The sequence below is a fragment of the Melospiza melodia genome, chromosome 7, assembly GCF_035770615.1.
Source record: "Melospiza melodia melodia isolate bMelMel2 chromosome 7, bMelMel2.pri, whole genome shotgun sequence".
Classification (NCBI taxonomy): domain Eukaryota; kingdom Metazoa; phylum Chordata; class Aves; order Passeriformes; family Passerellidae; genus Melospiza; species Melospiza melodia.
Window position 1 is genome coordinate 30,906,615 of NC_086200.1, and position 214,238 is coordinate 31,120,852.

The 214,238-nt window shown below is 57.6% G+C and overlaps 18 protein-coding genes across 28 annotated transcripts; 10 read left to right on the forward strand and 8 right to left on the reverse strand.

The window, feature by feature from the left end:
- The first annotated feature begins 20,742 nt into the window (after positions 1 to 20,742).
- On the forward strand, positions 20,743 to 26,943 carry DUS3L (dihydrouridine synthase 3 like). Its single transcript, XM_063161169.1, has 13 exons — positions 20,743 to 20,794; positions 21,040 to 21,322; positions 21,799 to 22,659; positions 22,928 to 22,969; positions 23,043 to 23,195; positions 23,278 to 23,394; positions 23,680 to 23,745; positions 23,837 to 23,947; positions 24,844 to 24,940; positions 25,747 to 25,822; positions 26,097 to 26,285; positions 26,368 to 26,496; positions 26,771 to 26,943. Exons 1-13 carry the CDS (start codon positions 20,751 to 20,753, stop codon positions 26,841 to 26,843), a joined length of 2,241 nt encoding a protein of 746 aa, XP_063017239.1. The 5' UTR covers positions 20,743 to 20,750; the 3' UTR covers positions 26,844 to 26,943.
- Positions 26,944 to 27,707: 764 nt separating this feature from the next.
- On the forward strand, positions 27,708 to 31,992 carry MPV17L2 (MPV17 mitochondrial inner membrane protein like 2). Of its 5 annotated transcripts, XM_063161182.1 has the most exons (6): positions 27,708 to 27,779; positions 28,221 to 28,453; positions 28,796 to 28,966; positions 29,560 to 29,636; positions 29,734 to 29,862; positions 30,908 to 31,992. In XM_063161182.1, the coding sequence occupies exons 2-6, from the start codon at positions 28,297 to 28,299 to the stop codon at positions 30,962 to 30,964; spliced, it is 591 nt and encodes a 196-aa protein (XP_063017252.1). In that variant the 5' UTR covers positions 27,708 to 27,779; positions 28,221 to 28,296; the 3' UTR covers positions 30,965 to 31,992. The 5 variants fall into 5 exon arrangements, with proteins under 5 accessions (XP_063017252.1, XP_063017247.1, XP_063017250.1 ...); XM_063161177.1 differs by lacking the exon at positions 30,908 to 31,992 and having other exon boundaries at positions 29,734 to 30,259; XM_063161180.1 differs by lacking the exon at positions 30,908 to 31,992 and having other exon boundaries at positions 27,719 to 27,779; positions 28,253 to 28,453; positions 29,734 to 30,259.
- Positions 31,931 to 36,605, reverse strand: RAB3A (RAB3A, member RAS oncogene family). Its single transcript, XM_063161184.1, has 5 exons — positions 36,499 to 36,605; positions 35,074 to 35,301; positions 34,452 to 34,570; positions 34,242 to 34,366; positions 31,931 to 33,868 (listed from the first exon to the last, which is right to left on the reverse strand). The coding sequence occupies exons 2-5, from the start codon at positions 35,299 to 35,301 to the stop codon at positions 33,678 to 33,680; spliced, it is 663 nt and encodes a 220-aa protein (XP_063017254.1). The 5' UTR covers positions 36,499 to 36,605; the 3' UTR covers positions 31,931 to 33,677.
- Positions 36,606 to 38,178: 1,573 nt separating this feature from the next.
- On the reverse strand, positions 38,179 to 45,550 carry PDE4C (phosphodiesterase 4C). Its single transcript, XM_063161185.1, is given in 18 exon segments — positions 38,179 to 39,467; positions 39,560 to 39,742; positions 39,916 to 40,038; positions 40,120 to 40,274; positions 40,356 to 40,455; positions 40,537 to 40,701; positions 40,772 to 40,870; positions 40,967 to 41,145; positions 41,558 to 41,651; positions 41,756 to 41,868; positions 42,453 to 42,502; positions 42,603 to 42,667; positions 42,770 to 42,806; positions 42,884 to 43,072; positions 44,513 to 44,818; positions 44,820 to 44,954; positions 45,040 to 45,157; positions 45,274 to 45,550. Coding segments are annotated over 18 exon segments (2,871 nt in total). The 5' UTR covers positions 45,536 to 45,550; the 3' UTR covers positions 38,179 to 38,969.
- Positions 45,551 to 52,262: 6,712 nt separating this feature from the next.
- JUND (JunD proto-oncogene, AP-1 transcription factor subunit) lies at positions 52,263 to 53,805 on the reverse strand. The gene has a single exon (XM_063161173.1). The coding sequence runs from the start codon at positions 53,715 to 53,717 to the stop codon at positions 52,773 to 52,775; it is 945 nt and encodes a 314-aa protein (XP_063017243.1). The 5' UTR covers positions 53,718 to 53,805; the 3' UTR covers positions 52,263 to 52,772.
- A 4,116-nt stretch (positions 53,806 to 57,921) lies between these two features.
- On the reverse strand, positions 57,922 to 67,593 carry LSM4 (LSM4 homolog, U6 small nuclear RNA and mRNA degradation associated). Its single transcript, XM_063161183.1, has 5 exons — positions 67,522 to 67,593; positions 67,275 to 67,316; positions 67,070 to 67,168; positions 61,820 to 62,003; positions 57,922 to 59,269 (listed from the first exon to the last, which is right to left on the reverse strand). The coding sequence occupies exons 1-5, from the start codon at positions 67,522 to 67,524 to the stop codon at positions 59,181 to 59,183; spliced, it is 417 nt and encodes a 138-aa protein (XP_063017253.1). The 5' UTR covers positions 67,525 to 67,593; the 3' UTR covers positions 57,922 to 59,180.
- Positions 67,594 to 67,763: 170 nt separating this feature from the next.
- PGPEP1 (pyroglutamyl-peptidase I) lies at positions 67,764 to 79,940 on the forward strand. 3 transcript variants are annotated; one of them, XM_063161175.1, is made up of 5 exons: positions 67,764 to 67,832; positions 70,722 to 70,774; positions 76,337 to 76,453; positions 77,587 to 77,819; positions 78,385 to 79,940. In XM_063161175.1, the coding sequence occupies exons 4-5, from the start codon at positions 77,614 to 77,616 to the stop codon at positions 78,575 to 78,577; spliced, it is 399 nt and encodes a 132-aa protein (XP_063017245.1). In that variant the 5' UTR covers positions 67,764 to 67,832; positions 70,722 to 70,774; positions 76,337 to 76,453; positions 77,587 to 77,613; the 3' UTR covers positions 78,578 to 79,940. The 3 variants fall into 3 exon arrangements, with proteins under 3 accessions (XP_063017245.1, XP_063017244.1, XP_063017246.1); XM_063161174.1 differs by lacking the exon at positions 67,764 to 67,832 and adding an exon at positions 68,070 to 68,192; XM_063161176.1 differs by lacking the exon at positions 67,764 to 67,832 and having other exon boundaries at positions 70,769 to 70,897.
- Positions 79,941 to 92,622: 12,682 nt separating this feature from the next.
- GDF15 (growth differentiation factor 15) lies at positions 92,623 to 94,900 on the forward strand. Its single transcript, XM_063161330.1, has 3 exons — positions 92,623 to 92,929; positions 93,557 to 93,972; positions 94,031 to 94,900. Exons 1-3 carry the CDS (start codon positions 92,623 to 92,625, stop codon positions 94,349 to 94,351), a joined length of 1,044 nt encoding a protein of 347 aa, XP_063017400.1. The 3' UTR covers positions 94,352 to 94,900.
- A 4,770-nt stretch (positions 94,901 to 99,670) lies between these two features.
- On the forward strand, positions 99,671 to 111,884 carry SSBP4 (single stranded DNA binding protein 4). Its single transcript, XM_063161172.1, has 17 exons — positions 99,671 to 99,762; positions 101,201 to 101,273; positions 101,384 to 101,445; positions 102,836 to 102,920; positions 105,100 to 105,189; positions 105,582 to 105,641; positions 105,775 to 105,844; positions 105,950 to 106,020; positions 107,241 to 107,308; positions 107,403 to 107,448; positions 107,563 to 107,598; positions 107,699 to 107,753; positions 108,317 to 108,387; positions 108,509 to 108,587; positions 109,635 to 109,663; positions 111,261 to 111,362; positions 111,741 to 111,884. The coding sequence occupies exons 1-17, from the start codon at positions 99,707 to 99,709 to the stop codon at positions 111,768 to 111,770; spliced, it is 1,083 nt and encodes a 360-aa protein (XP_063017242.1). The 5' UTR covers positions 99,671 to 99,706; the 3' UTR covers positions 111,771 to 111,884.
- A 2,641-nt stretch (positions 111,885 to 114,525) lies between these two features.
- Positions 114,526 to 121,629, reverse strand: ISYNA1 (inositol-3-phosphate synthase 1). The gene is given in 12 exon segments (XM_063161171.1): positions 114,526 to 114,739; positions 114,741 to 114,887; positions 117,885 to 118,102; positions 118,196 to 118,309; positions 118,389 to 118,553; positions 118,628 to 118,843; positions 118,965 to 119,114; positions 119,195 to 119,388; positions 119,462 to 119,591; positions 120,148 to 120,309; positions 120,398 to 120,522; positions 121,341 to 121,629. Coding segments are annotated over 11 exon segments (1,671 nt in total). The 5' UTR covers positions 120,512 to 120,522; positions 121,341 to 121,629; the 3' UTR covers positions 114,526 to 114,678.
- On the forward strand, positions 121,035 to 122,699 carry LOC134420926 (basic proline-rich protein-like). Its single transcript, XM_063161331.1, has one exon. The coding sequence runs from the start codon at positions 121,035 to 121,037 to the stop codon at positions 122,697 to 122,699; it is 1,665 nt and encodes a 554-aa protein (XP_063017401.1).
- Positions 122,700 to 127,742: 5,043 nt separating this feature from the next.
- Positions 127,743 to 177,289, reverse strand: ELL (elongation factor for RNA polymerase II). Of its 2 annotated transcripts, none has more exons than XM_063161187.1 (12): positions 177,123 to 177,289; positions 153,430 to 153,477; positions 148,446 to 148,567; positions 148,013 to 148,176; positions 144,914 to 145,167; positions 141,774 to 141,898; positions 138,798 to 138,894; positions 135,650 to 136,148; positions 133,134 to 133,200; positions 130,228 to 130,399; positions 129,340 to 129,384; positions 127,743 to 128,360 (listed from the first exon to the last, which is right to left on the reverse strand). In XM_063161187.1, the coding sequence occupies exons 1-12, from the start codon at positions 177,255 to 177,257 to the stop codon at positions 128,256 to 128,258; spliced, it is 1,833 nt and encodes a 610-aa protein (XP_063017257.1). In that variant the 5' UTR covers positions 177,258 to 177,289; the 3' UTR covers positions 127,743 to 128,255. The 2 variants fall into 2 exon arrangements, with proteins under 2 accessions (XP_063017257.1, XP_063017256.1); XM_063161186.1 differs by having other exon boundaries at positions 135,650 to 136,151.
- Positions 177,290 to 178,047: 758 nt separating this feature from the next.
- FKBP8 (FKBP prolyl isomerase 8) lies at positions 178,048 to 184,883 on the reverse strand. The gene is made up of 8 exons (XM_063161188.1): positions 184,470 to 184,883; positions 184,103 to 184,272; positions 183,753 to 183,841; positions 182,668 to 182,885; positions 182,423 to 182,595; positions 182,263 to 182,340; positions 179,475 to 179,612; positions 178,048 to 178,858 (listed from the first exon to the last, which is right to left on the reverse strand). The coding sequence occupies exons 1-8, from the start codon at positions 184,732 to 184,734 to the stop codon at positions 178,772 to 178,774; spliced, it is 1,218 nt and encodes a 405-aa protein (XP_063017258.1). The 5' UTR covers positions 184,735 to 184,883; the 3' UTR covers positions 178,048 to 178,771.
- Positions 184,884 to 185,329: 446 nt separating this feature from the next.
- Positions 185,330 to 187,773, forward strand: KXD1 (KxDL motif containing 1). Its single transcript, XM_063161189.1, has 5 exons — positions 185,330 to 185,431; positions 185,708 to 185,808; positions 185,891 to 186,043; positions 186,402 to 186,448; positions 187,342 to 187,773. The coding sequence occupies exons 2-5, from the start codon at positions 185,714 to 185,716 to the stop codon at positions 187,572 to 187,574; spliced, it is 528 nt and encodes a 175-aa protein (XP_063017259.1). The 5' UTR covers positions 185,330 to 185,431; positions 185,708 to 185,713; the 3' UTR covers positions 187,575 to 187,773.
- A 745-nt stretch (positions 187,774 to 188,518) lies between these two features.
- On the forward strand, positions 188,519 to 189,676 carry UBA52 (ubiquitin A-52 residue ribosomal protein fusion product 1). Of its 2 annotated transcripts, none has more exons than XM_063160722.1 (5): positions 188,519 to 188,613; positions 188,947 to 189,065; positions 189,158 to 189,244; positions 189,335 to 189,437; positions 189,537 to 189,676. In XM_063160722.1, exons 2-5 carry the CDS (start codon positions 188,963 to 188,965, stop codon positions 189,628 to 189,630), a joined length of 387 nt encoding a protein of 128 aa, XP_063016792.1. In that variant the 5' UTR covers positions 188,519 to 188,613; positions 188,947 to 188,962; the 3' UTR covers positions 189,631 to 189,676. The 2 variants fall into 2 exon arrangements, with proteins under 2 accessions (XP_063016792.1, XP_063016793.1); XM_063160723.1 differs by having other exon boundaries at positions 188,557 to 188,622.
- A 618-nt stretch (positions 189,677 to 190,294) lies between these two features.
- REX1BD (required for excision 1-B domain containing) lies at positions 190,295 to 192,631 on the forward strand. Its single transcript, XM_063161193.1, has 5 exons — positions 190,295 to 190,323; positions 190,858 to 190,940; positions 191,360 to 191,564; positions 191,655 to 191,743; positions 192,110 to 192,631. Exons 1-5 carry the CDS (start codon positions 190,321 to 190,323, stop codon positions 192,180 to 192,182), a joined length of 453 nt encoding a protein of 150 aa, XP_063017263.1. The 5' UTR covers positions 190,295 to 190,320; the 3' UTR covers positions 192,183 to 192,631.
- A 681-nt stretch (positions 192,632 to 193,312) lies between these two features.
- Positions 193,313 to 201,192, reverse strand: CRLF1 (cytokine receptor like factor 1). Of its 2 annotated transcripts, none has more exons than XM_063161190.1 (8): positions 201,111 to 201,192; positions 196,505 to 196,783; positions 195,040 to 195,169; positions 194,580 to 194,749; positions 194,185 to 194,342; positions 193,946 to 194,114; positions 193,522 to 193,700; positions 193,313 to 193,394 (listed from the first exon to the last, which is right to left on the reverse strand). In XM_063161190.1, the coding sequence occupies exons 1-8, from the start codon at positions 201,190 to 201,192 to the stop codon at positions 193,371 to 193,373; spliced, it is 1,191 nt and encodes a 396-aa protein (XP_063017260.1). In that variant the 3' UTR covers positions 193,313 to 193,370. The 2 variants fall into 2 exon arrangements, with proteins under 2 accessions (XP_063017260.1, XP_063017261.1); XM_063161191.1 differs by having other exon boundaries at positions 193,331 to 193,394; positions 193,518 to 193,700.
- Positions 201,193 to 205,396: 4,204 nt separating this feature from the next.
- Positions 205,397 to 211,560, forward strand: TMEM59L (transmembrane protein 59 like). Of its 2 annotated transcripts, none has more exons than XM_063161194.1 (8): positions 205,397 to 205,555; positions 206,429 to 206,534; positions 206,761 to 206,858; positions 208,124 to 208,270; positions 208,361 to 208,466; positions 208,757 to 208,868; positions 208,952 to 209,093; positions 209,289 to 211,560. In XM_063161194.1, exons 1-8 carry the CDS (start codon positions 205,397 to 205,399, stop codon positions 209,448 to 209,450), a joined length of 1,032 nt encoding a protein of 343 aa, XP_063017264.1. In that variant the 3' UTR covers positions 209,451 to 211,560. The 2 variants fall into 2 exon arrangements, with proteins under 2 accessions (XP_063017264.1, XP_063017265.1); XM_063161195.1 differs by having other exon boundaries at positions 208,976 to 209,093.
- Positions 211,561 to 214,238: the final 2,678 nt, after the last annotated feature.

The following is a 214,238-nucleotide window of genomic DNA, read 5'->3' on the forward strand; positions in this document are numbered from 1 at the left end:
ATTATATTATATTATATTATATTATATTATATTATATTATATTATATTATATTATATTATATTATATTATGTTATGTTATGTTATGTTATATTATGTTATATTATATTATATTATATTATATTATATTATATTATATTATATTATATTATATTATATTATATTATATTATATTATATTATATTATATTATATTATATTATATTATATTATGTTATATTATATTATATTATGTTATATTATATTATATTATATTATATTATATTATATTATATTATATTATATTATATTATATTATATATTAAAATAAATAATTAAATATAAAATATGATAATTACATTAATAATATAGAACTTATTAAATATAATAATAATGATAATAATGATGATGATGATGATGATGATGATAATAATAATAATAATAATAATAATAATAATAATAATAGGGAGGACTAAACCTCTCTCTTTATTCCTCTCCCTTCTTCCTTTCCCTCAGCACTCTCTAATTAAGTGTTTCCTTATTTTATTGCAAATTCTTCCAGGGATCCTGGGCACAAACTGGGGGTTGGAAAAGGCCCCTCCCCAGAGCAGCTCAGCTCCATCCTGTGCTGCCCAACCTTCCCTCAGCCCTGCACCCCAGCACCTCCTGGCTTTTCCCCTTTCAGCGACCTGGGTTTGCCGTTCCCAGGGTGTATTTTGGGCTGTAAATAGGATGGAGGAGGCAGGAAGAGCTGCTCTCCGGGGAGAGGATGTCTGTGAGCACCTCGGGAGAACGCTGGGCTGGGCTGCTCGGGGTCTGCTGTGCATCCCCCGAGGTGCTGACAGGCTGTGGGACAGCGCTGAGCTCGGGGGAGGCAGGGACTGGGGAGAATTGGGGAATCAGGGAACGGGATGGGACGGAGGGACCTCAAATCCCACCCAGGGCCGTGGCAGATGGGCTTTAAGGCCTCTTCCAACCCAAACCATGCTGGGATTCTGGCATTCCTTAACTCCTGGACTCCTCACTTTGGGGATTTCTGTGGCCCTACCTGCAGCAGCAGGGAGCCCTTCCTTTCCTGGGAATGGAATTCCTTTCCTGGGAATAGAATTTCTTTCCTGGGAATGGAATTCCTTTCCTGGGAATGGAATTCCTTTCCTGGGAATATCATTCCTTTCCTGACAATTTTGATCCCCTGGATCAGCCCCTGTGACGGTGCTCACAGGCATCTTGGGATGAGGGAAGGGATGAGGATCTGACTCCGTGTTTCAGAGGGCTTGATTTATTATTTTATGATATATATTACATTAAAACTATACTAAAAGAGTAGAAGAAAAGGTTTCATCAGGAGGCTGGCTAAGAATCGAAAAAGAAGGAATGCTAACAAAGGTTTGTGGCTCAGGCTTTCTGTCTGAGCCAGCTGGTTGTGTTTGGCCATTAATTAGAAACAACCACATGAGACCAATCCCAGATGCACCTGTTGCATCCCACAGCAGCAGATAATCATTGTTTACATTTTGTTCACGAGACCTCTCGGCTTCTCAGGAGGAAAAATCCTAAGGAAAGGATTTTTCATGAAAAGATGTCTGCGACAAGCCACAGCCATGCAGGGTTAATGAATTAAAAGAACAGGATTTTAAATTAAAACCTGCCCCGCTCAGAGGCAGCAGCTCCATCCCATGCAGGGTTAATGAATTAAAATAACGTGATTTTGAGTTAAAACCTGCCCCGCTCAGAGGCAGCAGCTCCATGCCCAGGTGTGCACAGGCCCGGGGGTGCCACCCTGGGCTGTCCAGGCAGGGGGACACCCCAGGACATGCCCACCCCATCGTCCCTCCCTCGCTGTCCCCTCCGGAGCTCGGATCCCCGCCTCGGGCCGGCAGCCAGGGCTCGTCTCCGTCTCCGGAGGATGCGTTTGCAGACAGTTTACACAATCTGCCTTCCTGCTCTGAGATGGCTGCGCTGCTTTTGTTCCCCGTCACCTGCCAGGGAGCTGGGAGGGAGCCGGTGTCCCCGTGTGACCCTGGGGGACCCAAACCTGCGATGGTGCTCACAGGGGTCCGAGGATCAGGGAGGAGGATCTGACTCCCTGTTTCAGAGGGCTTGATTTATTATTTTATGATATATATTGTATTAAAACTACACTAAAAGAATAGAAGAAAGGATTTCATCAGAAGGCTGGCTGAGAATAGAATAGGAAAGAATGATAACAAAGGTTTGTGGCTCGGCTGTCTGTCCAAACCAGCTGGCTGTGCTTGGCCATTAATTAGAAACAGCCACATGAGACCAATCCCAGATGCACCTGTTGCATTCCACAGCAGCAGATAATCAATGTTTGCATTTTGTTCCTGAGGCCTCTCAGCTTCTCAGGAGGAAAAAAATCCTAAGGAAAGGATTTTTCATAAATGATGTCTGTGACAGAAACCCATGGGACCAAACACCCCAAAGCCCTGGTTTGTGGTGGGGGACACACAAAGGAGACACGAACAGGGACAACAAACAGCAGAGGGTCCCATCTGAGGCTGCTGTGACACCCCGGGATGGTGCCCTGGAGCCACACTGTGTTCCATTTTAAACCCTAAAAACTCCTCTTTGGGTCAAGCTGTAGGGTCTGCTCTCACCCTTGGGCCTGTCTGCAGGCAGAGAGTGTTGTTCCATCAAAAGGGGATGGAACAGCAGCCACACCGTTGTTTTCCAGTTGTTCAGTCGCTAAAGGATCTCAAATCCTTTATAATAAATACATTTATATGTATATAATCTCACTTATAGTTTCCATATTCTCCAAATCCTTTGCAGACAATCACATTTATAAGGCTTTCCTGTTTCACCTTCCCCAGCACTGGGACAGCAGCGGTGGCTCTGTGACCGAGGGGACACCAACTGTGGGACCTCCCTCCTCACGCCCAGCGGCAGCTGAGCCACCAAGGGTTAAGCAGGACCTAAACCCAAGGACAGAGCTTTGGGACAAAAGCCATGGAGGCCCTGGGATGGCAGGGACGTGTGGGAAGGTGCCTGAGCATCAAAGGAGGAGCCCAGGCTGCCCCCGGGCACGGAGCTGCATCCTGCCCCTTTGTTGTGCCCTGGCACTGGGTGCCAGCCACCAGAGCCTGTGCTGTGCCCGCTTCCTCCCCTGGCACGCAGCGGGCACCCCGGGCCAATTGTGGCTGTGCAAAGAGCGAGGGAGAGGATTAATGGGGCTGAGCATGGCCCTTCCTGGGAATCTGGGGGTGCTGCAGGGCTCTGCTGGGGTCAGGGGGTGCAGCAGCCCCAGAGGTGCCTCAGCCTGGCTCCCTCTGATCGCTGCTGGCGGTGGGAGTTTGGGGTTAAAGGGGTTTTCAGGCTGGTAATGGAATTGGGTGGTGGGGAAGCTCTTGGTGCGACTCATCCCGGGGAAGGGGACACTGAGGGGAGAGCTCATGGAAATCTGCAATTCCTGGGGGTGGGGAAAGGCGGCTACAAACTCTGCTCCATGTGAGCAAGGACAACACCCAGGGAAGGTCTGATGACAATCCACAAACTTCTTGATGATGGGAAAGGGAGAGGCAGCTCTGAGCTCTGGTTCCTGTCGCAGCACCCAGGGAAGGTCTCACGGCAATCCGCAACCTCCTGATGATGGAAGGGGAGAGGCAGCCCCAATCTCTGCTCCCTGTGAGGGTTATTAGGAACAGCAGGAACAGCACCCAGGGAAGGTCTCATGGCAATCTGCAACCTCCTGATGATGGGAATGGGAGAGGCAGCTCCAATCTGCTCCCTGTCACAGCACCCAGGGAAGGTCTCATGGCAATCTGTAATTCAGATGATGGGAATGGAAGAGGCAGCCCCAATCTCTGCTCCCTGTCACAGGACAGCGCCCAAGAGGGGCTGGAGCTGCTCTGGCAGGCTCAGCTCAGATCTCAGGAGAGGCTCTTTCCCCCGAGGGCGCTGGCACTGCAGCTCCCCAGGGAATGGGAACATCGCATATTCTCATTTCTCCAGCACAATGCTGTGGGACAGGGTGGGCTTGTTGGGGTGCAGGGTTTGGACCCGTGATCCCTGTGGGTCCTTTCCAGCTCGGGGCATTTCTGTGCCCTCCCTGGTGCCACCCTGGCAGCGCTGCTGCCCTTCCCACCCACACAGAGCCCCGAGTGCTGCCCCGGCCCAGGTTCTGTGTCTGAGCTGCAGCTCCCGAGGGACACAAGGGGTTAAAAGCACCCCCTCCCTGCCCCGAGCCCTGTGCAGAAGGGAGCAGCCCTGCCAAGAGCTTATCTGAGGCTCTTTGTGAACAAAGTGAGCCCTGGAAGGTGCCGAGGCTCGGGGACAGGGACAGGGATGCCAGCCAAGCTCTGCCTCTGGCCAGAGGAGAAATTTCCATCCCAGAGAGGAGCCACCCCTCTGAGATAACCCTGCTGTTCCCCAGGGCCTGCGGGCACCAGGGAGTTTTGTTATTTGTATTCCCTGGGAGCTGTGGCTGCACAGATGGAAACCTTGGCCAAAACACCTCCTGGGGCAGGTGTCCACCCCCCAGCCCTGCCTTTCTGCTGCCTCCTGCACCTCCTAAACTGGGACAGAAAACAATAAAAACCCTTTTCCCCAGTGTTTAACCCTGCAGGGCACAGTGCACAGCTCCCAGAGAAACCAGGGATCACCAGGCAGACACAGGGAGCTCTTCAGCCCTTAAAACCTCTGGAAAAAAATTAAAATGCCCCAATGAGCTGTTATGGTGTTCACAGGGGTTTTCAGATATATATATATATATATATATATATATATATATATATATATATATATATATATATATACATTAAAACTATACTAGAAGAATAGAAGAAAAGGTTTCATCAGAAGGCTGGCTAAGAATAGAATAGAACAGAACAGAATAGAATAGAATAGAATAGAATAGAATAGAATAGAATAGAATAGAATAGAATAGAATAGAATAGAATAGAATAGAATAGCAAAGAATGATAACAAAAGTTTGCAGCTTGGCTCTCTGTCTGATCCAGCTGACTGTGATTGGCCATTAATTACAAACATCTAAGATGGGTTAATCAAAGATGTCCTTGTTGCATTCCACAGCAGCAGATAACCATTGTTTACATTTGGTTCCTGAGGCCTCTCAGCTTCTCAGGAAGGAAAAATCCTAAGAAAAGGATTTTTCATAAAAGATGTCTGTGACATAGGTCGGTCTAATGAAAATGTGGGAAAATCTCCGAGCAGCCAGGGTTTCACAGAGGCCCCAGCTCGAACTTTCTGCTCCCCAAATCCTCCCAAGATTGGGAATCCAGAGCGACTCCAGCCCAGCACTCTTTCCATCCCAAGGCCCAGCCAGGCCAGATAAAAATCAGCTGGGGCCCAGCACGGGCCCATCCACGGCTCTGTGTTTATTTTTAATAGGGTGGCTCAAAACTGAGCGGCTTCTGAGGGACACACGAGGTTGTGGGCCCCAGCAGTTCCTGGAAATTTAATCCCCAGACCCTTCTCTGGAGCTACTGTGCAGCAGCAGCAGCTCCCTGAGCCCTCAGCCAGAGCCCTCCGCGTGCAGCTGGGACCCAGCCCCAGCATTTTCTGCCTCTGCAGCTGCAAAACCTTCTCATGGGGTTCCTGGTCCAGCTGAAAGCAGAGCTGGGCTCTGCCAGCCCCAGCAAACGCCAAAGGGCAAATCAAGGACCAGGCCGCACGCTGGGGCTTCACCCACCAGAGCTGCTCTGGGCAGGGGCAGGGTGAGCAAAGCTCGTGGTGGTAACAAACCACTGAGGCTGGGCTTTGTTACCCAGCCAAAAATTCCTCCTTGGTGGAATTCCAGACTGGTTTGGGCTGGAAGGGACCTTAAAGTTCATCCAGTTCCTACCCAGTTATGGGCAGGGACAGCTCCCACTGTCACAGGTGGCTCCAGCCTGGCCTTGGGCACTGCCAGGGAATTCCAGCTGCTCTGGGAATTCCATCCCAGCCCCTCCCCACCCTGCCAATTTTATTTTGAATTTAAAAAAAAATGTAATTAAATTGGTGTTTGTGAGCTGCTGCAGGTCGGGGATTCCATCCCAAAATCCCATCCATCCCTGCCCGTGGCAGTGGGAAACCATTTCCTCTTGTCCAGTGTCCCTTTCCTCAGCTCTGCATCCCCTGACCAGCTCTTCTGCCTTTTCCCTTCTCCAGGAGCCACTAGGATCCAAAAAAATCCAACAGAAACCACTGGGATCCAACAGATCCAAGAGAAACCACTGGGATCCAACAGAAACCATTGGGATCCAAGAGATCCAACAGAAACCACTGGGATCCAACAGAAACCACTGGGATCCAAAAAATCCAACAGAAACCACTGGGATCCAACAGAAACCACTGGGATCCAACAGAAACCATTGGGATCCAAGAGATCCAACAGAAACCACTGGGATCCAAAAAATCCAACAGAAAACACTGGGATCCAAAAAATCCAACAGAAACCACTGGGATCCAAAAAATCCGACAGAAACCACTGGGATCCAAGAGAAACCACTGGGATCCAACAGAAACCATTGGGACCCAAGAGATCCAACAGAAGCCACTGGGATCCAACAGACCCACACCTCAGCAGGTTCCTGGAGCCAGAGCAGCCCAGCTCTCACCTGAGCAGCCAGGTGAGCTGCAGCCAGCCCCTCCTGCAGAACTCTGATTTCCCAGCAGGATCTCCCGTCCATTCCCCAGGAGCAGAGCAGATCTGCCTTGAATTTAAACGCGATTTAAATCGTCCCAGCCCCACAAACCACAATTGGAACTCCGCAGTGACAGCCAGCGTGGTTTGGATGATGAGTCCCCGAGTGTTCCCCAGCCCAGAACATTCCCAAGGGCAGAGGGATCCATGAGAGGGAAGCTCTGGGGCTGTTTCTCATTTAGAGGCAGGCCTGGAAGGGGCTCCTCACTCTGATCCTTTCCCAGGGCAGCAGCTGAGATCCTCAGCAGGTGGAACCAGGCTGGAAGAGCCCCGGGAGATCATCAAGCCCAACCATTAAGTGCCAAATTCAGACTTTTTTAAACACTTCCAGAAATGGGGACTCCAAAACTTTTCCCTGAAGGAATTTTCCTAATATCTGATCTAACCCTCTGGGGAAAATATAATATCCTCCTAATAACCGTCCTAAAATCCTCCTAATAACACTCCTAATAACCCTCCTAAAATCCTCCTAAAATCCTCCTAATAACCCCCCCCCAACAGATCAATGTTTTTCCCACTCCTGCCCATCAGCCAGGAGGAATCCTTCCCCAAATCTGGGGTGAAATGGAGGAATTGTGTTGGATTTTCAGGAAAAAGGCAACGGGAATGCACCAAGGGAAGCAGAGAGCTCAGAGACCCTGCAATGGCCAAACCCAACCCAGCACCCAGGAAAACACCTCTGGGCTGGTGAAAAACAGCTCTGATGGCTTTGTTACTCTCTGAATTACCTTTTGGATCAGATTATCCATTAAATAATTCCTGCTGCTGCTCTGGGCTCTGCACAAAATGCTTTTCTCCCATGGACTGAAGCAAGAGCAAGAGGAAAATCTCTCAGTGGCTGGAGGTGTTCCTGAGGTGCTCAGAGCCTCATTTAGGGCGTTCTCATCATGATCCCTAGTGGAAAATGAAATTTTGGAGCTTCCCAACAGCGATTGGGGCTGGGGGCTGTCACCCTTCAGCTCTCACAAGTGACATCCTTTTATTTCCTTTATTTCCAAACAGCTCTCACAAGTGACATCATTTTATTTCCTTTCTTTCCAAAGCCACCCCCATCCCCACCCTGCAGCAGCTCACAAACACCAATTTAATTAAATTCTTTTTTTTATTCAAAATATAAGTCAGAGCTCATATCTGGCACGAAATGCTCCAAAGAGAATGTGCAGATCCCAGCCCTGAGCAATGGAATAGGAGTTAATTTCCTTTTAGCCTCCACACACATGTTCATATGTACCTAAAATGTAAATATACAGATGTAGTCACACATATCCCTATTCACAGAGAGCACGAGAGCTTCCCCAAACCTGCTCAGGCTCCTTGGATGTCCAAAAGGCACCAGGACAGCAGGAATTCATGGGAAAAGAAAAAAAAATCTCACTTCAGCAACATTAATTTTTTAATTAATATATTATATTAATATAATAACAAATATTAATTATTTATTTTAATTAATATATTAAAATTTTAAAAACTCACTTCAAGGAGCTCCAAAGGGAAGGCCCTGGTGTTTGCCAGCCCCTCTGGAGAGAAGGGGCGAGGACATCAATCCTCATCCCAATTAGTGCTGGGAACAACGTCCTAAATGCATTTATTTCTGGTGGGGAGCAGCATCTCCCGAGTTAGGGGCTGTTTCCTCGGCCATAAATCTGTCAGCACCACCTTCCCCGCACTGGATTTTCCTGAGCCCTGTTCAACAGAGCTCTCTGCAAGGCCAGACTCGGTTAATCCCAGCACAGTTTGGGTTTTCCCTTGCTGCAGGCAGGGCTGGGGCAGATTTCAGCCTCAAACCCCAGAAATCCCAGAAATCCCAGAAACCCCAAACACCCCAGGAACACCAGAAACCCCAGAAATCCCCACTTCCAGCAGTCAGGAACACACTCTGTGCCTCATCTTCTTCCTCTGTAAGACACAACCATAACTCTGTCCCAGTTTGTGATGGAAAATCTCCTTAGCTGCCCCCATGAATTTTAATGCCAATCCCAAAACCTGCTCTCCAAAGTGCTCACACTCCTCTTGGGGTCAGGAATAAAAACTCCAAAAACCTCACCCCAAAACGCCAAGAACTTGGAAAAGAACCCCGTGGGAGAGGCAGTTTGTTGTTTCCTCATTGACTGGTTGGTTCTGCAGGCAGCGCAGCCGTTTATGGCAGACCAGGGACAGGTGGGGCTTTTATCACCCCAAAATAATTGGGGTCAGCAGAGCTGCCACAGGAAACGCCGCCTCCATCACCTCTCCTGGCTGGCAGCAGTGAAAAATGTGATTTACTGCAGCAGCGGAGGTTTGTGGCTAATCCTCTCTGTAATCCCTCACTCCAGGGAGCTGCAGGATCCGTGGATGGGGAGCTGGCTCCGCCTGAACCTCGGGAATTGCTCGAGAGCAGCAGGATCTGTGATCTGTGTTATACAGTAATTCGTGACAAAGGAAATAAAACCACATCTTGTGTGCCCAGCCAGTGTCCCGGGGGCCACCAAATCCTCCTGGGGGCCACCAAACCCTGGCAGGGCCACCAAAACCTCCTGGGGATCATCCATCCCTACCAGGGCCACCAAACCCTGCCAATGCCACCAAGCTACGTGATAAAGAGTGGAGATCCAAACACCAAAGGACACTGGCTCCAGGGATGGAGATTTAAAGGGATTTTTCCTCTGACAAAACCCCAGCAGGAGGTATTTGATAGGTATCATCAGAAGTTCATGCCAGGAAGTTTTCACCTGACAGGATTATTCCAGGAATTATCCACCTATTCCAAAAGATAAAACTAAGATAATGTGCAAAAATATGCTAAAGAAGGGCCCCTTTCCAGAGCACAAAGGACTGTATAAAATGACATTTTGGAGACTCACAGGGACTTTGGTGTAATAGGAGCCAAATCCTGAGTGTCCCCAACCCTGATTGCTTGGCTCAGAGTCGGATCACTCGTGGCTTTTTCCAAATCAATACTTGGATAATTGAATAAATTCTCTTAATTATTAAATTGGAGTATTCATTTATAGCAGATGGATCCTCCAGGGATGTGGATGAAGCTCCTGCAGGGTCCCAGCTGGGTTCTCTGAGGAAGGGTGGATGCAGAGCTGGGCTCAGCACCTCTGGCTCCCCTCCATCCTTGCCAGATGTGGAGGAGAACCAGCCCAGCCCAGCCCAGCCGTGCCACGTCCCTGAGAAAAGCCAGGACCTCATAAAACCGAGAACTAATTGCCCCCAGATGGCTCATTAAGGCCACGAGAACATTCTTGCGGGGCCAGGAAAGCACTTGTGGAAAGCACCAGGAGGTCAGGCTGCCAAACCTGCCCCGGGGCCACAGCCTGGTGACACCTGAGAAAATGGTGACATTCAGAAAATGGACCCTGCAGGCGGGGGCAGCAGCTCTGGTTGCTCCCTAGAATTGATTCATTTTCACAGAAAATCACAGAATTTATCGGTAGATTGGGAGATTCTTGCTGACTTTTGCAGTGCCGGATTCCAGAGGTCCAAAAATCCCAGCATCATTCCAACAGCTTCAAATCCCTGCTGTCACCAAATCCAGGCCTGTGGCATTTTCTGGGTTCCCCAGATGGAGGAGGAATTGAGAATCTGACTCCATGTTCTTAGAAGGTTGATTTATTATTTTGTGATATTCTATTCTATTCTATTCTATTCTATTCTATTCTATTCTATTCTATTCTATTCTATTCTATTCTATTCTATTCTATCCTATCCTATCCTATCCTATCCTGGAATACTGTACTAAACTACGCTAGAAATACAGAAAGGATACAGACAGAAGGCTAAAAGATACTCATGAAAAACTCATGATTCCTTCCAGAGTCCCAACACAGCCTGACCTGATTGGTCATTAAGTCAAAACAATTCACATTAAACCAATGAAACAATCACATGTTGGATAAACAATCCCCAAACACATTACAAAGCAGCAAAACACAGGAGAAGCAAATGAGATAATTATTGTTTTCATTTTCTCTGAGGCTTCTCAGCTTCCCTGAAGAAATCCTGGCAAAGGGGATTTTTCAGAAAATGTGATGGTGACACTAGCATCTCAGTATCCCCACCCCATGATATTAGGAAGCTTTCAGTCCCCAAAATATTGCTCTAACCCAGAGGCTGCTGTCACCCCACAGTGACATCCCAGGGGACAACAGCCCCAGGTCCTGCCCGGCCACAGGAAACCTTGGAGCTGCTCCTGGAGCTGCTGCTCCATCTGCAACTCATCCAGAGCCAGAAGGGAGCAGGGAGATAAGGAGCTCTGAGCTCTCATGGAAAACTCTGACAAGCAGAGCTATTTTCAGCTGGCCTGGCTCACTGCTCCTCTGGAGGACAGGAGAAGGGACAGAGCTGTCCCTGCAGTGGGCCCTGGTGTCCGTGGGAATGTCCCCAGTGTGGAACAGGACCCTGAGCTGGAATGACCAGAGGGAAGGATTGAATTGGGAATTGAACTGAAGAGGGAAGGATTTCAAACGATGCCGTGTCCTGGGCTCCATGTGCAGAATAATTTCAGCGCAGATGCTCTGCCTGGGGAAGGGGAGGAGGAGGACTGAGCCACGGGCAGGAAAAGTGCAGCAGTGAGGGGATTTCAGCTCAGCAAAGTGAAACTCTGGGTGTTCCTCTGCAGGCCCTGAGCTCACCCTGCCCACACTCTGCTCTCATGCAGGGCTGTGGCTCTGTCCCCACAGCACCAGGGGACACAATCTGCTCTGTCTCAGCCCAAAGCTTCCCACATCTCATCCCACATCCTCATCCTACTGATTTTCTGCTCACTCTTTCATCCCGTTTGCCCCCCAACTTTTCCAGTCCCCACTGGCATCACAAAACGCGGCTTGAAAATTCAGCTCAGCAAAAACAACCACGAGAAAATTCCACCAAAAGCCGGCCCCACCCTGGTCCAGGAGCTGCTGGAGGGGAACAGGGCTGGGATGCAGCCAGCCCTCGCTCCTCACCACACCCTTGGTGAGATGGGAACCGGGGCATTTGTGCTGCTGGCCTATTTTGGGAAGAGCCGAAGGGAAGCCGTGCCCGAGGCTGATACGGACAAAAGCTGCTGGCATTGACCCGGTGCCAGGGAGATAAAGGCCAGGAGGTGCCAGGCAGCACCTCCACAGCTCCCAGAGCAGGTGGGAACCCTCTGAGCCCACACCAGGAACACCCAGGGCGCTGTGCAGGTGACAGGGACATTCCTGAAGGGCTCGGGGGGGCTCTGAGAGAGGCTGGCTCCAGAAAAAGGGATTTGGAGGGATGAGGAAGAGGAGGGTTTGTGGCTGAGGCACTGCCGTGTCTGGGAACAGGATTGCTGGGGACAGGGACTGGGATTCGTCCTGGATGCTCTGGAAGCAGGGAAAGGGCACAGGGAGCCAAGGCAGCTCAGGAGAGAAATAAGAAAGGGAATAAGCAAAGGGCCCAAGGCTTTGTGAACTGTAAACACTGAGATGGAGGAGCTTTGTATTCAAAATAAGCAAAGGCAAATTAAAGGAGGGAATTAGGGGAAGGGAGAGACAGAAGTGAGGATAGAGAGAACGAGCAGAGATCTGTGCCCAGCGCCAGGTGAAGAGAAAATTCTTCCCAGGTTTTTACTGGGAAGAGGAATATAATATAATATAAATATGGATTTGTTCAGTCCCTTTTTTATCAGCCTTTCCAGCCTCTTAGCGTTTTGGGGACGGTTGAGATGGGATTAAGAGAAATGTTATATTATATTATATTATATTAATTGTATAATATATGATATATGATATATAATATATATGTTATATATTATATATAATATATCATATGTTATATATGATATGTTATATGTTATACGTTATATATTATATATTGTATGTTATATATTATATATTATATATTATATATTATATATTATATATTATATATTATATATTATATATTATATATTATATATTATATATTATATATTGTATGTTGTATATTGTATGTTGTATATTGTATGTTGTATATTGTATATTATATCAGCCTTCTGAAACATAGAGTCAGGATTCTCATCCCTTCCCTCGTCGGGGTTGCCTGCAAATCCCACAGGGAGAAGTTTCCAGGCTGTTCACCCTGGCTCCCATCCCAAACGCCAGCTCCATGCTGAGCCCTCAGGCAGTGCCCAGCACATCCCACAGCTCCCAGTGCCCCTCAGAGCAGCCAGAGGCTCCTCTGGAGGCACCAACAACCCTTGGAAAGTTCCACCCAAGCCAGATATGGATCAGCACCAGGGCAAGGAGCTGCGTCAGGACCAGGATGAGCAGGGAGCCAAGCGTCAGATGCCTCCGCGTGTGCTTCACTTTCACCCAGCCCAACAGGTTCCAGGAGGTCCTGACTCATTGCTGAGTCCCTGAGGTGCCATTCCTTCCCCCCAGGCTGGCCCACCCCACCTCTCATCCCTGCTGGGTGCATCCATCCCTGATGGATCTCCATTGATCCACCCCAGCTCCGCGGTTTCCACCTCCCTTCATCGGGCCTGCACCTCTCCTAATCCCATCTCAGCCCTCCCCAGAGCTCTGAGATAAGAGGCAGGCTGGAAAGGCTGATAAAAACGGGACTGAACAAATCCATTAATGCTGCTTCTGTGCCAGGAATTACAAATCCCAGCCCTCGGTAATTAGGGCTCTGCCAGCCACAGCCAAGGGAGGGAAAGTCAGGCTCGCTAAAATATACCCTGAGAAAAACAAAAACAATACCTGGACAACCGGGGTATTTTGGAGAATTTGCCAGGTGTGGCACTGAGGGGCTGTTTGGTGGCACAAAGTGCTCAAATCAATGCAAGCACATTGCAGTATGACCAGTGCATTAAACCAGTATGACCAGTGGCTATCCTGCCCATTCCCTGTGTCCTGTCCCTCCATCCCTTGTCCCCAATCCCCCTCCACCTCTCCTGGAGCCCCTTCAGGCCCTGAGCTCTCCCTGGAGCCCAAATCTCTCATTTAAAACCCCAAACCAACCCTGGAAACCTCAAATCCCAATTTAAAAAAATCAAATCCAGGACATTTTGTCAAGGCACTAAATGAGAGAGGGAGGAACAACTGACCAGGATAACTGGGACACGTTTTGCTGGTGACCCCTGGAAAAAGCTTCTCTTGTATAAATGGAGATTAATGGACATTTCAAAATTGCTTTAGCTTAACCCCTCCCCTCCGTGTTTTCCTTGGGATGGGACCTAAGGGATGCATAAACAATGTAAAAACTAACAAATGCTAATAAAATAAATAAATCGAGACGCTCGTCCAACCAACACCCTCCCTGGAACAGATTCAGATTCTATTTCAACTGACATCTCCTAAAAAACAAAGCCTTCCTCAGGAAAAATAAACCCTGGCCACTTCAGAGAAAAACAGGGCAAGAAGTGCCCAGGATCTCCCATTTTCTGGGAGGCAGAGGCAGGAAACCAGGTCAGGAGCAGAGCCCCGAGCACAACACCAGTCACTACCTGGTTTTCCCCAAAATCTGGGGGTTTTCTGCTTTTTGAGCAGATTTTTTTTTTGGACTCCTGATGTTTTTGCTGGGATTTTCCAGCCCACCCTGCAGCCAGCCCCAGCCCTGGGTCCTTCTCCCTCCTGGAAGTGCTGACAAGGTGCTCAGTCTTCCCAAAGGCTCGTTAGGAAATGGCCCTAATTAAGTTTGATGGATGGGGACTGGGGATTATTCCTAATCTCCCTGCAGCAGCCAGAGCAGAGCAGAGGGGATATTTCACACAAGAATTCAGCTGCAAAGGCTGCGACTGCACAGAGCCAGAACCTGCTCCCAAGGTTTCAAATCCCCAGGAAAAAGCCCCAGAATGAGGAGAGCAGGATTTGGATGCCATGGATAGCCCCTCCCTGGAGTCAGCTTTGCTATAAAATGATTTGTTGGATTAAAATAATTTGGTTTATAAGGGTGCGTAACAAGCCACAATCAAAAAACTGAGTTCAAAATTTAAAATCTTGTGAATGTTAAGGATTTTCCTCCTCAAAAAAAAATAAGACGAAGATTTGTTTTTCTGTATTTCCTTCTCTGATGTGGGAGGGAATATTCCATACAGGAGGATATTTGAACATCCAACCCTTCCTTGAGCATTTTAGTCTTTGCATGTGCAAAATAATGGAAGAAATCAACAGAGAAAACACATAAATCAGAAAAATCTCAATTCTCAGCCTGAGTTCAAGCTGAAATCAAACAATTTCTCCAAGGTTTCTGTACACGGATCTGCCTCGATGAGCTGGAGATGACCCAGCAGGAGCAATCTGGGATTTTGGTGTCACAGCACAAGAGAGGGGCTGGGGAAATTCACAGGACATACCACGCTCAAGCAACACCTGGGAAAGAAATGTTCCTGACCTGGGAAAGGGGAAATAAACAATTAAAACAATTAGGGTGAGCCCGATCGACCGGTTCTCTGCAAGCACAGACACAAAGGGTTGCATCAGTGCAGAGGGGAGAGTGAGGCAGTGGGGGCAGCTCTGGGGGGAAAATACAGATAATAACAGATAAATACAGATAAATAAATACAGATAAATACAGATAGATGGGGAAAATAAATACAGATAAATACATAAAATATAGATAAACACAGATAAATACAGAAAACACAGATAGATAAATACAGATAAATACAGAAAACACAGATACATGGGGAAAATATAGATACATGGGGAAAATACAGATAAACACAGAAGATACAGAAAACACAGATACATGGGGAAAACACAGATAGATAAATACAGATAAATACAGAAAACACAGATAGGTGGGGAAAATACAGATACAGAAAACACTGATAGATAAATACAGATAAATACACAAAACACAGATACATGGGGAAAATAAATACAGATAAATACAGAAAATACAGAGAGATGGGGAAAATACCAATACATGGGGAAAATATAGATATGTGCAGAAAATACAGGTACATGGGGAAAATACAGATACAGAAAACACAGATAGATGGGGGAAATACAGATAAATACAGAAAATACAGATAGATGGGGAAAATACAGATATGTGCAGGAAATACAGACAGATGGGGAAAATTCAGATACATGGGGAAAATACAGATAGAGAAAACAGATAGATGGGGAAAACACAGATAGATGGCGAAAATACAGATAAATACAGAAAATACATCTTTGACCCGGATTTCCCATATTTGACCCGGATTTCCCACCCGAAGCTGCCACCCCCGGGCAGCAGGGATGGAGCAGCGCCCTGAGCCACCCCACGGGCTCACACCCCCCTCTCGTGGCAAACCCTCGGCTCCCAGAGCCCAGGGAAAGGATTTTCCAGAGCTGCTGCCAGGGGCTCTGCTGATGGAGCACGTGAATATTGAACCACCTAGATGGGACACATTAAATCACCTGGATGGGACACAGATTAAACCACCTGGATGGGACACAGATTGAATCACCTGGATGGGACACATTGAATCACCTGGATGGGACACATTAAACCACCTGGATGGGACACAGACTGAATCACCTGGATGGGACACAGATTGAACCACCTGGATGGGACACATTAAACCACCTGGATGGGACACAGACTGAATCACCTGGATGGGACACATTGAATCACCTGGATGGGACACAGATTAAATCACCTGGATGGGACACATTGAATCACCTGGATGGGACACATTAAATCACTTGGATGGGACAGATTAAATCACCTGGATGGGACACATTAAACCACCTGGATGGGACACAGATTGAACCACCTGGATGGGACACAGATTGAATCACCTGGATGGGACAGATTAAATCACCTGGATGGGACAGATTAAATCACTTGGATGGGACACAGATTAAATCACTTGGATGGGACACAGATTGAACCACCTGGATGGGACAGATTAAATCACCTGGATGGGACACATTAAACCACCTGGATGGGACGCAGATTAAATGGGATGGAATTCCTCCCTGGGAGGGTGGGATGGGATTCCCAGCCCAGCTGTGGTGCCCCTGGCACTGCCCAGGGCCAGGCTGAAGCCACCTGGGATGGTGGGAGGTGTCCCTGCCATGGCACCAAGGCCCCATCCACCTGTGAGACACCCCAGAAAACACCTGGAATGAGCAGGAACACAGGGCAGGGATAAATTATTCATCAATGGCAGGAAAAGTGCCCAAAATAGCAGTTTTGGAAGGCTCCAAAGCTACTTGAGAAGCCAGGCCAGATTTGACAAATAGCTGTAGCCAAAGTGGAGAAAATAATTAGAAAAACATTGAAACGTGTCATTTTAGGTTGCTGTTCTTATTTTTTTTATTTAAACTGAAACGTTTTACTTCGGAAATGAGGAAACATTTCAGTCCCAGCAGGATCTTGGAGCCTTTGTCCCAGCAGAACAGGAATGTTTATTCGGTTTGTCACCGACCGCCTGAGTTAAATGTCAGGAGGAAATTTCGCTGTTGCCTTCTCGCGTAAAAATAAAAATTCAAAATGCACACGGGGTTTTATCTGGTGGCACACAAGGCATTAGGAAAGGAGAGATAAAGGGTTGAAGGCAAGCACCTTTCCTGTCCAGATCCTCAGCTCCCCTAATGCCCAACAGGCTGAGCCACGAGGGATTAGGGAACCTGCAGGAAAGGGGACAGGGTGACCTCAGGTGACACAGAGCCAGCACAGAAGGTTCCTTGGGGATCCTCCCATGGAACCGCCCCAAACCAGCCCTGGGAACAGCAGGGCTGAGGGTGATGAAGGCTGAGAGGGACAAAGGCTGCTGAGAGATGCCCCCAGAATGGAGAACTGGGACCTTCCCCGGCTGCCATGGCCAGGGCACCGGGAACAGCCACATCCTGCTCCTCCATCAGCACTGCAGCCCCTGCCAGGAACCCGCCTCCCCCAGCTCTGGGGCCTTGGGCTGCCTCTAATTTTAGGGTGTGATGAAAAGGCCTGGGGTCTCCTCCAAGCTTTCCTAACAAAGGGCTGAGTGCCACAGCCAAGAGCCCCGGGGTCCCTCAGCACTCCCACGTGAGCCCAGATGGCCTGTGCCTTTCCCAGCTCCATCCATTTAACTTTCCCTGCTGCTCCCTGCCTTTCCCAGCTCCATCCCTTCCCCTTTCCCTGCTCTCTGCCTTTCCCAGCTCCCTGCCTTTCCCTGCCCTGCCCTGTCCTGTCCTTTTCTCTGCTCACTGCCTTTCCCTGCTGCTCCATCCCTTTCCCTGCCTTTCCCTGCTTTTCCTTTCTCCCTGCTTTTCCCTTCTCCCAGCCTTTCCCTGCATTTTCCTGCCTTTCCCTGGTGCTCCATCCCTTTCCCAGCTCCCTGCCTCTCCCTGCCCCATCCCTTTCCCTGCCCACACCCCACAGCCACACCATCCCAAAGCCTCCTCGCCGCGGATAATTCTCCAGGAACGCTCCCAGTGATCCCATACCCACAGCAGGCCCCGAGCTCATCCCAAACCCTGCCCAGATATTGACATTTAGCTCCTCCAAAGGCTAGGCCAGCTCTCCCAGCAGCCAGGAGGGACCTGCAGCGGGCAGAGCTCCCAAACTCCGCGCACAAAGCCTGCAGTGGCCGTTCCCAGGCCTTGGAGGAGCACAGCCCAGTTCCAGTGTCCCAGCACAGGTTTTCCTGGAGCAGACACAGCTTGGTGTGAGGCACAGAGACCCTGGTGGAGGGGATGGAGCTGCTGATTGCAGCAGGGAGGGAGCTGGGACGTGAAACCAGAGAGGGGAAACGTTTAAAGCTTTAATCTTGGAAACAGCTTCCTGATAGGAGATTTATGAGCGCTGGGAATTGTCTCCTTTGCAGAGGGCTGGAAGCTGTGCTGCTGGAACCAGACCGGATAAAAGGGGAGACAGCACAGCAGGAATGGATTTGGGCCGAGCAGAGGACAGGACCCCGAGGTGCCCCCCAAACCCACACCTGGGGCAGGAGGGACCAGCAGAGCTTGTCACAGCACTCAGCACAGCTCCAGCGACACAAAGCTCTCTCCCCATGGCAGCTGCTCCTGGGGCTTTACACAGCCTCATTTTTGGCCAATTCCTGCCGTGGTAGCCAGACCCCAGGGCTTGACACCTCCGACTTTTGTGTGGGAGCCTGTGGAAGGGGCAGGTTCATTAACATGTGTTTAACTTGGACCTTGGAGGAGCTGAACTTTTCCTGACTTAGCTCTCCCTGTATCTATATCCCACTTTCCTGTAATCAGCCTTTCCCTTTTTCCTGCCTTGGCCTTTCCCAGTGAGTTCCTTGGTATTGGTTTTCTCTGGAGCTGCTGGAGGATGTGGGAGTGACAGCTCTGGCCTTCCAAGCTCTGTATTCACCCCACATTTATCCAGCTCCTCCTTCCTTCCCCTGGCTCCTCTTCCAACCTCAGCATGACCTGAAGGGCTGAAAAGATGAAGGAGATAAGAGCCAGCACCTCTCCAAACCCAGCAGAGAGTCAGGGAATGGTTTGGGTTGGAAGAGACCTCAAAGCTCTCTCATTTCCACCCCTGAATGGCCACGGACATCTCCACTAGGCCAGGTTGCTCCAAGCCCTGTCCAGCCTGGGAAAGGCTTTGTTGGGAAGCTCATCCAAGGCTCAGCCTCGTAAAGCTGCTGAGCCAGAGCCCTGAGCAGGGATCAGATGCTGAAGTGTGACCTCAGCCGGGTGCAGAGCTCTGACTTCGGGCTTATTGCCCCAAAAAAACAGCAGTGAAATCACTTCGTTCATCCCCAGAGCCTCGTTTCCTTCCTTCCTTCCTTCCTTCCCCCGGCCAAGCTGAAGCTTAAAATAGTATTTTGCATTCCTCATATTTCACTCCAGCACTAATTAACACCCAATCAGCCCAAAGCTCTTCCCACAGCAGCCTGGCCCCGCGGTGCAACCTGCCCACCCTTGGCAGCAGCAGGAGCACCCAGCGGGCCCCCAGCTCCTCCCAAAAGCCATTTCTGATGGAGCGTCTGGAAAGAACCGAGCTGAAACAGGAAAACACCAGAATTCCAGCCCCACGTGCACTTTTACCTCTGCCCCACGTGCACGCAGAACCCGGCAGTGCCCATGAACAATCCCAACACCACGGGCAGAGGTTCCAGAAGCTCCTAAATTAGGACAAAACCCCCAAATTAAGCTGGGCTGACCCCACGTCCAGCCTCACGGACAGTTTGAACGCAGCTAGAAATATCTTGGATTCAGCGCAAGGCGTGGGACAGGGAAGATGGAGCCCAGCTCTTGCTGCACTTGGATTTCACAGCCTTTTCTCAGCCCTCTCAGCAGCCCAGGCCAAGTGTGAGTCAAACGGGGCTGTGGGGATGATGGGGCTGGAAAGGAGACGTCATCCGGGAGGGTCCGAATGTGTCACCCACCAGACATCAGCCCCCTCATGCAGCATCTGCCACACACGCCGGGCTTGCAGGATCTCGGAGGGGCTGTGGAACAGGAGAAGTGTAAAAAGTGGCACAAACATGAGGAAGATGTGGCAGCTACAGGGGAGGGAGGGAAGGTCAGACACACCACGCCTGACGCGTTTTTTGGTTTTCAGCCCAAACTTCCACCCACGGACCAAAGGCAAGGGTGTCTTGAGCACTACAAAGGCAGCACATGAGCAAGAGCTGGTTCATGCCTGTGCATTTACCTCTTAAAAATAATCCTAAAATGACAAAAAACCAGAGCAAGTACCCCACATCGCTGTAGAGCTGCATTCCCTCCCCTGATAGGTGTGAGGAGGAGGGAGCAGAAGGTGGGACCCCAAGGCACCCCCAAAACCAGGGAACTGTTGAAGGAAAGACAAAGGGGCACTTTGTGTGTCTGGCTGACGTGACGCTGTTCTGCTGTAAGTTGAACTCATTGGTCCCAGGGGTCCTCCCAGCCATGCCCACCCTCAGGGCCCAGGCCTGGGGCAGCACCTGTGACCCCCTCACACCCAGGTGTCCCCAAAGTGAAGCCTTAAGGAGCTGCCACACGGGACAACACCTCTCCCCAAGGTACAAGGGCTGCACAACGGCCGTCTTTCCCTGCTTGGGCAACCCTGACACTCATGAGGGGGCTGTGGCAGCCCCCGAACAAGCCTCGGAGGGCGTACAAACAGCGGAGCGCACAGACGACACTCGACTGCGGCTTCCGCCGCTCTGACGGCAGCGCGCCTCAGCCAGGCCCTTTTATACCGCGCGCGCCCGGCCACGTGGCCCCGCCCCGCCCCTGACGTCATCGCCGCGCGCGGCAGCATGGCAGCGGCTCTGGCGCCCGGTGTGGCGCCGGTTCGAGCCCGGTGAGTGCGGGACCGGGGCCTCGGCCCCTCCTCAGCCCCCCGGGACGGGCCCCACCCCTCTGTAACCCCCCCAGAAAGGGCTCGGTCCCTTCATAACCTTCTCCGGTGTGTGCCCGGTCCATTCATGAACCCCCCGGTACATTCCCGACCTCTCCACACCCCCCCAGTCCGTGCCCATCCCCTCCTGCCCCGGTGCCCCCCATACCACCCCCTCCTGACCTCACCCTTTGCCACGTTCCCCGCAGGTTCCTCACCTCCAAGGAGCAGTTCCACGCCTACCTGCGGGCAGGGGGCGAGGAGGAGGAGGAGGAAAAGGAGGAGAAGAAGGAAGAGGAGCAGGTCAGCGAACCCCCAGCCAAGAGGGTGAAGGCAGAGGAGCTCGGCCAGGATGGGGAAAGCCAAGGGAATGCTGGAGAGGAGGAGAAGGAGCGTCCAGAGAAGAAGAGAGCCCGGGGGCAGAACAAGAGCCGCCCCTGCATGAAACCCAACTGCTACGAGCAGAGCAGGCTGTGCCCCTCGGTGACACAGGTGGGACATACAGCCCTCTCTGCCTGGCTTAGTGGGATTTGGGGAAGGAATTCATCCCTGGGAGGGTGTGCAGGCCCTGGCACAGGGTGCCCAGAGCAGCTGTGGCTGCCCCTGGATCCCTGGCAGTGCTCAGGGCCAGCCTGGACAGGGCTTGGAGCAGCCTGGGATAGTGGGAGGTGTCCCTGTAGGTGGGACTGGATGGGATTTATGGTCCTTTCCAACCCAGACCAGGCTGGAATTGCATAAAAACCAGCTGGGAGGGGGTGACATGGGATGAGCTGAGTGTCACTAGTGAGGTGTCACCTTCCTTGAAGTGTGTCCATCCCCTCCATTGTGTCCGTCCCCCCACTGTGTCCCTGTGTCCATCCCTCCCCTGGCACCATTCCCTCCCTGCCCTGGTGATCCCAGGTGAGACTCAGAGCGCTCTGTGCCGTCCTGCTCCGTGCCCACCCTGCCCTGCTCCGTGCTGTCCCCAGGGCTGTGGCGGGCAGTGCCACTTTGGGCCGCGCTGCCGCTTCCTCCACGACGTGTCCCAGTACCTGGCGGCCAAACCTGCAGACCTGGGCCAGCGCTGCGTCCTCTTCGACACCTTCGGCCGCTGTCCCTACGGTGTCACCTGCCGCTTCGGCCAGGCCCACCTCGGGGACGGCCACCAGAACCTGGTCAACGCCTCCCTGGTGCAGCAGTGGGAGGGGAAGGTGCTGGTGAGGAACGGCCTCTCCAAGGAGCTGCAGCAGCAGCTGCGCAAGAGGAAGTTCAGCTTCCACAAGGCCGAGGAGTTTCTGCGTGGGCTGCGTGCTGGGAAGGGAGGCAAAGCCACGGGGAGCTCCACGGAGGTGTCCAACTGCACCGATCCCCAGGAGGGCCTGAGGGACAGCCCTGTGCTGCAGGAGCAGGGAGAGGATCCCAGACCTGAGGCTCTGCAGAGCTCCCAAGGGGCTGAGGGTGCTCCCAAACCTGAGGTCCTGCCAAACTCCCAAGGGGATGAGGATGCTGCCAACCCTGAGGCTCTGCAGAGCTCCCAAGGAGCTGAGGGTGCTGCCAACCCTGAGGCTCTGCAGAGCTCCCAAAGGGCTGATGGTGCTCCCAAACCTGAGGTCCTGCAGAACTCCCAAGGAGCAGAGGGTACCCCCAAACCTGAGGTTCTACAGAACTCCCAAGGAGCTGAAGATGGTGCCAGACCTGAGGCTCTGCAGAACTCCAGAGGAGCTGAGGATGCTCCCAAACCTGAGGTCGTGAGGAACTCCCAAGGAGCTGATGGTGCTCCCTCCATCCCAACCCTGGGCCCGCTGACAGATGAGGACGTCACGAAGCTGCGGCCGTGTGAGAAGAAGAAGGTGAGAGTCCCTTGTGTCCTGCTCCCGTGGTGGAGATTGTGCATGGAAAGAGGGAAGAGAAACCCCTTGGAGAGCCTTTAGCTGGGGGAGGCAGGCAGAGCATGGAAGGAATTCCTGCCTGTGAGGGTGGGGAGGGGCTGGGACGGAATTCCCACAGCATCTGTGGCTGCCTCATCCCTGGAAGCGTCCAAGCCAAGCCAAACCATTCTGTGATCCCATAAAAACCGTTGCAGCTCTGCTGACCTGCTCCTCCATCCCTGTTTTCCAGCTGGAAATCCAAGGCAAGCTGTACCTGGCTCCACTGACCACGGTAGGTTGGCGACTCGCCGTGGGCACGGTTGGAACAGAGCAGATCTCCTGACAGTCCCTGCTGTCCCTGGCAGTGTGGAAACCTCCCGTTCCGACGGATCTGCAAACGTTTTGGGGCAGATGTCACCTGTGGGGAGATGGCTGTGTGCACCAACCTGCTCCAGGGCCAGTCCTCCGAGTGGGCTCTGCTCAAGCGCCACCACACCGAGGACATCTTCGGGGTGCAGGTGAGGCTTCCCCCCACCCAGGGCTCCCTTCCCAGGGGAAAAGCTGCCTCTGGGACTCAGGGGAGCTCCTTCCCTCTGGCAGCTGGAGGGAGCCTTTCCGGACACCATGACCAAGTGTGCAGAGCTCCTGAACAGGACAATCGACGTGGATTTTGTTGACATCAACGTCGGCTGTCCCATCGACCTGGTCTACAAGAAGGTGAGAAGTTCTGTGGTGGGTTTTCCTTCCACGAATCCTTGTCCTCACTCTCTGCTGCCTGATTGCTCTTTTCAGTCTGATCCAGAGCTCCCAGTCCATTTATCTCATGAGAAGGGGAATAAGCTGCTCAAGGAGCAGGGAATGGCTGTCTCTCCCTGGTGGGTGGGAGGGAAAAGCACTCTGGAGAATTTTTGGTTGAAGAATCCACTTTCTCCAAACTCTGAGGTGCCCCAAGGACTCTCCACTCTGTGAGGAAGGTCCTGAGCTCCCTGTTTTGTCCCTCAGGGAGGAGGCTGTGCTCTGATGACTCGCTCCAACAAGTTTGAGCAGATCGTCCGCGGGATGAACTCGGTAAGTGGGAGCTCCTGGAGCTGAGCTGAGCTGAGCTGAGCTGAGCTGGTGGAGCCCAGTCCAGCCTGGCCTCACCTTCCCACCTCTGCAGGTGCTGGATGTCCCCCTGACGGTGAAGATCCGCACTGGGGTGCAGGAGAAGGTCAACGTGGCTCACAAAATCATCCCCAGGATCCGCGAGTGGGGCGCGTCCATGGTCACGGTACGGGGACAGGGCTGTGGGGTGGTGCCTGGGGAGCTCTGCCTGGAGATCAGATTGGGTGACCTTCCCCTGCCTTTTAGTGTCCTCTGCTAATAAAATAGGAAAATTCAGGTGCAGAGGGTGTTTTCCTCCCTGCTTCTGAGCCCGATACGGAATCCCAGAATGGTTTGGGAAGGGCCCATCCCTGGGTGTGTTTAACAAAGCCTGGATGTGGCACTGGGTTCAGTTGAGGTGCTGGGTTGGACTCAGTGACCTTTAGGATCTCTTCCAACCTGATAATTGTGTGAATTCTGTACATCCAGAGGTAGATCTCAAGGGATCCCTTACCCAGCTCTGCTCTCAGCACCCATCGATCCCAAGGCACATCCCAAGGCTGAACCCAAGGTGCCAGGGTTCAGTTGAGATATTGGGGCTGGGTTGGACTCGATAATCTTGAAGGTCTCTTCCAACCCAGTGATTCTGTAAATTCTGTAAATCCAGAGGTAGATCCCAAGGGATCCCTTACCCAGCTCTGCTCTCAGCGCCCATCGATCCCAAGGTCGATCCTGAGGTTGATCCCAAGGTTGATCCCAAGGTGCCAGGGTTCAGTTGAGCTGTTGGGGCTGGGTTGGACTCAATAACCCTTAAGGTCTCTTCCAACCTGGTCATTCTGTGAATTCCGTAAATCCAGAGGTAGATCCCAAGGGATCCTTTACCCACCTCTGTTCTCAGCGCTCATCGATCTCGAGGCTCATCCCGAGGTTGATCTCGAGGTCAATCCCGATGTTGATTCCATAAAAACCATTGCAGCTCTCCCAAAGTCCATCCCAAGGCCCATCCCAGGGCCCATCCCAGGGCTCCCCTGCCCACGGTGCTGTCCCTGTCCCTGCAGTGGTGTCCCTGCTCTCTCCCCACAGCTGCACGGGCGCTCGCGGGAGCAGCGCTACACGCGCAGCGCGGACTGGGCTTACATCGCCGAGTGCGCCCGCCTGGCCAGCCCCATGCCTCTCTTCGGTACGTGCGGCACCCCTTGGCACCCCTGTCGTTTCAAACACCCTCAAAATGGGGTAAAGAGCGTGGTCCTGGGGGGGTTCACATCCTCTGAACCTGAGGGAAGCAGAGAAAAGAATGATCGAAACAATTCTTGTCTCATTTTCTGCGTTTGTGCCACAGCAGAATGCAATGTGGGGATTGTTCTTTATATACTAAAGAATACAGAAAGGATACTTACAGAAGGCTAAAAAGGTGATAATAAAAACTCTGACTCTCTCCAGAGCCCTGACACAGCCTGACCCTGACTGGCCAAAGAGTCAGAACAATTCACATGAAACCAATGAAACAATCACCTGTTGGATAAGCAATCTCCAACCACATTCCAAAGCAGCAAAACACAGGAGAAGCAAATGAGATAATTAATTATTGTTTCCCTTTTTCTCTGAGGCTTCTTAGCTTCCCAGGAGAGAAATCCTGGCAAAAGGGATTTTTCAGAAAATGTAAATGCCACACCTGGTGCCAGACGTGGTGCCAGAAGGAAGGGACACCAATCGCTTGGGTTTTAAAGGGGTTTTCTTGGATTTTGTGGCACAAAATCCCTAAACCTTCAGGGAAACCGAAGGAGTAGAGAGGAGAAAGCTCCTTTTTTCCTTGTAAGGGAACATCCATCAGAAACATCCCTGGGAATCCAGAGCAGGAGCCTCTTTGCACCATCTGGCCCTGGGACATTGTGTCCATGCTGAATTTCATCCCATGCCTGCATTAGCTCACTTTGACTTGTCCTCACGGATCTCTCTGACCTCTGGCTTCTCCTCCTCTCTGGGCAGGAAATGGGGATATTTTGTCCTATGAAGATGCAAACAGAGCCATGCAGATGGGAGTTTCTGGAATCATGATTGCAAGGCAAGTGCCTGTGTTTCCCTTCACTCCTGAGCTCTGGTGGTTCCAGAGGGGGGAAAAAATAAAAAGAGGATTTAAAAAAATCCCTAAACAAACCCAAAGCATGGAATTTCCTCTCAGTGAAACCACCCTGAAAACTGGAGAAATCAGTTTGTATCAGTTGGAATGGAAAAGAAGATTTAAAGCAGAAATCAGTGCTGGGAAGTGTCTCAAATCCTCAGGAGCATCAGTGATGGGAATAACAATTTTATTTTATTTTATTTTTCTTTGGCTGCAGAGGGGCACTGATCAAACCCTGGCTTTTCACGGAAATCAAGGAGCAGAGACACTGGGATATCTCCTCCAGGGAGAGGTTTGACATCCTCAAGGACTTCACCAACTTTGGCCTCGAGCACTGGGGCTCAGACACTCAGGGAGTGGAGAAAACCAGGAAATTCCTGCTGGAGTGGCTCTCCTTCCTGTGCAGGTGATGCTGCCCAGCCAGGGGGACCTTTGAACGGTAATTAATTCATTCATGAACCCCCAGCACTCATTTCATTTTATCCCAGGTACATCCCAGTTGGGTTACTGGAACACCTACCTCAGAAAATCAACGAGCGGCCGCCCTATTACCTGGGCAGGGACTACCTGGAGACCCTCATGGCCAGCCAGAACGTGGATGATTGGATCAAGATAAGGTCAGGAGGCATCAAATCTCATTCCAGTTGCTCAGAAGGGACGTGGCAGAGCCCCTGTAGGGCCACAGGGTTGTTTGACAGCTGGGCACTGAGCACTGAACCCTCCTTGGGTTTGGTTTTTTGTTGTTTTTCTTCCCTGGCAGTGTCCAAGGCCAGGTTGGGCAGGGCTGGGAGCAGCCTGGGACAGTGGGAGGTGTCCCTGCCCATGACAGGGCTGTCACTGGGTGGGCTTTGAGGTCTCTGGATTAATTCTGTGATTGATTCTTTCCCCCAGTGAGCTGCTCCTGGGCCCCGTCCCGCCCAGCTTCACCTTCCTGCCAAAGCACAAGGCCAATTCCTACAGATAGGGCTGGCCTGGCCCTGTCCCTCGGTGTCAGGAAGACTTTGGATGGGCTGTGAGGAGGAGCAGGGCTCCTGGCAGTTGGAATAAAGCTGATGTTTTTAGAAGCTGGTGAGTTTTTTGCCTTTCTGCGAGCCCCACACCAATCCTGGCAGACAAACTCCTGTTAGTGAGGGGATCTTTGCCTCCAGTTCACTGCCAGAGCTGTCCCAGCTGTCCCACATCGCTGGAAAAGAGCCTCAGTTCCCACCAGGATGTCCTTGGGAGTGACAAACTCCCAGGACGAGGAGCAGCAACGTCCCCCCAGCCCCTGTGCAAAACACAGCAGAAGCAAATGAGATGTGTCACTACCAAGGTGACACAGAGCTGGTGCTCAAGCTCCACAGAGAAGCCTCTCAAAGAATTCTAAAGGCTCTGGGGACAGTCTGGAGGGTCCCAGCAGCATCCCCACACCTGGGGGACCCCAGTGGCACCAGCAGAGTGGGGAGAGTGATGGTCCCAGCCCTGCTGACACGCAGCATGGCCACCTCCACAGCCAACCACAGCTCCCCAGCCACGCTGCTGCCCCCAAACCGAGGAGCCAGGGACAGGGCAGGGCTGGGGCACCGCGGAGATCCCCTGGACCATCCCCAGATCACCCCACCGCAACCCCTGGGCGAGCTGGTGCCTCGGTAGGTGTCATGGCGGCCTCCTATGCCTCGGTAGGTGTCATGGCGACCTCCTGTGCCTCGGTAGCTGTCATGGCGGCCTCCTGTGCCTGGGTAGCTGTCATGGCGGAGGCAGGAAGCGGGCGTCATTGTTGTCACGTGACCCTCTGCCGGTTCCGTGTGCGGGTGGCGGTAACGCCCGGTAGGGGCGGGGGGGGGCCGGGGGGGACCGGGAGGAGCCGCAGGCACCGGGAGCCGGCCGGGTGTCCGGGCAGGGGCGCTGGGCACCCAGCGGGGTAAGTGCAGGCTACGGAGATAGCGGGGGTGAGCGGGGGGCGGGATGGAGGCACTGGGGGACAGTGAGGCGATGGCTGAGGGGTCGGGGCGTGTGGAGCAGTGGGGGCACTGGGAGGGGGCGGCAGGGGCAACTGGGACACGCAGAGGGGAGAACTGGGGGGCACTGGGAGGAACTGGGAGGATACCCAGCCCTGAACTGGGGGGCACAGGGGAACTGGGAGAACTGGGGGGGTACCAAGGCCCTCACTGAGATAACTGAGGGATACCCAGGCCCAGACTGGGAGAACTGGGGGGCAGTGGGAGGGGTACCCAGCCTGAACTGGGAGAGCTGGGGGGCGCGGGGACAGCCAGCAGTGACTCTGGGGCCATTCCCATTCCCGTGCCCAGGCTGTGCCCGTGCCCAGGCTGTGCCGTGCCCAGGCTGTGCCGTGCCATTCCAGGCCGTGCCCAGGCTGTTCCCGTGCCATTCCAGGCCGTGCCCAGGCTGTGCCCGTGCCATTCCAGGCCGTGCCCAGGATGCTGCTGCGCTCGTGGCGCTCGCTGTTCTCGGGCCGCCTGCTGCTCCTCACCAACACCGTCAGCTGCGGGGGGCTCCTGGCAGCCGGGGACGTCCTGCAGCAGGAGTGGCACCGCCGCAAGCACCCCCAGAGCCAGCTGCAGCTGGGGCGCACGGGTGAGAGCTGGCAGGGATGGGCACTGGTGGGCACTGGGAGGGGCTAGGCAAATCCCACTGCCAGGGGCAGAGACGCCTCTCACCCTCCTGCTGCTCCAAACCGCGGCCTGGGGCACTGCCAGGGATCCAGGGCTGGGGGAAATCCCTCACAGGGAGGAATTCCTCCCCAGAATGCCTTCATGGCATTTCCCCGATCTCCATCCTAAATCCCCCTGAACCTTTCCTGGCATCCATCCAGGGCTCCGGGGTCAGCCATGAAACCCATCCCCACCCTCGCAGTGCTGAATTCCTCCCCCAGAGTGCCCTCGTTGCGCCCCAGCCGTGCTGTCCCTGTGGTTGCAGGCAGGATGTTCGTGGTGGGCTGCAGCCTGGGCCCCCTGATGCATTACTGGTACCTGTGGCTGGACTGGGCGCTGCCGGCGCGGGGCGTGCGCTGCCTGCGCACCGGCATCAAGAAGGTGCTCATCGACCAGCTGGTGGCATCGCCCACCATGGGAGCCTGGTACTTCATGGGTACGTGGGGGGCGCTGATCCGGCCCCCGAATCCCGGCCCTGCAGCTCCTGGTGGGGCCTGGGGTTGGTGCTTCCAGGTGCTGTGCTGGGTTAGGGGGCAATTCGGAATGAATCTCACAGGTGAATCGACAAAAGGCATCACTGCAGCTCTGGCAGGGCTGGGATGGGGCCATTCCCTGGGGAATTCAGTGCCACCCTCTGGGGGAAGAACCTTTCCCTGATCTCCATCCCAAACCCCTGAACCTCTCCCTGATCTCCATCCCAAATCCCTGAACCTTTCCCTGATCCCCTGAACCTTTCCCTGATCTCCATCCCAAACCCCAGAACATTCCCTGACCTCCATCCCACCCCTGGCACAGCCCCAGCCCTTCCCCAGACAGATTTGTGCCTTCCCTTTCACTTTCCTTTCCATTTCCCTGCCCACACTGGGAGAGGTTTGGGGCATTTCCCTCCCCATTTCCCTCCCCATTTCCCTCCCCATTTCCCACCCCAATTCCCTCCCCATTTCCCTCCCCATTTCCCTCCCCATTTCCCACCCCATTTCCCTCCCCATTTCCCTCCCCAATCCCCTCTGACCCCTCCTGTCCCCGCAGCCATCGGCACCCTGGAGGGCCAATCCCTGCAGGAGAGCTGGGACGAGCTGAAGGAGAAATTCTGGGAGATGTACAAGGTGATCCCCTCCCCGAGCTGCCCCCCGTGCTGCTGGGAGCCGAGGGCAGCCCCCAGCTGCCCCTTGTCCCCCCTTGTGCCCCCTTGTCCCTCCCCAGGCTGACTGGAGCGTGTGGCCGGCGGCGCAGATCCTCAACTTCCTCTTCGTGCCGCCCCCGTTCCGTGTGGCTTATGTCAACGTGGTGACCCTGGGCTGGGACACCTACCTGTCCTACCTCAAGTACAGGGTGAGCCCTGCCCCTGAGCCCCTGCCGGCCCTGCGAGTTCACACAGTTCACAGAAATGCACAGGATCCCCCCAAATTCACAGAATGACCCGGTTGGAATAGACCCTAAGTGTCATTAAATCCATCCCAGCCCCAACACCTCAAGCAAACCCTTGGCACCCAGTGCCACATCCGTGGATGGTGACTGCACCGCCTCCCTGATCCCCCGGAATTGCCAAAATTCCCCCAAATTCACTGAATTATCAGGTTGGAAGGGACCATAAAGGTCATTAAATCCAACCCAACCCCAGCACCTCCACTGAGCCCTGGCACCCAGTGCCACATCCAGGCTTTGTTAAACACACCCAGGGACAGTGACTGCACCACCCCCCCAGGAAAACCATTCCAGAACTTTATCCCTCGATCCATGAAAACATTTTTCCCAATATCCAACCTATATTTCCCTTGACCCAGCTCCAGGCTGTGCCCTCTGCTTCTGTCAGTTCCTGGGGACAGAGCCCAGCCCCAGCCGAGCACAGGCGCCTTTCAGGAGCTGTGAGAGCGATGAGGGCACCCCTGAGCCTCCTTTTCTCCAGGCTGAGCACCCCCAGCTCCCTCTCAGGGTTTGTGCTCCCAGTTCCCAGCCCCGTTTGCCCCCTCTGGATGCACTCAGGTGTCTCCAAGTGCTTCCCAAGCTGAGGAGGCACAGCCAGGACAGGATTCTCTCCCTGCTCTGGGCAGTGCCCAGCACAGGGGCAGGATGATTTCCCTGCAGTGCCCAGCACAGGGGCAGGATGATTTCCCTGCAGTGCCCAGCAGAGGGGCAGGATGATTTCCCTGCTCTGTGGGCAGTGCCCATCTCACCCTGGGTATTTTCCAGCCCCGCAGCCCTCGAGGTGTGCCCTCAGCAGTGCCCAGCAGAGGGGCACAGTTGATTTCCCTGCTCTCTGGGCAGTGCCCAGCACAGGGGGAGGATGATTTCCCTGCTCTGGGCAGTGCCCAGCAGAGGCGCAGGATGATTTCCCTGCTCCCTGGGCAGTGCCCATCTCACTCTGGGTATTTTCCAGCCCCGCAGCCCCGGGCAGGAGCCCCCAGGGCAGAGCCAGAGCAGCGCCGGGGCCTAGAGAGGCTCAAGGAGCATCCTGCAGAGGGACTCAGAGGGATTTCCGTGCATTCCTGGCCTTTGTGGAGCGCCCCAGCCGAGGGAGGGCATGGCCAGAGCCACCCCCCCCCTCCACGTGCCTGCTGCTGATTAACTCATCTGCTAATTACAGCCGTGGGCTGGGGCTGGAACAATCTCTTGCTGCAGGAGAAGCTGTAAAGTGATTTCTTGTGGGATTTGCCCGCAGAGCCGGGGTGAGGAGGAGCCCCTGGGAAGGGCCTGGCTGGATTTGTTCCTTCTGCAGAGCAAAGCAAACCCTTGCTGCTCCTCCGGCACCTTCCAGCCCCACTGAGTGGAAATCGGGGAGGAATTCTTCCCCGTGGGGGCTGGAATGGAATTGCCAGAGCAGCTGGGGCTGCCCCAGGGCGGGTTGGAGCGGCCTGGGATGGTGGAAGGGGCACGAAGGGATGGGATTGAAGGTCATTCCAGCCCTGCTCCACTGTGGCTGCTGCTCTGCTCTCCCTGCAGCTCCTCTCTCCTTCCCCTCGCGCTTTTCTCCCCGGCTCAGGGATGGGATTGAGCACTCCCTCAGCTCCGGGGGCTGCAGCCACCTGGGTCTCTATAAATAGGGCTGGAGATGGGCTGTGATTGCACCCGCCGGCTCTGCAGAGGCTCAGGGGGGGCTGCAGCCAAGTTCTGGCAGAGTTTGGGCCATCACATCCCCGTGCTCCCAGCCCTGGGCGAGCTGCACACTCCCTGCATCACCCAGGGACTGAATTATTGCCAGTGTCAATGAGAATTGTCTAAATGGGGGTTTTAATTTGATTTCTAAAGCTGTGCCTTCATGCTCTGCCCCGGTCCCTGCTGTCACACACCCAGGGGGGATCAGCTCCTCCCTCAGCAGCAGCAGGAGCCATTTGGGGCGTGATAATTTAAAAAAATCTGATTAATTTTGCTCCTTTCTGGCAACTCAGGGACCCCGAGGAACTTCTGATCAGCATTGGTTTATTTCTTCACAACATTTCTTTTAATACAGTGATTTTTAGGAAATTGTACTCTTTTTTTTTTTTTTTTGACACTTTTGACATTTGTACAGTACAGTGTAACTCTTCCATAAGTAAACTTCACAAAAAAGAGGAGGGGGAGAAAGGGGGAGGGAAGGAGATGGAATCATGATTGGGGGGGGGAAACAGAGGGAAATCTGTAAAATAAAGACACAGCGCTCCAGGAGAAATAAATAAAGGGCAGCTCTGTCATGGCTACGGGAATATCCACTTATTCACAGTCTCCACAGAAGCACAGAACTACAGGAACACGAGACCCCAAAGCCCTGGAGCAAACCAGCCCTGCTCACCCCCACAGGCTCCCCAAACTGGGGCAGGTTCACTCCAGTCAGCTCGGCCTCGCCGATGCATTGAATTCATTTTTTTTTCATTTGAAATCTTATTATTTAAATAATAATAATAATAACAGTTCTGTCGTCGTTTGGTTGTGGGGGTGGGGTGTTTTGTTTTTTTTTTTTTTGACGGGTTTTTTTTCTTTTTAAAAGTGATATTCACAAGCAAGGTTTACCACACTGAGAGAAACCAAAAGAACAAAAACCAAAAAAAAAAAAAAATCAGAATATATATATATATAATATATATAAATGCACCACCACGGCCACAGCACAGCAGGTCACGCGCACAGCGTCACTTCCTACGCCTATTTACAAGGAATTTCTGTATGTACAAGGAGGAAGACGGCGGGAGCATAAATTAGCATCTATTTATACAAATAAACAAGAGTCAGGAAATATCCATCCAGCTGCAGGGGCAGGGGAGCGGCCACAAAGAGCCCCCTGCACCAGGAGCTCTGGGGGTAAAAGGGGTGGGATGGGTTGGGCAGGGGGATTTGGGGGGTCCTGTCACAGCACCCACACGCTGGGAAGGGGGTCCCAGGGTAGGGGGATCCCCAGGACAGGGGGCTCCGGGGCAGGGGGGGGTCCCAGGGTAGGGGGATCCCCAGAGCAGGGGGTCCCAGGGCACGAAAAAGGGCAGGGGGTCCCAGGACAGGGGGGTCTCCAGGGCAATGGGGGTCTCCAGGAAAGGGGGTCCCAGGACAGGGGGGTCTCCAGGGCAAGAGGTGCCAGGACAGGGGTCCCAGAGCAGGAAAAAGGGCAGGGGGGTCTCCAGGGCACAGGGGGTCTCCAGGAAAGAGGGTTCCAGATAAGGAAAAAGGGCAGGGGGTCCCAGGACAGGGGCATCTCCAGGGCAGGGGTCTCCAGGCCACGGGGTCCCAGAGCAGGGAAAATGGCAGGGGGTACCAGGACAGGGTCCCAGGCCACGGGGAGGGGTCTTCAGGGCAATTGGGGTCTCCAGGAAAGGGGGTCCCAGAGAAGGAAAAAGGGCAGGGGGGTCTCCAGGACAAGGGGTGCCAGGACAGGATGGGTGGGTTTCACCAGGGGAAATGGGGCTGGGGGTGATGGTTTCTTGACAGTGATTAAAAGCAGAATGAGGGGGGCAGGGGGGAAGTTTTCTACCAGCCCAGGCTTAAAAATAAATTAAGGGGTGTGGGGGGGGGGCATAGCCTAATGAATTGGGGTGGGGGCTCCTAGAGGGGCCGCAGCCCTTTCGGAGGTATCAGCAGCAAAAGCCCCCGCGGGACCCCCAAGAGGAGGAGCTCGTGGGGGGGGTTTGGGGCGCACTGACCGGGTTTTGGGGGGGCTCTGGGGGGGTTCTGGGGGGGGCTGGCCCCTAGCAGGCACAGTCCTGGTGCGGGGGGGCCTGCTGGTCCGTGAGCTGGGGGCCCTGCTTGGCGCCGGTGACCGCGGGGTCGGCCGTGTCCAGCGACTCGGACATCTTCTCGCAGATGATGTCCACCAGCCTCTCGAAGGTCTGCTTCACGTTGATGTTGTCCTTGGCGCTGGCCTCGAAAAACTCAAACCCTGCGGCGGTGGGAGAGGCGGGGGGGGACAGTGTGGAAGGGGACAGAGGGACAAGGGACGCGTCAAAGATCCGCGTCAAAGATCCAGCCCTGCGTGGCTCCTCCTCCTCCTCCTCCTCATTCAATATTTAAAGGGTTCGCAACCTGCCCCCACCACCCCCAAAATCCCGTTTTTCCCACCCAAAGAACCCCCCAGATCCTGCCCCCAGCCCCTCACAGAGAGCTGAAGCTGTGCAGTGACTCTGTGCCTTTTCACCAGGTGCCAAGTCACCGCCGGTACCTCGGCAGAGCGATTACACGCAGGGAATTAAGCCCTTAATTAAATTAATTGTGGGCTGGCAGGCGTGGTGGGGGGCTCCCCCTCCCCAGCTCACCCAGGTGCTCGGCGAGCTGGCGCCCCTTCTCCGAGGACACCACGCGCTCGTCCTCCATGTCACACTTGTTCCCCACCAGCAGCACCTGCGCGTTGTCCCACGAGTAGGTCTTGATCTGGGTGGACCTTGGGGAGGGAGAGGGGGGTCAGAGGGGCGGGGAGGGGGCGGCCGGGGCGGTGTGGGGTGCCCAGAGCCCCCCGTGGTGCTCACCAGTCCTGCACGGCGTTGAAGGACTCCTCGTTGGTGATGTCGTACATGAGGATGAAGCCCATGGCCCCGCGGTAGTAGGCGGTGGTGATGGTGCGGTACCGCTCCTGCCCCGCCGTGTCCTGGGGGACAGGGGACAGCTGAATGTCACCCCAGGGGTGCGGTGACACCCCCACAGGGGCCCCTCCATGGGGGCAGGTCCGGCCCCTGCCTGGAATTGCCCTGGTGGGGCAGCTCCACACTGAACATCACCCAACCGAGTGTTATCCCATAGTGACCATCACCCCATGGTGACCATCACCCAACCGAGTGTTATCCCATAGTGACCATCACCCCACAGTGACCACCACCCCACAGTGACCATCACCCAACTGAGCATTATCCCATAGTGACCATCACCCCACGGTGACCATCACCCAACCGAGCGTTATCCCATAGTGACCATCACCCCACAGTGACCACCACCCTTCAGTGACCATCACCCCCACACCACCAATCCATCACTCCCACCACCCCACACTGACCACCACCCTCACCATCCATCTCCCCACACCAGCATCGCCCCCTCCCCACCGCCCCAGCCCAGCCCAGGGCTCTGGGGGCACCGGGGGCTCTCAGTGCTCACCCAGATCTGCAGCTTGATGCGTTTGTCGTTCCTGTAGATGGTCTTGACCTTGAAGTCGATGCCCACGGTGCTGACGAAGGCGGGCGTGAAGGAGTCGTCGGCGTAGCGGAACAGGAAGGAGGTTTTGCCCACGCTGCTGTTGCCGATGATCAGGATCTTGAACATGTAATCGAAGTTCTGGTCCGAGGATTCCTTCTGCCCATAGCGGGAGTCAGTAGCCGACGCCATCTGCAGGGTGGGGAGAGGCCGTGACGGGGCTGGCCCTGCTCGGAGCCGGTTCCCAGCACGGATTTGGGATATTTTGGCTCAGGATGGGCCACGGTGTGGCCAGCAATGGGTCACCCTGCCCCGAAGGGCTCGGAGAGGGAGAGGCCACCTCCCGTCACCTGCAGAGCAGGGAACTGCGGTGTGTCCACGGTAAATGTGGGGCACGTGGCCCACGGCGTTTGACACGCCACAGAGATTCACCACGGCTGCCAGGAATTGCTGTGGGTGCCAGGAATTGCCACAGCTCTCAGGAACTGATGTGGCCGCCAGGCTTTGCCATGGTTCCCAGGAATTGCCACAGCTCCTAAGAATTGCCACGGCTCTCAGGAATTGCTGCCAGGCTTTAACGCGGCTCTCAGGAATTGCTGCGGCTCCCAGGAATTGCCGTGGCTGCCAGTATTTGCCGTGGCTCTCGGGATCTGCCTTGTGGCGTTGCGGGTGCGGCCGGGGCGCCGCAGCCTCTCCCGCATCTTCCCGGTGACAAAATGGCACCGGCGGCGGTGCCCGGTGCCCCCGCACGGCGCGGCCAGCGCGGTGACAGGGACCGGGGGGTGGCACGGGGACCCGGGGGGTGACACATGGAGCCGAGGGGTGACACACGGATGCCAGGCAAGAGGGCACAGAGGCAGGTGCGCATCCAGGGAGGAGCGGGGGGATGCGGGATGGGGGGTGCAGGAATGGGGTGCTGGGTGCTGATGGGCATTTTGGGGGGCTGCTGGAGGGGGGGTGATAGAGGGGGCTCATGGGGGGTGCAGGGCGATGCAGGGAGGGGGTGCGGGGTGCTGATGGGGGTGTCAGGGTGTTGATTGGGGGATTCAAGGTGCTGATGGCGGGGTTCAGAGTGCTGATGGGGGCGAGGTCAGAGTGCTGATGGGGAGGGGGTCACCCCCTGCTCCTCCCCGCAGGCCCGACCCCGCTGCACCCACTCGGTCCCCGCCGCACCGAGACCCCCCCCAGGCCCTGCGCAGCCCCCCCCGCGCCGCATCCATCATCATCATCATCATCCCCCCCCCGCCTCCCGCCTCCTCCGCTGCAGCCGCCCCTCCCCTCCCGGTGCCGGGGGGCACACTGGGGGTCTCGGGGGGTCCCGGTGGGGGTGTCGCTGTGGGGGGGTCCCGGTGGGGGTCCCGGTGCCGGGGGGGGGGGGGGGGGTCTCACCTCTGCCGCGCTCGCGCCGCCGCCTCCTCCCCGCAGCGACTGCAGCAGATGCGGAGCCTGGGTGACGTCGGCTGAGGGGCGGGGCTCTCTATGCAAATGAGCCCGGACGTCACGGGCGCGGCCCTGAAGGAGGCGCTGATTGGCTCGGCGGCGCGCTTTGATGGACAGCGGGCGGACGGGGGGAGGAGAACCCCCCTCCCGGCGCGGTGGTGGGCGCCGCCCCCCCCTCCGGCCCGCGCAGTGGTGCGGTCCGTCCGCGCTCCGCGGGGCGCGGAATGAACCACCCCTGCACCGGTGGGGGTGTAGCCAGAACCATTCCACTCAGAGGGGGGGACGACTTTTGACAACCTCCCTGTCGCGACATGGCGCGCTATCGCGACGCCTTCCCTAGGCCTGCAGTGGCGGGCAGGCTGATCCTTGCCGTGCCAGGGCGGCTGGCGCTGAGGCGGGGCTGGTGCGCAGGTGGGCGGCCATGTCCTCCCTCGCCCTGCGGCTCCAGCGGGGATTAGGGCCGGCAGCATATGGCGGCCCGAGGGCAGCGGCACCGCCCTGCCCTGCCCGGGGCCCGCAGCCTCCCGGGCCCTGCCCTGCCCTGCCCCGCCCGTGCCCTCCGTGCTCTCCGTGCCCTCCGTGCCCGTGCAGCTCCTGGCCCCTGCCCAGGCTCGTCCCACACCCACAGCCCCGGCAGGACCGAGCCGGATGCGGTGGGCACGGGTGGGCAGCGGGGATGTGGAGCACGGCCCTCGGGGACGGTGGGGTGGCACGGGATGGGTGGCACGGGATGGGGTGGGCGAGCAGGGATGGAGCCATGGGATGGACCCATCGATGGGGATGGAACCAGCTGTAGGATGGATCCAGAATTAATTAGGGATGGAACCAGAATTAGGGATGGAGCCAGCCATGGTGATGGACACGGGGCCAGGGATGGAACCAGCTGTAGGATGGTTCCAGAATTAGGGATGGATCCAGACTCAGGGATGGATCCTGACTCAGGGATGGATCCAGAATTAGAGATGGAGCCAGAACTAGGGGCAGATCCAGGCTCATGGCTGAATCCAGGCTGCCGTGCCCGTTTTCCTTCACCTTCCCCAGCCAACAGCCCCGCTGCTCTCCTCATGCTGCAGCCCCCCAGCCAGAAACAGGGATAAAAAGGGCTTTTTCCCACCTGCCCCGCTCCAGATGTGCGCTGGATCTGGATTTGAGGCGTTTGAGAGCAGGGAGCCCCAGCCTGTCCCTACCTGCAGACACAGGGGGACATCCAGCACCCACAGCGATGCCACCACCCCTGCAGAACCCGGCACTCCCAAAACCCCGGAGAAGGCCGGGCGGGTGAAAAACCATCCACACCCGAGGTTCCACTGCTGCCAGGGCAGGCAGGGGGCGAGGGCCCCACGTGCCAGGGCAGTGCCCCGGGTGGGGCCGCGCCCGTGGGGATAAATCACCGTGGGCAGCAATGCGGAAGAGCCGGGAGCGGCCTCCGCGCCGCGCCAAGCCGGCGATTAAATATTTACCTTAGCAGGTCGTGTTTGCCAGCGATGGATCGGCGTTTCCAGGGAGGAGCTGCCTTTTGTTCCAGCGCACGGCCGGGCCCTGCCCGGTGCCCGGCGGGAGACGGGGCCGCCAACCACGGCGGTCCCTGGGGACATTGCCCGCGGCTCCCGTGACACACAGAGGCTCAGGTTAAGGGTGGAACAAACCGGGTTTAATCTCTGGAAGGTGAAGGAAGAATCCCAAAGGACCCTGCCCCAGGCAGGATAGCGGAGATGGGGGTGAGGGGTGGTGGCAGCACCCGCCAGGGTCCGAAATGTGAAGTACGAATGGCGTTTGGAGTGATGACGGAGCAGAAATGGAACTTTCCTCCCCCCAAAAAATTGTATCTTTCCGCCCCGAAAATGTGTGTGAGCCTCGGGGGGCTCGTAGTAAAAAGTGAGCTACAAAAGGCTTTAAAAAGTGAACTTATTCCCCCCAAATAAATAAACCACTGAGCCATGCCCGTGCCTGGGGGTGCCTCTTGCTGGGGGGGTCACCAGCACACCCTCTGCCCACCTGGTGCCACCACGGGGCTGCCGTCCTGCCAGGGGACACCTGGAAAGTGCTGGAATGCTCCTTCCTGCAGCCCTGTGGGGTGTGATGGCCTCAGGGCTGGGCTGGGCACAGGCTGGGCTGTCCCACGCCCTGTGTGAAGGGACAGGGACCTTTGCCAGGACAAGGCCAGCAGTGTCCCCAGCCCTGTGTGAAGGGACAGGGACCTCTCCCAGGACAAGGCCAGCAGTGTCCCCAGCCCTGTGTGAAGGGACAGGGACCTCTCCCAGGACAAGGCCAGCAGCCTCCTCATACCTGTCAGGACCTGCCCAGCTCCCAGACGGGGACGCATCCCGGGTGCCCCCGAGTCCCTGCAGTGCCAGTGCTCCCCAGTGTCCCCAGCCCTGCTCAGGGCAGTGCCCAGTCCCACGTCCCCTGGGCCGGCGCCGCTACGTGCCCAGGGACAGGAATGTGACGTTGCCCTCCGTGTCCAGGCACAGCCCCTGGCTGCCCTCGGGCCCTGGCACGGAGCCCCCGCTGCCCCCGTCCTCGGGCCGCGTCCCCTGCAGCGCCCGCCGGTTGTCCACGTCCCCGGGGCCGGGGCACGGGCGCTTGGTGTCGGCAGCCTCCGAGTCATCCGTGCCCGGCGTCTTGGAGCCGCTGTTGTCCTCGTCCAGGGGGCTCTCGGCGCCCTCCGGCTCCGTGTCCGACTCGCCCTCCTCCTCCTCCTCTTCCTCCTCCTCCAGCGTCAGCTCGAACTGGAACTTGTCGGCGTTGGCGGGGGACGCGGCGGGCGCCTCGCGAGGAGGAGAGGGGCTGCGCGGGATCATGCTCTGGTACCACTCGCGGTTGTCCTCCAGCGTGTCCAGCAGCTCCTGCGCGTCGGGGTGCACCAGGTCGGCCCAGGTCTCCCACAGCGGGTGGGCGATGAAGTCGATGAATCCCACCTGGGGGGAGGCACAGCTGAGCCCCCTGCCCGGGCCTGGCACCTGCCCTGTCCCCAGGTGTGTCCCCAGGTGTGTCCCCAGGTGCGTCCCACCTGTGATTTCTCCACGGAGGCGGTGTGCTTGTCGCACATGGGGCTGATCTCCATGCCCTTCTCCCGCTCCCGGTCCCCCTGCCTGAAGAACTCCACCATGATGCGGTCAGTCCACTGCCGGTACAGCTCCAGAGGCTTCGTGGGGTTGCTGAGGTCGGCGCAGTGCACCATGTTCTGCAGGACCTGCGGGCACGGACAGCGTGTCCTCTGTCCCCCAGGGCCACCCGCACTGGGCCACCAACCCGCTTGGCCCCCTTGATGGGTTTGGGATGGTGGTGGCACCAAATGGGACATCCCGGCAGGCCAGAGGATGGGCACCTGCAGCGTTGGGAAGGATTGCCCAGGTGTGTCCCCACCTGGATCCGGTCGGAGTAGTTGTCCAGCAGCAGCACGCCCAGGCTGGTCACCTTCTTGGTCTCCACCATGGTCTTCAGATCCGCCAGCAGGTTCATGTGCTTGGACATGTCCGTGGCCAGCACCTGGGCAGGGAGAGGTGGGAAGGGGTCCCAGCCTGGTCCCCCAGCCCAGACCCCACCCTGGGCAGGTGCAGCCCCCCATACCATGTCGATGACCATTTTACGGAGCGTCTGCCTCTGCTTCCTGCTCAGGTTCTGGAAGATGTCACAATTCTCCTCCTGCAGGAGCTTGAAGCCCACGGCCAGGTGGTGATTCTCCAGCACCGAGGCGTCGTTGTACATCAGGGCCAGCTCTGAGTCTGTGAGACAGCACCGGTCACTCTGGGGTGACCCTGGGGTCCCCCAATATCCCCCAGGTCCATCCCTGAGCCCCAGCTCACTGGTGTTGATGAGGAACTGGTTGGAGACCCCAGGGTGGTCAACGTCATGGATGGCGCTGGCAAAGATGGCAGCCAGGATCTCCAGGTCCGTGAAGACAGCCTAGGAATGGTGGGAACGGCATTGGGGACACGTGCCAGCCCGGCCAGGCACACCTGGTGGCCTCAGGTGACCGGGAATCACCTCCAGGGCAGGTGTGGAGAGCAGGACGTGCGTGGACTGCGCCACGTCGGCGGCGTGCAGGCTGTTGTGGTAGGCCACGTCGGCGTGGTAGTGATCCTCCAGCGTCAGCATGTAGGTGATGAAGGTGTTGGCGGGGATGCGGAAGGTCTTCATCAGGTCCCGCTCCTGCAGGGAGGCACAGGTGGCTCGTCCCCGCGCGGGCACAGGGACGGGGACACCGCGGTGCGATGCTCACCTGGAAGATGCTGTACATGATGACGGTCAGCGGGCGGTTCCCCGAGTACTCGGCCACTTTGAACACGTCCAGCCCCCACTTGTTGGTGTCCTCCAGCTCCTGGGCAGCAGAGGGACAGAGATCCGTGGGGGGACTGCCGCTGGGGACCCCTCGTTCGGGGGGCCACCCCTGCCAGGGCTGTCCCCATGTGCCCACCTTGGCCAGCAGCGCCTCGTGCTCCGTGCGCACCCCGAAGCGCGGGATGCCGGCGGCCGCCAGGCTGGAGCTGTGCTTGAGCTTCCTGACGCCGCTGATCTGGGACATGGGCCGCTTCCTCCGCTCCTTCTCCTTGTCCTTCGCCAGCGCCGAGGGGATCTCCACCTCGTGCTGCTTGTCTGGGGTGGCACGGGCAGGCCAAGTGTCACTGCCGGCACCCCCCGGGTGACACTGAGGACAGGCACGGGTCACACTGTGACAGTTTGGGGCTGCAGAACTTCACTTCACCCCCACCCACAGGCCATACATCTGCCAGGGGACCCCTGAACACTCCTTGTAGCCCCAACACCCCCAACGCACCAGTATGCACCAGTATGAGCCAGCACTCCCAGCCAGGACAATGCTGTGACATTTGTGGGACAAATCCCACTGGGACAGCCAGGAAAACGCCCCTGGTCCCCCCATTCCATTCCTCCACAAGAAGAAAGTGGGACCCTCTGCTGGCATCATCCCCGTGGGCACCCCAGCTCTCTGGGGACACAAAGCCCACCCTGCTGCCAGCAGGAGGTGACCCTGGGGCAGGTTCCTCACCCAGGAAGGTGCTGGAGATGTACTCGGACACCTGGTTCCCCGAGCGGCTGGTCTCCGACAGGTGCGACAGCTCCCGGTTCAGCATCCGCTTGAACTGCGGGTGGGTGGCAGGGTCAGGGGCGTGGGGGGCTGGCAGGACATCCCGGGGAGCTCTGGGGTCCCCATGCCCACCAGGCTGACCGTGGAAAGGTCCCTCACCTTGTTGGAGGCCATCTCGCTGACCGAGTGCCTGGTCTGCAGCGTCTCCAGCTGGTCCAAGCACCAATCCAGCTCCTCCAGCGTCTCCCTCGAGAGCTTCTGGTGGGCATCTTCTGCTGGGGGCACCCGCCAGCTTGGCAAGGGACTCGCCAGCAGCGCGGCCACCCGGCATGGGGGAGCTGGTGCCACCCCAAACCCGGGGGCTGGCCAGGCTGGGGGGTCCCAGCACCCCCCAAACGGGGCACGGGGGGCACCGGGGGTCGGGCATGGCTGGGCAGCGGGGCTCAGCCTGTCCCAGCACCCCCCAAACGGGGCATGGGGGGCACCGGGGGTCGGGCATGGCTGGGCAGCGGGGCTCAGCCCCGGCACGATGTCCCCACGGCCCGGCAGCCCCGGCACGCGGCGTGCCACGCTGTCCCGTGGGGTGACAGCCAGCCCCGGGGGCAGCCGGGCTCCCGCGGGGCCCCGCTCACCGCCGGCCTTTTATTAATGGAAGGTTTGACGTCAACCGGAGCTTTTCCACCGCCGCGGAGGGCGGGAGGAGCTGCCGAAAACCAGACATGGATCCCAAAGGGCAAAGCCGCGGCTCTGCCTCGGCTTGGGGGAGGCGGCTGCGCCCCCAGGGCACGGCAGGACACAGCCTGGGGACACGGGGACACGGCCCAAAGCCTCCCCTCACCGTTCCCCCGGTACTCACCGGAGAGGCTGGCCTTGCTCCCCGAGGGCAGGCTGCTGCTCGATCCCCGCCTGTCAAACACGGGGGGCTCAGCAGCTGTGACCCCCAGAGCGGGGTGGGCCGGGGTCCCCACTCGGTGACATCCTCGCCCTCCCACCCCCGCCCGCTCACTTGATGCCAGCGCGCTCCTGCAGGTGGCTCAGGTTGCTGCGGACGGTGCGGAGGCTGGCCAGGACCTGGGGGGCGACAGGGGGCTGGGGTCGGGCTGCGACCCCCCCGGGACCCCCACCCCGCTGCTGGCTGCAGCTCTGTCCCTTCTGTGTCCCCCTGGCACCTACCTGGGCAAAGGGGGTGACGATCATGTCTTCTCCGTGCCTGCGGGAGCACAGCGAGTGTGAGCCCCGGGCAGGGCAGGGCAGGGGGGCCCGGGGATGGGGCTGGGGGACACTCACAGGTCGCTGGCGATGGACGAGTTGCGGGACATGGCTTTGGGGGACAGGTCGTAGTCGCTGTCGGAGCGGTACAGGAAGGACTCGCGGCGCTGGCCGTGCGAGAAGGAGCCCTGCAGGACCAGCCCCGCGCCCGGGCTGGCCTGGGGGTCCAGGGCGCCCCTCCCGGGGGGGCCATTCTCCAGGTCAAAGCTGCGGGGGGAGAGGGGACAGGGCTGGCACGGGCACCTCGGCCCCGGGGACGCTGCCGGGTTTGTGGGCTCTCTGTGCCACCATCCCGCTGTGTCCAGCTTGGTGACCCTGTGGTGACAGCGGCGCCCGGTCTGGCCCTGCTGGCACCTGCTGAGAGCGGGCACAGCTCGGTGCACAGGGACCCTCTCAGCTGGCGCTTGGGACACTGAGCAGCAGAGCCAGGCTGTCCCGTGTCACCCGGCTGGGACAGCACCCACTGGCCTGAAGCTCCCAGCTCCAGGGACCCCAGGAAGGGCTGGCACCCGCCTGTCCCTGCCCTACCTGTCACCGCGGCCCCGAGTGCTCCAAAGCCTCCATCAGCCCCGTGTGGAGGAGCCGCGTCCCATGGAGGGGACAACATCCCAGCCCCGGCACAGAGCCAGGGGACACCGAAGGACAGGAACCGCCGCAGAAGCCAAGCCCCGGCCCCTGGGGACGCGCTGGCGGCAGCCCAGGGCACCCCAGCCGGAGCCACCTGGCAGCCGTGCGCATCCGGGGGGCACAGGGGACAGCCATGGTGACCCTGCAGTGTCCCCGAGCCGGCCCGGCCGCCTCACCCACCCTGCCGGCCCCGGGGTCATGGGAAAGGCTGCGCGCAGCAGGGACACAGCGAGGGCCACCCCGCGCCTGTCCCCTCCCGCACCGCCACCGCCACCGAACCACCCCGGAGCTCCGGGCAGCGCGGATGCCACCGCGCCCCCAGCGTGTCCCAGCACGTACCCGATGCAGGAGTGCCTCCGGGACGGGCACCGGCCGCCCGGCAGCATCGTCCCGCTCCGGCAGCCCCGGCGGCTGTGGCGCGGCCGTGCCCGGCGGCGGCGGTGGCAGTGCCAGCCGGCACCGCGTCACGCCGTCCCGCAGCCCCTTGTTTTCGTGCCTCGGCCGCCCATCCCCGATGGTACCGGCCGCACAAAGCCGCATTGTCCCTCCGACGGCCCCGCGCCCGTTCCCGGCCCCGTGCCACCACCCTGACCCCGGTGCCACCGCGGGGGACACGGGCCCCTGCCGCGGGGTCGGTGCCCGATGAACCCCCCCGGTTTGGGCGTGAATGACCTCGGAGCGGTGTCCGTGCCGGGGGGGCCGCTATAAACAGCGGCTGTGGCCGCCGAGGAGGGGTGTGCTGAGCCCCACGGCGCCCCAAAACCGAGCCCGCGGAGCTCCGAGGCGGGGAGGGCACGGAGGAGCCGCGGCGGTTGCGCCGGTGCCTTGATGTGGGGGGCAAAGTCCCCTCTGTCCCCTCCGGGGTCCCTGCCACCGGCGTGTCCGTGCTCAGCCCCGCTCCCCCTGACCGCGAGGGGACACCGCTGTCCCCTCCGCGTCCCCACAGCCCCGGGGGGAGCCTCGTGCCCTCAGCCGGCGGCAGCACAGGCCGGTGCCACCCCTCCAGCGCGCCCCCCTTACCAGAGGGGATGCGCCACGGTGAAGCGCCGCTGCAGGCGGATGCTCTGGTTCATCAGGAGCTTCCTGAAGAGCACGGGAGAATTGCGGGGGGACGTGGCCGGAGAAGCCCCCGGGGAGCGGGGCGCGGCGGGCAGCATGGCCCGGCTCAGGGACCCCCGCTCGGCCCCGGTGCGGAGCGGGAGGAGCGCGGCCGTCCCGGCCCCGGCGGCCCCGGGAAAGTTTCCATCCCCCTCCCGGCCCGCGCCTGGGAAATTAAACAACTGTCTGGCTCCGGCGGCCGCGCACGGAGCCGGGCCCCCCCCGGTGTGCCTGCGGGCCGGGCACGTGGCCCCTCGCTGGCCCGGTGCCACCGGCCACCCTGCCGGCCCCGGGGCGGCGGCTGCTCCCGAAAGGGCAGGGGGGCTCTGCCCGGGGACGCGGCAAAACGGCCCGAGGAGCACCCGGGGAGCCGCGGAGGGACCCGGCTGAGCACGGAGCGTCCCAGTGCGGTGTGACACGGTGCCACCGAGGGACGCAAGTGAGTCTGGAGCCTCCCTGACGCGCGGTGTGGCTGTGACACAGGGACACTGAGAGACACTATTGAGTCTGGAGCATCCCCGACACGCGGTGTGGCAGTGCCATGGTGCCACCGAGGGACACAAGTGACTCTGGAGCATCCCCAGTAAGCGGTGTGGCTGTGACACGGTGCCACGGAGGGACACAAGTGACTCTGGAGCATCTCCAACAGGCGGTGTGGCTGTGCCATGGTGCCACCAAGGGACATGGCTCAGTCTGGAGCATCCTGGACATGCAATGTGGCTGTGACACAGTGACACTGAGGGACATGGCTGAGCACGGAGCATCCCCGACACACGGTGTGGCTGTGACACGGTGCCACGGAGGGACACAAGTGACTCTGGAGCATCCTGAACTCGCAGTGTGGCAGTGCCATGGTGCCACTGAGTCTGGAGCATCCCCAACACGCGGTGTGGCAATGCCACGGCGCCACCAAGGGACACAGGGACGTGGCTGAGCCCGAAGCATCCTGAACTCGCAGTGTGGCAGTGCCACGGTGCCACCGAGGGACCTGTGAGAGCCAAGGCCACCCCACACCGTGTCCCAGCCCCTCCGTGGTGCCGTCCCCTCCTGGAGCCACCCCCGAGCAGGGTGAGGCGCAGCTGGTGGCAGTGACACTGTGGGGGACCCGCTGGGAGGTGGCCGTGGGAGGTGGCACCTGCCCAGCCCGATGCAGCAGGACGTGGCTCCCGGCTGTTCCTGATGGCCACAGAAATACCCAGCAGGTGGCAGGGAGCCAGGAGGGACAGCGACAGAGCCCCCTGCCACGGGGGGACCCCAAAACCAACGGGAAAGGGGTCCTGGAGGGGTCACCTTGGCTTGTCCGTGGGGACATCGGCACAGAGGGGTGTGGGACAGGGACACGGGGGGATGTGGGACGCAGGGAAGAGCCCCCCGTGCTGGCTGGCAGCGAGGGCTGGGCTGTCCCCGTGCCCAGGACAGCCAGTCCTTATCGCAGCGTCGCTGTCCCCACGTGTCTGTGCAGGACAAGTGACACCAGAGCCGTGTCCCTCGGCTGTGCCAGCTCTTCGCTGTCCCCACAAGCCGGGCCGGGAGAGGCACGGGACAGGGGGAACGGCCCAAAAATAGCCCTGGAACGGCACGGCTGGGCCCGAGCCACCGCGGGAGGGAGCGAGGTCACCTCGGGCAGGGCCAGGCCGGGGGTGGCTCTGGCTGGGACACGGGACGGGGACAGGGAGGGGTGGTGGGGGTGACAGGCACAGACGGGGATCACAATGCACAGCCCGGGGCTGGCACGGCGGGGTCGGTGACAGAGGAGTTTGTCCCCAGCCCACCGGGTGCTCTGCCCCGCTGCCGCTGTCCGGCCGCCGGTGCTGAACCCGGGAGCGTCCCCCGCCAGCCGTGCCCTGCCCGGTAACCCGCTCCCGGTGCCACCGGGGCATCGCCTCCCCGCCCCCCGTGCCGCCCTTACCGGGGGGGCTCGGACTCATCGCCGCTGCTGGGGCCGCTCTCCTCGATGGTGAACACCACCCGGGCAGCCTCGGGCTCGGGGGCTCGGGCCGCCTCCGCCAACCGGCAGCCCAGCGGCGGCAGCAGCGGGGTCCCGGAGAAACGCCGGCGCACGGCGCCCACCGCCGCTCCCGGGCCCGGGCCCGACGGGGCGGCCTCGGCGGGATCGCGGCAGCGCTGCCGGGAGACGGAGCGGCGGTGAGGGGCGCGGGGGGCGGCACCGGGGGGGGGTCCCTGCTGATCCCGGCCCGGGGGTCCCGCCCGGGCAGCGCCCCCCGCCCCCCCCCCCCCCGGTACGGAGCGCCGGTAGCGCGCCGGCGCCCCCTGGCGGACACGGTGCGGCCCTGCAGGCGGGGGTACCGGGGGTACCTGGGCCGGGGGACACCGGGAAAGGCACAGCCGGGGCACCGGGAGCGGCCCCGCCCGCAGCGCACCGAGCCACCGGGGCTCCCTCCCTCCTCATCCTCCTCCTCCCGCTCCCGCCGCCACCGGAGAGGACCCCCCTGAGTTCCCCCGGGACCCCGCCGGAAAAACCCCCGGAGCCGGCGCGCAATTACGCAGAGGTGAATAATAATTAACCGCCCATTAAGGGGATAATTAACTCCCGCTCAGCGCCGCCAGCCCGGTTATTGCTGCCCGGGGGCCCGGCGCTGGGACGCTCATACCGGGGACACCCCTCGCCCCCCGGGACACCCCTCGCCCCGCCGGTGGCCCCGGTGCCGCTCTCACCTCCGCGCCGAGGAAGGGCAGCGCCGTCCGGCTCCGTCTCATCGCCGTCCCTGCGGGGGGAGCTCCGGTGCCGCGGCCGGGAGGGGCTCAGCGGCGGGGACCCCCCTCCCGCGGCTGGGGACACCCCGGGGCCACCGCGGGGCCGGGACGCGCGGGCTCCTCCCCGCCGTGATTCACGGCCACCGGGGCTCGGCCGAGCTCAGCCCCCACCTCGGGTTTCGGGAGCCCCCCGCCCCACTCCCGCTGCTCCCGTGGGCTGCGTGGGGACAGCGACAAGGATTCGAGGCCACGGGGGGCGACCCCCGGCCCGCAGCACCCGCCAAGCCACGAACCCACCGGTGGCACGTTAATGATCCACCGCGGACACCCGCCGCCCACCGCCCCCGAGCACCGGGCCGCACCCGCACCGATCCCCCGGGATCCGCCGGCACCGGCAGCGGCCTCATCCCCACCCCCGGCCCCGCCGATGCCCGGCACGGGGGTCCCCGGCGGCCGCAGCCCCCCGGCCCCGCCCGCAGCCCCGTACCGGTGCCCGGTCCTCGCGGCGAGCGCGGCCCCGGCCGAGTGCAGCGGAGCAGAAGGAAAGCGACGTGCGTGCCTGGCCGCTCGCTCCCTCCCTCCCGTCGCACCTCGCCGGGGGGGCTGCGCGGGCCCCGCACCCCCGGCGGCACCGCCGCATCCCGGTACGCGCCCCCCGCACCGGGAACACCCCGCACCGGGAACACCCCGCAGCCCTGGTACCCGCCCCGCCGCACCGGGACCATCGGCCCGGGGCACCCCGAAAGCGGCCGGGGCATCCCCCGGCACCGGGGGTCTCCCGGGCGGGCCGCAGAGCGCACGGCAGACGGGAAGGCAGAGGCGGGAGCGGCTCCTTTATTGAGCAGCGCGGGGGCTGCACCGGGGGCTCAGCTGGGGGTGGGCACTCGGGACCCCTCGGTCACTTTGCTCTGGGGAAAAAGAGAAAGAGAGCGCGGTGAGCGCCCGCACCCGGGGCCGCTGCCCCCTCCCCAAATCCCCCCACGCACCATGGGCACCTCATCCAGGTGCTGGAACGGGGGCGTCCCGCGCCGGGCCCGCCGCACCAGCAGCGCGGCCACCGCCGCCAGCAGCACGCACACGGCCAGCGAGAGCACGGCGACCACGGCAGGGCTCAGCTCGGTGGGGTGCTGCTCTGTGGGGCGAGATGGGCACCCCGTTATTCCCCTAGCACCCCGCTATTACCCCTTGGAACCCCATTATTCCCCCTGGCACCCCATTATTTCTCCTCCTGGCATCCCGTTATTCCCCCCTACCACTCCATTATTCCCCCCTGGCATTCCATTATTCCCCCTGACACCATGTTTTTCCCCCTGGCACCCCGTTATTCCCCTGGCACCCCGTCATTTCCCCCCACTGAGACTCATGCCCAGCCTCCAAGCACCACGGAGAAAGAGGTGGCTCAATTCTGGCTCCAGCCACCCACCTGCCACCGCCCCACCCATCACAGAGCTGGCACAGCTCCTGTGTCCCCTCCTGACCCCCCCTGGCACTGGGGGACAAAAGGGGAGCCCTCAACAACCCCCTCCCAAGGAGGGGGGAGCAGCCAGGGGGGCTCTGGGCTCATTGTGGCACCTGCACCCCTGAGTGCAGCCCCAAGTGGGGGATCCAGGGGGGCCCACGGCTGTTCCCAAGCCCCCCAGTGCCCCCCAGGCTGGCTCTCACCGGAGCTCCGAGGGGCTGCTGTCCCTCTGGAGCTGCTGGTGGCACTGCTGGTGACACTGCTGGCGCTCACGGGGGCTGTGGGGGCAGAGGCGGGCCCAGAGGGGCTGGGTGAGGAGGGGGCTGGGCTGGATGGACGCTCTGTGGGTCTGGACACATTCGGGTGGGACAGAGTTGGTGCTGTGGTGGCGTTGGATGAAGGTGTCCTGGCTGAAGATGGTGCTGTGGTGGTGTTGGATGGAGGTAATGGAGGTGTTGATTTTGAAATATTGCTTGGAGTTGTTGGTGTGGTGGTGCTGGATGGAGACAATGCAGGCGGTGTTGATCTCGAGGTGTTGGATGGAGTTGTTGGTGTGGTGGTGCTGGATGGAGACGATGCAGGCGGTGTTGATCTCACGGTGTTGGATGGAGTTGTTGGTGTGGTGGTGTTGGATGCAGAAGATGATGGAGATGGTGTTGATCTCGAGGTGTTGGATGGAGATAATGCAGGTGTTGATCTCGAGGTGTTGGATGGAGACGATGCAGGTGTTGATCCCGAGGTACTGGATGGAGATGATGGAGATGGTTTTGATCCCAAGGTACTGGATGTTTCAGGTGTGGTGGTGCTGGATGAAGATGATGGAGGTGTTGATCCCGAGGTGCTGGGTGGGGTTGGTGCTGTGGTGGTGCTGGATGGAGCTGCACGGACTGCTCCCAAACCGGGCCCAGATGAATTCACACTGTGAGTGCCCAGGCTGCTGGCTGTAGGGGACAGAGATGGTGGCACGGCTGTCCCTGAGCTGCTCTGAGACACTGTGGGGACAGGATCGGTGCCAGCCCTGGCTCCAGCCCTCGGAGGAGGAGGGAGCTGCTGAGCAAGCACAAGGCAGGACCTGGCAGGACCTGGCAGGGCAGCGGCCCCTGCCCCACCTCCGGCCTCACAGGGATCATTCCCAGCTGGTTTGGATCACACAGAAATCTGCAACTGAGCCAGCACCGAACCCCAGAACCCAGAATCAGAGCGAGCCCCCCGAGCTGTGGTGGCACGGGCACAGCACTGCTGGGCACAGGCAGGGCAGTGTGGCAGTGCCAGGGCACGGGGACACGTGCTGACCCAGACCTGGTGGCACCCACCGGGCACCCTCAGGGCCAGGGACACCCTCGGGGCCAGGTGTGGCAGGGACTCTCCCGTGGCCACGTGGGACAGAGCAGGTTTGCCTGGCAGCGCTGGCAGTGCCCCTTATCTGCCCAAACCCTGTTTGCACAACGGGAGGAGCAAGTCCAGGCTGGCCCCGGGGGGACACCGGGCAGAAATGCCCCGCGGCAGGGCCAGCACCAGGGGCACGGCGTGCCTGGGGGTCCCCACGGCTGCCGGCCTCGCTGGGATGGGCTGTCACCATCTGCCACCCTGTGCCAGGATGGCACGGAGCCCGTGTGTGCCAGGATGGGTGAGCGAGGCCCCTCGGGGTGCGGGGAGGGTATGGGGGGCCCAGGCTGGGAACGGGGGCCCACGGTGGTCCGGGACACCGGGGAGCCCTTTGCCCGGGAGTGCTGATGCGGTGCCAGGGTACCCGTGCCAGGAGCAGCCGGTTTGGCAGCCCGTGGTCCGGGAGGGGCACGGCGCTCCAGGGCAGCCCCCCGGTGAGCCCAGCCCCAGAGGGGACACGGAACCCCCCCAGTGCCCCACTGGAGACCGCTACACGTGGAGACCTCCCCGGAGCACCTGAACGCTTCTCCCCACACCTGGAACCGGGCGGGGAGAGGCCCCAGACGCACCCACCGCCGGTACCGGGAAGCGCCCAGCCCCCGGTGCCGCCTCTCCCCCGCGCCCCGGGACCCCGCGGACCCTCCCCGTGCCCGGTACCTGCGGCAGCGAGCAGGGCAGCGGCGCAGCAGAGCAGGCGGAGCGCGCCCCGGGCCATCCCGCCCGGTGCCGGTGCCGCTCCCGCCGCCTTTACCCGCCCCGTGGGAGGCGGGAGCGCCCCCTGTCGGTACCGGGCGGCACCGCAGCGCCGGGACCCGCGGGCACCGGGAGAGCCCCCCCAAATTCCCCTCCCCCCACATCCCGGCCGCTTCCCCCGCCCACCTCCCACGGCAGGACCGGGAAACGGCCCCGGTACCGGGAGCCAGCCCTGCCGTGATCTCCGCGGGCACGTGCGGACACCGGGAAGCGGGCACAAAGGGATCGGGGCACGTGGGGACACCGGGATGTGGGGACTGGGGACAAAGGGATCTGGGAAAGTGGCGGCATCGGGATACCGGAACGCTGAACCGTGGGAATGCGGGGACAAAGGGACCATCACGATGCGGGGACAATGGGACCGGGGACACGAGGCTGCCGGGATTTGGGGACACGGGGATCTGGTGACACAGGGCACGGGGCTGGACAGGTGCTGCCCCGTCCGTCCTCGCTCCGGAGCGAGCGGCACATCCGGGGCGCAGCAGAGCTCAACCGCGCCGGGACGGCGCCGCTTCCGCGCGGCGGGGACGGGACGGCGCTTCCTCCGGGAAACCGCAGCCGGCTGGCACCGCGTCCCGGGAGCCACCCACGGCACGGCCCGGGGAGGCCCCCAGGGCACGGCACCGAGCATGGGGTCCCCGGGGAGCTCCCCAGAGCAGGGTACCCAGGCACCCCACGCTCTCGCACAGCCGGCTCCCGGGGAGATCCCACTGCTGGAGCTGCCGGAGCAGCGTCCCCAGGACACGGGCCCGGCGCGGCTCTCCCCGGGCGGGGGCCCCGCAGGTGGGGAAGGCCGGGGAGGAGCCTGAGCGGTGCCGGGAAGCCCGAGGCTGTTGCCGAAGCCGGGGAGGAGCAGGGCAGGCCCGGCCTCGCTGGGCGCATCGGGGCGACCCCCGGGGGCCCGGACAGGGGGGTGCTGGTGAACCCCCCAACACGGAGAAGGTCCGGCAGGGCAGAGCCACAGCCAGGACCTGCGCTGGGGTCCCCTCGCCCACCTCCTCACACATGGGGACCCTTCAGCCCCAGGGGAGCCCAAATACACCCCCATATCCCCCCCCAAGAGAGCCCAAATAACCCCATACCCCCGCAACACCCCAAGCCTTCACCACCCCCTCCCCACAACACCCCCTCCCCAATAACCACAGCCCCACGGACCCCCTCGCCCTCCACCCTCTCCGGTGACTCCCAGAGCCTCCTGGCCAGCCCTGAGGGGTCTCACTCCCCCATCGCCCCCCAGAACTCCCCGATCCCCCCGGGGCCGTTCCCCCCAGCCCAAGATGGCACCGGCCGCGCCACTTCCTGCCCGCGCCGCCCCTTCCCGTCCCTTCCCGGGCGCAGCAAACAGCCACAGGCCAACTCTCCGTGTCGCGGGGCTTTACTGGGACCTCACTGGAATGTGTGGGGCGCGGAGGGGCCCGGGGAGGGCGGCCCGAGCCCCTCTCAGTCCGTGCGCGGCGGGGAACCCCCCCGGCCGCTCCCTCCTCCGCGGGCAGCGGGGCGTGCTCGGGGCCCGCCGTCCGGAGCCGGTCCCGGTTCTCTCCCCTCAGAGCCCTGGGTCCGTGTCCGGGGAGATGGAGGGCGATCATCGCTCTTCTTCCTCTCCTCGGGACCCCTCAGTCCGTGCCCGGGTTAAGGCGGGCGCTTCCCCCGCTCCCCTCGGTCCGTGCCCGGGACCCCTCGGTCCTCTCGGTCCGTTCCCGGGACAGAGCGGGCGCTTCCCCCGCTCCCCTCAGTCTGTTCCCGGGACCCCTCGGTCCGTTCCCGGGGCTCGATGAGCGCTTCCCCCGCTCCCCTCGGTCCATGGCCGGGACAGGGCGGGCGCTCCCCCGGGACCCCTCGGTCCGTGCCCGGGCTGGGGCCCGCCCGGGGTCAGTAGGCCGGCACCTGGTGCTGGTGCTGGGGCAGGAGCTGGCAGCCGCTGTTGACGTGGCTGAGCACCTTCTGCTTGAGCTGGGCGACCTGCTCGCGGAGCAGGCTGGCGGTGGAGGCGAGCTCCGTGTTCTGGCTCTTGAGGCTCTTCACCTTCTCCTCCAGCCGGGAGATCCGCTCCAGCTTCCTCTTGCGGCACTTGGAGGCGGCGATGCGGTTCCTCAGCCGCTTCCGTTCCGCCTTGATGCGCTCCTGCGTGTCCATGTCGATGGGGGACAGCGGGGGGCTCTCCCCGAAGCTCGGCACCTCCGGCACGATCTGCGGCTCGTCCTTTAGCGGCGGCGGGGGCGGCGGCGGAGGCAGCCGCGGCGGCGGCGCCGCGAACGGGCCGGGGTCGGCGGCGTAGCTGACGGCCGGGTAGGTGCTGAGGTTGGCGTAGACCGGCGGCTCCGGGGCCATCCCGGCGGCGGGCAGCTCGCCCGCGCCGCCGCTTCCTCCCCCGCCGCCGCCGCCCGCGCCGCCGCCGCTCCCCGCCGCGCCGCCGCCCAGCTGGTTCTGCTTGTGCAAGTCCTCCAGCGCCTTGACGAAACCCTCGGCGAACTCCTGCTCCTCGGAGGCCGCCGCTTTGGGGTAGAGGAACTGGCCGCTGGTCGGGGTGGTGGTGACCAGCCCGTTGGACTGGATGATGAGCCGCTCCAGCTCCGGGGACGCCAGCTTGAGCAGCCCCAGCTCGGCCGAGCCCAGCAGCCCCGCCGCCTCGCCGCTGGCCGCGCCGGGGGCTTTCAGCGCCGCCGCCACCTGTTCCGGTAAGGCCATCCCGAGCGCGTCCTTCTTCATCATGCTGCCGCCAGGGAAAGGCAGGAGGAGCCCGTTGCTGCCGGAGGACGGAGCGAAGCCGCTGCCGAGGCCGCTCAACACATCATCATGGTAGAAGGGTGTTTCCATCCTCCTCCCCCGCCCGGCTGCGGGGGAAACGGCGCCGGGGCGGGGGGAGGACCGGGGCGAGCGCGGGGCGGGGAGGGCGGGGGGAGGCGCCCGGTGCGCACCGGCCGCGGCCCCGCTCCTGCGCGCGCGCACACGGCACTGCCGCCGCCGCGCGCCCCGCGCCGCATTAAATAGGCGGCGCCGCCGCGGTGACCTCACCGCGTCGAGTCCCCATTGGCTGCAGATGACGTCCTCGCCCGCCCTAGTTTGCATACGGGGCGTGGCCTTGTCCCCGCGGAGGCGGCGCCCCGCCCCGTGCCGGCCCTGCCCCGGCCCCGTCGCCGCGGCGACCGGCGGGTAAACGGGACAACAGCGCGCGGGGCCCTGGGATGACGTCAGCGCGGGGGAGGGGCGGTCACGTGGCCCCGCGGCGCGCGCCCCGCCGGGGCTGATGGGCACAAAGGGAGGGGCGGGAACCGGGCACGGGAACGGGAACTGGGCACGGGCACGGGACAGGGCACTGGGAACGGGAACCAGGCACTGGGAACAGGGCACGGGGCACCGGGAACGGGCACGGGAAGCGGGCACGGGAACGGCACGGGGCACCGGGAACTGGCTACTGGGAATCGGGAACTGGGCACGGAAACCAGGCACTGGGACTAGGAATGGGAACCGGGCATGGGAATTGGCAACTGGGACCGGGCACAGGAACCGGCCACCTGGCACTGGACTCCCGGTACCGGCACCACAACTGGCCCTGGCATGGGCAGTGGGCACTGACTCAGGCACTGGTACCGGGCACTGGCACCGAGCCGGACCCCGGCTGTAAAAAGGGCACAACAAACAAACAAATAAATAAATAAAAGAGCACACCGGGCCAGGCACCGCCACGGGATCTCACGGGAACCCCGGGGGACAGCCAGGCCACCGCCCGTGGGGGTCAGCCCGGGACAGGCCGCTGGCACGGCAGGGTTTGTGCGGCTGCACCGTTCCCGCACGTCCCCACACCTCCCGTGGCACCGGGGTTCACCCGGGGAACAGCCGCTCCCTCCGGTTCACCGGGGAGCGGGGGGGAATTCCACCATCCCCGCACCGCGGGTCAGCCAGGGGCACAACGAGCCCGGTGCGGGCGGCACCGGGGAGGGAGTTAACGGCGGCGGCGGCGGACGTCACGGCCGGCCAAGCCCGCGGGCGGCTGAGGGGGCGGATCGGCGTCAGCGCTTGACGTCACCGGCGCGGGGGGAGGCAGCGCCGGTGGCCGCCGATAACCCCCCCCCCACCGGGCAGGATGCGGCCCCCGCGCCGCCGGGAGCGCGGGCACGCGCGGGGCCCCGGGACAGCGGGGCGGGTGACGCCGAGCCCGCGCTAATTGCGGCCAGATGCTGCCCGGGCTGCGCTAACGACGGCGATAAATCAGCGGCGTCAGCGCCGCGGGCGTGGGGGGACTCGGGGGACACCGCGGGGCCCCGGTTCTGCCGGTGCCAGGAGCTCCCGCCCCGGTGTGTCCGTGCTGCCCGCGGGGACGGTATGGCACGGCACGGCACGGTACGGCCGTGGCGGCAGGGGACACGGGGGACACCCAGGACAGCGCTCGGGGCTGGCACACGCGGTGCTGGCGCTGGGGAAACTGAGGCACAACTGAGAGAACAACTGCGATCTCCCTGCCCCCCTCCCAACAGCTGCTGTTAATTAAAGCCCGAATAAACGCGGTTTGTTAAATCTCAGCAGGGACAGAGCAGGGCGGACACGGCTCGGTGTGCCCCGCTGTCCCGAGCCGGCGGCGGTGCCAGGCCCGGTGCCCTCGCCGGTGAAGCCGCCGTTCCCCTTTCCGCTCCCAACCCCTCATTAGGGGCGCGGCCGGGCCGGACCGGCAGGTTCAGACTTTCCGTCCCGGCCAAACCCGGCGGGCGAGGGACAGCGAGGCCAAAACCCTCCCCTTGTCCCTGTCCCATCCCCGCTCGGGGTCCCCAGGCCGGGGACACACCTCGGGCACCGGGACACCCCACGGAAAGCGGGGCACGCAGAACCGGCTTGGGCCGGCGGCGCTTTCACGGTTCCACCGGGGAACCGACCGGCCCCGGGGCCTCCCGGTGCCCAGGGACGGGAGCCACGAACCGGACACCGGCACAGCCCCGCCGGGGCAGCGGCACCCGGGGCTTGTCCTGCCGTGTCCCCTCTGCCACCACCGCTGCGTGTCCCCTGTCCCCAAAGCGAGAACCCCATGCCAGCGGCTTAATTTCCCTAATGAGCGTTTAATGAGGGGCGTGAATCAGTGACCCCTTCCGCCCGCAGAGCCGCGGGGAGGGCCCGAGCTGGTGGCACCGGTGCTGGCAGTGCCACTGTCCCCACTGCTGGGTGCCCAAAGCCGCTCAGAGCCCTCGGTGTCCTGCCACCTGGATTTACCCTGGAGCAAGGCCATGGCCACCAGAGCATCCTCACGCTCCTGCTGTCCCCACCAGGGCTCCAACAGTGCCACCAGCACCATTCCCTGTGTGCCACCAGCTCCAGGGCACCAGGGGTGCCTGATCCTGCACACTGAGTGGTGCCCAGGGGCTACCAGGGATGCCAAGCTGCCCCTGGAAAGGGGAACAAGCAGGGTTTGCCCCCCAGCACTGGCACGGCCGGCTCTGGAAAAGGGAACAAGCAGGGTTTGCACTCCGGGATTGGCACAAGCTCCCCCTGGAAAAGGGATCAAGCAGGGTTTGCACCCCAGGATTGGCACAAGCCCCCCCTGGAAAGGGGATCAAGCAGGGTTTGCACCTCGGGATTGGCACAGCAGGCCCTGGAAAAGGGAACAAGCAGGGTTTGCACCCCAGGATTGGCACAGCAGGCTCTGGAAAAGGGAACAAGCAGGGTTTGCACCCCAGGATTGGCACGGCAGGCTCTGGAAAAGGGAACAAGCAGAGTTTGCACCCCAGGATTGGCACAAGCTCCTCCTGGAAAAGGGAACAAGCAGGGTTTGCCCCCCAGCACTGGCACGGCAGGCTCTGGGCACGCAGGGGAAGCTGCCTCTTAGTCATTGCCACAGGCAGGGACAGAGGAACCGAGCCGGGAAAACAAGAAGTCACAGCTGCCACCACCGCCTGTCCCCAAACCTGCCCTGTCCCCGAGGAACCCCCAGGGGCCTCCCACAACCAAAAACAAGAATAAAAAAAAGGTAAAAAAAAAAAAAAAAAAAAAAAGAAAAAAACCCAGAAAGAAAGAGAGAAAGAAAACAGATTTAAAAAGGAAAAAGGAGGAGGAGGAGGAGGGTTTGACGTGTATTTTTAGTTGCTTAGCACAGCCCTGAAGTATTTCGGCAGCCACTCCCTCCGCGTCGCTGGTGTGTAACTATTCCTGTGCTGCCTCCTCGCAGGGCTCAGCAGCTCTGAGTCACCGAGACGCCAACCCGGGGCTGCCACCGGCTCCAGAGCCCCCAAAATACCCCGGGAAGGGTTTCCAGGGCGGCCTTTGCTGGGCCTTTCCGTGGGGACACGCTGGCCCTGCCAGGCTCTGCGCCCACCCACGCCCGCAGCCAGCCTCAGACTTTTCCTCCTCCTCCTCCTCCTCCTCCTCCTCTCTGCTTGTTGCTTTTATCTCGCTCCTCCCTGGTTTGTTTCATTTTTATTTTTTTTTTTGTTTTTTAGTTTTGTTTTCAGCCACGGGGCAGTGACAGCTCCCCAGATGTGGATTTTTGGGGCAGAAAAGCCCAAAGCAATCAATGCCCTTCCACGGAGCCATCTGCCACCCAGCTGCCCTTTGTGGGGGGCACAAAAATATTGAAAAAGGAAAAAAGGGGGAAGCAGGCAGGGAATGCTGCTAAAGTGGGGTCATTAAACAAATGCAGAACTCAACGAGCTCCATCACCTGACCCCAGAGCTTGGCCAGGAGATAAGCAGCGCTTGGAGGACTCTCCCCGTTGCTGCAGTGAGGATTTCTGGTGCCAGAAAATTCCCTTTGCAGCAGGGAAGCCACAGCACAGGGATCCAGAGGGAGGGAGCAGGTCGGGGAGGGAAAGTCTGACACAGCCTGGGCTTTGTTGAAATGCCACAGGAGTTTTCCAGCAGGGAGGACACATCAGCCCATCCCTGGAACTGGACGAGTGCTGCTCACGGCCTCAGCAAGAACAGCCCCGTGGCTGGTGCTGGAAATGGAATATTTGGGATTTATCCCCGACTCCAGGGCTCGGGGAAGGGCTCTGGGCCAGGCAGGGCCCAGCAGCATCACAGACACACACACACACAGAGAGAGGCTGGAGATTTATTCTCACTCACCACTGTGCCCAGTGCTACAAACATTAAAAAAATAACTCTATAAAAGCAAGTTCTCCGCTCCTTTCCAGTACAGCGGCGATGGCAGAGCCTCCAACACGAGAACCAGTTGTACAAAACCCCAAACCTGCTCGAGACGAGTCACAATACCAGCATTTCCCCCCCGAAACCCAGCTGTTCCATCCATCCAGAGGGGCTGAGGCACGCCCAGAGCCGTTCCCTTCCCCCTGGGAGCAGCCAGGAGGTTCTGAGGGTGCGTTTTGCTGATGGAAGACTGCAGTGACCTGCCCTGGGAATCCCCAGGAGCTTTCTGGGGCTGCGGGAGCTCACACGCTGTGCCCCGGGGAGGGTAATTGAGGGCTGGGGGAGGAAGTGACAGGTACAGCCAGCCAAGGTCAATCACCAGCCACCGACGGAAGAAATCGGGGTGGGAAATATTGTCAGAGCTCAGGGCTCGGTGTCACAGCAGAAATGAGAGAGTTTTCAAAAGTAAATCCACGGAAATCAACTCAAATTGATGTTTCAAAACAATAAATTTAAATCCCCCACCAGGAATAAGGGGTGCACCAGCCTCATGCAAAAGGAAAAAAAAAAAAAAAAGAAACCAAAAACCACAGAAAAAAACCCCTGCTCATTTGAAGGAAACTTCCGACCTGAAGTCAAATTAGCAATGAACTAATTGGGAAATGCTCGTTTGTCACAAAGCTCTCCTGGGAACAAGCCTTGAAGGTTCATCGCTCCTTTGAGGCACTGGAGGAACAGAACTCACTGGCCAGGAGAAGAAAAGCAAAGCTTCAGTGTTTGTTGGTTTAAAAAACCCCAAACTTTTTAGGACAATTCATATTCAGACACAACATCCTCAAGTTCAGTGTTTTTAAACCAAAACACATCTGTTACAAACAAAACAACTTTCCCAAGTTTCAAGTATTTAAAAAAAATAATAATCCAAGCGATCCAGAAAGTGTTTGCCTTCATACTGGTACTTCTGAACAGGGGAATATTTTAAATTAAACCTGGCAAGGCTGAAAAATTCACTCTCAGGAGAAGGCAGGACCTCGCTCCTTAACCATGAACGAATTTTTAAGAATATTTCCAATTATTTGCTGGCTACAAGGAGGGAAAACTCCTTGTAAAGAAAGAGGAGCACGATTTGGGCTCTGGTTCTGGCGGAGGGGTGGCACAGGGAGCGTTTGGGGACAGCCCTGAGGTGACAAGAGCCAGAGTGTCCCTGCCCTCACTGCTTGGCTGATTGCCTGCCCGGCTTCTTCTCCTGCTGGCCTCTTCCACTGCCTGGAATTCCTCGGCCACGGCCCCCAAACACACCTGTGGGGCACAGAGGGACAGGTATCAGCACCAGCAATGCCTCGCCCAGCCACGTCTCACCCCAAAAACCCGCTTATTTTGGAGCCTCAGAAGCAGAAATGTGACTTTTTGACTTCTCCTTTCGCAGCCCCAGACCTTTATTTAGGAGGTGCACAAACTCATCCCCACCTCAGCAAGTTCAGCGGCACCCCCCTGGCGCGTCCATCTCGCGATTAATGATGATCTCGTGGTAAATTGAGGTTTCTTCCCCAAAAATGGAACCAGGGGAAGCAACAGATGTGAAATCGCCCAGCCCTGAGATTTTGGGATGAGATTTATCCCCAAAACCCCATCCTGGGGATAAAGGGATTGGGTCCACCCTGCTGCACAAAGGCAGAGCCCAAAGCAGACCCAATCCACGCACCAGAGCTTCTCCAGAGGAGGGGATGTGCCCAAAACTTAAATTATTGAATTCTTCCCCAGCCTGCAGTGCTGGGGATGCTCCTCCTGCACTCGTGAGCTTGGCAAGCCAGAAGCCAAAGGAGGAGGATGAGGAGTGTCAGAGACAATAATCCTTTCAACTGTGAGCACAATTACAGCTTCCCTCCTGCCCCGTGGCCTCACAGCAAAATTGTCCTGCCTTCATTTTTTTTATTATTTTTTTAATTTTTTTTTTTTCCTTTCCCTCCTCCCTTCACGTCTCGGTAATGGGAGCCAAACCTTTGAGCTAATTAGCAAGTGCTGGAGCTTCTCCTGAAAATATTCCATCAGCAAATTGAGGCTGCCCATGGAAACAGCAGCAGGAGCTGCACCTTGGAGCTCCCCACCAGGTGGGCAGGGAAAACAGCGTGGTTTTGGTGTTTATCCCCAAAAAAATCCCAAAAAACTGCTGTGCCAAGGCAGGGAAAACAGCATGGTTTTGGTGTTTATCACAAAAAAATAATCCTAAAAAACTGCTGTGCCAAGGCAGGGAAAACAGCATGGTTTTGGTGTTTATCACAAAAAAATAATCCTAAAAACCTGCTGTGCCAAGGCAGGGAAAACAGCATGGTTTTGGTGCTTATCCCCCCCCAAAAAAATCCTAAAAAACTGCTGTGCCAAGGCAAAGGCAATGAGGGGAACCTCTATAATAAATAATATAAATAAATATAAATATATAAACACATATATAAATATAAATATCGATGACACATACAATCATATTTATATTTATATTTATATTTATATTTATATTTATATTTATATTTATATTTATATTTATATTTATATTTATATTTATATTTATATTTATATTTATATTATGGAGTGCCCTGGGATCACCTAACCCCTGAAATGGAAATGGGAAGGGTTGTTTGGGTGACCTATTTCTCCTGAAGTGGCAACCTGCCCTTTATCAGGAACATGAATTATTCATCTTCCAAAGCAGCTCACATAGTTTTGTCTCTCTCTTTTTTTTTTTTTTTTTAATTTTATTTTTAAATATAAATACATTAACAAATCAGGAAATCCAAAGCCCCATTTTAAAGGTGGAAGAAGATGATTTTTTTTTTTTTTCCCCTCGCTGCCACGAGCAGAGCCTGGTTTATTTTCACTATTTTCACCCCTTTTGTTTGCCCCTGGGCCCTGCTGAGCTGCATTTCTGCTGCTGCAGGAACCAGGAGGAGCTGAAACAGTCAAGTTGAGACTCCCTGGAGCTCCTGCCCAGCCCAGAAGGAGGGAGGGAGGGAAGGAGGCCCATCCCTGGCACGAATCCTCCCCGTTCCTTGCCAGGGCTGCCTGCTCGACTGGATCCTGCTCCAGCTTCTCCCAGACACAGCCCTGCCCTTAACACAGAGCACCACGAGTGCTCCTTGCACAAAAAGGGAGGTTTTAGAGGCAGGGATCCCATTGTCCCCTCTCCAAGATGAGGGAAAAAAAAAATTTTAAAAAAATCAGATTTTTACCTTGTCCAGCTCCTCCAACTCCCACAAAAAAATCAGATTTTTTCCTCGTCCAACCAAAAAAAAATCAGATTTTTACCTCGTCCAAGCCCATAATAAAATCAGATTTTTACCTCGCCCAACCCCCAAAAAAATCAGACTTTTACCTCATCCAGCTCCTCCAACCCCATAAAAAAAATCAGATTTTTACCTCGTCCAACCCCCAAAAAATCAGATTTTTATGTCATCCAACCCCAAAAATAAAATCAGATTTTTACCTCATCCAGCTCCTCCAACCCCCCAAAAAAATCAGATTTTTACCTCGTCCAACCCCCAAAAAATCAGATTTTTACCTTGTCCAGCTCCTCCAACCCCATAAAAAAAATCAGATTTTTATCTCGTCCAACCCCCAAAAAATCAGATTTTTACCTTGTCCAGCTCCTCCAACCCCATAAAAAAAATCAGATTTTTATCTCGTCCAACCCCCAAAAAATCAGATTTTTATGTCATCCAACCCCAAAAATAAAATCAGATTTTTACCTCATCCAGCTCCTCCAACCCCCCCCCAAAAATCATATTTTTACCTCGTCCAACCAAAAAAAAAAATCAGATTTTTACCTCGTCCAAGCTCATAACAAAATCAGGTTTTTACCTCGCCCGGCTCCTCCGACCCCGCGGCCCTTCTGCTGCTTCTGCTGCTGCATGCCCCCGCGGCCCCGGCCCTTGGACACCACCTCCTCCTTGACCATGTCGATGATCTCGTCGGGGATCCGCAGGTACTTGATGGTGCTGCCGCGGATGTAGCACTCGGGCATCCTCCAGAACTTGTCCCCGTCCTGGCGGGGGAAAAACGAGAGAAAAATCCTGATTTTGGGGGCATTTTTGGGGATTTTTTTGTTCCCAGCCTGCTGGATGCAACGTGAGCAAAATCGGCAGCTTTTGGGGCATTTTTTGGGATTTTTTAACTCGTCACCGTGAGCAAAACCTGCTGCTTTTGGGTGTCTTTCAGGGATTTTGGATTTGTTCCCATCCTGCTGGGGAGCAAAATGTGAGGCCATGAGCAAAACCTGCTGCTTTTGGGTCACTTTTAGGGATTTTGGATTTGTCCTCAGCCTGTTAGGGAGCAATACAAGCAAAATCTGCTGCTTTCTGCGGCTTTTGGGTCACTTTTAGGGATTTTTTTTTTCTCCCCAGCCTGTTGAGGAGCAGCAGTGAGTCCATTAGCAAAACTTGTTGCTTTTGGGTAATTTTTAGGGATTTTTAACTTGTCACCGTGAGCAAAATCTGCTGCTTTTGGGTCATTTTTACAGATTTTTTTGTCCCCGTCCTGCTGGGGAGAAACACGAGAAAAATCTGCTGATTTCTGCTGCTTTTGGGTAATTTTTAGGGAATTTTAACTTGTCACCACGAGCAAAACCTGCTGCTTTTGGGTCACTTTTGGGGATTTGGACTTGTCCCTGTCTCCTTGTTGGGGAGAAACAGGAGAAAAACCTGCTGCTTTTTGGGTAATTTTGGGGGATTTTGAACTTGTTCCCAGCCTATTGGGGAGCAAAATGTGAGTCCTTGGGGAGCAGCATGTGAGGCCACAAGCGAAACCTGCTGCTTTTAGGTCATTTTTTGGATTTTTAACTTTTCCCTGTCATTTTGGGGAGCGACATGAGCAAAATCTGCTGCTTTCTGCTACTTTTGGGGATTTTTAACTTATTCCCAGCCTACCGGGGAGCAAAATGTGAGGCCACGAGCAAAACCTGATGCTTTTGGGTCACTTTTAGGGATTTTGAGCGTTTCTGGAGAGGGGCAGAGCTGCAGCAGTCTCTGCTGGGAGCGTTATCTGTAACCAGCTGTGAAAAATGGGGTTTTAACTCCCCAGAACAACTGTAATTTCAATTTGTTCCTCAAAACACTCACAGAAAACGTCAGCAGGAGAGGCTGAGGGAACCAGGCCCTTCTTCCCTTCTCACACCAGAGGGGAATCGAAAGTGGGACCGGAGGCAGGAGTTAAAGTGGGGCTGAACAACCAATTCTGGTGTAAAAACTGCAGCTGCGGCCAGGATTCCTGTCCAGCTGGGAGTCACCCCACTCCTTCCCTGCTCTGGGGTGTGGAGGGAGCAGAGAGGCAGCTCTGGAGCCAGCTGGCTGTGGGCTGAGAGCCTCCAGAGCAGCTGAGGGGAATGAGGAACTCACAATTTGTACATTTATTAAAAATAAAAATAAAAATCTTCAAGCGTCACCCACCCCGCTGTGTTGTTTTCAGGCAGTTTCAGGGTTTTCCTGGGATACCACGGGCTCCCCTAGGACTCAATCTAATGGGTTGTTATATATTTATTATATAAACAAATATATGTGTATTTATATTTATTTATGTATTTATAAATAAAAATATTTGGGTGCTCAGTTCTGGAGCAGCCACCTCCCTGTGTTGCTCTCAGGCAGTTTCAGGATTTTCCTGGGATACCATGGGCTCCCCCTAGGACTAAACCCAATGTGTTATTATATATTTATTAAACAGACAAATAATTTAAAAAAAAAGTAAAAATAAAAATCTTCAGGTGCTCAGTTTTGGAGCAGCCACCTCCCTGTGTTGTTTCAGGATTTTCCTGGGATACCATGGGCTCAACCCAGCAGGGTTTTTTCAGCGAGTCGTGGAATTAAGAAGTCGTTGAACAACAACTCAGGGTTGTAGGAATAAGAACCCAGGGCTGAACAACAACTCAGGAACAAGAACCCAGAGCTGAACAACAACTCAGGGTTGTAGGAACAAGAACCCAGAGCTGAACAACAACTCAGGGTTGTAGGAACAAGAACCCAGAGCTGAACAACAACTCAGGGTTGTAGGAACAAGAAGCCAGAGCTGAACAACAACTCGGGGTTGTAGGAATAAGAACCCAGGGCTGAACAACAACTCAGGAACAAGAACCCAGAGCTGAACAACAACTCGGGGTTGTAGGAACAAGAACCCAGAGCTGAACAACAACTCCCTGGCCATGATGTCAGCGGGAGGAGGGACTGGGCCGGCTCCAGCAGGGCCCGGCTGCAGCTGGGGCGGCTCCAGCCCAGCCCAGCCCTCCCCATGTGCAGCCTGCAGGGTCCCGGGAGAGGGGGAGAGACCAGCAGGGCCCGTTCTGCTCCCTGGGGACGCAGCAGTGACGGGGGTAGCACGGTGGGGAGGGATGGATGGATGGAGGGGAGAGATCTGCAAAGGGCCTGGGCGGGAGCTGCCAGCCACAGCTCGGAGCAGGCCCCAAAGAGGGGGAGAGAGATAAAGAGAGTGGTAAAGAGAGAAAGAGAGTAAAAGTGAGGATCACAGGGTGAGGTTCCCATTACAGTACAAGAAATCTTCTTCTGGTCGTGGAATTTGGGGTTTATTGCGAAGGGCCTGGGTGCAGGGCCCTGCTGGGAGCTGCAGCCACAGCTCAGAGCAGGCCTGAAGGAGAGAGAGGTAAAGAGAGAGAAGGCAAGAGAGTGGTAAAGAGATGAGAGTGTGAGGAAGAGTAAAGAGAGTAAAGAGGGAGTAAAAGAGGACAAGGTTCCTGTTGCAATACAATAAATATCCTGGTTGTGGAATTTGGGGTTTATTGCAAAGGGCCAAGTGCAGGGCCCTGCTGGGAGCTGCCAAACACAGCTCGGAGCAGGGCTGAGAGAGGAGAGGGGGAGAGAGGGTGAGAGGGTGAGAGAGTAAAAGAGTAAAAGCTTAAGAGAGTAAAAGGGACAAGAGAGTGAAGTTCCCGTTCCAATACCATAAATCATCTTCTGTGCTGAATATTCTGATTCTCACTAACCAATGTAGTACAATATACAAATCCTATAGCATTTACATACAGCCTATGAGAATCATTACATGACCATACTGTGTTACATTTTAAACCCTAAAAACTCCTCTTTGGTCCCTCCTGCCAAGCTGTAGGGTCTGCTCTGACCCTCGGAGCTGTCTGCAAGCAGAGGGTGTTGTTCCATCAAAAGGGGGTTACCTTCATTGTTTTCCAGTTGTGCACTAACTGAGGTATCTCAAAGCTTGCTTTCATTTCAACCTCACTTATAATTTCCATATTCTCAAACTCTTTTGCCAGGCAATCACATTTTTAAGGCTTTCCTGTTTCCCCTTCCCCAGCACTGCAGCTCCTCTCATCACCACCATTACTATTATCATTATTATTATTATTTGGGGCGGCTCTGCCTGCACGGGCAAGCCCAGGCCAAGATTCCCCGGCCAGAGGCAGAGCCGGCAAACCCCGCCCTGCCTGGGCTGTGCTCGGCTGCAGGAAGGGATGGAGCTCCCGGCCCCTTCCTCGTTCCGCCTGTCCCGGGTAAACAGCCGGCTCCCGCCTCGTTGTCCCGTGCCATCTAGCGGCCAGCGCCACCAGCACATTCCGTCTCCACCCGGGCTTTGGGGGCATTTGGAGGCAGGTGAGGCTATGTCGGGGTCATAGGATGATGGAATAATGGAATGGTTTGGGTTGGGAATCAAAGATTGTCCCAATTCCACACCTCCCACTGTCTCAGGTGGTTCCAAGCCTTGTCCAGCCTGGCCTTGGACACTGGGTTGTGTCCGAGGGATGGGGACATAATCCCCTGGACTGTGGGATGGGACAGAGCCACAGCTGCTCTGGGAATTTCATCCCAAACTTCACTGCTTTCACAGGGAGGAATTCCTCCCAAAATCCTACCCAACTCTGCCCTCCCCGTGTATCCGAGGGATGGGGACACAATCCCCTGGACTGTGGGATGGGACAGAGCCACAGCTGCTCTGGGAATTTCATCCCAAACTTCCCCACCTTCATGAGAGGAACTCCCTCCCAAAATCCCACCCCAACCCTGTGTCCTCTCATTCCATCCCCTGTCCAAAGTTTCTCTCCATGTTTTTGTCAGCCCCTTCAGGCACTGGAAGGCCACACTGAGGTGACCCCAAAGCTTCTCCTCTCCCATTTCCTCAGCCTTTTTCCCCCGGGAGAGCTGCTCCATCCCTCTCTGATCATCCTGGGCTCGCTCCAACATCCCCGTGTCCCTCTGGGTGATGCCTCCCATAAAACCTGAGCTACTGAGCCTTTGGAAGCAAATCTCCAAGGAGAAGGGAATCACCACCTGTGTCCTGACTTTGCTGTCACCTCCTCTGAGTCTCCCTCCCGCTAAATGCAACAGCAGTTCCTCATCCCAGCCACAAATTCCTAAATTCCACCTCAAAATTCCCTGCAAACCTCACTCAGGGTGTCCCCCCTGTCACCCTGGTGTGCCCCAGCCACACCACCCCACACTCCTGTCCTGGAGACAGCGGGAACTGGGCGGTTTGCAGGGGATTTTTGGGAGAACAAGGATCCCTGGCAGCCCCTTCCCGGGGGGATCTGGCATTCCAGGGCTGGGAAAGCACAACAGCAGCTGGGCTCTGGATGTGGAGAGGGGATCAAAAAGATTGATTTGGGAATAAAAGAATATTCCCATTATTCTTTTGGGAATAAAAGAGATTGGAGGGAATAAAAGAGATTGGAAGGAATAAAAGAGATTGGAGGGAATAAAAAAAGAGATCGTGGTGTTTGAGGCTGCCTGGGACAGGTAAAGGCTCTGGATTTTGGGAAACCGGGATCAGCATCACAGCACGTGGCCCCCCAGTCCTCACCCAGGGGGATGAGGGACCCCAGCCCCTCAGGCTGTGATGTGCAGAGAGGGGGCACACACAGGGCTGCTCCTTCACTATGGGCACTATCAATAATTCAATGACCGTTATGAATAATGACATTAAATCTGCATTTCAGGCAGAGGTTACACTTCCATAGCAGCGAGGTGAGCTACAGCAGAGCCAGCCTGGCTGCGGGGACCTTTGGGGACAGATCTGGGTGCCAGTCCTGTCTGCTCCCGGTGCTCCCCGCGGACCCTGCCGTGCCCGGTACCGGTACCGGTGCTGCAGACTTACCCGCGATGTGCAGATCACCTCCCGCAGGTTGATGTTCATCCAGTTGTCGCAGCTCACCAGGTGCCCGTTGTACGTCTCCCCGTTCTTCAGCTCCACCAGCTGCGGGAGAACGGCGGTCACGGGGCGCCGGTACCGGGCCGTGCCCGGTGCCACCGGCGCGCTACCGGGGAGGGGAGCGGGGCTGGGCCGCGCGGCCCGTACTCACCATGGGGTGGTTCTGCGCCGTCTTCAGCAAGGACAGGGGCAGCTGCGGGGGGAAGAGAGGAGAAAGGCCTCAGCATCGACCGCCAACGGGACACCGGCCGGGGCACCAACCCGAGCACCGAGCGGGCACCGGGCACGCCATCCCGGGCGGCGGGGATGAGATGATGCAGGCCCTTCCCTCCGATTCAGCCTCCTCCCGAGCCCGGTGCCCGGTTCCCCGTTCCCCCCGTTCCCGGTGCCCCGCTCACCATCGTGCCGGACCGGGAGCCGCCGCCGCGCCGGGCGCTGCCGCTCAAACCGCCCCCGGCTCCGCGCGGGACCAATCAGAGCGCGGCGCGGTCCCGCCGCAGCCAATCAGAGAGCGGCGCGGTCCCGCTGCAGCCAATCAGAGCGCGGATCACGGCCCGGCCGCGCCGCGCCGCCCGGTCCGCGCCTTTGCGGCGGCACCGCCCGGGACTGGCCGCGCCGGGACGGGACGGGGCGCGCTCCGCACCGCCCGGTACCGCGAACGCGCTTCGTGCTGCCCCACAGCCGGCCAGCGAACCCCGCGAGGCTCAGGGTGAGCGTTTTATTTAACCAAATTCCCCCCCCGAGTCCCGCCGCTGAGGCGGGCGAGCGGGAGCCCCTCGGGCTGCGCCGCGCACGGACGGTGCCGGTGATCGGTAACGGGGGAAGGGCTCCAGGCCCGTCCCGCTGCGGGACTTCCGCCGCGGCGGCGGAAGCGGCGGGTCCGGGCGGCGCGGGGCGGGGCGGGCGGCGCGGGGCGGGGCCGGGCTCAGTGCGGGGCGGCGGCGGCGGGACGGGACGGACGGACGGACGGACAGACGGTCGGACAGACAGACAGACAGACACGGGACGGGACGGGACGGACGGGACGGAGCCGCGATGGAGAAGCCGCGGCGGGCGGTGGTGGTGACGGGTACGGGGCGGTGAGAGGGGAAATGCGGGGGTATTGAAGGGGGACCCCGTCCCTGCCGGGGCACTTTGGGGGAGCCCTTCCCCAATTGAGGGGGAGGCTGCCAGGGAAGGGCAGGGCTGGGGGGGGTTAAAGGGTCTGGGGGTGCAGCTGGGGGACCCCTGCTCCGGGCTGAGCAGCGGCTTTGGGGATCCTTTTCCTGATTAAAGTGACCGGGGGTAGGGGCGAGACCCCTCCCCGGGCTTGGAGGGGGCGCTTCTGTGTAATGGGGAATTTGGGGGAGAGCGGGAATTTTGGGGACCCCTTGGCTTGGAGGGGGCACTTGGGGGATCTCTTCCCTGAGATAATGGGAAGGTGAGCAGCAGACCCTAAGGTGAGGAGGGTCTGCTGTCCCATCAGGTGGGGACTGAATGGGGAGCAGGGGCTGTTTTGGGGGGCTGTTTTGGGGGGCTGTCCCCAGTGTGGGGCGATAAATGGGGCGCAGGGCAGAGTCTGGGGGGCTTTGGCTCGGGGGTGTCAGAGCTGGGGGGGTACAGCGGCGAGGGGCTTTCCTAACATTTACCCACCCAGCTGGCACTTGGATCCCCTTTTCCTATATGTGACCCCATCCCAAAGCTTTGCTCTTCACCAGAAGAAGGGAACGGATCCCCCCAAGGAGCAGGATTAATGGGGTGCAGGGAGGGGGGGATCCCGCTCTGAGCCCCCCAAAGTGTGGGAGCTGCCCCCCAAGGCAGCCCCGAGGCTCTGGAAGGGAAGAATAAGCGAGAGGCCCCGGCCGTGTCAGCCCCTCCCGGGGTACAAAGGCAGCCCGGGGTGATTTGTGGGTGAGGCCGCCCTGTGACAAATGGGGAACTGGCCCCAACTATTCAGGTCTCCCCCAGCAGCTGAAGCCGGGGCCGTGTGAATAGCGGGGCAGCCGTAACCATGGGCAGAAAGTGCCTTTGGCAGGGAGCAGGTGGCAGATCCTGCCTTTCCCAGCCCCAAATCGGCGGTGACTAAACAGAAAACTTGCGTCAGGAGACGTTCTGCTGCTCCAGGCTCCTCCACGCTCCGTTTTTTCCCTTTTTTTTTTTTTTTTTGGGTAAATTTCAGTGAAGTCTGGTTGCGAAAAGGCAGCGGTTGCCTTGTGATTTGATAGCTCCGTGGATGTCAGGAAGGAATTCCCTTCAGCACTGGGGATCGTGTCGTGTTCCCTGTGGGTTCCCAGCCCGGGTAGCCGAGGATAAACGTTATTTGTGCACAATTTCTTTTTTAGAATCATTAAGGAGATAATCCCACGGCCATCCCTGCAGCTGGTTTAGTGCTAATGAGCCTTGCAGGGCTGGATGCGCTGCCCACAAAGTTCCCTCTGTTCCCCAGAGCAGGGATAACCCCAGCTGTGTTTGTGCCACTTGGGTTTGGAATTTGGAGCCAGGGGAATCCTGCCCTGTGCCTGGGCACCTGTGGAATTCCAGCCTTTTTATTGCTAAAACATGGATTTCGTTTCTTTTATGGGATCGTCACGCTTTATTTGGGAATTCAGCTCCGGGGAGCCGTGTGGGACTTGCAGAAACAGCTGGCAAGGCATTAATTTGCCTCCTTCCCCCTGTCAGGGTTTGTCTCACACCCCTGCAGCTCTGCTCGCAGGAAAACACCCCCAGCTTTTTGGGTTTTGTGAGGAATATTTATTTTGGCGAGGCGGGCTGAAATCCACGGGCGTGGACGAGCCCACGCTTGGGAAATTCCTGCTGAGGTGCAGCCCGGGGAAGGGCGAACCCCACGCTTCCATTAAGGTGTCAGCTGATATTTGTGGTCCCTCTCGGATCCTTTCAGGGGCTGGGCAGAATTTATGTCTCCTAATTGCAGCAGGCTCGGAGGGCAAGGCTGACATCTGAAATTAAAGCATATCGACGTTACGCCCAGATAAATTGCCCAACCTTTGTGTGCTTGCTCAGGGAAAAAAAAAAATGATAAAAAGGTGTTATGGATTACCAGTTAACTCCAAAGTTATTCATTAGGAATTTGGAGGTGCTGAGGGAAGTGGTTTTGGTGACACCCTGGTAGCCTTTGCTGGGCTGTGGGTGTGCTGTCAACAGCTCTGTTTGTTTCCTTGGGAGGTGTAATTAATGCTAACGAAGATCTTGGAGAGGACCCTGAGCGGGGAAGGAACATTTGAGGCAGGCTTGTGGAAGCATCTGCTGTGGGCTGAAGCAATCAGGAATAGAAAATCCAATCATGATTCTAATTCTGTGCCATCGGGCAAGTTAGCTGGTGATAACCAATTTTTCTAACCTGGGCAGGAAGGAAAATTCTACTCCCCAAGAAAAAAAAAAAAACGGGTTTATTTTCAGGCAATTTATTGTTTTCTTTCACTGTACAAGGCTGGAGTTGAAATATTTCGGTGCAGGTGCCTTGTTTGGTACTCAGGTGTAAAGAAATAAGGATTGAGAGGTAGAAGTGGAGGTTTTTTTTGTTTTTTTTTTTTTTTTTTCCAGGAAAGCTCAAACCTCTTTGCAACTTGAGTCAAATCTGTGAATTTTCCCTCTCTTGCAGGGTTTGGGCCGTTTGGGGAGCACGCTGTGAACGCCAGCTGGATTGCAGTTCAGGTAACCCCTGAATTCCCCTCTTGGGAAGTGTCAAAATCGAGGACGAATCCCTACAAATTTGTGCTTTCAGCTCTTTTCATCACCTACAGCTTCTCCTGGAGCTCTCTGCAGATACCCAGCTGGGTAATGTTTGATTCCCTGCTCAGAAAACAACCCCCGAGCTGGTGGAGTTTAATGGGAGTGGGTTAATGTAGCTGAGGCAAGTCAGGAATTCCCAGCTTTGGGCAGGGAGCGTGGAATCTTCCTGGAGGATTCCAGACAAACAAACCAGCCAGCCCAGGGCAATCTGGGTGTTTTCCTCTCAGTTCTGACTTGAGCCCGGGCCAGCTGGTTCACCTTTAAACCCAAGCTCATCCCTGGGAGGAGACTTTGGTGGGGTTGAGTGGCAGAGTCTGATTCCCACTCAGAGCTGCCTCATTTTTCCCCCCTGGATCCTCCTTTCTCTGTTTGGGAGAGTTTCTTTATTTGGGAGAAATGCTTTTCCTGCCTGCTCAGGAGAATCAGCTTTATGCCACTTGTACCTGCCTGGGCACGTCCCTAAAATCTGGAATATCCTGAGAGGGAAAAATCCAACAACTCCTGGCCGTGCACAGCACACCCCAAAATCCCACCCCGAGCCCAGGAGTTCACCTGGGTGGTGCTGGCATCCCACAAATGAGGCAAAAAGAGGGAATTGAACTATTTTTTAAGGGTTTTTTTGCTGTAAAAACACTTTTCACAGGGATGGTGCTGCCACATTATCCCAACACTTCCTCCTTTGTCACTTCTGGATGGGGTTTGTGGCAAAGCCCCTGGGAATTCCGTGGTACCTTTTAGTGCAGTTGCCCAGGGAATTAAATCTGTTTTTCTCCCCACCACATCTCTCTCCCCTTCAGAGCTCTGAGATTAATATCTTCTTCCAAATGCTTTTAAATTAAATCACAAACTCTAATCAATTACAGCCAACTCGTGTCCAGCTGCCTGATGCGTTGGCTGGTGGGAGAAGACAAAACCTTTGCCTCCAAGAGCTTTTTTGGGAATGAATTTATTTCATTTTGGGTTTAATTTTAATTTATTTTTAATTTATAATATTAAATATATTTATTTAATCTATTTATTAAATAAATATATTTAAATTTGGAGGAATATGCAGGTTGTGGATGGTGGGAACAAAAACACAGGTCGTTCCTAAAAACCAGAAGTGAGGCTCAGTGATTTGGTTTGTTCTTGCTGGTGTTGTAAATAGCTGCTTTTATTTTAGAGGAGACAGACAAAAGGGTGTTTTTGGAGCAGGAGGAGTGGTGGGTGTTGAGATGTTGCTTGAAAAGAAAATAAACAAACCTAAAGAGAAACAGCTCCGGGCGCTGGTGGCTGCTCAGCTGTGTGGCTGATGGATGAAGTCATCCCCTCTGTTTAAAAATCCATTTTTAGGGGCCTGGGGGATGGCAAAACTCAGAGTCGGGGGTGTTTTGGGGGGTTAACCCAGATTTGGGGGTGTTTTGAGTGGATAGACTCAGAACCGGGGATGTTTTGAGTGGATTTGGGATGTTCTGGGTGGCTAAACTCATAATTGGGGAGTGTTTGGAGTGGCTAAACTCAGAATTGGGGATGTTTGGGGTAGACAAACTCAGAATTTGGGATGTTTTGAGTGGATAAACTCAGAATTTGGGATGTTTTGAGGGATTTGGGATGTTTGGGGTGGCTAAATTGGGAACTGGGAATGTTTTGAGTGGCTAAACTCCGAATTTGGGATGTTTTGAGTGGATTTGGGATGTTTTGAGTGGCTAAATTGAGAATTGGGGATGTTTTGGATGGATTGGGGAAGTTTTGAGTGGATTTGGGATGTTTTGGGTGTCTAAACCCAGAACTGGGGATGTTTTGAGTGGATTTGGGATGTTTTGAGTGGATTTGGGATGTTTTGAGTGGATTTGGTATGTTTTGGATGTCCAAACCCAGAGCTGGGGATGTTTTGAGTGTCCAAACCCAGAGCTGGGGATGTTTTGAGTGGGTAAACCCCGAATTTGGGATGTTTTGGGTGGATTTGGGATGTTTTGGGTGTCCATACCCAGAACTGGGGATGTTTTGAGTGGGTAAGCTCAGAATTGGGATGTTTTGAGTGGGTAAGCTCAGAATTTGGGATGTTTTGAGTGGGTTTGGGATGTTTTGGGTGTCCAAACCCAGAGCTGGGGATGTTTTGAGTGGGTAAACCCCGAATTTGGGATGTTTTGGGTGGATTTGGGATGTTTTGGGTGTCCATACCCAGAACTGGGGATGTTTTGAGTGGGTAAACCCCGAATTTGGGATGTTTTGGGTGGATTTGGGATGTTTTGGGTGCCCAAACCCAGAGCTGGAGGATGTTTTGGGTGGATTTGGGATGTTTTGGGTGTCCATACCCAGAACTGGGGATGTTTTGAGTGGGTAAGCTCAGAATTTGGGATGTTTTGAGTGGATTTGGGATGTTTTGGGTGCCCAAACCCAGAGCTGGAGGATGTTTCGGGTGGATTTGGGATGTTTTGAGTGTATCTGTGACGTTTTGGGTGCCCAAACCCAGAGCTGGAGGATGTTTTGAGTACAAACCGGCGGCTCCGTGTCGGGATTATTGTGAGTGAAAACATCAGCTGGGAGGCAGCGGGGAGGATTTGCCTCTCCTTGCCCCGTCTCAGCCCCCAGAGGCCCAGACAAAAAGGAACAGCATGTCTTTGAGCCGGGCTGAGGTGGGCATTGTGCAACTTTCAGACGGGGACTCCATGGAGCGCGGGGGACACAAAGGCGTGTCTGAGTCCCCGAATCCCAGACGCTGTGATCTGCATTTTAATAGCGCAAAAATCAATTAAACAATCTTTCTAAATCCTTCCTTAGCTCCGGGGCTCGGCTAGTTCTGGTTTATTACGTCTTTTATTGTGCTGCATCCCGAGGATAAAATTCTCTCCTTTTTTTTTTTTTTGTTCTGTTTTCACTGCTCCTGGTTTTATTTGGGTTCTCCCACAGAACACGGGCACGGTGTGAGTTTGCCCTGGAAGTGCAGTGAATTTCTGTCTGGTTTTGCAAGCTGACTGATTTTTACACATGGCTACCTTAAATAGTGGCAGCAGCAATCTGATAATGCTGCTGAAATGAAAAGTTTCGAAATTTCACCCAAAAAAAAAAAAAAAAAAAACCCAATGAAGTGTTTGGGTTTTTACTCATGGGGGAGAGCTTTCCTATAAAACCAGCAGGAAGAAAAACTCCTTTCTGCCTTATTTTGAGGCTCACAGCAAAACCACTCTGTGTTAATTTGGGTTTGCTGTTTTGAGTTTTCATCTTTTTAATTTTCAGTTCAGGATTTTTATTTTTTTTTTCCTCGGGTGCAACTTTTGCTGGGGAGGGACTTTCAAGAAGAAATCACTAAAATGAGGTTTTGTAATCCGGTTTTCTGCCCTCCCTGCTGTGACTTAGGTGTGGACACAGGTGTGACCTGTGGGCTGTGAAGCTGCTGGGCTCCTTCATCCCCCCAAAGTGCTTCAGGCTGAGGAGGAGGAGGAGGAGAGGGGTCAGAGTGCATTTTGACATTAGGAAGGACAATTGCTGTCAGGGTGTCTAGACAGACCTGATAAGGATATTAGAGGCTCACAAAGAGCAGCATTGTGCAGGGGTCAGGGAATGGGTCACACATGTTCTGTGTGCTCTGGTTGTCAGGTGGACAGGGCTGGGGGGCAGAGCTTGTTCAGGGACGGGGGGGGGAAGGTCACAAACATCTTCATTATGGAGCGCTGGGCCTGGGTAAAGGGAAAGTTGGGGCTTGGTAAAGTTAAGGTTTAAGTGGCTGGAGGGTTCTGTTTTCGTCCAGCAAAACTTGCCACCATCAAATCCATCCTCAGGAGCGCTTTCCTTCTGAATCCCCACCATCAAATCCATCCCAGGGGCTCTTCTCATCCCAACCACCAAATCCATCCCCAGAAGCTCTTTCCTTCCCTTCCCCACCATCAAATCCAGCCTCAGGAGCTGTTTCCTCCTGAATCCCCACCACCAAATCCATCCCCTGGAGCTCTTTCCTTCCCAATCCCCACCATCAGACCCATCCCTAGAAGCTGTTTCTTAATCCTTACCACCAAATCCATCCCCAGGACCTCTTTCCTTCTGAATCCCCACCACCAAACCCATCCCCAGGAGCTCTTTCCTTCCCCACCCTTCACCTTCAGGAGCATCACTTCTCATTATTATTAACACTCTTAAAAAGTGTTTGTTCTCCTCCTGAGGGGGCTGGCTGGTGGTTGAGCACTCTCATCTGTAAACTCCTTTATTGAGGCTCCAGGTAAGGTTTTGAAGGCAGATTTGTGCAGATTTGTGCATCCCTTCCGTCCAGCGGTGCTAATGAATGTCTGAGTGTGCCAGACACTAATCAATACAGCCAGGCTTTAATATCAGCCTTGCCCTGGGAGCCAGAGCCTGTGATTTATCATCCTCGCTCATATCTGCTGCTCTCTCAAAGTGTCACTTTGGCCTTTCTGGCTGTTTTAGTTATCTTAAATCTTGTTACATCCCTGTGGTTTGGCTGTGCAAGTGTGAAAGGTGTTTTTTCCCTCAGTAGAAAACCACTCATGCTGATGAAAACACAGAAAAACAATGGCAAGACACTGCTCATGTTTAAATGGGGGAGGCCTCAAACCTCAACTTGTCTTCTCCTTTCAAGTGCCTTTAATTTTTAATTTCTAACCTGGGGGAATACAAGGTTGGAGAGTGAGAACAGCTGATCTGCAAGGAGGAAAACAAAACCTGAGAATTGCTTCAAAGAGCAGCTCGTGGCTCTGGTGACCGAATCCAAACCTGGAACAGAGATAAATTCAGGAATATTTTGAAATGTCCTTTGATGGCTTTTACTGGAGAACCTGTGGGCAGGGGGAACTCCCAATTTTGGGATCCTACAGTGCTTTCCTGTCAGAAACACTGGGGAGAAAAAAAACAAACCCTTTCCTCTGGTTTTAAAGTCTTTGTAAGGTATTTAACTGCCACTTTGTTTTTTAAAAGGTTTGGAGGAAATTGGCTGCGTTTATTGCCAGGATATTTGGGATGTTTTCATGGCAGAGAGGGAGGAATCATTTACAGGGTTAGCTGAACCACCCCAGCCCTGAGAGCTCTTTATCTGGGAATAAATGTGAAATTCCTCTGCAGGCCAGCAGCCCTGGGTGATGGATGAAACCCTGCCAGTTCCACCTTTCCCACGTTGTCATTTTTTTGGAAGGAGCAGGATTGTGACAGTCTCCCTCTATAAATATCAGAGCCAAGGCTTCCCTGGCAGCGTGGGTGCTGCTGGAACTATTGTCAGTTAAATGTTGATTTCTGTGTCACACACACATCAGAGCCACACAAACGGTTCTGTGGGTGAAACTCTGCTTGCACGCAGGTGGGGAGATGCCTTTGTTGTTGCCATTATGGGTTTGGGGTTTTTTACATTGCTGTGAACTCACTGCAGGTGCTGTTTATGAGCTCACACAACCTGGTGTAAACTGTGTGTTAATTCCTCACTCTGCCATTGAACCTTCCAGGAGTAAATCCTCTGCTCATCTGTGTCTGACCATCTTGGTTTTGCTTTGCTGGTGCTTTCAGGAGCTGGAGAAGCTGGGGCTGAGGGATGACGTGGATCTGCACGTCTATGAGGTCCCTGTTGAGTACCAGACCGTGCAGAGACTCATTCCTGCCTTGTGGAAGAAGCACAGTCCCCAAGTGAGTGAGTAAAGCGAGGAGGAAAAAACCACCCAGCCAAGGGTTGGAACCTGCAGTGGGCACCATGGGAAGTCTCCTTTTTCATTTATTCCCTCAGCCTGGCAGTCCTGGCTGGACTTTTTCCTCTTTTGTGGTGAGAAATATGTAGGATTTTACAGCTGGGAGTGCTGCAGCTCCCAGGAGCAGTGGGTGTGAAGGGGCCACTGCAAGGCACAATTCCTCCCAAGAATATTTCTGGGTTCCGCATTCTCTGAACCTCAGAGAAAGGAAAAACACAATTCTTATCATTTTCTGTGCCTGTGTTTGTGCCAAAGTAGAATGCAATGTGGAGATTGCTCACCCACAGTGATGGTGTTTGGTTCCTTGGCCTGTCAGGAAATAGCCCCACATTGCTCTGCACACAGAAAAGCAAGGCACAATTCCTCCCAAGAATATTTCTGGGTTTCACATTCTCTGAACCTCAGAGAAAGGAAAAACACAATTCTTACCATTTTCTGTGCCTGTGGTTGTGCCAAAGTAGAATGCAATGTGGGGATTGCTCACCCACAGTGATGGTGGTTTGGTTCCTTGGCCTGTCAGGGCCAAGTGTGTAACCCCACATTTCTCTTCACAGAGAAAAGCAAGGCACAATTCCTCCCAAGAATATTCTTATGTTATTTTCTGTGCCTGTGGTTGTGCCACAGCAGAATGCAATGTGGGGATTGTTCAGCCACAGTGATGGTGGTTTGGTGCCTTGGCCTGTCAGGAAATAGCCCCACATTCTCTTCACACAGAAAAGACACAATTCCTCCCAAGAATATTTCTAAGATTCACATTCTCTGAACCTCAGAGAATGATCAAACCAATTCTTATCTCATTTTCTGTGCCTGTGTTTGGCTTCTTGGCCTGTCAGGGCCTGGTGTGTAGGCCCACATTTCTCCTCACAGAGAAAAGCAAGGCACAATTCTTCCCAAGAAAATTTCTGGGTTCCACATTCTCTGAACCTCAGAGAACGATCAGAACAATTCTTACCACCCAGCACAGGTTGGACTCGATGACCTTAGGGGTCTCTCCCAGCCTCATTATTGTGCGATTTTGTGATTCTGTGATTGGGATTTTTGCACAACCCAACCCCGTCCCTTGTCCCCTGGCAGCTGGTGGTGCACGTGGGCGTGTCGGGCATGGCCACCACTGTCACCCTGGAGAAGTGTGGCCACAACGTGGGCTACAAGGGGCTGGACAACTGCCGCTTCTGCCCGGGCTCGCAGTGCTGCGTGGAGGGCGGCCCCGAGTGCATCGACTCCATCATCGACATGGACGCCGTCAGCAGCAGGGTCAGTGCCCTGGGCCTGGATGTCACTGTCACCATCTCCAAGGACGCTGGCAGGTACGGGGCCTTGGCGTCTTATCACTGTTGTGTCCTTATCACAAGGGTTTCACTCCTTCTTGGTGTTTTCTCGTGGTCAGCTCCTCAGAGCACTGAGTCTTGTTCGCAAAGCAGCCACTGGCCTCAGTTCCCTCCTCAGCCAGTTATATATTTACATTTATATTACATGTTTATATTTATAAAATATATTTATATTTATATTTAAATATATTTATCTATAAATATATAAAAATGTATATATTAAAATGTATATATAAAATTCTATAAAAATTCCTGCCTCACATTCCCCTAAATCCCAGGGTGCCACCACGATGCTGAACGATGGGGCCCCTACAGCTCATTTTATCTGGTTTTATCCTTTTTATTTTGAAAAAAAAAACAAGAGTGGTCTTCACATTTCTTGTCCTAAATTGAATTAAAACAATCCCAGACTCACAATTCCTGCCTCACATTTCCCTAAACCCCAGGATGCCACACGATGCTGAACGATGGGGACCTCACAGCTCATTTTATCTGTTTTTTTTCCCTAATTTTTCACTGAATAACCCCTGGTTTTGTGTTGCAGGTACCTGTGTGACTTCACCTACTACACCTCCTTGTACCAGAGCCATGGGAGGTCAGCGTTTGTCCACGTGCCTCCTCTGGGGAAACCTTACTCTGCAGAACAGCTGGGCCGGGCCCTGCAGGCCATCATAGAGGAAATGCTGGATTTTTTGGAGCACTCTGAAGACAAAATCAATTGTCAGCATGAACACTGAGCAGCCTGGCCAGGAGCTCTCCTAGTATTGCACTTCCAAAAATTTTTCCCTGCTCTGATGAAGTATTGGGGGGAAAAAGAAATATAAATCAAGCAACAGTTCCAGACCCAGAATTGGAGACGTCAAAAAAAAAAAAAAAAAACCAGAAAAAAAAAGGAAAATTCTACAAATTCTGCTTAGAAATTAACTTTTTTTGTTGTTGTTGAATCTGTGAGCTCCAGCCTGAGCAACAAAGGATTCAGAATCTCTTCTTTAGGACACCTGCAGCTCCTGATTCCCGAGGGGTTTGTGCTGTTCCTCACCTGGGCCAGCTCACCCAACCCTCTTGTGGCTCATTCTTGACATGAAAGGTTTGCTTCCAGGTGGTCTTGGGTTTGTTTCCCCCTCTCCTGACCCAAATTCAAGGTGATGGTGTGGAAGCACAGCTGGAGCTGTGGGGTTGGCATGGAAAGCAGAGTTTGGTGGGCATGAGGAGCCTGGAATTGCTCGGCTGGAATGGAAAATTATTTTGGGCGCTGATTCCTCTCTCCACACCCTCCAGACACCTCAGGCTGCTTAGCTGCAGTAGAAGGGATGTGTTTGGGATCCTTTTGGAACCCAAATCCAGCTGGAATTTTTTATTTTTAATTTCTGGAGCCTGATCCTAAACCTTTCCAAATCTCTTTTTCCCTCTTGGCCACCTCCCTTCCTCAAGGAGCTCCTGTACCAAACACCTCGGTTCAAATGTGTCCAAAACCAATCACTGATGGATAAAGAGCTTTGCTGAGGGCCACTTCCCCCACGGGAGACCTTTATCCTGGTGCTCCATGCTGGTTTTGAGGTGAAGGTTCAGTAATTTATCATTTCCCCAGCTGCAAATTCCCCCCTCGTGCTCCAGGTTAGGAGAGCAACGTTGAACTGAGATCCCAATTCCACCTGGATTTGAGTGGGGGCATAAAAGTGCAGATGGAAGTCTTCAAAATCCCTGCAAAAAAAAAATCAAATTTCAGCTCTTCAAACCCAATCCCACTGCCTGGGGAGCAGAGGGAATTATCTGAAATTCAGGAATTCTGCTCAGAGTGAGGATTCCAGGCTCTTTGCTGGTGTCCCCTCCCAATGGGAGGGCTCAGAAGTGGTTCTGGCTGCTCCTGGGGGTTTCCCCAGGGATTCTCTTGGGCCTCAGCAGGTGATGCTGGTCCTGTGAGGAGATTTTGCTGCCAAATTTTGAGATTGCAGCAAGGAAAACCCAGCTGGATTTGGAGCAGGACCAGACACCAAACTGGGAGCTGAGGCCTCGTGGAGAGGCCACGTGGACGGCGAGGTCTGTGATGCTTTTACAAATAGATAGAAATATATCTATAAACGGCATTTTAAACATTTTAAAGGTTTTTAAACCCCGTGGTTTTGAATTTCTCTGGTGCTGACTGGCTCTGCTATTGTAACTCTCAGTGAGAGCTGCCCTGGGCTTGCCAGGAGAAGTCTGGTGACAAAACCCGTCCTTGGAACCCCCGGGATGGGACAGAAACTCTGCACTGAGGGCACCTGGGCAGGGGGATGTGTTTGGATGGACCCAGGGAAATTCCTCCTCAGTTCTCCAGCCAGGAATTTGCCTTCAAGAGAGGTATTGTCATTGCCATCCACTCCAAGGTAGCACTTGTCAGATTTCCTGATTAGTAATTTATTTTATTTAATATTTTGTTGAAATCTTCATGCTTTGACACAGTTTGTTTTTTTTTTTTTTTTTAATTTTTATTTTTGTGATTAGTTGAGCTCCTTATCCCCATAGCATTTATTCCTTTGTTGGTGGGAAGTTTTTTTGTCCTGGGTGTTTTTTAGCTGCTAAACTTGGGGAAGAGGAAATGTCCCAGGGGGTTTGGTGATGGAGCAATCCCAGAAAAACAAACAAAAAACTGAATTAATTCACCTCTGATGTCACTGTGGGTGAAATGGAGGTGGGAAACCAACAGATTGGTGAGGCCACAGCAAAATTGCAAGGGTGGGATCTCAGCAGGGACCCACAGAGGGGTCAGGGAGGGATCAGCATCTCCTGGTGAGATGGTCCCTGTCCGTCTGTCCGTCTGTCCATCCCTGGTTCTGCACCCCTGGGTGTGTCTGGGGGTGCCCTGGATGGATCTGGGGGTGCCCTGGCAGTGCTGAGGATGCTCTAGGGATGCCCTGGATGGATCTGGGGGTGCCTTGGATGGGTCTGGGGGTGCCCTGGCAGTTCTGGGGGTGCCCTGGGTGGGTTTGGGGGTGCCCTGGATGGGGCTGGGGGTGCTCTGGATGGATCTGGGGGTGCCCTGGATGGGTCTGGGGGTGCCCTGGATGGGGCTGGGGGTGCCCTGGATGGATCTGGGGGTGCCCTGGATGGGTCTGGGGGTGCCTTGGATGAGTCTGGGGGTGCCCTGTGTGGATCTGGGGTTCCCCCTGGCAGTGTCTGGGGGTGCCCTGGCAGTTCTGGACATCACCTGGATGGATCAGGGGGTCCCTTGGCAATGTTGGGGGTGCCCTGGATGGGTCTGGGGTCCCCCTGGCAGTTCTGGGGTTGCCCTGGCAGTGCTGAGGGTGCTCTGGGGGTCCCCTGGGTGTATCTGGGGTGCCCTGAATGTGTCTGGAAGTGCCCTGGGTGTGTCTGGGGTGCCCCCTGGCAGTGCTGGGGGTGCCCTCTGTGTGTCTGGGGGTCCCCTGCAATGCTGAGGATGCTCTGGGGGTGCCCTGGATGGGTCTGGGGGTCCCCTGGGGGTGCCCTGGCAGTGCTGGGGATGCTCTGGGGGTGCCCTGGGTGGGTCTGGGGGTGCCCTGGCAGTTCTGAGGGTGCCCTGGATGGGTCTGGGGGTTCCCTGGCAGCTCAGGGGTCCCCCCAGGCTCCAGCACAGACAGCAGCAGCTCCGTGGGCAGAGCAGCTTCCCCACGTGGGTTTGCTCAGCCTGGGGAATTAAATCCTGCTCAGCACCTAAAAATATTCATTAAAATATTAATTTCTCTGGCTGCTCCCTGCTGTTCTGGGGGAAGATCCCTGTGCCTGCTGGGGGGCCCTGGGTGTGTCAGCATTAAAAATCCCATTTTTTTGGGGAAGATTTTTGGGCGTTGCTTTTCCTCCTGATCTGTTTTTGGGAAGCTCCATGTGATCAGTTCCTTAGAAAACGTAATTTATTTTATACTCCTTTTTTTTAGGGGGGTTTTTGGGAAGTTAGCCTGAGGTTGTGTTTATAAAAGGTGTCTTAGTGGTAGAGAAATTTCCTGTAGCCCAACTGGGGGAAAATGGCATTAAACTAATTTTATTTAATATGACCTAAATTAAATACTTTGGGGTTGGGTTTTTTTTTTTTTTTTTTTTTTTTTTTTTTTTTTTTGTCCAATTCACAAAGCTATTCCTATTTCCCTAAAATTTTCTTTGGGAGTAGGACATCAAACTGATGCAGAGCTTCAAAAATCTGATGTTTTACCGAATCCCATTTGCTTTCCACATCATCAATTAACAGAATTTGCTAATTTGCACTGACTGGGAGACCTGCTGCCAACCCAGAAACTTTGTGCTGGTGAATAAAAGGAAGTTCAGGTGGAGCTCATTCCCATGCCTGAAATGTGGGGGAAACGTCCAAAAAAATCTGAAATTTTGGAGTGCTGTGAGTGCAAAACCATCTGTGGGAATAAAGGTTCAGGGGGGAAATGGGGCTGAGGAGTTTTGGTGTGGAAGAGAGGATTTTGGGGACGTTCTGCTGGATTTAGGGTCTGGTGCCATTTCTCTGCCTGCAGCAGGGTCTGCCCCGCGTGGTTGGGATGACAAAATTCAATTGTTCCAGCCCCAAAATGCTGCAGGGGAGCTCCAGAGACTCAGCAATGTCCCAGCTGGGGGATGCTGCTCTGGGAGGTGAATCAAAATCGGGAATTTGCTTTAAAACCCCAGCAGAAAAAGGAATTTGGGAGGCTCTTGGCCTCCAGGATTCCTGGAAGTGAATTAAACTGGGAAATCTGCTTTAAAATCCCAGGAAAAAATGAGTTTGGGAGGCTCTTGGTCTCCAGGATTCCTGGAGATAAATTAAAATTTGGAAATTAAAATTAAAATTTGAAGTCTGATTTAAAACCCCAGGAAAAGGAGCTTGGGAGGCTCTTGGCCTCAAGGATTCCTGGAGATGAATTAAAATTTGGAAATCTGATTTAAAATCCTGGGGAAAAAGAGCTTGGGAGGCTTTCAGCCTCCAGGATTCATGGAGATGAATTAAAATTGGGAATCTGCTTTAAAACCCCAGGAAAAAGGAGCTTGGGAGGCTCTTGGCTTCAAGGATTCCTGGAGATGAATTAAAATTTGGAAATTAAAATTAAATTTGGGAACCTGCTTTGAAATCCCAGGAAAAGGAGCTTGGGAGGCTCTTGGCCTCCAGATTCCCATGGGATTTGACCCTTGGGGATCCCTCCCGTCCTGAGGGGTTCTTTGGGGCGGTTAAAGGATTTTTTGGGGGTTTTTGGGGGTGAAAATTGGAATTCACCTTCCCCGGAGCATCCCCCGAGCTGCTGAGCAGAGGGAGAGGAGGGAAGGGATGGAAAGGTGAGGAAGAGGGTTTGGGGCGAGGTTGTGGCAGAGGCTGCTGAGCTCCCAGAGTTATTCCAGTTATTCCCTGCAGGCTTGGAGACAGCATTAAAAAAAAAAAAAAAAAAAACCCTAAAAAAGTTGCTGTGCTTTGGGATAAATTTGGGGTAAATTTGGGGTAAATTCGGGGTAAATTTGGAATAAATTCGGGAGTTTTGGGGATGGTGATGCTCAGGGCAGGGAATCATTCCTTGAGGCAGGGAATGAGGGAATTGTCACCTCCGTGGGAGTGGTGCTGGGGGAAAATCCCCATTTGGGGCTGAGCTCACCTGTGGCCAGGTGTGGATGGAGCACCCAACCCTCCCTGTGTGAATATTGACCCTCCCAGTGCCTCAGCAGCTGGAAATTGGGATTATTCCGGGTGCTCACACTGCACAGCATCCCAGGGGTGCCGGTTCGGGTAAGGAAAGGTTTAAAAAAGCAATTTTAAATCCACGGAATTTATTCTGATGCTCAAGCAAATGCCTTGGGTCTGGGTGGTCTCTGAGGTGCCTCCCAACCCAAACCATCCCTGGCTCCTTGCCCTGGTGGGTGGAAATTTTGTAGGAATATTTTTTGGGAATTGCAGGAGGAAGAGGAGGAGTTTCCTCCAACCCAAAATGGGAAAAGCCTGGGAGGGAGGGAACTGGGTGAATCCCACAGGAGCTGCAGCAGTGATGATGATGATGATGATGATGGTGATGATGGGCTGGCCATGGGGGGTTGAGGGTTAATTCCTTTTCGTTCCTGGATTTCTCCCAAATTTCTCACCCCAGCCAAGGCTCAGACACAGAGCTGCTGCAGGGGGGAGTGGTGGTGTCCAAAATCTGACTGAAAATCAGGATCTTTAGGCATAAAAACTGTTTTCTCTATTTTTTTTTTTTTATTCTGATTTCCAGATTTCACCCCACAGCGCCGGCGAAGCTGTTCAGCAATGAATTTGTACAGATCCTTTCCCAAAGTAACTCCCTCTCATCTCCTTTTACTTTAATACTTTATCCAATAATATTTTAACGACTTAATTTTATTCTAACGATAGGAATTTCAGAGTTGCAAAGGCTCTTTCTAAATTTATTGACTTGGAGGAACCCCCACCCACTTGTTGATACCATAAATACTTGTCTTGATCTAGATGAATTTCTTATTTTTGCACCAGAATCCCTAATTTTTTTGCAGTATAAAGTGCACTTTTTCATAAAAAAAAAAAAAAATAATCTTGTATTCCTGTCTGATGAGTGTCTTATGTGCTGAAAGGGAAATTCTGCCAAAACTCCAGAGCTGTTAATTCCTCGAGGTGTTCACTGAAACCTGGGAATAAAACCAGATTATTTTTAAGTCAAAACAGGGAAGGAAATGCCTCCCCACGTATGGGAATTGACGGTGGGAAATGAAATTATCACTGCCCTTGCAGAAAACCCCGTGGGACTGCAGATCCCATCTTTGGGTCCTCGCCTGCACCAGCCTCTTCAATCACAAATGTTTACTCTGATGATCAGGGAGTGCCTTGTCCTGTGCTGGGCTCGCGTGTGGGAGGCAGGAGGGGACGGATTTACCCGGTGTGGGGTGGGAAATTCGGGCTGGAAACCCCTGGATTGGTGAGAATCCCAGTTTTTATCCCTGGGTGCTCCTCGGGGGCTGCGCTGAGTGCTGAGGTGGGCTCACACTCGCACACACGGGCAGCAAACGGAATTTCCATCTTCCCTTTTTGGTTGGGTCAACCCAAATCCTGATGGTTTTTCTCTTCCATCCTCATTTTTGGTTTAGTTGACCCAAATACGGATTATTTTGCTGCTCCATCCTCACTTTTGGTTGGGTTAACCCAAATCCTGATTTTTTTACTGTTCCATCTTCACTTTTTGGTTGAGTTAACCCAATTCCTGATGGTTTTGCTGTTCCATCTTAACTTTTTTGTTAGGTTGACCCAAATCCTGATTATTTTACTGTTCCATCCTCATTTTTGGTTGAGTTAACCCAATTCCTGATGGTTTTACTGCTCCATCCTCATGTTTGGTTGGGTTAACCCAATTCCTGATGGTTTTACTGCTCCATCATCATTTTTGGTTGGGTTAACCCAATTCCTGATTATTTTACTGTTCCATCCTCATTTTTGGTTGGGTTAACCCAATTCCCCATGGTTTTGCTCATTTTTGGATGTTTTAACCCAATTCCCGATGTTTTTGCTCATTTTGGATGTTTTAACCCAATTCCCCATGGTTTTGCTCACTTTTGGTTGGGTTGACCCAATTCCCAATGGTTTTGCTCACTTTTGGTTGGGTTAACCCAATTCCCCATGGTTTTGCTCACTTTTGGATGTTTTAACCCAATTCCCCATGGTTTTGCTCGTTTTTGGATGTTTTAACCCAATTCCCCGCGGTTTTGCTCATTTTTGGTTGGGTTAACCCAATTCCCGATGGTTTTGCTCATTTTTGGTTGGGTTAACCCAGTTCCCGATGGTTTTGCTCGTTTTTGGATGTTTTAACCCAATTCCCCGCGGTTTTGCTCATTTTTGGTTGGGTTGACCCAATTCCCAATGGTTTTGCTCATTTTTGGTTGGGTTAACCCAATTCCCCATGGTTTTGCTCACTTTTGGATGTTTTAACCCAATTCCCCATGGTTTTGCTCGTTTTTGGATGTTTTAACCCAATTCCCCGCGGTTTTGCTCATTTTTGGTTGGGTTAACCCAATTCCCGATGGTTTTGCTCATTTTTGGTTGGGTTAACCCAGTTCCCGATGGTTTTGCTCGTTTTTGGATGTTTTAACCCAATTCCCCATGGTTTTGCTCACTTTTGGATGTTTTAACCCAATTCCCCACGGTTTTGCTCGTTTTTGGATGTTTTAACCCAATTCCCCACGGTTTTGCTCGTTTTTTGATGTTTTAACCCAATTCCCCATGGTTTTGCTCATTTTTGGTTGGGTTAACCCAATTCCCGACGGTTTTGCTCGTTTTTTGATGTTTTAACCCAATTCCCCATGGTTTTGCTCACTTTTGGATGTTTTAACCCAATTCCCCGCGGTTTTGCCGTCTCCCTTAGGGGCGCGCCGTTCCTCCTGGCCCTTCCCCGGCCCCGTGTGTCCCCGGTGCAGCCGCCCGGTGTCCGTGGGGGCGTCCCGGGGGTCCCCTCGTGCTCCCCGGGGCTCCTGGGGCGCCAGTCCCGGCCCTTTGGGGTTCCTGCCGTGTTCTTGCAGTGCCTTTGTAAATCCCAGCAGTGCCCCCGACCCCGCGGGGGTCCCAGCTCGTACTGCCAGACTGGACTTTGTAATGAGGATTTGAGCCCCCCGTTTCAAAGGAAATAAAAAGAGTTTGGCTCTGACGCTGTGTGTCCTCTCGTCTTTATTGCTTCTAAAGGTGGTGGGTTGGTGCAAACCTGTTGCCCTGTCCGCCCTAAATGGTGTCCCCAAGTGTCACATCCACCCCTTTACCCCTAAATCCTGTCCCCAGGTGCCACATCCACATCTTTACCCATAAATGATCTCCCCAGTTGTCACATCCACAGCTTTATCCCCTCCACGGATGGGAAACTCTGTGCTGGCAGCTTTAAAGCTTCTCTCTCTCTCTGCTCAGCGTGCCTTCCCCTCCCTGCCCGCATCCAGGAGCTACAGATGGATATTCTCTGAATTCTCTGTATTCTCTATATCCTCTATATTCACTATATTCTCTATAGGATATTCTCTATATTCTCTGTATTCTATTCTCTATATTATATTCTCTATATTCGCTATATTCTCTGTATTCTCTGTATTGTCTACATTCTCTACATTCTCTATATCCTCTATATTCACTATATTCTCTATAGGATATTCTCTATATTCTATTCTCTATATTCTCCACATTCTCCATATTCTCTGTATTTTCTTTTCTATATTTTCTATATTCTCTATATTTTCTGTATTCTCTATATCCTCTATATTGTCTATATTTTCTGTACTCTCTATATTCTCAATATTCTCAATATTCTCTATATTTTCTATATTCTCTGTATTCTCTTTTCTATATTTTCTATAGTCTCAATATTCTCTATATTCTATTTTCTATATTTTCTGTATTCTCTATATTCTCTATATTTTCTGTATTCTCTATATTCTCTATATTTTCTATACTCTCTATTCTATATATTCTTTATATTGTCTATATTTTCTATACTCTCTATTCTATATATTCTTTATATTCTCTATATTTTCTATACTCTATAATCTATATATTCTTTATATTCTCTATATTTTCTGTACTATATATTCTCTATATTCTCTACATTTTCTAGACTCTCTATATTCTATATATTCTTTATATTCTCTATATTTTCTATATTCTCAATATTCTCTACATTCTCAATATTCTCTATATTCTCAATATTCTGTGCTGCAGGGTGGGATTCTCTTGCCCAGTTCCCAGCCAGCACCGTGGCTCCGGCCTGGAGTAAATCCCTGGAGGAAATCCCTACGTGCTGCCCCTCGGGAAGCACAAACCCCCCGGTGCCAGAGCATCTCCGAGGAGAGGGGAAGGTGCTTGTGGGGTGATGAGCCCTTCCCAAGGCACATTTCCATTTTTGGTGGTGGGACCAGAGGCATTTCCTGCCCTTCCCGGGCCTGAGGGGGTTGGGAATCCGAGTTAATCTTTGACCGTGGGTGCAGCCCAGGCAGGAATTTCTTTGTCCAAGTGGAGCAGAAGTCTCATTTTTGGGAGATGCCGTAAACTGGCGGCAGAGGGAGAGAGAAAAATGTGATTCCTGCTGTGGCGGGGCAAAAGCTGTTTTTTTTTTCTTGCTGAGCCATCGTGGTTGGCTTTGATTTGGAAACATCCAAAGGTCGCCTCTGTGTCCGCTCTGCTGATGTGTCCTGACAGCAGCCAGCGCTGGGAAAACCGGGGCCGTGCCTTCCCAACCATCCCAGCTGGCAGCAGAGACACAGCCCTGGACCCTGTCCCTGAATCCTGCCCATCTCCAGCCCTGAATCCCGCCCCTCTGTGCCCCTCTCCAGCCCTGAATCCTGTCCCTGGACCCTGTCCCTGAATCCTGCCCATCTCCAGCCCTGAATCCTGCCCCTCTGTGCCCCTCTCCAGCCCTGAATCCTGTCCCTGGACCCTGTCCCTGAATCCTGTCCCTGAATCCTGCCCTGAATCCTGCCCCTCTGTGCCCATCTCCAGCCCTGAATCCTGCCCTGAATCCTGCCCCTGAATCCTGCCCCTCTCCAGCCCGAATCCCATCCCTCTGTGCCCCTCTCCACACCTGAATCCTGCCCCTCTGTGCCCCTCTCCAGTCTGAATCCTGTCCCTGAATCCTGCCCTGAATCCTGCCCCTCTGTGCCCCTCTCCAGTCCTGAATCCTGTCCCTGAATCCTGCCCCTCTCCAACCCTGAATCCCATCCCTCTGTGCCCCTCTCCAGCCCTGAATCCTGTCCCTGAATCCTGTCCCTGAATCCTGCCCCTCTCCAGCCCTAATCCCATCCCTCTGTGCCCCTCTCCACACCTGAATCCTGCCCCTCTGTGCCCCTCTCCAGTCTGAATCTTGCCCCTGAATCCTGTCCCTGAATCCTGCCCATCTCCAGCCCTGAATCCCATCCCTCTGTGCCCATCTCCAGCCCTGAATCCTGCCCCTCTGTGCCCCTCTCCAGCCCTGAATCCTGTCCCTGAATCCTGTCCCTGAATCCTGTCCCTGAATCCTGCCCCTGAATCCTGTCCCTCTCCAGCCCTAATCCCATCCCTCTGTGCCCCTCTCCAGCCCTGAACTGAGGTGGGATGAAGCAAATCCCATCTGAAGCTTCCCACCCCAAATAATTCCTGGAGCCTCCAGCTTCCCCACGAGCTGCTTGGAGCTCCACGTGCTGGAAGCAGCAGCCAGCCCTTTTTATCCTTTTGTTTTAAAAACACCATGAGAAACCACGAACTGCCTTTTTCCCCCGGGAATCTCCCCCCTGCAGCACCCACCTTGCTCAGCCTCTGAGTGGTTTTGGGGAGCACTGAGCTCCTGCAGGGTGTGGGAAGGACCTGATCCCGTTCTGTCGCTCCCAGGGGTGATGCCACCAATTCCCAGAGGTCTCTGGGCACTTTTTGGGGATCCTCTGCTCAACAGCTGTGAGGAACTGAGAGCCCTAAAACCTGGAAGGCAGCACTTCCCCTCTTGCTGCTTGCGGTAAGGAGCTCTGCAAAAAAAACCCCAAATTTTCTGCCAGCTCGGGCAGCTGAGGGGAATTTCTGCATTTTGGGGAGCTGGAGCCCTCTGGAGCCTCCTGCTCTGAGTCCTTACCAGGACCAGCGTCTGGAGAAGGGAAAAACGTGATTTGTTTGGGATCACAGAATGATTTTGTTGGAAGGGACCTTAAAGCTCATCCCTGCCATGGGCAGGGACACCTTGCACTGTCCCAGGGTGCTCCAAACCCCATCCAAGCTGGTCTTGGACACTTCCACACATTTCCAGTGTGGAAATGGAGCTTCTCCTGGACTTCCCAGGGTGCTCCAAACCCCAACCAAGCTGGCCTTGGGCACTTCTACACCTTTCCAGTGTGGAAACAGGAGCTTCTCCTGGACTTCCCAGAGCTCCATCCTGCTCACCCTCAGCCCATCCCTGTTGCTCCTTCCCTGGGAGCAGCAATCCCCTGCTCCAGATCCACGCCAGGAGAGTTTTGCCGAGGTGAGGGACCCTGATGGGATGCATTAATTGGAGAGGAACCTTGATCCTGCTGGGAAAAGGCCCCCAGGAACCTCCTAGCCCTGAGTGAGTCCAGGAAGAGCTGAGGAAACGTGGGATGCAGAGGCTGCGCAATCTCCTCTCGCAGGCCGGTGAGGACACGCTGGGACATTTCATCATCCCTCGCTCAGGATCAAACCTCAGCTCCCAAAATCCCTCTTTTATGGCCCTGTAAATCTCTGGCTTCCACTGCTGGCGCCTCTGGGGGAAAACATCCGGCTCCAGCAACCTCTGCTGCTCCGGGAGTGCGTCACTCCTGGATGTGGGGCTCGCAGAAAATCCATTGCAAAAGCAGAACTTTGGGATTTCGGGGTTTCTGACGGGTCTTGCTCAATGTCACCGGGGAGGTCGGGGCCTCTTCCTGCACCCAGACACGCCGAGGGCTCCGTTTTGGGTCTGGATCAGCACATTTGGCACCCTGGGCATGATGGAGGGGCTGGTGTGGGCATGGGGATGCCAGAGGGAAGGGAATGGTGTGTGGTGTGGTGTGGTGGTTCTGCCCTTGTGCCATCCTGGGGTGATGCTCCCTCTCCTCCTCTCCTTTTCCCCCTGGATTTGGGGGACTGGAGGGCTGCAATCCCCCCGGATGATGAAATCCCTGGGACAGGAATGACAGCAGGCTCGGGGCTCTGGGAATTCCCTGTGGGAAGGTGCTCCAGGAGGGGAGCTCATCCCTGCCCAGCTGCTGGAGGGTGATGGGTGATGTCCCACACGGGACAAAACCCTGGAGACAAACCTGAGGTGTCCCTGTGAGCCACAGGTGGGGTTTCCTTCCAGGGTGGGAAGGGAAAAGCAGTGAAATGGGGAGGGGGCCTGGGGGATTCCTGCTCCTCCTCACCCCTCCTGCTGCAAGGACGGATCCAGAGCAGGGCAGCAAAGCCAGGACCAGGGCAATCCCCTTCACATGACCCCGGTCATCCTGACAGACTTCTCCTTTCCCAGGTTTTAGGGTGCAACTTCTCCCCGTGTTTTAGGGTGAAATTTCTTTCCCATGTTTTAGGGTGAAATTTCTTTCCCGTGTTTTAGGGTGAAATTTCTTTCCGTGTTTTAGGGTGAAACTTTTCCCGTGTTTTAGCGGAAACTTCTCCCGTGTTTTAGGGTACAATTTCTTTCCCGTGTTCTAGGCTTTGCCTCAGGCAACCCCTTGAGGACCCGGGTGAGAAAAGCCGGGGCAGGGCTGGAGCGAGTCCGGCGGAGGAGTGGGGACAGACAGCCCTAAATCCCGGGATTGGAGCGGGACAGACAGCCCTAAATCCCGGGATTGGAGCGGGACAGACAGCCCTAAATCCCGGGATTGGAGCGGGACAGACAGCCCTAAATCCCGGGATTGGAGCGGGACAGACAGCCCTAAATCACGGGATTGGAGCGGGACAGACAGCCCTAAATCCCGGGATTGGAGCGGGACAGACAGCCCTAAATCCCGGGATTGGAGCGGGACAGACAGCCCTAAATCCCGGGATTGGAGCGGGACAGACAGCCCTAAATCACGGGATTAGCGCCCGTTTCTCTGGCTGAGCACAGCCGGATCCCGGGCGCTCGGACGGACCTCGGGACACCGGGAATGGCCTCGCCTGCCCCGGGGGCCCGGCCCGTTCCCTCCCGCCGCCGGCAGCTCCTCATCCCTCCGCTCACGTTTTCCCGCTCCAAGCATCCCTGAGGAGCAGCGGGGAGAGGGGCGGTGCCGTGCCGGGCCCCGGGGGTCGTTCGCAGCCTGGATTGCCCTGCCCAGCCCCGCTCTGGCACGGCTCTGGCACGGCTCTGGCACGGCTCTGCCCGGCACACGCGGCCCCGCTGGCTCCGTGCCACCGGCGTGCCCGGCTCCATCCCGGCTGCCGCCCTTCGGGATGACGTAACCCCGGCCTCGGTTGCCTCAGAAGGACCCGGGCTCACCGGAGCCATCCCCGGGCCTCACCTGGCCGGTGGGACGAGCTCCGGTCCCGGTTCTTCCCCCGCTCCGCCCGCCCCATCCCCGCTCCGCCGGGATTTTGGGAAGGGGCGGATCGCGATAACGGCGACCGGAGCCGCGGATCGCGATAACAGCGACCCGATAACAGGCCAGGAGAGGTGGCTGAGGGTGCGAGGGTGGGAAACCCGTGCTCGGGATGCTCCCGCCCCGCACATCATCCCCTCTCCATCACCCCCAGGGCATTCCCCGAGCCGCGCCATCCCCGGGGAAAACCGCAGGTAGAAGGGAAATATTTGGGTCCGAAAAGGAATATTCCAGATTTTTTTTTTAAATCTCCGCAGCTGCAAACCAGCTTAGACATCACCCGCTGCAGCTCTCTCGGAGCTGCTGTCGGAAATCCCAGCGGAGAGGAGAGGAGAGGAGAGGAGAGGAGAGGAGAGGAGAGGAGAGGAGAGGAGAGGAGAGGAGAGGAGAGGAGAGGAGAGGAGAGGAGAGGAGAGGAGAGGAGAGGAGAGGAGAGGAGAGGAGAGGAGAGGAGAGGAGAGGAGAGGAGAGGAGAGGAGAGGAGAGGAGAGGAGAGGAGAGGAGAGGAGAGGAGAGGAGAGGAGAGGAGAGGAGAGGAGAGGAGAGGAGAGGAGAGGAGAGGAGAGGAGAGGAGAGGAGAGGAGAGGAGAGGAGAGGAGAGGAGAGGAGAGGAGAGGAGAGGAGAGGAGAGGAGAGGAGAAATTCCTGCTGGGAGTTCTCTCCGGCGTCACCCTCGGGGGAGGGCGGGCAAAGTTCGGCTCCTATAAAGTCAGGTCTGCTCCTCTTCATTCATTCCCCCGCCAGCCCCGCCGGCAGCAGCACGTCCGGCCCTTGCGGAGGAGCTGGGAATCCCAGCCCGGATCCCTGCAGGATGCCCATGAGGGGAGCGATGCCGCGGATCGCCGCCCTCACCTGCCTGCAGCTCCTGCTGCTGCTGCGGGCCGCGCAGTGCCGGCCCCACGCGTGGGACCAGGACAGGCTGCAGCTGGAGGCCGTCAAAAAGGCGATCCTGGAGCGGCTGGGGATGGCGGCTCCCCCCGCCATCCGGCACCGGCCGGACCCGGAGAGCATCCAGAGAGCGCAGCGGCTCTACCGGCGGGCAGCGGCGGAGCTGGCGGGCAACCGGAGCCGGGAGGAGGAGGAGGAGGAGGGAGAGGAGGAAGCCGTGCCCAGGCTGCACCGCCTGACCCCCACCCGTAAGTGGCCGCGGCTCGGTGTCACCCCCCGGCCCCCATGGCCCCCCACACGTCCCAGCGTGTCCCGGCCTCGGGAATGTCACCCCGCTGTCCCGGGACATGACCGGGCATGCAGCACCGTGCCGCGCTCCTTGTCCCGCTCCTTCCTTCGCCCTGGAACTGGGGAGGAGCCGCTGCGCCTGAAACCACGAAAAATGAGCGGGTTTGGGGATGGAAGGTTTGATCAGCCGGCTCGGGGCTCGGAGTGCGGCTGGGGGGGCTTGGGGGTGAGCGGGAGGGGGAAGTGGGGCGCCATCCCCCCCGATCCCCAGCTTCTGCCCCGGTTCGGGGGTTTGTCTGCGTCTGGGAGGGCGTTTAAATAATTAAATAAGTTAATTTATATTAAAATTTAAATTAATTTAAATAATCCCCTCCTGCTGCTTGGGCTGGCTGGGGTCGGTCCTGGGACGCCTTTTCTGGCACCGGGAGAGCTGAGACGCTCCAGCCAGGAGTGGATGGGGTGTCGGAATTTCCAGCACCCCTCGGGGTGTGGGTGATTCCCCGCAAGCAAAGGCTGGAGCTGATCCCAAGGCTGGGCTGACGAGGAATTCCTGTCTCTTACATCAGCTGTCGCCTCTGTCCCCGCAGTGCTGCCCTGGCTGGACATCCCCGAGGGACACCAGGACCCTGCAGGCCAGCGGGACGCGCAGGGACAGCGGGAGCCCCTCGGTGCCCGCCGCTACCGCCTGCTGCTGTCCCGCACCGCGCATTTCCAGCGGCAGCTCCGCGTGGTGCGGGCGGAGCTGAAGCTCCTCCGGCGGCCGCTGTCCCCTCCCGGCGCCTCGGTGCCACCTCGGGTCACCGTCTCCGCCCTGCCGGGGGCTGGGGACACCCCCCAGGTGCTGCAGAGCCAGGATCTGCGGGATTCCCTCGTTCTGGACCTGACAGGAGCCATCCGGCCCTGGCTGGCCGGGCCCGAGCCCTCGCTGCGCCTGCAGCTGGAGTTCAGCGCCGACGTCTCGGCAGCCCTGGCCACCTCCGAGGGGAACGCGCTGGAGCTGGAGGTGCAAACCCTGGAGAAACCGGGCCCGGGCGGCCCGGAGAGCCCGGGGGCTGCGGGAGGAGTGCGGGAAGGGCGACGGCAGGTGCTGCCTGAAGTCGCTCCGGGTCTCCTTCCAGGACATCGGCTGGGCCGACTGGGTGGTGGCCCCCAGCAGCTACCACATGCGCTTCTGCGAGGGCTCCTGCCCGCACAACTACAAACCGGCCAGCATGCACGCCCAGATCCAGTCCCGGGTGCACTCCCTGTCCAAGGCGGCGCCTCCGCCCTGCTGCGTCCCCGCCGGCTACGACCCCATGGTGCTGATGCACCTGGACGGCCAGGGCAGGCTGGTGTCCAGCCTCTTCGAGGACATGCTGGTCACCGGGTGCCACTGTGCCTGACAGCTGCAGCTGTGCCCGTCCCGGGGGGGCACGGCCACCCTGGCAGCTGCGGCGTCACCAAATCCACGTCCTGGGGCACCCTGAGCTCAGCCATGGGGTCTCCAGCTCCAGCACCCCCAAATCCGGGTCCTGTGGCACTGAATTACTCATCTCCAGCCCTGGATCCACTCAGCCGTGGAGTCTCCAGCATCAGCATCCCAAAATCCAGGTCCTGTGGCGCCAAGTGACTCCAACCAGCCCTGGCTCTGCTTCAGCCCTGGGGTCTCCAGCTCTGCCACCCAGCCCAGCCCCAGCATCTCCAGTTGTGACCTCTCTACCAAGATAACTGTTCCTCTGTCTCTTCTCCAATTTAAATCCATATTTTATTGAGCAGGTGGGTCCTTCCCACCCAGGAGACCCGGATGGGCTGGGGTGGGTCATGCCCAGGTGTCCATATCCCACTCCAAACCCTCTTCTCTGCTCAGAGACTTATTTATGCAACCCAGTTATTTATTTCTAACTTATTGTATTTTATAGCAAAATACCCCCTTTTTTAGGGGGGGAAAGATGGAGGGGCTCTTGTGATTTTTCTATTTTATATATTTCTATAAAACCCAAAGGATGTAATAACAATGAATAAAGTGATTGTAACAGGGGTTGTGCTGCTCCTCCTGCACACCTGGGGGGCTCTGCCAGGACCCCCAGCTCCCCTGGGATCTGCCTCCACACGGATTTGCTGGTAAATCCCCAGGGGTTTCCAGTGCCAGCAGGTGAGTAATGCCTGGGCACTGCTCCCAGAGACCTTTGGGCTGTTTGTGTCCTCGGGAAGGGCCCTGGGCACTGCTCTGACCCTGGGGGTGACCATTGCCCCATTCCCAGGTGCTCTGACACTGGGGGTGACCATTGCCCCATTCCCAGGTGCCTCCAAAGGGATGGGGGGACCCCCCCGGGAGCTTGGTGGCACCCACGGTGTCCCCAAGGCCTCCCCATGGGGTGGCTTTGCTGTCACAGCTCCTTTCTGTCCCCTCTTCCAGCGTGATCTGGGGCTGCCCCGGGCTCAGCAGCTCCTGCTGGGGACCTTGGGGCAGGGGGAATGTGGGAGCTCTGGGGTGGGATGGGGATTTTGGGGGCCAGGGACTGGGGGATGCAAGCTGAGATGGCCTCTCTGGGGACAGGGACTGGAGACACCTGGCTCTGGGTGCCTTGGGACCCCCACTTTGGGGACAGGAGCCCCCTTGGGACCCCCACTTTGGGGACACGAGGTCCTGAACCTCTGCCCCCTTGGGACCCCCACTTTGGGGACAGGAGCTCCCTTGGGACCCCCACTTTGGGGACAGGAGCTCCTGAGGGTCTGCCCCCTTGGGACCCCCACTTTGGGGACACGAGCTCCCTTGGGACCCCCACTTTGGGGACGCAGACTCTGGGACCCCCAGGCAAACCCCACGTCCTGCCCAGGGCTTCCCACAGACCACGAGCTATGCGGGTAATTAGAGATAATGAAACCATTTAATGGGGCACACTGAAGCCTCCCAGGGACTGGGGGGACCCCCAGACGAGCCATGGGGTCCCCGTGTCCCCATGGGTCTCCCCAGGAGGATTAAAAAAGGAGCTTTTTCTCGTTCCCCAAAGCGGCAGATTTAGCAGGAGAAGATTGAGCAGGTGGCACCGGATGTCCCCAACCGCCAGCCCGGCCCCGGGCGAGCTCTCCCTGGGCTCGGAAGGGGAAGGGGAAGCCGAGGCCGCGGTCAGCCCCGCCGCTCCCGCCGGCCCCGGGCGCGCCCCGGCCCCGCCGCTCCGGTGCCGCTGCCGGCGGATGCGGCCGAGGCGTCCCCGCGGTCGGTGGCCGCGGCCCCGGGAGGAAATGTCAGCTCGGCCCCCACCCCCGCCTGAGAACCGGGGCGAAGGAGCGAGCCGGGGCTGCCGAAAAACCCGAAAAACCCCGCGAAAGGCGCTGCCGCAGGATGTGCGTGGGAACCGCGCGTGGGGAATGTCCCTGTCCCCTCTGGGCCGGGGGAAAGGGACGCAGAGGGTCCCCCCGGTGTCCCCCGGTGTGCCCCCGGCCCCTCACGGGTCAGGAGTGAGGTAGATGTCCTCGCTGGGGCCCAGGGTGTTGGCGTAGATGGGCTGGTCCCCGGCATCGGCCGCGCTCTCCAGGAAATAATCCTCGTGCAGCGGGACCTGGGGGCTGGGACAGGGAATGCACGGGGGGCACGGGGGGAAAAGGTGGGAATGATGAACAGGATGGGATGGTACGGCGTGGGGTGGGGTGGGGATGGGATGGGATGGGATGGGATGGGATGGGTGGAAAAGGATGGATGAATGGAAAAGGATGGATGGATGGATGGATGGATGGATGGATGGATGGATGGATGGATGGATGGATGGATGGATGGATGGATGGATGGAAAAGGATGGATGGGATGAGGTGGGATGGGGTGGGATGGATGGATGGATGGATGGATGGATGGATGGATGGATGGATGGATGATGGATGGATGGATGGATGGATGGATGGATGGATGGATGGATGGATGGAAGGATGGATGCATGGATGGATGGCATGGATGTAAAGGGATGGATGGGATGTAAAGGGATGGATGGGAGGCAGGTTCAGCCCAGGATGGAGCAGGATGAGGCCGGATAGGGCAGGACAACCCACCGGGGGTGGAACACTCCCGGAACGCCCGTTCCCGGTGCCGGAGCCTCACCTGTAGCGCGGCTCCTGCCACGCCCGTGCCGATCCCTGCCCGGCAGCCGGGGCCGTGCCGGGGCTCACGAACACGTTCTCGTAGTCGGGCCCGTCGCTGGCGTCGGCGCTCCCGGCGTCCCGGCTGATGTAGCGGGGCTGGCGGGCGCTTCCAGCGGGGTCCTGCTTCCCCCGCGCCCCGCCGCCCGCCGCGGCCGCCGCTCTCCTCCGCCGGTGCCACCAGAGCGCGGCCACCGCCGCTGCCACCAGCGCGGCCACCGCGGCCACCGGCCCGGCCACCAGCGCGGCCACCGGCCCCGCGCCCGGCCCGCACTCGCGGCCGTGGAACTCCGTGGCGTTGTAGGGATGCCCGCGCGGGGTGAGGCACTGGCAGAGGATGCCCCCGCGGGCGCAGGGCGCCAGGACGGTGCCCAGCACGTCGCAGCGGCAGGACACGCTGAGCGAGCGCAGCGAGGGCTGGAAGGCGGCGGCGGGCACGGCGGGCAGCGGGTTCCCCTCCAGCCGCAGGCTCCGCAGCGCCGTGGCGTTGCTGAAGAAGCCGCGGGGCAGCTCCCGCAGCCGGTTCCCGGCCAGGTCCAGCTCCTCCAGCCGCGGGCCCAGGCGGGCCGAGGGGCTCAGGGCCTCGATGCCGTTGTGGGCCAGCAGCAGCCGCCGGTGCCCCCGGAACGGGCTCCAGTCCAGCTCGGCACAGCCGCTGCTCCTGCTGGTCAGGTTCAGCTCTGGGGAAAGGTCCAGCATCAAAGGGAAACAGGGGGACACCAGGAGGATGGGGCTCACGGGGAGCAGCAGCAGCAGCAGCAGCAGCGGGGCCGCGGGGCCCCCCATGGTCCTTGCGCTGCAGCGGGAGCCTGGTGGGAAAGGGGAATCAGGACCCCCATTGCCACCGATCGCCCCTCCCAGCGCAAACCAGCCAAGCCCCGTCTGGCCCCCGGCCCAGCGCCGCTGTGCAGCTCCCGGGGGTCCCAGCGGGGCATTTCCTGCCCCCCTTCCCCCTCCCAGCCGCCGCAGCCCCACTCGCCTGCGCTCCGGCCGCCGCTGCCTGGTGTGGGGAAGAGGAACAGGCGGGTCCGGCTGTCCCGTGTCACCCTGCCAGGGCGTAGCCAGCCCCGGGGGGGGGGGCAGCACCCCCACGTCAGCCCCCCCTGACCCCTGCCCGACCCCCGGCCCTTTCCTGGGGGGCTGAGCATCCCCCCGCGCTGGCTGAGTGTCCCGGTGACCCCGGTGATCCGAGGAGTGGGGGACACGCGTGTGGGCACTCAGACCCCCCCCGGCCGCACAGGGACCCCCCGAGTGTGAGGGGGCCCCGGGGCACGGTGGGAGCCGGGGGACTCTGTGGCTGTGTCCCCTGGCAGGGTGCGTGTCCCCATCCCGGTGTCCCCTCCCCGTGTCTGCAGCTCAGTGTCCCCAGTGCATCGTGCTCGTGTCCCCTCACCATGTCCGAGCCCCCTCCGGTGTCCGTGTCCCTCCATGTCCACCCCCTGTGTCCATCCCTGTCCCTCCGTGTCCCCTCCGTGTCCCCTCCCTGTCCCCTCCGTGTGCCCATCGTGTCCCCCCCGTGTCACAGCGTGTCCGTGTCCGCCCCCTGGTGTCCGAGTCCCTCCGTGACTCCCTGCTCCCATTCCTGTCCGTCTGTCCCCCCGCCGTGTCCGTGCGTCCCCCTCGTGTCCGTGTCCCCGTATGCTCAACCCCTCGCATGTGTCCACCCCGTCGTGTCCACGTCCACCGTGTCCCCTGTCACATCCGTGTCCCTCTGTGTCGCGTGTCTGTGGCCACCCCCTCGTGTCCCTCCATGACCATCCTGCCTTCATCCCCTCGTGTCGCTGCCCCTTTAAGTCCACCCCATCGCCTCCGCGTCCACCGTGTCACATCCGTGTCCCTCTGTGTCCCCCGTGTCCCCCGGTGTCCCCCCTCCCATGTCCACCCCTTCGTGCCCGTGCCCACCCTTTCCTGTCCGCGTCCCTCCGTGCCCACGCCCTCGTGTCCGTGTCCGCCCCGCCACATGTCCACCCCCTGTACCCGCCGTGTCCGCGCCCACCCCCTCGTGTCCCTGCGCGACCACCGTGCCCGAGTCCCCTCGTGTCACTGCCCCTTTAACTCACCCCCTGGTGTCCCTGACCCGCCGTGTGCCCCCTCCCTGGATGCCCACGCCCCTCGTGTCCCTGACCCCCCGTGTGTCCCTGCCCCTCCATGCCCACCCCCTCTCGCGCGTCCCCCGTGTCCGTGCCCACTCCTCATCCCCGCGTCCCCGCGCCCACCCAGCCCCATCCTCGCCCCCCTGAGCCCCCTGTGCCCACCCCGCGGTGCCCGTGACCCTCCTCGCCCACTCCCCTCGCCCCCCGTGTCCGTGTGTCCGTGTGTCCATGTGTCCGTGTGTCCGTGCGTCCCCCTCCCCGCTCCCTCTCTCCCTCCCTCCCTCCTCGGCGCGGTCCCCACCGCCTCCCCCCGCCGCCATCGCCCCTTTAAGCGCGGCGCGCGGCGCGGGGGGGGTGGTGGCGGCGCTGCCGGAACAGCCGCGCGGGGGGGGCGCGGCGGTTTCAAGCTCCCCCTCGGGCGCGCGGCCGCAGCCGGCGGGGCCGGGCCGGGCCGGGCCGGGATGGCGGCGGGGGCGGCGGGGGCGGCGGGGGCCGCGCGGGGCCGGGCCCGGGGCCGCTGACAGCCGCCGCCGCGCCATGTACGCCAAGGGCAAGGGCTCCGGCGTGCCCTCGGACGGCCAGGCCCGCGAGAAGTGAGTGCGGCGCCGGGCGGCGGCGGGGGACGGCCGGGGCGCGGAAGTTTTTGCCGGGGCGGGCGCCGGGGGAGCGGGGACGGAGCGGGAAGGGACGGGGGGGGGAGAGAGATCGGGAAAAGCGGGGGGAGATCGGGGGGCGGGCGGACCCCCCGGCCCCGCCCCGCCGGGGAGCACCGGCAGCCGCGGGGCAGCGGGAGCTGGCGGGGGTCAGCCGGGCACCGGGAGCCGGCACGAGCCCCCGCTCTGCGGCATCCCCCGGGGCACCGGGAGCCGGGATGAGCCCCCGGTCCGTAGCATCCCCCGGGGCACCGGGAGCCGGGGTGATCCCCCCGCTCCGTGCTGTCCCCCGGGGCACCGGGAGCTGCGGGGGCACCGGGAGCACGGATGATTCCCCCCGATCTGTGCCATTCCCCGGGGTACCGGCAACCGGGATGATCCCCCCGGTCCGTGGCTTCCCGGGGCACCGGGAGCCGGGATGATCCCCCTCGATCCGTGCCATCCCCCGGGGCACCGGGAGCTGCGGTGTGCCGGGGTCCGTGGCATCCCCCGGGGCACCGGGAGTCGCGATCACGCCGGGGCTAACGGGAGCCGGGATGTGCCCTCCGGGTATTGCCACATCTCGGGGCACCGGGAGCTGCGGGAGCACCGGGCTGATCTCCCCGGTCTGCGGCATCCCCGGGGGCACCGGCGGCCGGCATGCCCCTTCCCCGACCGTGCCATCCTCCGGGGCACCGGGACCCGGGCTGATCCCCCCGCTCCGTGCCATCCGCCAGGGTACGGGAGCGCTCCGAGGCTGCCGTGAGCGGGGCTGTGCCCCCCGGTCTGTGCCATCCTCCGGGGCACCGGGAGCCGGGGCGATCCCCCCGGTCTGTGCCATCCCCCGGGGCACCGTGCCCCGCGATGGCACCGGCGCTACCGGGAGCCGGGATGTGCCCGGTCCGCAGCATCCCTGAGGGCACCGGGAGCTCTCCCCGGCCGTGCCGGCGGCACCGGAACGGCCCCGGGGCTGCCGATGCCCCGCGGCCGCTGCCGCCCCCGGTCCCCGCTCCGTGCCCGCCGCTCCCCGGGGCGCTGCTGGCACCGGGGGCTGCTCCCACCGGGGCTGGGACCCCGCGAGTCCCGTTCCTGCTCCCGGGGCTCCGCGGGGACACCGGGCCCCGAGCCACATCCTGTGGGCTGTGTCACCCTGTGTCACCTGTCCTGGAGCCACCCCGGCGCTGTCACCGGCGGGAGTCGCTCGGTGCCACCGGCGGGAGTCGCTCCGTGCCGCCGCTGGGGTCCCTCGGGGCGGTGACATCGAAGCTCCTTCATTAACCCGCGCTAGTTGCGGGTGGGGGGCTCCATCCTGGCTGTCCCTCGGGCTCCGTTGGGTGGCGGTGTCACCGAGGGGGTGGCAGGCCCTGACCCTGTCCCTGTCCCCCTCCTGTCCCCCCAGGCTGGCGCTCTACGTCTACGAGTACCTGCTGCACGTGGGGGCCCAGAAATCCGCCCAGACCTTCTTGTCGGAGGTAAGGGGGGGGGGCAGCGCCCCCAGACCCCCCCATCCCACCCCGGGGGGGTCTTGGAGCCCCTCAGTCCCTGCCTGGGGGTGCTGACCCCCCCCGTGTCCCCCTCGCAGATCCGATGGGAGAAGAACATCACGCTGGGGGAGCCCCCCGGCTTCCTGCACTCCTGGTGGTGGTGAGTGGGGGGCTGGGGGGGTTGGGGAGGGGGGATCCCCCCCATTCCCATGGCAGAGGGGCAGGGAGGGGGTCTGGGATCTCCCCCCCCCACATCCCCTCGTACCCCATAAACACAACCCTGCCCCTCTGCTTTCCCCATCAGCGACTTGGGGGCCCCCCCTTTCCCTCCCATCGCGGCCCCCCCTGCCCGGCTCCTCCAGATGGATCCAATTTGGCACCGGGAGTGGGGCTGGGGGGGCTCCCGGCCCCGGGGCTGGACCCCCGCGCTGGGGGGGCCCCGCAGAGCCCCCCGAGGAGGGCGTGGGGATGTGGGGGGGCGTTAATTGTGGGGTGGGGGGCTCGGGGGTGGGCAGTGAGCGATCGGTTGGTGATTTGGGGAGGGGGCGCACGCAGCGAGGGGGGGTTCATTGGCACCCGGCCAGCACCCCCAAACCGGGGGGGCTCCCAGGGACACTCAGGGCCCCCCGTGCTGCCCCAGCGCAGGGCGGGGGGCGCGGGCAGGGACCCCCTCCCCACGGCGGGATGCTGCCGTGCCTGATGTAAAGTCGCAGGAATTTGGGCTCCGGCCGTGGCGACCGTTTCCAGGGAAAACAGGCGGGGAAAGCAGCGCCGGGAGCCGGGAGGCCCCGGCCGAGGGACGGAGGGAGCGGGGCCGGGCTGTGGGGACGGCGGGAGGGGTCGGGGTGTGAACGGGGGGGGGTCCTCACCCTGTGCCCCCCATCCCATCCCATCCCATCCCATCCCATCCCATCCCATCCCATCCCATCCCATGCCATCCCACCCCACCCCACCCCATCCCACCCCACCCCATCCCATCCCACCCCATCCCACCCCACCCCATCCCATCCCATCCCATCCCATCCCATCCCACCCCACCCCATCCCATCCCACCCCATCCCACCCCACCCCATCCCATCCCATCCCATCCCATCCCACCCCACCCCACCCCATCCCATCCCACCCCATCCCATCCCATCCCATCCCATCCCACCCCACCCCACCCCATCCCATCCCATCCCATCCCATCCCATCCCACCCCACCCCACCCCATCCCATCCCACCCCATCCCATCCCATCCCATCCCATCCCACCCCACCCCATCCCATCCCATCCCATCCCATCCCATCCCATCCCATCCCATCCCATCCCATCCCACCCCATCCCACCCCATCCCATCGCGCCCCATCCCATCCCATCCCATCCCATCCCATCCCATCCCATCCCATCCCATCCCATCCCATCCCATCCCATCCCATCCCATCCCATCCCACGCCATCCCCATCCCATCCCACCCCATCCCACCCCATCCCATCCCATCCCACCCCATCCCACCCCATCCCACCCCACCCCATCCCACCCCATCCCATCGCGCCCCGTTCCGTCCCCAGCGTGTTCTGGGATCTGTACTGCGCCGCCCCGGACCGCCGCGAGACCTGCGAGCATTCCAGCGAGGCCAAAGCCTTCCATGACTACGTGAGTGCCTCACGAGGGGGGGGTCCGTGCGCTGCCGACCCCCCCCCACACCGCCGGGACCCCCCCGTGCCGGCCCCGATCTCTGCCTGACCTATTTCCCTTTGCCCGTTGCACAGGGTGCCACTGAGGGGGGGTTAATCCCTGGGGGCCGGGCTCTGTGCCCCCCCCGGGGACCCCGGCGTGCCCTGGCGTGCCCATCCCCCTCTGTCACCCCCCCCCAGGGCACAGGGATCCCCCCCATTCCCCCCACACCATGGGCACGGTGCCAGCCGGGGTGTCCCCTGTGCCCACCCGGGGTCCTGGGGGTGTCCCCTGTGCCCACCCGGGGTCCTGGGGGTCGCTGCTGCGGGGCTGGGGCTCAGTGGGACCCCCCCCCGCTGGGATGCTGTGGGGGTTCAGGGTGGTGCAGGATGCAGAGCCCGTGGGATGCAGGATGGTACAGGATGCGTGCCCCGCGGGATGCTGTGGGATGCAGGAGGATGCTGTGGGATGCTGTGGGATGCAGGATGGTGCAGAGTTCCACAGCCCCACAGGGTGCAGGATTCTGTGGGACTCTGTGGAGCTCACGGTGCTCTGGGCCATCCTGGGGGTGCCACAGGATGCAGGAGGCCGTAGGATGATGCAGGAGGCCATGGGATGCTCTGGGATGATGCAGGAGGCTCTGGGATGCTCTGGGATGATGTAGGATGTTACGGGATGATGTAGGATGTTATGGGATGCTATAGGATGTTATGGGATGCTGTAGGATTCTGCTCCAGGGTGCTGTGGGATCCACAGCCCCACAGGATGCGGGGTGCTGTGCCGTGTAGGATGCCCCCGCGGGATGCAGGATGCGGAGCGGGGTCCCTGTCCCTGGGGGGACACCCACGGTGCCGTGGGGGCACTCTGTGGGCTGCAGGACCCTCGGTGCCCCCTGGGCTCGGGACCCCGCAGGGCCCATGGGCATCCCCTGGCCCCCAGGGATCCCCTGACCCCCGTTGGGTCCTGTGGGGTCCCGGAGGGTCCCGTTGGTTCCTGGGGGTTCCCGTGGGTTCCCGTGGGCCCCGTGGGGCCGCGCTGGCGCCGCGGGGGCTGCGGCAGGACCCCTCCCCGTCCCCTCGCCGCCGCCCCCGGCCCCGTGGCTGCGCAGAGCCGCTTGGTTCCCCATTTCCGTGCCGGAATTAATGAGGCTGCTGCCGGTGCGGTGCCGGTGACGCCGGGGACGCGGCGCGGGTCAGGCCGCGTTGCCATGGCGCTGCCGCCTGCCGGGGCCGGGGGAGCCCCGGGGCCCCCGCGCCCGCTGGGTGCCCCGCGCAGCCCCAGCCCCGCCCCGGAGCCCGGCTGGGCTGAACCGGGGGTCCCGGCGTGGGGCTGGGGTCCCCCCGTGTTCCCCCCAGCCCCCCCGGGCACGTCGGGACCCCCGGAGCGTCCCCCACAGAACTGGGGGGGCCCGGCCTGGGCTCAGCTGTCGGGGTGGGTGTGGCAGCGGCTGCCCCCCAGCGGGGTCTGGGGTCCCCCCGGGGGGGAGCAGCCCCCAGACCCCCCCCACGTGTGCCCCCCACCCCAATTCCTCCCTGCTGACCCTGAGCCCGCAGGAGGAGCCGCAGCTCCCCCGCCTGTTGCCATGGCAGCCGTGCTGAGCATCCCCGGCCTGGGGGGGCCCCGCTGGGTCCCTGCCGTGGGGGGACAGCGCCGTCACCCCGGGGGCTGCGGTGCCCCCAGCCGGGCCCTGCGGCCGTGTCCGGGGTGTGCCCAGGAGGGGACACAGCCCTGGGACCCCCCAGGACCCCCCCCGTGGGGCACAGACCCCATCTGGGTGTCCCTGAGCTCTCGGTGCCACCAACCCCGGGTGCCACCCGTGTCCCAGGTGTCACCATGGCCATCGCTGTCCCCATGCCGTGGGTACCGCCACCCCCGCAAGCACCTCGGGCCCCCCATCCCCGCTGGCCTTGGGGGGCTTGGGGCCCCCCGGGCGGCGGGGGCAGCGCGGGGTCCCCCCCTTCCCCTCCGTGCTCCAAATTGGAACCATTTGTGGCGCCGGGGCCGGGCCGGAGGAGCGGAAAGCGCCGCATTCCTTCCCTTTACAGCTCCCCCCGGGCCGGGCAGAGCGGGGCCCCGGGCTCGGTGCGGCGCGGGGGGCGATGGGGACCCCCCGGCCCCGCTCTGAGCCGTCCGTCCGTCTGTCTGTCTGTGCCCGCAGAGCGCGGCGGCGGCGCCCAGCCCGGTGATGGGGAACCTGCCCCCCGGGGACGGCATGGCCGGGGGTCCCGTGCCCCCCGCCTTCTTCCAGGTATCCGTGTGTCCTGTGTGTGTCCGTGTGTCTTTGTGACCGTGTGACTGTGTGTCCTGTGTCCGTATGTCCGTGTGACCGTGTGACCATGTGACTGTGCGTCATGTGTGTCCTCTGTGTCCGTGTGTCTGTGTGTCCTGTGTGTCCGCGTGTCCGTGTGTCCTGTGTGTCCGTGTGACCGTGTGTCTGTGTGTCCTCAGCGGGTTTTGGGGGGTGGGGGGATCACACCTCCACCATGGCACAGCCTCCCCCTGTGTCCCCACAGCCCCCCCCAGGGGTCACAGCCCCCCCAGGGGTCACCACCCCCCCCCCCCAGGACCCCCCCATGGTGACACCGACCCCCCCCAAACCCCAGCTGACCCCCCAGAACCCCCTTTCTCTCTCTCTTGCAGCCTTTCATGTCCCCCCGGTACCCCGGCGGCCCCCGGCCCCCGCTCCGGATGCCCAACCAGGTGAGGCGGTCACTGCCGGAGCCCCCTCCCCAAATAAATAACGGGGGGCACCCAAACAAAGGGGGGCACCCAGATAAAGGGGTGCAGCCCCTCCCCAGCCCCCTGACCCGCTGTCCCCCCTCTCTCCCCGCAGCCCCCCGTGGGTGTTCCCGGCTCGCAGCCGCTGCTGCCCAACGCCATGGACCCGGCCGCGCGGGCTCAGGGTGAGTCTGGGGTCCCCCGGGGTCCCTGAGCCCCCCCCAGAGCCCAGAGCGGGGGTTCGGGGGGGCTCTGGGGGTCTCACGGCTCCCCCTCCCCGCTCTGTGCAGGGCATCCCGGCATGGGGGGCCCGATGCAGCGCATGAACCCCCCCCGAGGCATGGCCGCCATGGGGCCGCAGGTACGGGGACAGTGGGGTGGGGGGACTGGGATGGGGGGGACTGGGGTACGGGATAGGGGGCAATGGGGTACTGGGATGGGGGGCAATGGGGTACTGGGATGGGGGGGACTGGGATGGGGGGGACTGGGGTACGGGATAGGGGGGGACTGGGGTACGGGATAGGGGGGGACTGGGGTACAGGGATAGGGGGCAATGGGGTATTGGGATGGGGGGCAATGGGGTACTGGGATGGGGGGGACTGGGATGGGGGGGACTGGGGTATGGGATGGGGGGCAATGGCGTACAGGGATAGGGGGGTACTGGGGTATGGGATAGGGGGGGACTGGGGTATGGGATAGGGGGCAATGGGGTACTGGGATGGGGGGGGACTGGGGTACAGGGATAAGGGGGGACTGGGGTACTGGGATAGGGGGGTAATGGGGTACAGGGATGCTGGGATAGGGGGGAACTGGGATAGGGGGATACTGGGGTGCTGGGATACTGGGATAGGGGGATACTGGGTTAATGGGGTACTGGGATAGTGGGGTAATGGGGTACTGGGATGGTGGGGTAATGGGGTACTGGGATGGTGGGGTAATGGGAAAATGGATTAATGGGATACTGGGATAATGGGGTACTGGGATAATGGAATAATGGGGTACCGGGATGATGGGATACTGGGATGATAGAATGATGGGATATGGAGACAATGGGATATACTGGGGTACTGGGATGATGGAATAATGGGGTACTGGGATATGGGGATGATGGGATACTGAGATAGTGGAATAATGGGGTACTGGGATGAGGGGTTACGAGGATAATGGGATACTGGGGTACAGGGGTACTGGGATGATGGGATAGTGGCACAATGGGGTACTGGGATGATGGGATAGTGGGGCACTGGGATAGGGCAGGGTCAGGGATGCAGGGGTGGGAGCGGTTACGGGGGCAGGGTGACGAGGATATGGGGATGGGAATGGGAACAGTGGGACAGGAATGGGGGCACAGGGATGGGGTACAGGGATAAAGGGACGGGAATGGGAATTCAGGGATGGGGACGGGAATGGGGACAGGGAAACGAGAATAAGGACATGGGTGGGGACGGGGATGGGGGTAACAGGGGCAGGGAATGGGGATGCAGGGATGGGGATGGCTTTTGGGGACAGGGACGGAGGTCACAGCGGGGCTGGGGACAGTGCAGGGGTGTCCCAGCCCCGCTGACCCCCCCGGTCCCACAGAGCTACGGCAGTGGGATGCGCCCCCCCCCCAGCTCTCTGGCCGGCCCTGGGATGCCCGCCATGAACATGTAAGACCCCCGTGCCCCCCCCATAGCCCCCCCAGCGTGGGGGGAGCCCCGGGCCCGGCAGGACCCCCCCTCACTGTCCCCATTGCCTCCCCAGGGGTCCCGGTGGCCGCGGGCCCTGGCCCAACCCCAACGCCAACTCCGTAAGTTTGGGATTTTGGGGATTTTGGGGAGGGGGAGATACCTTGGGGTGGGGGGCTCCTATGGGGGTGCTGCCCCCGCGTCCCCCCCGTGCTGACTCCCCTTTGTCCCCCCAGATTGCCTACTCCTCCTCATCCCCTGGCAATTACGTGGTGAGTATTGGGGTGCAGTGCTGGGGACTGGGGGGCTGCAGTGACCCTGTGACCCCCCCAAACCCACCCCCCATTTTTCCTTTTTCCTTTTCCCTTCCAGGGCCCTCCTGGGGGCGGTGGCCCCCCTGGTACCCCCATCCTGCCCAGCCCCGGAGGTGAGTGAGGGGATTTGGGGGTGTGAGTGGGATTTGGGGGGCGTGATTGGGATTTTCGGGTATAAGTGGGATTTTTGGGGGTGTGGGTAGGATTGGGGGAGAATGAGTGGGATTTGGGGGAGTGAGTGGGGTTTGGGGGGGGTATGATTGGGATTTGGGGGGGTCATGAATGGGATTTGGGGGTATAAGTGGGATTTTTATGTATGTGAGTTGGATTTGGGGGGTATGAGTGGGATTTGGGGGCGTGATTGTGATTTGGGGGAGTGTGATTGGGATGTGGAGGCATAAGTGGGGTTTGGGAGAGTCTGGGTGGGATTTGGGAGAGTCTGAGTGGGATTTGGGTCTATAAGTGGGATTTTTGGGGGTGTGATTGGGATTTGGGGAGTGTGATTGTGATTTGGGGGGTGTGATAGGGATTTGGGGGTATAAGTGGGATTTTTAGGGCTGTGATTGTGATTTGGGGCTATAACTGGGATCTGGGGAATGTGACTGTGACTGGGGGCTATAAGTGGGATCTGGGGGTGCCACACTCACCCCCCCCCTCGTGTGCTGTGCCCCCCCAGACTCCACCAACTCCAGTGAGAACATGTACACCATGATGAACCCCATGGGACCCGCGGGGAGCCGGCCCAACGTGAGCCACGGAGGGGACACGGGGCTTGGGGGGGACACAGGGTTGGGGACGGGGCCGGGGGTCCCTCGGGGGTCCCTCGGGGTCCCCCAGGCTCCCTCAGCCCCCCCATTTTCCCTTGCAGTTCCCCATGGGGCCCGGAGCCGAGGGGCCCCTGGGCGGGATGAGCGCCATGGAGCCGCACCACATGAACGGGTCCTTAGGTGGGTGACAGCCCCGGGGACAGCGGGGACAGCAGGGAGCCCAGAGTCCCAAACCCGGCGGGACTGGGGCTCCTTCTGAGGCCGGGTGGGCTCCTGAAGCAGGAGGGGCTCGGGGGTGGGAGGGGGAATGGATTGAGGGGACACACGCACGGATTTGGGGACATGGACGCCGATTCGGGGACACAAACGGGGATTTGGGGATACACATGAGGATTTGGGGACATGGACACGGATTTGGGGACACAAATGGGGATTTGGGGACATGGACACGGATTTGGGGACACAAACGGGGATTTGGGGACATGGACGCCGATTTGGGGACACAAACGGGAATTTGGGGACATGGACACGGATTTGGGGACACAAACGGGGATTTGGGGACACACACAAATTGGGAGTCACACACAGGGGTTTGTGGACACAGATTTGGGGACATAAACAGGGATTTGAGGACACATACACAGATTTGGGGACGTGTACACGGATTTGGGGACGGGCACAGATTTGGGGACACACACAGGGATTTGGGGACATGGACACAGATTTGGGGACATACAGAGGGATTTGGGGACATGGACACAGATTTGGGGACACAAACAGGGATTTCAGGACACATACACAGATTTGGGGATGTGTACACGGATTTGGGGACGGGCACAGATTTGGGGACACACACAGGGATTTGGGGTCATGGACACAGATTTGGGGACATACACAGGGATTTGGGGACATGGACACAGATTTGGGGACACAAACAGGGATTTCAGGACACATACACAGATTTGGGGATGTGTACACGGATTTGGGGACGGGCACAGATTTGGGGACATACACAGGGATTTGGGGACACACACACATTGAGAGGACACACACAGGGATTTAGGGACATGGACACAGATTTGGGGACACACACACAAATTTGGGGACACACATGGTTTGAGAAGGACACGTGGATTATGGAGGATTGGGGACACAGTTTGGGGGACATGCGTGGGTTAGGGACGCACAAATTTGGGGGTCACTAATGCCCCTCTGTCACCCTGGCAGGCTCCGGGGACATGGACGGGCTGCCAAAGGTGAGCTGGGGACCCGGGGACCCCCACGGTGCTGGCACCCCCTTTATTGGGGTCCCCCATGTTCTGGGAGCTCTGTTTGTTGGGAATCTCCAGGGTGCTGGGACCCCTTTACTGGGAACTCCAGTAAATGCACTGGGAGCCCTCCTCATCCATTGGGATCCCGTTTTTTGGGGGCTCCTCCATATTCTGGGACCACCCCATTTACTGGGACCCCATTTATTGCCCCCACCATGTACTGGGACCCCATTTACAGGGGGTAAATGTGCTGGGGAGCCTGTGGCCCCTCACTTATTGGGACCCCGTTTATTTGGGTCCCCCACCATTTACTGGGATCCCATTTATTTGGGCTCCCTCATGTGCTGGGACCACCCCATTTATGGGGACCCCATTTATTTGGGTTCCCACATATACTGGGACCACCCCATTTTTTGGGACTCCATTTATTGCCCCCCACAATTTACTGGGACCCCATTTATTGCCCCTCACCATATACTGGGATCACCCCATTATTGGGACCGCATTTATTGGGACCCCATTTTTTGGGACCTCATTTATTGCCCCCCACAATTTACTGGGACCCCATTTATTTGAGTTCCCCCATGTTCTGGGACCACCCCATTTATGGGGACCCCATTTATTTGGGTTCCCCTGTGTCCACCCCATTTTCTGGGACCTCATTTATCACCCCCCACAGTTTACTTGGATGGCATTTATTTGGGTTCCTCCATTTATTTGGACCCCATTTATTTGTGTTCCCCCATTATTTACTGTGACCCCCTTTATTTGGGTTCCCCCATTATTTACTGTGACTCCCTTTATTTGGGTTCCCCCATGTCCTGGGATCCCATTTATTTGGGACCCCATTTATTTTGGTTCCCCCATTTACTTGGACCCCATTTATTTGGGTTCCCCCATTTATTTTGGTTCCCCCATTTACTGTGACCCCATTTATTTGGGTTCCCCATGTCCTGTGATCACCCCATTTATTTGGGACCCCATTTATTTGGGCTCCCACATTATTTAGTGTGACCCCATTTGTTTGGGTTTCCCCATGTCCTGTGACCACCCCATTTATTTGGGTTCCTCCATTTACCGAAACCCCATTTATTTGAGCTCCCCCATGTCCTGTGACCCCATTTATTTGCCCCCCACCATTTACTGTGACCCCATTTATTTGGGTTCCCCCATTTACTGAAACCCCATTTATTTGGCTCCCCCATTATTTACTGTGACCCCATTTATTTGGGTTCCCCATGTCTTGTGACCACCCCATTTATTTGGGACCCCATTTATTTGTGCTCCCCCATTATTTACTGTGACCCCATTTATTTGGGTTCCTCCATTTACCGAAACCCCATTTATTTGGGCTCCCCCATTATTTACTGTGACCCCATTTATTTGGGCTCCCCCATTATTTACTGTGACCCCATTTATTTGGGCTCCCCCATTTACTGTGACCCCATTTATTTGCCCCCCGCCATTTACTGGGACCCCATTTATTTCCCGCCAACACCGTGACTCCCCCACCCCATTAATGCCCCCGCACACACACCCCCATGCCCCCACCCGCGCTAACTCTTGTCCCCCCTCCCTCCAGAGCTCCCCCAGTAACTTGGGGGCCCTGAGCAACCCCCCCGGGACCCCTCGCGACGACGCCGAGCTGAGCGGCAATTTCCTAAACCCCTTCCAAAGCGACAGCGTAAGGGACCCGGCGGGGACCCCCGCGCACCCCCGGGGGGGCAGGCGGCGAGGGCGGGGGGCGCGGGGGGGGCGCGGCGGCGGCCGGGGGCGGGGGGGGTCGGCGAGCAGAGCGCAGCACTGGCGACCCCCGCCCCGAATCGCGTCACCCCCGGCACCGGCGGCACCGGCGGCATCGGCGGCGGCGGCGGGGGGGGCGCCGTGGCCGAGCGAGGCGTGAGGATGAGGATGAGGATGAGGATGAGGATGAGGAGGGCGGCGCCGGGGGGGGGCAGCGCTGGGTGTGTGCGCGCACCCCCCCCCCCCCATCCCCAGAGCCGGGACCCCCGCCCCGGCCCCCGCCGCCGGTAACGCTGTGGTGTCTCCGCTCTCTCTATAGTACTCGCCCAGCATGACAATGAGCGTGTGAGCCCCGCGCCGAGGCCGCCGACAGCCAGACCGCCCTCACCCGCCACCGAAAAACACAAAAAAAAACAAATTAATTAATTAATTCATTGATTTTAACGATCAAATGATCAGATTCCCCCCCCCCCCCCCCGCCCCACACCACACACACGCCCCCCACACCCGGCCCCGCCCCGTCACCCCCCCCCCCCATTCAACGCCCCCCCCCCTTTCCCGGTTCCGCCCCCTCCCCTGTTTTGTTTTGTTTTTTTTTTTTTTTTTAATTATTATTTTTTGGGTTTTTTTTTTTTTTTTTTTTTGTCCAAACGAACACTAAAAAGGAGCAGGAAAAAAAGCGCGGGAGGAAAAAAAAAAACCAAAAAAAACCAAAAAAAAAAAATTATAATGATGATTAGGAATAAGTCACCGGACTTATTTGCTGCCCCCTCCCCTCCCTCCTTTCCAGCACTGGGACCCCCCCTAAACATTGGGGACCCCTCAAAACTGCTGGGACCCCATTTACTGCCCCCCCCCCTCAGCACTGGGGACCCCCCCCCAAGCATTGGGGACCCCTGCAAAACCGCTGGGACCCCATTTACTGCCCCCCCCAGCAATGGGAGCCCCCCCCTTTGGGCAGGGACCCCATTTATTGAATCCCCCCCAGCACTGGGGACCCCCAAACTGGGCTGGGACCCCATTTATTGCCCCCCCCCACATTCCCATCTGCAGCCCCCCCCTCCCCAAGGTGGGATCGGTGCTGAGGGGGGGTCCGGCACTGGGGGCGGGACCAAAGGGGCATTTTTGGGGTGTTTTGCCCCCCCACATAGGGAGGGGGATTTTTTGAGATTTTTTTTTGGGGGGGGGGCTCCGTGGCACTGTGCCCCCCCCCCTCCCCTCCATGGCAGGTGGTGCCAATCTCCCCCCCAAAATTTGGGGTATCTGGGGGGGTTCCCTGGGCTGTGCCCCCCCCAGGCTGGGGGAGTGTGACCCCCCCCCCCCAATTCTCCAGTGCCCCCCCCGAGTCTGGAGGGGCAGAACCAGCCTGGCCCCCCCGTATGGGTGCAGACCCCCCCCCAATAAATCCCAGGGGGAATGAGTGGGGGGGGTCCAGGCCGTGCCCCCCCCGTGGCTCAGCCCCCCAGTGCCCCCCATCCCCCCGGCCCCCCCAGTCTGTGTGCTCAGCCAGCACTGTGACCCCCGGCCCCCCCCGAGCACCAGACCGGGGCCCCCCCCGACTGCCCCCCCCAGGGACCACTTTTTTCATATGAAGGATTTTTTTTTTTTTTTTTTTTTTGGTGTGGTTTGGATTTTTTTTTTTTTTTTGTGTTTATTTTTATTTTTTCCTTTTATTTTTTTTTTCTGATTTTTTTCCTCTTGTATAACAGAAAGGACCTCAAAGCCCCCCCCCCTTACCCCCCCTCAAGAGCCCCCCCAAAATGCCGCTGCACACCCGGACCCCCCCTCCCCTGTACAGCCCCCCCAAATGGGGTGACCCCCCCCATAGGCGTAGTTCTGTTCTGTGTAGGGACCCCCCCTCATTTCTAAACCTCCAAATCCCCCCCCCCGCCCATTGCTTATCAAAACAAAATGGGGGAACACCCCCCCAAAAAAAAAAAAAACAAACCAAAAAAGAAAAAAAAGAAAAAATACAAAAAGCAAAAAAAAAAAAAAAAAAAAAAAACAAAAACCAAAAAAAAAAAAACCCCAACAAAAAAAAAAGCCCTAAAATGACAAAAAAAAAAAAAAAAATCCACGACCCCCCCCAACACCCCCCTTCTCGCATCAATAAATGTAATTTGATTTTTTTTCAGAAGGCGGCGATGGTTGGGTCTGGCTGGGGGTGGGGGGGACCCCAAAACCGGGTGAGGGGACCCCAAAACCTCACGGAGAGGAACGAGGTGAGGGGCACCCCAAGAACCAAATAAAGGCACCCCACAAAAGGGTGAAGGAACTCCCAGAACCAAATAAAGGGACCCCAAAAGCCGCTGAGGTTCCAAGGAACCACCAGGGGGACCCCAAATACCAGATGAGACCCCAAAACCAAATGATAGACCCAAAAAACCAAAGTGAAGAGACTCCAAAACCAAGTGAAGGACCCCAAAACCAGCTAAAGTTCCAAGGAACAACCGGGGGGACCCCAAAGACCAGATGAGACCCCAAAACCAAATGAAGGCTCCCAAATCCAAGTGAAGGACCCCAAAAGCAGCTGAGGTTCCAAGGAGGACCCCAAATACCACATGAGACCCCAAACCCAAGTGAAGAAACCCAAGAACCAAGGGAGGGACCCCAAAAGCAGCTGAGGTTCCAAGGAACAACCGGGGGGACCCCAAAGACCAGATGAGACCCCAAAAACCAAATGAAGGCTCCCAAAGCCAAGTGAAGGACCCCAAAACCAAATGAAGGACCCCAAATCCAAGTGACCCCAAAAACCAAATGAAGGACCCCAAAACCAAATGAAGGCTCTCAAATCCAAGTGAAGGACCCCAAAAACCAAATGAAGGCTCCCAAAGCCAAGTGAAGGACCCAAAAACCAAATGAAGGACCCCAAAGCCGAGTGAAGGACCCCAAAAACCAAATGAAGGACCCCAAAGCCAAGTGAAGGACCCCAAATACCAAATGAAGGACCCCAAATCCAAGTGAAGGACCCCAAACCCAAGTGAAGGACCCCAAATACCAAATAAAGGCCCCCAAATCCAAATGAAGGACCCCAAAAACCAAATGAAGGCCCCCAAATCCAAGTGAAGGACCCCAAAAACCAAATGAAGGCCCCCAAATCCAAGTGAAGAGACCCCAAAGACGGCCGGGGGGGTCGCGCTGTGCTCGGGTTTATTGGTGGGTACAAATTTCACAGTTTGGATTCTCCATCACCGATCGGGGGCGGGGGGGGTGAGGTAAAACCGCCCCCCCCAAACCCACCCGTGCCCCCCACCCCCCTAAAAACCCCCGCGGTCGGGGTCAGTCGGCGCCGTCGATGTGCAGGGGGGCGCACGGGGGGTGCCCGTTGAGCTGGGCGGGCACCGGGGGGCTCTTCTTGGGCACCAGGGGACACGCGGCCCCCCCGGGGCAGGCGCGCTTGGCGCTCGGCCGCTGCATCTTGTGCTCCAGCTGCATGTGGTTCTGGGGGGGCAGCCCCAGGCACGCCCTGCGGGGCACACAGGGGGGTCAGGGGGGCACACGCGGGGGTCAGGGGGGCACACACGGGCATGGGGGGGCACACACGGGGGTCAGGGGGGCACACGCGGAGGTCAGGGGGGCACACGGGGGTCAGGGGGGCACACACGGGGGTCAGGGGGGCACACACGGGGGTCAGGGGGGCACACGGGGGGGTCAGAGGGGCACACACGGGCATGGGAGGGCACACACGGGGCTCAGGGGGGCACACACGGGGGTCAGGGGGGCACACAGGGGGTCAGGGGGGCACACGGGGGTCAGGGGGGCACACACAGGGGTCAGGGGGGCACACACGGGGGTCAGGGGGGCACACACGGGCATGGGAGGGCACACACGGGGGTCAGGGGGGCACACACGGGGATCAGGGGGGCACACACGGGGCCCAGGGGGGCACATGCGGGCATGGCGGGGCACACACGGGGCTCAGGGGGGCACACAGGGGGTCAGGGGGGCACACAGGGGGTCAGGGGGGCACACACGGGGGTCAGGGGGGCACACACGGGGGTCAGGGGGCACACGGGGGTCAGGGGGGCACACACGGGGCTCAGGGGGGCACACGGGGGTCAGGGGGGCACACACAGGGGTCAGGGGGGCACACACAGGGGTCAGGGGGGCACACACGGGCATGGGAGGGCACACACAGGGCTCAGGGGGGCACACACGGGGCTCAGGGGGGCACACGGGGGTCAGGGGGGCACACACGGGGCTCAGGGGGGCACACACGGGGGTCAGGGGGGCACACGGGGCTCAGGGGGGCACACGGGGGTCAGGGGGGCACACACGGCTCAGGGGGGCACACGGGGGGTCAGGGGGGCACACACGGGGGGTCAGGGGGGCACACGGGGGGTCAGGGGGCACACACGGGGGGTCAGGGGGGCACACACGGGGGTCAGGGGGCACACAGGGGGTCAGGGGGGCACACGGAGGCTCAGGGGGGCACACAGGGGGTCAGGGGGGCACACACGGGGGTCAGGGGGGCACACGGGGGTCAGGGGGGCACACACGGGGGTCAGGGGGGCACACGGGGGTCAGGGGGGCACACACAGGGATCAGGGGGGCACACACGGGGATCAGGGGGGCACACACGGGGGTCAGGGGGGCACACACGGGGGTCAGGGGGGCACACAGGGCTCAGGGGGGCACACACGGGGGTCAGGGGGGCACACACAGGGCTCAGGGGGGCACACACGGGGGTCAGGGGGGCACACAGGGGGTCAGGGGGGCACACACGGGCATGGGGGGGCACACGCGGGGGTCAGGGGGGCACACAGGGGGTCAGGGGGGCACACACGGGCATGGGGGGGCACACGCGGGGGTCAGGGGGGCACACAGGGGGTCAGGGGGGCACACGCGGGGCTCAGGGGGGCACACACGGGCATGGGGGGGCACACAGGGGGTCAGGGGGGCACACGGGGGGCTCAGGGGGGCACACACGGGGGTCAGGAGGGCACACGGGGGTCAGGGGGGCACACACGGGGATCAGGGGGGCACACACGGGCATGGGGGGGCACACACGGGGATCAGGAGGGCACACGGGGGTCAGGGGGGCACACACGGGGGTCAGGGGGGCACACGGGGCTCAGGGGGGCACACGGGGGGCTCAGGGGGGCACACACGGGGCTCAGGGGGGCACACGGGGTCAGGGGGGCACACGCGGGGGTCAGGGGGGCACACACGGGGGTCAGGGGGGCACACGCGGGGCTCAGGGGGGCACACACGGGCATGGGGGGGCACACACGGGGGTCAGGGGGGCACACACGGGGGTCAAGGGGGCACACGCGGGCATGGGGGGGCACACACGGGCATGGGGGGGCACACGGGGCTCAGGGGGGCACACACGGGGGTCAGGGGGGCACACACGGGGGTCAGGGGGGCACACGGGGGGCTCAGGGGGGCACACACGGGGGTCAGGGGGGCACACGGGGGGCTCAGGGGGGCACACACGGGGCTCAGGGGGGCACACACGGGGGTCAGGGGGGCACACGGGGGTCAGGGGGGCACACACGGGGGTCAGGGGGGCACACGCGGGCATGGGGGGGCACACACGGGGCTCAGGGGGGCACATGGGGGGGTCAGAGGGGCACACACGGGGGTCAGGGGGGCACACGCGGGGCTCAGGGGGGCACACACGGGGATCAGGGGGGCACACGGGGGGCTCAGGGGGGCACACACGGGGCTCAGGGGGGCACACACGGGGCTCAGGGGGTGGCACGGGGCAGGGGAGGGATGGGGGACACGGGGAGGGGGGTGTGGGGGGATTGGGATGGGTGCTTTGGCACTGCTGGGGTTTGGGATGGGTGTTTGGGGCACCGGGGTTGTGGGGTGGGTGTTCAGGCACTGGCGGGATGAGTTTTGGGAACTGGGGGACACCGGAGTGTGGCACCTCCGGGTGTTGGGCACCGGGAGCAGCTGGAATGGGAGCAGGGAGCCCCAATGCTGCTCAGATCTGTGAGATTTGGCACCCGCTGGAGTTGGGCACCCCCGGGCACTGGGAACCCCAAGGTTTGGGGACCTCTGGTACTGGGAACCCCAAGGTTTGGTTACTGGGAGCCACTGGTGCTGGCCACTGGGATCCACTGGTTTTGGGCACCCCCTGGGGCATCAGGGACCCGCTGGGTGCCAGGGTCTGTGTGCCGGGACACCAAATGGGCACTGGGACCTTGCTCCCCTTGGGCACCCCCTGACTGGGAAATGGGGACCCACCCGAGCTGGGACCTTGGTGCTGGGCATCTCCAGGACCTCTGGGCGCTGGCACCGTCACTAGCACACACTGGAACCCACTGGTGCCACTGGGACCCACCCCCAGCACCGGGCACCCCAGGCCTCGAGCTCCAGTACCCCTGGAGCTGGACACCCCATGGTGGGCACTGGGACCCCCTGGCAGCCCGGGTACCCCACCCTGGAACCCCTGCACAGCTCTGGGTGCCCCTGTGGGCACAGGGGTGGTGGCACCGGGTGCCCCGGGTACCTGAGGATGTTCTCGATGCAGCTGCGCTGGCGGAACAGAGCGTTGACCACGGGGGAGCCCTCGGGCACCAGCGGGGCCTTGCACAGGAAGGCCAGGATGGACAGGACGCTGTGGAAGCCCTGGAACTCGGCGTCGGCCTCGGTGCGGAAGGAGATGCGCTGGCACAGCTCCGTCAGGATGGCCAGGTCCAGGATGATGGGGCTGGCCAGCAGCGAGTCCTGCGGGCAGCCGGGGGTCAGCAGCCACCCGGGGACACCGTGGGGACACCCCGGGGACACCGTGGGGACACCGTGGGGACGCCCCGCACGCACCTCGCAGGTGTTGTGGATGACGATGGTGTTGGTGCCGCCCATCATGATCTCGGACGTGTACTCATCCAGCGCCCGCTTGCTGTCCCCCACGTAGGGCACGTACTTGATCACCACCTGCCAAAGCCACGTCCCCGTCACCCCACTGTCACCCCCGTGTGTGTGTGCGACCCCCCCGGGCCCCCTCCCCACTCACGCAGTGGTCGGGCTTGTCCTGGGGGCCGTAGAGGACGGGGTTGGCCTGCACCGTGTCGTCCACCACGTTGCTCTTGGAGATCTCCTTGGAGCGGAACTGCTGCGGCGCCGACAGGTTCTTGCCGTCGTTGTTGCCCAGGTGGTTGTAGCTCACGATGGACTTGGTCTGGGCAGGGGGCACGGCCGGGTCACCCCCCGTGCCCCGCAGGCAGGCACAGACCCCGCTGGGCCCCCACGCACCTTGAGGCCGGCGCCCACCAGGAAATCCACCAGCACCGACTTGAGCTTGGTCTGGCCCGACTTGAAGTCGTCGCCGCCGATGAAGACGCGGCGCTGGGCGGCCAATTCCACGGCGCCGGGCACGAACGTGTTCTGGGGGGAGCCGTTGATGTAGGCACAGCCCTCCAGGATGCTGGCCACGGCGAACAGCGTGGACGGGGACACCTCCAGGCCTCGCTGCGGGGACACGGGGCGGCTCAGCGGGGCTGTCACCCTCCCAAGGGTGTCACCTTTCCCAGAATGTCACCCTCCCAAGGGTGTCACCCTCCCCAGAGTGTCACCCTCCCCAGAGTGTCACCTCGATGGCCCTCAGCAGGTTGTCGGCGGTGTCGTTGAGCCCCGGCACGATGTCACAGAACCTCTCCGTGTTGGCCGTCCACAGGACGATGACTTTGTCCACGCCGCTGCTCTCCTTGAAGTCTCGGATGTCCCTGCGGATCTGCTCCACCTGGGGCGGCGTGGGGGACGGATGAGCTCGGTGCCACCTCCCCCGTGCCCCCTGTGCCCTCCCCGCCCGCCCGGCCGCACCTGCTGGGCCATGGGGCCGCTCAGGACGTTGTCCGCCCGCTCCTCCTGGTTGGCGGCGATGAACTCGGGGATGTAGATGGACGGACGGGGCTTCATCTTCTCCATGTGCGGCCACAGCTGCTCCTGCAGCGGCCACTCCAGCACCTCCGCCCGCCGCATGGCCTCGGCCAGGTTCAGCGAGGAGATGTCCCAGCCTGGGGGACAGGGGGTGACCCAGGCGCTCGGGGGGTCCCGCGCCGCCCGGGGGGCCCCCCGTACCCCACCTACCGTCGAACACGATGTCGTTGGGGTGCACCATGGGCAGCAGGTCCCGGAAGGGCACGTACACGTCACCCGAGGGGCCCGTGCCCAGGCACACGGTGGAGGCTTGCAGCAGGGAGCCGTAGTAGTTGGCTGTCTGGGAGGGGATGGGCAGAGATGAGGGGCTGGGGGGGTCAGAGGGGTCCCTGCGCCCCCAGAGTGAGGGGCGGGGGCTGCAGAGCCCCTCTGAGGGCAGGGAGGGCATTGGGGGGCAGGACGCCAGGGCGGCTGAGCTGGGTGTCCCCAGCCCTGCGGGGTGACCCCAGGTGCCAGGACATCGCTGGGGTCCTTCTGGGGACACCCCGGGGACGTGGCCCTTGTGGGGTCACACTGGGTGCCCTCAGAGCTCGCTGGGGTCACAGTGAGGACACCCATGCCACCGAGGTCACTCTGGGGACACCCTCTTTACTGGGGTCACGCTGGGGACACACCTCTCGCAGGGACCCTGCTGGGAACACCCACCTGGCGGGGATCAGGCTGGGGACACCCACCTGGCTGGGGTATCTCTGGGGACACCCACCCTGACGGAGTGACACTGGGGACTCCCACCTGGCTGGGATCTCTCTGGGGACACCCACCTTGAAGGGGTCACACTGGGGGGACCCCCTCCCTCAGGTCACACCGGGGACACCCCCCTCGCTGGGCACACGCACCTTGCGGCCGGTTTTGGTCATCCAGGAGAGCCCCAGCCTGTTGGCCAGCACGGCCGCCGTCACGGTGGTGCCGTTGTTGCCCCCCCAGCCCACCAGCATCACCCCCAGGCGCGGCACCTGCCGGCCCGTGCGGAACGTGAAGCGGGTGGAGCACGGCCGCACCTGGGGACAGAGGGGACACAGAGAGGGCACAGCTGGGGGCGGCGGGGACGGGCCGAGCCCCCCCGAGCCCCCCGGCGCCCCTGCCCACCTTGGTGACGCCGTTCTCCTTGCAGACGTGCACCGTGCTGTAGGTGTACTTGGCCTCGATGAAGTCCTTGCTGTAGGTGACGTCGGGGCTGTCCACGAGGAATGGCTCTGCCATTGTTCCTGGAGCTGCAATGGCAGGAAATGGGTGTCAGCGGCCGGGCCACCCCCCCGGGCCCTCCGCCCTGCTGGGACGTGGCTGTGCCGCCCGTGGGGACCTTGGCTCCGTGCCCTGCGCGCCGCCGGTTCGGTCGCTGCGGCCCCGTCCCACCCGTGTCGGGGACAGGGGGGGCTTCGGGGGGCACAGCCGCACCCCAGGAGCGCACAGAGGGCCCAGAGCGGGGCACGGTGCCGCTCAGGGCAGGCGGGGACTGTGCCCTGTCCCCTCTCTGGGGGTGGCACTGCAGGACCAGGGATGCTCCGGGGGACAGGGGTGTCCCTGCACGCCGGGGGGCTCTGGGGGTGCAGGGGACACTGTGGGGACAGCCCCGCACCCTGGGGTGGCGCACAGGGGGACCGGGGGTGTCCCTGCTCCTGAGGGTGACGGAGCGCGCAGGGGACGTGGGGACAGAGGCTGTCCCGGCTCCCAGGCATGTGGAGAATTTGGTGACAGGGGCGGTCCCTACGCCCTGGGGTGACAGATGGGGCAGGGGACGTGGGGACCAGCGCTGTTCCCACTGCCAGAGCTGTCCCAGGGGACATCGCGACCGGGACTGCCCAGGGGTGGCAGAGGGGACGCGGGGACAGAGGCTGTCCCTGCACCCCGGGGTGGCACCGGGGGAACAAGGGCTGTCCCTCTGCCGGGGAAAGGGCGCCTGGGGACAGCGGCGTCCCCGGGGTGGCACAGGGGGACACCGCGCCGAGGGCACGGCGGGACCCGGACCCGCAAACCCGAACCCGCAAACCCGAACCGCTCCGGGTCAGTCCCGCCCCCCGCGGGCACTCACCGGGCCGGGCCGCGCCGGGCGCGCAGGAGCCGGAGCCGGTGCCTGAGTCTGTATCGGTGCCGGTGCCCGGTGTCCGGTGCCAGTGGTTGTGCCCGTTGCCCGTTGTCCGGTGGCGATACCCTGTGCCCGGTGTTCGGTGCCCAGCGCCGACAGCCGGTGTTCGGTGTTCAGCGTCCGGTGTTCTGTGCCCGATGTTCAGTGCCCGATGCCTGGTGTCGGTGCCCGGCGTCCCGTGCCCGGTGTCCGGTGCTGCCCCGCGGGGACGATGCGATCGCGCTGCGGCCGCCCCGGCTCCCGCCGCTTAATCGGCTCGGCGGCCCCGCCCCGGCCCCGCCCCCGCCCGGCCCCGCCCCCCGCACGTGCCCACCGGCACCGGCAGCCCCGGACCCCCCGGACCCCCCCGACCCCCGGTCCCGGGGCACGTGCGGGGCTCCCCGGGCCCCGCCGGCCGCTCGTACCGGGAGAGGGGGGCGGGAGGGGCCGGCCGGGACGGGGAAGCGGCCGCTGACCCGGGAAGGGGAAGTGTCGCCGGGGCCGGTCCCGGGCCGGGACCGGGGGTCCCGCCGCCGCCTTCCGGCCATTGAGAGCCCCGGGCCGGCGGCTTCCTGCGCCCGGGACCCGCGGGCGCCTTCCCACGGCGCCGCTCCCACGGGGCTGCCAGCCCGGCACCGGCACCAGCACCGGCACCGGCACCGTGCTGCCGCTGTTATCCCGCTGCTGCCCCCGGTGTGGGCACCCCGAAAACCACGGCACCCTGGAGCCCCCGGCGTGGGCACCCCGGAGGTCACGGCACCCCAGAGCCCCGGGCACGGGCACCCCGAAAGTCCCGGCTGGCCGGAGCCCCCGACCCGGAGCCCGTTAGCCCCGTTAGCCCCGAGCCCGCGGGGCGGACTCGCCGCGGAGCCCCCAGCGCCCAGCCCGGCTCCCTGCCGGCGCTGCCGGGGGCACCGAGCCCGTGTGGGGCCGCACCCGCACCCGGGGGAGCGCGGGGAGCGCCCGGGGCCGGGCAGGGAACGGGGTCGTGGCCGCCCCCCCGCTGGCGGCCCCCGGGGTCCCGCTGCCTTTCAATGGCCCGCCCCGCTTCAAAGGGGCCCCGGAGCCGCAGCAACGCCCCGGCCCCCTCCCCACCCCGCTCCCCGCAGACACGGCGAGGACAGCTCTGCCCTCCTCCGCCACCCACCCCGCTCCTCGGGGCTCGCTGCCATCGCCACCCGGCCTCCGGCACGCAGCGGGACGGGACCCACCGGGACCGAGCCCGGAGGGCACCTGCGGCCGGGCGGCCGCGGGGAGAGGCGGCGGTGGAGGGCACGGCGGTGCCGGGGGGCCGCGTCCGGCCCCTTGGCCATGGAGGAACAATGATCCCTTGGTGCCGGGCTGGAGGACAAAACGAGCCCCGCGCTGGAATGCCAGTGCCTCAGCAAATTATTGAAACAAAAATAACATTTCTTTGTACAATAATCCTGGGGCGGGGAGGGTCCGGGCAGCGCTGCCAGGGGCCCAGAACTGGTATTTTTCCACTGCTTTCCTCTTTTTTTTTTTTTTCCTCTTATTTTTTTCCTTTTTTTTTTTTTTTTTTTTTCGCCCCCCTCCCATAACTCCCACCATTGTTCCTTCCCCCACTCCCTTCCCACTCCTCCCACGCTCGGCACCGCATGAGCGGGGCTCCCTTGTTCCCGCTCGCCCAACGCGTCCATGGGCCGGGAGCCCGGGCCGGCCGCCCAGCGCCTTCGCTCCCCAGCTGCCGGGGGCTGGCCGGGGGCCAGCGGAGCCGCAGCGGAGCCATAGCGACCGGCCCGGCCGCCGCAGCAATGGAGCCCACCCCCCGCTCCCCGCGGACCCCCCGCCCCAGCCCCGGGACGGGCTCCAGGCCCCGCAGCCCCCCCGGGGGCTCCCGAGCTTCATTCTGAGCAGGTTCAGGGGCTGCTCCTGCCGCAGCCGGAGATGCTGCGGGCGCTGGATGGGCTCGGCTGGGGGGTCCTGCCTCTGACCCCCCCCCAAAACAGGTCGAGGCCGACCCCGCCAAGCCCGGGTTTGTGCCTCGCAGCAGCCTCAGCGTTCCCTTGCCACGTTTTCCTTCCTCCACAGTTGGGTTTTTTCCCCTCGTGTAACACAATCCCGAGCCCTGGCCCTTCATTATATCCCTGCTGGCAGCTCCTCATCCTCCTCCCTCTCGCTGTGCCATCGCCCTGGCGGCGCTGCGTGCCCAAGGTCGGACCCGCGCCTGCGAGGGGGGAGCAGGGGCTGATTCCGGGGGTCGTGCGGGCGCTGGAGGTGCAGCAGCTGCGCTGGGAGAGGGACCAGCGCCACCGGACCGTGGCGAGGACAAATTATTCTAATGAGCTTCCTCCTGTAAACGAGCCACGAGCACTGAAAGGTGCCCAGGGAAAAAACCCACGGGGGAAAAATCCACAGGGGAAAAAACCCATGGGGAAAATAAAAACCACAAGGGAAAAAACCCGCAGTGCTGTTTAGGGTTTCCAGCACCCCTAAAACCTGGCCAGGGCCTTCCCACGGCTGCGTGACCCCAGGTTAGGGGCAGTCTGTGCACGATGCGATGCAAGGTGACTTTTCCCAAGTGTGACCCGAGTTATGGGTGAGTTATCAGAGCCAGGCTCCTCCCGAGCCCGCGGCCGGCCGGGTTTTGCCGTGCGGGAGGGCGCGGGTATGCTCCCGGTGCGGCGGGGCCGATAAGGAGGCGGCGGCGGCGGCGGGAGCCCGGCTGGCTCTGGCACGGCGAACGCAGCCAGTAAATTTCCACTGGGGCAGCTCCGAGTTAATGAGCTCAATGCGTGACCCCGGGCAGCGCCGGAGCTGCCAGCGGTCGGGAGGAATTCCCCAGGAAGGCTGGGAGGAGATGGGGACCCTTCCTGTGCGGGCAGGGCCGGCCCTGGAGCCGCTCAGAGCCCGGGGAGCTCACGGAGGGCGAAGGGGCCCGGGGTGCAGAGCTTGGCTCAGAAACCACATCTGAAACGAAAACTGGAGGATTTGGGGATTTGCTGAGCCTGGGCTCGGCCCTTGCTCCGTGGCCGAGTCCCACGGGCGTCTCCTCGTGTCAGCTGCAAGGACAAGAACACCTTTAACAAATAAACCGAGACTCTGTGAAGCGTTATTTGACGCCTGGATGATTGTCACCTTCTCCACCGTGTGCTGTTTTGGAGGGACAGTCCCCAGTCCAGCACTTAACCCAAGGGAACACGGTTTGGGCACAGGAATGCAGGGCCAGCAGCACCTGCGGCCTCCAGCCCCGAGTTTGTGCTCCAGGAGGGAGGCAGCACCCACACTGCAGCTGTCCTGCACTCCCGAGGAGTTTCATCCTTGGTTTCATTGTGCCTGCTCCATCCAGCCCCGGGGATGCTGCTGAGGGCAGGGCCAGAGAAATGCACGGTGCCAGCGGGGCAAGGGACACTCCTGGCACGGCCCAGGCGCCCTTTGCCTCCCGGGCTTTTCTGGGATGATTCAGCCAGGTGGGAGCTGCAGCAGGGTCCGTGCCAGGCTGTTCCCAGCTCCTGCTCCTGCAGCAGCCCGGGACGAGCCTCGCTCCCTCCTGCAGCAGCCCCTCGGCGCATCCCGAGCATCCCTGAGCTCCAGGGCCCCTCCAGCTGCCCCAGCAGCATCCAGAGCCTCCTCCAAGCAGCTTCTCCCCCAAAATCCCCGAGGGTGCTGCAGTGGGAAGGCCCAGCCGGTGCCAGGGCTGCAGGCCGAGCCCAGCTCAGCGTTCCAAGGAGCTGCCCCGCTCCAGGCTCCTCGTCCCTCTCCTCTTTCTTACCTACTCCCTGCTCTGACACTCGAGCCCGCTCAAGTGACCCGGTTCCTTCCCGTTTCCTGCTTCCAAGCTCCACGCCAGCCATTTATCACCTTTCCCTTTTTGAGTTTCCTTGCAGGGAGAAGCACTGAAAAGAAATCCACAACCTTATTGTCTGCTTGTTTTCCAATACAGTGAATTTATTATATGTTGCAAAATCAGCATTCAGCTTTTTTAGTGTACAAAAAAAGGACACTAGCTCTTAAGAAAAAAGATTAGGAAAGCTGAAGACTATGCTGCCTTGAAATTGTAACATTTTGGCAAAGTGAAAAGCTCTTTTGTAAACTCCAACTCCATGGCTCAATATAGTTTTTATCCACAGTACAATATTACAAAGTAAAACACAGTATCAATAAGTTAAGATCATACTTAAATCACCTAGAACTGGTTTCTATTAACCCAAAAAGCACAAAATTTTGCCTAAGCTGCGTCGTCTCTAAAAAGAAAAAAAAAAAAAAAAGAAAAAAGAAAAAAAAAGGCAGATTCGACTACAATTCTTTAACACAGTCCAAAAGAAAAGTGAAGCAGGAAGCTGGTGGATGCTAATTGGGTCTCACAGTTTGGATAATTAATTAAATATTTTCAGGGTTTTTTTTAATATTCAAATTTTTTTAGAAGTTCCAGAATATACATGTAAATGTACACAATACATCTTTGTATACAACTCTGTTTGCAAAAATATCTTATAGCAGATGTATAAAGATTGAGATCCATCTCTATCCCTCCCCTCCCCAAGCAACAACAACAAAAAAACAAAACCCCTCCTTTCAAAACGTGAAGGATCAGGAGAAGTGTTTCCATGGAAGAATTTACTCATCCTGGCTCTGTAGCTGCTGCCTCTTCTGCCATCCCGAGTTCTGCCTCCTCCGCAGTGGGAACGAAGCCCCCCAGCCCCAGCCCCGGGCAAATTCCCGTTTTCCACCCCAAAATCGCGGCGCGGGGCAGGGCCGGCGGTGCTGGGCTGTGCAGTGCCAGTCCCAGAGCGGGGTTTGGGGCTTTGGGAGCATTGGGGATGTGCCAGGGGCTCCTCATCCCCTCCCGGACCCCCGGGGCTCCCCGGAATTCCCAACGGGGAGCCCAGAGCTCCAGGATTCCCACCAAGAGCCCCTTCCCCACAACCCCCGGCGTTTCCAGAGCACCCGAGGCAGGAGGAGCTGCCCCAGCGCTCCTGAGCCCCAGCTCTGGCGTGGGGAGGGAGGGAGGGATGGGAGCAGAGCGTTCCTGACCCCCAGATTCCCAGCAGGGACGGCCTGGGGGGTCCTGGGGTGCTCCCCCTGTGCTCCTTGGGCACAAAGAGCCTTTCCCACCCCCTTTCTCCACTGGAAGAGTGGTGGCATTCCAAGGGCCACCACGTCCCTCTGGCTGTCACCTCTCCCTTGGAGAAGGGGATGGCAAAGCCCTGCTGAGCGCTGGATGCACAGGGAGAGACCTCAGAATAAAGTGACAAAGCAAAAGCAGTGGCCCTGGCCGTGTGACAACAATGAAATTATAATATAATAATAATAATAATAATAATAATTAGCCCTGGCTGTGTGAAATTATAATATAATAATTCGTTAATTTTATCTCCTATTTTTAATACAGCAGATGGACCCACGTTTCGTTTGGGGCAAGGAAAAAAAAAAAAAAACAAAAAAACCCAAAACTTCAAAATAACTCCTTGTTGTAAGAAGTGTTTCCCTCCTTAACTCTGCCATTCCTCTCCTTCAAAGGGTGAAAGGCTCCTCAGGGCCACCTCCAAGGGAAGGAGACTCCACAGGGAAGGAATCTTTACTTTGAGATAAACGGAAGCGGGGAGAAGTCAAATCCCACAGGCTGGCAGGATTAGAAAGGGGAGAGGGGGGAGAAAGAAAGGAACAGCAGAGTTAAAGGACACCTTTGTGCTTTCTGGAGTGTTTCTCACACCCTGGCCATACTCTGAAACGTCCCCTTCAACCCAAAGTAAAGAATTCAATAAGAAAATCAGGAAGCAGGGCTGCAGGGAGAAGCTGGCTGAGCTGGAGCGCACCAGTGGAAGGGATCCGCGTGGGAAACCAGCACCTTGCTGCTCTCACAAGGATTTGCTGCTGCCTCGCAAAGACACACACACAGACACACAGAAAATACCCCAGGAGGAAGCAGAGCACCCCCCACCCCTCCTGCCACGGATCAGGGAATGAAGTCACTGCTCTGGGTGACTCCTGGGGCGCTTGGAGTAATACTGCAAGGAAAGGGTCCCAAGCACTCGGCCTAAAAGGAAAAGGGAGGCACGGTTTTAGAAAAAAGATGCTTTTTTCTTTGATACAAAAATAGACCATAGTCTCATTAGCAGTTAATAAAATTGGCTGCCTTGGTAGAAAATTAGAAAAGTCAAAGCCAGACAGGTCTCCATCTTGCCAGCACTGGTGGCTGGAGGTGAACTGGGCAGACTGGGCAGGAGGTTTGCACCCCAACGCACAAAGCAGAGAAAAAAAAGGGGGTTTGGGGGTTTGGTTTTTTCCTTTTTTTGGGATCCACCTCTGCCCTGGGCGAGGTGCTGAGCCCCAGGGGAGCCCCTGTGCTGCCACCACCCCTGCCCACCCGAGGATGCCAATGACAAAGCAGGGCCAGACAAGCAGAGCTCAGGGAACGTGGTGTATTTCCGCGGAGCCGGGAGCACACAGCTCTCATTCCAGACAGTCCTAGCAGCAATTCCAGTTCCTCACCATTTGTAGGACAATTTGTAACCCACGTGGAGCTGGGCAATTACAACTTCATGCCAAACTTTTAATCCATGAAAACTACAGATTCTTAACCTTTGGGAGCTTCGGTCACTTTAGGCAAGTTTTCCCTTAAGTGTCAAACGCTGGCTTCAAATAAGCAGAATTTTTTTTTGTTTCTTTTTTTTTTTTTTGTTTGTTTGTTTTTTGTTATCCATTTGTTACATTCCAACATTCAGAGAGGCTTAAAAACTCGGGAGGAGCGTGCTGGACGTGGACATGACAGATCTGGCATCTTAAAGTCATCCCCAAGTTCTTCAACCACGAGGAATTAATGCTCGTCTCTGAAAGGGATTTTGGGTGTACAAAAGGGAACGTAACGTCCAGGCTGACTGGATTTTGGTTTGCCCTACCCAGTCCAGGGGTGAGTGGCAGCTAAAACTGCTGCTGGTCATACTCTGCTATCAGTTTTTTGATGTGGGCCAGTTTGTTGTGGAGGTATTCGCAGCGGTTCTTCTCTTGGCTGTAGTTGGGGTTTGTCTGCAAGACAAAACAAAACAAAAATGGAAGTGCAGAGGTGGGAAAGGTCCTGGACAAATCAAAGCTGAGCCTTGACAGCACAGAGCAGATCGTGGGATGGTTTGGGTTGGAGGGAATGCAAAGATTTCCTCATCCCATGGGCAGGGACACCCAAACCCATCCAACAGTTCCGGGGATCCAGGGGCAGCCACAGCTTCTCTTGGGAATTCCATCCCATTCCTTCCCAGGGAAGAATTTCCCCCTCATACCCCCCCTGAACCTCCCCTCTTTCAGCTTAAAACCATGGAAAGAAGCTTTTTTAGATCCCTCTTTAAAACAGCCCTGTTCTGACCAAACCCAGCCAAGAATAAATTCCCTTTTCAGCATTATCCAGCTCCAGGAGCCTCCTCACAGGGAAGGAGCACACCTGAGTCAGGCTCAGCCTAGCTAGGCTTCCAACAATCCCCACCTGCCCTCAGCCCCACCTCAGAGGCTGTGGGACAAAGATGAACTTCCAACATGCAGGGAATCTCTCCAAAGAGCTCCTAAATCCCTCAGGACAACAGGGCTTGGGACCATATTCACTTATTGAAAAGAAAAAAAAATCCAAATCCCTACTAGTGTGTGGATGCTTTGCATAAAAATACTGAAATTTTATGTGCCCCAAACTCCAAAAATGCAGGGCCAGAGCTCCAGAGGCTGCTCCCAGCTGGGATGCTGTGCATGAGGAACACAAACTGTTCCTTCCCTGGAGAGATAAAGGCCCTGGGTGAGCACAGCCATTGTGCCAGGGCCACGGCTCAGCGATCCCAGCACCAGGGGCACTCCCAGCTCCCCCCAAACCCTTTCTGAGCTGCTCCAGGGACGGGCTGGGGCTGAACAAAGATCTGCTGCAATTGCCTCAGAGCCTGGGCTTGCTCTTGGCAAGGGCCCATCTCTTTCAGTCACACCAGGGGCACCACCCAAAAGCCGCCTGTGGCCAAGGACATTCCCCCCTTACCTTTTTAATTTTCCGATATTCCTGTAAAATTTGATCGTGGATGGTCTAAAAAATATAAAGAGAGAGAGAGAAAAAAAATAGGGCATTATTTTCAGTTCTGCAGTAGGTGTTCACTGATGGCTCAATGTACACAATTTCTCCAAATTCCAACCAAAATCTGCTCCCTGCATGGCTCCCCTGGGCAGATCCAAACCAGCTCTGGCTCCATGGATATCCTGGAGCTGACACAGAAGGATGAAGCCTCATTCCTCACCTGTGACAAGCACCTGGATTCCAGGACAATTCACATTTCCAAAGCCCCAGCTGCTCTTTTTTCCCCCCACCAAGATCTAAAAGCAATCCAGTGAGGAATTTTGCAAGGAGAAGGGCAGGAGGTTGGAGGGAGGAAGCTGTGCTTAGCACAATAGGTGCTCTGTAAAAATCTGTTTATTATCCTCGACGAGACTCGCTCCTTCAAGCTAATGAATAGCTAAAACTCTTTAAAAATCACTCTGACAAGCCCAATAATGCTGCATTATTAAGATCAAAGATTGCAGAGGAACAGATGACCCCGTGCTAACTCCCCTTCCAGCCCTGATACGCTCCCATATGTGCAAATATGAGTTTTTCTGGCTGGGATACACTAATAGCTTCCAGCAGCTTTTGGCTAAGGACACCAATTGTCTCACTGAGGCCTTTCCTTGTCAACAAGTCCCATGATGTGGCTCCAGCCTGCAAAAGGAGCAGCACAGAGCCGGGCTAGGAGCGCTCCCCAAAGCCGTCAGCTGCGTGCACGTTCCCCAGCAGCTCCGGGGCTGGAATTCACACCCCGAGCCAGCCCAGGAGAGCAGGACCAAAGCCCTGCAGCTCTGCCCCACGCTCAGCGAGCTCCCTCAGCTCTCTCCCCACCTTGTACTCCTCAGAGCCCTGCAGAAGCTGCTTCAGCTTGGCGTCCAGCTGGGTGAACCGTCGGGTTATCCGCTCTATCCGGGCGTGCAAGTCCCGGTACTCGTTGTACTCCGCGTTGAAGTCGTTCTTGTAGCTCTGACGCTGCTCCGAGGAGGAAATGGCTGCGTATTTTCTGCAGGGGAAAAGGCTCTGGTCAATGGGTCTGGAGAGGGGGATTTGGTCTGGGGGAGATTGGTTTGCGGGTATTGGTTTTAGGGGATTCCCTCTGGGTTGCTGCAGTGGGGATGAGCCTGGAAATCGTGGGCAACTGAGGATCACAGCATCACCTAAATGGGGTTTCGGGAAGGAATAGGTTTTGAGGTCAATGGGTTTTGAGGAGGGAACTCGTATGGGGGTATTGGTTTTAGGTGGGGGGATTGGTTTAGGGGGATTCTCTCTGGGTTGCTGTAGTGCTGAGCACAGGGGGATGAGCCTGGAAACAAAATTGTGGATAATCGAGGATCACAGGATCATCTAAATGGGGTTTTGGAAGGGGATTGGTTTAGGGGGGAGATACTGGTTTTAGGGGGGGAATTGGTTTTGGGGAATTCTCTCTGGGTTGTTGCAGTGCTGAGCAGGAGATGATGAGTCTTGAAACAAAATCATGGCTAATTGAGGATCACAGGATCACCTAAATGGGGTTTTGGGAAGGAATGGGTTTTGAGGTCAATGGGTTTTGAGGAGGGGATTGGTTTTAGGGGAGAATTGGTTTTAGGGGATTCTCTCTCAGATGCTGCTGTGGGGATGAGCCTGGAAACAAAATCAGGATAACTGAGGATCACAGGAGCATCTAAATGGGGTTTGGGGAAGGAATTCTTCACTGTGAGGGGTCTGGGATGGAATTCCCAGAGAAGCTGTGGTTGTCTCATCCCTGGAGCACACTGGGATGGTGGAAGGTGTCTCTGCCCATGGCAGGGTGGGACTGGATGGGCTCCAGCTCATTCCAGCCCAAACCATTCTGGGGTTAAAGCTGGAAAAGCCCTCCAAGATCAAATCCCAGCACTGCCAAGGCCACCGCTGAACCACGTCCCCAAATCCCTCCAGGGATGGTGATTCCCTGTGCCTGTGAGGAAATTCTCCCCAATATCCCATCCAAACCCCCCTGGTGCAGCTTGAGGCCGTTTCCTCTCATCCTGACTTGCATTAAAGTAGCAAATTATGGAGGCAACCAGCGGGAATTGTTGCCTTGACCTCCTGTAAAACAAACAATGTTTGCTCCCAAAACTCGCTATCTCTGCCAGATAGGGTGGAATGGGCAGGTACAGCCCAGCCTGGAGCAGTGGGAGTGGAGGAGGACACTCAGATAGTGCTGCTACAGCTTCCCTGACTCCTGCTGGCCCGCAGAACATGGAGTTCTGCATCTGTGCCAGGCATTGGAACAGCAGGAATATGATGCTTCCAGTGCTAAGAGTCTTTAAAGGAACACAAAAAGCATTGAGCCATCGTTGCAAAACGCTGGCAGGGCCATTATGTGGCAAGAGCATGACAAGAAACCACGGTGAGGAGCTTTATTCAGTATTTTTTCTTCCACCAGTAACTCTATTTCCAGCACCTTCCTGAGACACTTGATGTGTCCTGAGCTCAGGTTGAACTGATGTGCCTTCGGGGGCCTTTTGGAAGTTATTTTGCTCAACAAAAAGCCATCAAAGCTGATTTTTACAGCTCTCTCGGAAGGTAAAACTCATCTTTTGGTAGGTGATGGCTCTAATTTGCCTCCCTGCTCTGGCTGCAGCAGGGCCAGTGTGGTGCCTGAACATGGAAAAGCTGATTTAGGCCTCAGATTAAGGGAAACTTTCAGTGCTTTAACTTTTTATGTGCTCCAAACTTCTAGAACAGATAAAGAACCATCCCCACAGGACAGAGAGAATCAGACAGCAGTGACAGGACTCACAGTCTGAGGAGCTGGGCACAAACCAGCCAGATCACCCTGGGTGAGAGCACAGAGCTCCCAGAGCTCAGAAACCTCTCCCAGTTTCTTTGGGGAGAGCCCAGGGAGCTGCAATGTCCCATTTTGGGAGGGACCAGCACGTGGGTTAGAGAAAAAAAACAGAATTTTTCCCCCAGCCACACGAATTCTTTGGAATAACCCTAAAAGCGTCACCTTGAAGGGACTGTTTGTATGGCTGATCCAGCACAACCACAGCAGAAACCTTTATCTGCCCTGGAGCTTCCTCCTCCTCCTCCTCCTCCTCGCAGCAATGCCAGCACTGCCAAACCAGCTCTGATGGGAACAACCCCAGGGCTGGGACATGCACACAGAATTTTCCTCCCAGCTATAAGTTCTTCCCTCACCCCAAAGCTTTGTTTAGGACAGGTTTGGGTTTATGCAGATTCTGGGTTTCCTTCACAGGGATTTTTGGGCTTTGGCTGTTTAATTAACCTTGGGGGGGTCTGATTAAAGAGTCAAGGAACAGCTCAGATCCTAACCCAGGGGTTGGAGCCTCCCAGGAAAGAATATTTCACTGCTTTATGGAGATGATCTTGGCTCTGAAGAGGGCAAGAATGAACAAACCAGCCCAAATCCTTCCTTGCCCTGCCTTCCCCAGCAGATTATTCCAAGTTTCCAGCTGGAACGTGGAGATGTTTAATCCTCACAAACCCCTCTAAGGTATGAGATGTTTCTTGAAGTGCTTAAACAATTTATAGGAGATAACCTTGAACTCCTCAAGGAGGTAAAAAACCAGCTTTGATATCAAGTTCAGTCTCAACTATTCATCTGCAGAGCTGGGTTTACTCTTTTCCTTACACCCACCTAACAAAGTTCTATCAAATAACACAAAAAGTCCAACAAAAATCCCCAGCATGTTGTGATTTCTTAGCTTGAAACATGACCCCAAAGTGATGAAGCAACTGATAAACATACTTACAATAAATAATCTGGCATGTCTGAAGTTGATGTTGGTACACTAGAATTATTGCATGTTCCATTTAAACCTGAAAAAATAAAGATCTGTTTATAAATGTTCTTAAACTTCAAAGCTTTTTGCAATTCAGCTTCAAACTCGTAAAACTTGACTGAAACATAGAGTTTATGGAATTCTAAAGGATGTCTGTTTTGCTTGGAACTGACAGAGGCAGAGGAGCCACAACAAGGTGGCTCAAAGTTCAAGGCTCCTCCAGTATTTGTCTGTCAGCAAAACAACACCAACATCAGCCTGTGCACCGAGCAGGGAAAAAAAATCTGAGTTTAATTGGAGGGTAAACAGTGCCTGGAGTGGGATAACACTGAGAGCAGCACTGGGGAGGAGGAAAACACAGCCCTGAGCCCAGAGAGCTGAGCTGGGCAAGGGAAAACTTCTGTTCTGCTGCTTCCACACTTGAGGGATTGCTCTGGGCATCTCCAGGGTGAGATTCTGAATTAATATCCCAGAGCAGGGCACCACAGAGAGGATTTTGGGGCAAAATCCAGGCATTAAAGAATGCTCAGAAACTGAAGGAAGAACAGAATCAACCTAGAGCGGACTCACCCTGCACATCCACCCAACAGTGCAGGATAAAAGTGAGGGGGAAAGCAGCTGGATCCACCTTTGGAAAGGGACACTTCCCACAAATTGTGTGTGACATTCCAAACCCTCAGCACGTCCAGCTGCACAACTTGAGCCAGAACTGCCCTGAAATTTCCTCTGCATTTCCAGGGAAAAGCTCTCCTGAGCAGGATGGGAGAATGGCACAAAAAAACCCCCATGGTTTCTGAATCCATCCCAATCCCAAATTCCTGCTGCAGCTCCTCCTGCTTTCCCCCTTTCCTGACCACAGCCTGGGAGATGCAGAGCAGGGTTTGAGGATGGTGCAAGGGACACAGGAGGTTTATTCTGCCTGTGAGTGCCACCTACTGACTGAAAGGACCCCAAAGGTCCCTCCAGAGCCTCTGGAACAAAATTCCTGGGAGAAACTCCCACTTGCGGCAGGAGGTGTCCCTGCCCACGCAGGTGGTGGAAGCAGAGGAGCTTTAAGGTCCTTCCAACCCAAACTTTTGGTGATTCTCTGCTTCCCTACAGCTCCAGGGGGAATGTGGGGAAGGAGCGGGACGAGGCTGGTGCTACCACAGAAGGAAAACATCCCAGCCCTGTCTGTCCAGGATCCAAGCAGGACTGACCACATCCTGTTTATGACTGCTCCCAGCCCAGCTCGTGTTTGTTACCTCAAAACAGCAGCAGGAACAAACCCCAGCTCCCAATAATTAACAAAAATCCAGGAATTAAACAGCAAAGAGAAGCAGAAAAGGTGGTGGTGGAGGCTCAGCAATTTCCCAGGGATTTGGGTGTTTATAAGACAAAAAGAGAGAATTTGTGAGTGTCTCTCCAGAGGCTCATGGGGAACAGAAACAATGTGGAAGAAACACAAAGTTCACAGAGAAAAACCTGGGATTGACACAAAAGTGGAAGAATTCTCAGTTCTGCAGTGCCACACACCCACCAGCCCCACAGACTGTCCTTAGCTGAGCCACTAAAATGAATTTTGTCACTGCTGCAAAGCCCGTGGGGAAGGGGAGGGCTGGACCAGCTCAATCCCAACACCCTGAGAAGCTCCCCCTTTCCAGGAACCCAGCAAAGGAGTCTCCATTTCAAAATATTGTCCTTCTGGAGCCAAAACTGGAGGATTTTCATGCGCCAAGGAGGAAGGGGAATGTAGAAAATAGTAACAGGGTGAAGGGAAATGCACAAAGGAATTTAACAGATATTCCCAGAGGCTGCAGGGGAAGTCCCAGGGCTCTGGGGAGCTGCAACAAACAGCAGAAAACATGGAAACAGCCCGAGAAGGAATGGATGGGATCAGCCAAGAAATATTCTCTGCTCTGACTTCTCAGAGAGCACAGACCTGGCTTTGGAACAGTGGCCTGATGGAAAATGTTTTCACCCCACCTCAGTGGAGATTCACTGCTGTGTCAGCCCTTGGATAAATAAATCCCCAGCCCCAGTGGGATGTGAGGAAGCTTTCCCAGCCTGGAAGAGCTGGTTCTCCACTGCTCTAACAGCATTTATCACCAGCTTTATCTATCATTTCTTTTGTAGCCAGTTTTAAAAAGCTTTTGTGAGTAACTTTTCATTAAAAACCCAAACAACAGTCATCACAAGAGCCAACCCAAGCGCTGCACTGCTCTTCCCACTGCTCCCAGCCTTTCATCCCCACAGATTATCCCAGCTTTTAATTTAACCAGGAGAAACATGACACGCTGTGAGGCAGCTCCGTGAAAGGTTAAACAGGAAAAACCTGATAGCCTGTGTGAGGAGAGGAAGCACCTCTGGTGATCTGGAGGGAGGACAGCGCTGGCATTTGGGTCCCCAGAGCAGCTGGGGCGGCCCAGGATGTGCCCATTGCTGCAGGGAACCCTGGCACCACACCCGGCCCACAGCAGAGCACCTCCGGGCCCCCACTCACTCACCTGGCACCTGCTCCTGGGCAACACTAACTAAATCAGCATTTTTTATTACTTCACAGTTCTGCTTCTCCTCTTTGCACTTCTCCTCGCTCTTCTTCTCCTTCCTGTCCTTCTCCTTGTCTTTGTGCTTTTTGGATTTTTTCTTGGATTTGACGTAGGAGCCGCAGTTGTGTTTGCTGCTCTGGGCACAGTCTGTGGGCAGGGGGTGACTCAGTCTCTCGGGAGGCTCCGTGCTGCTCTCACAGTCTCTGCCGTTGTGCGCCGGGTCGTTGCTGACATCCGAGAGGGGGTCGTGGGGCCTGGGCAGCTCCAGGGCCGGCAGGGAGGAGCTGGAGCCCACGGGCTCCGGGGGCAGGGCCGGGGCAGGGGCGGCCAGGCTGTCCTTGCCGTTGGAGGAATTCAGCTTCCCGTTCAGGGTGGGCTGGCTTCTGTGGGCCAGGTGGGAGATCCTGGGCTTTTTGTTGGCCAGGGGGTCGATGAACTCCACAGGTAAGGGTCGTTTCTGCTAGGGAGAGGGGGGAAGAAAGGAGAATTAAATCGCGTTCACGGCGCAGCAGTGGAGCTGGGTGCTGCTGCCACTAGGTGGTGGTGCAATACAGGGGAGAAGGGAACATCGCAGGAAAAGCAGCTGATCCATCCCAGGCTGCTTCCCAGAGAGCACGGCTTGGTGGGACAGCCTAAAGAACCCCAGCAGCAATTCCTGACCTGCCCTGTTATCCACACACAGCCCCAGCCCACCCTCACTGCAGCTCCTTTCAAACCCAGCCCTTTGGAACCCAAACCCTGCCCCATCCCACCCAGTTGGAGAGTGGAAATATCCCTGGAAGTGACCAAAGCCAGGCTGGACAGGGCTTGGAGCACCCTGGGACACACTGCAAGGTGTCCCTGCCCATGGCAGGAGTGGCACTGGATCGTCCTTAAGCTCCCTTCCGACCCAAACAATTCTGGGATAAACACATCTGTCCTGACCACCCCAAAGTGAAGGAAAAACGTGTGCTCAGCCCTCTGGAGCAGGGAGGGATCGGCAGTTCTGCATTTCACCCCCAGCTCTGTGGCCAAGAGCTTCACCCCTTCCTCTCTCAGGAGCGAGGCATTGCCCGGAAGGGGGGAGGAAGTGCCAAGTGCTCAGTTCTCAGAACTTCAGGCACAAGGGGACACCGAGGCAGCCACGTCACAGGGGCCAACGTGACCCGAGCAACCCTTTCTGAGCAGGGCTGCAGAGGGAGGTGGCTCCCAGCCGTGCCCAAGCTTGGAGGCAGCTGCTCCGTGCAAGGAGCCATCCATCAGGCTGAGCCCAGCCCAGGCAGCTCAGCCAGCCCTCACTGTGTGCCCACCTGGCAGCTCTGGGGCTGCACCAGCTCTGGGCCAAGGATTATTCCGTGCCCAGAGGAAAACAAGCGATAGCTCTGGCTATTTCTCTTGGATAATCCATTATTTTCTTTCTGTCTCAGGCAGGATGGCGACGTGTTTGCGAATGGAAATGTTGTTCCGTGGCTGAGGTGCAGCTGCATGGTGGCTGCCCCTAATTCCCTCTTTTTCACCTAGATTTTTCTCTCTCTTTGCTAACTCAGGGGTCTTGAGGACACTGCTCAGTGCCAGGAATTCTTTCCACCTGTCAGGGTAATTAAGGCAGAGCTGCTGGTTCTGCCACTGAGCTCAAGGGGCAAGGACAGCACGTCCGACCGGCTTGGCAACATCACCTCCCCCAGGAGGGGACACCTCCATCTGCAGGGCTCCCAACAGGTGACACAGCTCAAAAACCTGCCAGGTTTTACAACCTTTTCTCTAAAAACAACCAATGTCAGCTTCTCCAAACTCATCCCTCTGGTTAGGAGGGTTCTACACATTCATTTTCTAGAATTACCACACCGATCTCCTTCACCTTCATTCCACAACTGAACCTTCCCAAAATATTCTGCATTCCAGCCCACCAAATCCCAATCCCCTGCTGGCACTGCACCCATTAGAAACCATTTCTCTAAATAGAAACTACAGCCAGAGAGTATTTAAAAAGTGTCAGCTCACAGTGCTGTGGTTTGCTGTCTGACACGGCAGAATCATGCTGGTAACATTTCTATTCCACGCTGGATAGGCTGGTGAAACAGGGACATTCTTAAATCCAACCCAACCAACCACCCAGAGTTTCAGCTGGGTCATTCTGAGAGATCAAAACCTCACCCTAAAGACCTCTGAATCTTTAAAATACAGACAGCCAGAGAAACAAGATGATTTTTCAACCTTAAAAAACGACACAAAACCAAGATCTTTGTGAGCTAACTTGAAGGTGATCATTCTCCATTCACCAGGAACATGGCCACAGCAGAGCAGGAGAGGATTTGCAATCAGCTACCTGGCAAACAAGTTACACAGTCCTTGTTCTCAACCAGAGAACTGCCTCCCTCTCAGTGCCAGAGAGCACATAACTTCTTTACCTGTTAATATTCTTTGCCACTAATCCTCGGTGCGTCTGTCCAGACAAGCAGGCATTACACATTCCATTGGCAGGAGAAGAATAAATACTCAACTTGTCTGGGCTGACCCACACTGGGAGAAGGGAAGGCAGAGCACTGGGAAGGCAGAACGTTTCACAATGCCTGTGCTGGGAGATCCTGGGAGAAGTGGGGACAAGGCACACGTCAAACGTGGCTCCTGTGTGGTTTATGGTCATGGAAAAAGCAGGCAAAATGTTCTTTTCACAGCTCCCTGCTCTGGCATCTCTGAGGCAGGAGCAGCCCAACCTGCCCCTGATCTGTCACAGCAATTAGGCTGCAAAAGGTCAAGGGTTTTAATAACTCAGCCGTGTTTGGGAGCTGCTTATTACAGCTTCGTTCCACTCAATTATTGGTAATGAGGAAAACACAAGCTCCTTCTCCCAGGAACTCCAGCAGGGATGGAGGCACTGCAAAAGGAATTCAGCCCTTAAAACTAAACCTGAGCCTCCTTGTCAGAGATCCTCCCCACAGGCCCTGGCTGAGCCACGTCCAGAGCAGAAACAGATGCTGAGCAAAGCCCGAGCGAGACTCCAAGTTAATAAAAGAGGAATAAAAACCCCAAGGCCCTCCTGACCCGGCAGCAGGTGATTACAGGGTGCAGACAGGCACGGCCAGAGCCATCAGGAGCACCAGGGGCAGGCAGGAGGGGGATCACCCACCTGGGGGGGAGAGCTGGAGCTCAGCGTGTCCTTTGGAGGGCTCAGGGAAGGAGCTTCTCCCTGGAAAGCGCCGCTGTTCTGGGGCTGGCACAGCTTCCTGCAAAACACAACCGGGCTGCTCACTGTACCCTGCCAGGGCACGCTGCACACCCCGGGCTCTAACTCTGCTCGAGGGGTCACAGAGGGGCTCCTCCAGCCCCTGGCCTCTGATACAATCCCTGAGGAATGAGAAACTACGGTGGGAAAACATCAGTGACAAATTCTCCTTCTTGCCTTCCCGTGATTTCTGTGGCTCCTCGGCAATGGAAGGGACACCTTGGACCTCTTTCTTTTCAATTCCCTGTTGAATCTGGAATTCCTTTTTCAACAATTTCACCTTTTTTCTCTTCAACTGGTGATGTAAGAATTCAAACAAATTAATCCCAGCCTCAGAAACATAATTCACATGGAGGCCGGTGAAAGTGGCATTGAATTTGAAGGTGTAAAGGATATCAGATATTATTCCTGCTGATTGAAATACAGCTCAGGGAGACATTAATTGAACAAATTTCTGCTGAGTGTTTGCTTTCTGAGACAACCCAGAAAGCAAAGCTCACTGAAGAGGGGCTGAAACTCAAGCTCAGATGTTGAGGAATAAACTCTCCCACTCATTAGCATCATTAAAAAAAACATTTTATGGCAACAGGAGCCCTTTCAGCAGCGAGCTCCTCTGGGTCCAGGAAAAGCAGCATTATAACAGGAACTGCTGAGGTATTATTGGTCCACCAGGATTTACATTTTGGGCTTCCCAATAATACTTTTAAGTTGCATCATGCAAAACAGAGCTACTCTGGGCTGTATTTGTGGTATTGGACAAATAAAACAAAAACCTTTTGTAGCAACAAAAAGCACAATTAGAATCACTTGGATTCCCCTCCAGGCTGGGTCTCTGCAGATCTCAGAGTATTTTCCCAGCCCACCAGCTCTGACCAACAATTTTGACACCAGACTGCCCCTCAATTAATCATTCAAAAAAAAAAAAATCCCACTCTTGCATCAAGCTGCAGCTGACAAACTGAAAAAAAAAAAAAAAAACCAACAGAATTCAGGGTTAAAGGTTTTAATAAAGCAGCTCTGCAGTCAGTTTGTCAGGAGCTGTGGAGCCTGAATAACCCCACTTTTAAATTCTCCCAAGCAACTGCAATCAGCATTAAAGCTCACTCATACCATTCAAACATTGGGAAGATTTATCTCAGAGATAACACCCAGCACTTGACAAGATCTGGCTTTTAACCTGAGCTTGAACCTTGGGCTGTGCTGCAGCAATATTTGGACATCTGCAGTGTCACCACTGTCCTGGCTTTGTTTAATTTTATTTAAAACAACCTCAGCAGCCACAGAGCAGCTCAAGGAAAGGACCTGGGGACTGTGAGCATGGGGACACTGACACTGCCCAAACAACCCAGTCAAAGTGGCTTCTGGGGGCTGCTTGAGCAAGCCTGGCACGTCTTCTAATGGTTAATTGTGGATTTAAGGAGTCAGGAAAGCACTGAGCTCAGCAGAGGAAGGATTTCAGGGAATGGTTTGGGATGGAAGGAGCTGGAAGCTCACCCAGCCCCAGGCTGGGACACGGCCCAGGGTCCCCAAGGGTGGCACAGGGATGGAAAGCATAAAAAAAGGAGGAAAAATGAGCTGGTTTAACCCAAGCCTAGCTAGACCCAGCTTTAGCATCTGCAGATGTGTTAATGACTGCAGATGTGCTAATTAATTACTGCAGCTGCTGGGGCCACTGGCCCTGACACCCAGGAGGAGCTGAACCACTGGGTATCATGCAAACCCTGCTGCCTCCTGTGCCCTCTCTCTGTTTTCCTCCTGTCTCCAACCCAACATGTTTTTTTCCCATTTTGGAGCCTCATTACCTGCACTGCCTGAGCAGGGCTTTGTTTGTACAGTTGAATACATCCTTTCCAAGGTCTATTTTTAGACCCCAGCCCAAGTGAATGCCACAATTCTAGAAAAAGCAGTAAACATGGCTTTTCTACAGGGAGAAATTCACTTTGGGTATTTTAATTTTTTTTTCTGAAAGCCATAAAGATTGCATGGCAGTTGTATTTTTCCTTTTAATTATAATTTCCCATCAAGGCCATTTAAATGGGTTTTGATTTTCCTTGAGCACACCAAAGCACTTGGAGTGCAAGTTTTCTGTTGGTTTAAAAAGTCTCATCTCCAAGTCAATTGTGCTTTTAAATCATGGGAAGTGCTCAAACAGAGCATGCTGTGCTTCAGCTTAACCAAAAGCGCAATAAAATAAAGCACAAGTAAAAGCTCTGCCTGCATGACAAAATCTGAAGCAAGGCACTGAAAAATATCAACACTGAGAGCAGAATTCTGTGTAAAACTGGGAGATTTCTTTCCTGCCAGCCAGAAGCTTCCAAGCTTGGAGGCTTCACCTAAGGAAAATATCTCTAGAGGGGGAAAAATGTCAGCAATAAGGATGAACTGAGTCAGTTAAGGGCTGTTCCAGGAGGGAACAAGGGAACAGAGATCACACTCCAAGCAGCAGGATTTTAAAGGGATTTATCCCCACAGAACAACCGCTTGCTTTTCCACACATCCACGATTTCAACCCAATCTCAGATTTAGGGATGAAACACTTCAGGCTGCACAGGAAGACGTGGAAAAGGGAAGGAGAGTTTCAAGGGAAAACTGAGCTGGAGACATGTAATCACTTCATCTCCATTTCAGACCAGCAGCATTAACTGCACCAGCTCTGCTCCCTGGCAGGTTTTCCCCAAGCTTTGCCTCTAATGATTTAAAGACAGCCCAGGATGATGTGAAGAGTGGATCCACTTGGATATTCAACTTTAGCCACACCTACAGGTCCCTGGGTGATGGACAGTTTAAAATGATGTCAAAATATCAACTTACAGACCTTGGGCACCCTGATTTACAGAACCTTCCCTGGATGATATCACAGAGAAGAAAATGGGTAATTACCTAACGAGGATCCTCTTCAACAACTGCTGATCTCCTTCTGAGTAGCCAGGCCAGTCCTTCTGCACCTCTTTGTATACACAATCTTTCAGTGTGAAAGTGCTGTCCTTGGCACTCAGATTTGCCACCTGCAACAGAAGGAATTTGGAAAACCATCATTAGGCTTTCATTTCCTCACTTCCTCCAGCAAACAAGAGCTAAGATGAAGGCAAAATCTGAGCAGACTTAGCAGCTGTTAGTAGTGTCAGAGAACAAGGAGAGACTTTAATATTTCATTTCCTTATTATTAAGATTATTTAATCAAAGTGTGCCTTTCCTTTCGCCTTGTCACTGCAATAATTCATAATGAGCTTCTAAAGCACATCCAGTTGAGTGGGAAATAAGTCATATCTAAAGGAGATTATTCAGCTTGGGGAGCCTGGAGCAGCACACCACCACTTGACGGAAACACCTGGAAATAAAGCCTTAATGGGAACAGGCAGTTCACTTATCATACCTGTCCCACAGCCAAAATGGGGCAGTTTATGGCCAAAGAGGAACTCTGGGGGCCATAACTTGGTTAACAATTGCCAGCAGATAATTTCTCACTAACGAGCCAACAGAACAGGCCACAGAGAGCTGCTTTCTCAGGGAGCTGTGAGAGAATGCCCTGGGACCACCTGGATTCTATGGAGAACTTCTCCAGGGCAAGAACAGCACCTGGGATTTCCAGAGCACTGCAGGGAGCTCAGCACACTCGTGACATTTTATCCAGCCCTACCCCGTGGAGTTTCCCCACAAACCCTGCGTGGTGCCTGCACGGAGAGGAGAAGCTGCTGGAATGGGCACAGCTGGATTAGAATGGAAACAGCCTGGGAAAGAGTTATCCCACTTGGATCAGCCTTTCCACAGCCTGACTGAAAATTTAACTTCTTGCTGTTGGTACACGCCTGAAAATCCAGAGCTGGAGGAAAGCAAAGAGTCCCAGCGAGGCTTTCACAGGGAGTGAAAACTCTCGGGTGATCCATGGAATGCTCTGGTTCCATCAGATTCCAAGGGCAGGGACACCTCCCATTATCCCAGATTGCTCCCTGGACACTCCCAGGGATGGGGCAGCTCCTCTGGGCAACCCCAGCTTGCAGAGCACGGCAGGTTTCAAATGGAAACATGAAAATAAAGCCTTCAATGTGTGTGTGGAGAGGGATGAGGAGGCCCAGGTGCCAAAGGCTCTGCCCACAGGCGGGCACAGCAGCAGCTGCAGCCCAAATTCCCTGCTGGAGCCCCTCAGCCCAGGGACTGCTCCCCTTCAAAGTGGAAAACGCTTTCATTCACTGCATGGGGATCTCGTGCATCTGTTTAGGGATTACTGCTCTCCATTCAGGACGTGGCTGTGCTCAGGGATTTCTATTATCCACACAGCAGGAAAGTGCCTCAAAAACAAGCTAAGGAGTGGGAAGTCTTGAATGAACTGAAGATGCTGCTGATTCCCCTGCTTCTGCTTTTCTACAACCTAATATAAAAATATTAAAAATCTAGGCATTTCAGAGCAAAAGGCTGCACAACCACCACGGCAAACTCTCCTGATAAGCAAAAAATAGAAAGCCCAGTTATCAGTTTACATGACAAACACTTTGTTTTTCCTTTCAGTCCTGTCAGCTTTCCAAAATCCTGAGCCAAAATACAACAAGAATTTGAGCTGTGTTTTACATCGAGGTATCCCTGTAAACACACCCAGGAGACAAAAGCCAATCCAGGTTCTGCTGCACCAAAAAAAAAAAAAAAAAGAACCAAAAACCAAAAACAACAACTCTCCCAGAATTTCTCTGTTTCCTGCCTGTTCCTGGAGCCTGGGAAGAACAACTTGGATTTTTCTGTGCACAGAGGCTGAGAGCTGCTACCTCCTTGTTTTGCTCGTGTGGGACTCTGCAAGCTCCACCCCAACCCTCCCAAAAATAGAAACCTTGCAAAATGAGGCAAAAAGGCCGCCAGGAACACGGAGTCCTGCGAGAGAGAGAGAGAGAGAGAGAGAGATGCAAGAGCACAATGAAACCCACACCTAGACAGATTTAGCTTTAACACAGGCTGTAATTTTTAGCTTATCTGTGTCTGCCTGTGGATGGGAGCCCTGGGAGGGCTGAGAGGGATTAACTTTACGAGCTGCACGTTCACAGCCAGAGCAGCCTGAGCGAGGTGGCCCCGCACGCGCCGGGGCTGGGGCACAGCATCCATCAAAGGCCAGCAGCACAAACAGAGATCTCTGCTCTGAAACTCGGGGAGAGGACTGAAAAAGGGCTGCAAAAAAGCTGCTGGGAAATGAAGGGCTCTGGGATTAAAGTCTAAGGAAGGAACGGGTTGTGCCAGCTGTGACTCTGTTTTTAATACGACCTGCCCTGCGCCCTTGGGCAAAGTGAACTCCTGTCTCACTCTTTATAAAAGGAGTAAAACAGAAAAAAAGAGGGAGTTTTTTTTTCCAGAATTGATTCCAACCCAGAAGGAGGCAGCTGCAGCATTTAAATAAATAGCCATGATGTGTTTAACAAAGCAATGAAGGTGTTTACTGTGAGGCCTAAAATGGCACCTTTAATGTGACTCAAAGCGCTAGGAACTGATTCAGCTTGGAACAGCTTTCACACTTGACACACAAATAATCTGCTTGGCAAGGAGCTGCATGATCTTCACACCTGACCACTGGCACCTCCAAGCAGGAAGGGCTCTGAGGAGTACAAAACAACTGGGGACATCTTTTCCTTCATATACAAAACTTGTACCAATACAGAGCGTGGCTCGTTTACGTCCGTGAGAATTAAATAGAGATTTAGAGGTTATAATCAAATAACTTGAAGATCCTCTGTTAAGAGAATCCTCCCCATGACCAAGCAGAAGTGTCCCTCTGAAAGGGACTGATCTGGTGAGCCAAAACCATCCAGCTTGGCTGCACCCCTCTAACCCGAGGCGTAGCCAGGGGAGGCTCCTGCTATCTCTGCAGCAGCACTGGCAGCTGAGAACTGTGTCCCCCACAGCCTTTAGAGTCACACTCAGCTGCAGCCTGGAGATAACAGCTCCCACTGCCACGGGAGGGAGAGGGGGCTGACGAGTATATATAAAAATAAAAAAAATTTATTTTTTCCCTTTACCTAAATCGTTGCCTTCATCAGAGTACAAACCTGTTGCAGAAGGTTATCCAGCAAATCCTTGTCCTGCTGAGAAAGTCCATCCTTCTGCAATCTGAGAATAAGTTCAGGTTTCTTATAAGGCTTTAGTGCCAGTAAGTGCACAACCCTATCTTTGAAGGGTCTCTGGGAAATGGCACTATTGCCTCTCTTTATTGCACTGGCAAGGTTGACTGGCGTTGGGCGCTTCCTGGAGGGAACAGCATCGGAAGCTCCTGGTGCAGGTTTACGCACCTGAACCTTTTTGCCTAAAATGAGATGAGAATAGTGAAGTGCAGCAGTCGCCTCGCAAAGGCCAGGGGGCTGTCACCACCGATCCAGAGTCCATCACAGCCCTGGCAAGTGGCACGAGGTGACAGGGAAGGACAAACACCACCAGCGCACCCCCTGGGTCCCGACGCGCATCCCGTGAGCTTTATGGGTCATGACAGGCTTGGAACGAGTAAACAGCACCACCAAGCTCTGGAAACCTGAGCATTATTGGCCACCAGCTCACATAAAGCTCCCTTTGTTTGCCAGCTTTTCATTTATTCCAAGTGCACGTATCCCCCACGGTTAATCGAACTATTTCTGCCCTCCCTACGAGAGGAAAATTCTGCATTATTGTGTAGAAGAGTGGGAAATACGGAGTGGAAAGACCAGAACTGGTCAACGAGCGGCTCCCCGCTGCTGAGCTCAGCAAAAACGCTCCTCCAGCAGATGTTTCTGCTTTTAGAACAATAGGAACTTTATGGGGCTGGGTCACCTCCCTTCCCCCTCCAAACAGGCCCCATGAATGGGGCTGACACTGGGCCATCAGCCTATTCACGAGGGTGCTGATGGAATAACCCCTTCTCCACTGCACTGAAGTGACAGCACAGAGCTGCCCCAGGAGCGCATCTCAGCCCCATCCCCACTGTGGCTCTTGGCTGCTGACAGCACGACCCAACAATTCATTTCTCCCATTCCTACTGACAAACAGACCCCTCACAGCATCCCTCAGCAGAGCCCAATCAAAGGATGGGGACTGTTTCAAGCACAGGAGCAGGTTCCTGCTACCAAAGGCAGACCAAGCAAAGCTGAAAACAAAACGTGTGGGTTCCAAGGTCTAGAAACCTGGAGATCCAATCAATAATCACTTGGGCTGGAGAAAGTGACCTTCACTAGGACAAACAACATCCAGCATTTACTGCAAGTGTTTGGGAGGTTTGTTCCAGCAGGGCACTGCTCCATTGCTAGGAAGCAACGTTTGCAACTGAGTCATCTGAAGATACTGGGGATTGTCTGCACTGTTTGTTTTACTGAGCTGCACATTGCGTAACCCTGGCCCCATTTCCTGGCTTTTTACTCTACACCACAGAGCTGGGAGAGGAAGCACGACCCATCCTCAGCAGGGCTGAGGGGAGGTGAGAGGGGGAACAGCACCAATTCGCACGTTGAACATCCCACAATCCAGAGGTCAACTGGATTTTGTTTCCAGAAATGGGACAGGAGAAGATTCGTCAGCTCTCTAGAACTGCCTTAACTCTTGCCAGGTCATGAACAGTAAAAACATCACGTTGGGAGGTTTCCATTTAAAGGCTGGAGCCAAAATGTGCAGTGATAGGAAAAGAAAAAAACAAGTTAAGCCAGGACACAAAGGATTTTCAAATATTTGTACACGTGTGTGTCTGTGGCTGCAAGCACACACATTCAGTGTGGCTGCAAGCACACCTCCCCTGCAGCTTTACCTGCAGCTCTCCATTTACATTTCTATTTATTCAAGTGTCAGCTCACATCTGTAAGTCCTGCTGCTCTCCAGTTTCAACATTTCCTATAAATTTTTCCACATCTGAGCTGCCTGGAAGGACTCCCCTGGCACTGGAGTGCTGAGCTCCGTGTTCTCCTGGAAATGTGAGAGGCAGCCCTGTCCCTCCAGCCCAGCCTGCAGCAATCAGCTGATGCTGCTGCTGGCACTCCAGGACCTGCAGATCCCACACCAGGACTGTCCTTCCAAGCCCTTCTTGGAGCAGAGCTCTCCTGCTCAAACACTGACATCTCATCTAGGAGCACTGAGCTCTGCCCCTGCTGCTTTCACAGGCTCTGTCTCCATTTCAGGCCACTGAAAGGCTTTAGCCAGGAGTATTTTTAATTTTAAAAAAGTTTTGCTCCATCTTTCCAGGAAGCAAATTGCTTTGAGAATCTTCTCCCTCAGAAGCTTTAACTTCAGGCACTTACTGTAATGTTCTCAAAGAGGAGCTAAACAAAATAATCTTCTGGCCTACGGGAAATCAATGCATTTCCTTCCTGATTACTATCTCCTTTCTCAGCCCTGAGCACTTGGCTGCTGTGACAATGAGTCTGGGTCAGTTCTACATTTTGCAACTCAATCCTTCTCATCACAGATCCCTCAGAGAAGAGACTGGCTGCAGATCACATGGGCTGCAGGAAAAGCAGCTGCCTCAGGAAAAAAAATAATGAAAATAGTGAAACTGCATTCTGGTTACTGTTTGTGCCCAAGGTCTGTGAGCTGAGCTTGAGCAGGGCCCTGGGTCTGTGCAGGCTCCCTGTGTCATTTGCCACGGTTTGATTTCCTCTGCTCAGGCTTTCCTGCTGCTGTCTCAGGGAGAGGGGCTGTGCCAGGCTGCTTTAGTGCCTGTGTTTATACAGAGGGCACTGCTGCCTGTGCCCTCCCTGCCAGGGTGCCGTGGGGCACAGCTGTGACACGGGGGTGGCACTCTCAGCTGAGCTGGCCAGGAGCAGGGACACTGGGAGGGCTCAGCAGCGCCCACGTGACAGACGTGACCCAAGGCCAGAGCTCTGCACATGGACAACCCTCAGTGCTGCTGGCTGGATGCCACCTTAAAATCACCCTGTGCCACCCTCTGCCAGGGCAGGGACACCTCTGGGCTGCTCCAGCCTCATCCTGGACACCTCCAGGGCAGCCACAGCTCCTCGGGGTGACGATGGAAGCGAGGACAACATGACACAATGAGAGCAGCCCCCTGAATCACCCACAAAGAACTACCAGGAACTATTCAGGTGCCACAACCGAGCCAACAACATCAGGATTTGCCTCCAGAGCCTGCTGGGTCCCAGCTGGAGTGCAGAGCCCCAGAAGGAGTGGCTGCTTACCTACATATCTCCCCCCAGGTTTAATGACTATGGCGCTCCGGCTGCGAGTCTCCTCCTCTGCCTGTGCCATGCTCTGCCTCGCCTTCTGGTAGGAATCATCAGTAGCACACACGGTGATTTTATCCTGTATGCTTCCCAGGCAATCCAAATGGATATTGCCATTGCTGCAAGAGAAATGCAATGCAAAAGGTACTCCTGGCACTGCACAGGGACATCAGGCTGGCACTGGGGGGTGTTAGCTGAATAACAGTGGGGGCACACAGGGGAGCTGACAGGGAACCAGATGCTTCCCAAAAAAACCACATCAAAACAGATCAGAAAGGCTCTAAAAAGGAAGAACGTGCATTAAGCTTTGTTAGGGAAAAGATGCTCCAGAAGAGAAGGTAAAAAATAAAAAACCAAAAGAGGCTGGTTTTTCCTTGGACACACTCACCTGGAGACATACTGCTGGATGCAGTCAAAGCTCCCCTGGGGGCTGTCCTTGCCAATGTTGGAGAGATAAAAGGTGAAGGTCCTCACTTCTGCCGGTCGGTCGGGCCTCGGGATGGCGATGTGCTGCTCGGGACAGGAGGAGGAGGAGGAGGGACAGCATTGGTCACTCGGCTCACCCCAGGCTCAGGAGAGCTCATTCCCCCGCAGCCAGGCTGCTCTGAGGCATTGTGCAACGAGGAAAGCACCTGGATACTGCACACACAGGCTGCCAGAGGAATCCCAGCTATCTGCACTGTGTGCAGGGGAAGGAGAAGGTGACTGAGGGAAAGAGCAGCTGAGGATGTTTGAGGCAGCTCTGTTCTCTCACAGCCACATCCAGAGCCCTCAACCACCCTGCTCTAGGAACCTGACCCAATTCTATTGATTCTGCCTCAAAACAGGCTCGCTCCCACTGTTTATATTCAATGTAAAACACTCGAGGCTCGTTTCTGCAGAATTACTGATCCAGCACTAAACATAGCACCAGCCAGGTCACTAGGTAGCATGCTTATTCTTTTTTAAGAAATTATAATTCCATAACAAGATTTCATGGCTCACAGTAGAGTGTGACGCTGCTGCTAAATTAAATATTTAATCAAGCATTAAGTGTGCTCCACAGACAACTCCACAGCCATCCTGCATTGTTTTCTTCACCCCCCTCCACCGCAGCCATTCATTTTTCAAAAGGGAAAACTGTCTCCCCTCTGCATTCAGGATCCAGCATAAATGTCAGCATCTGAGCTCTACTACCCCATCAATATTTGATAATTAAGATGGCTCCCAGAAGCTGAGCCAGGAGGAACACCAGCCCCAGCCTATTTTAGGCCAGGCTTTACCACACGGGTTTATATTTACCCAGATTGCCACATGTACGCAGAACACACACGCTCCCAGCAAGGCAGCCCGTGGCACCCACACATGACTGTGCTGGGCCAGGAGGGGTTTTGGGTGGTTTCCTCCAGCCCTCAGCCGTCTCCAGCAGCCTGGAAAACCCAGGGATGTGTGTCCCTCTGCTAAACCACGGCACGTTCTCCAGCCAAGCCCGAGCACGGCGTTCCCCTGCCCTCAAACAGAGCTCCCTTCTTCCAAAAACCAGCCCAGAAACCCAGACCCATGCCTTGCTCTGTACAGCAGGACAAGTTATCCCCGGGATGCAGGGCTGACAGGACTGGGAGCAGATTTTCTGGGTGCTGCTGGACCCTCCCTGAGCAGCCCCATTATCTCCCCTGCCAAACGTGTGCCACAGCCCTTGAGCCCTTTTAATCTCTCCTGGCATCCTCTGCCCCCACCCAGGCAGGGGGAAGAAAATTCCCTTCTGCTTTACAAGAAGAGCCAGAAAGGCAGAGTTATGTAAGCAGCAGATTTGGGGGGATTTTACAGCTGGAAATTTGGTGGGAATGGGAAGGGAAGGAGAGGAAAACCCAACAGGGGGACTGAGCTGTGCTGCACCTGAGCCTGGAAAATAAAACCTGCAGGGTGTCACCACATCACATCCCCACACACCAAAGAACTTTCTCCTCGCTCCTGCTTCACCCACTGGAAAAAACAGCTGCTCCAAAAGCCCCAGGTTTGGATTTTTGTAGGGTTTTTGCAGCGTTTCCAGAGGCTGTAAAACGAGGCAGAGTCACTTTAGTACTGAAAAGTGTCTCGTGTGCGAGCCGGCCGTTATCTAGGAATTATTTTTAGCTGAAAACAGAAGGTTTCTCAAGCCACCAAATCAGCATGGTGACTGCTTTGAGGGAGCCCTAATTTTGGTGCTGGGTACTGCACCAGTAACCAGAGACACTTAAAAATAGCCTGGTACAGATGTAACTTCTGTTTTCCTCTTTCAAGTAACATTCATCTGTGGACAGCTCTGAACTGAGACTTCACCTCCCTCTGTTAACACCAAAACTTCCCCAAGCAGCAGGGGAAATGCTGCATTTTCCAATCACAAAGCAAAAGGTGTTTTTGCTGCCAACAGTCACTCTAAAAATGCTGCACACACACGTGTGTGTTTGGCACCTGAAGGGTATTTTCCCCCCTCAGTTCAATTCTGCCCCTGCTCTCACTACCCCACAAGCACCTGCAAATTTCAGCCAGCCTAATGATTCTGCGTGTCTTTTCACCAAAATAGAAGCGTTTTCAGTAATTCTAGCACACAATTTGTAATGCTGTGGTACTCCAGCTCTTAAATTCTAATTTACGTGCACACTGACACGAGCAAAATGCTCAAAACTCCATAAAAATTGATGAAGCTATCCAAGAAAATCCACGAGGATAAAGTGACAGCCAGGTGCTGCTCCTGAGGAATATCCATGGTCCCACTTTAGAGGAACACTCTGGTAAAGACAACCTGGTTATTACAACTGAAATTCTGATTATTACACACAATAAAAGCCATTAACAAGAGCAGCATCACCACAGAGAAACGTCTCAAGACAGAATCCCAAAAGTTTTTATCAGCTCCTGTGAGACTGGATCCAGAGCAGGGTCCAGGCAGGAGAGGTTTTGTCCCTTATCACTGGAACAGCTGTTTTATTTTTATATTTTATTTTTACAACCACTGACTTCCTCCTCTCTGCTGCACCTTGCTGACCCCGGGTTTTATTCCAACAATTCCCTTCCCTGGTTAATTAGTGTCTCAAACATGGAAGTTTCTTTTTCTGTGTATTAGAAACTGAAAGTATCTTTGACAGCTTTTAGAGTGACACTGGAATAGGTGAAAACACATGGCCATGGTAATTTAAGGGCTTCTAGAGAATTAAATTCAAGAAGCAGCAGCTTGTTTAAATTCTTATTTTATGTCCTGCCTCCCTAGATCATCAAGTGAAGCTTTTCCCTCTTGAGAGAGGGATACTTGCAAAGAAAATCCCCACTATTAAAACCTCACTGCTTTAAATCACACTGACACCTGTGCTATGCACAACCTTCCCACCCAAAAAAGTTTTTGGGATTCTCCACTGATGCTTTGTTTTGTGAAGCAAAATAGGAAGGCAGCAAATTGGGGAATTGAGGAAGGAATATTATGGAAGACATAATTTATGGAAGAGTTAAGGAATAATTTATGGAAGCAATAATTTAAAAAGTAAAATACGTTTTAATGTTTAAAAGTAAAATATGTTGTAATGGCATCCTCTGGATGTGAGAGCCTGGGAAATTCCTGGAATTATCTCTGCAGCCCAACTGATGGAGGATCCCTAGAAAGCATTCCAAGGCTCAGCTCCTTGAAAAGCAGGAGAATCCTGACAGGCAGAGTCCTACCCTTAAAAGCAGATGGTTCCCCAGCTGCCAGCTCCTTGTCATACCCAGGGAAAATAATAATGAAGGGACAAAGAGCTCTTTCTGTGCTCCCAGGGAGCTGCAGCTCCCCCAAAGCTCTACCTTTGGCCTCTCCTCGTCAGTGCCATCAATTAAACCCCGAGGAGGAGCAGGCAGAGGTCAGCCCTGGCTGCCACATCTGAGCCCAGCCCAGCCCTGCTGGCTCCTCTGCTCCTGCAGGGAGTGACACTGCAGGTGCCAGGCAGCTCTGCCACCAGCAACTCACCCTGGCAGTCCAGGGCTCAAACTGAATTAACTCTCCTATTTTTGTATTTTTTTTATTAATTATATTTTTATATTTTTAATTTCTAGAAGCAACTGTAGCATTTGAAAATATTTTTAATTAGCCACAGAAATTAATATTTGTCCATATCAGATCCATGTGGAACCCACCACCACAGGCTCAGGGCAGAGGAGCATTTTAATCTGTTTTCATCCCTTTCGCTGCACTTCCTTCAAGGAAAACCATTCAGAGGAGGCATTTCCAGAACTTAAACAGCTCTATAGGAAAATTCAGGTGTAGATCCTGCTTCCAAAGGGAAAGGAAGGCATTCCCAGTGCTTTTAGCTTCCTCATTCCATGAGCAAAGCTCATCAAATAAAGACACATCACCCACCCTCCATCCTCCTCCTCTCCTGACTGTGCCCAAGCTCAGGGGCAGATTTTGATCTCAACTTTCATGCTGAGCTTTCAGGGAAGTTTGAGTCTAAACAAAGTAAAAAACCTGGAAATTGCTCCTTTCTTTATTTCCCAGGACAAGGAGGTCTGTATTTTTCTTCTAAACTTACAATAACAATCATGTCTTTCCTGCCACATTTTCTATGGACTCTTAGTGGGAATAATATCACAAAGTAGGATGTGGGCAAGGACAATGTGCTGGGTTTAATGTCCACTCAGCCCAAGCCTTTCTGAAAGCTTTAATGTGCCAATGCATAAAAAATAACCACAAGTTACAGCTGAATTCAGATTCTTGAAAAAAAAATTAAAAAAAATTAAAAATTAAATTCCCCTCCTTTATGCAGAGACTAAAGTTAAAGACAGGCCTTTTTAGCAATAAAAGGTAGCTACATGACATTTTTCAAGTTCACTGAAGGGCTGCATTGCTTTACCAGAAACACCAGCACGTAAATCTCAGCGTTGTCAGCAACTGGCATGACAGACTGGTGCAAGGGGCTAAAAATATCCCAGAGTTCTGTCACTGGAACACAAGTTGGGGAAGTAAAACTCCTAAATCTAAAATAACTTCTGGTGCTCCCAGCACTGCAGTTACATCAAATAAACCTCCAGGACTCTCAGGGCAGCCCCCAAGCTCTGCTGCTGGGAGGAACTGGGACCCCAAAATCCCTGCAGTGAGTTTAGCACGGGGTTTTCTTGGGGTGCAGGTGAGGATTCCGTGGATTTCTGCTTCCTTTCCTTCTCCCTGTTTAATTCATTACCCAATTCATAAATCTGAATTTCCCATGGATTTAGCAAGGTCAGGAAACAAAGAGGAGGGAAAAGGTTTTTTAGAGACCCCATGAGCAAACCCCCTCCTGGAGCACAGCTGGAGCTCCATCTCAGCAATTCCAGCACCATTCCTTGAGCTGGAACAGCCCAAACTCCTCAACCCCATGAAATGGAAAAGAACTTTCCAGGGACAAACTTACCCCTTGGCTTCCTTGAAACTGGATGACTGGTTTTGACGTCACAGCATCCTACAAAAACAAGTGGAAAAACAGAAATTACCTCAGAGAAATTCCCAACTCCGCCAAGTTTAGAATTCACCAAGCTGCACTCGAGCTTGATTTTTCACCTGGATTTTTTACTTTCCTTATTGTTTTTTCAAGGGGAAAGGTCAGAGAAGTGTGTATTTCAAACAAGAAAGCAGAAAAAAGCCCTGAAACAGTGATTTGTGCCAGGAAAAGGATAAGCTGAGGTCACCCTGAGCCCAGGAGAGCAGCAGCTCAGAGGTGACACTTGGTTCCTCCTGACCCTCCACCACATTCTGGGCACAGAGCAGCTCAGCTTTGGTGCTTATGTAAGTTTGGAGTTAAAAAATGGACACTTGAGGGGAAAATTTATTCCAGCTCTCGGCCTGAGAGGACGCAAAGTGAATTTTTTCCAGGAGAAAGCTGGCAACCCTTTGGAAAAGCAAACTGCAGCTCCGTTGCAAAATCCTCTTGTTCCTTTGCCTGTTTCAACAATCGGCCTCTTCCTCCAGGCTCAGCTGCTTACATTTAAAAATTGTATTCCTGTGACTCTAAAATGCTCCATTTTCAGCCTTTTTGCCTCGCTGATTTCAGAGATCCCACAGACACCTCAATTCCAACTCTCACCTGCGGTTTTAATTGAAGTAAAAAGTACCAGAGCCGACCCAAGGCAGGCTGAGTTTGGATTTCCCCCATTCCAGCAGAATTGGGGCTGTGGATGTTTCCTTTCCTAAATCACACAAAGCATCCAAGACAGGAATTGTGCTCCATGGGGCTGGTGGGACCCCACTGTGAAGCTTTCCAAAGGGACAGAAGAATTTATAAAGAAGATGACAGCATCATTTATGAGTGCAAATGTTGTCATGTGTATGGGAGACACATTTCTATGGGAAAGCCACCAGGAATTTGGGAGAAACGAGCCCAAAACGTGAGTTGGATTGTACTGTTTGTGTCACCCAATTTCCAATGAATTAGAGAAACAGATATTTAAATTTTAGCAGCAAGAGAGTTAAACAGCTTGAAATTCATGAAGTTAACCATCCCTCATAAAACTTTTCCAGCACAGCAGGGAAGAATCTCAGGCACGACATCCACAAAAAATGGATAAATTCACCAACAAAATAAAAACCCTTTTAGGCCAGATAAAGCTAACAAAAGTTGGATGGATAAAGGAACCCAAGACAGAGCCCATCCAATGGGATTGCCCAGCTCTGCATCACACCCAGGATCATTACAGGACATTTATGATGCTGAGGAAAGCAGGAACACGCTCGGAGCTGACAGCACTCCCTGCGTGCTGGATAAAGAATTTTATAGACCCAGAACAACCTTTAGAAAAGCACCAATAAATAACATCTTGGTACAAAGATCACTGGATTCCTCGAGTGCCACGACACTGCATTCCACAGCACACTGTTCATGGACAGCCTGGCCAGCTTTTTGTTCCCCGTGTCCAGAAATTCACAGCAACATACTTGAGCAAACAAGCATTTGAAACATGATAAAAATCTGGATTTAAGAAAAAAAAAATAAAAATCAAACCAAGCCATGTGGTTCTTGTACAGCAAATTACAGATTTGGGAAGTTCTCTCTTCTGGAAAGTTGTTTAAAGGGAATAAAAAGGGGGTAAGGAGGATGGAAGTGGAATAAGGAGGCAGGAGCAGAAGTCCTGATGCACAAATCAGACATGGTTTAATTACAGAACTTCTAAATCCCACAACCTACAAATAAACTGCTCTGAAGTGAATGGGTAACATCAGCTTTATGCAATTCAATGGCAGAGCTGAGATGTATTCCCAAAATTCAGCATTTCTGCCTGTGCCTGTTTGGGATCCCTGTGGAGGAAAAAATCAGTGTTGGAGTTCCCAGGCAGGCTCCAGAGGGGATCACAGATGGATCTGGATGGACACTGCAAACTCCAGTTCCCTTTGGAGGCAGGGAAGGATTTTGGGATCTCAGCAGCACCATCCTGACCCTCCCTGATGTCCAATTCCCCAGTTCCAGCTCCTTCAGGGGGCTCATGGAAGAGGAGAGCACACTGCACACCCTGAACTGATTAAGGATGTGACTCTGAGTACCTTTATTAGGTGAAATTAACTCCCTGCATGGACACCTTCATTCAGAACAAAAAGAACAGATGAATGACGTGAAACCAAACTAAAACCACATTTCCATTTTTATCTCCATTTGGATGAACAGCCCTGATCATCGAGTTCCTGCTGCCCTTTCCAAAACCCCTGTGTCATTCTGTGAGGAGTCACCTCAGAGTCACCCAATTCCTGTTCCTCAGTGATGCCATGACTGCATTTCCTGTGTCAGTTCCTACGAATGCCATTCCATCCCTCCTGAGGGGAACTTGGCCTTTCCAACTAAACCAAGGCACCAACTCAGCCCTGCATGCAGCAAATCCTTGGCAAATCAAGGGTGCTGATGAAACCTCAGCTTTGTGCTCAAACAAGAGGAAAACCAGGCAGATTTGTCCAAGCAAAGGGGCACAACCTCATCCCCTTCCAATGAATTCCAAGACACTCTCTGGGTTTAAAAACAGCTGGTGAAAGATAAAAATCTAAGGAAGAAAAGCACAATCTGGGTACTCTGCAGCAGGTTTTGTGCTGCTGCCAGGTACCAGATACTCATCCCTGCAGCTCATCCATGAGGCGGGATGGAAGGAATACAATTCCTGAGATCTTCCTGGGATCTCTGGGACTAGGGAACAAGCATGAAGGAGCACAATTCCTAGGATCTGTGGGACCAGAAAACACAATTCCTGGGATCTGTGGGGAACCCCACACAAGAACCTGCAGCTCCCAGAGGCAACAAAGCCCCTTTAAGCTCACCTCAGCTGCAGGAATTCCATCCCTGCCCCGCCACTGTCCCAGCTGAACGCCCCCTGAGCAGCTGGAAGGTTGGCAGAGCATTCCCAAAGCTCCAGAGGCTGCCAGGTGCCACAAGGAGCTGTGTCAAACTTGCTCTGGAAGGCAAAGGAGCTGCAGGGCCCCTGCTGCAGCCCCAGAGCTCTGCAGGAACAACTCCCACAGGAACATCCAAGCCACAGCTGCAGCTCTGAGATCCACCCAGACTGGAATGACCACTCCAGCCTCTGCACCTGAGTGCAAACAGACCCTCAGAAATGGCCTGGCCAGCATCTACCCCATAAAATGTCATTGATTTCCCATCAGGAAAGAGAACTGCCTCACGTCCATGCTCATTCTCTGCTTTCCACAGCTCCTGCTGCACTCCCTGGGAATGAGGGAGAAATAAAACCCTTGAAGCTCTGCTCTGGGATGCCAACATGAATAAAAACCCCACAGACCCAAGTGGCTTTTGTCAGCCCTCCACATGCCATAAGATTATTTCAAAAGTCATGAGATTAAACCAGAAAAACCCCAAAACTCATCCCAAAGCTCCCACAGGATCTTTGGCTTTTATTATCACAGCATTCTGCTCATCCTTTAGTTTCCCCAGGCTAGAGGGGAGCAAGAAACCCCAAACAGAGACTCTAAGAGCTCACAGAGGTGGTGGCAACGCACAAACACTGCTCACACTTAAATACTCCAGGTGTGGAAGCTGAGGAAAAATAAGAGAGCATCAATAAAATATGGAAGAATTGAATGTAAAATGAATGATTTTATCAGGGCTGACTGAAGCTGGCAGAAGGTTTTCAATACCTTTAGAGGAAAAGCTGGATGGGAAGTTCCTACCCAGCATCAGAAAGGACACTGGAAACACTCAGCTCAAGGAGCCAGCTGGAAGCCTCTCTGTTCCTTCAGGGAAATACAGATAATTAAAGAAGACATCATTTTGGGAAGTTCTGTCGTGTATTTACTGGAATTTATACTGCAGGCTGTGTCCTATGGAAAATGTTTGCCTAAACTCAGTATTGATGTGTTTGTGTGTTTTGTTGGAAGTTCAGAGCCACCAGTGCTCAGAGTGCAACTGAAAATTTACCCTTATTTGTGCTGGAACAAGGGCATCATTTTCAGAATTTAAAGCTTCTTACAAACAGTTAAAATTAGCAGCAAGAATTCCAATAAATATAGAGAGAAACTATAAAATCCTGCTGAGCGGGGCTGGCATTATTGGGATGTTTCCAACCATCATGAGCAATTCCAGGTAAAACCAGTGCCCAGGTAAAGCTGCTGCACCTCAGCAAGCACTTACAAAAATGGGAACAACAAGAAATTGCTTCAAAAGCACAAATTTCAGACTCTGTGATGGCCCAGACTCCAGGTTCCTCTTTAATTCTTTGGTTATGACTGGTTTATGTTCCTTTAGCCCACACAGCAAGGTCTAAATATAGGCAGGGCTGCCTCCCAGCACAGCTGGGCTAAAGGTGGGGTAAAAACACCCCAAATCCAGGAGGATCCTCAGTTCCTGCACACCACCCAGACTGCACTTTCCATTTATATTTCTGTTTTTATATTTCTGTTTTGCCCCCAAGAGCAAAGCAAAGCAGAGCCCAAAGGCAGAGCAGATCCACCCCGGCCCAGGGGACAGCTGAGAGTCCCTGAGTTCATTAACAGCAAGAAACCCAAATCCCAGGGGAAAGGAGCCCCTGGAAGAGCCCCCAGCTCCCAGGGAGGCTGTGGCAGCTCTGCTGGCAGCCAATTAGCCCAGGCTGGCCCAGGAGAGAGCACTGAGGCTGCTCCCACTGTCCCAAGGCTGGTATTCACCTCCTCCCAGAAACTCAGCAGCCAGAAAAGCCTCCTGAATATTCCCTTTTTCATGTCCCATCTATTACTCGTGGAATTAAAGCACAGCCTCCCCTGCAACACAATTTCCATCTGCAATTTGGGGCCTCTCAAGGATCCCGTTTGAAGTTGAGCACAGATGGGACGGAGCCGGCTGCGAGTCCAAAATTACAGTTTTGCTATTCAAATCCAACATTCTCATGTAGAGAGCCCTGGAAATTCCATGTGAATGCAGCAGTGTTTGAGGCTTCCCACTCAGGAGAGGAGCCAGGTGAGCTTGGGGATGCTGCTGGAGGATCTGGGGCTCACCCACGTCCTTGCAGGGATGCTGATGGGATCCTGCACACCCCAGGCAGGGCAACCCCCAAATTACCCCATGGGCACCTCTGCTCACTCCTCCCCTCCGAGATAATCCCCCATGATCCAGCGCTCTCCCCAGCATTTAAAAGAATTTATTTCGATAATCCCATTTATCACCCCCATGATCCAGTGCTCCCACAGACCCCCCTCATTTTCCTCTCCCCAACATCTAAAAGAATTTATTTTGGGCAGAAGTGAACACTCGAGCTTTTAACACAAATAATTATTAAAAAAGGTGCTTTTGATGAAGGTTTAAGGGCTGGACTCTCACCAATTACTCTAAACTGTAGTTTGTATTTATTATTTATCATTTGCCTAATAGGCATTAATGGACACATTATCACCATAATATTAAAGCACCTACAAATCCTGCCCAGAAGTACAAGCAGCAATAAAATGCTCAAAAGCTTTTATGTCAGCCAAAACGCTGTGCTGCATGTTTGAAAGTTTTTAATTGCTAAACTGCAAAAGGCACACTGGCTTCTTTGGTTATAATTGCATCGTTTAAAGTGGGCTGTACAGCACAAATGTTGCTTCCTCAGTAGTTTAATTTTCCAGGGTTAAAATTTGAGATTGAAAATAAAGGAGTTTAAAGTGTCAGCTCAAAAAAACCCTCAACTTGATCTGCTGAAATTTATGGTTATGTTAAAGAATTTTACCATTCCCAGGTCCTTATAGAATTTCATTCATTCCCACCTCCAAAGTTACAGAATTTCATTTACCAGTCCCAGCTCGAAAGTTACAGAGTCTCACCACTCCCAGATCCTCAGAGTTACAGAATTTCACCATTCCCAGCTCCAGAGTTACAGAATTTCACCATTCCCAGCTCCTCAGAGTTACAGAATTTCACCATTCTAACAAAATTACCAATGTTACCAGGAAGCATCAGGAGCAGGCTTTGACACCACCACACACTGAGCATCTCAGCTACCATCCCACATGAAATGCAGGAAAACTCCACCTTTGTGCAAAGTTTAGAGAGTAAGACACATGATTAAGTTAAAACCCAAACTGTAGCCTAATGGAAACGCTTTGTCCTGCCCTGTACAGCAGAAAGCCAGGCCCTAAATGGACAATGGGCTGTATCAGCAAAGCAGAGAGCAATTAAACTCCACTGTCATCAAGATGTCACCCCACAGGCACGAGAGCTGAGCCAGCCGTGCAGCCTGTTCCCTCTCGCATGCCTGGAGCTTCTGATCTCGGCTAATCCAGGTTAAAAAGCTGCTCCTGAACAAAATGCAGGGTGTTTGTTGGCTCCCTGCTGCAGCATTCAGCTGGGACTCCAAACGAACTGAGCTGGGCAGGGCTGAGGCAGCCCAGGCCTGCAGCTCTGCAAGGGCCAGAGCTCATTCTGGCAGGAATGAGATGGAATTAGGGGGAAGGAGATGGAATTGGGACACATGAACCCATGGCTCCCCAAATACCCACCCCAAAATCTCAGGACAAGGGATGGAGGTGGGGGCTCTCCAGCCTCAGTGATAGGCTGCAGCACATGGTGATTTTTGCCAGATTCCCACTGTTTTTTCACAGAATAACAGAATGGTTTGGGTTGGCAGGGACCTTAAATCCCATCCAGATCCACCCCCAGCCACGGGCAGGGACGCTGTCGCTATCCTAAGTTGCTCAAGCCCAGCAAAACTTTTTTGTTTCAATTTGGTAACTCCAAGTAAAACTTTCCAGCACTTCAAAGCCATCTTCTGCTTCCTAGCACATCATTAAGTGATGATTTTTCTGTGTTTCCCAAAAAAAAAGCTTTAAACTCCCAAAGAACAGACAGCTCTGACACAGTCTGATCCCCTGGTCATCCTCAGCCAGCTCGGGAAAGGTGGACTGGGAAAGGAGCTGCAGCTCCCCACACACCCCAAAAAGCCCTGGGACACCCACACTGCTCCTGAGCACCAAGGCAGGATGTTTGGCCAACACAAGGTGCAGGTGCTTTCCACCAGGAAGGAAAGCTGGGCACAGAGGCAATTTAGGCAATGCCTTTCAGGAAGAAAATGAAAAGGAGGCTCAAATCCTTGGAGAAATAATTAAAGTATTGTGAATTGGTATCGAGTTTGCTCAGCCCACTGCGGAGCAGGAGACTTTGTTTGGCTGGAGCAGAGCCTGGCTCTGGCAAACAGAGCAGCCCCATCCCTGGGCTGAGCCTTCCCCAGAGCAGGAACCACCAAATGCCCTCCTGCAATCCCAAATTTCCATTCCCAAATGCCTTCCTGCAATCCCAAATTTCCATTCCCAAATGCCTTCCTGCAATCCCAAATTTCCATTCCCAAATGCCCTCCTGCAATCCCAAATTTCCATGGCACTGCAGAACTGAGGAACTCTTTCATGAGCACAGACATGGAGAGGGATTTGCTCTGCAATAAATGCAAACACAGAGAGAGAAAAGGCTGCAAGGAGGAAATGCTGTCTCCAAAGGAAATTCCAGCTTGTTTATGCAGAGGACACTGAAGAGTTAAATGCACCTGTCTGCAGGGACAGGCTCACCTGCCAGGGCGTGGGGAGACACACTGCAAGAGGACAAGAAAATACAGGTTCATTACAAGAGCTACAACATTTTCATTCCAGACACAGCTCCCTTGGGGATGGCCAGGCAGGCACTGGGTCCATTGCTGCTTCCTGGACACCCAACCTCACTGCTGGATGGGATCTGGGGGCTTCTGGCTGAAGGTGGAAAACGGGAAAACCACCCCAAAACCAGAGGGGACTCCAAATGCAGCCCCGAAAACGAGAGGGCTTCAAACCCACCCCAAAAGCAGAGAGAACTCCAAATGCAGCCCCAAAAACGAGAGGGCTTCCAACCCACCCCAAAAACGAGAGGGCTTCAAACCCACCCCAAAAACGAGAGGGGCTTCCAGCCCACCCCAAAAGCAGAGCGCTCTGAGGCCAGGGGGAAGCTGGGTGGCAGGAAAAAGGAAAATATCAAGGAGGATTTGTGGCTCCCAATTAACTGAGCAGGCTGCAGATCTCAGGAGCAGGGGCAGGAGTGGCCTCCTGTGGGAATCCAGCTTGGGACACTCTGGGCACGTTTCCCAACGGGACAGCTCTCCTTTTTTTAACTTGGTGTTTTCCCTCTTTGCCTCTGCGCTGAGCTAAGGCAGACCTGCTCATTAAGGAGAGCAATAATCATAAAGTCTCATCAGCAGGCTGCCACAAGGGCTGTAATGATGATTATCTGCAGTTTAATCATGACAAACTCCCACCAATCCCACTGTTAACAAGATGGGGCTGCTCAGGGAGGCTTTGTCAGAGGAGCAGGAGCCAACTCCCACGGCTTCCAAGGGCTCAGGGAGGAAAGGGTTTGGGAGGAAAAAAGCTCCTTTGCACCCCTGTGCAGCTCCCAGTGCTTGGAACTGATCAAAGCAGGCAGAATCAATTAAAAGTGGCAATAATGAAAGAATTAGCAAGTCACAGAACACGGTGCCCGTTTTGGAGTGTAATAACCCAGGAGTTTCCTTCCTGCAAGTAAAAATCCTCCCAGTTTTGATACAATTGCTGCATCTCCCTGCAAAGGAAGTCTCATTTTGTGTGAGTGGATTTTCTGCATCCGCTGCTCCCTCCAGAAGGGTGTTCCAGACCCTCCCTGACACTGAGAACCAGACACCCTCAAAGCTATTTTAATTTAATTGCTCAGTGCTGCATTCTCGAGTCAGAACTGTCCATTCAAACACCTTTACCTTTATTTCAGCCTTGTCCTGTTCTCCTCGAGGCAGAGGTTCAAGGATCCCTTTCCCTTTTCCACAAGCACACCAGAAATCAGCAGAATTCTGCACTAACTCTTCTTTTTATCACCCTTTTTCCTGAAGGGATTTCTCTCCTCTAACTCCAACTAAAAGCAATAAAAGGTAAAAGTGGGAAAGCATAAAACAAGTTGCAACAACATTTCCCAAAGCCCTCCTCCAAAGATAATGCTGTGCTGGCAAATTCAAATTGCAGGAAAAAGAAATAAAAATAATCAAGTCCAAACCTAGAAATAAGTCCTATTGTTTTATGACTTGCAACTAATTTGAGACAGAGTTAAATGAACAAATCCCAATGCTCATCCCTTATTAAAAGTAGCAAATCTAGAGTAGGTTGTTTACACAGGAAAGAAGTGGCTGAAGTAAAATTAATTTTGAATTCAAGTCTGCTCACATGGCTCAAGTCTGCACTGCCTGGCTTTTACAGTTACAGTAAATTAAAGACAGGGTAGGAAAAAGGAAGGTAAATATTGGTATTTCTAAAGTGCAGGCAAAGGAAAGCAAACCCTTAGACTTGTTTTTCAAACACGTGGATTTGCTTTGAAGCACTGTTTTCAACAAAAAACATTATTGCAGAAGGAAGCTTCCTGTTCTGCCTCCCTATACTGGAAATAGTAATAATATTAAATATGATATTAAATATTATATAAATATGATATTAAATGATACTACATATGATACTAAATAGTATATAGAATATCATATTAAATATGATATTATGTGTGATGTTAAATTTGATGTTAAATGTGATATTAAATATTCCTCTAAGAGAAGTCCAGCAGCATCTGCAGCATCTGCACATTGCAAGGCAATTCAGAGACCTCAGTTTGGCAAGAATCCCATTAAGACATCCATGCCCAAAATTCCCTGGGCAATCATCTCTTGCATGCAACACTGCTTGTTTTTGCAGTGTTTTATTGGAGTTATCAGACGATCCTGTTAAACTGGGAAAGGACAGAGGGGAAAACAACAACACCACAGCAACAAAACTGGCAAAGGAAACTGAATCATCCAAAATCCCCAACTCTGCTAAAGGTGACAGCAGTGCTGGTGTTCCCTGGAGGATTCACTTGTTATGAGCCAAGAATTCAGGGGGGTTAGATGCTTTCAGATTAATGTTTTAAGAGTCATTCCTGTTGAACACGACACCTTGAATGAATGAAGCCTTCTGTGCTGTCTCTGGCAGCAGAGGGAAGTTTGCTGATTTCAGGGTGCTGGAGATGTGGCCACCTCTGCAACAGCCCCAGAAACCTTGTGGAAATTACAAGAAAAACAAATTTCCATCACACAAATCACTTGGCTCGCTGCTGTCCCTCCTGGAGATTTTCCCTGATTTGAGCCTTTCTGAAGCAATGCAGCAATGCAGTTTTGGGGCTCAGAGGGTAAAATAATTAAAAGCCTTTCCAGGCCCAGCTGTATCAAATGTAGCTACTACCAGTATTTTGCTTTCTGCACTGCACAAAACGCCCAAGTGCCAGGAGAAAATGCTTCCCAAATTAAGACAGAAGTGTGTCACGATAGCACATCTCAACTCCCCCTCATCCCCACCAGGGATAAATAAAGCTCCCAGAACTGACTGAGGCACCCAAGCTCCTCCATGCCAGGCTGAGGGCCACACAAGTGATGGGAAGAGACTCCAGAGCCACATTGAGGGCTGGGATCTGTTCCTTAAATAAAACATTTCAGTCCTGGAACAAACTGCACACCCACCTGTCCAACACAGGCCATGTTTCCCAGATGGAAAGAGCTGCATCAATCTGGTACCTGCAAACCAGGGATCCTCAAATCCTAGGAAAACCAGGGAATCACTGAACTCCCTGAGCTGGAAGGGATTCCCAACAAGGAATATCAAAGTGCAGCTCCTGGCCCTGCACAGACACCCCAACAATCCCACCCTGTGCCTGGATGGGGATTCCTGAAAACAACCACAGAGCAGCAGGAGACACACGAAGGAAGAAAATTAAAAAGAGCTTCATAAACAACTTGGAAAAAACTTTTCAGAGACAACAGCTCAGGCATAATTTTCAAACCACAACCTTTAAGTTAGGCTGAAAAGTAAGGATTCATTTAAATCCCACTGATGCTGGAATGCCCAAGGATTCCAGCACTGGCTGGCTCCAAGTCTGCCTCAGAGAAAGGGAGAGCGATACTCTTGAATTACACCAGGTGGATTGCACTGAACACTGAGGCACCTCAGCTCAAGCACCATTCCAAGAATAGTTTTGTAAAAAAGCTGAATGGGTCCAGTCAGCTACAACTCAGCTAAAAATAAATCTCTTAAATGCCTTCCAATATACCTGCATTGCTGTGTTCTTGGGCAACCTGAGGGTTTCCAATAATTATTATTGTTTTTAAGCTGTTTTCTTTCACCCATCAGGTTAAAAAGCCACACAGGCACAAAGAGAAGCTGGCTAAGTACAGCTCCAAAATTGCCAGCAAATGTACACTTAAGAGAGAGCTGGTGGAAAAATCTGTCAGTTTGGCATCTGCAGCATTGTGTGTAACAAAAAAAGGTAATTCACCTTTTCAGCCCCAATCAAGGTAACATGGCTGTTCCAGCCAAGATGTTATTGGGAGCAGTTTTACTGTGTCAGGCTGCTCACACAGCAAGCTGAGACACTTAATACGTGAAAATTAAAGCGAGAGATTAAACACAGCAACACTGGGTTACAACTTATAAAACAGGAACGGTGAAATATCAGAAGCTGACGGTTGTTTCTGACCTAGTTTTCACTGGAGAACAGTCAAAGAGCTGAAAAGACTGAGGCGAGGCTGAAGGTGCTGAAATTCCAGTAGTGCTGGGGAACAGGATTAGAGGAAAAGCCTTCAGACATTCAAAGGGCTGAGGGAGCGTCACAGGGAGGTACAAGCTTGGCCTCAGTGACATCCCGGGGAGCAGCAGGGACAGCAGGGCTCCAGCCAGCTGGGGATGAAGTCAGAGTGGCCCAGCACCTCCTCAAAGGGGCAGCAGGAGGCCAGGATGAGGAGGAGAGAAAACCTCAAACACGGGAGAGAATCGTTTTAAAAACATCGTGCCTGGATTTCAGGAGGTATTTTCGTTGCTCTTCTTCTGAGAACACAAATGTGCTGTCACACACCTGGGCTCATTTGAATAACAAGAGGAAAAATTAAACCCCTTTATGCAAGAGAACTGCGAGTACCAGGAGAGATGCGGGGAGGGAGGGCTGCTGAGAGGAAAGCCAGGTGATCCCATCCCTGTAAGCTGTTCACATGTCTCCCTCTGTTCTGCAGCTCCAAATTTACTTCCACCAGGCAGCTCCACGCTGCTTTTAAGCCTCATTAAGGAGCACTATGTTGCTGGGCTGACATGTCAGATTTTTAAATGACCTTTGGACCGACAACAGCGTTACCAAGCTGCTAAGAACAGGGGGACAAAAAAAAAACCAAAAAACAACAAACCAAACAAGTGGTTTTCCATGATTAGGAGAGGTACGCCGTGGCTGTTTGCGTTTATCCGAGCTCCAAAAAAACTCCCACCTGTCAGGAAAGCGAGCCATAAAAAAAAAAAAGAGCAATTCTCTCTGAAGGGCAACTGTGACGGCATCAGCACTGCTGGCCATTCTTAACGTGGGACTTATCACACAAGGTAAACAGGAGTGACTATCAGTTAATGAACAACACAACCCCGAGGCTGAATTTTAAAGAGCGTGTTCTCCACTGCAATCTTTTAATGAAAATACAGCAGTTCAAACCCACCGAACTTGCTTACAAAAGTCTCATTTATTTTAGGACATATTAAGACACCAGGGCTGATTCACTTGCCTATGTGCTCATAAGGTGGCTTAAATGAGCTGCTGAAACATCAGAACGATTCTTATCTTCCACAGGGCTTTACTCCTTTTCTTGCAAGACGAAAATATAGAAAGACAATTGAGAGATCAGATTGACGAACCCGTCCAACCATCCCGGAGCAGATCTCGCCTCACACTGCTGAGCTCAGGAAAACAAGCCTGGGCCAGTTCTGTGCTCCCTGTGCCCAGCTATATCCTATTGACACTCGGAGGGAACAGTAATTACTAGTCTGAGAAAGTTCTGCTGGAGATGATCTTCAGACGCTCCTCACAGTGCTGCTGGTGGAGGCTGAGATACAGCAGAGTCAGAGGCTGGATCCTGAAGGAATCCCAGAGAAACCCCACCAGCAGCACCCCACGAGCCAGAGCAACCCCAAAAGTCAAATCAAGATGCTCAGACACAGATTCTTTTGGCCTCCAGGCAAACAGAGGTGCTCCAACACCAGCCAGGACAGAGGGAACACAACCTGACAGACATTCGGAATTCAGCAGGGGTGTCACCCAAATTCCTGCCATCTCCACAGGGGACAAAGCAACAAAGCACTCAAATATTCCAGGTTTTTTCCTATCACTGAGGGAAGCTGCCCAAGAAAAATCCAGCTGAGCACACTGAGCAAGAGAACCTCTCTAGATTTCCTGCCACGACAGAACCTTGTGTTACATACCCTCTGCTAACAGCCTCCTCCAGCTTCCAGGGATGCTTTCTCCAGGAGAAGAGCGAAGGCAGTTGCCTGAAGAAGTTAAATTAGGTGCTGCCTTCACTTCAGCAAGAAGCACAGAACCTGCACTGTTTCAGCTACCTCTGTATTTGCACTGCCAGGCTGGTCAGCAACAAACCTGCTCCAAAAATAAAGCCACAAACAGTAAAAGAAAGAACACACTCTTCTCAACTGGCAAAAATCTGCCTAAAAAATAAGTCAGATGTTTCTTTGCTCTCCGCAAGGACACCTGAGAAAGTTCAGGTTACAACGAATTCCAAAAATAAACATGAAAAATTTTCAGATAAGAAGAGGAAAAACATACCGGGGCTGCTGACCAAACAGGGAGCGACCACAGTGCCACGAAAAGCCTCCCCAGGCCTGAGCCCAGCAGCCCTCAGAGAATTCAGACGTTCAGACAGAATCTCTCTTGCCTGACAGAGGTAGCTCAGCCAATTCACACATGCAAAAGAAGTGGTGTGGCCACTGAGCCGGCACTTAATTGTCTGACCAGAATTTTTGGTCTAAATTTAACAATCCAGGCAAGTCATAGTTAGCTGGAACGTTTTGCTCTCTTAGCCCATCTGAGTTAGGGTAAATGTGTTTCTTCCTGCTGTCAGCGTCAGTAAATTTAGTCTTAATGACAAGTAAAAGGTCTTTAGATGCAGTTAAATGGCTTTAATTGTATGAGAGAGCTCAAACTTGCAGCCCGATGCAGGCAGCACCCACATTAGGTACAGCTCCAAATGCTTGCAGGAAGGTTGTGGAAACATGCCTGGAACTATAACATCAAACCTTCCAGGTAATAAATCTGTTTCTTCTCCCCCTTCACGTTAAGAAACCCCCAAGTGCTCTAGATTTTAATGCAGTAAGAACAAAGTCCGTAATTCATGAGCAGAAAAATGTTTGCTGTTGGTTTTAATCACCACCACGTTCCACATCAACCCCGGCGCCCATTCCAAACACATCCAAGATATCCCATTCACGTCCCTAAAGGTTAAATATGTTTTACTTTATCCATTACTGCCTCCCTCTTCCCATTTCCACATTTGCAAAGATTAAACACGAAGCCGCTTCCTGAGCAGAGCTGGGCGTTTGGGACTCTCCACCAGCTCCAGGACTCCAGGCTGGGAGAACTGGTTTGTGACAATGCTCCTGTGGAAAACCAGCCTTTATTTCTGGAATAAAACCAGGGATTGGCAGCTGTGACACGTGCAGGAACACGGGAGCTTTCAGACGCTTAGCCACCTCAGGGGCATTAGGGAATGAAGCCCTGAACGAGGCAGGGAGCATTTGGGATTTGCAGCAGGACAAGCAGCAGCAGCTTCCCACAAAACACTCAGATAACCGAAGGTTCTTTTGAGGGGTGACTAAATGAGAGAAGGAAGCAGAGCTGGTGGCCAGGACCACCAGGCTGCCATCAAAACACAGCTGCCCTGCAAGGACACGGCGTGGCAACAGGAGCAAGGTCACAGCCACGGGTGTCACTGAAAGCACTTTTCAAAAGAAATTGGTCGCAGAGCTCCTACGCACTTCTTAAGGGACTATTTATGGGAGCAGAAGTTGTTCTTAATTCTGCGAGAAGCAGAAGCAGAGGTCACCATTGGGGCTCCGGCAGCTCTTGAGGGCTCAACATCCCTGGCAGGGGGAACAGGTGCTGCCAGGCTTTTCAAAAATCTATTTTAACGCCACAGGAACTCTGCTTTCGGAGCAAAGTCCTGCTCAGCACTGCCTGCAGTCAGCAGGATCTGAAGGAAACGCAGACACCCTGTGACAGAGGCTCCGACCTTCCCAGCTCCGTCACTTTACAGCAGTTTCGCTCTGAATCACGAATTTCCGCCTCCGTTGGGCCGGCTGCCGGAGCCCCACAAAGTCAGGCAGTTAAATTAATGAGCTGCTGTCACCGAACCGGGGCGGCCACACCGTCCCTGGGCAAGTGGCAGACGCACAGGGAGCACTTCAAAGGCTCTGAGAGCCTCCCTGGGAGCGAGGGCTGCTCCCCAGCCCAGCAGCCCGGTGCAAGGTGAGCCCAGCCAGGGCCGCCTCGCCGGCCTTATAAGGCTTCCAAGGCTCCATTTCCGCTTGCCCAAGCCCAGGCAGGGTGGAAAATTCGCTTCCTCGCTACTCCGCCCATGCCGGGCTCCAAAAAGCATCCACTGAACGCTGCGTGGGGAAGGAATGGAAGAATTGACACTCAGATCCCTGGAGGAGGTGAAGCCTCGGCTCTGGCATAACCCTGGGGCGCCTCAAACACCGGGGAGCAGAGGGAACCTGGAACCACTGCTTTGATTCTCTGCATCCCCTGTGAAAAACTCTCATTTTTTCTTGCTATTCAGCTGCACTTAAGCCTTTCACGTTTGATGGCAGCAAGCTTTACAGGTTAACAAGGAGTTGGGAACATTATTTCCTTTCACCGATTTAGCCATAATACACTTTATTATACACCGGGAGCACAGAAAACAGCCCTGGCTCAGGGTTCCACGCAGTTTTTGCACAAGTCAGTATTACTGTGAGCAATTCTGAAGCCAGCTCTACCTCCTGGTCACAGTGAGGTCTGTGTTATCCAGGTCTGGTGCCATTATCAACTTCTCTGAGCATCACAAACAGACCGACCCTCCTATTCACTAAACTAACACAGCCACATCCATCATCCTCAACATCCACCAGTGCTGGCAAAAAACGAAGCCCAGTGTACGCAGGCAATTAAAAAGCTGCTTAATTTTCAATAAATGCTCTCCTCCTGTGGATTATAAAGTTGTTTTTAACTTTTTTCACATCAAGCTCATCCCTTTTTTCACAGCAGATTCCTCTCAGTGCAAGAAGCAGAGATTTATCTGCAGCCATCAGTGGCTTGTCCTCGCTCTCACCTGCTGCTCACCAAATGGCAGAGCCCAGCTCATCCACACACAGATTTTCTCAAAAGACACAAAAAAATGGTGGCAAAGGAGCTTATAAAACCAAGTTTTACCCATTCCCTTGTTGCCTTCTTTTCTGGGGACTGGGGAAGGCAAAAACACAGCCCGTTTGAGTTTCTCATGGAAACCAGGAGCCAAAACCAACTGAAATCAGCGCCGGAGCTGGAAAGGTACAACAAAACTCACACAAACATAAAGTCTAGACACTGAAATGTGGAAATATGATTCAAATAACCACAACTGGCACATAACACACTGATTGCAGCCCATCGCAGAATGGGCCTCAGTGGGGAGGAATATAGAAGGAAGATTAAATTAGTTCTTCCACCTCAGTTGTAGAAAATATGGATCCTGTGGGCACAGTGATGTGGATTGAGCCGGAGTTTCTTCCGTCCTGCTGGGATTTTTGTTAGGATTTTAAGTAACACACATCTGCTCTTGCTAAGTAACAACAATCAGCTTAAACTTCATATCGAATCATAGAATCACAGAGTGTTTTGGGCTAGAGAAAAAAAATCACTAAATTCAGTTTATTCCAGGAGCAGGGACACCTTCCACTATCCCAGGTTGCTCCAAGCTGGCCTGGGACACCTCCAGCTCCTCCAGACCTGCTCCTGCCTCCCCATCACTGATCCCACATGAACCTGCCCCGGCTGCCACATGGCTGCTCTTATCAAAGCATGGCTGAACTCATACATGCTCAAAACACAGAGCCAAGTAGCCAAGAGGATGTTTGTGCTGATGAAATCTAAATACTACAGAGATTGAGGCAATCGGTTGCTCTCAGGAAGTTTTGTGGTACCTGTGAGCTGCATCACGTGTGGACACCAACCTCAAGGACAAAGTCTGCGTCTACCATTAAACCCAACAGCACAGGATGGAGCCCAAAAGGAGAAATAGCTCAGCTTTCCACAAAAATCTGCACTGAAGTGATCTCTCCTGCATAAAAGGGAGAGCAGAGGGTTAACCCTGGACCAGAGCAGGGAAGACTCCAGGTGGGTGGAGGGGGACAGCTCAGTCAAGCCCTGCTCACCAGTGCTGACCTCTTTTTGAGTTTAACAAATGCTGGTTTCTTTAAATTAGAAAAAGGCACTAGTCCAATGTAAAGAAAGGAGAGACCAAGTGCACGGAGCTGTGTTTTCTCTAGACTGTAATGCAGCAAGGATTGGATTTTGGGAAGTCTGCTCTCCCAGTGCAGCAGGGATACACACAGCCCTCAGCAAACTGAGAGGTTTAGCATGCTCTTTAATATATAAATGCTTGGGAAAAAACCCCAAACCCACCAAAATCCCCAGTCAGAAGGCAGTGCCAGATTACCAGGGTGTGCAGAAGTTGCCTTATGTACATGGGATGTTCCTAAGCAACACATGAGCTACTCCAGAAAACTCTTATCAGCAAATCCAACCTCCTTTCCTGGATAATTCATCTAGGTCAAGCTAAGGCACGTTGAACACCAAAGCCCAGTTTTGGTGATGCCTCCTCTGTATCCACCCTGGATGAAATATTAGCACAGTTCAGGTTATCAGCATGTCTTTTCATGAGCATTGAGTTCACTGCAGATAATGGCTCCTCCAGAAACAGCATTAACCTTAATTATTCAGAGGTAACTCTATCCCAACCTTCCTGATGTTGTGATGCTGGGTGAGCTTTCCCCTCCCTCCCAACTTCTCCTTTCCCAAAAACCCAAACAAATCCGGGATATTACAGCAAATGAGGGTGCTCAGCACAGGATCCCAGACACAGGGCATCCCTTCAAAGTCTACCTAACCCCGTGCAGCCACTCCATCCATTCAAACGCATTCTCCTGTGCATTAGCAGCAAAAGCACCAAGTCAGCCAAAATGTATTCTTCTCCCATGGATTAGCTGGCACAAATTAGTACGGGAGTGACGCATGCAGTCTGTCCCTTCCCATTTTCCAACATGCACAAACACCAGGGATTTGGAGACGCTTCACGAGTTTCTGCTTACAAGTTACAGGCGGAGTTTAAATGGTCTGAAACGTGCAAATCGTTCGGGAGATAACACGGCCATTTACCGAGGAGACCTCAAACGCTCCCTCCACAAAGGCTCCCCCCCTCCCTGGGCAGATAAAGGCGCTGCTGCTGCCCCAGCAGAGCCAGCACCAGCAAGGGAACTGCTTCAACAGCCGCCAGCATGTGCCAAGCTGCACCGGGACAAACCCAACCGAGCAGGACAGAGCGCTGCACAGGGCTCAGAAAAGCCCTGGTGCTGGAGGATCACTCGGAGCTGACCAGCAGCAGCCACTCCAGGGTCCTTGGGAGACACACAGTTCTGAAGAGACCTCTGAGCTTCAGATGGAAGTTAAAAAGATATTATAAAGCTTTTCTTTCTGCTGTTTGAGTAAGAAATTAGAATATGCTGAAAAAGAGAAAGGGTTTAATTTCTTAAGGAACACCATCACGACATCCATCTGCCAACTGATGAAATATCCCCCTTGAATTAAAAAAAGAACAACCTAGCCCCATACAAATAACATAAAGGGTTAATCTTCTAGCTTGCTTCCCCCTGTATTGCCAGAGAGCAAAAATTATTAATTCAAATTCAACCTCTCCAATTAATGGTAGGGTATGCTTTGCTGATAAAAAGCAGATCACGTTTGACTAAAAAAAAAAAAAAAAAGCAAGCCCCATCAGTCACAAGGATTCTGTCACAAACTTTCTATTTTCCTTTGGCACATCACCAATTAGACCTAGTTCTTTAGTCTGCTACCACCAGTATAAAAAAAAAAACATAATGGGTTTATAATTTGCCACCAAATCCCATAGCAACTGTACGTCACTTCAGATGTAAATTACAGACAATTCCTTCCAATGCCGTTTGAAAACTATAGAGATGAATCTATAATTTGAGCAGATCCAAATGCTATACGGCTGAGAGAAACAGCTTCCCTAAATAATTGAAAGGAAACTGCCAGGGGCCAAAACACTGCTCGTGCACAATGTTCAGTGTCTCTTTGTCCCCCTGCTTGCCATGGGAGGTGCCACATTCAGGTCAACGTGAAGAAGAGCACCGAGCAGGGGCTGAGCGGCGCAGGGTGTTCTGCAGATCCTGTCCCATTTCTGCTGATGAGCCGTACGTGTGCCATGAGCTTCCTCTCCAGGCTCCTGTGATTCACTCAGTCATGTCACCGACTCACGCTCCCGATGTCGTAAGAGCCTCAATTTTGACGGACTACAGCATCAGTGAATTAATAGGACAGGAAAAAACAGGTTACAGGCAAGGAGGAATGATGCAAAAAGCTCTGAGATAATTCAATGAATTTTGATAGGAAAGGCGGATTGTTCCTCTCCTCCTGACACCTGCGAGCAGCTTTCAATTCTCAAGTCAGCATGAATACACATTACCCTAAAGACCCTGTAATGACAGCACAGCCTTCATTTTGTGTTTCGTGCTTTGAACACAGCAAGATGAAGGAATCTCCACAACCTGCTCCAAAAGCCAGGGCTGGAAAGTTATTTCAATAAATAGCAGCTCCAAGGGGTCGGGTTAACCCTCATTTCCAAGGGATTGCTTCTCTCACGGTCGGTTTTAGGGCAGCACGGGGAAGAGGATTTGGGGAGCCACATCTATCAGACCACAGTCCCAAAATTCAGCTGGGGGAGCACAGGGACAACGTGCTTTGGTTATCTCAGCTTAGTCCCCACTAAATATTTGTGCATCTGCCAAAGTTCACCAGTGAATCAACCGGTGGCTGCAGTTCAAAACGCTCTGGGGTAGCAGGGGCAGAGAGGGACAGAGGGAGCAGGATGTGCTGCTCAGCTCCAGCACCAAGGGATGCTGCAACCTTCTTTAAAGGGTTCTTAAAACCCTCCTAAAACCACCAGAAAGGCAGGACCAGGAGCAGAGCCCAGCCATTGTTAGGTCAACACAAAATGACAGGGAAAGGTGTACAACCACATCACGTTGCCTGTAACCAAAGAACCACCCCTCAGCCACAGAGAGAGGTTTACAGAAATACGTGGAAGTTGGGAAATTCCCAGGTAAGGGTTCCAGGAACAGCCCTAACACCGTTTGTGTGCCATCAGCACCTTCAGTGCAAGGGAGGCAGAGCCACTGCCAAGGGACACTCAGGTCTGCCATGCGGCATCTGAATCAGGCAGGAAGATGGGACTTACCCAGGATGCTGCTAAAAAAACAGATGTGGAAAATACAGGATGGATGATAACTAAGGGAATTAGGTGAGGATGGTAAAATATCTCCTCACCAAGGACAGGAATGAAAGAGGAAAGCAAGGCACGGGCGCGAGGAGTTCCCTTGTACCTTGACAGGGGCAGGAACAAAGTTGGGGCCACACAAGAAGTGATGGGAGAAGTCATGGAATCATCTAATCCCAGAAAGGTTTGGGTCAGAAAGACCTTGAAGACCACCCAGCTCCATCCCCTTGCCATGGAAGGAACACTTTCCACCAGATGAGATTGCTCCAAGCCCCATCCAAGCTGGCCTTGGCCATGCCCTGCCTTTTTGGGGGGAGCGGCAATGCCTAACCAAGTACACACCCCAAAAGGAAGGCAGCAAACTGCAGGCTGCTCTGGAATTACACTCCCTGCAGAACCCAGAGCTGTTTTAGGTGAGCACACCAGACTGGCTCCATTTCAGCAGTGGACAAACCAACTCGGGACACACTTCCCACTGCTCGGCCCTCTGAGCTCAGCAGCCAGAGCTCTCAGTTTCACAACTGTGGGGAAACAGTTTCAGGGGCAGCAAGTTTCACAAGGAGCAGCTGGGTGACATCTGACTGTGTCCCCTGTGAAGCCAGTGCTAATTCTCTTTTTAAGGCTCCTATTTCTTTCAGGTGAGCTACCAAAGAAACCCTTCCCAGGACCAGAAGCCAGCAGCCCTGTGAGCTGGAGCTCCTCATCCTCTGTCCCTGACACAGCAGCAGCTTGCTGGAACAGGAGAGTTGGGGATCAGTATCTCAGAATCACAGAATGGTTTGGGCTGGGAGGGACCTTAAAGCTCAACCTGTTTTAAACCCGTCCATGAGCACGGACACCTTCCACTAGACCAGGCTGCTCCAAACCCTCTCCAGAATTTGGATCCCTGACCATTTTCTTCCCTAGGACGCAGACAACTCAGCAGAAGCGCAAGAGCACAGCTCAGCAGAGGCCCAACAAGACAAATATCTGTTTCTCCACAGCCCTGCTGCCTGATCCACACATGGTGCAGCTCCACACCAAGCCTGCAACTGCTCTGGCATCAGGGACACTCCAAACACATGGCAGCTCGCCCGGCTGGGTGATCATTTTTGGATTATGTAATCCCAATACATTATTATTAGCCCAAGAACAAACTCAAGCGAGGCACCGAAGACATTTCCCTGCCCGCGCTGGCAGGGGGACAGAGCCCTGTCGCAGGAACGGCACGGACGCGCTCCCCCGGTGCCCCAAACAGGTCAGACTGCACACGCTGGGCTCCAGGTAACACAAAGAGCAGGATTGGATTCCAGGCCATTATCCACATTACACAACGCTGCCGTCGGTCGCTTCCACAGCGCTTCAAACCAAGCCCGGCGCAAGGAGCCTGAGCGAAATTTTTCCATGGAGCCGCTGCAGCCCCAAATGGAGCTGGAGTGGACAAACAGAAGCTGCAAAGGTGTGCTGGGGGCGGCTCCTGGCAGGGCAGGGCAGGGCCCGCAGCTTCCGAGGAAGCCCAGACCTTCCCCAAGCCGGGGAAACTGTTTATAGAACCCATGCAGAACGAGCATATGTGTTTAATAGCCCACTAATTGTTGCGTTATTCACTACACAAACAAGCAGCTCTTCTGCCCTTATCCCTTCCTGCCCAGTTAATCACCAGGAGCCTCTGACTATTTCTCTTTTGGGTGGCGGTGAAGGAAGCAAAGTTCATTAGTGGCCGTTGGCCACCAAACAATCCCGAGCCCAGACTTCATTTAGAAAATAAACACCACTATTCATGTGTGACATGGACTCGGAATAGCTTCCCAAAATATTTAACGCAGCTGCCTGTAGTCTTCCTACTCTCCCTCACCCAAAATAAAAGGCTTTCCCAATATATAGGAAAGAATTATTTGGATTATTTGTTTCGTTTTCCAGAGAGAAAAAAAGCTAATAATTCAGTCTACCCAAGTCACTTATTCCTCCTGACTTCTCATAATGCTGATAAACACTCATTAAAATATAAGTTGATAAACCCTGGTACAGTCATTACCTTCGTCCTCATACAGAGATTGCCCAATTCAGTGATGTGATGTAACCAACACCCTAAATTAAAAATAGTGTTGTGACAACATATGGTTTATCCTACAGAAGCTGGCAGGCAGGACGCTCCTAATGACAAACGGGTTTAGGCTCCCAGCTTCCCCCAGCAAGGTGAGGAGACAGAAATGCTCGTCGCAGGATCGGAGGCGGAAAGAAAAAATACAATAAAAATAAAATTACAGTAAAAAATGACAGTTTTGAACCCCTCTCCGGTCCATCCCAACACCAGCTGCCGAGCTTTTTGCCATTATTCTCTATTTACATGACTAATAAGCTCTCTGGACGCATTTCAAGGAAACGGCACGGAAAAGACAATCTGGAAATTTCAAAATACAGTCTGAACGTGCCTCCCCCCGCTGCCGGGAGGGGAGCACCGACCGGCGGGGGACGAACAACCGGGAGCACCGGGGAGGGGACAGAGATGGGGGGACCCCCCAGCCCGGGATGGCAGCACCGGGGACGGACCCGCCGCCCCCCCCCCCTCCCCCGGCTTTGCAAACCCACGTCACGTTCACCGGGGAAACGGGGGGGGCACCGACGTCCCTGGGCCCCCCTCCCCAGACACTCACGGGGACTGACGGCAGCTCCTCGTCACCTGCCGGGGGCACCGAGCGCCCACCCCCGCACCGGCACCGCGGGGCCCCTGTCACCCACCGGGGGTCCCCGCTCACCCACCGGGGCGGCGGCACACGGGGGTGCCCCCGGCAATCACCGGGGCGGGGAAGGGGAGGCACCGACAGCTCCCGGTGCCCCGCGGGCACTCGGCGGAGGATCGCGACCCCTCCCCGGTCACTCACCGGGGGGCCCGGGGGGACCCCGCAAACACCGCCGGGGATGAGGAACACACCGCGGTGCTCCGGGGCGTTACCGGGAGCGGCACCGCGGGGTCTCTCCGGTGTCCCGCAGGCACCTGGCACCGGGATCGCCCCCCCCCCACCATTCCCGGTTCCCCGGTCACTCACGGACGGGAAGGGGGGGGGGGGGGGGGGCGGGAGCCTCCGCACGCCCTCAGCCCCCACCAGGGAGTCCCCCCGCCCCGGGCCACACAGCCACGCCACGAGTAGCTCCCCCCTCTCACCTCCCCTCACATCCCCGCCGGTGCCGCCCGCAGGGCTCCGTCCGGGGGCCTCGTGGCGGCCGCCCGCTCGCCCTCGGCGGGGCCGTGCCCGCCGCCCCTCGCCCGCCAACCCCGTACCTTACAGGCCTGGTAGCTCTCGAAGGCGCGCAGGGCGCTCTCCGTGAGCTTGACGTGGAAGACGGAGACGCGGGTGCCGCGGCCGAGGCGGCCACAGGACAGCCCGTACCCGCGCTCCGCCTGCAGCGCCGCCATCTTGGGACCGTCTCCCCCTCCGCGCCTGGGCCGCCGGGGCCGCCTGCCGCCGCCACGCCCCTCCTTATGAATTATTCATGATGCGCCGCTCCGCCGGCCACGCCCACGCGGGGCGCCTGTTGCTGGGGCGAGGAGGTGGGCAGCGAGCGCGCCGATTGGCTGGCTGATGCCGGGCGCCGCGCCGGATTGGTCCGTGGGGAGGAGGAGGCGGGGATATGTAAATAAGGGCGCGGGGCATGCTGGGGAGGGTGGTCTGGTGCAGCCGGGGAGCGCTGCGGGAGCGTGGGGAGGGGGCGGCGGGTGGGGAACCCCCGGGAATGAACGAACCCTCCGGGCGGGAACGCCCTGAAACCCCTTGGCATCAATTACCCGGTGTGAGCCCCAAGGCGTGAACCCCCAGGTATGAACCCTCTGGAGCCCCCAGGTGTGAGCCCCCCAGGTATGAACCCTCTGGATCCCCAGGTATGAAATCCCCAGGTGTGAACGCCCCAGGTATGAACCCTCTGGATCCCCAGGTGTGAGCCCCCTAGGTGTGAGCCCTCCAGACCCCCTTGGGCATGAGGCTCCTGGGCATGGCACTCCGTGGTGGGCACCCCCTGTACTCCCCCAGGTGTGAATCCTCCAGGAATGAACCCCCCAACCCCGCAGCTCCCCAGTCATGGACCCCCTGAGCCCCAGGCAGAGCCCGAAGGTTCCAGGGCCGATTTCGGGGTGCCAGGCTCCCCCCTGAGCACAGTTTCCCCTCCAGACTCTATGTGTCCCCATGTGTGCCAATAAACAGGCCGGAAAGTGAAGGAATTGTCCTTTATTTGGGAAGTTCACAGTCAGTTTGGGGTGCAAGGACAGTGCTACAACCCCCCCACGAGCAGAGCTGAGGCTGGGCAGGCGCTGGGGGGGCTGCAGAGCAGGGAGGGACCCCCGAGGGGCTTGGAGCCAGGGGAAGACAGCCTGGACAGAGGGTCTGCAGCGCTCCCTCCTCCATCCCTCCCGCCGCGGGTTTCTTTGGCTTCCTTTGGACATTGCACGCTCCAGGGATGTGCAGAGGAGGGCAGCGGGTGCCTCCGGGAGGGCTGAGCCCCTGGCAGCCCCCAGGAATCAGGGAATGTCGCTGCATTGCCCCCTGGGCACATCCACATCGCTCCCCACACCTTCCTCCTCCGTGCCACCCTGTCCTGGCAGCAGGGATGGGCACGGCCAGGCCGTACCGGGGAGAGGCAGCTCCTGCTGCCCGTGACACCCTCAGGGCTGGGGCTGAGCCCCTGACTGCCAGCAGGCTGCCCGGGGGTCCCTGCTCTGCCAGCACCCGCTGCCCACCCCGCGGGCGGCACCCGCCCGCGCCAGGAGGGATGTGGGGAACGTCGGGAGAGACATCCGGCACCTCCGGCACAGAAAGCATCCGTGGGGCTGCGAGCCCGCGGGAAGGAAGGGGTGGCACAGCCTGGGGGCAGCCCCTTGGCACAGAGAGCCAGGCCCTGGCACCGCCCCTGTGCCCGGGGGCCTCCCCGGTGCCAGCCTCAGTTCCTGGCGGCGATGACCACGGACAGGGCCACGCCGCCCAGCGCGATGGCCGTGGCGCCGAAGAGCCACTTCCAGGGGATGGACTGCGGGGCAGAGCACGGGCAGGGCCGTCAGGGGCCGTGCCCGCGGCAGGGGACACGTGCCACCCTCCCCGCCGGACAGGGCATCCCAAAAAGGCAGCGCCCGCGGGACAGCGTGTGCCGCCAGCCGACAGCGCTCGCCGACGGGAGCGGGAGCAAAGTCCGGGGCGTGCAGCTGGCACGGATGGCTGGGATCCACGGGCACGCGCTGCCAGGGCACAGCCTGCTATCTGTTATCTGGGATGTGTTCTGGGCACGGCTCCCGCAGCACGGGCCCCGCTCCCAGCGGGATCCTCACACTGCCCGACCGCGTCCTGCATGGGCTGGGTCCCTGCTGGGGACCTGGGGGACACTCACACAACCCCTGTGGGTCACCTGGGGGACACTCACACAGCCCTGTGGGTCCCCTGGGGGACACTCACACAGCCCTGTGGGTCACCTGGAGGGCTGTGTCCCACCTGGGGGACAGTGACATAGCCCTGTGGGTCCCATGGAGGGCTGTGTCCCTGCTGGGGGACACTCACACACCCCTGTGGGTCACCTGGGGGGCTGTGTCCCACCTGGGGGACACTGACACAGCCCCTGTGGGTCCCCACCCCATCCCAGAGGCCTTCCTTACCCACGGCAGTTTGTCTTTGCACTTGCTGGGGGTGCTGGCGGCGCTGGGGTTCCCCAGCATCTTCCTGTACATCTCGGTCTCCACGTTCCTCTGGTCTGCGTGCTTCTTCACCAGCTTGGAGAGCTCGGCGTGGATGGTCTGGGGAGGAGAGCGAGCTCTGCTCAGCCCCGCACCAGCCCTGCCTGCCAGGGAGGGGACCCACAGCCCTGGCATGTGCAGCTGAGGGGGTGACGAGGCCTCATCCTGCCCCACATCCCAGCACCATGGGGACACTCTGTGGGGCCAATGCCCCTCTGTCCTTTCTGGCTGCTCAAGCAGAGCCCAGGGCTGATGCCAGACACCAGGGAAGGGATTTTATCCTTTAATCGAGACAGGAAAGTGTCTGCCTTGAGCACAGACGTGCACCAGCCCTCCCACTTTCTGTCTGGGAAAGCGGCCTTAAAGCTCAGCCTGGTGTCAAGTGGGATTGCAGCAGGACCCACAGCGTGCCCACACCTGCCCTGCCGGGGCAGGAAAAGGCTCTGAGCCCCGCGTGGGGCCCACAGGCTCCCCAAAAGCCGCAGGAAGCCCCGGGCAGGGCAGGGTGGCACAAGGACGCTGTGGTGGCCCCGGTGGCACAGCCACGCTGTGCCCTCTGCTGGGGGACACATGCCCACGACACAGCTCTGCCAGCTGGGGAAATCTGCCTCCAACGCGAAAATCTGGGTGTCTGGAGGACAGAGCTCCTGCTCAGAGCTCAGCAGGGCTGTCACGCCGGTGCCAGAGGGGTCACAGGAGGGACGTGTGCGACAGCCTGGCGGGAGGCAGGTGGGGCCCAGCACTGCTGGGTGTTTTCAGCACCCCTGAGTCACCCAGGCTGCCCCTGGAGCCGGGCAGCAGCTGGGGAGGGCAGTAATTTGCTGTTCTTGTGGTTTCACTGGACACGTCACTGCCGGGCACTCGGATTTTCCAGCCCTCTCCAATTAAAAGCTCCATCGGAGCTGCTGGGGATGGGAGCAGCCGCCCTGCCCAGGGACGTGCCAGGGGAATGTTCCCTGTGCTGCTCCCTCTGCACCCTGACCCTGATGGCAAACAGAGGGTCTGGGGTCCTGCTCACCCTCCCAAGGGAACTCAGAGCAGCCCCGGAGGTGCTGTGGGGCCACCAAGCACCTGCTTGTGCCACATCCCACCCGTGACCTTCAGGGGCTGGATCATGGCACAGATCCTGGTGAAAGCCCCAGGTGAGAAATGGGCACAGCAGATCCAGACAAGGATTAAAGCCCATCTGGAGAGCCAGGACCCCCAGGACACCCCTGTGCAGGCAACACCTCCCCGTCTCCTGCCAGCCTCGCTCCTGCTGGGGTCATTTCCTGGCACTGCTTTTTGATTTCTCCCCAGGCTCCAGCCCTGCAGCTGATCATTAACTGACAGGAAATTCCTGACCCAGAGCTCGCCCTGCCCGGGCGCTGGACCGAGGGCTGCCTGCTCCCAGCCCCTGGTGAATCACTCTGGGGCTGCCCAGCCAGTTTGTGGGGACTCAGCTCTGCCCCACTTCCCCCGGCCACAGCACAGACTGCCCGAACCACCTGGGCCAGCCCGGACCCTCCCCACGGCAGGGAGATGGGCTGGCAGGGACTCCTGCCACCAGCAGGACCAAAGGTCACCAGGGAACCTCACGGCGTGGAGATAAGGCTGGAGAGCAGCCCAGCCACACTGCACGTGGGGCATCCTTCCCCAGGCTCTGGGGGCCATTCCCACCCTTCCCCAGGCTCTGGGGGCCATTCCCACCCTTCCCCAGGCTCTGGGGGCCATTCCAAACATTCCCCAGGCTCTGGGGGCTATTCCAAACATTCCCCAGGCTCTGGGGGCTATTCCCATCCTTCCCCAGGCTCTGGGGGCTATTCCAAACATTCCCCAGGTTCTGGGGGCTATTCCAAACATTCCCCAGGTTCTGGGGGCTATTCCAAACATTCCCCAGGTTCTGGGGGCTATTCCAAACATTCCCCAGGTTCTGGGGGCTATTCCAAACATTCCCCAGGCTCTGGGGGCTATTCCCATCCTTCCCCAGCCTCTGGGGGCCATTCCAAACATTCCCCAGCCTCTGGGGGCTATTCCCATCTTCCCCAGGCTCTGGGGGCCATTCCCATCCTTCCCCAGGCTCTGGGGGCTATTCCAAACATTCCCCAGGCTCTGGGGGCTATTCCAAACATTCCCCAGGCTCTGGGGGCTATTCCCATCCTTCCCCAGGCTCTGGGGGCTATTCCAAACATTCCCCAGCCTCTGGGGGCTATTCCAAACATTCCCCAGGCTCTGGGGGCCATTCCCATCCTTCCCCAGCCTCTGGGGGCTATTCTCCCTCATTCCCCAGGCTCTGGGGGCTATTCCAAACATTCCCCAGGCTCTGGGGGCTATTCCCATCCTTCCCCAGGCTCTGGGGGCCATTCCAAACATTCCCCAGGCTCTGGGGGCTATTCCCATCTTCCCCAGGCTCTGGGGGCTATTCCAAACATTCCCCAGGCTCTGGGGGCCATTCCCACCCTTCCCCAGGCTCTGGGGGCTATTCCCATCCTTCCCCAGGCTCTGGGGGCCATTCCAAACATTCCCCAGGCTCTGGGGGCTATTCCAAACATTCCCCAGGCTCTGGGGGCCATTCCCAGCCTCTCTTCATGGAGCTGGGGGCAGCTCCAGGGAGTCTCAGCCTCTCAAGGGGAACACTGAGGTTTGTAGGGGCAGGGACAAGGGAGAAGCAGCAGCACCCAGGAGACCCCCAGCCCAGGGGGAGCACGGGCAGCACACACCTCCAGCCTACCTTGTTGGAAGGCTCCAGCTTCAGGGCTGCCTTCAGGATGGGAATGGCCTCTCTGTACTCTCCCTGCTGAGCCAGCACCTGCAGGGTGACAGGGGACGGAGCAGGGTGAGGTCTGTCCTTCATCCCTCACCACACCACGGAGAAAGGGAGCCCTCCTCACCTTCCCCTTCCTGAAGAGAGCCTTGATGTTCCCCGGCTGGTGCTCCAGCACCAGGTTACAGGACTTGAGAGCCGCCTTGAAGTGGTCCAGCTTGAGCTGCGAGGCCGCCAGGTTGTTGAGACACTTCACCTTCACGTCCAGCAGCTCGGCCTCCTCGTCCGGGCTGAAATCCACTGCACGCCCACCCAGGGCCGGTCACAGCGGGGCCACTGGCCCGGGGACCCTCTCTGGGCGGGGACAGGTACCTTTGGAGCTGGAGCCCAGGATCCTGAGGGCGATGTCGTACGAGTTGACGGCCAGCACGTAGTCTGCCTGCTGGTAGAAGAAGTTGCCGCGCTCCCGCTTGCGGTTGGCCAGCCGGATCTTCTCCTTGCCGGTGAGCAGCTCCAGGTCTGGGGCGTCCCGAGCTGCCAGCAGCTCCACCTCCAGCGTGAGGGACGCGTTGGGGGGCACCTCAGGGCTCCTGCACAAAGCCAGGCCACCGCTGTCACCCCCCGGGCGCCGCTCTGAGGGTTTGGCACCGTGAAACCCAAGCTCAGAAATCCCTGATGTGGATATTCCCACTTGAGATAGGACACCCTGCTCATGGTCAGGAGCCAGGGCATCCCTCTGGCTGTCCTGAGCAGCCCAGACCCCTGCCCGGGGGCTCAGAGACCCTGGCACAGAGCCCAAGATGGCCCCGTGGGTTTGATTATGACCCGTGGAGCAAGTTACCAATCTTAGATGAAGATCTGCAAGCCACAACAAATTAAGTGGAATGATAGTGAATTTATCACGGGGTGGAAAAGTAGATTTTGGGGTTTTTAAACTGAGGGTTCAGGGGGCAAGATGGAGGGAACTGGGCGTGTCCAGCCTTTCTCCTTCTTGTTCTTGGCCTCCATCTTCTGCTGTGATGTTGGCACTTACAGATTGGTTTAGAGTAGAAGCTCGCTGTCTAACACAGGTGATAGGTATTGGGGAGTTATTTTAAATATTGTACATGTAATTTTTAGTACAAAAAGATAACACTGCCCCAGGGGCAGGCAAAGTGCATGGAACTGTCCTGCTAGACAGACCTCAGCAGGACAGGAGAACGAATTTTATAGCTGAGATACAATAAACAACCTTGAGAGCAAGAAATGAAGAGCCCTGACTCCTTCTTCAAGCCCTGGGCTGGGAAAAGAGACTTTCTAACACATCTTGGGGTCACTGTGAGTAGCAAGAGACCCTGACAAGGAAGCAGAGGTTGGACAGCTGGGGTGGCACCAGGTGACCAGGGGACATGAGCAGGGGACAGCTGCCCCAGGCCTGTGCGGGACCCCCCTGCCCCACCTGGGGGGCTGCAGCTCACCTGCCCTGAGCTCCGTAGCAGTACTTGGCGTCTGACACGATCAGAGCCGTCTCGCCCATCTCCAGGAGCTGCACACACAGGTCCAGAGCCTGCAGGGGACAACACGGCACCACCATGGCAGGGACTGTAGGGGCTCTCCAGTTCCAGCCTCCTGCCACGGGCAGGAACATCCTCCACAAAACCAGGTGGCTCCAAACCCCTCTAGCTCAGCCATCACCATGGGAAGAGAGCATGAGCAAGGCAGAGGGGCCACTTTGATCCACAAACAGGATCTCACAGATCCCAACCCTCCCTGCAGCCCCTGAGGTGAGGTCCTGCTGCTCCCAGGTGAGCCCCCAGCCCGTGCCCACCTGCAGGACATCGCAGTCCCCCAGCGTGAAGGTGAGGGCAGGCTCCTGCTCCACCACGGTGCCATCCTCCAGCGCGGCCTTCAGGCGGATTGTCACGTCCTGGCCCTTCTGGGGACGGCTCTCCACACCCTGGCCCGGCACCAGCGTCTTCTTCTTGAGCAAACCATTCCCTGGGCACGGAGAAACCGGGGGCACATCGGAACCGGGGGGCACATTGGAACCGGGGGCACACCGGGACCGGGGGCACACCGTGACCAACGGGGAGGGAAAGCCCGGCTGCCCCCACCCTTGTGCGGCTCCTGCGGCCCCGGGGAGGCCCGAGAGGCCCCGGCACGGAGCCCCGGCACGGAGCGGCCCCAGCTCTCACCCAGAACATCGAGCCACTCCTCGGGCTCCCCGGCCGCGTCCCCCGCGCCCCGCACCGAGGGGTGCGCGTCGTCCCGCGGCGGCGCCGTTGGCCGGCCCACGTCCTCCAGCGGGGGCAGCTCGCTCAGGTCATCCTCGTCTTCGTCCCCTTCCTCCTCCAGCACCTCGAAATCCTCCGCCGTGTCCAGCTGGGCCGCGTCCGCCTCGGCGCCGGTGCCCGCCCGGCCCGGGGAGCCGCCGCTCGGTTCCTCCCCGCTGGACGCCATGGCGGCGGAGCGACCTGGAGCGGGGACAGAGGGCGGGGATCGGGGCTGCTCTTACCGGCACAGACCCGGGGAGCGGCGGGACCCTCCGGGAGCCGGGGATGCGCAACGGGACAGCGGAGACCGCGGAGCGCCGGGGAGGGCTGGGGCCTGGCGGGCAGGGGCTCGGCTCGGGGGTGGGATGGGGATGGGTCGGGGGTCTGTCCGGTGGGGTCGGGGTCGGGGCCCGGTACCGTGGGGGGGGCGGCCCCGCGCCCCCCGCCCGCCCCACGTGACCGCCGCGCGCCCCCCGCCGCTCCCACCTGGCCCGCGGACGCGCGGGCGCTGGCCCCGCCCCCCCGCTCCTATTGGCCCGTCCCCGCCCACCGCGCGACGCCATTGGGCGGGGAGCACGCTCGTCAGCCGCGCGCCCGCGGCGGCCCCGACGCCTTAAAGGGGCCGCAGGCAGCGCGGCTGCCCTGGGGCTGCGGGCGGCGGGGCCGGGGGCTCGGCGCCGGTACCGGAGAGGCTCCGTGATGCCCGCAGGGGTCGCGACCCTCTCACCTGGCCGCTCTCCGGGACTTCCGGCTCGGCGCCGTGACGCAGCGGGGTCGCGCCCCACGTGACCGCACACCCGGAAGCGGCGCGGAGCGGCCGCCGGTGCCGCCCCCGGTACCGCCGCCGCTCCCGTCATGTGAAGCGGCGGGACGGGCTCCCGCAGGTGCGCGGGCACTGCTGGGGGGAGGCCCCGGGGACACCGCTGCAGGCCCAGGCCCTGACCCCGAGGGAACGCGGGGCTGGCGGCGGAACCGGGGGCGGCGGGCGGCCGGGGGACCCCCCGTTACCGGCGTGTGTGGGGGGCACGGCGGCTGGGTACCCGGCACTGGGCGCACGGCAGGGCGGAGGGGGTCCCGGTATCACGCAGGGTAAGGGGAGGGTCTCCGTTACCGGCGCAGGGGCTCCGGTGCCCCGGCTGAGCCGCCCCGCGGTCCCGCAGGTCACGATGGAGCCCTCGGCCTCGCAGGTGTTCTGCGGGAGGGTGCTGGCCATGGTCAACGCCGAGGACGTGAACGCCATCATCCTGGCCCAGAAAAACATGTGAGTCCCGGGGGGACAGCCGGTACCGGCACCGGGAGCCCGCCGGGATCGTTCCCGAGCTCCCGGTGCCTCCCCCGCGCAGGTTGGATCGCTTTGAGAAGACCAACGAGATGCTGCTCAACTTCAACAACCTGTCGAGCGTGCGCATGCAGCAGATGAGCGAGCGCTTCCTGCACCACACCCGGACCCTGGTGGAGATGAAGAAGGACCTGGACAGCATCTTCCGCAGGATCCGGTGGGCACCGGGCGGGAACGGGCCCGGGAGGGGCTGGCAGGGGCGGGCGGGGTGTCAGAGCGGGGCACAGTTGGGAGTTTGGGGGGCTGTGAGAAGGAAAATCTGGTGGGGAAGGGATAAGATGTGATGGATGGAGGTTGGAGCTTTGGGTTTCCACGATCCTGCTCTGGGTGGGCTCTGCTGCCGTGGGAGCTGCTCGGGGTGGTCACAAACCACAAGATGTGGGGTTCGGGAGCACCCCGTGTGCTGGGGATGGGGTGTTCTGGGGTTTGGGGTTGGTTTGCGCTGCCCAGGGAGCTGTGGGGCTGCCCTGGATCCCTGAGCTCCCCACGGACTGGCATTGCTCTCTCCTCCCCAGGACGCTCAAAGGGAAGTTGGCAAAGCAGTACCCGGAGGCTTTCAGCAGTGAGTGATTCCTGACCCACGGATCTACAGAGTCGTGGCGTGGTTTGGGCTGCAGGGACCTCAAAGCCCACCCAGTGCCATCCCTGCCATGTGCAGGGACACCTCCCACTGCCCCAGGTGCTCCAAGCCCTGTCCAGCCTGGCCTGGGCACTGCCAGGCATCCAGGGGCAGCCACAGCTGCTCTGGGCACCCTGTGGGAGGAATTCCTGCTCATTCCTTCCCAATATCCCATCTAGCCGTACCCTCTGGCAGTGGGAAGCCATTCCCCTTGTCCTGGCACTCCACACTCAGTTTTCCTCCTGTGGGAAGACTCTCTATTCCTCAGGGATCCCTCAGGAATCACAAGTCCCCATGCTGGCCTGTGGCTGCTTCCCCAAAACCCAGCAAACTCCTTAAATCCATTAAATCCACTTGCAAGAGCGGCCTTGGGACCTGGGGAGCGGGGCTGGATCCCAGAGTGGGGACTGGAACTTGGAAAAAAATTCCAACCAACCCCCAATTTACACCCTGTAGGGCTTTTTTAACCCCTACAAGCTGCAAGCTCAACCAGGGAATCCCTCTCACCACAACTCTGCCTCCTTCTCCCCCTCAGACATCACCCATGAGTCCCCCATCCTGGGGAACTTGCAAGAAATTCCAACCAACCCCAAATTTACACCCTGGCGATTCACTGGGGATTTTTTAACCCCTGCTACAACCACACTCAGGGAATCCCTCTCCCCACACTGCTAACCTCTCCCTCAGACATCCACGAGTCCCCCCATCCTGAGAAACTGCAAGAAATCCCAACCAACCCCCAACTTACACGCTGCAGGGATTTTTTTAACCCCTGCTACAGCCACACTGATGCAATCCCTCTCCCCACACCCCCAACCTCTCCCTCCTCTCCCCAGACATCCACGAGTCGCCCATCCTGGAGGACGACGACGACTTCGACCCCGTCCCCAAGAGCACCACGACCACCATCGCTACCTCGGAGCAGAGCACGGAGTCCTGTGACAGCAGCCCCGGCCTCATCTCCCCCACCACCAGCCAGGAGTTTGAGGATTTGTCGCAGGGCCCCTGCGAGGGCCCGGCCCTGAACGGACAGAGTCTCACAGACGAGGACACGGCCACCCTGGACTAGACCGGGAGCCCCTGTGGAACTTTCTAGCCTGTATTTATAGCTGTGTGTCGCTCTTCTGGGGTTTTTTTGGGGTTTTTGTTTTTTTTTTTCCTCTCTTGGGAAGAGGGGAGCCAAGGCTGGCAGAAGCTGAGGGAGGAGGAAGGTGTAAAGCCACCTTCAGGCTGGCTTCAGGGGGAATCAGTAAATCCTGGGTTGGAAATGCCTCTTGTCCTCCCTCCTTCCTGCACTCAGGAGAGCTGCTACACTTCACCCTCTGTGTAGATTTTTTGGCGCAGAAAAGCCGTTTTTGGGGCAGAGATGTTTGTGTTTTGTAAGAAGCGTTGTCTCTGAGGCTCCGTGTGCCCGCCAGCTCTGTCCCTGCTGCTGATGGACTTGTGCTGGCTGAGTTCTCACTGCTGGCTGAGCCAGAGCCGTGTTTCCCTTTGCTTCTCACACTCAGCCCTCATACGGAGCTGCTGGTGGCTCCACAGGCAGGTTCCCAGCAACTGGAGCTCTTCAGATCTTTCTGTGGTGTGATGGAGGAACTGCTTGGCTTTGGGGTCCTGAAGGCCTGCGAGGGGATGAGAGGGGAATGTGGGTCTGGAGGAATGGCTGCTGGGGCTGATCCTGGGGCTGTGGGACCAGCACGGGGGTGGCTCTGGGGCTGTGGGGCCGCTCTGGGGTCCATGGCGTCAGTGTGGGGCCGGTCCCAGGGCTGTGGGGTCAGTGTCCGGTTTGGGGGGTTGGTCTCAGGGACAGTGTCCGGTTTGGGAGCCGGTCCCTGGGTCAGGGTCCGGTTTGGGGGGTCGGTCTGGTGCCAGCTCCGTGCGGACGCTCCCGTGCCCTGTCCCGCGGTGCCGGTGTCACCCCGGCAGCGATAGAACAGTGCCGGGACGGTCTCGGGACGATACCGGGACGGTACCGGAGCTGTCGCGGGGCGGTGCCGGTGTCCCCGCCGGAAATGACGACGCTGTCGCGGGGCGGTGCCGGTGTTCCCGCCGGCAGTGACGCAGCCGTGGTTCCGGCCCCGCCTCCCTTTCCCTCAGCAGCGAGGCCGCGGGTGCGCGCGGTGCGGGACCGGAGCGGGCCCGGGGCCCGGGGCGGGGGCCCTGCATCCCGGGAGGGGCCGCTGCATCCCGGGAGGGGGGCTCGGGACACGGGCAGCGGGGGCTGGAAACCCGGGAGGGGCCCTGCGTCCCCGGGGACGGGAGTGGTTCCCGGGGGAGGGCCCCGACACCCGGGGTGGGGCTGGATCCCGGGATGGCGGGGCTGGATCCCGGAGGGTGTTCGGGAACGGCGCTTTGAGGGGCCGGGGAGCGGCGGGGCCCTGCCCGGGGGCGGCACACGGCCATAACGGGGCCGTCCCGGGGTGACGCGGCCGCCGCTACCGCAGGTGAGACAGTGCCAAGATGCAGATCTTCGTGAAAACCCTCACGGGCAAAACCATCACCCTCGAGGTGGAGCCCAATGACACCATCGAGAACGTGAAGGCCAAGATCCAGGACAAGGAAGGTACAGGCAGGGCCGGGAGCGGCGGGGCGGCCGCCGGGGCTCCCCCGGTGTCCCCACGGCGGTGATCGTGTGATTGATCGTGTGTCCCGCAGGGATCCCCCCCGACCAGCAGCGCCTGATCTTCGCGGGGAAGCAGCTGGAGGATGGCCGCACCCTCGCAGACTACAACATCCAGAAAGGTGCTCCCTGCACCCCGGGGGTTTTTGGGGGGCGTTTTTGGGGTACCAGCTGCTCTTTTCCCCCCGTCTGACACCGATGTCTCCTCGCAGAGTCCACCCTGCACCTGGTGCTGCGCCTGCGAGGGGGAATCATCGAGCCCTCCCTGCGCCAGCTGGCCCAGAAGTACAACTGTGACAAGATGATCTGCCGCAAGTACGTCCCCGCGCCCCCTCCCCGTGTCCCCTCAGCCCCTTCCTGCAGCCCCCAGAGCCCTCCCCGGGGCCAGGGGCTCTGCTGACCTGTGCTCCCCAGGTGCTACGCCCGCCTGCACCCCCGCGCCGTCAACTGCCGCAAGAAGAAGTGCGGGCACACTAACAACCTGCGCCCCAAGAAGAAGGTCAAGTAGAGCCCCCAGCATGCCTGCGCTGGCTAATAAAGTATTGCAACGCTCAGCCCCGCGTTCTGGTGGTTTTTTTTAGTCAAATTGTGGTGTTCAGCAAATGAGGGCCGTGCTGGAGCAGCATGGAGGGTGGAGGGAGGGAGGTGGTGGTGGTGGTGGGCAGTGCCTGCAGCAATGTGGGCACAAACTGGGCCCCCCTGCCCACCCACGGGACCCCTGGCCGTGTGCACACAGCAGATGGACACTGGGATCACACACAAACCCCCCGTTAATGCACTGGGACCCCCAGCCGTGGTGTTCTGACTGCCACCAGAACCCCCTACACAGCCCTGCTCATGCACTGGGAGTCCTCTGGTCACTTCTGGATGGACACCGGGCCCCCCTGCCCACTTGTTGGGACCCTCAGCCAGGTGTGGATGGCACTGGCTCCAGTCTGGGGTCTCCGTTTTCAGCGGCAAACACACCGGGACCCCCGGCTGCGTGTCCAGGGACAGGCACCGGGACCCTCTGTGTCACCCAGCGGCATCTCCCTGCCCATCCAGCGGGACCCCCGACCGTGTATTCACAGCACAGACGCTGCACGGACCGTACCGGGCACCGGCGCTGGCGGCGCTGCCGCTCGGGGCCTGCAGGTGGCGGCGGAACCGCGCTCCGCCCCGCGGGCCCCGGGCCTGCGCCGTGCGGCCGGGCCGGGCCATGGTGAGCGGCCCCGGGAGCGGGACGGGAGCGGGAGCGGGAGCGGCCCCGGGGGGCGGCAGGGGCGGCCCGGGCCCGCGCGGGGTCACGGCGGGCGGTGGATGCGGGGTCCCGGTGCCCGTGTGTGCTGCGAACCGGGGGGATCCCGGTGCCGGTCCGCGGACACGTGGCCGGGGGGCTCTCGGTGCCCGCCTGGGCTGTGTGAGCACGGCCGGGGGTCCCGGTGCCGCTCCGGGCGTGCACAGAGAGGGGTCCCGGTGCCCTTCGGTGTCGCGGGCACTGTCCGGGGGTCCCGGTGTCAGTCCGGTTCGCGCACGGGTGGCCTGGGGGCCCGATGGGTGGGCAGGGGGATGCGAGGGGTCCCGGTGCCGCCTGTGTTGTGTGCACAGGGCCGGGGGCTCCCGGTGCCGGGCTCAGCTCCAGCCCCGCGGCCGGGACCCCCGGAGCCGGTGCTGGGGTGATGCCGCTGGGTGACACCGCCTCTGCCCGGTGCCGTTACCGGCTCACCGGGGCCACCGCGTCCCCTGTGTCCCGCAGACGGGCGAGGCCGTGCGGGAGCTGCTGCAGCGGCTGCGGGAGCTGCAGGGCGAGCGGGTCGAGACGTACCGGCTCTTCGAGGAGTGAGTACCGGCACCGGGGGCGGCACCCACCGGGGCGGGCGGGGCGCCCCCAGCAGGGAACCGGATCCCCGTCCCGATTATTTTGCATCCTGTTGGGACGGGGCCACGGGGATGGCTGATGAGCTCCAGCTGGCAGCGGGGCTCTGCGCTGGACACCTGAATCCTCTTTCAGCATCCAGCGCAGGATGGACTTCCTGGGATGCAGGGCTGAGAGCGTACAGGATGGAAAACCCCAAACCCCCGGCTTTCCCTCCCAAAAAAAGCGGTTTCCAGCCCTGTCCCGTGTGAGGGGTGAGGCTGCCCGCTCATGCTGCCGAATCCAGCAGGAGCAGGCAGGAAAACCCCGCGGGTGGTGGGCGGCAGAGGGGGCTCAGCTCCGGGATTGGTGACCGCGGCTTCCCCCCCTCACCTGTCCGCAGGGGCCACCGGGCGTACCTGAGCAGCGCCCCGCACTATGACTTCCCGCGCTACCGGCAGCTGGTGCACGAGGTGACGGTGGCGTTCAGCGGCATCTCCCGGGAGGTGCTGGCCATCGCCGGCCGCCTGCGGGACCAGCTGGGCCGCCCCGAGCTGGCCCAGCACCTGGCCCGGCTCCAGGACAGGGAGCAGGAGAAGCTGCAGCTGGTGGGTGCTGGGCTGGGCTGGGCTGGGCTGGGCTGGGGGGGGTCCCTGGGGCTGCTCTGGGGGTCTCAGCTCCCATGGTGTCCCCCACAGACGGCGCAGCTGCAGCTGGCCCGGCAGCAGGCACAGGACCAGCCCGAGGTGGACGCCCATCAGCAGGAGGTGCAGGAGCTCAAGCACAAGTAGGTGGCGGCCCCGCTGCTGTGCCCCCCCTCATTTTGGAGCCCAGAACCCCAATTCCATCCCCTCCTGGCCCTGTTTGGGGATGGCACCCCCTCCCCAGCCCACGGGGTCCTGGGGTGTGCTGAGCTGGAAGGGACACACAGAGGCCACGGAGCCCAGGCCAGGAGCCCCTTGCCTGCCTCTCCCTGCCTCTCCCTGCGGCCCAGGGGGCCCAGATGGTGCCGTCGGGGTCTGGCGGCGCTGCGTGGCCGCGTCCCCTCGGCCTCCCCGGGCTGAGTGTTTCATAAACAGCGCGGGGAAGGCGAGGCGGCCCACATAATACGCTCCATATGGGCTTTATTTATAGTTTCCATCCGCTCTCGTAGGCTAATTAAAACCATTGAGGCAATCAGCGAAATTCTCCAGGACCTTAAGTACGATTCGGAAGAAGTTGAGTGATGGGTGTCCCCGTGGGAACGGCTGGAGGGGCCGGCCTGCTGGAACGGGGGCCCCGCTCGTCCCCCGCCCGCCCCCGGCGCACCTTGGCAAGGTGGGCATTGTCCTCTGGGCCCCTTCTCTGCAGCACAGGCTGGAGGGGTGGAGGAGCTCCCTCTGGGACGAGAGGGGTCCCCCCAAATCCTGAGTGCCCCTCGGCAGAGGGGTCCGGCGTGGGGCTGGTTCCCCTCCCCGGCTGTGCCAAAGGCAAAGCACAGCCCGCAGTGCCAAGGGCTGCCTTTGCCAGGCCTCCACCGAGCTGGGCACTGTCCCTGCTGCCAGCTGGAGCCCCACGGGCAGCAGCCCCCCCAAACCACACCTTGGAGGCCGGCTGTGCCCCCAGCCCCACTGCAGCTCTGGTGCTCCACACGGGCTTTTTCTATGGTCACCCCAAATAAACCTGTCCCCACAGAGCTGGCCTGAGTGGTGTGATCCCTAGGGTTCATGTAGCCCCCTCTGCCCCAGTGCCACCCCCTCCACCTTGTCCCGGTCCCCTGGGGGCCCCGGCACGGGGTGACAAAGGCCACGGGCCCCACTTGGCTGCCCGCTGCATCCCCGTCCCCGCGCAGCGCTGCCGCTCCGCTGACGCAGACCCCGCTGGGGTTTCAGAGGTTTATTGGCATTAAGCTTAAATCTGTTCCTAATTGACTGAAATGGAACCAAAATAAGGCTGGTTTGAATCAAAACCGGAGCAGGCACTGGGCAAACCCCAGCAGCCTCCAATCAGCCCGCGTGGCTCCCTGGGGACGGACCCCTCCGCGCGCTCGCACGTGGGACCCTGGCGAGAAAAAGGCCAAAATCGCTTCCCGGGGGGAGCTGCGGCGAGGGTGGGGTGCCCCGGGAAGCGCCCGGCGCCCCGTTCATGCCAGGGGCGGCTCGGGCTGGCGGAGCCAAGGCCCCGCGGCGCCTCCCCCGGCCGGGCAGGGCTGCGGGCTCCCCTCGCCGCCGCAGGGCCGCGGTGCCGCCGAGCCCCCGGGGCTGGGCCAGCCCGGCCCCCCGAGCTCTCCCCACCCCGCTCCCCAGGGCTGCGGGGCCGCGCTGCGCCCCGGCCGCCTCCCGGCGCCCCCACGGCGGGGCCGGGGCGGGCGCGGGCGGTCCCGGGTGGGCGCCGGGCGCCCCGTGCCATCCTGCCGGCGCTCGGTCCCCCGCGGGCTACAGCTTATCGCCGGGAAGGACCTGCGGAGAGGAGCGGAGCCCCGCGTCGCCCCGGGGTCGGCGTCACCCCCCAGCATCCCTGGCGTGGGGGGTCACCCCGCGTCCCCACCCGGCCGGGGAGAAGAAGTGCGAAAGGCTCCTTACCTACCTGGTTGCGTGTTTTGTGCGATTTCTGCAGCCACACGCGCCACTGGTCGTAGAGCTTGATGCCGAGGTTGGAGCAGCCGTAGGCGTGTTTCTTCACCCAGCCGAAGAACTGCTTCAGCTCCCGCCGCAGCGTCGTGTTCTGCTCCCCGCCTTTGGGGTCGCAGCCCCCCGCCACTCGCTCTGCGGGGACAAGGGGGGCGGTGGCACACGGGGGGACGCGCCTCGACCCCCCCACGGCCACCGTGCCGTGAACGGGGAGAGGAACCCGAGCAGGTTCGGGCTCCAGGCTGGGAAAGCCGAGCTCCAATCTGGCTCCTTTGCAGGAGATCCGGGCGCGGGGCATGGAGCAGGGCAGGGCCCCCGCTCATCCCCCGGGGCTCGGGGAGGCACCGGCGGCACCGGGGAGCGCTGCCGGCCGCACTCACCGCTGCGAGGCGTGGAGGCGGCCGTGGGGTTGCTCCAGTCGCTCCAGATGCCGGCCTTCTTGGAGCCGTAGATGCTGAAGGGGTTGCAGCGCACCTGGACGAAGTAGACGGTGCCGGGGCGCAGGCCGGCCAGGCGGCACGAGGTCTGGTTGCCCACATCATCCACCACCTGCAGAGGGACGAGATGGCAGCGCCCGCACCCTCGCCCACCCGCGCTGTGCCCGGCCGTGCCCACGCACCTTCCACTCGGAGCTGTCCTCCACCCGGTATTGGATCTGGTACTTGGCTTGGAAGAGGAAGTCCTTGAGCGCCGGCGGGGAGCTCCAGCGCACGCTCAGCTGGTCCTCCAGGTCGCCCACCCGGCTGACGTGCACGTCGGACGGAGGGTCCGTGGTGACTGCGGGGACACGGCAGGGCTGGCCCGGGGCACGGCGGGCAGCGCCGCGGGGCCGCGAGGGTTAAGGAGCCGCGGATGTGGCAGCGACTCGGAGCAAACAGCCTAACTCGATTAGGAGCAATTCTGCTCACATATCGCCCATTTCCTGCTGCCCTCGCCCAGCCCGCCCAGCCCAGCCCAGCCCGGCTGCGCCGTTCCCGCAGGGTCACCGGCACGGCGGGGACACCCGCGGCTCACCCACGTCCAGGATGTCCAGCATGACCACGTCAGACACGGCCACCCCCAGGCGGTTGGAGGCCTCCACCCAGATCTCGTAGGGCGTGAAGAGGGCCAGGTCCTTGGGGATGTGGCAGGAGTAGGTGCCGGCCGTGTGGTACTCCTGGCAGGTGTTGTCCTGGCCGTACCACCTGCGGGCAGGTGATGGGTGAGGTGCTGGCACCGCTCCCCCATGCTCCCGTGGGTCACTTTTTGGTTTTTCCACGCTGCCAGAATTGGGGGACTGACCCCGTGGTTCACTCAGTGATTCCCAACTCACCCAGGCCCACAGCAGCTTCTCCTCACCCTCCCCAGCTCCATGAGGACACTCATCCCAGCAAAGCAGGGGCCAGCCAGGAGGCATCGAGCTGCCCTTCCCTGTTTCCCATTAAATCCCACCCCAAAGTTTTTAACAACAACGGGGATGAAGGTGAGCACCCACCTGCGCTTGTACTTGAGGGTGTAGTTGGTGTGCAGGAAGGTCTCCCCTTCTGTCCCTGGCGCCCACTTGCAGGTCAGGTCCTTCATGTTTTTGGACCAGCAAGTGATGTTGACTGGTTTCTCTGGGGGTACTGGCAGAGACAAAACCCAAAGAACAAGAGGTCCCAGAGCTGTTTTTTTCCAGCCACGGAGACACAAGCCCCAAGTCCAAGCTGCGTGCCCAGCTGAGCCTCTGTGTTCCCGGGAATGTGTAGCGACCCAAAAAACAAACCCGAGCTGCATTCCCCGTTCCGATTCCGTATTCCTGGGACAGAGCATCGGCCTTAAAATAGCCCGAGATAAAATCTTACGATTATTGGTTCGGACAAGCGCGTTTTAACCGAGGCTTTGCCGAAACAGCCTCGGAGCTGCGCGCGGGTCAGGGCTCCACCAGAGCAGCTCCTGGCACGCTTTGGTGAGAACCAGCACGCTGATTCCTCCCTGGGGATCCCCGGATTCTCTCCCATGGGGGAGGCGCATCCCAGTGCTGGCCAGACCCCCGTACAGAGCAGCTGGACCCTGGCACAGAGATGGACCCTGGCACAGGGTGGCAGGATCCCAGGACAGTGACCAGTCTCTGGTACAGAGAGGCTAGACGTCAGCACAGAATGACCGAATCCTGGCACACAGTGACCAGACCCTGACACAGAGTGACCAGGCCCTGACACAGAGTGACCAAACCTCAGCACAGTGACCAGACCTTGGCACAGAGCAGCCAGACCCCATCACAGAGTGACCAAACCCTGACACAGAGTGACCAGACCCCAGTAGAGTGACCAGACCCCAGTAGAGTGACTACACCCTGACACAGTGCAGCCAGACCCCATCACAGAGTGACCAAACCCTGACACAGAGTGACCAGACCCCAGTACAGTGACTACACCCTGACACAGTGCAGCCAGACCCCATCACAGAGTGACCAGACCCCATCACAGAGTGACCAGACCCCAGTACAGAGTGACCAGACCCTGGCACAGTGACAACACCGCAGTACAGAGTGACCAGACCCCAGCACAGTGACCACACCCCAGCACAGAGTGACCACGCTCCAGCAAAGTAACCAGACCCCCGCACAGAGTGACCAGACCCCAGTACACAGTGACCACACCCCAATTCAGAGTGACCAGACCCCAATTCGGAGTGACCAGACCCCAGTATGGAGTGACCAGACCCCAATTCAGAGTGACCAGACCCCAGTACAGTGATCAGACCCCAGCACAGAGTGACCAGACCCCAATTCAGAGTGACCAGACCCCAGTATGGAGTGACCAGACCCCAGTACACATTGACCAGACCCCAGTACAGTGATCAGACCCCAGCACAGAGTGACCAGACCCCAATTCAGAGTGACCAGACCCCAGTATGGAGTGACCAGACCCCAGTACACATTGACCAGACCCCACCACGGCGCGGCAGCACCCACGTACATCCAACATAGAGGCAGGAGCCGGCCAGGATGCCGCCGTCTCTGCTGTGGCACACCAGGTTGTCCCCCGACTGCTGCCTGGAGCCGTTGAGGCGGGCCAGGGCCACGCTGAGCGTGGAGGGGCCGAGCGCGGCGTAGGAGGCGGCCGGGAGGCGCCGCCCGTTGAGGGTCCAGTACAGATCCTCGGCCCGCAGCCGCGTGTCCGGGCTCACCGTGCACGTGGCCACCAGCGAGGAGCCGATGAGCAGCGTGGGGTCCTGCGGGGAGATCACGGCGGGGTCTGCAGCCGGAGACAGAGCGGGGAAATCGGTTATGGGGGCTTGGCGCTGAGCTGAGCAGGTTAGAGCTGCGCAAGTGTGTCTGCTCGTCTGCTTTCCATTGATTTAAACGTCTTGATGTCTCCTCTGTGCTCATTTATATCTGTTTAAGTGCATTGTTTTGCTATTTTGCATCAATTTTTAAATCATCGTATGTGTTTTGTGTTAATTTAAATACGTTGTTTAGCTGTTTTAATCGATGTAAATCATCGCGAGCCTATACTGATTGAAATCACACATCTATTTTATATAGATTTAAATCATCCCATATCTATTTTATATCAATTTAACACACTGGTTTCCATTTTACATCTATTTAAAGACACTGGTTTCTATTTTACATTGGTTTAAATGTGTTTCATATCTATTCTTTACTTCTGCACATTTATACCTAAAGACATTTTATATCTTTTATATCTCTTTAAATACGCTTTGTATCTATTCTGTATCTCAATACACACCTATTTTTATCTATTTAAATACTCTTTACACCTACTTTTATATCTACATTTTATATCTAAAACATTTTATATCTATTTTTATATCTGCATCTATTTCAGAACTTTAAAAATACTTTTCCTATCCACTTTTTATCTTTATTCTCCCCAGGGCTGGGGCGGGGCTGGCTTGCAGCTTCGGAAGTTTTTCCGCGACAAAAGGATTTCACAAAAAAAAGAAAATTCGAGGGGATTTTCCAACACTGCCAAGCTCCGGCATTTCCCCCCGGATCACCTCGCCCAGGGGTGAGAAGCGCTTCCCAAGAGCTCCCTCCTCATCCTCACCATGTGCTCCCAAATCCCGCCGCTCTCCCCTCGACATCGCGAGGGTGCCGCAGGCTGGGGGAGCCCCTCAATGGGGGAAATTCCCATCCTGGGACCCCTCCCCAACCCCACTGTTCTCCCTTCGACATCCTGGGTGTGCCCAGGCTGGGGGAGCCCCTCCATGGGGGGAAATTCCATCCAAGGACCCCTCCCCAATCCCCTCAACACCCCGGGTGTGCCCAGGCTGGGGGAGCCCCTCCATGGGGGGAAGTTCCCGTCCCGGTTGACCCCGGCCCCCTCGGCTGCCCCGGCCCCGCCGCTCCGTGTCCGCCAGCCCTTATCGGCTCCATCCGCACGCGCCGGGCTAATATTCCCCAATTACCTCCCGGAAAGTGCCGCGACCTCCCGGCCCCGGCGAGCCCCGGGCCCCGATCGGCTTTCAGCGCCCGCCGCCCGCCCCGGCTCCCTCCGGGCGCTCCCGAATCCCCGCACGATCCCAGCGCGGGTCCGCCCCCCAGCCCCGCAATTAGCGCTCCCAAATCCTCCTCGCTCCGGGGAGGCTTAATTAGGAACTGCCGCCGAGCTTGGGGGTGCCGGTGCGGGGAAGGAAGAAAATCCAGCGGGGAAAAGCACCCCAAATATGCAGGGATTGGTGCCAGGCACCCGCAGCGCCCCCGGATCGGTACCCGGTACCCCAAACACCCGCGGGACGGTGCTGGGGACTCCGGGGTACCCCGGTGGTGATGGATCCATCCCACCCCCCGAACAAACCCTTCCCAAGGGCAGCCAGGCCTCTGCAAATCTCATCCCCCTCTGTGCCCACCCCGCTCCGACCCCGAGCCCGGCTCTGCCGATAGCACACCCAGCGCTCCGAGCCCTGATTCTGCTCAATCTTAATCTAAACAGCCCCAGAAACTCGCACGAGCACCGTAAAACAGACACGTTTCCCATCCTCCGAGCAGGACCCTCTGGAGGGGCCAATTTTCTCTCTCTCTCTGTATTTTTTTTTTCCCTGGATTTTGGGGTTTTTTTCCTTTCTCCAAGCAGGAGCCTCTGGAGGGGCCAATTATATACATATATATATTATATTTTTTTCCCCCTGGAATTGTTTTCCCCCCTCAGCACGGCCGCAGCGCCGAACATGTGTTTTAAAAGGGAAAAGTGTGAAGTTTTCCGATCGGAGAGGAAAGGGCCGGAGAGACGCAGGCAGGCTGTGGAATGTGCAAGTTGCAACGAAAATACCTGCTCGGGGGTTTTATGGCTTCTCTATTGCAAAAAAAAATGCTGATCAGGTGCTAAGTAATGCTATAAAGTAAAACCACATTTCCAAGGTGTCGGGAACGTTTATGCTTTTCTTCCGAAGGGCCGGATTTCATTTTGGTTTTATATCGGAGTTTTAAGGGGTTGGCAAAGAAAAGGGGGGAGGAAAAAAAAAAAAATGCTCCGATAAGTGTCAGAGATCACGCAGTTAAAAAAGATTTATTGAGCTGTGCAGGGGGTTAAAGGAAAATAGAAATAATTGCCCTGAAGAACAAAAGGGAATTTGGGAAGCTCTGAATTCCACAGGAAAAATAAAATTAAATATATATGTGTAGTTTGAGCTCCTCTAACACTCGAGCAGCGAGGTTTGCGGGCAGACACGGTACCCAGAAATGCTTTATCCCTCTTTTCTACCCTGCTCTCCAGTGGTTTTTTCCCCTTTCTCATCCCCGCCTGGCATTTCTCGTGCCCATCCCTGGGCTCGAGGAGGGATTTATAAAAAGCCCAGGCATTCCAGCGCGGCCGAGCTGCACCGAGGGGAAACTTTCGCTCTCTAAAAGGAGATTTGGCTTCGCCTTCGCCAGCGCCGCCCGTCGAGGGGGCAGCGCTGCCCCGGACCCCCGTGGGGAGGGGGAAATGGGGGTCGGGGGGGAAAGGTGCGGGCTCGGCCCCACCGAGGGTCCGGCCGTGGCCTCGGGCGGCTCCCGGCGGGATCAGCCCCTCCGGGCACCGGGCGGGCACCGGGCGGGCACCGGGCGGGCACCGGGACTGGCCGCTCTCGCTAACGGAGGGGTTTTGGAGCGTTCCTCCTGCCCACCCCATGGCTCCAGCAGCTCCTGCCCCAGTGAGCGCCCTCAGGCTCCCCGCCAAGGACGGGGCTGGGTCGGGGCTCCGCGCCGGCGGCCGGGGAGGGGACGCGGGAGCCGCCGGGCGGGCGAGCGGTGCCGCTTGCGGCGGGTCCCGTTGGCCGGTCGGAGCGGAGAACATCCACGGCCCTGAGAAATTCCCATCATAGGGAGGAAGCCGAACTTCCTTTCCTGCGGCGGGGAGCGGGCAGCGGGCAGCGGGGAACGGGGAGAGGGGAGCGAGGAGCCGGGAGAGGGGAGAGGAGCGGGGAGAGGAGCGGAGAGAGGAGCGGGGAGCGGGCAGCGGGACCTCGCCCTCCCCGGGCTGCAGCGGGGGCAGCGGGGCGGCGGCCGGGACCGGGACCGGGGCTCGGTCGGGTTTGGGGCTCTGTGGGGAAGGGTCGGGACCCCGATCCCCGCGTGTCCCCCCATGGCCAGGGGGACCCCGATCCCCGCGGGGCCGAGGCCGCCCCGCAGCCCAGCCCACAGGTGGCACCTCCCGGCCCTGCCGCCGCCGGGTGGGGCCCCCAAACTGGGCATCACCGAGGGGCCCCCAGGGGGATTTTTTTTGGGGGGGGGTCGTTGTTTTCCGTGGGGCGGGGAGGGAGATCCTGGTTGTTCTGGGTGGGAAAAGGGGATTCATTGTTCTCTGGGATGGGGGCGGCTCTCCGGGGGAAGGGGGGACCCCGTTGTTCTCGGCAGGGGGAGGGGGCTCTCAGAGGCTTTGGGGGGGGCAGAGGGGGTCGGTGGCTCCCGGGGCTGCCGGGGGGTCGCGTGGGGAAGGGGTTCGCTATTGTTCTCCGGGCCGAGGCCGGGGGTTTCCATTGTCCTGGGTGGGGAATGGAGCCGCATTGTTCTGCGGCAGGGGGGGCCGCACGGCGGGGAGGGGGACAGGGGGGAGCGGCCCCCTCGGGGTCCCCGCTCTCCGTGGGGAGAGGGAGCACTCGCTGCTCCGGGCCAGGGGGGCTCTCCTCGCTGCTCTCGGGGATGGGGGGCAGCGCTAAAAGGTTCCTCCATTGTTCTCTGCGGGCAAGGGGCGGGGGGGTCGGGGATGGGGGATCCCGGCTGCCTGTCGGGAGGGGAGGGGGGGTCCCGGCTGCCCTCCGCGGGGGGGTCCCCGTCCTCCTCCTCCTCCTCCTCCTCCTCCTCGTCCTCCGGCGAGCGCAGCCCCGAGGTGCGCCCGGGACCGCTCCGCATCCCGGGGCCGGGGGGAACGCGGCGCACGGAGAGGAGCGGACAGCCCCGGGGGGCTCCGCATCCCGGCACCGCTGGGGGGAACGGGACACGCGGGAAGCAGCGGCGGAACCTCGGGGGGCTCCGCACGCCGGGGCCGGGGCCGGACGGGAGAGCCCCGGGGGGCCCCGACGGGACCCCCGCCCGCCCGCGCCCACCTTGCGGGAGCCGCCGGGGCCGCCGGTACTCACAGGAGAGCGGCTCGGCGCGGGGCAGGCGCGGCAGGAGCAGCAGCAGCAGCGGCAGCATCGCGAGCGGCGGCGGCGGCGGCATGGCCTGCTCCGGTGCCCGTCGGTGCCCGGGGCGGCGGAGCGCACCGGCACGTCCGGGGAAGTCCCGAGCAAGTCTGAGCAACCCCCGGTTACCAAAGCCCCAACTGCCGCCCTGGCCCCGCCCCGGGACCGCCCCCGGGGGGGCAGAAAGCCACCGGCCCCGCCACCCCCCCCCCGCCATCGTCCCGCTCCGGTACCGGCCCCGGGAGCGGCCCCCGCCCGGTGCCCGCCGCCGCCGCGGGATGCTGGGCCCCCCCGCCCTCCCGGGGCCGCGTCCCGCTCCCCCCGACCCCCCCGGTAGGTGAGTAAGAGCCGCTCCGGGGCCGCCGGCCCACGGGTGACTCACGGGACCCTCCCGCGCCCCCGGGGCCGCGCTCGCCGCCGATCGCGCCCCCCCCCGCGGCTTCCCCACGCTCCGAGCCCCGCCGGGATCCAAACCCCGGCTGTTGCTTATTTCTGGGCTGGAAACAGGAACATCATCCCACAAATCCCCATGTTTTCTATCGAATCCATCATCTCGGGGCTTTCCTCCTCAAAACCCCAAGGAAGTGGAAAAAACACCCCGAGTTCCCCCAGGCTGGGGCTGCGTTTGTCCCCGGGGGTGGTGGCGTGTCCGGTAGTGCCGCCAGCACCGGGACAAAGCCACCCACTCGGGCATCCCCCCGCGCCCCCGCCCGGGGTCTCGGCGGCACCGGGAGCTGTGCAGACCCCCGGGCAGCTCAGAGACCCCCGGGACAGCGCGTCCCGGCCACGGCGAGGCCACTGCGTGTCCCCGGCTGTGAGGAGAGGGGACCCTGCTCCCTGCCCGCAATGGGCACGGAGGGTGGCAGGGGACACGCGGGTGGCCCGGGCTGCCCCGTGGGCTCGGGGCCGGGGGTGACACCGCGTGGGGCTCCGAGGCGTTGGGCAGCACCAGGGATCGCAGAGATTAAAAAACACAATAAAAACCGAGAGGGGGAGGGAGCCCGAACAATGCCTTTTCCCATCGTCCTGTTTTTTGGAAGCTTCTGAACTGTTTTTGTTGAAATTTCCCAAAAATGTCAGGCTCCGGGAGCCACCCAGCCTGAGAAACTTCAGCCCCAGCGGCCGCGGTCTGGCCGAGTGAATCACGGCTGCCCCGGGGCCGGCGGCCGCCCGCGGTCCCGACCCACGGCCCGCGCCCCGGGAAACCGCGCGGGACCGGGGCAGCGCTGGGGGCTGCGGAAAGGAGAAATTCCCCTCTGGAGCGGGATGGGGGCTGCGGAAAGGAGAAATTCCCCTCTGGAGCGGGTTGGGGGCTGCGGAAAGGGAGAAATTCCCACTGTGGAGCGGGATGGGGGCTGCGGAAAGGGAGAAATTCCCCTCTGGAGCGGGTTGGGGGCTGCGGAAAAGAGAAATTCCCCTCTGGAGCGGGATGGGGGCTGCGGCCACCCCAGCTGCCCACCGGCATTGCCCGGAGCCTTCCCCCCTGTTTGCTGCCCCCCTGGCCGGGCTGCCCAGCGAGCACCCCGATTTTGGGGGGTTTTGGGGAGCCGGGGCGCGGGTGGGATCCCGGGGAGGGGGTGACTCCGCCCTGGGGACATGGGTGGCTCTGGGTGGCGCAGGCATCATCGGAAGGTGGCCTGGGGTGCAGGGGGAAGGTGGAGGGACGGCGGCAGTGGGAGGGCAGTGTCGGTCCCCACTGGTGTCACCCCAGGTGGCGCAGGGACCTGGCAGCTCACGCAGCACCTGTGGCACGGGGCCAGGGCGAGGGCACAGCGGTCCCCAAGCGCGGGCAGCGCCGGGACCCGCCCGGGAGCAGCCGGAGGTGGCCGAGCCGCTCTGAGTCAGCGGCGGCCGCTCAGCGCTGCCCTTTGCCAGTGACCTTTAAAGCCGCTCCCTCCGGCCCACGGGCCGCGCTCACAGGCACCGCCGGGGCGGGATCCAGCCCGGAGCCCCCTGTGACCCCCAGGATCCAGCCCGGAGCCCCCTGTGACCCCCAGGATCCAGCCCGCACCCCACTCTGACCCCGGCCGGGCTCTCGGCGTCCCCCGAGGCCGGGCGGTCCCGCTGCGCCCCCGGCGCGGCTCCGTTCCCAGGGCCTCTGTGCCCCGCTCCGTGCGGGATCTGCCCGTGGGGCCCAGGCCCTGCCACGAACGCTCTGCTCTGCCCGGGTGGCTCTGGGGACGTCCCCAAAGCCGCCTGAGCATCCTCGGTCCAGCTTCCCACCGGCCGCCACCTTCCCGCCTCCCTCCATCGTGTGTCACCAGGGCCCCGAATTAATCTAATTACTTGATTTCCCAGCCAGAGCTCACTCCATAAAATCCTTGGACGCAGACAGCATCTGGCTCAAGGGCCAGGGTGTAAAAAACAAACAAGAAAAAAAAAACCCCAAACCCCGGGAAAAGCGGGAGGAGAGGCGCAGCGGAGCTGCCTCCACTGCCTGCATCCTTTTAAAGTGACCTGGGGGAAAAATAAAGAGGCAAGAAATGCTAAGAATCCAGCAGGCAGAGTTTGCTTTCTATTCCTCTCAGTCACATTTCCACATCCATGGGTAATTTATAACCCGCTTAACCCCTTCCCTGCCGCCCCCCCGCACCCTTTCCCTGCAGAGCATCCTCGGGGCGGCCGCACCTTCCCGCCTCTGTTTGCTTTGGGAAGCACAAACAGTCCCGCGGCGGAGTCTGAGCAGCTCCAGAGGAGGGCAAAAATGTCGAGAGGGTGCTTGAGCACGAGGGATGGGCTGTGCAGGGCTGGGACGTGGAGTGAAGGGACCGCGGGGACGCCCCAGACAATGTGGGGAGAGCCCGAGGCTCCCCGAAAGGCTCCGGCAGGGAAATGTAGGTCAGTAGTGATAAATGCGAGAGGCATCGAGTGTTTCTGGAGAGGGGAGGAGGGAGGGCAGCCAGGCTTGGCCAGCTCGGAGGGTTTAGCCTGGGAAAGGCTTTTTTCCACGGAAAGGTGAGCGGGCGGAGCGCGGGCAGGTGCAGGGGAGCGGCGCCCACCGGAGGGAGGCTCCCGGTGCCCCGGGGCTCGGGCTGCGGCTCTGATTTACGGTGACAGCCCCAGCCTGCCCCGTTCACCGGCCGTTCCTCAGCGGTGCCGGACCCGGGGCTGGCGGGGCTCCAGGAGGGGGAAGGGGAGCGCGGCCCCGCCGGCCCGGCCCTGCTCCGTTCCTTTGATTAATAAGATGAATAAAGTGGCGGGCGAGGAGAGGCCCCGCTCTCTGCCCGGGGGGGGGGGGGCGCGGGCTGCGCCCCCCAGCACCCCCAGCCCCTCTGTCCGGCCCCAGGGCACCCTCAGGGCTGAGCCGGGACAGCGAGACCCCCCCTTCCCCCGCCGGGGTCCTGCCATGTGTTCCCCATTAGGGCCGGAGGTGAGCGCAGCCCCCAGCCCTCCCCCTCCCCCTCCTCCCCCTCCTCCTCCTCCCCCCGGGCCCACTTTGGGGTGCTGCCATAAATTAGGGGAGTGGGCAGGGCAGGGGTGAGCGGGGGTGCCTTTGATGTCCTGTAAAGCCTGGAAAATCACAGCTGTAAATCCGGGGTGTCAGGGAGAGCCGGGGGGCCCTGAGGAGTGAGGATGAGGATGGGAGGCATGAAGGTGGCTTGGGGAGTCCTGGAGGGACGCAGAGGGCGGCACGGCGGGGTGTGACACTGGCTGGGGACCCTCCTGAGGGGTTGGTCCATGTGGGGGGCAGTGGGGCAGCCCTGTCCCTCTGTGTGACACCGGTGGGGTGTGACAGCTCCTGGCCATGGCCTCAGCCCCCTGGTCCCTTCAGTCCCTCTGTGCCAGGGCGGCCCCAAGCCCTCTTGTGTCCCTGCACCCCGATCCCTGCTGCATCCCCCTTGGCCCACGGCCCCCCCACACCCCTGCTCCCCATAAATCTCCCGGTTCCCACGTCCCCTTTGTCCCCCGGCATCCCCTGGTGTCCGTCCATCCCCCCATCCCGAGCATCCCTGCTCCTTGGACCGCCCCCCCCCCGTTCTGCTGCATCCCGGGGTCCCCTCACCCCCCGCTGCCCGGGCATCCCCATCCTCCCTCCCGCACCCGGGCTCGCTATCCCCGCCCGGTGCCGGTGCCGGTGCCGGTGCATCTGCGGCAGGCTGCGGCGGCTCCCCCCGCCCCCGGCTCCCCCCGCCCGGCGCACGGCGCGTCACGGCGGGGCCGGCGGCGGCGGCGGCGGCGGTGGGTGCGCTCGGCTCCGCTCCGTTCCGCTCCGCTCCGTTCCGCTCCGCTCCGCGCCCGCCATGGCGGCCCCGGCCCGCCGGCCCCGGGCCCTGCTCGCCCTCGGCCTGGCCCTGCTCGCCGCCGCCGCCGCCGCCACCGACCCCTTCTCGCCGCAGCTGGGAGACACCGGCGGGTGCCGCGGGCAGTGCGGCCGCAGCCTGCAGCGCCGGGCCGCCGCCGTGAGTCCGGGGCACCGGGACACCGGGGGGGCAACGGGGGCGTGGGGAGCATCAATGGAACCGGGGGTACCGGGAGCATCGGGGCACTGGGGGGCACCTGGGGCACGGGGAGCATCAGTGGCGCTGGGGGTACCAGGGGCATCATCGTGGGCGCTGGGAGTACTGGGGATGTTTGGGGACCATCAGTAGGGGGCAATTCTCAGGGGCAATAATTCTGATAATCTCACATTGGAATGGGGCACCAGGGCATCGGGGCACTGGGGGCAATGGGGGCACTGGAAGGGACTGGGGGCAGCAGGACCACCAGAAGCAGTGGAGACACCCCTGACAGGCATCTCTGCCACTCCCCCGTGGGAGCAACATGGGGGGCACCGAGGCACCCCCAGTGTCTCCTCCAGCAGCTTTGGGGTGCCCCCAGTGAGGGCATCCCCACGGGTTTGGGGTGCCCGCAGTGTCACCCCTTTACCCTGAGCCTGCCCCATCCTGGTGACATCCGTGTAGGCTCTGTGTGCCCCCCACACCCCCTCAGTGTGTGCCCGGCACCCCAAATCGTTACCCCTCCTCCAGAGCAGTGCACCCACACCTCTGCCAGCCCATGCCAGGGCCTGGCTGGTGCCACCACAGACGGGGGGACCCTCCAAGCCCTCCACCCTTGGCCCCGTGCAGACCCACAATGGGGGCACCAGGGGGGCTTTGGGGAGCTCTCCCTGCTCCGGGACCCCCGGCTTTGGGGTGCCAGCCCTCAGCACGGCCCCGGGCGGGGGCGGCGCTGCCCGGTGCCCCCCAGCTGGCCGCGGGGGCCCGGGGGGTGTCCGGCTGAGCCCGGTGCCTGCGCCCGGTGCCAGCTCCGCGCTCTCCTCCTCCTCGCCGCAGGATGCTGTTCTCAACGCCTGTTACCGGGGCTGCCGGCTGTTCTCCATCTGTCACTTCGTGGATGCGAGCGCCGAGCTCAACGCCACCAGAGCCGAGTGCGAAGCAGGTGAGAGGAGCCGCGGCCGAGCAGCCCCCGCGCCCCAAATCCCGGCGGGATCCCCATGCCCACATCCCACGGGAGCAGCAATCCCTTCGCCCAACGCCCTCTGGAGCGCCTGCCCTGCGCACCCCACAGCCAGCGGGGAGGGCTGAGGGGCCCTGGGGGGCTCTGGGGACGGGCACGGGGGTCCCCGGGATTGGGCACCCCCAACCCCGACCCCTCCTCTCCCCAGCCTGTGCCGAAGCCTACGGCAACGCAGAGGAGCAGTTCGGGTGCGCGACCGGGTGCCGCAAGCAGCTGCCCGAGGTGGAGGAGAGCAGGAAGGAGAAGGTGAAGGGAGATGGGGAAACCCTTCCTTGAACAGGAGCTCAGCACAGCCCCTCCTCTTCCTCGGGATGGGGGACACCCCACATGTGCAGCCCATCCATCCATGGATCCATGGATCCATCCCTTCATGGATCCATCCATGAACCCATCAATGGATCCATCCATCCATCCATCCATCCATCCATCCATCCATCCATCCATCCATCCATCCATCCATCCATCCATCCATCCATCCCTCTATCCATCCATCCCTCTATCCAGATGGGAGCTCCAGCTGTGCCAGGCTGATCCAAGCCACCACTGGTTGCTTTGTCACAAATCTAAAAAGCAAATTAACTGGGCTGGGCTGGGCTTGGGCCAGGCAGGGCGACCACAGGGAATCCCCAGGGTGAGAGGATCTGACTGGGCATCGTGGCAGATTCCCCCAGTTTTGATTTGTTATCCTTCCCAGTAGTCAGCAACGCTTTCCCCTCCTACATTTAATTAATTCAGCTATTGCCCAATTAATTAAATTAGACTTTGGCCCAAGGAGGAGGCTTTTGGCTCCGTGCACGTGCAGGCAAAGATGAATCAGCGCCGTAAAAAGGGTGAAAAGCTCCTTTGAACTCCCCTCCTTTGGAGCCCCGTTTTAAGACCTTCCCAGTGCCTGATCCCATTTCCCAGCCCCTCTCCAAGGCCAGGGATGAGCATCTGGGGGTGACAGGCAGGGTCCTCACCCCCTCCACCCACCCAAAGCACTCTCCCTCAGGTTCCCAGACGAGCAGGCAAAGCAGATTTAGCATAATAATTAGATACAGAATCTGACCTATTTATTTCCTGTTTGCTGGTTTGACCGTGCAAGGGGCTGTCGGAAAATGTTCGGAGCCAGTGGCAGGGAGCAGCCAAGCGGATTCCAGCAGGGATGCTTTAAAAATAACAAACTGCCGCGACGGCCAAGAATCCAGGGCACCGAGAGGCTGCCAGGAGAGCAACGCCCTCGGCACCGCGGCCGCTCCGCTCCCATTGTCCCCGGCACAGGAGGGAGATCCCAGCCCAGAGGGACGGGCCTGGGGCTGGGGGATGGCCCCAAAGCCGGGTGGTCACTCCAGGGAGCCTTGGTGACCCTCCTGGGGCTGGAGCACAGCCTGGAACATCCCTTTGTGTGCTGGGAGAAGCAGAGCCCAGAGCTGAGCTCAGCTCACCCCAGCCACGACCCTGGGGTGGGATGTCCCCTGTTGGGGTGGGTGACGAGGGGACAGCTGTGAGGTGATGTCCCCGCTCCTTTGCAGAGCCTGGAGCTGAAATTGCCGTCGTTCTCCATGCTGGATTTGGTCTCCACCTTCTGCAACGACATCGTCAGCTCTGCCCAGAGCTTCATCTCCTCCACCTGGACCTTCTACCTGCAGGCGGATGATGGCAAAGTCGTGGTGTTCCAGGTGGGGTGTGCCCCGGACCCTTCTGTGGGTGCCCAGAGGGGTGGGGACCCCTTTCCTGACTGCCTTCTCCCTCTCTCCCTGCCGACCCAGTCCCAGCCTGAGATGGAGTTCCCAGCAGCCGAGGCCCTGGAGATCCAGCCAGCACAGCCGGGATCGGGGTCGGGGTCCAGCCCTGGTGTCCCCCAGCCCCACACAGGTTTGGGGGGCTCTGGGCTGCTGGGAGGGGGCTGGGAGCCTCCGAGCCCTCCTGGCTCCCTTCCGAGATCTCCAGAGCTGAAGAAATTTCCCATTTCTTGGGTCTGATCATCTTCTCACACTCCCACCCACGCTGGGGAGATCTGGATGGGGCCCTGGTGGGATCCTCGGCGCCCCCTTAGCGGGCAGGGGGGTCCCAGTGGGAGAGGGGAGGGTGTACCCATGGGTGTGCCCACATGGGTGTGCCCACATGGGTGTGCCCCATGTTCAGCATCGCCTCTCCCCTGCCAGGCCCCCGGGCAAAGGGGGACAAGCCCCCCGTGAAGGAGCCACGGGGCAAGGCCAAGGCGCATCCCCCGGAGCCCCCGCAGCAGGAGCACGACTTCCTGGGCTGCATGTCCAAGTAGGTGCTCTGGGACCCGCTGGACGTGGCACAGCAGATCCCCCCCAGCCCGTGCCCTGCCATAAACCCGTGCCTCCTCTTTGGCGGGGGGTGGTGGGGTGCTACAGGCGCTCGGGCCTTCCTCGCTGGATCCTGGCCGCCTGCCTCTTCCTCTCCATCATGGTGATGCTGTGGCTCAGCTGTGCCAGCCTGGTCACCGCCCCCGAGCAGCACGTCAAGACCCAGGTATGGGGTGAGCACAGCCCCAGGGTGCCAGGGACGCCTGGCACGGTGGGGTGGGCATTGCTGTGCCCTTTTTGTGCTGCCCAGTCTCTGTGTGGGGTGTGAGGCTCATCCACATCCAGCCCCGTGGTGCCCCCAAACCGGGGGTGATCTGCACCCTGCTCTGGGGCTGCACTGTTGTCTCTGCCTCTCCTGCAGCCCCTGAGCATCAACGGGGACAAGGAGTACCTGGAGGAGCTGGACGGCCCCGGCCCTTTCCCGCTGCCTCCCGTCATCACCGTCACCCTGTGCCCCGCGCCCGGCGGGGAGGACGCGGGGCCGCTGCCCCTCAAGGTCGACCTGGACAAGACCATCCTGTAGGGCTCCCGTCCCTGCCCACCGCCTCCGCCTCCCTCTCACCGACCCCACGGCATCGCCCCACGGCTCCCCGCGTCCCCCGGTCCCGCAGGGGCATCTCCTCCTCCGGCCGGGCCCCGCTCTGATCCCCGGGCACGGCCGGGCCCCGCTCCGATCCCCGGGCACAGCCGGGCCCCGCTCTGATTCCCGGGCACGGCCTCGTCCCGGGCCCCGCTCTGATCCCCGGGCATGGCCGGGCCCCGCTCCCCTCCCCGGGCACGGCCGGGCCCCAGGTCCCGCTCCCCTCCCCGGGCACGGCCGGGCCCCGCTCTGATTCCCGGGCACGGCCTGGTCCCGGGCCCCGCTCTGATCCCCGGGCACGGCCGGGTCCCGGGTCCCGCTCCCCTCACGGGCACGCCCGCTCCGGGGGCTCCGGGAGCCGAGAGCGGCTCTGCGTCCCCCAGGGATGCGCTGCGGGCTGGGATCCGGGCCTGCGGAGCCGAGAGGGAGCTGCCAGGGCGGGCAGGCCGCAGGGAGCCCGGCGGGTCCCCGAGCGGGACTCTCAGTCTGCCCCGCCCGGAGCCGCCGGGGCCCCGCAGCCCTCCGGGCACGGCTCCAGCGCTGGGCAGGAGGGAGCCGGCTGCGGTGGGGGATGGAGAGCGTCTGCAGCCTTCGGAGCTTTGGCTCGGCACATCCCCGGCCTCCCACCTTGGGCTGAGCCTCCGAGGCGCCGGCCCCGGCCCTGGGAACTCCCTTCCGCCGGCCGGAGCCGATTGCCTCGGGGAGCCGAAACGTGGCGAATGGATTTGGCCTTGGCAGCCGGAGACGGCAGCGGATCCCGCCGCCTCCGTGCCCACGCCAGCGCCCGGCCGGCCCCTTCCCGGAGCTGCGGAGGGGCCCTGGGATGGCTCCTTCCCCTCCCGGCTCCGTGATGCCCTTGGGGAGCTGGCCCTGGTGCCAACAAGCTGCTGGTGGGACCAAGCCGGGGATGAGGCGGCGTTTCCCTGGCTTCAAGCGTGGACAGGAGGTGGGAGCTGCTGGGACTGCTCCATCCTGGGCTCGGCATCCTGCAGGGATGGCTCCATCCTGGGCTCAGCATCCCTGCCCCACGCTGGGAGCAGCCTGCGGGGCTGTAGCTGACGGCAGGACCCGGTCTCTGTGTCCCTGGGCTCACAGTGCTGCCCTCAAAGCGGGCAGTGGGACCAAGCACGGCTCCCCTCGGCTCAGCCTGGCACAGCCCCCGGGCATGGAGGTGTCTCCCTTCTCCCCACCTCCCCTCATTCTCCACCACTCGATTCCATGCATCGTTCCGTGGTTTGATTTGCACCGGCGTGCTGCTCCTCGGCCCCGGGGGACACCCCAGTGCCGGACGGTGTCGGTCCCGCCGCCCCTCTGTCACCTAACACGTCTGTACAGATTAACTTATTATCCTGACCCCTCCTTGGGTTTTTGGGCTCTCTCGTGTGCCGGCGGCTCATGGGGCCGTGCTGTGCTGGGACCGGGGCCTCTCATCCCCGTCCCCACCGGTTTTGTGCTGCTCCGTGTCACTTCCACCCATCTGACATATCTGGGTTTGGGGAACCGGGTTGGGGGGAGGCGTGGGGGGGGTCTCGTATCAGTTTTGGGGTCCACTTTTCGTTGTTGCTTTCCGGCCGCGTGTGAAGCTCGGTGCAGTCAGTCTGTGATGTTCCGGCCGTGGCAGCGCCCCCGATCCCCGGGCAGGAGCTGCGGGGGCAGCGGGGCCTGGAGCCCTCCTGGCCTGGAACCCTCCTGGTCTGGAACTCTCCTGGTCCTGGAGCCCTCCTGGTCTGGAGCTCTCCTGGTCTGGAGCTCTCCTGGTCCTGGAGCCCTCCTGGTCTGGAGCTCTCCTGGTCTGGAACCCTCCTGGTCTGGAGCTCTCCTGGTCCTGGAGCCCTCCTGGTCTGGAGCTCTCCTGGTCTGGAGCTCTCCTGGTCTGGAGCTCTCCTGGTCCTGGAGCCCTCCTGGTCTGGAGCTCTCCTGGTCTGGAGCTCTCCTGGTCCTGGAGCCCTCCTGGTCCTGGAGCCCTCCCGGCCTGGAACCCTCCCGGCCTCGCCTCGAAGGGCAAACCCAGCCCCAAGCTGGGAGGGGGAATAGAATAAAGGTTTGTACCAGAGCTGGGTGAGTCCATGGTTTGGTGGGATGTTGGTGCCAGGGTGGGAGCGGGTTTGATCACCCACATGGGGCCGGCAGGAGGGCACGGGGCTGTTCCCGTTCTGGAAACTGAGCCGGGATGAAAGCTCTGGCAAACCAGAGAGAAATCCCTGCTGGGCAGCTTGGCATGGGCACGGAACAAAGATCCTCTCTGCTGCTGGGTTGAGACATTCAGCATCAGAGTGGGAGGAGAGGCAAGGCCCCCAAACCATCCCCTGCGAGCTGCAAGGAGGGGAAGGCCGGGGTGCAGCCCCAGGGAGGGCTCCGTGCATGTGGAAGGGCTGGGAAACGAGGGCTTTTCCCACTGAAAACCACCCATGGACACCATTTGGAGCAGGGAAATAATGGGGCCATGCTGGTGTCACACAGCAGTGTCACACCCCAGCACACGTGCAGCACCGGGGGGCTGGCACGTCCCACCTTCCCTTTCCCTGCCGTGTGTTTGTCCTGGCGCCGTGCCCATGGCCCAGCCGGGCTCTCCCGTGCCAGGCACGGCGGGGCAGCTCACGCGAGGCGCTGGAGCCTCTGCAGCCTCGCCTGCAGCGCTTCGGTAGCCCAGCAGGGCCCCGAGCTCGGAGCCAGCCGCTCCCCCGAGGAGCCCCCGTTTGCCGCGGGGTGCGGAGCCAGGGATGCGGAGGTGCCGGGGATGGATGTCACGGCCAAAGAAGGCTCTGCAAAGGCCTGCTCTGCTCCCTGCCAGCAGCCCGTGCTGCCGGAGCACGTCCGTGCCGTGTCACCCCCTGCCCGGGCTGGGGAGGAGGGGAGCGGGGCTGCGCTCGCACGATGGGGACGGGAGGGGTTTGCCCTACATGGAGTGCGCGGGGATGGCGTGCCAGCTGGGTGGGAGGATGCCCCGGGCAGCCTGGGCCCTGTGGGGCTGGCATGGAGGCACAGGGGATGCCATGGCCACGTTCCCCAGCCTGGCATGGAGGCACAGGGGGTGCCGTGGTCGTGTTCCCCAGCCTGGCATGGAGGCACAGGGTGTGCCATGGCCACGTTCCCCAGCCTGGCATGGAGGCACAGGGGGTGCCATGGCCACGTTCCCCAGCCTGGCATGGAGGCACAGGGGGTGCCGTGGCCACATTCCCCAGCCTGGCATGGAGGCACAGGGGGTGCCGTGGTCGTGTTCCCCAGCCTGGCATGGAGGCACAGGGGGTGCCATGGCCACGTTCCCCAGCCCACAATGGGATTTGCACGGTGTCCTCAGCAGTGCCTCGGGGTGGGCAGAGGGGTGGGAGGGCAGGAAAAGAGGGAAGGGCTGGGAGATGGAGCCCAGCACGGAGCAGCTTTTGAGGTGGGCACAATCTGATGATTTGGGGGCAATAACCCCCTGGCCAGGGCCAGGCCATTGAGTGCCCCTCAGAGGGCAGGGACAGCCCTCAGGGGATGTCTTTGTGCTGAATTTTCACAGGAAAATTTGCAGGAAGGCCCCAGATCGGGGCAGACAGCTGGCAAACCCAGCCCAGGGCGGGCAGCAGCTCTGAGTGTGTCCCCTCCTGGGATGGGAGCTGGGCTGCAGACCGTGGACAAGCTCCTCGTCTTTAAACTGGAGTCAGATTCCTCCCTGCTGGCTCGGGGTGCAGGAAACCGTGCCCAGGAGCAGGTGAGGAGGGACCCCACTCTAACGAGAAGGAGACGCATGAAATCCGCTGGTTCCACTCCCCCCAGCAGGCAGCCCGGGGCTTTTCCACCCTTTTCCTTCTCTCTCCCTCTTTCATTTGTTCACAGGGGAAGGGAAATTCCTGGTGTGTGGCCGTGGGCAGGCCAGGCTGTGAGGAGTCACCCTCCAGCCTGTGGTGGTGCTGAGGGCATGGGGTGGGTCACGTCCTTGGGGTGAGTGTGTGTGTGCCCACGTTCACATCCATGTGTCCATCACGGTGTCCTTGTGTCCCTCACAGTGTCCTTCTGTCCCTCACAGTGTCCTCGTGTCCATCACTGTGTCCTCATGTCTGTCCTCACGTCCTCGTGTCCATCCTCATGTCCTCGTGTCCATTACTGTGTCCTTATGTCCATCCTCACATCCTCATGTTCTTCACTGTGTCCTCATGTCCATCACCATGTCCTTGTGTCCATCACCGTGTCCTTGTGTCCATCCTCACATCCTCATGCCCATCCTCATGTCCTCATGTCCATCCTCCCGTCCTCATGTCCAGCCTCATGTCCTCATGTCCACCCTCCCACCCTCATGCTCATACTGATGTCCTCGTGTCCACACTCACCTTTATGTCCACATGTCCACGCTCACACCCTCATGTCCATGCTCACCTCTGTGTGTCCACATGTCCAAGCACAGCTCCACAACTAACCCCAGATGTGTCTGTGGCAAGTACCCCCAAAAAGTGGGGAGAACCCAGCAAGTTTCCCCTACACTTCCACCCAGAGCCCTGTGGCCTCTCCCCCTTGGCTGTGGCTCGGTGTCCGTGCCAGCAGTGGGTGCGGAAGGTTTGTGGGGGTCCCACCAGCTGTAATCAGGGCCAGCACCCCCCTGGCTGCTCTTGGTGGCTGCACTGGGCTGCTGCTGTCCCCTCCAGAAGATGTCAGCTGCCGGGAGCTGGCCTGGCTCCACCAGCTCACACAATGCCCGAGGAGCGGGGCCAGGCAGGGATTTCCCTCCCTCCCCTCCTGCCATCTGCTCCCAAC

Coding starts and splice junctions, on each gene's coding strand:
- DUS3L (XM_063161169.1), top strand. CDS start 20,751: ATGGCAGCGGCTCTGGCGCCCGGTGTGGCGCCGGTTCGAGCCCG. Junction 21,323..21,798: donor TGTGCCCCTCGGTGACACAG/GTGGGACATACA, acceptor TGCTGTCCCCAG/GGCTGTGGCGGGCAGTGCCA. Junction 23,395..23,679: donor TCGACCTGGTCTACAAGAAG/GTGAGAAGTTCT, acceptor TTTGTCCCTCAG/GGAGGAGGCTGTGCTCTGAT.
- MPV17L2 (XM_063161177.1), top strand. CDS start 28,297: ATGCTGCTGCGCTCGTGGCGCTCGCTGTTCTCGGGCCGCCTGCTGCTC. Junction 28,454..28,795: donor GCTGCAGCTGGGGCGCACGG/GTGAGAGCTGGC, acceptor CTGTGGTTGCAG/GCAGGATGTTCGTGGTGGGC. Junction 29,637..29,733: donor AATTCTGGGAGATGTACAAG/GTGATCCCCTCC, acceptor GTCCCTCCCCAG/GCTGACTGGAGCGTGTGGCC.
- RAB3A (XM_063161184.1), bottom strand. CDS start 35,301: ATGGCGTCGGCTACTGACTCCCGCTATGGGCAGAAGGAATCCTCGGAC. Junction 34,571..35,073: donor GCATCAAGCTGCAGATCTGG/GTGAGCACTGAG, acceptor CCTGTCCCCCAG/GACACGGCGGGGCAGGAGCG. Junction 34,367..34,451: donor TTCAACGCCGTGCAGGACTG/GTGAGCACCACG, acceptor TCCCTCCCCAAG/GTCCACCCAGATCAAGACCT.
- JUND (XM_063161173.1), bottom strand. CDS start 53,717: ATGGAAACACCCTTCTACCATGATGATGTGTTGAGCGGCCTCGGCAGC.
- LSM4 (XM_063161183.1), bottom strand. Junction 67,169..67,274: donor CGGCGCAGAACCACCCCATG/GTGAGTACGGGC, acceptor GTTCTCCCGCAG/CTGGTGGAGCTGAAGAACGG. Junction 59,270..61,819: donor GGTCGGAGGAGCCGGGCGAG/GTAAAAACCTGA, acceptor TGTGCCCCACAG/GTGTGTTTGGGGGCCGTGGC.
- PGPEP1 (XM_063161174.1), top strand. CDS start 68,159: ATGGAGAAGCCGCGGCGGGCGGTGGTGGTGACGG. Junction 68,193..70,721: donor GCGGGCGGTGGTGGTGACGG/GTACGGGGCGGT, acceptor CCTCTCTTGCAG/GGTTTGGGCCGTTTGGGGAG. Junction 70,775..76,336: donor CCAGCTGGATTGCAGTTCAG/GTAACCCCTGAA, acceptor TGGTGCTTTCAG/GAGCTGGAGAAGCTGGGGCT.
- GDF15 (XM_063161330.1), top strand. CDS start 92,623: ATGCCGCGGATCGCCGCCCTCACCTGCCTGCAGCTCCTGCTGCTGCTG. Junction 92,930..93,556: donor GCACCGCCTGACCCCCACCC/GTAAGTGGCCGC, acceptor CTGTCCCCGCAG/TGCTGCCCTGGCTGGACATC. Junction 93,973..94,030: donor GGAACGCGCTGGAGCTGGAG/GTGCAAACCCTG, acceptor GGGCTGCGGGAG/GAGTGCGGGAAGGGCGACGG.
- SSBP4 (XM_063161172.1), top strand. CDS start 99,707: ATGTACGCCAAGGGCAAGGGCTCCGGCGTGCCCTCGGACGGCCAGGCC. Junction 107,599..107,698: donor CATCCCCTGGCAATTACGTG/GTGAGTATTGGG, acceptor TTTCCCTTCCAG/GGCCCTCCTGGGGGCGGTGG. Junction 111,363..111,740: donor ACCCCTTCCAAAGCGACAGC/GTAAGGGACCCG, acceptor CTCTCTCTATAG/TACTCGCCCAGCATGACAAT.
- LOC134420926 (XM_063161331.1), top strand. CDS start 121,035: ATGGGGCAGGGGACGTGGGGACCAGCGCTGTTCCCACTGCCAGAGCTG.
- ELL (XM_063161186.1), bottom strand. CDS start 177,257: ATGGCGGCGCTGCAGGCGGAGCGCGGGTACGGGCTGTCCTGTGGCCGC. Junction 148,568..153,429: donor AGTTTCAAGGAAGCCAAGGG/GTAAGTTTGTCC, acceptor TGTCCCGAGCAG/CACATCGCCATCCCGAGGCC. Junction 141,899..144,913: donor TGGATAACCTTCTGCAACAG/GTTTGTACTCTG, acceptor CTTCTGTTGCAG/GTGGCAAATCTGAGTGCCAA.
- FKBP8 (XM_063161188.1), bottom strand. CDS start 184,734: ATGGCGTCCAGCGGGGAGGAACCGAGCGGCGGCTCCCCGGGCCGGGCG. Junction 182,341..182,422: donor CTCTCTTCAGGAAGGGGAAG/GTGAGGAGGGCT, acceptor GTCACCCTGCAG/GTGCTGGCTCAGCAGGGAGA. Junction 179,613..182,262: donor AGCTGGAGCCTTCCAACAAG/GTAGGCTGGAGG, acceptor TCTCCTCCCCAG/ACCATCCACGCCGAGCTCTC.
- KXD1 (XM_063161189.1), top strand. CDS start 185,714: ATGGAGCCCTCGGCCTCGCAGGTGTTCTGCGGGAGGGTGCTGGCCATG. Junction 186,044..186,401: donor AGCATCTTCCGCAGGATCCG/GTGGGCACCGGG, acceptor TCTCCTCCCCAG/GACGCTCAAAGGGAAGTTGG. Junction 186,449..187,341: donor GTACCCGGAGGCTTTCAGCA/GTGAGTGATTCC, acceptor TCCTCTCCCCAG/ACATCCACGAGTCGCCCATC.
- UBA52 (XM_063160722.1), top strand. CDS start 188,963: ATGCAGATCTTCGTGAAAACCCTCACGGGCAAAACCATCACCCTCGAG. Junction 189,066..189,157: donor CAAGATCCAGGACAAGGAAG/GTACAGGCAGGG, acceptor TGTGTCCCGCAG/GGATCCCCCCCGACCAGCAG. Junction 189,438..189,536: donor GACAAGATGATCTGCCGCAA/GTACGTCCCCGC, acceptor TGTGCTCCCCAG/GTGCTACGCCCGCCTGCACC.
- REX1BD (XM_063161193.1), top strand. Junction 190,941..191,359: donor ACGTACCGGCTCTTCGAGGA/GTGAGTACCGGC, acceptor ACCTGTCCGCAG/GGGCCACCGGGCGTACCTGA. Junction 191,744..192,109: donor GTGCAGGAGCTCAAGCACAA/GTAGGTGGCGGC, acceptor CCGCTCTCGTAG/GCTAATTAAAACCATTGAGG.
- CRLF1 (XM_063161190.1), bottom strand. CDS start 201,192: ATGCCGCCGCCGCCGCCGCTCGCGATGCTGCCGCTGCTGCTGCTGCTC. Junction 196,784..201,110: donor CCGCGCCGAGCCGCTCTCCT/GTGAGTACCGGC, acceptor CTCCGGCTGCAG/ACCCCGCCGTGATCTCCCCG. Junction 193,701..193,945: donor CGCCTCCACGCCTCGCAGCG/GTGAGTGCGGCC, acceptor TTGTCCCCGCAG/AGCGAGTGGCGGGGGGCTGC.
- TMEM59L (XM_063161194.1), top strand. CDS start 205,397: ATGGCGGCCCCGGCCCGCCGGCCCCGGGCCCTGCTCGCCCTCGGCCTG. Junction 208,467..208,756: donor TGTCCCCCAGCCCCACACAG/GTTTGGGGGGCT, acceptor CTCCCCTGCCAG/GCCCCCGGGCAAAGGGGGAC. Junction 209,094..209,288: donor AGCAGCACGTCAAGACCCAG/GTATGGGGTGAG, acceptor CCTCTCCTGCAG/CCCCTGAGCATCAACGGGGA.